Here is a 254,927-nt window from a genome sequence, read left to right as displayed (position 1 = left end):
ACTACTCGTGTTTACCCAAAATTGGATTTGAGTTTGCAGAGGCGAGCTGGCGACGCGGCGACATGACGTGTTCTTCTTCTTCTTCACAAAAGAGCTTCTGTGGAGTGAAATAACAAAGCCACGTGCAAAGGTGAACTCAACACACGTGCTTTGCTTTGCTCTCCTTATTTTCCAGGGGGATTGGTTTGCTATTTCTTTTGGCGGGAAAACTTGAGCTATTTCTTGAGTGAACTCAGTCAAGTTAGCTCGTGAGCTATTAGTTTTCCTTTGTTGTTGAATAGTAATAATCGAATCTGAAAGTTTCGAAATCTGTTGGAAATCGAAACCAATTTAATTAAGTTGTCTTCAATTTAACAAACAACAGTTGTAATCGAACTCTGTAAGTACGTGGTTGGGTGGAAGGTGAGGTCGTTGGCTACACAGTTAAAAATTCTGAATTTTGTGAACTATCTGAGCTTATCCCTATTCGGTGCGGTTGCTTTTATGATCAAAGAGAAACTTCAATATGAATGTCGTTGGCCGCACAGTGGCCACACAATTAAAATTCTGAAATTTGGGAACAACTCGATTTATCTGCATTCGATGGGGTTGGTTTGTTCTCAGACCTTCAATATCTTAATATCCAGAATTCAGGAAAACCCATTTGTTTAATTCCGTGTTGTCTTGGCATGCTTTTACGTGACCCACCAAAGTTTTCCAAAAGTCCTCATGTGGGAGCCAATAAAGGATTGGATAACGATTATCTATTCCTGGTCCTGTCACGATGAAGACACTAACTCCCACGTTCCCAGACTCTCTCGCCAATCTATTTATACGCGAGGAGTTACTCGAATTCGGGAAGAGTGATATGTTCGTGAGTTCTGCAGATTCTGATCTCCTTTTGGCTCTCTCGGCTTTGGTTTTGGCGTTTGTTTGTGTAGGTAAACTCTCTCTCTATCTCTGTTTTTGTAATTGCTTGTCTGGGTTCTCTGCTTCTGATTTTATTTCACATGCTATTATGCAGTTTTTGTCTGCATTTCATATGCCTACATTGATGTTTATCTGTTTTCCTCATCTGGGATTTGCTGTTATTGCCTCAATTCCATTTCAATTCACTTTTAATCTGTCTCATGTAGGTGTTTTCTCTGGGAGAATGTAGAATTGATAGCTGATATGTTTGAACTTTGAACGGATATCATGGTAAAGTGTGCTTCAAATTGGAAAATTTCTGAAGCATTTTTTTTTTGGTGATTTTCAACAAACGGCCTCTGATATACTGTTCCAGCCTGCCTGACTAACAAAGTACTCTACTATTGTTGAATTTTTTGCTTTTCAAAGTGTTTGCGTATATCAGAGATATTCTTGTGGGTTTCGGTGTGGTCCACTAATTCCGCTATGCATAATCTGTTGTTTCAGGCAGCAAGGGATGTATCATGATATACTGTTTTGTGTAAATAGATGGTCACCTCCAGTTATTTAGAATTGTCAAACTAGTTCAACATAAGAGTGTTCCTTACTGAATATTCCACTTTCTGCTTTTGATTGTGGGAAACACTTCGATGGGATGAGATGGAGCAGACCCAGGGTTGATAGCCAATGCTGTGGATTCTGCAAAAGAGGACTATGTGGATATCTTCTTTCCTATGAATTTCACTGAACAACTTATATCCTTGAAGATAGAATACCCCCATGCAGAGATTAGAGGGATCCTTTATCTCCGATGCACGTCATGTACGATCCTTTCTGTTTGTCTTCTGCTTATTAATGCACAAAAATATTCAGGAATATTGGTTTCTCCTTTCATAGTTTTGTTCTCTAGGCATCTTCGCAGGTTTGGCCCTTTTGAAAGAGTATTCAAAGTTGGAAATGCTTGTTATTATTGATTATTATGTTTTCCTTGCATGATTTTTCATTTCTAAATAATTCCAAGTTTGTCTTTATAACTGTTTCCTTAAAAGAGCTCTATTCCATCTGCCTCGAGATGCACCGACTTAAAAGTCATCTTGCATATCATGTAAAGAATCATCTTGTTTTATGTCAGGATTGGGGGCATTTATGGGAAATTCAAATATTGAAGGGGAAACATCTAGTACCCCTTCAACAGTAGGTGCTGGTCTATCTTCTACATCTATTCTCTTTATCAACGCATGCTTTAATTCCACAGTTATCTAGACATCTATTACTTCTTTACATTCAAGTCAACAGTTTGGGCATGTATTAAGGGATTCTTGTCCTCTTTGGAAGACATGGAAATGAAAAACACATGCAGCAAGACCAAAATTTTGAACTTTTTACCGAGAAGGATGTTTGCATCATATTTGTTTCTTCAGTGTTTACATGGTTAATTTTTTTTCTTTCTAAGAATACATCCTAGAATCTCTTCCTTCCGTGAGTGATGTGATGCTATGGCCACTTTTTCTTATTTTATGATTTGATTTAAGCCTGGACTGCAAGTCATGTGAAATGTCTGACATAAGCCATCTTACCAGGTTTACTGTGATGCTGTGAGGCCCACTAGTTTTCTTTATGAAAATCTTGCTTTTTGCTCATTAATGGAGGATTTGTTTGCTCGTCTAAGGACCTGGGCTTCAGATATAAGCCACCGATTCATTCGCTTTATTGGTGATTCTTTTATTTTGCTTTGTTCTTACATACTACATGTGATTATGTGTATTTGTTTCTGATGTCTTTCTAAACTCCTGTTGTTTTTTGTATTATATAGCATGATGGTTTTGATTGGGTAATAATGTTATTGCAGAGGATCTTGTGTTCAGAGATGTGAATGGATGCTCACTTTATGCGACAATCTCATCTTCTGGGCGGTATTCAAGATCTTTGTGGAGCAGCATTTCGCAATCGATTCTCCATGATTGTCCAACTTCTTCTAAGCCTTCTGATACTGGTACAAGCGTCCAAAATTATGAAAGACGGGTGTCAGACTTAGAAGAACCCTTGCCTGTAAATTATGCTAAAGTTCTAGAAACCAGCCACAGCTTTTGGACTGGCCCTTTTCTTTTCCAAGGGTATGATCCTCTTCTCATTTCCTCCTTTTAACAGTATTCTTCATTTAAATAATTCAATTCTGCAGTGATAGTTAATTTTGGCCATCAATTTGAGCTTGCTCCAGTTGCACTTGTTTCTGATGATGCCATAATGATTATGTTGATTAGTTTAGGGTGGGAAAAAAAGAAGAGGAACCTGAGATGATATCGTTGATTAATGGAGGCTGTGACCTTCTGTTTTTGTCAGTAGCCTCAAGTTTATCGGTCCAGTGACTCAAAGTTGTTGAAATTTTCCATTTAAATCTCTCTCTCGACTATTTGATTTTACTCTTTATTCCCTTTGATAGTAGGAAACATTCTGTAGATCAGATGGTTAAAGATTGTCCATGAGGCTGATTTCTTGTCCTGGAGATCTCCTAGAATGTGCCCACTCTACATATAACATGTATCTAGATCTTGTCTTAAAGGATATAAACCTATGAAGACACAATATGCTACAGTATATCCAGAAAAGAGCATGCTCTCATATAGATGTTATCTATCCTACTTCTGTCTTCATCTAATATAAGCCAATTCAAGAATTTTTCACTCGTAGATGCCAAATCACATTTGCAGTCTCAATCTGATTGAAGCCTCATATGTCTTAAAACACAAATTACCTGGAGATGGAACCAATCACCATCTGTCACATTTGTCATGAAGGCAATACTCATCTGGTTATTAAATCCTTCGACATTCTGGAAGGACGAATGGAAGATGGTTTTTATTTCAGTTATACGTCTTTCATCTGTTCCTATGGTTGTGTTATAGTTGACTCATCTGTGTGCAGGTTTAGGCTTTCATTATTTGGATTCAGACTAGCCTGGAGATTGGCCTTTACATGTTGGAGAAGTTCCTTCCTTCATATTAGGCATGTTAAAATTCGAGTCCGGAGGTAAAAAGGGCAAAAAGAAAAAGAAAAAAGTTACGTATTTTGGTGTTGAAGGGTTCCTTAAAATATTTTTATATCACTTGATTCTTTTTGAGACGTTAAGCATTTTTGGTTTGGCCAGTTTTATAACTCGACTGCAAAGGACACTACATGGATCTTCCAGTGATATTGGATGGCTGCAAAGAGCTCCTGGAGTACCACTTGTTAAGGATGGTACAATCAGATTCACGGAACTGCTTGAAGGCATAAGGTACCAATCTAATCTGATCTATGTTTATTCATATAACAATTGACCCTGAGTTCCATTATCTTGGTTCTTGCCTCTTCATTTATAGACTCTTCCACAGTCATGTAGTATTCCCCTGGTTTAAAACTCTACACTGGAAGAAGCTATGAGACTTAATGATTAGAAGAAACAGGATAAGATCTTTTATGAATTCTTCGTCTATAGAATAGCTTTCTGGTCCTCTTAAAAGGTTGGACAACAGTTGTAGTTTCCTCCTAAATGATTTGAAATGTCAATATGCCCTAACTGCTACTATTGCAAGTTCCGGATAAGGTGAAACCTCTTTATTTAAGCTCCTTTTGACTTGAGAGAAAAAAAGGCAGCATTAGGCAAACATGAAAACAAACTTAGTGGTTCCTTCTCAAGCCTACTCCACAGATGGATCAAACAACTCAATTAAGATATAACCAGTTCATATGGATGTGGATTGGTTAGGCTGGAATGGTTCCACATCTTGTCCAGTTATAAAATTCATTCTCAGAATAACAGGGATATCCTTCTGGATTGAGAATTGGCATCTTTATCCCCTCGAGTTAATGTGGAGCTGATGTAGGATCGATTTTAGGGTAAGGGTGTGTGAGAAGTTTCAATTATGGTAGTGCTATGGCTGATTGTTATTAGTGATAGTTTAGTCAAGAAAATTCAGTACTGAGGGCAAATAAAGTGGCCAGCTGGGTTGTAGAGGGGTTAGGTTGGGTCAGCAAGGGTATAGAGGCTGGTTTGAGAAATAGGGTGACAAAATGAGTCTTAGGTAGTTATTTTAAGCAACAAAAGTGAGTTACATAACAAGAGTTTGAATTCACACTAGGATTTGTAGGTCTCAATTTTAGAAGAAAGCATCCCATCTGCATTAGGATTGAGTGTTATAACACTGCAAAGAATTTGAATTCTTCACAAAGAAAAAAATTGTAAAAGGGTATACAGGTTGAAAGTCCCCTTTCTTACTTCACTTTGAAGTTCAAAACTAGAAACTACCTCCTATTTGAAAAGTAAACAACAACTAGGTGCATGTTTGGGTAAGCTCTAGACCTCTACTTGTGGGCTTCCAGAGACCAGCTTCTAGGAGCAATAAGGCGTATACAACTGAATCTGTTGGTTTGGAATCTTTGCAGCAATAGCGAGAAGCCAAGAAGTTTGAGGAAGGTGGGATCATGGGCTTTTGGCACTGGAGGCAGTAAAAATTCCAAACAGACAAAATTCTTTTTTGCTCCTTAGAAACCAGCTTCTAGGAACCCCATAAGCAGAAGCCAATAAGCTTTAGGGTTTATCAAAAAAAAAAAAAGGAAGCTTAAGGTCAACCAATCCTGAGTCCAGAGTCCAGACAACCCCAGAACATTTCATCTCTTTGATACCATGTAGATCCCAAGTGCTAGTGAAGCTCCCTTTTGGGCTGGACTTTGTCATCCCAATTCCAAATTAATGCTTGGTATGTAGTTGGGCAATTTTGCTCTTTCCTGTTCTCTCGTGAACTCTCAAGGGCTGGAATGGATAACTTTCAAGCACACAGTTAAAGGGTTTTAGACTTGAGATCTTTCATGCACCAAGGAAATCTGCTTGTCCATGTATTGCAACCATTTTCATGTATCAATCTTATGTATCTACATCTACAGGATGATACGTAAATCCAGCAGCATGATACAGAAGGTAAGCATGAGAGAAAGAGCATAGGTTAAAAAAAGGGCGTACTCAGTGCCCAAGGCTCCTGCCATTGTGGGGCCTGGGGAGGGTCATAAAGCACACAGCCTTACCCCCGCTTCGCAGAGAGGCTGTTTCTCGACTCAAACCCGCAACCACGAGGTCGCAATGGAGCAACCTTAACATGGTAGAGAAGTTAAGCATGAGTGAAAGAGCTTACGTTTCATCTACCCAGAAAAAAAAGAGCATACTTTTCCTTTGTCTAAGACAAGGGCCTTTTAAAACTCTTTTTCCATGATAATACTTCTTATTCTGAATGGTTTCTTCTTGTTCAGATGGTGTCTACCTATTCAACCACTTGGTTGCATTTTTGGCTCTTTTTCCTTGGCCAAAAGTTGCCTTACCAGAAAAGGAAACTCTTCTCCTATTTCACTGTGAAGTAGGGCTATATAGTTTTGTATTTTTTATTATTTCTTTGGGGTGTGGATGGGGAAATATCATAGCAAGCAAAATTCTTCTTGTGACAAAGTACTGGTCACTAGAGATACATAGATGATTTGTGACTTCACTGGCATTTGTAGCTTGTCAAAGTACTCATCACACCACATTATCTAAATGTGGCTTGCATTCTCAAAATTTGCACATGCAAGAGGTGGTGCCAGGTTTCTATCATGACATTCCTCTGGGTATAGCCTCTTTGCTCTGTTTCTGAAGTGGATGCTTCTATCTTGAGATATACTTGAGACAAAATAGTGATGTTTGTGTAAGGATGAGCACTGCTAGATGAGATATGCAGCAATACCCATGTGCCAAAGAAACCTCATCAACCTGCACATGTGGTGCCTTATCCAGTTCATTATGAGGTCTCAGCACTGGAGATACTTGTCATCTATAGTGAGATGCACCTGTCATGCGGGAGCTATGACAAACTCTTGTTGAGTTATCCTCTTCAGCAGCAGTTCTGCATTTTATGTCTGCATTTGGATTTTGACCACTTCAGTATTATCCTGTGTACAAGGTGCCTGTTTGATTTCAGTTCTGTACTTGAGCCTCTTCTCTCTCTTCTGTTTCCTTGACCCTAAGCATTGGTGGTTTTGTGGTAGTCAACTCTGACTTAGGCTCCCAACATAATTTTTCTGAGAAACCATGATCCCTTTCATCACAAATTAGGTCCTTCTATTTCCACTAGAGTTAGTGAAATCAGATCCTACATCACTCAATCTCAAATACACTTTATACTGATGTTTCTAAGAAAAGAAAGAATATGTTTTAGAGACTGAGAATCCCTGGCAGACTATTTTTTACTTTGGTGATTTACACATTAGCTGGATATATTTTGGTATCCATAAGTCAGTAATTGATAGCTTTCATTTGTGTTGTTACAACTCAGCAAAAATTGGTTATGTATATTCTTATGAATTGATTCAATACTATACCTAATTACTTTTTGTTTTTTGTTGGTTTTGCCTCAAGAAATGGCGAGCACACTCTACCTAATTCATTTGTATATTTGCTTATTCCAGGTGAGGAGATGTCATTCTCCCGACTATTTATGTGTGGCTTTTTGTTATTCAACTTGACTTCTGAATGGTTAATGATCCATGTCTTTTTTTAATGTGGGTTTTCAGGTCTTTTTAGCAACCATAGTCCCTTGTATTTTGTGAGCACAAAAAGGTTTTTCTCGAAGATGGGTCTTGCTTGCCATATTGCAAAGATTCATAGTGAGGTGAAGATAATTACTTTTATGTTAGACTAGGACTGAACTGGTACATAATGAAGACTCTGCCGCAACAATTTCTGCATTTATACTTTTCTGTATGAAAATTAGCAATCATCTAACCATTTTTAACCTTTTGTTTTGTTATTTGTTTATTTTTTCATATGCAGGCATCAGTTGAGCACAATGCCTGGGAACTGAAGCAATACATTGAAGAACTTTATTGGGGGTCTGGAAAGCGCATTTTGCTGCTTGGGCACAGTAAGGGTGGGGTAGATGCTGCTGCTGCTTTGTCAATTTACTGGTCGTCCTTGGATGACAAAGTTGCTGGTTTGGCACTGGTACAATGTCCATATGGTGGCACCCCAATTGCTTCTGATATTCTCCGAGAAGGCCAGATTGCTGACAAGGAAGCGAGGAGGATCATGGAGCTCTTGATCTGCAAGTTGATCAAGGTTTTCCTATCACTTTGGGATTAAAACATAGTTGAACCTTCACAAGTAAAACTTGACATTGCCATAAAATGACATGAGAACAAGCTCAGTTTAATAAAATTTGACCCCTAAGAACATTGAAACAAAAATGAAAAATAAAAAACCTTGATTGGCATTTTTTCCAACTTAATATATTTGGCTTAAAAATTTGTAAGCAGAAAAGCATGCATGAATATTTACTTTTATAAGCAAAGCCATGAATATATTTAGTTAAATCTAGCATATATCAATTGACACAAAAAAAACCTTATAAGAGTTCCCGTCTCAGGGGTTCTTTCCAATATATTATTTCTTTTCCCAATATGGGGAAGACAAAAACTGCTAAAAGAAAATTAAATTTTTCTTAACAGATCTTAATATTTGCACAAAAATTTTTCAAACGTAATGACAGATATCATCAAACTTATCAGATCAAAATTTACCATTAGAAATACCTCTTCATCTATTTCTGGTTGGTAGTGGCAAGTCTTTTCGACCAAGTTCTTCTTAGTGTAAAGGGTGAGTGTAGGAAGCATGTTTCTTTTTTCTCTGAAAATCAAGCATTTTCCTCCCTCAAGTGTTTAAGTTTTAAACCAACTTTGAGCATTTATGCTTCAAATCCCTTTTTCTAAGTAAGAAATAAAATTTGCAAGCAACGCTTATTTAAAAAAAAAAAATGATTAGAATGCCCAGATGTTGATCTGGCAAGGTGGGCTGGTTCATGAATCACTGGGTTGGGCTTGACTGGAGGCATCGATAATAACATAAAAAAAAATTTAAATTGGTTTGGCCCTTTATGATTTCTGAAAATACCACACTTGAATGAAACTTGCTGGTTTCTATGGTTTCCATCCCTTATCATGCATAGAATCTAATAGAAATGTTTTGGTGTGTAACTAACTTGGTCAGCCCCAGAACAGCATGATTTGATGTGACACATGACAACTTGGTCAACTTATTGACATATGTTTGAAGTTCACCATGGATCAGTACCTTGGGCAACTTGTGCAGATGCCCTAGGGGCTGTCATCACACCTGGCTCAGTTTTGTTTTTAGAGTAATGAACCAAAATTTCTTTGGGATTCAAAAGAGCTTCATGAACATTTGGATGAGACAAGCATTGCATTTAATTTTTTTGTCATGATAATTGCAAAATAACTTCCATTGTAGGGTGATATTCGGGCCTTAGAGGATCTCACATATGAGAAGCGGAAAGAGTTCATCATGAAGTACAAGCTACCAGAACATGTCCCCCTAGTCTCCTTCCACTCGGAAGCGAGTGTGGCCCCAGGAGTTCTTGCCATGATGTCTCACATAGGGCATGCGGAGCTTCCAAGGTTTCCCTTTCCTATCTTTGGTGGTGAGAAGTCTAATTGTGTCCAACTGAGCCGCAAGGTGCCTGTGATAATCCCTCTTGGAGCTGCCATGGCTGTGTGTGCTCTGCACTTACGACTTCGGTACGGAGAGAAGAGTGATGGAGTAGTGACCCGCTGTGATGCTGAAGTTCCAGGATCTGTTGTTGTCCGACCAGATCGGAAGCTCGACCATGCCTGGATGGTTTACTCGTCGCAGAAGAACAATCCTTGTGAGCCTGATGCTCGCGAAATGTGTGAGACTTTATTGACTTTGCTTGTGGAGATTGGCAAGATGAAGCAAAACCGTAGAGGTACCTTAATAACTAACTACTAACCTGCTTACCTACCCAATAAAAATATGAGGAGAGATGATAAAAGGTTTTAAGATGACTGTTTGGTAGTCATGATAGGTGGTCTGATTGACCATTCCATGTGATATACTGGAGAGTTGTAGCTTATTTGACATAGTTAATTAGTACAGAACCAGTCACTTTGGTACAGAGCCATTCACTTCACGTTGTTAGTGTTCGGTGTTTACTTTGATCTCTTCTCTGTCCTTCGGCTAGAAGTTTTCTTCCACACCTCCCCCCCCCCCCCAACCAAAAAAAAAAATCAACATTATTCTCTCCTCGATAAAACTCCTCAACTGTACTACTTCTCTAGTATGGCGTAACATTCAAAGTCAAATATGGTGCTCAATTTTCAAATGATTGTTTTTCTTGTAACTTAAAGTTTTTGGTTGCTGTCTGATTCTGTCTCATTTTCCTTGATGTGGGTTCTCATATGATTTACCTTGATCAGGACAATACCATTGAAGGGTGACAACATAATCATGACAGAGATACTATAAGGCTGCTCAACATGAATTGATACTATTCCATCCTCAAGATTGGTGTTGGTTTGTGTGGGGATACACATAAATATCATTGACATTGAGAGAAGCAATCGACTGAAAGATGAAGAAGAGTTTGAATCATGCAGATGCCTAGCACAACACAGCAGTAGCTTGTTAAGTGAACAATCACAGTCAAACAATCAAAGCATGTTTTTTCATGCTCAAGAAGCTTCTAATATTGATACACCAAAACCTTGTTCCATTGATATCGGTGTAAATTCATGTTTTGTGTTGGTTGTCTAGAATTCATCAGGTGCTGTGGCAGTGAGGATTTCAATCTTTTTGAATTCTTAATTTCAGGGATTTTTCTATATGTTGGATAAATACCAGGATGTGTTTGGTAATTGAGGCTTTCTCTGTGCAATATTCTTGAAACTAACTATAATTTCAGCTTTCTTGGCTAACATGCAAGTGTCCACACTACCAAAACTATAAGCATTAGTATAGGTTGGAGCCTTTTTCTTGTATTCAGAAATTTTAGAATTGATTTCTGCAACTTCAGATCCTGACTAGCTCTGGAATGTGAGTTCCAGAGATAGCCCTGCAAGTCATATTCAAGTGAAGGGAATAGCATCATAGGTGTCCTGATCAATTCCTGGTGTTTAATATTAATAACCAAAATGGCTCTTCATTCTTCTTCCTTAAACTTGAAGGTGGTATCCTAAGATTATGCCTGAAATACACATTCTAGTTGATCAAAACTCACATCATTAGAAGACATTGATTCATGCCATTGGAACAAATCAGTTGATCTGGATTAGTAACAGTTTCAGATCGACTGGGTCGGCCTTTGCAGATGCAATCCTGATTTGAATCTTTCTGGCCCATTGGACCTGTGAAACTCATCAAACATAAGATAATCAGTACCACTGAAGCAGACAAAACAAGAAGTGAAGAACTTCCAACAAAGACAGACAAGGCACCCAAACTAAAAGACAAACCTCTCTGGACCATACCAAGTATATGAATGGAGCCTTTCATATATGTTACAGGTCACTTCAAATTATGTGCCATTCATGTAAGCCAATGAAAGATACAGGAAATGGAATCTATGCTGAACCCAAATTGTTGCCATGTTAGTAAAACATAGCTTTCTATACATGTTCAATTACATTTTCAAAACCTTATCCGATTCCAATGTTTGGAGGCAGTTACTTGCTGAGAGACTTGATTGCTCACTTTAGTTCCAAAAAGCCAATACTAGGTCTAAGAATTTTAAACTAGGAATTGGGTTGAATAAGTCCTATAGATTTCGATTTGGGATTGGATTGGAATTGGCAGAATTGGTCTCAGAAACCCTAGAATCATCCCCTAAGCTATGAAAATTAATTTAAGGGCCCAGTCTCAAAAACCCTAGAATCAGGTGCTTTGGAACGTCAGAATCAGGATCAGTCATGGCCAATTATGATTCAAATTAGTCCGATTTTTTAAACAGTGAGTAGATCACATGGAGTACTTATTCTCAGGGGATCTCAAGGCGTTACAGCGTGAACGCCAGAGCTCATCATTTTTTTGGTCAAATAGCTGAATAAATCCGACTAGAGAGATTCACTCAAAAAAGAAAAAAAAGAAAAGAAAAAAAAAACCGAATAGAGAGAGATGCAAGTATGATTCAAGAAATCAGGAGCAGATCGGTCTGAATTGGCTGATTTGAATTGAAATAGCCGATTCCAATATCGATTACAGCCGATTACTTGGCTCTCTCCAGCAAATCATTCATTTTCATATTTGATTTTGTCATAAAACCCAATTTAATGACCGATAATATTCTCTTAAATTCCAATAAAATCAAATCAAATACAAAAAAAAAGAAAAAGGTAACACGTGTCAAGCCCACGTGTTAGTTGAGGGAGCTGTTAGGTCATACTTACGCGTGGTTGGAAGACTAATAAGACTAACAGAACCTATGACGAGCTAAAAATGTATAGGAGTACGTGATATGACGTTTTTGCCCTCCATCCTCACGTCAACCTTGTAAGAAAGAGGGGTAAAACAAGGTAAACATTCCATTACTCTTTCGCATCAGATGCGTCGAAGACGTACGATGAGATCCTGCCATCATCATCTGCGACTGAGAGAAACGCCATGGTTTTCTTCAACTTTTGTTCTCTGATTCCGAGTTTTACTTTTGACACCTCAAAAGCAGTTAAAAGGCATTACTTGCCCGAACTTTCACGTCTACAGATTTGGAAGAAAGAGGGAGCAGAGACAGAGAGAGAGAGAGAGAGAGAGAGAGAGAGAGAGAGAGCGAGTTGATGATCTCAATGACAAGATAGGAGTAGAGATATGGCTGCAGATTCATCAGAAATCAGATCTAATGTGAAGGTGAAACCCAACCAAGATGCGTCTTCCAAGGGCAAGGCGGTTCTATCTGTTAACAAGAAGATTGAGAGCTCAAGCAAACATTCGGTTGATTCTAGGAATAAATCTGTCTCCACTATTACAAAACCAGAGGTAATCCACTTACCTCCATTATCGGTTCTTCAATTTTAATTTTGCCTATTATTTTTTCTTGGCTGATCGATTTGGGCTAGCTTTATTACTGGTTATTACTTGGGCATATAAATTCAATTTTTTTTTTATCCTCCCCCTTTTGAAGATTCTAAGTTCGATTGGATTGAAGTGATCATGTGAATGTATTTCTGTTGTTCTTGTTTCGAAGGTGAAGAAGAAATCAACATCAAATTCATCGGTGTCGATCACCAAGACCACAACAACTGTTAAAGTGAAAGGGAAAAAAGTTTTCACTTTGGCCGGCCAGAAATATGATCCTCCTGAAGAGGTTCTTTAGATTTGTATCTTTTTCTCTATTGATCTTCTCCATAGCATGTTTTCTCATTTTCTAACTTGCCCCTTGTTTCTCCTTTTCACCTCTTGCTTGTTTTTGCAGAGGGAACCCCTTAGGATATTCTACGAATCCTTGTCAAAACAGATACCTTCAAGTGAAATGGCTGAATTCTGGTTCGTTTCTTCCTACTTTATATTAACATTTGCCCTTTCCTTTTAACACGTATGAGATCTTGTCAACTAATCTATCTTGAACTTGTCCATGCCTGGAGTTGAGCCTACTGACAGAATGGACTTTGAAAATCAGAGTATTGTCTTGAAAAGATACCTTAACATGTTGGCCGTATTTTGTTAAATCAACTCAGAAATGCAATATCTGTCTTGTTTGAAAAGTAACTAAATAGCCTTCCAATTGTTATAGAACCCACAATGCATGTGAGATTTGACCTTCATAATAAAGGTCACAAGAAGTGCAAAAGATAGTATCCGAACTCGATAGATTTCTAAAAATTGCAATAGGAGTAGCTCAAAACTAAGTTTAGAATCACGTAGTATTGGGAGGGAAGGGTGTAAAGAAACCCCATCAGAAAGTGATATAGAACCTGATTCTATAGGCTCCCAAGCAGTGGGGGGACACAGGACTTCTACCCTAAATTGATGACTCAAAGTTAGCTCCAATGTTTTTTTTTCCCCATTGAAAAACTACAAAGAGAGGATCTCAAATGGGCCCAAGACAATATTGAGATCCTTTGCAACAATGTTATTAAATGCATCCAAACCTCACATCGCCTTAGGCTCATTGTCTTGTTTAATTGCATTAATTCAACTTGAACATTAGCTTTGCAATTCAACGTCTCAGTATCTTACCAATCACTTGAAGTTGTCATACTGCACCTATTTCAGAAAAAGCTGCCTTTATGTCATTGTCAAATTCAACGATGATTTCAGTCTTGAATGTTGCATTTTTTCTTTAGCCATGCCATCTTTCAATTTGCCTACGTTTGCTTAGTTTTGTTTCACCTCATCACTCATATATTGATTTCAATGATTACACAAAGATAGATTGAAGTGAGACACCACATCTATCCATTGATCTACTTGCAGGCTGGCTTCTCCTGAAAATCCTCTCAAACAGTTTTGGGTGGATCATCAACTATATTTGATTCCATCACTTCATCATCAACCTCATTTATAGTTTGTTGAACCATAGGAATAGACAGTGGTCTTTATATGTGCTCAGGGATGAAAAAGACCATCTACCTTTTAGAACATATCTTGCCCGTACATCATGACAGCATTCAGGTCTGCATTCCAACAGTTCCCTCATACCACAACTTTTGCCCAAGGAATAATATTACCCTTGGCACAAAATTATAATTACAACTTGCAAATCAACAAGAAATGCTGGGAATTCTATGATCTTGAGCAGGATATTCTCCTAATATCCATCTAACAAGTCCACTGAAATTTTATTTTCATCAAAATGAACAATAATTGTGTACAGCTTCTTTCCAATTGATAAAACTATTTTAACTCGTGTCTCTTTCAAGAATTGTGCATTTTCATGCAGTAATCTCATAATCTTGTTGTCCTTTACTGATTGAGCCATAAGTAGACATGCCCAATAAATGTTCTCTAGATACTGGTCAATTCCCATCTTCCCGGGTGATTTCCTTTTCTGATAAATGCAGTTCACTATACAAGCTCAGAGGAGGCATCTACAATCCCTGCTCAAAGCCAACCCTGACATGAGTATAATATAGACCATGCAAGATGAATGAACTACTCATGGCCTGCTTAGCCACAGCATGGCCTCAGAATTACCTTGGTGCACTGCAAATGCCTGCTTGACAACTGAAGAAAAAAGCACATAGGCTAAGCCATTGCTCTGATTACAGTACCCGTAGAATTCCTGAAAACGTTTCCCAACTAGATATACCTCTTATCAGTGTTGCAAGCAGCATCATGGCCAACTTTACAGCCCCCATCTGCTAGCAGACTCCAGTGGAGGACCCTAGCACGTTATTAACAAGTTGCTGGTCCTGAGAGTACCCAAGACAAGACTGTTAATCTAGTTCTGGTTCAGAAACTCATGGCAAGAATGATGCACAATCTGCCCCACATGTTCTGGTTTCACATTCTTCTGCTCGAAAACAAAGGCATTGTGTGTCTTTAATTAAACTAAGTAGCAATTCTGCAAGGAAGTATCCCATCAGTGGTTATCTTTCCTAGGATTGCAACCTAAGGTGACAAATCAGGGATCACAACCACTGCCATGAGGAAATCCAATCCTGCAGGGACTGGTCAATCCTCAAGTATAGGACTTGCAAATAATGCATTGCTACCAAATTTGATTTAAGGTAGCCAAGGTTTTGGGATTGGTATTAAAAAAGATGCATTGGTTTTGGCATAGGATCTTGAAAACTAGGATTTAACATGGACTAGGGGTTGATTTGTATGAGAACAGCAAAGTATTATCAAGTTCTATATAGAAAAGAAGAAGTTATTATAAATAAAAGCTACCAACTTTTCTTTTGAAATTTTCTAGTTTACTTGTAGATTTAGCACATCTCCTAAAAATCAGAAGGATGCCATTAATGTCTAATGAGGCACGACAATGAAGAGAGATCCCATCCTTTTTCTAGATAAACAAAGAGTTATGACTGTTCAACACCCTTGTTAGAAGCACAAGTTAGATCTTTTCCTCCCTCTAGCAATGGTGGAAACTTTATTGAACCTTGCAGCACATTTTTTTTTGGGTCTGACATTCACCAGATGCAACTGTTGAGGCAAACACTTTAAGTATTATTCTGTCGGTATTTGAATAGTGTAACAATTACAGACCATATGTCTATATAGAGGTTATCAAACTCGGCCTTTCTTTATGTTTAGTAAAAAACAGTGATCACCATTTCAAGTCTTATGACAACTACCTGGCCATATCAGGTTTCACCATTCTGGTCTATCAAAGGCCATATCTTCTAACCTGTTTCTCTTTATGAATCATATCTTATATAACGGACGATACGTTATGCTTGATTGAGAGGAATGATTTAGTTGCTAGTGTGACAGCCCTATTCTATTTATAATAAGTGACATACAGGTACAAGTACATTAATGCCCCTATGGACAGATTTACCCTTATACCCATATTACACCCGATATTACAACACTCCCCCTCAAGTTGCCAAAACAACTTACTACTTAACCCCTTTGTAAACACATCTGCTAACTGATCTCCAGATTTTACAAAGGGAATATAAATCAGCCCTTGATCTAGCTTTTCTTTAATGAAATGATGATCAATCTCCACATGCTTGGTGTGATCATGCTGGACTGGATTGTGAGCAATACTATAAGAAAGGAAACATGAAGGTCTAAGTCTTTCAAGAGGCCTTGAAGCCACATCCACTCACAAATGCCACGAGACATGCCACTAAAGTCAGCTTCAGCACTAGACCGAGCAACGACTGCCTGCTTCTTACTCCTCCAAGTAACCAGGTTGCCTCCCACTAAGATGCCATAACCAGTGGTAGATCGCCGATCATCTAAAGAGCTGGCCCAATCAGCAACGGTAAAGGCCTCAACTCGCAAATGCCCATGAGAAGAGAGAAGGATTCCCTTTCCTGGTGCAGAACTCAAGTAGTGCAAGATCCGGAACACAGCTTCCAAGTGTGAGTAAGGATCATGCAAAGGCAATGCCAGGATGAGTGTGGGATAGTTAAATCAGCTCTCCAACCAATCTCTAATACTGTCTCTTATCCACCGGGTTACCAGTCTTACTAGTGAGATGAACATTAGCTTTAAGAAGAGTATTTGAAGATCTACAGTCCAACATCTCTATCTTAGATAGGAGGTCAAGGGTATATTTCCGTTGAGATAGAAAGATACCCTTGGTAGAGCGGGCAACCTCAATGCCAAGAAAATAGCGCAGCTTACCTAGGTCCTTGATCTCAAACTCTTGACCAAGGTAAGTCTTTAGGCGAGAAATTTCCTCTGTGTTGCTCCCAGTGACAATAATGTCATCAACATACACAATGAGGAGCAATCTTGGAGCCAGTTTGCTTAATGAATAGGGTGTGATCAGTATTTCTTTGCATGTAACCTATGGATACCATAGCTTTGTGGGATCTCCCAAACCAAGCACGGGGAGACTGCTTCAGCCCATACAAAGCTCTCTTGAGCTTGCAAATCTCTCCCTCAGTTTTCTGGCATGAGAAACCAGTAAGGATTTCCATGAACACCTCTTCTTCCAGTTCACCATGAAGAAATGAGTTCTTGACATCAAGTTGTTGCAAATCCCATCCTAGATTCACATCATAAGAAAGAATCACACAGATTGTAGTCATTTTTGCAACTGGTGTAAATGTCTCCTAGTAATCCAAACCATAAGTCTGAGTAAATCCTCTTGCAACTAGCCTAGCGTTGTATCGGTTCACTGTCCCATCCATATTTTGCTTTATAGTGAAAACCCACTTGCAACTCACGGTCCTTTTCTGAGGTGGTAGAGAGACTAAATCCCAAGTAACATTCTTTTTCAGGGCTTGCATTTCAATCATGGTTGCCTTCCACTGTGGTTTTGTGATAGCTTCCTGCCAATTCTGAGGAATGGAAGGTGTCACAGGAGCCACTAGGTTGGTGTCTATTTGCTGCTCACGATGACGATGGGCATAAACTTTTATGAGCATCTGAACGTGAACAGGAGAAGACTCCTCCTGGATTGAAGGAATTGAAGGAGAGGAGTCATAGCTAAGGAAAGGCACACCTGGAGGCACATCTTCACCAAACAGAGAAGACTCCTCTCCCCCTCCCCCCAAAAAAAAAAAAAAAATGAAGAGCTGCCGGAGAGTAATAGGCAGCGGACTCATAGAATGCAAAATCTATAGAAACAAAGACCCGATGAGAAGGGTTATAGCACTTGTAGCCCTTCTGGATAGCAGAGTAGCCAATGAAAACACACTTAAGTCCTTGGTGATCGAGCTTGCCATGAATATGGTGATTCTAGACAGAACAACCACATCTGAAGACTTTAGGAGGTATAAGAAAGGTGGAAGAACCCTGGAGAATCTCAACTGGAGCCTTGAAGTCAAGGACACGAGTCGGCATCCGGTTGATGAGATAAGCAACATTGAGAACAGCTTCGCTCCAATACTGAGGGGGAACATTCATTTCAAACATAAGAACGCAAACTACTTCCAACAGATGCCTATTTTTGTGTTCAGCCATACCATTTTGAGCCGGTGAATGAATGCAACTGGTATGATGGATGATCCCCCTGAGTATCAAGATAAGACTGAAAGGAACCCTCAAGATATTCCCTACCATTGTCACTATGGAGAATTTTGATGGTAGAATTAAACTGGGTATGGACCATGGTATGGAAAAGCTGAAAACAATGAAATACTTCACATCCAAGCATCTCGTGTATGACAGTCAATAAAAGTCGCAAACCAAAGATAACTGAAAATAGAAGAACAACGGCCAGAGTCCCATACATAAGAGTGAATTAACATGAAAGGAGAAAAACTTCTATTATTCAAACTGGAATAAGTTGCACAAGTTTGCTTGGCTAAAACACAAGCATCATAAAAGAAATCCCTGGGATTACAATGCCAAAATAAACTAGGAAAAGTTGTAACCAAAGTGCCAATAGGGGGATGGCCTAAACGCCTATGCCAAAGAAGTAACTCAAAAGATACTGAAGGAGAACTAGTTTGATGAGCTTAACCCCACTGAAGATATGTCATCGTCAAGCAAATAAAGACCACCATGCACTCTACCACAACCAATCATTTTCTCCGTCATCAGATCCTAAAAAATGCCATGAGAAGGGAAAAAAGTCACTTTACAATTCAGGTTAGTAGTGAGACGACTGATAGAAAGAAGGTTAGTAGAAAAATCTGGGACATGAAGAACAATAAAGATAAAGAGAGAGAACAAGTGATAGGTACCTTCCCAGAAACAGTGGAAAGAGAACCATCAACTACTCTAACCTTGTCTTTACCAGAACAAGGGGAATACCGGAAAAAAGAGACTAAAAGAGCCAGTTATATGATCAATGGTACCAGAGTCAATAATCCAAGGACGAGAGACAACCGATGAACAATGACCACCAAAAGAAATACCTGAGTAGGCAAGGTGGGAGTCAGAGGAAACCAGAGTAGATGTAGAGGCGGAAACGGGAGTGGATGGTTCCAAGTGAGTCATCAAACGCTTAAGAATAGCAAACTCATCCTGGGAAAGAGAGGTATTGATACTATCAGGAACTGGTTCAAAAGCTTCTGTGTGATGTGCTGCCTGGGAGGATCAACCATGGCCACGACCTCATGAGGAAGAAGTAGGACGGCCATGTAGTTTCCAGTAGAAGTCCTTGGTATGACGTTCCTCACCACAATAGTCACACCTGACTAGTTCCCTATTAGAGGAGGCACGATCAGTCAAACGATTACTGGATCAAGGGGGACCACCCTTAGGCTAAGTGGACCTAGAGAGTAAGGTTGATCAGTCTTGAGTAGTATGTTGTGGCATAGCATTGTGGTGGCTGTCTACTAACTGAATTAACGAGTAAGATTGCTCCAAAGTAGGGAAAGCGTCCCGGCTAAGTATCTGGGCATGAATTTGATCGTACTCGACATTCAACCAAGCTAGAAAATTATAAACCCAAAACTTAACTTCCCGTTTCTTGAAGGTAGTCGCATTTACAGTACAGGTTGCCTGAAAAGTATCATAGAAATCAAGCTCCCGCCATTGACTTCGCAGCTCGGAATAGTATTGAGAAAGAGTCTGGTCCTTTTTCTTGGTTTCATGAAGCTTCTTACACAGCTCATAAACCTGAGCATCATTCACAACCTGAGAATATGTGTACTGAGTTACCTTCCAGATCTTAGTAGTACTATCCAATAGAAGGTAACCTCGAGCAATCTGAAGTTGCATAGAGTTGATGAGGAAGGCCATCACCAGGGAGTTATCAAAACTCCACTTCCTCTGTGAAGCATCAACAACAGTAGGCCTTGCAGTGTCACCTGTCAAATAACCTGTATAGCCACGGGAATCAATGGAAAGATAACAGAATCAAGACCACGTCAGGTAGTTGCTCCCATCCAATCGGACAGAGCTAATAAGGAATGAAGGGAAATCATTATGAGTTCCACGAACTGATCCTTCAATCCCAGTGGATGCAGTAAAATCAATTGACATAGTTACCACTCAGATTGATGAAAGAGGTAGATCGAGAAATGAGGCCTTGAAGAGATTGAAGAGCAAACAAAGGACCAACAAAAAGTCGAAAGAGGGATCAAAACCCTGAAAAAGTCGATCTACCCCAAAACCCTGAAAAAATCGATCTCAAACCCTGAAGAAAAAGTGTTTTTCATGTATGGGTCTCTCAAATCATTGTTCGAGGGAGAACTGAGAGCCCAATGTGATGCAATAGAAGTAAGGTGGGCTAGATATCGTTCTAGCACAAACGACCTCAAATCCACAAGGTAGAAGAAAGGGATAAAAGTGTCAAATTTCCAATAGATTTCAGAATGACCCTACAGTTCCAGATGAGGCCTTATATAAAGGCGAATACAAATTAAAATTAAAAAAGAGCGCCACTAATTCAAAATTAAAAAATTGCGCCAAATTCAAATTTGAAATTTAAATTTCAAACTTTGGCAGGCCTTTTTGCCTTTGAAATGCGCCCGGATGGCCAAAAAACGACTTCATCACCGTCAGAGGCTGTGAGTCCTGTAGAGCTCCTTGAGATCTTTGATTAGATATATTATGGTACCCAACTTGTTTAGTACCTCTGCACACTCCAGGTGGACTTTTTCTGTTGGTCCAATCGGCTCAAGTACTTTTCTGAAATATTTTCTACATTACAATGAGAGAGAGGAAGACCCTTGGTGGTCTAGGATAGACCTTTCGAGAGTAGAAGATGAAACCAAGAGTAGAAAGGTGTTGGGAGTAGTCAGAGAAGAGAAGGTGAGAGGCTGAGAGATGGAACCAAGAGAGAAAAGGAGGGAGAGAGTCGGTGGAGGCTAGGGCTGGGATCCTGAGGTGGATCTCAACTCTGATACCATTTTTTATCGAGAGGAATGATTTAGCTGCTAGTGTGACAGCCCTATTCTATTTATAATAAGTGACATACAGGTACAAGTACATTAATGCCCCTATGGACAGATTTACCCTTATACCCATATTACACCCGATATTACAACATATTTCAATAACTGAAGTCTGTAGCTCATTTAGGCTTATCACCTTCTTTGACAGCACATATCACTGTCAGACTCGAGATATATGAGAACCATGTGGCAATGTGTAGGGTTCTGCCAACCTTTTTATAGATGCAGGGTAGCTCAATTATTTCCTCCTTAGACACAATTAACATGTTTTTCTGGACCATTGCTCATGAATAACATATTTGAAGTAGAGCTGCTTGGTAAAAAAGACTTCTAAAGTGGATTTCAACTGTCATTTAATGATGGCAGAAGGAAATGGATGCATCCTATGGTTTTTACAAATTGGCAGGCTAAACCAAGAATGCATTGATAACGAGTGGGCCCAAATAATTCAATCGGGGTAGTTGCTGAACCATACCACATAGTTCCAGCAACAACAAAGGCTGCAAAAAAGACAGCAGCGATACTACTAGAAAGTAGATAATCTATTTGATGAATAACAAAGAAAATTTTATTTACAGTAATAAACAAGAAAAAGGAAGATGCAAACAAATTCAAATTGACAGCCCAACAGTAGTATCAGACTCATATTATGAATCTTTCAACTTACACCGACTTTATTGAGCAAATCTGCCATTTGGTTGGCTCATGTAGGTATTCAAGAGAACGTTATATTCATTGGAAATGATACAATACAAACTTTTTTAAGAATACAGGACAGCCAACAGGGCCTCTTAGTACAGGAAGAAGCCTAGTTGAGCAAAAGAACAGTCTTCCTTGGCCCTCTGCTCTGTTGGAGACTAATGACTTATATGGTTAACTATCATTCGACTGATTCAACAATAAATGCAGTTGCACCAACTTTGGTATCAAACTTTGGTTAAGAGAAACAAAAGGCAGATGGTAGAGGACTTTTGTATGAATTGCTCTCCCTATGAACATACTTTTCAAAGCCTTCCCACTTTTAATTTATGTGATTTGAGTGATTTTAAATCTTGATGATGGGAATAAATCAGTGAGGCTGGATTCCCAGCCTCGAAGTTTTTCCTTTTTCTTTTCCTGCTGTGGATCAAGTAAAAGGTGGGATATCTTAAAATCTTCTTTTTTCTCGCCCCCCCCCCCCCCTCCCCCCAATATTGTATGAAGAGTACTAGTCATTTTTAATGAAAGGGCATAAGAAAGCACCTCACAACTTTCAAGTTATTCATTTTTGACATCCTGTAGAAAGAGTACATAATCACTTTATTTTAAAAGGCATGACAAAGTACCTCACCTCTCTCTCAGGAGCACATAAAGGGTTTTCTGTTCGAACTAATCTAGTATTCAGTACTGTGGTGTCCCTTTTCCACAGTTTCCCCTGTTATATGTTTTCAGGTCTTCCTTGTATGTTAGTTGTCATTCAGGCTACTCATATTTTCTGTAGGGGGGAATTATTGTCACCTGACATATACTGACAGTATTTGCAAAGTATAAGATGCAGAATATGCATGATTTAATCTTCTTGCATTCACTTTGTCATCTTACAGCTCAAACACAGTATAAGGACATTGTTATGGCCATGAATAGAAAAAGACAGCATTTCCAAAAATCTAATTTGTCAATTACATACATATTCTTGTTGACATAATCAAGATCAAGTTTTGAACTTATTTTCTCAGCAGATGTATGTATGCATACAAGAACTGAAGAAACTGGTAGTAAATATGTACATAGAGTAGAGCTTTCAAAAATTGATCTTGATTAAGGTGAAAGATGAGACAATCCACTACACTTTTGTCTATCCAGTATTTGACTATTTTATCGTTAAATGACAAAAGGATAACCTACTTCCCTCTTCAGGATGATGGAACATGGCTTGTTGTCTCCCGAAAGAGCGAAAAAAGCATATGAGAGGAAGCAAAGGAAGCAACAACAACTAAGGATGGGAACTCCCACTAAGCCTCTGAAACTGGACAAACCAGAAAGCTCACAAAAGCAGCAGCAGGCCTCAAAGAACAGTGATCTAAAAGTCAAGAAAAGAATAATGACAGAGAGCAATAGTGACGATGATTTCATTGTGAAGTATAAGAAAGTAAAGGGATGAGAAAGCTGAGTTTAAGGGTAATCCTTGGTTTCTAGCAGTGTAAGGCTAACTTTTTTCCAGAGTAGCACGGAAAGTTGATTAGATTCAACATACAACTTGAACAGATGAACTGCCAAAAGGAAGGCAAGCCTTTTTAGGCATTCATACACAAAAGGTAGACATTCTTTGTATCTTCTAACTCATGGCAAAAAGAAAAAATTTTAAAATAAGCAGCTGACATTGGATTTTTTCGTCACCTGAAGCATCTTTATCGTACTTTATAACACTAAAATTGGATTCTTATGATTCTTTTGAGAATAGTACATGAAAGATCTTTCCTTCTGCAAATGTTCTGATCATGCAGGAAAGTAACTGAAAATATTAATATTATAAATGACTAATGCTAATAGATTGCCAAACCCACAAGTTATTGTCGCTTGAACATGACTCTCTAAATAACCTGCACTCTGTATCATTCCTCCAAGAAAGGTATCATCTGAGTATCCTTAACATGGTAACATAATATTAGCATTTTCAATTGACATTTAATGATCATGAATGGGTGGGAGACTTGGAATCGTGTATGGATAATCCATAACAGAAGCTTCAGAGACATATGAAATTCTGGTAACTAGAAATATACCTATTGGTGCAGCTTTGATTTCCCTTCCAGCCTTTCTAGTCACTATCATTCCCTTCTAGCTCTAAGAAAATAGTTGATGCCCTTCCTGTGATGAGTTAAGATCCTTTCAGGTAGTCCCTTGTGGCCCATAAAAAGGGCATACCCAGTGCACCAGGCTCCCACCACTGCGGGGTCTCAGGAGGGTCATAGTGTACGCAGCCTTACCCCTGCTTTCGCAGAGAGGCTGTTTCCAGACTTGAACCCGTGACCTCTTGGTCATAATGGAGCACCCTTTAACCCTAGTGGCCCATGATCATATGAAATGCGAATGAGTTGGACCATCCTGATGTTGTGTCACTTTAGCAGGAATTCCTCCTTACATTGATCAGTGCTCTCTACCACTCCAATGAGGTAATTATGCCTTCGTAGGGTAACAAATTGTGAGCCTTGTAGACTACATTTAAAAATCCCCTCTCAAAGGGTTTTTTTTTTCTTCTTCTTCTAAGGCTGGTAAAACTATTAAGTAGGTACTAATGTACATAATGATGTTATAGATAGCTTTCATCCCTCTCTAGATTTTTGTTACTCTTCTCCAGTAAGTGGTTTTTTAGTTGGTTACAATGAATGATAATAATAAATAGTATACGGACGAAAATCATAACAAGATTAGTGACTGCATTTCCCTGTTCAAAAATCTTCAAGATTGAAAGATCTACACAACACTACTTGACATTTACAACAGCTCTCACAATTCCTGTGTAACAGTTATCACATCCAGTTTCAAAAATAATTTTGTGGTTTAACTAATGAGAACATTCCCCAAAGGAAGAATGCTGCCAGGCTGCATAGTGTACACTAGCGCCTCCCTATGTCTATCTCTCTCCTCCCTCCTATGAAATGACATATCGGCCCCCTATTGTGGGAGGAGACAGATAGATATAGGAAGGCACTAGCGTACGTTACGCACCCTAGCAGTGCTCTTTCTCCCTTGATAAATTTAAGGGAAAGGAACAATACCTGGTCGTGTGGCTCCTGCTCCCAGACACAGGAGAATGTGAAAGTACTGCCCTGGCCCCCCATGATATACAAAATGGCATCTACGTTAATGCCCCTGGGTGCACTCTCATTGACCCCCGTGCTGTTGTAGGCGCTACACGATCATGCAGCGATCTCATACCCTGATTTTAATGTCATAATCCCAACAAGGTAGGATGGAACTTACATATAAGTCCCCCTATTTAATCTTCTTTTTCCCATTTTGAGGGCATATTTCAGAAATTGGATCAATTGGATACTTCTACACATTCATCTGAGAACTTTCTCCCATTTTCTTGTGTAGTTCCAAATTGTAGCCAACTTCTAACATAGATTGCAGGGGTTATTATTTTAAGGGAGATAAATTTTTTGCTATGCTGCAATCACAAGGAGACCTGCCAATTTATTGACTTTAAACAGTAGACAAGAATCTATTGAACATTAATTCTATAAGTTACAGTTTCATATAAAACAAACAATAGGTGGACAAAATATGCATTTTAACTGGTGGGGAGGGAGTGAAGGGTTCAACATTCTAGCCCAAAGGTGTAAATGCCATGACTCTGTGTCCAGACCTTGCTTTCAGGTAGCTATAACAGGAAATAGGATGTATAAAGTATGAACGGAATTTAAAATTTGACCTTCTGCCATCATAAAAGATTTTCTGTTGAAGTGCCTCCTTGACAGTTATATTTTTGGATAGAAGCAAATGTATCAATTTAGTTCGTGAATAGTTTTTCCAGATTTCTGTTTCATGAAAATAAACCATAATCCAAATCTTGGTGCTGGTGGTTGTAGTTCTGGCAGCGAGGCTTGGACTGTTTGAGCTTCCAGTCGTCGCTTTAAATGCATGAGGATTCTGAACCATGACTATAAACGAATCTGCAGAGCTTTCTGCATGTGGAGGAGAGGAAGTTGGCTGCAACTGTATTGAGTTTTCAGTACTAATACTAACCACCAAGCTATATAACAAGGACATTTTGTTATCCAAAATTTTGCCATGTTAGCACTAAACATCCATGTGAAGGACCAAAATTGACGCTTCAATTTTATACTTACTCTCCGTATAATTCTTACAGTATGTACTGTGTATGATTCCTGGTATCCATTTAGTCTCAGTGCCCTTATTACCTAGGCCCTAGCTACCAAATAATGCTGATATACAACAAAATACAGTAATCTAAGTTGGTTCTTCAAAATAAGGTGATTTTAGCAAAGAAGCTTTGCTGTTCTCATATCCAAGAAAAAGTTCACCAAGGATAATAGATGTTCACTGGGAAATGAGAAGATACATTTGAAATGATGTCACTTACCAGCCCAATGCCCCATTCATGAGAGCTGAAATCTTTGAAAGCTGCAGCATCCATTTCCTGTAAACAAGGTTTGGCATTATTAGAGAAATTGTTGACATTTTACTCTAATACCTTTGTCTAGTCTGCATTCAGATATTTGTTCCTGTTTGGGGTTAGTTCTCTACATTTGGGCACTGAGCCTGCTTTGCTTAACTTGTCTTGTTGGAGTTGTTTATGGGGCCTATCCGATGGTGGGTCTTATCCTCTTATCATGAGACATATCAAGCCATGAGATCCCAAGACAACACTATAAGTCCATTAGGGTGATGCAGCCCAACCAAAGACCCCAGAAGCAAACTTCTTAGGAGGCTTTAGATCTCAGGAAAAGGAATGTTACTATTCTGTAGATAGGAGGAATCATGCTCTCCCCTTTAGACTTCAGATTAGGCATAACTGAGAAATTGGATGAGAATTCCTGTGACCTGCAAGTCCACCTGGAAAGTAGAGGAGTTCACATCAATGGTGTAGGATAACACAAGGAAAAATGTTGTAATAATTAAGAGTATTACCATGACCTATGTTGAAAATAGGTCACCATATGAATATTGGAACTTTATTTTATAACACGCCTGATATACAAGAAGATGCAGAGCTGTGCCCACTCCTGAGCTAAAACACAGAGCCAGTAGTCATCTGAGGTTTCATCTGCGTTTATGTATATCTGGGTATTACAATGCATTTAGTGTCTCACATAACAGGTTCCCATATTCTACACAGTGAGTGTCTACATATATAACTAGGAATGAAGAAAGCAGAAGGGTATCCATACCAGGGTCTCTGCCATGGCTACTATCTGCATTTAATTTGGAATTCTCTGAATGGAAGAAAAAGAAAATATCAAAAAACAACAAAATTCAAAATATGAATGCTATTATTCTCTTCTCTAGACATTAATTTAGTATTGCAAATCGACATTAGATAGGTAGACATACTTGAAGATAGTGTATTTTGTTTATACAGCATCAGGCATTGTATGCATATCTTCATCCTCTATAAAACTTAATTGTTGACCCAAAACCAGGAGATTTTGAGATATGTGGTGGAAGATTATGTAGAATGATATGAAATAGTTAAGAAGCAAAAGGACCTGGACATCAAGTAAATGAATTAGCTCATATTAATGTTAGAAAAGAAGATGTTGGAGAAAAGGACTTAAATACATTGTGGATGATAATGCCACTAACTGAACATTGAAATGCATAAAATTAATCTCTAGAGCCTTTTTTGTTTGGCAACTAGTAAGTTAATGATTTATAAGCTCATGAATAAGCAAGTACAAGATTTGGGAAGCATATTATGAAGTGGAACTATATATCATCTGTCCTCTCTTGAGCAAGTATTAAAACGGCGTACCCAATGCACGAGGCTCCCGCCACTGCAGGGTCTGGGGAGGGTCATAATGTACGCAGCCTTAACCCCACTTTGCAGAGAGGCTGTTTCCCAACTCGAACCTACAATGACTAGGTCGCAATGGAGCAACGTTATCGTTGCGCCAAGGTCTGCAACGGAATTTCCATATGATCAGTCAGAAGCAAGAATATTATGGGAAAGTAATACTATCAATTAATAGGGAAACTTCGCTTACAATACCCTTATCTCAAGGGTCCACTATTTGAACCATGCGGCGAGTTAGATAGACAAACATGAAACATGTCTAGGTTTGGATTAGCCAATGTTCAATTTTCAGAATTTTATTCAATCAAATACTCTCCCATGTACTGGCATTGCAACCTTGTATTTTTCATCTGTCTAATGTATATCCATACACCTTCCCGTATTCCCTAGATTTTCAAAGTTTTATTTTCCACTTGGTTGGGCCTGGGCTTTTTATTTAGTGGACTTTGAAAGGGTCCAGCTTCAGGCTCAAACAACTTCATCTTCATTGAGCAGCTCATTTTCTGTATATAGTAAAACTTTGGAGACCGGTAAATTCAACCTGAACTGGTTGGACCGACCGGCACTGAACCAAACCCTTTTGGGTGGTTTTTGGATTGGGTTTTGGAGACCAGAAAAAAAAAAAAAAAAACCAAACGATTGAATGGTCTCGCTGAAACCAGAAACTGAACGAAACCCAGAACCAAACCGATAGGAAACCGGTAAGAAACAGAAAAATAAAATAAAATAAAATGTTATTATTACTGTTTTTTAAAATACTTGTATGTAACACCAAAACCAAACCGAACCAAAGCTGGTATCAGACCGATAATAACCCAATAAAAGGAAATGGATAAAACCGGGAACAAAACCGATTTAGCCAGACCACAACCGTACTGAACAGACTGATTGACACCCTTGAGTCAAAGTATATCCCCAAAATTAAAGTTTAAAACCCAAATACATGAGATCTACCGCAAAGTATGGGAACACATTGATGCAGGATCCTTCAAAACACTGTCAACAATTTTTAGCTTTTGCAAAAAAATTATTGGAAAATAAAAAATCATATTAATTTCTAAAAGCCCAGTAAATTTCTTTTGGGCCCAAAAAAGAAGCCTTAGCTCCAGCCCATTCATCAAACACAATCCGTTAAACTGAACCGTTTTCTTTTAGTAGTGGAGAATGGCCCCAAAAAGATAAAACAACCACATGAATCATAAACATAAACCTAAAAGTGGTTAGGTCATTATGCCCTTAACTGCTATTATAGCAAGTTCCGGATAAGGTGAAACCTACTTCTTCATTTAAGCTCCTTTTGATTTGAGATTAGGTAAACATGAAAACAAACTTAATTAATTAGTTGAGAAGAAGAAACAACTAACTCAATTAAGATTCATACGGGATGTGGGGTTGGTTAGGGTGGAATGGACCAAGAAGTTGGTCTGAGGTTGAAACATTGAATTTAAAGCTTCTGAGAAATAAGGGCAGTGACCAGTTGCCTTGGGGCAGTGTCTTTGTTTTTTAAAGTCCGAAGTCCCAAATCCTTCCACCAGAGTCTGTGAATGCTCTCATGTGACAATGGCAATAGGGGTGGTGGTGGTGGTGTGATTTCTTGGGTGTAGTGGGTGAGGGGTCAAGACTCATGGCTGCCTTTAAAGTTTAAACATGAAAGAACCCTAAATGTCACATGTGAGTGCAGCACAGCAGATGCAGAATGCCAAAGACAAGTTCGTATCCCCATTTCCCCCCCAACATGAACACCACGTGAATCGTGAATGGCTACTATAATTAAAAAACACACCCCCCCCCCCCCCCCTCATCCCTATATATATTGAGAAGTCTCTCAGCAAGCCGTGTAGCCTACGCTTCCTCACATGACTTTTATGGGCTAATCATGAACTCTTGGGTTAGGGTTGTCTGAACAAACTAACATAGAGGAGCATGCCAATCAGGTGTGGTAAAACGGTATGTTTATTGGAGGGCAATGTAGCCATTTCATGTGAGGAGAAAAGAGATAAACTCAGCTGTGCTAGCAATAGGGCGAATGTTCTTTGTGCCACAGCACAGCCTGCGCCCAGGCACATGGGCAGCCTGTGCAGGGGGGGCAGGATGGTCATTGCGCCCACCCCCATGTGCCTGGGCACAGACTGCACTGCAGCACAGAGAATAGCACCCCCTAGCATTATTATACTCTACTTCAATGGCTTTGACAACTTTTTCCCTAAACCCTTTTAAAACACCTAAGGGAAAAGAATGCTACCTGGTTGAGTGGACATAGGTGTGTGTAAAAATACCATCCCACCTCCCATGAAACAAAAAATACCATTCATGTTGATGCTCTCATTGGCCCCCATGTTGGTGCCAGAGGTTAAACAACCATGCAACGATCTCTTATCCAAAAAATAAATAGAAATATCTCTGCGAGGGAGCGTAATTAAGCCACCCTACTTCCTCTGAGATCTATCTTCCCCGGGGTATTATTAATTAGTCGATTTCAATGGGGCTGAACTGGTTTTGGTATGATATTAGGCCTAACTGAAACCAAACAAATAAGAAAAAGTCCGGTTTCAATTGATTTTGTTTTTTGTTTTTTTGTCTGATTTGGTTCGGTCTTTTATCGGGTTGACTTAATGGACTCTTATCGACCTATATCAGGTTGTTATTGGTCCGATTTCGGCTAACACCAAATTCTTTTTGGTATACTAAGCTAACTAGATGATTCCCCGCTACTGGATTTGGTTACTCACCGTAATTCCATTGGTAGATAGTTAAATGAAAACGTATAATGTTTTATAGTTTTTATTTGTTTGGATCAAACAGATTTTTTTATTTTGGTTCAATCCATCCGGTCGGCTCGGTCCTATCTGGTTTCACGAAAGTCCAAACTGATAAGGATTTGATTTGGTATGGTTTTACGTTGGTTTCGATCGGTCCAATCAATTCGGACTGGAAATCGATATCCCTACACCTCCCTATTATATATATGGGAAAAATGTCTTTGAACCACCGGCGTAGTCTGCACACCCTTACATGAAGGTTTTTATTACTTTTTTTCTCTCAATAATTGAATAAAAAAATTAAATGTGAGAGGGTGTAGGCTATGCTAGTAGTTCAGAGAACCCTTCTCCCTATATATATTTATGAGAGAGGGTTCCCCACGCTACTGGCGTAGAAGGATCTTCTCGCATCACACCAATGACAATGCATGAAATAGTATCATCCATAGCCATAAGAACCCACAATGATTAGAGAGGAGAGAGAAAATTATTGGGAAAAAAAACCTATGAGAGGACATTCCTTATGGAAACAGTGTTGGAATCTTTTTTTTTCCTTTCCTTCAAATACCCACATTACTCTCACAAGCTCTTCATGAAATTCACGAGTTGGGTTCACATTCTTGTACATGAATGTACAAGAATGGATTCCAACCATCCAGATGGTTGGAATCCATTATCGTACGTGAATGTATGAGAATGGGAGCCTCACTCTCGTCACTTGCAATGACATCTCCCATGCCAAGTCAATGGACACACAAAAAGTGGTGATCAAGGAGAGAAGTGAGAGAGCAATGTACACAATATATATGTAACCCCTAAGGCAGGGAGGGCCCATGACAATACTACTAACCAGTAACCACACACTTAAACCACCAGGGCATAGAAGAAGCATCTCCCAATATGAATTCATATCTCCTTATTGCATAATTTTTTTGACAAGGACGAGCAATAATAAATGAGATAAGTGCATATACCGATCATTTTAAAAGAGAGTTACACCTCACACCTGACTTAGGAGTCAGGTGTACCAAGTAACATTTATGAGAAGTAAAATCTTGATTGTATCATTACTCTGTTAAGGGCATCTTCCTCATTTTGAAAAGAACACTGAACCTACAATATAAAAGTTGAAATGTGTAGTATGTTGATTGATGTGTTCTTAATATGATTAGTCTAGCTTAGCTTCATCACTATTTGCTCATAAGGTACCCCTTTTTTGGGGGAACAGCCATTTCAAAATTTTTTTTTAAAATTTTTTATTTAGTAGTTGAGAAATTTTTATTTTATAGCATGAATGTTGATAACTAGGGAGAGGATTGGTATGCCGTCAACTTTTGATAACCTAGCGGCATACACCAATCATAGAGCTAGACACAAGAGGGCAATGAGTCTTTTTCAAAAGGGAAGAAGAGAGGATGACACATGTTGGACACCTTGGTGGTGTGCCCAGCCCTTTTTGCATATAACATTTATAATGTAAATCAAATGTGTGAGGACATTGAGAAACCCAAAAATGGGCTACAAGGTTGATATGTTGAAGCTAAGTTGTAAATTGGCTTTCATTTTGGCCTAACTAAGACCAACATACTTGGCCCAAAATTTATTAGGGGTTGCTTCTAGGCTGTGTGATCCCTAAGCCAACACATGAGCAATGGGATCGCACACACGGGCATCCAAGAGGAGGGGAGGGGTGGTCATTTCACTACCCCATGTGAAAGTGTGTAGGAGGCGCTACTGGGCAGTGTTTTCCCATATTGTAAATCTATGATGATTATCAAAGGCAAAAATTCCCCTTATTTAGTCCACATGAAATGTGATATGACTATTCTAACTGCTAAATAGAAAGAAAATGATCTGGATTAGCCATATATCAAATTGTAGAGCTTAATTCAATCAGATAGCTTTTCATGTATTAGCATGCATCTTTTTGTATGCTATGCATATCTACGTGTACTCCAGACATTATTGGATATCTCTTACCAAAAAAAAAAAAAAAAAAAGCCAAATGTTCTCTGTGTCGGGGGCGCAAGCTGCACCCAGACACATGGGGGTGGGCGAAACAACCACCCTGCCCCCTGAATGGCAAGCCCATGCATCTGAGCGCAGGCTGCGCTACGGCACCGAGAACATCAGCCCAAAAAACAAAAACACTATTGGATGTCTCTTAATTCTTCAATGCATTGTTGTGCCCCTTTATCAAAATCTATTTGGAATGAAATCTGGCTTGTGAATACCAATTAAAAATGGGTCAGATTTTGGAGTCTACTTACCTTTAAAATTTAAGCTTCATCTAATTTGCCATGTGCAAAAATAAAAGTGTTCATACCAATTAAAAATGGGTCAGATATCGGTAAAGGAATATTCGATCTATTTTATTATATAATATGCATGTAAGATAAATAAATGTGGGGTATTATATATAATTCAAGGTTATATAAATGGCATTAAACAGAATTAAAGGGGTGTATGTATGTAGAAAGATTTTGAAATGAAGAACAAATAAAAAAAAAAGCATATATAAAAATAGGACTTAAAAGAAGGGGTTAAAACATAAGCCGTTCCAATCCTTGATATGTAAACAACAAATATGAATAAGAAGAGAGAAAGAATGCCATTCAGTCGTGCAGCGCATGTTGTCCTTGCGCCTTAATGACCACCACACCTCCTTAGAACGAAGGAAATGCCTAGGGGTATTTGGGGTGCCCCTGCGCTGCACGACCAGGTGGCAGTCTCTTTCCCTGATAAGAATGTGGATTTTCATATCCATAATACGTCGGATATTTAATCAAATATCGGGTACCCAGTTAAATAAATGGACCATAACCTAGAATTGTTTCTCAGATCCAAAAACAGGAAATTTCTAGGGTTTTGAGGGTCGAAATCAGAATCGATCACTGCCAATTCCGGTACAAACCAATTCTAAAAACCATGTGTCCTTGTGTTGTTTTTTAATCAGCAAGTTTGAGTTAATGAACTCTTACGTACTAAGCTTTACTTTTGGATGCCAAAGAGAAGTCGCCTTCAATCCTGTTAAGAGTTTGATATGAAGTTAAATATATATAACACCAAATCTTCATACCACATTAAGAAGGGTCTTTCTACTTTGTTTAGCCTTTCTTGTAGATGTCTATTTATAGTTCTCCAAGCCCAATAATAGTTCAGCCTTAACCGAAAAGGTTGTTCTCTCCCTTTTGGGTTTGCTTGAGCCCATGGAAATGTGTCAGCATCTACTCTATAGCCCAATTTCACACTTCTCTTTCTTTCCATACATTTTACCTTCATTTATTTTCTTTTTATAAATTTTGTTCTTGACCTGCCCTTTAATGCTAACTTGATGATGATGATCAGAAAGTTAATTAGGGTCATCTCTGATTAAAAATGAAGATGATGGTGATACTGTTTGTTTATTCGAGGTTATACTTGATATAAGACCTAAGCTTTATGTCTTTCTTCACTTCTGCTAGGAACATTTAGCTCTGCTCTTGGCTCTTTTAGTTCCTTCAATCTGAATCAAATCGAGTCCTCCTCCATATTGGAGCATCCAAAGGCCTCCATTGAAAATATCCATGCCACCTCAAACGATTTTCTCGTAGTTTATCATATATTGGAGCTACTCTCAAATCATCGCTAATATGATCATTCCTTACTTTATTTCTCCTAGTTTTCTCACACATCCTCATCTCCACTATAGTGAGTTTATCTATATAATACTTCTTAATTACCCAACATTTCACATCATACATCATAGTCGGTTGTATGACTGTCCTATAAAAATTTCCTTTAAAAATCTTATGGGAATACGTCAATCACAACCTTGGACGCACCTTTCCACCTCATACATCATCCTCTAAATCACTTTTTTTTTTTTATTTCTGATTGAGCTCATATACCTAAAATTATCACTTCGCAAAATCTTCGTTTCATCAATTTTCATCACCCCATTATTCATCTTAGTGTAACTAAAGTTATTATACACCATATACTTCGTCTTTGTTCTACTTATCTTAAAATCTTTTGATTCCAAAACTGATCTTCATAACTCCAATTCGATGTTAATCCCTGCTTTTGTCTATCCCATCATAACAATTTTATCAACAAAAGTATACAAGAGTGGTATGTCCCTTAAGTATGGAGATTAGAAACTGTTTGGCTCAATTTGTCTATGTTTTAAGTCCAAGCTGTTAAGAATTAAGATTGCTCAACTGATGCTGTTTATGTTCAATTAATAAACAGTGTCACCATTAATGGTTTTAATGCAAGAGTGGTACCATGAGGAAGTACAAAATCAGGCTGAATTAAACACATTGATCACCAAATCGGTTGTGCATAAATTTGGAGTTTGTTTTATTAGGTATGGGTGATTCAAGTCAGACATGGTTTAGGTCATGATATGGATTATACAAGAAAGGTAGGTTGGGCTAAAACCAATTTGATAATTGATATGGGCTTCTCTTATGCCTAAAAATCACTTGTGTTGGGTACAATAAAATTCAGTCTTTGCTACACATAGAAGACAATGTAAGCTGTCATCATTTACTGAGAGTGTTAAGTATTTGAGCTGAAACTTATTTACTTGAACTTCAGTGTTACCCCTCACATTGGAGACCCATGATCTAAGAACAAAAGGTACATTTCAGTATATTCTCAAAGAATAAGTGAACACTGAAACACACCTTAAGTCTCTATTCAAGCCTTCCTTGCTTGTTTTGATTGTCAGATGATCAAAGGAAGGGGATTTTATCCATTACTGCCTCTGTTCTTGAGTTTATTGAGATAGTAATGAGGAGGTTTCTTGACAGGGTGGCTCATGATATCTGGTTAATAGCAACTTCAGAGCCTGTACTCAGTTCCCCATATCATCCAGATATCTGGGTCATCCAGGGTAATTTTTTATTCTGTCTTCAATTCTTATCACCAGATCATAAGTTTGTACCCTGTAGGTGTCCTGCCTACATTTATCTCCATATCTTTAGGAATCAAAGGGATACGGATACTAATAACATGTAGGGGACCCTCAAATTTGTATACAGACCTTCTTGTTTAGCAATTGGAAAGTTCATAAATTCACACAGATACACTGTTTATATTGGGACAACCCTTAAACCTTCTCACTCAACTATCTTCTCACATTCTCCTTTAGAAAATGGATGGTTCACAAGTTTGCACAGAACCTCTGTTTACAAGTGTATAATTGTATATTGGGACAAACCCTTTACTTCACAGTCATATCTCTCTCTCTCTCTCTCAATAATCATCTTGAACTTGACATCAACCAACCAGAGGTCCAAAACTGAAGATTAGAGAGAGAGAGAGACTTTTATTTTTGGGACTATCCTAATCAAGGGCCCATGGCCAATTACACCTAAGAGGGGGAGGGAAGGCTAAGACAAGCCAATAGATCTACAATTACCAGGGGGGGAGGGAATGGTGACTTAATATGACACAAATGTGACAGGAGAGTCGATCACATGACCACCTGGGGGCAAGCACTTCAACCAGGAAGCCTCTAATCAACCGAACTAGTGATGTTCACAAAATAATCATTTCATTAACAAAAATTTTAGGAGGAAAAGATTTTTTATTCTCCTTTCTATGATTAAACTATTGAAAAAAGAGCTTAAAAATTAAGAGCTTACCCAGAAGACGAGGCTCCCATTATTACGGAGTTTAAGGAAGATCATAATGCACGCAGCCTTACGCCCGCTTCGCGGATTACATACCCATTACAAAAGCTATGGATATTTATGATAGACTATGGAATTTTGTATTGTTTTATTAGTAGAAGAGGAAGTGCTCAATGATGAAAATAAATCTCTTAGTTATTTTCTAGCTACAGTGGTTGGAGTTGGTATTAGACAATTTATACAAACCATTGTGTTAGGAGGCATGGAAACAAATAAAAATCCTTGTTTAATATCACAAAACTTATAGAAAAGGAAAAGTCCAAAACCAGTTACTAGGAAAGAAAAAAAAAAAAAAAGAGAAGGTGACAGAGCACAATGGTGATGGAAAATAAGGATTGAGTGGCAAGAAACCTTTACTGAGAAATAGTGTTTCTTTAATGATATTTGTCTTTTGAATGAAGACAAGAAGGCTGAAATGGTAACAATCCATCAGATGATAAGAATAAGAGCAGTGGCGGATGATGAAGGAATAGGTAAACTTGGTGAAACTGGTTAAGGCGGCTATCTTGGATTCTTGATTCTTGAAATAAGGTTTAACTAGTACAAAGTGAAGGGACCTACCTTATGTACTATAAGGGCTTGCTGTGCTGTGAGGTGGGCCCTCTCTCTCTCTCTCTCTTTAGTCTGTCCCTAGAGTCTATAGAGTGTTGTGTCATTGTGAAATGATGGGTAAGGGTAGGTTAGTTGAGGGTCGCTTTGAAGGCGCACGTCTCCCCTGTTCCTCCTCCTCTACTTTAAAACCCTCTCAGTCTCAGCTTTACTTACTCATTCTCCTTCTCTTATTCGTTGCTGGTCTCTCTCTCTCTCTCTCTATATGTTGTTTTCTGTTCTGTCCCTCTATAAACACAGACGATTAGCTCTCATTGGTTTCTCTCTTGACCCTCTTCTTCTATAGCTCTCTTTCTCTCCACCTCATCTCCTTCTACTTGTGGGTGTCTATTCTACTTCAAAATCAAAACGAAACCTAGTTGATTCTAGCTGAAGGAGGAAGGAAACTGTATTTATTTCTATGTTTTCCTCTCTTCCTATGAATCTCTGTTGATCCTTGATTACCAACTTTCTTCTTGCATTGGCAAGTCCTGTGTGTCCAATGTTTTAGTTTCTATTCCCTTCTCTGCGACAAGAGTTGAGAAGAAGGTTCGAAAGTCAAATATTACTGTGAGACTGTGCGGTTGGTGGATCCTTCGGGTAGAGGCGACAAGTTTCGTACACAGTGATCTCAATGGTAGTCCTGTGGGTTGGTCATTAAGTTCACGGGTATCGCAACGGCAGAAATGCAGAACTCAGAAACAGAGAGCAGTGGCCACTATTTCTCATCATCTCCATCTTCTCCCGCTTCACCTGGTTCATCTCAGTCCCATCTTAAGCTCGTATCAGACCCATCAACGCAACAGATCAAATTACAAGACACACAAGTGAAGAAAACCAAGAGGATGAGAGATTGCAGCAAACACCCAGTTTACAGAGGAGTTCGAATGCGCAATTGGGGCAAATGGGTTTCTGAAATTAGAGAGCCTCGCAAGAAATCAAGGATCTGGTTGGGCACATTCCCGACCCCAGAAATGGCTGCCAGAGCCCACGACGTGGCGGCGTTGAGCATAAAAGGTAATTCGGTGATTCTCAATTTCCCCGAACTCGCTGGGTCTCTGCCTCGGCCAGCAACTCTGTCGCCTCGTGATATTCAAGCTGCAGCAGCCAAAGCAGCTGCCATGGACAAATTTGATGCTCCATCATCTTCTTCTTCGTCATCATCGCCTTTGTCATCATCTTTAGGGTCGACCTCGGATGAATTGAGCGAGATTGTGGAGTTACCCAGATTAGGAACGAGCTTCGACTCGCCCAAGTGCCAGAACGATTTCATACTCGCTGACTCCGTTGATGGGTGGCTCTATCCACCCCATTGGTTGCCTAGTTCGGACGATTGTGTTTATTTTCCTGATCAGATTCCCGTGCCGGAAAGTGTAACTGGTGGTGGCTTTGAAGCTTTACTTTGGGATTACTAGTGTGTTTTTTTCTTCTTAGTCCTCTTAATTTTTCTTTGAAGGGGGGTAAAGACTCTCTCTCTCTCTCTCTCTCTCTTCCTCTGCTACTTTCTTTGTTAAGTCGTCAATCCTCTTCAATGAAACCAACTGTACAGTTCTAATGAGGAAAGAGGAAAGCTGTCATATGCATATGCTGTCTCAGTTGGGTTTTATTTATTTATTTATTTTTTTTTTTTTTTTTAGTCTCTTCCCTCTTCCAAAGAGAGAACTTAGATTCTGTGTATGTGTGTGTTTTGATCTTTTCTTGAGCAATATTTTCAGTTTCCAATATATACAAACCACTTTTAAGTTTCTCTCACACTTCACAGTTCTTACGGGTTTCTTATAAGAAATCTTTGAAGTTTGAACGTTGATCATCAATAAATACACTAATAAATATTAAAGCTACATTAACGTCTCAAAATGAGGATCTGCAGGTGGGTTTTCTTTCTGTAGGGATTTAAGTAATTGGGTTGCAGTATTCGAGATATTCATCAATTCTGCAGGTGGGTTTCCACTTTCAAAGGGTCATAGATTTCCTCTGTTCAAGTTTCAACTTCAAAAGCTTCAAAGTCTTTGAACGCTGCAATTTAAGAAAGGGGAAAAAAAAATGAATAGAGACTTCTCATCCATCTCTCTGCATTAAATCAGGACAGTGAGCACACGGACAGCTCTGAAAATAACAATGGATGGGCCAAGGGTGGGCACACAATTGCATCATTTTCTCATGGGACAACACATTTAAAGAATTTGGACTATCTCGAGGCAATTTTTTTTTCTCTTACTTCAATGTCTATTCTTGTGGTGACCCTTTAACAAAGGATGAACAGTTGACCATGTTACTCAAACCAAATTATTCACCTTCAGGCTTTAAACTACAGAATAGAAATAAACTAGTAAGGTCATCTGAGTTGAAGACTTACAGAGGTTCCTTGGCTCAAAGAAACCTCAACATTTGCAGAAATAGAGGAGGTCCCCCCTCTCCACCATCCCCCTAAAAAACAAAAAAATTATTGGAGAAAGGACTCAAAGGAGGTTTAGAGATAGATTGGGGGAGAGTGGAGAATTAACATTGCCAAACAAACATGGTGGGAGTATGAGAGTGACAGGGGTTACCAAATATCCAAAAATGGTAATAGTAATGTCCAAGGGCTACCCCTTTTTCTTACTATAGACTTTCATAATAAACAAACAGCACTGAGGCTAATGTCCCGGTTCCTCTCTATTTTAAGGGTTTTGATTGATTGGAAAGTGGAGACGATACTGTATGAGACAAAATTAGGGAAGGGAAAGCAATCCCAATTCCAAAAAGAAAACCAACGAACCTGACGCTGGGACTTGTTAGCCAAGCCATTGCTTATCTATCTTCTTCTTTGGAGGGGCACTGTGCCACTCTGGTCGGTGGAACACACAAATCAATGGTGTAGGATGGGTGAAAGGTTATTTGGATATTTAGTCCAATAAGAGAGTATTTGACCATCGGTTGCTCCCGACCAAATTTCTGGTGGATGGAGTAAGAAAAAGTCTTTCTCCCTTATTATATAGGAAAGAAGTTTGGTTCCCTACGTTTTAACAGAATTTGGTTATGGGGAACTGTTTTCTGTCCGGCACCGTGGCTTCTGCGTCCACACGTGCATTCACCGCATGAGTGCATCAAGTAGGATGTCATTTATACATTTCATGAGGGTTGGGTTGACCATTTTGCCCTTATGTGTTAAGTGCAAGAGACACACTCTCGGATATAATTCTGTTTCTCCTTAAAGTACTTATTTCTTTTTTCTTCTTAGCATTCTCTCTTGCTTCCTGAGCTCTTCCCGATTCATTCTTCAAAAGTTCAAAAAGGTTAATGCTCATTTTCATGTAGGGATGTCAAAAGTCGGCCCAAATCGATGGAATCAAAATTGACCAGAACAAAAAGTTTGCTGATCATGTTGTGAATTGCCAAAAATTCATTAAAACAAAAAACACAGTATTTTCATACTTAATATTTACATGATAAACCGAACTTGTACCCAAACCAGTAGCACATCGAAACCAAATCGATGCACTCTTATTGGATTATGTTTTGGAATAACTCATTTTTATACCAAAACCAGTCCAAACCGATCGACTGACTCACCTACCTTAATGGTTCTAAAAATTGAATTAAATCAGATGGGATTGGAATTGACTTTGTCTGTTTTCCAATTCTTGCTAAATATCATTTCAAAAAATTGGAGTTATCTAGGATTCAGGTCGATTCCAACAAAATCAAAATCAATGGAGACCGATTTAGTTGGCGATTCGTGTCCTCCATTCCTCAATCAATGGCTACCTTAAAAAATAAGAATATGCAAACATTCATAAAATGATTGGACAAAGATTTGCTTGACCATGGTGATGGAAAACTCACCAATCACCATCCTAGGATCAGAAAACATCACTCTATGTATGGTCGAATATAACCCTTAGGTTGTGCGATACCCTATAGTCACCAACCGATTTGACCATGGCTAAAGAAAAATTCGGTCCAAAAAAAGATAAAGTTATCCTTCATTACACCAGAAGGGTTCAGCCTCCATCCTAAGACCCTAAAACCTTCTATTTACATATAGTCAAACATGCCATACCCTCTCCCGTCCATACGAAAGCTATGATCAAGAGATTTTTCTCCCTTCACCGTGACATAAGGAAAATTCAGTTTTGAAAAAAAAAAAACTGGAATTTGCAAACTGATTTTCAATTTGAAGAGTCTCTCATAAAATTGGTAGCCGTTGACAAAATAAGAGTTTACCCTCTCTCTCTCGTTAAATATGTGGACTCCTTGCTCTTTCCTATTTAAGGGAAGCAGGTTTCTGTCCGGGAGTGTGGCCTTCGCCAGCACTCCCATGTGTCTATCTCTCTCCTCCTTAAAACAAGGGGGTAGAGTTGTCTTTTCAAATAGGGAGGAAAGAGAGAGAGACTCATGGTAGTGCTGGCATAGGCCACACTCCCGGACAGAGAACTTTCTCCCCGTAATTAAACATATTGTTTTCTGTCCGTTATTAACTTGATTGTAAGATTTTAATATAAACGGGCAGCGTGTAGATACCTCTTCCATTTTCAAATTATTTACTTTTTTTAACTATAATAATAAAACGTTAGGTCCTCAATTGTTTGGCAGAGGAAATAATACAACAAAAGACAAAGTAACGATTAAACAGCGCATAGAACATGTCCTCTACAATACCTAACTCTCCATGTTACAATATCATTTTGTGAAGGTGAGAGACATTGACAAAACAGAACCCAAAAAAAAAAAAAGTTGCATTTTAGAAGGAGAGAAGGGGCTTCCTAACTGTCAGCGAATTTATCTTCTTCTTCAGGAAAGAAATTATGTTAAGTTGGAAACAAAAGAAAGGGATAAAATTAGTCTAGTTACTTGATTGATATGCCAAAAGCTACAGAGCCAAAAGAATACGTTACATCGATTCTCACTCTCCAGAGTTGAAGGAACACGTTAAATCAAGTCTTTTAACCTCTCTCATATTATGCTAGTCCAATCTAACACTCATACGACCCCATTAGGCACATAACAATTACAATCAAGGATTTTAAACTTGGACTCAACAGAGGATCAACTTTCATCGATGGATATATATATGTAGAAAATATATGATTTTACAAAATAATAATAAGGTTACTCCATTGTGACCTAGTGGTTGCCGGTTCAAGACAGAAAATAACCTCTTCGTGAAATGGGGGTAAGGATGTGTACATTACGACCCTCCTTAGATCCATAGTAGCGGGAGCCTCTGGGTATGCCATTTTTATTAAGGTTGCTTGTGTTGTTATGTGTATCTTGGATTTTGTATGCTTTTATCTATATTTTGTTTTTATCATCTTCCTGGAAAGATAGAGAGAAATTTTTGAAATTCACCCACTATTGTTAACCTGCGAGGAAAAAAATTAGGGAAAAATATGGTTTCTGTGCAATGACCACCCCTCCCCCATGAAAGGCAGAAATGCCCGCTCCGTTAATGCTTTCGCGTGCAGGGGCCACACTCCCCTATGGGGTAAGATTCTTGACTTGTCCTGGTCAGGTCTTGGCACTCTCTCTCGGTGATCAAAAAAAATTTAATGTGTTTCTTGTAACCCTTTTGAGATAGAAAAATGTTTTCACAATGAAAATCAATACTTGCGACAATATTTCAATCCAAATGAAAAAAAGAGAAGTGATTCTCCTAAGAATGTGTTTGTTCCTATGTAAAAAGGCAAAAAATAAAAAATTATTGTAAACTAAGATTATGGTTGGTTTAATATAAAATGAGAAAAAAATTAAGATAATTTTACATAGAAGAAATTTTTTGTGTAAAATATCATTTACATGGATTGAATAGAAAATTTTACAACGAAACAAATAGGGCCTAAAGTGGAAAGTAAAAAATAAGCGAAGAAAACACAAAAGAATTGCATTCGTAAATGCAAGGAAAATTAATTTGATATAGACTATATTGAAAATAACTTGACTTCCAGTTATTTTCACTCACTTTAATTGATACCAAATGTATCCTAAAACAGAAAACTCAAGCGAGAAACCAAAAACATGAAAAATTGCAGAATAAAAATAATAGATGATTGAGGACAACTGTTAGGGCATGATTGACACTTGCATACTCCTGTAACTTTGTTAAAGACTTGTATCTATAAATATTGGGAGAATGTTCTCTGTGCTGGGGGCGCAGGCTGCGTCCAGACACATGGGGGTGGGGAGCAATGGCCACTCTGCCCCCCTGAGTGGCAGGCCCATGTGTCTAGGCTGCGGCACAGAGAACATGAACCTATAAATATTTTTAAAGAGTTCTTTTTATGCTTTTCTTTTTTGTTAATTAAGGGAGATTGTTCTCTACCTGGGAGCGCAGATTGCATCCCAAACACATGGGGCAGTCATTTGGTCATTCATAGGGGTCGGGCGATCATTTCGCCTACCCCCATGTTTCTGTGACAAAGAGAACATTTGGCCTTTTGTTAATTTCCTTTCTTTGGAAAAGCAAATATCGTTGCATGGTAGGATATATCTGAAGAAAAGAATCAAAGAGTTTCTAGTGAAATTAATAATGGCAAACATATGGTTCCCCCCCCCCCCCCCTAAATCAGTATCTTATGATCTATCCATGGGTGGACCCAATATATAATGTTTCATATCTTCCAAAGTTTCCATGGATTGCGTTACAATGGACACCTTTCCACTGCTTCCTAGTTTTATCAGAATGCATGAATCCAAAGACTAACAACCAGATCAGATACCAAAAAATATAAAACCCATTTCCCCCATCTCTCTTTTTGGAACACAGTTTCTTTACCATCTTGAAATAATCTATATATGAGAAATCAAATCTTCTTGACCCCATTGGCCCAAAACCCAACTATGAGTTCTCTCTCTCTCTCTCTCTCTCTCTCTCTCTCTCTCTCTCTCTCTCTCTCTCTCTCTCTCTGGACCCATAAGGCCTCATTTATTTTCACTTTTTTTTTTATTATTATTGTTTATTTATAACAAGTCAAAAACCAACAAAATCTAACATGAAAATAAAAATATAAAATAATTCAATTAGTCAAATGAGCTATTTTCTTGAACCTAGCTCACAACAAGCTAGCAAATATGATGATAATGCCAGCATACAATATGGGAGGATCACTACATTGTATATATGTGGTTGAAGCTTGGGAATTGGGAGACTTTAAAACCCTATCAATAACTATTTAATAGTATGCATGTACTTTCAGGAGGGGGAGGGAGGGGGGTGGGGGAAAACAAATTAAAATAAAAAAATAAAAAAAGAACTCTCCCCTAGTTACCTAGGACCCTTAAATCCTTGATTTTTGCTGTTTAAAGGGTCACATCTATCATCATATGACCCTTAACCCAACAAACCTAGGACCCCTTAAACCCTTGGTTTATTTTTTCCTGTTTAAAGGGTCCTCTATCATATTAATTTTAATTAACTAACCTAGGATTCTTAAACCCTGGAATTTTGCTGTTTGCAGGGTCATTCAGAGAAATCACACGTGCACGTCCATTAAAAGTTGACTTTAGATTCTCAAGATCCATTACTATTAGCGGGAAATCCAAAATTACCAATGGGTGCAACATGTGCAGAGAAGCTTTTACAAGTTAAGAAGTCAAAATTATCGTAATTAAATATATGCACTTAACATTCATAAATGTTGGTAACCTTTCCTAAACAGTAAGTTAATATTTGTACTATCACAACTACATACAACTATGTATTATACGTATATAGGTTTAATTATTTACGAAAAAAAATAAATTTGTTAGAGACAAAAATAGAGATTTAGTCATAAGTCATAGATCATTATTGTGATTTGCTTGCATGTAACCACTAATTCTTAATTAGGGCCATCATCTTGTCTTTGGCGGCCCTCTGTATATCACTTAGTAAGCAATCATTTCATAGAAGATATATAAGATGGTGTTAATCACATTATTATTTATAACTAATCATTATCAAAAGACTAAGTCAGTAAAGAAATCATTATAATACAAGAGATGAATAACTGGTTAGTTAGACATTAAACTAAATGTTCCTAGCTGTAGCTAGGACTTCAATATAAGTCAAATCAATGCAACAACTCATTTCTTTGTCATTAATTTTTTAATTAATATTGCACGTAGGTTTAAGTCGAAAATTTTCTTTCACTTAAGGTGAAGAGAGAATCTCTTCAATCATAATGATTTGATATTTTGATTGGATTTTTGAGTATCGAATATCATTGGTAAGTACTCCCATGGTGGGTGAAGTAAAACTTGGTCCCCTAAAAATGTAATTGAGAAACAATGTCTTTTCCCGATAATCCCTGAAGAATGAAATAGTTCGACTGCGGCACATGCTTCTCCCTTGACGTATCATAGGGCTCCGGTTGACCAGGGTGGGTATATATATAACTTGACTAGCAACTTGCCATGAGAAATAAAGAATGTTTAATTACCTTAATTAATCATCTAAAGAATTCATTATTAAATTATGTTACATTAAAAACAAATCTAGAAAATGGGTTTGAATCCCAATAAATAAAACCAAGACATGGGGGTGATGAACAGGGAAGAGTAACATGGAATGGGTCTTAGTCCATCCACAGTCCACACTCACATTGCCCTAGTAATGTGTGTGTGTGTGTAGAAGTTAAGAAGGGAAGGCAAGAGGTAACCCCCACACCCCATTCCCTATCCTTCTCCCACAAGCCAATTATAAGGGCCACAGTAGCTGTTACCTATCTTACTGGTATTTAAATGTAAGTGATCCCCACAGTCTCTCTCATGATTAATACAATACATTAATGAGGACTTTAGTGAAGTAGGGTGAGCCTTGAAATGTATTAATGAATGGATATAAGTGGTCTGCAAGGAAAGAAGAACATTCAAAAGAGCGGGTGTGGACTGTGGAATTTTTTTCCTCTCAGGTTCCCTGCCCCGTCCGGTTGTCCGGTTCCTCCCATAGAGGATGGAAATAACAACTTAACCACATTTGGGGGCAGTGTGTTCGGGCAGGAGGTTAGGTCGTCATTTCCACCCCCTATGAGAGGAACGGAACAACTGTACCGGGGAGGGAACCTGAGAGGATAATAATCTCCAGTGGAAAAGAATCATCAATCTAACGATGCAAATTAACCTCTTCTTCTTGGATCAGGATCGTCTCCAGAGAGCCCAGCACCCAGGGTGCCAAGGGGGTATCCAACGGCTGAGCCGTGCTGCACACATCTCGATGTCTGCTTAGGGATGTGTGCGGTATAACCCAACGACTAGCAGCACCCTGGACGTACTGGGCTCCCTAGAGACGAGCTAAACTCCTTCTTTTATATAATAATGAGAGTATGAGAAAAGAATGAATATTATATGGTATTGAGCGCCTAGATGAGTGACTTGAGTGATGACCCTGCAGGCAAGGTGGTTGAGATGATGATTTGATGGAACCTGGTTTAAAAAAATTCTCAAAAGAAAGAGTGAGAGGGAGAGAGAGAAAGAGAGAGATTTGTCTTGGAAGGGTCACCATATTTGTTTGAGGACATGTCTTTAATTGCATAGCTGTATGGGTTGTATGGACCCTCGTTTCCTATAAATGGTGGAGTGAACAATTAGGTGACAAGATGGTTCCTCTTAATTCTCAAGATATATATGTGATTGGGGAATTTTTCTAAGCTTTTTTTTTAATCTTTTGTTTGAGTTTGTCAGTTGTGTGCAAAGTTATAAAACCCAGAATTTCAAAGTTTACAGAATGAAATCGAAACCATAGAAAATAAAATGGATCGAGTTTCCCTTCATCTATGGGGAATAAGATTCCATTCATCAAGGAACAGGAGTGGATATTGAGAGGGTATTTTGGAACATATTAAAATCTTAGGAGGGGTTTAAGGTGAATCATCCTCTATGAATGGAAGAAAATTTTATCTCAATAAAATCAATAAGATGGAACAAACATTTTATTTTTTGAATTTTTTTTATTAATTTAAAATCTTTGTAAGTCTAGTTACAAGAATTTAAGTTTTATTAATTATAAAAAAAAAAAATAAACGAAAAATAAAGATCTAAGTGAATTCATAGTTGATCCTAAAATAGGTATTAATTGAGATTCGACGAAAATATTTGATTTCTTAAACTAATGGTTGTATATATATTAGAACCACCCAACAGTCTACAATTAAACCAACAAACTAAGAAGAAGATTAGCTAGCCCATCAATCTTCTCTCATTGATGTCTTATTTTCCAAACAGTCCAAATCCAAATTCTACCACTCCAAGTTAGAACGGTGTTGCGTTTCGTGTACCACTGGATATTTATAGGTGGTTGGTTGTTGAGATTTTATCTAAAAATAGTGGGAAAAGGGGTTAGATTGTGTTACTGGTCCAACTTTTGGATTTTTTTGTTTTTTTTGTTTTTTTTTGGGGGGGGGGGGGGTTATGAATGAGAGGCTATGGTTTAGATATTCCATTCCAATGGCTATCTTTCTTGGCCCTAAAAAAATTGAAAATATGCCCCAACTTTGCTAGTTCCATGTTTTTAAGTATCATTTCCAAATGAGTAGATACTAATAAAGAGAAAAGATGGAAGAAGCAATGAAGCTAATGATAATCATTGAATGCTCTCAAAAGCTATATTTAGCAATATTGGCTCCCACTACTAATTGTTTATATATTTTGAATTTCATTGTTATTAATGTAGTCTACAATAAAGGAGATGGTTCTTTGAGTAAGTAGGGTACTCTATACCTTCTCATATTTTTTATTAAATCAAAATTATTTCTCATTTTGGTCAATATATGCCTTAGGCTCAGAGTGCCTTTTTCCTCACAATAATTATTTAAAAGGAAAGCATCCCTCTTTACTATCTTGCTAAGATAAGTTTCCCTTGTCAGTTTATAATTTTTGCCATGAGGTAGAATGATACAATAATTCTAATAATTGGATAGTCAGTGGACGGTTTGGATGATCACATGCCAAAATTAGACTCAAATTCAACCATATGCTCCTACATGTATTGACATGTAATTGTTGTGCATGTCCATGCACAACTTTTTATACTTCGATCATTATTATGCATTCTCCTATTCCGCTTAAACTAAAACTTGACATATAAAGTAGGGACCTAGGAATCTATCTATCCATAAAAAATGGGTCTCGTCTACTGATATATCACTTGGTAAATTTTTTGGCTAAATGTATTTGATCTAACCAACCACATATACTTTGCTCTTATTTAGATACTGAAATATTCATTCTAACATTACCACAAAAAAAAAAAAAAAAATTCATTCTAAGAGTAAACCAAAATGACCACAAATGTAATTTTCTATAATATTTCGATAGCAAAAGTTATCTAACATGAAACTCAACACATGAATTACGAGATGGGATTCACCTTTGGATCAAATTTGGCTAGCTGACATTTTTTAGCTACGTATTTTCTTGCTTTTTTCTGTATTTGTGTGAAGGCAAAAGTTTATAAGTATAGTCGTCAGTCGTGCATGGTGCAAGGTCATACATATTCTGTGTGATGGAGACAATAAGGATATCGAAATGCCCAAAACCTACCCCTTATTTGACAAATGAGCAATGCATGGAACCTCTCGTGCTTCGATCCCTTCCCCTTATTTGAATGAAATGCTTATTCTATAAAAAATAGCATGTGAAAATTATAGCATGACAAATATTTTTGTTTGTTTGGTCTGTTTCCAATTTTCTTGTGTCTTTAATGAATGACTGATTCCATCAAGCTCAAGGTCATAGGTGGTCCAAAGAAAGATTAGACGATAAAGGGGAAAGAGACTGCTATTTAGTCGTGTAGATCGCTATTTGGTCATGTGTGGTTCGTTGATCTTGGGCCTAGACACAAGGCCGCGTAAAAAGACCGCCATGCCCCCCAAGATTTCCATCTTTTTATGAGAATGTGGCGGGTCATTTCGCTCAGCTTATGTCTGGGCATAGGAGCCACGCACCGCACATGCACGATCAGGTAGTTTTCTTTCTCCTTGATTAAAATTATCATATTTAAAAATTTTGGTTAATAAAAAATGTAATAAGTAAACCAAATGGCCAAAAAAAAGTGATTTAATTTGAATCATGTGAAGTGCTGATATAATAATCAATGGTTTCTTGGTTTTTTTTTTTTTTTTTAAATCCAATGAAAATTGTTTGATGTGTAGAGTGAGAACCCTCTTTTTTTGTTGTTCCCTTGGTGGTGGGGTTCAAGACTTCAAGTTAATGACGAAACACGTGCTATGCATGTGGAGTGACTCATTTTATGTACGTGAATGTTTGATTCTAATTAATTGGATAGGACATACGACTGCAATATCCGAGGCCGTGGGGTGAGAAAAGGTCTTGTGCAGCTGTGGTGGGAGCTGCATAGGTGCAACACCGTTAAACGACAACAAAAATAAGAGTAAGGTAGTCATTTCACATGTCGGTCTTACCTGGGCACCACATGTGAAATAATCACCCCCTATATTTGGGGTGGTTTTCGTGCTGTACCTATGCAGTTCTCGCCACAGCTGCACAAGAGCCAAGTCCCCGTGGGACCCTTATAACTTTCTATGTGTCATGCTTTAAGAGGATCATGTCCTGTGATCCTTCCAAGAGACCCATTGGATTGTAGGGGGAAGGGAATAATATTGAATAGGTAATGACAACTATCTATTTTTGTGCTTATATAAAAATGGTCCATGAGCATTCATCAAAGAAAAAATGGTAAAATTGGATAAAGTTTCAAAGAAATTAAATAAAAATATTTTGGTTAATGTAGGTTGTACTTAATGGAAATCCAAAAATACATCCGAGGAAGCGTGGGTGAGTCAAGATCTTGCGGGGTTTCCTACTATTACTGAACTACTGTGAAGGGGATCCTTTCACATTGCAGGAGGATGAGTTGTCCAATAAAGGGGGAGCCGCCACCTAGATTAGGGTCCGAAAATAGTATCCCTTTGTTCAAGAGGGACACTATGTTAACTCCAAGCGATGACTATGATCTGCTTAGATCACTCGAAAATTGTCAAGTTACGTTTGGTGGAGGTGTTAGGCACTCCCAAAACGTATGATTGGGGTCGGTCTTCTTAGAACTACACCCTTGTTGTATGTATATTTGTTGGTTATACATGTTACACATCTTCTTGATCTAAAGAAAGCGTTTAATTTTTTTTATTTTTTTAAAGTTTATGAGCCTAATTAGGCTAATTAAAAAAACACTTTAATCATAGTTACTAATCTATATTAGGTTTTTTTTTTGGTAAGATCTATATTAGGTATTTAAGTGCATTATGAATCCTAGTTAATCTAGATAACACATTTTACGTTAATTTGAACATTAATATTTCAAAAATGACAAAATTACCCTTGGGGTCAAGATGTAAGGATCATAACAAAAATGTTTGAAATTTTTTTTGACAAAATCATGTGTGAAATTACCAAAACACTCCTAAAGGGTAAAGACAATAGAAAAGGTCCCCTAAGATTCCCTAAGTGCATGGAAGAGAGTTTGGATACCTAGAATAACCCTAACATGTTATTAAGCATGAATGAAAAATATTTCATGGGGTACAACAACAAAACGGTGGTCAAATAACCAAATACCCTTGAGTGGCAAAAATGGTAAATATGGTCAAATCACCTTCTTCATCCAAAAGGACTTGAAAAAAATCATGCATAATTTAAAATACTTTGGTATTCCAAAATATGGAACATTTCAAGGTCGACAAAACCCAAATTTACCCTAAACCTAATAAAATTACCAGAATACCCCTCAAAGGCTATAGATACAATTTATGCCAAATACTTATAATGGTCATGTATGTACACGAAAACTTATGAAAATAATTTAAGTATTATGAAAACTATAATACTTATTGTGATTTTTTGGTATTTATTGCATTTTTAGGAAATTAAAAAAAAAAACCAAATTACCAAAATTCCCTAAAGAGGCAAAAGGGTAAAAAGACGCATCTACTGTTATCACCTACAGGAGTTATGCATCCTATCATGAAGGGGATATTACAGGGGGAATTCATTTATTTTACAGAATTTTAAAAAACATAAAAAAAAAAAATAATTCTTTGAATTTTTCTAATGATAATAGGAAGAAGGACAAAAATGGAAATATGCGAATATTAACATAACCACATACATTCAAAAGCTTACATAGGGAAAAAGGTATTAAATAATTAATTAAAAATAATACAATATTATTTAAATACATGCTAACACTTAAAACAGTGGTATATGGCCTGGCACATGATTAAATACAGTGATAAATGCAAATCCTATTTGTAAACATTTTTATGTATTTTTTTATTAAAATGGCTAAATGACCAAAATGCCCCTATAGGGCTAAAACATTAAAATTTATACATCTACATATATGCAAAACAGAGATGAGACAAGTTCAAAGAAACATAAAACATGGAAACACACATCATACTTTTTCCCACAAATTTTTTTTTGGGTATTGTTTGAATTTTAAAATTGAAAAAGACCAAAATGCCCCTCAAGTGTAATATGGTAAAAATATCCTCCCTAAGTTTTGAAAATCATTTTTTCAAATGAAATACACTATGCAGTAAATAAAAGTCATCCTTTTCACATCAACACAAAAAACCTCAGTATATTTCACATTTCGGAACTTTTCAAACAAAATGACTAAAATACTCCTAGGGGGTAAAAATCACATTTTGACCATGAAAATCTCAGAATACATTTAAAAAAAACAAACACAGTATATCATGTTATCCTATTTTACCAGAATTTAAAAAGTTGAATAAGTATTTTTAAAAACGATTTTAAGTCGAAAAGCCACTTTAACACTTATTTGAAGAAAATATTGAAAAACAAAAAATTAAAAATAGATCAAAATTTTACGAAATTTACCCTTGAAGTGTTGGAGCTCAATGGGTGTGTGTCCGGTTCTCCGGGATCCGCTGCTGGGGCCCACTGAAAGTGGCTTGAACGCCGATGCTCCAGGTGGCAAAAGCAACCAAGTGGAGGTATTTGAGAAATTTTATAGGACTATTGAAAGGGGGTATTAGGGAGGCGAAGATATCATTTGAACGAGGGGGATGGGAGCTGGGGGGGGGGGGGAGCTGGGGGGGGGGGGGATCCCTCTAAACGAAGGGAGTTTTATAGTCCTCCATGTGTTCACTGTTTTGTCCAAAAGAAGGGCCAAGGTCATCTTTGTTGTTAAATCCGTGCCCAAAACCCGATTTGAAACCCGATCTGACCACCGATCTGGTTTGAACCTTTTGTGTAGAACCGGGAACGGAGTACACTAGTGAACTGTGGGTCATAATACTCAAGCCATCACACAAGATTGTCGACCGCGAAACAGGGGAAGTCCTCAAGGAAAGATCCATCGTCAGAGACAGGGGGAAAATCGTCCACGAAAGCATATTCTTGAAATTCCCTTATGATGGGTATCCGTGGGGTCCACACCTAAATCGCCCTTATCCACTTAGCGATGATTGGGAGTAAGTCACTATCCGACTAATTCATGCCTATGCATGACCATTAATAAGCATAAGAACTAGAATGGGCTTGGGGTTAGGAGCTTAGTCTCTTTCTATTTGTAACTAGAACTTAGGACATGGGCCATGGGCCATGGGCCCAAGTGGATCCAATGGCCCAATGACTTAAACTAGACCTTGGCCTTATACCTAACCAAACAAGCTCCTAAGCAAATGGACCTAAGGACTTGAGACTAACCAAACAAGACCTAATGCCTAGATGGGTTATTAAAGACCCAAAACTACTATTCACCTCACATTACAATCCTAAATCGTGGGGAGGAGAGGAGAAAAGAAAGAAGAGGAGAAGAAGAAGAAGAAGAAGAAGAAGAAGAAAAAGAAGAAGAAGAGCAAGAAGGAAGGAGAAGGGAGAAGTATGGTGGAGCACAAGCTATCATCATTAACCCTTAGTGAGTCTCTTTCTCTCTCTCTCCATCTCTCTTTCCCTAATTCTACTACCTAGGGTTTGAATCGGTTGAGCACACCTTGAGTGCTCCATCTACTCAATTAGAAGAGCCATTAATGGCAAATCCTTGATGCTTAACTATGAAGCACCTAACCCTACCTTAAACCCATTCACCCTTCTCCATTTATGAACCCTAAGTTGGGGATTTACCTCCATTTATGGGTTTCACCAACCCTCATGGAAGACCATAGAGGTGTGGTTTGTGGGTTGTTAAATAACATTGATTAAAGACCCTTTCAAAACCCCAATACCCAAACCCATGAGTTTCCTTTCCATATGTATTTTAATGGAGGAAAACCTAATCGATCATGGGGTTTACAAACCCATGTTGGGTGTGTGCTATGGCACCTTGGTTGGAGTTGTTCTCACGGCCAAAGAGACCCCAAAAAACCCCTAAGAATACCCCATTTTAGCCCAAGACTTTGGGGCTGCAAAACCATTCTCGGAATGGCATGAACAGCAAGACTGGCACATGGACAGGCACATGCAAGTGCCTGTCCCTGAGAAACTAGATCTGCCGGTGGGAAGTCTGAGAGGGACAGGTACATGGATAGGCACATGCAAGTGCCAGTCCCTGAGAAAGATCTCCGGTGGAGGTCCGAGAGGGACAGTGCACATGGACAGCACATGCAAGTGCCGTCCCCGAGAACCTAGATCTCAGCGGTGGGAAAGCCGGAGAGGGACAGGCACATGGACAGGCACATGATATAGCCTTGTCAGTATGTGCCGGTCCCCTATTTTAGCCTTGTTTGATAACTTATGGGGCCCAACTCTTCTAGTCCTAAGGCACTAATCTCTCCCCACGTTGTATACTCTCTTTAGGTTGACTCGACTCGCTCGGGGCGTATTAGTACGTGGGACAAGTGTACTTGGCATCGAACGCCGATTTGAAGAGCTCCGTCGACGATTGACCGAGAATCAAGGTGAGTGAGTTAAGCAAACGTCTTAATTTATGGAATGTTTGTGTGTCGTGTCTTGCGAATGTCATTCATGCATGTGTGCTATAATATATAATTATTGGTAAGATATAGGACGATATAAATGTTTAGATGTTGATAGGACTTTACATTCTTGTCCTGCGATATTATTTATTTTATTGCACTATGGTGCGAATGGTATTGGATAAGCAGTTATGGGACTCGGGTGCCGGTTGGTGCTGGACCTGGGGATTCCATAATATGGACTCACTCATGGCATGTAGATCTAGGGCTTCGGAAGCGGGATCCAAGTGCCGGTGGGTGCTGGGCTTGAGATTGCCGTACTTGAAATTGCATTAGAGTTGTCCATTGCATTAGGCGGAAACGGGATGGTGACCGACCGACTGCCTTCGGTATTCACATCTCGTACTTGTATACGTACGTATGGGCTAGAGGGGAGAGAGGATAGCCGGCCGACCGTATTTCGGTATCTATGGACTCTGCCTCTGGCCTATGCACATGCGTACCTCACTCATACAATAGGTGAATGCTGGCTAGGATAAATGTTTACCCAGTACTATGACCCTTACCGACAGGGGGTTAGGTGTCGGTCAAATCCGTGGGTTCCGACCATTATTCGGGTATACCCACCCGGGAAGTTCGGCGCCAACCGTATTTTGGGCCGAACGCCAGGATGGGATTTGACTCGGGGTTTGCGTATATCTCTTGGTGGAGACCGATGAAGAGCTTCCGACGACTGGTTTGTCATCGCGGTATACCATCCGTTTATGGTACCAATGTCGGGATGCTACCTAAGGTGTTGCTATAGTACTATACCTGACTTAGTTGTGTGTTAGGTGGATAACAATAAAACTATACATCATCATTCATTCATGTAGCATGATTGTAAATTGTATGTGATGTACGGTCTACCTTAGTGGTATGGGACACCTTGGTATCCGTCCATCATGTATGGTTTGCAGTCAACCCCATTCATTATTATTATTGTGTATGCTTGTGTGGCTTAGCCACTCATTGGGCTCAGTTGGAGCTCACTCCTCGAGGAAACATATTTTTTAGTTGATGCAGGTACATTCGAGCATGACGGCATGGAGTTCAAGACTCCTGATGAAGGTCATGAAGAGTGGTGGACTTCGGAGTATGAGGATCATGGATCGGAGTGCTACTGTGAGATGTGTTCCACGAGGGAACAGTGATTCTTGGCTGGTGGCCATCTTTTGTTACACTTTGATAAACTATTTTCTGATTCAAAGGTATATTCTTTTATTCCTTTCTTGATAAGTGTATTTATTATACAGTGATAATACATAGATCCTGATTAGAACCCATTGATATGAAGGGGTAAATTTGAATAGACAATATTTTATATGCTATCACCTAACTTCTGCTAACTCTGATGTTATTAATATTAATCCTTTCCTTTTACCTATTATTTGTCGTTGTGAATGAGTTAGTCTTGGGTACTGCATCAGTGATTCTGGTGGTTAGAGAGCGTATTGTATGCTCTGGTTGCATTCCCCGTGGTTCACGGATGGGGGTGTGACATTTGCGACACTGTCCATTCGTACGGTGATCAAGGTCAGATTTTGATGGCAAATTGGCTGAAAATGTCCAACAAGTGCATGAGACTCGCAAAAGATTCTTTACACCGATCGAAGTTCAACCAGTATCGGATTTGAAACAAATTTTATGCGCAAGCCCAAAATAGCAAAATAAAGTCATCCCAAGAATTTCAACTCTCTTTCAAGTATATAGAATCTTTCTAAGTGGCTTTGGTATGGTTCAGGCCGTATGACAATGATTCTCGTATGAGAATCTAAACTGCACTCTTATGTCAACAAATAGAATGATGTCAAACAAGGAAAATATATATATATATAGTGTGTACATACGTGCACATGAGTAAAATTTATGTTATTGGTGAAGTTTGGTCTAAGTCTAGAAAGTGCTATGGAGATTCTTCAGCGGGCCATTTTGTCTTTGAAATGCACCAGAATGGTTTCTAGTCCGAACCAGACCAAGTGGGTTTTTGGGTTTGCAAGGGCAGTTCTGTACTTTTTAGGGTTAAGGTTCCCTTATAAAGTATCATTATCTCTTTGAGAGTGGATGAGATCTAAGGGTTTTGTAATATTTGCTTAAGAGAAGTAGTGAAAACTATTTCTATTGCTTGATCGCGGATGTAGCCTCCCTACTTGGGGTTGAACCACGTAAAATTCTTGTCTTATTTGATTGTGTGTTTGTTCTTCGCTTTCTTCTACAAAATCGCCATTTCTGGACGTTGTCTTATTCATCCAAAATAATTCTTTTTTACAAGTACTGAAGAAAATTAAAGATCCACGAAACCAAGATAGGACCCTATGCCCCCCTATAAAGCCCAAACAAGGGCAAGGCAGCATCACTTAGAAACCCAAAGTGGGTGCATACCCCACTTCTAGATAAGGAAAAGATTCCTAGGAGATTTTGATCCTTTTGGATTAATTAACCACTCTACATCGATCCTCAACATCAACTCAAATATCTCCAACTGAGCTAATTTTATAAAGCATGAAATGTCAATATTGTTTGTTAGTGAAAGAAAGTAGTTATAATCACATACATCATAACAATAATAATAATAACTCTTTGTCAGTCAAACAAAGAGAGAAGATGTTTGAGTAATACCATACACACACAAAGTTTTAACAATTTAAAGAGAAAGGTCTTCATCTTCATTACATGACTCATTAATCTAAGTAGTTGTGACAAACACTACTAATGATTCTTGTGGTGCTTATTCCTGTCCCTTCAAAGTCCAAACACTTTTCATTTTCACCTCATCACCTCAAACCACATATCAATATAATCATATTCACATTTAAACTTTAAAAGATGTTATCCTTTTTTCCCCACTGAGGAGAATTCTTAGTTCTCTTCATGAATCCAGCACATTGAGGATGACAGACATTGAAGTTCTATAGTAGTAGGGGACATCTCTCTCTGTCTCTCTCTTTTCTTAAGGATCCACCACAGCTGTCTAGATATGGGTTGCCATCAAAATCATCAAAAATTGATACTTATGGAACTGATATGAAAGAAACAATCTCCCCTAAAAAGAAAGAGAGGGAGGTTGTCACCTTGTGATGAAAATGTCAAAAGTAATAATGAAACCCAAAGAGGAACCCACCATCTTTATTTTTCTTTTCCATGGTATGGGGATGAGGAGGAGAGGAGAACATCAATTTGTTTATCTATTTGTTTACTTAAAATAGAAATTTAAGAATTTCATTATAAGGGATTGGAATATAATTATTTTAAATTTTTTACATTTTAGACAAAATATGAGTAAGAGTCAAAACCATCTTTCTCTAAAAGAAAAGAAAGGAAAGTTGTCTACTTGAGAAACAGTAAAATTAATAATAAAAGCCCAAGAGATCAAAAGGAACCGACCACATTTGTTTTTTCTTTTCTTTTTTTTTTTATTTGAAAACATAAATATCTTAAAGTTAAATATGTTAGCAAAATATCACCAAGATTTTTGAATTGGTTTAATATATGTTATGTGACAAGTTGGATGAGGCTGAAATTTTGTAGATAAGTACACAAATGTCTACTGCTTATATATCATGTTTCAGCCCAAAATAGGGTTGGCTATACAATGAACACTGAAAAATCCGAACTAAGACAAGACTATACAATGAACACTGAAAAATCCGAACTAAGACAAGATGCATAGACATATATGGAATAGTATTAGATTAAATTGAATCTATAAATAGTATAAGATATCTAAATTCTAGACTTGTCACATCACCTATCCACATGACACAAATATGCGCATTGGATTTCGGTCTAAGACATCTTTTGCCTAATTTTTAAAAGAGCATTTTTTTTCTCGTCACTGTATCTAGTGAAGTTAACACTTCACTATTTGCCACATGGCAGTACATGGCCGGGTTAGTCCATGTGAAGACCGGGTAAGCAGCTCTTTGGTAGAGGAAATAGCTAAAATTGCAAAAGATGTCATTTTGTATTTATATTCATCTCCATTTGATACCATTTTGATAATTTTACTACAACTTTGAATCAAAGTTTGAGCAACTTTCCTTGTTTACTTTGGACAAAAATTTGGATGGAAATGAATATAAAAGATAAAATGATATTTTTGTGTTTTAACCACTTTTTCTACTCATTATGAAATTGTACCAATAAGATGCTTGTCTAGTTACCTTTCAATAGGACTTACCCATGTAATGCCATGTGGCAAATAACCAACAGCTACTTAGTGCATTTGGTGAGCCATGGTGCTGCTTCATGCCCATGCTCATCAAGAGGTCTCGAGTTCCGTTCTCTTGGCTGGTACCTGCCCCCTGGCCTCCCTATTCTCACCCCAAAAAAAAAAAATTGTCATATAACAAGTAATGAATCATTATATTTCACTAGACATAGTGACACCTAGATTTTTCTGTTTGAAATACGAGATTTATTATATACCTTTTAGGGTAAAAATAAGCCAAAACCAATAAATTTCAATCTTTGCATATTCATTTATTTCTATATGAGGGATTAGGGGTCCATGAATTAAAAAAAAAAATTTGCGTTTTTTCTTGTGGGAACCTTCTCCCATTTGTCTCCTTAAACCACTTCTTACGTCTGCTCATTTGACCAAATGTAGTCTAGAAAAACTAATGAAAAGAAACTTCTCTATTCAAATACCAGTTGGAACCCAAAGGTATTATGTTATCATTATTGATCAAAGGATGAAAACTTTATCTTTACTGCATCTAAAATCAACATATATATGACTATTTTGGGAGGATAGAGATAGACATAGCAAGCGCTGGTGTAGACTGCGCTCCTAAAGAGGAATCATTCTCCTAAATTTATTGTCTAACTTTATTTTGAAAATACACCTATCTAGTCCCTCTTCTTTGATTGAAAACAAAAAGGTTAAAAAATAAAAAACCATATAAATAATCCAGTTGGGATCTTATCTCCTCTTTTTTTCTTTGCTCAATTCTTTATCAAAAAAAAATTGACCAAATTTACTAATAAGGGAAACCATCTAAAGCACTTGTCATCATTTCAGACACAAGATACAAGAATACTATAATTTGCTAAAGTTTTTTAATGAGTGGACATTATTGTCCCTCATTGTACCTTGATATATTATACAAACTTATCTTTCTCCTTTTTTTGCTTTTAAAGATCGAGAAATATATTATCCAGGTTATACGCGAAGAAGAAGAAAGTTGATTATAAGATTCATTTCTGTGAAGTTCGCCGTTTTGTGTCATGGGTCCCACCCAAACCGTTTAAATATTTTGATGTGGATTTTCCATCTGGATTTTCTTCCGGTTGTCCGGTGTGCGGAGAATAAGCCTATTCCGGTTAACCTTTCCTCTCTGCCTGCCCGATTCTTACTTGCAAATTAAAGAAGGGAAAGCTTCCCTCTAGGAGTGGCATGTGACAACATTTGATAACTGCAGGCAGAGTATGCCCATCTTTGTAATTATATTTTTTTTTTATACAAATTGACCTTTAACGAAATAAAAAAGGGTTTGTATTGCATTATGAGTCAAGTGGGTTTTGTGGGTTTGATGCAGATAAAACTCCATAAAAACTTAGTTGTTGAGCTTGGATGCAATTAGATTGCATCGGCTAAGAATTGCATTAGAATCAGTTCATATTTGTTTCCAAAACAACTTCTTTTATGCTTCAGAAGTGGTCAAAGGTTTTGATAGAAACTCTCATCCAAATGATCCTATGACGACTGTGCTAAAAATAGATATCCACAAAGCCTACGACAACGACACAATTTCATCCTACTAAGCTTGCATTACATGTTTAATTAATCCCTTAATCGAGATTCCTCTCCCCCATGGGTCTTAGAAGTCTCAAATTCCCAACACTTGGTGCTTTCCCAAATTAAACAAGTACAAAGTAATTAAGGAAAAAGCCTAGTACTAATTAAACCCTATTACATTTTTTCTTTAAAAAAAAAAAAGAAAAGGAAAATGAATATGAAAGAAAATGGCTGCAAAAACACAGAGGAGGGTTGTCGGCATGCATATAGCCCGCCATTGAATGTCAATGGAACAACAAGATATTATAAACAACACTACAGTGATGTGAAGAAGAAGATGTGTACATGTTAAGCCACAGATTTAAAGCTTTTTTATTAAGTGGTCCTTCATGAAATTGGCTTCTCTATAAGTAGGAGTCGCCATAATAGACCCAAATTACATGTTTAATCACCTTTTCTTCTCTTTGAAAATTGAAACCCACTCTTAAGGAGTGTTCAAACTTACTACAACTGTTAATTTCCCTAGGGAGACAAGCTTCATAATAGTAGCTTATGGACTTCTATATTTAATGATGATTATTAAAGAAAATGACATTGGGATACATATTTCAACCCAAATCAAAAGAATAGGAAAGTTTATCCTCTTACCCAACATCAGTGTCCTTTCTTAGACAACAACAACTACTCCAAAATTTCCTTTATGAGAATATTTAGCCAAGCAAATTCAATTTAGATGGCCCAATAAGATATATTAGGATGAAGTACCTCTTGGTGTAGTGGTGGCTGCCAATGCAGTAAGGCGCTGGCCTAAGTCCAAGGGAGAGGTCGTTGTTTCGACTCCCCCACCCCATGGCCCACCCTCTTATCATGGAGCTGGGACGTCACCTTGGTTGTCCTCTTGGGTTGTCACCCTTTATGACCTATGGAGCCTTTATAGGATCTGATAAAATATATATATATATTAGAAAACATATATTTAATGCATTACTTATAGGAAAAAAAGAATCTATCTCGAAGTGTGGCATTGGTGCCCAAAACATAGGATGAGATGATATGAAAATTGGACCCGCAATAAAAGACAAAAATCTCACCCCTGTTGATGTTTTTGCATAGACACTCATTGATGTAGGGGCCATACTCCGAGACAGAAAACCTTTGGCCTTATTTATATTAGGATTTTTTTTTTGTCTCAATGAGATTAAAATTTTCTGGTTTTTGGTATTTCATGATGGATGTTAACCGATTCGTCATTAGATGTTGACCTAACACGTGGAGGTTCTATCAATTTCTTTAGGTTTCATGTAATTCAACTAGGTTATTAGGTGACACGAAGAAACTAATCAAATTGCTATCCAAAGATAACATAGATTTTAGAGATAGACTGCAAGAATGAAAATTCCATTCTATTTTAATAATTAGATGCAAATTGAAAACAAATCCTAAAAGCGATATTTTTTTTTTTGGTAGGAAGTAACAGATTTATTGATACTATCATAATCATGGATTACACTTGGATGGAGAAGAAACTAACTCCATAATCCATGGATCAGAAATAAGCCAAAAGAAATAAATTCAAAAACTTTAATATCATAACTATATTTTTTTAAAATGACTAGTAAGACCAAAAAACATTATTCGAACAAGCAAACATGAGAATTTGTTCCCTAAATGAAAGTCTGTAAATATTTCAAATTAATTAAATAATGCATTAGAGATTCATGCATATCGAATTAGTTTGGATAAGGCTTAGTTGAGTTATATTGTATCTAATGTGAAAATCTAAGGCATGTGATCCAAATGAATTAGTCTCAATTTGTTTTTACAATGTCTAAATATCTATCTTTCCTTGTATGGGAAGGTGTGTGCGTGAGAAAGAGAGAGAGCATTGATGGTGTTCATGACATAGTAGAAACAAGGCTAGATGTCATTCTAGCACTAACCAACCCTTGAATCAACAACGATAAAAACCCTAATTTCAACGGGGGGAAAAGATGAAGATAAAACAAATTAAGTTATAAAATTCAAGATGCCTTCATTTAGTCCAAATCTGCCTTTATATAAAAAAAGGTCGGATTACAATGAAAAAGAATGATAAAATAAAAAGGAAACTAGTATTCCTAATCATACACAAAAATTTGGGACTTAATTCTTCTTAGGTTTCCTGTCCGGTCAGGTTCGTAGGTTTCTCTCATAGGGGATCGAAAATGATGACCTCACCCGCTGCTCGAACACACTACCCGAGTGAGATGAGATCATCATTTTTATCTTCCCTATGAAAGGAACGTACGAACCTGATTGGACAAAGAACCAGAGAAGAAAAAAATAAAAAAATTCGATGACCTAGTACACTTCTTAAACATTGAATTTGCCACAATGGTCCCATGACTTGCCGTTTGAACTGTCAAAATGTCGTAAAGCATATTAAATACCGTTTGGATATTAGAATTATGATTCTCATAAGTCCACGTCTCCACCCACTCAAATCAAAAACTATAAATCTAAAAAGTTACACTGATAATCATTATCTTCCGTCCGATCGGGCGGACTTCTGTCAGTCCATCAATCCAAAAAGATTATAAAAATAATTTGTATCATCAGTTTATCTATAAATAAACTTTGTAGGATAGAATTTTTTTTTTTTTATGGTACTTTGTAAGATAGAATTGAATATTGTCCACTGTGAAAAGGTATGATGATGGAGAAAAGATCCATGCAATCTGGTGGAATTGTAGTTTTAATCCAAATTATTGCTTTCAAAATGTCCAAATTAACATCTATAAGAAGATAAGATATTTATATTGTTTAAGAGATATTTAAACTGTCGGAGAAGATGAGTAATTGACGACTTTATTATATTAAAACAACCCCTTTCTGATACACAAAGTCATTTGTTCATAGAGGGGAGGGGACAAGGCCATTTCTCCTATAGTTCTATGTCTGTATTAGCAAGTAATCTAATTAGTAGCTAGCTAGGGCTTAAACTATATATGGATCGAGTGAAGCATTTTAATCTAAAGAGTCAACAAAAGAGGACGAACGAGTTTCCTTGTTTTAACACAACCAATGGGAGATTGTTAGTCGTTTTCCTTGTGTGATGCTTATTTATTTTCCAATCCTTTCTATTGGCGTTTTACGCGAAATCAATTATCCCATATCGGATGTGATTGGTTTGATGTGAAGACTTGTGTAGATTTGTAAATTCTCTCCTTAACAGTTAATTTTTCAGAATAAATTTTTTCAAGTCTCCATCCCAACCCTTTCACCGAAATAAGAGTAGAATAATCGAATTCACTTCTGATGTCAATTTTACGTTAATATAGATACGTAAATCGTACCAAGAATATATATATATGTAAAAGTGATGTCAATTTCGCATAAGATCATCAACTTCATGGAAGGGGGGGGGATCGATATTTGATCCATTTACTCATCAGCCATCCCATCAGGTTCATGGAATCCGAATCAGCTATCCAGATGGAGATGGGTGGGGATAGATCTGACCCCTCCATGGGACATGGGTCCCACATTCTGGAGGCAGATCCCACACCTCATGGAGGAGTCAAATCTGTCCCTACCCGCTCCATGTGGATAGCAGATCTGAGTTCATGTTGGGGGGGGGGGGGGATAAAAGTGTATTTGATCTATTTTCTCATCAATCATCTCTAATGTCAAGTTTGCATCACATCATCATCATCTTCATTAGGGGGGAGGTTAAATCTGTATTTGATCCATTTACTCATCAACCATCTCATCGGATTCATTGCGCGGGGGGGGGGGGTGTTAAAATCTACAATTGATTCATTCACTCATCAATCATCCCTATTCCTTAATTCAAGTTAGGACAAAGTTACTCTCCACAGACGACAGCCAAAAGTGTATCTTTTCACCCACCACTTTTGGTGGTTGGATGAAACTCCAAGGACTTTCGAACATTTGTTGAGTCCAGTGCATACTTGTCAAAGCATCGCATAAATATATCCAGATGTCTCTTGCTAAACGACACATTAGGAAACCTAAACGTCAAAACCTCCTCCAACGCCTTAGGTTACTTAAGTGTATGTTTTAACAAATAAAAAAGGGGAAGTAATGATAATAGCATGAATTTAGTTCACGGTATCAGTAATTGTATCAATTGCCGCCAATATCAACATCAACCATATTGGCAGAGACGATTGATTCAATACCGATTGTTAAAACCATATTAATTAACAATGAGATCTTAGTGGTGGTGACAATTCACCATGGCTAGACAAAAAACTTTATTTTCTCCAACATATTGGTCACGGCTATTAACCAAACTCAAATCAAATCAGATCGAAATTGAAGATCATCTGATCCCATTGATACCTCCAGTGTCTAAGCACACAGCCACAAAGAGTGGGTGTCAATTCACCACTATCACCGCCGTGTCCAAAAACTTAAAAAAACAAGAAGAAAAAGTTGATCTAATACTGTTGAGCACTCTACTGTAGCCTGTAGGGCTCCGTGTTCTGAATCCGTGAGAGTCCTGTGAGAACATAGAAGGTACCCTTCCTTCCTTCCTTCCTTCCTTCCTTGGAGATATTATTTTTGTTTGGTAAAACCTACCAATACCATGGAAGATATTTATAGAAGTCCAAGAGAGGAAAGAGTCTATTTTGTCCGGCTGAAGTGTTCAAGTGGGTACCCACCTGACCACACTAAGCATCAGCATCTCTGATGTATCAAGCCGATCACTCCGATGGACAACACGTTGACACTAGAGTATTTTGTAGCCGTCTGATCATTTAACTGTAATTAAGTCATATCGTGGGGTTATGCCTTTATGGTGAAGTTTACTTAATTAAGGTACCACCCACAGTCACTATTTATTTTTTCCCTTTCTGTTTTCATGAGGTGGAACTAGAAGTCCAACCAAGAATCACTTTTTTGTCGTCTGACAGAAGATGATGTACGGAAGATTTTGAGAAAGTAAAAAAATATTACTAGAAGTGCTTTCCTAACGGGCCCACACCCTAAACGCCAAGAACCAAAATCCAACAAGTCTCCTCGATGGAGACGATTTAAGGCTCCATTGAGGCACGCCAGCCATTTGAGAGAGAGAGAGAGAGAGAGAAAAGGGTTTTAGTTCACAGCATGGCACCGTTATCGGTAGCCGCCGATATAGTTACTATGCAATGACTGTCAATTTATTGAGAATTCATTTCTTGTGTAGTCTTTGGATTGTGTTTTATTTTTTTATTTTACTATAAATTATTTAATGAGATTAATTAGAGTTAATAGGGTTGGTGAAAATTAATTCTTCATAGATTGAGGAAAGTGTCAGAAAGTGAGAGTGTGTAACCTTTTCTCCATTATTAATGAAAATAACTCTCATCTTTCTCTAGATATAGATATCTTGTCGAATCACGTAAATCTTTATATTGTTTTTTGTATCATGTGTACGTAACTGCTTCTCATTTAAAAAGAGAATATGACTTTAGACGATTATGTTTCTATGTTGGTCTAGTCCTGTTGTGCCGTGCTTCTCTTTCCCTTGGCATTTGGAAAGATATTGCTTTTGGTTTTATTGACATTCATTGTCATTGCTACTGTAATATCCATTGACTTTTCCAAGCTCTAGCTTCCCACACGATCCATCTAATAAGAGTTTTATATGTCATCAAAATATTTGTCATGTGACAGTCTAGTAGAAACTTAATTTTTGTGAACAAGTAGATTCCAAAGTTTTCTATTCACATATCATATGATAAAATAAAGTTTTTAAAAATTAAGATATGATAGAATTCATTTTGCTCAGTACAGGTTGAATTTAAAATCACCATGTTTTGGAACCAGAGCTAGGAGGGATTTTCACTGGATTAGGCTATGCACAGAAAAGAGGGTTGAAGCTGAAAGAAGTTTGGTGTTCAAACAAACTGCTGCCTCCACTTCTTCCAACTCAATCCCATTTTTCCTGACCTTATGAAATCCTAACCTATTTTTTGAATATTGCGGACCAATCTAAAGATATGACGTTCAAGACAATACCAAGTAATATTTTGTTAACTTTTATGAAATCTCTAGCCCATAAAGCCACTTTAACTGACCTACCGTATGTTTATGATCGGTGTAAAAATTTGCCATCTTTTTAATATAAATAGATTCTCTTCTTATCAAAATAATAATAATAAGATATGATAGAATAATACACAATAATAGTTGAAGTACCAACTATATGGAAGGGCATTTCAAGCAATTCTCTAGGCCCTTTAAACAAAAGTAATGGAGTTTATTTGAGTTAGCAAATGGGTTCGAGCCATGTGGAAGGGGATGGTGTGGTGGTGATTCAGACAAAATGGATAAATAGGAGTTGTGGCCATGGCAATTTGCAGTGCAGAGCAAGATAAAGTTAAGTTGGCAGTTCCATGAGACTCTGATCGAGTTCACTTCTTAACTTGGCTTAATTAAGCTTATGGCCTATTATTGTCGGATAAGTGTTGATGATTATCAAGAGCAGACACAGCACCAGAAAGTAGCCAACAGACTTGACTGCTGATGGACAACCTGAGCACTCTCTCTCTCTCTCTCTCTCTCTCTCTCTCTCTCAGAGAGTACTACTACTTCTACATCCAGGAAACCATGCAAATATGATCAGATCAAGATCTCTCTCTCTCTCTCTCTCTCTCTCTCTCTCTCTCTGTTGCTACAGTCAAAGTGCCTCAAGAGTCAATATCTATCCATGGCATATCACACTACCACCAACTACTTCTACTTTCTGAGCTCTTAAAAATCTTTTGAGTCTTGGAGAGAAAGTAAAGCCAAAGACAAAGTGTGTAGATGGGAAATATCTAAAACTAATTGATGGCTATGGTTAACAAGTAATTAACTTTGGAAGAGTATCTAGATTAATGTAAATCTTGTTAGTTAGTTCATGTGTCTTTATTGTTAGACAATAATGTTATTTTGTTTAATACTAAGAAGACAAAATTAATGACTTGTGTTGGTGACTCACTACTCTCTTTACAAGTGTAATAACACCTATTTGTTAATGGGCTCCAAAGGTTTTAGTTCGAAGCTTACTTTGAATGGGCTAGCTCAGGCCAAATTTTAGGCCCTTATGGCATGCACCATTGCAAGCCCCTTAAAAATCCATAAGTCCAATCAACCACACAAGTCTCTTTGTAATATTAAGGTTGTGTTTGGTATATATTCTCGAAATAGATTTTGGGTCTATAACGTATTTTGAAAAGAGAAAAACAGCATTTTTTGTATTAGCACCTCTCTTTCTCTCTCTCTCTCTCTCTCTCATAAAATGACATCTCTGCCCCCTATGTACGAAACCATTTCACCACTCCTCATTGGTTGTTATCGAAAAGCCAATTGCTCAGTGAAGCCGGTCGATACGAATTTGGGAGTTTTGGAGCCCTATCTTCTATTGTAATTGGATCTTAATCACAATCTTATAAAATCCAACTAGAAGTAAATTGCTTGATTTTGTGAAAGATCAATAAAGCCAGACAAGATTAAAAAAAAAAAAGGGGGTGGTGGTTCGTCCGGTTCAAAGTGCAAACATATGCCATTACTATTAGAATGGAATTTGTTAAGTAGACGTATATAAAAGGACAGGGATAAACCTTAATAGAATGAGGAACAGAGTGGTCCATGGCTTGATATGAACCCTCAAATTTTTTATCACTGTTTTATTATTCCACTTATTAGAACTTAAATTATTCTAAGCTGTGATATAGTTCATATTTTTAAGGTAGCTAGGTATGGCCAAGATTCAAATCAACAAATTTGTATTTTATTGAAATTTTATATATATATGTGTGTTTGTGTGTGTGTGTGTGACATAGACATGGTATTACATTTAAGGGAAAAGGAAGGTTGACAGGCTACATGGCGCCTGCGCTCAGACACGGGAAGGGCAAGTTATTTTGGGCCTAGATGTTTGGACCTGGGTTTAACTGTCACGGGCTTAAGTGTCATGGGCCTGGGTGGCCTTTCTTATGGGGTTTGTGTCTTTTTCTTTTGGGTATAATACCCATTCATATAGACAGACAGAGTCACATCATGGGGTTATGCCTTTCTGGAGAAGTTGATGCTAGGGAACCCCCAGTCACTCATTTAAAGGATTGAGGCATGCATATGGGTCTTGGGATGGGCTGGAGTAACCCTATCATATCCTAGAGTTGAATGGGACATTAATGGGACCCCACAAGAGTTGGACCTAAAACAGTAAGCCAATGCCAATCCAACAACTGGGTACCCAAATACCCATTAACCTTAAAACAACACCTTTACAGTACCAAAGGATGGAGTAAATTCAGGAACTAGGAATTCAGAAGATAGCATTTGAACAACAGGAGATGCCAATCATGATGATGATAGAAGACAAAGCTACTGACTGGTGCTGATGGACAACCTGATGAGCTGTTGTTGATTACTCCTCTCAGAGACCCCACAGTGAAACTTGGATTGGGATTGGACTTGGACCTTAAAAGCAGGCCAGGCCATGGCATGGCACTCTCTCAACTGTTGGCTTCAAACTTCCTCTAAACAGTCAAAAACCCACTTGATCACCTTTTACAGTACTGATATCCTTCCGAAAGAAACAGGGGAGAAGGGATTCCATCTGAATTCTGGTTATTGATCCACAAAGTTGGTGCATATAGGCCCTCCTTGAGAGCCTTGTGTCTTAGGCTGAAGAGAAAAATAAAGACAAAGACAAGGACACAAGGTATGATTAAAGAAAGGGGAAAACAATGCTACCTGATCTCGTGGCCTACGTGGTTTCTACATTGAGACACAGAAGTGCGTGTAAGTATCACGTTACCCTTGTGGAAAGGCGGAAATTCCACTCAAGGCGATGCTTGCATGCACACTCCCATTGGTCAGCATATGTGTGCAGGCTCTAGAAACCCAGGCAGCATTCTCTTTTCCCTTAAAAGGAAAATAAAATTTCAACGACACTATAATAGACTTTTCACCAACAGTGTCAAAGTTCACCCAGAATCGGTCAGACCGGCCAAAATCAATCGGTTACAACCCAAAACAAACCAAATCAAACTCTTATCGATTTGTTTTCGGAACCGGTAGAAATCAAAATCGAATCGGACCAACAGAAATTGAAAAGTAGAACGAAACCAATAAAAAAACAAGACCGAGGCGATAATTAATTGATGCAGGTGTACTTCTTAAGCCCAAACCCTCATGGTAGGCCCAATCTAGCGCAACATTTGAGCTCAAGCCTAAGCCCATGGAGATCGATGCAACTCTCAAGCCCAATGGAGCCCAAGACCGTGGTACAAGCCCATAATCTCTTTAAATTGTCCGTTCCCATTTGAACCATTGCACCACTTTGAAAGCAACCTCTTTTAATATTTTATTCTCCCCACCACCTCCAACGTAATTTGACTTTCGTTAAAGCTTTTTTCTCCCATCATTCTATTTGTCCACTCCAATGTCTCTTTCACATTTCTATTAAATATTTGCTATGCATGGTTTTAGTGCACGGTATCGGATCGGACATCAATCGTTTTTAAAATTTTAAAATCAATACGATATTCATACGGTATCAATATGGATCGGTTGTACTGGACAAGTTAACTCCTGGGGTTCCTTAAAAATGGGTTTTCTTGACTATTTTACCCCTTATCCATACTATTCAATTGATACGGTATCGGCCAGGTATTGATATTGATCACCTTCAAAATCGTGCAGTCTCAGCCGTATTGGATGATCTGATACCGATACCTCAAACCATGATGCTATGCCATTGTAGGAAAGAGTTTAGAATTGTTTCTTTTGGGTTGTACTCTTAAAGGCTCAATGAGAAAGTTAAAAGTTCTCTAGTGGTGGGAGAGTCTCTCACTTGACTCAAGAGAATCCGGAAGAAACCTTAAGTGATTTTCACTAACGCTTGTCATCTTGAATTTAGTTCACATATTCTACCCCAAAAAAAAAAAAATTCTCATATAATTATTCTTTTATATTTTCAAGATTATTTTTGAACTGCATCAATAATCCATACGAAACTGAAAACCCAAAAAAAAAAAACAAGTTTCCAGTTAATTTTCTTTTGTATAGATGTAAACTCGAAACTATAATTGATAGTAGCCCAATAATAAAACCGATAAGGAATCGATTTGAAACCCAAAACTTCCTTAATCGTTTGTTTCAGATTGGCCTGGTATTACACAAACAAGTTCAACTCAACCAAATTCGAACCGAATTGACCGATTGACACCCTTACTTCTCACTTTTGGCATCACCATCGGTAAGATAACCTACCATAAAGAGACAAAATTACTCAAAACGATTTCGGATTTCCCTAAGCATCCCACATAACCTCATGTGCCACAAAATCAAGATAGTGATCCATAAGAAAAAGAAGAAGAAGATTTTGCTGACTGATTAGTTCAAGTGTCCTCATTGTAGTCTCCATGAAGTAGATAAAGATATCTAAAACTAATTGGTGCCTCTGGTTACCAATTAAGTAATCAATAAGGACAGTTTTCCTTGACCCACAATCCTAGGGTCCTAAAACATCCCCTAATTTATGAATGGTCATGATACACTATTGACATCGATCGAACGCTCTGAACAAGAGATTCTCCCTTGACCATGGCTGAAGGAAAATTCCGTCCTTAGTTTAATACTAAGACAAGTCTAATGTCTCTATTTGTTAATAAGCTCAAGAGGCTGGGCTCATGAATTGTAGGATTCAACTTACTTTAAATGGGCTTATGCAAAATTTTTAGTTTCATATTAGACTGGTGGAATCAGTTTGCTGTGATGAAATAGGGTTTAGCAGAGGGGTATTTTTGTGAAAAGAGATTTAAAAATCAGGGTAAATAAGTAAAAATAGGTGTAAAAATTGGAGGCAATGAAGGGGGTTAAAAACATAGGCCATTTTAATTGGATGTTGGATTACCAGATCAGTATCTGAATAGTAAAATTGAAATGCACATGGGCCGGACCTAGCTACTGGGCCTGGCCCTAGACCTTGAATTGAGCTTTCTTGAGAATATATGACTTGATCGGTTGGACCTGATTGATCCCTTTCCAATGGACCAGCTAAAAAGGTAATCAAAGTTTCCAATGGGCTTTAGCCCACAGCTCAATCCATTGAAGTTATCAATTAGGGATTGCTACATTTGTGGAGTGCGGACTTGATTAAAGTTGTTCTTATTCCCACCCTACAAGAGGAAAAAACTTTGACTTTGGGGCCATTCATTGGTTTTTGAACTTTGAATTCCACTTGCCAAGTGGTTGAAAATTTTGAGGTTTTGGACTCCATCAAGAGTGATGTAGCAAGGCAACTTCTGATGTAGAAATTAATGAGGCAGCCATTGGACCCAAGCCCATCGCAGTCTAGGATTCCTACTAGTTACTTTGGGTTTGGTTGATCTAACTATAACAAACCCGACAGAAGGCAAAAGAGTAGTGTTGCTAATAACAAATAAAACTTTTCCTTCTGGTTTGATCAAAAACAGTATTCTGATTTCAGACCAAATGTCGAATGTGTTTGATGTCTGCCCATGTTGGATTTCCATCCCCATTTAGTTAATTTGGGTGTTATCTTCACATAATATGTCAACTCTGATTATGACTATTCTTGTTTCTTTTCAGTCTGCACATACAATGAATTTGATCGTATTTTTATATTATTGATGTTGTTGAGAAATTGGGAATTATAGAGTATACTCTCACATCGTTTAGATCTTTCATACCTTCATATACTTGCGGAGCAGTCTCCACCTAATGAGGTTTTTTATTGGATCTTCCAACATGGCCATTATTATCATCTCTAAATTGTTTGTTTACATATATAACTAGATATGTCAAAGTTACACGTAAGGGGGAGTGTTGAGATCAATGTTGAGAATAGTTACAATCCCACATCGGTTTGTTTTGATCATTGGTGTCTTCAAATACTTGAGGAGCTCTCTCCATCTAATGCTTTAATGTTTTGAATTGAACCCTCCAACATATATTGATAGAATTAATATATCAAGATTAGTGTTAATAGTATATTTACCAATTTTATTACATGTACACTTGAAATTTTTAAATATGTTTTCGATCTGTTTTTTGGTAATTAGTTTTTATTAACGTTGAAACAACGTTTCAAAACAATCGGCATACAAAGCAAGGTGGATAAAAGGGGCGGAGGGGGAGGGGGGGAGAATGCATCCAAACAAGATCGGCCTGAACAAAAGCACCAACAGCCGCCAATCTATCAGCCACAGAGTTAGCTTCTCTAAGGGTATGGAGAAAGAGTACATTCTGGAAAGCCTGAGATAGAAACTTGTACACAAACTTTTGACCAATGTCAGTTTGATAATTATCGATACCTTTGTGATACTAGTGCTATAGTTGGCAGGTGAGATAATATCAATTTAGGGAAGTAGTTTTCTATTGGGGAGTGTGGCCTATGCCAATACTCCCATGTGTCTATCTCGTTCCTCCTCAAAACAAGGGACAAAGGTGTCTTTTCAAATGAGGAGGAGAGAGAGAGACTAATGGGAGTGTTGGACAGAGAACTTTCTCCCATCAATTAATAAAGGAAAAAGGTTATCTGAGCCAACCGTAGAGGGTACACTAGTACCCTCTCTCTCCCCACTTGAAAAGACCTTTCTACCCCATATGTATTAAACCATTTTGTCACTTTTTATTGGTGTGTTGCCCATACCACTTGCTCCTAGAACCTTCTCCCATTTATGAAATATCTTAAGCTCAAAATTGAAATTTTCCACACCACTTGGGTGAGAACAGGACCAATCCATCATAAACCATCATATGTAATTTTCTGGTGCAGAGAGGATCTAATCCCCTAGAAACCAGTCCCGTTTCAGTGGAAATTAAAAGGTCCATTACTAATAGGACAATTCCTGTCTAATCCAATCTACACTGAACTTGCATCTCAAGTGCCCTAAGTCGGTTTAATTTTGGTGGCATCATGAACTTCCTGGTCAATTTGGAATTATGAGAGAAATCTTTTTTTTTTTTTTTTTTCTTTTTTCATTTTTTTTGGGTAATCAATTATGAGATTGTACCACCCATTAGCTGGCACCTCAACTGTTTTAAGGTACATCCCAGTTGAATTAACATTAGAATTAAAACTAAGAAATGTGCATCATTAGCAACCAAGGAAAGCTTAAAACATGTTTACTTCTATCATCATAATCACCGTCTGACCCAAATTCATTTCTACTCCACCATCTTGATTCCTTGGTACCATGGGCTTTCAGTCTCAACTTAATTCACGGCCATCATACCACCAAAACTTAAACTGTAAAGAAGAAGAATCAGCTTGAAAAGAACACTACAAAACAAGTCCTAATAGGAGTTTAGAATGATGACACGCAAGCGCATTGTCAGCAAAGCGAGCGACCGGAAATGACACATGGCATGAGTGCGCGTATCAGTGCGCGGACCCCACATTCCCAATTTCAATCATGGATTGGACCCTTGACAAGTCTCCTAATTTCAAAAATTCCATTAATTTGGGTTAATCAGCTTAGTTAGGGGAAGTGTTTGGTTTATGGGGTGCATTTGGTTTGTCTGCCAACAATAAAAAGATCAAACTTCATTACTCTCAAATGATAATTTTGGGAATCAACTGTTTGGGAATCAATTAAGGCATGATGAGGCCCAAGCAACAAGAATGGTTGTGTTTTCTCTATGTAATGCCCTCAAGTCATCCAATACTAAGTAAAGATATGACCTATGAATAGAAGCACTCATTGAGCAAGTGGGTCAATTACTTTGGATGTTATATTTCAAGGATGAGCTTATGTTTCATCAAATCTAATAAGAAACATTTTTGGAAAAATGATTTTTACACGCCAACTACTTGATTTCTATCACGTAGATAAATGATGTGATTATTCTGATCATTGGATTGAGAGGTCATGGTCTGGATTAACCACCAGTCAAAATTTAGAGCATAATTCAATCACGTATGATCTTATGTAGTGGCATGCATCCCCGTTTATGTTTATGCACGTTCAGAACTCTATTTTTGTTATCCTTGACATGTGAATAGGGCTATAGTTTAATGGGCTAAAAATCAGACCAAAGTCTAAAAGAAAAGCAAGCCCAACAGCCCAAAGACCATGAACTATTGGTTTTTTGAATGAAAAATGTGAATTACTATGGAATCCCCAAGCTCAAGCTTGTTTATTAGATAAAGCTGGTTTTTTACATTGGTGGTAAGAATTGTAATTACCCTTAACTATGTTTTGATAAACAGAAGATATCCATTTCCAAGCTGCAGTAAACCCAATAGCTATTTCTTGGTCCTTGAGCCTTTCCAGGGAGTACAACTCTGGATGGGCTAGCTGGGCCAACCTGATGAAAGCATAGGAAAGGGGATTACTTTAAAAGTAGAGGAGGGGGGGTTCTCATGGCGAGATTTGCTCCAATATAGAATTGGTCAAGTCGTAAAATAAAGTGTTGTGAAAAAATGAAACATTTCTAAAAAGAAATGATGGCCAAAAATACTACGGAATATATCAACACAAGAGGGTATATGATTGAATTTAAATTTGAAATTTGACATGTTGCCAATCTTGACCCATTTTCTAGATATGGTCAAATTTGTCATATAACTCTTCTACATGGCAAAGCATGGTTTTAATATAAAGATTCTCTCGTCTTGTTGGATTTAAAAAAGTAAATTTTTTTTTGAAAGAAAAAAAGGGAAGGTTCCCCATGTTGTCGGTGTATGAGAAATCTCTCACGCCACACCAATAGCAGCATGTGGGATGATATTATCAGTAAGGAACCCACAATGGTCAAGGAGGAGAGAAAAAGAACGTTGTCTGGTCGCAGGGCCCCTTTACCTAGACATAGGAGCATGCAAAATTACCACCCTGCTCCCTATGAAATAAAAAATCTCATCCATGTTGATGCCCTTGCACAAATCGTGGGCCCCCGCGCTGGTGCAGGGGCTATGCGACCAAGCAACGATCTCTTACCCTAAAAAAACCTATGAAAAAGCATATGTTAATCTAACAGATTAATGATATTTTCCAAAAAAAAAAAAATTATTGAACATAGAACCGAGTTTCCCTTAAACCACACTGAAGGGGAATCCCTTGACTAGTGCTTTCGAATGGGAGGGAGAGGGTATCGTTGGGAGGTGTATGTTCAATCAGTCATAAATAGGGGAATGTTGTAGGACCCTAGGATGTTGACTAAATCCTTCCAGTGCGGTGAAGGAAAACTTTCTCCTGAAACATAACTTAGTTATCAAAAACTACTATAATTTTGTCGCCTGTAAACAATTTTAGGTCCAAAGATACGGACAATAAAGAAAGCCAACTATGATTAAGGGCCTTGAGGCATTAAATTTTTACTTTTTTTTGTTTTTTTTTTTTTTTTGGGGGGGGGGGGGGTAAGCAAAAGGCATTGTAGTTAAGGTTAAAATTAGATGATGGAAATGCTGAGTTATTGTTTTAATGAGAAACATAATCATCACTTTGAATTAAAAGGGCCCAACAAAGTTATTTGGTCTCAACTTCCCCACTTTGGCCGGTCTGTGCTCCCACCCACCCCACACCCCACCCCACCCCACCCCACCCTTCCCTTCCCTTCTTTCCTTCTTCCCCTTTTCTTTTAAAAATTAATCTAATTTATATATATATTGGTGGAGATATGAGGAGCAGCCGCTTCTCCCTACATGCAAGGAGCATAGAAGTAATGGGTAACCCACTAATCAGCCCACTAGGCCGGGGTCCTGACTTTCCTCCAGCCGTGACTGGAGCTGGAGGATCCAGCCCAGCCAAAATAGGGGGTGCCTGTGAAATGACCCAAACATCCCTGTTTTGGCTGGGCTGGATCCTCCAGCTCCCACCACGGCTCGAGGAGAGCCGAATTCCTAGGCCGGTTGATCTGACTGCGGTCAGAATTCGGATCACGCAGACCATGCTTTCTAGTGAATAGGCCACAGTTTTGGGGAAATATTTTAGGCCCAATGGTTCATGGTTGGGTCGGGTTATTGGAGCTTTCAGACCGCTTATTGCTGGACCGGTTTGGTTCTAGGAACATCGGTCTATGGTTCCATCAGCCAGAATGATAAATATAGTATTGGTGGTGGCCCAACAGACGCAGTCTCTTTGGCCCTTGGATCCTGTGACTGTAGAAAAGGTACACCATGGGCCTAGCTAGGGCCCAACATATCAATAAACGATGCTTTTAGCCTTTTACTGTTCACCCCAATGGTGGTCCAGTGGTGCTATTTTCTGGGGACACAGATCATCTGGTCTCCTTGTTTGCCACTTGTACAGCATTTGCATGATGCAATGTTACATAATTTGTGAACCCAGTGGGTCCCACCCTTCCTTATATCTCAAACTCTTAATCATTCCTAAAGAGCCTTTTTCTTATTCCTTTTCCTATTGTAGTAAGTCTTAGGTAAGAGCCCTTTGATCCCTATTTTCTACTATTCAAAATATTATGGAGAACCTCTTATACCTGCTACCAATCAATATATGATTTTAAGAAAGAGGGTTTTCTTATTTACACCTCCTTAGGTGTCAAATAATTTATAATTATTTTTTATCCTTTTAGTATAATATATTATTTTCAACAAGGACAAAATCCTGTCATTTCACATATGTAGTTATTTTTAAATTATTTCTAAAAGCCCTATTTTACAAGTCTCAAAAGAAATTTTGAAAATGAGATAAAAGATAAGTAAAAGAAAATGTCAAGTTTTAAATAAACCTATAGAGATCATTGAGACAGTCCCTTGAGAAAATACACCCTTACAATCCTTATTGAACCGAAATCCCATGGATGTTATTGAACCACATGGTAAAGGCAACAAAATAAGGCATCATAAGGTCTGTCATTAGTTAGCTCACTCTTGGAGTCAGAGCTCCTATGATGGATGGTGATGAAACTTTCTTGTTTGATTACGTAACATGTATAGTGTAGAAGTAGGGTTTTAGTTCATGGTATCTGAATGAGAGAATGAGTATCGATCAATTTCAACTCGATACGATATTGTCGGCCATAAAAGTGCTCTTAATTTCTTGAATTTTTTTTTATATCAACAATATGTATTAGTATCATCGGTCCAATACTAATCTCTAAAACTATGCATGCAAGTCTATGTTATGATATAAGTTGAAAACTAGTAATTTTTTTGCATACTACACAAAATATTCAATGAAGTTGAATAAATAATACTCATAACTGGAGAATTTATCAAGATTTCACGCTAGATTTCGCCAGATGAAAAGATGATGTGGTAATTTCAACGGGTATCTAGATGGGCTATCTATCATTCCTCCCATGTACCAGGAAGCACCCTTTTAGATATGCATTCCACATAAACCCTCTTGAGAGAGAAAGAGTTTGGCTCTCGGATCATTTCAGTAAGGAGAGATAATAAAACATGCAAATAAATAACATCTGGGAGAAAGTTCCTCAATATGCTTGTATTGGAAGAATCTTTCATGTCACATTAATGGCGGTGCAAATAAGTGTATCATCTATATTGAGCTCATGTGATCAAGACAAGATAGAGGAATTAAATAACCTGGGTCATAAAATGTGTAACCAGTGATGGAAGCAGTCAATGCTGATTTTGATCTAGAAATGGCTTGAATCGATCTGAAAAAGCCCTAGAACTGAAGGATTTAAAGAATATTTTAAGTGTTTTTATTCAGTTCGATTCCTTTGCACGTAGGTGAACATATATGTGAGAGGCAATCACTTGTTCTATTTCTGCCATTTACAAGAGGAGGAGGGATTTTTTATGAAAACAAAATTAAAATGTGATTGGCTTTGAAATGTACATTCACCTGTTGGTACGTATAGACGATCCATGCTCGTTTTATCCAGGAACCAGCCTTATCAAATCATTAGAAATTTGTATCGGTGATCGGCGATTCCCAATCCGATATTCTTGAAACCCTTGATATAATAATAATTAATAACCTTGTCTTCTAGTGAAAAGAAATTCTTCTGGCCAAGGATGAAGAAGATTCCCAACCTAGGCTATAAATACATCAACACTCACCCTTAAGCCTACCATATTCTCCTCCTATCAGTTCACTCCCTCCTTTCCAAACTTCTCTTCCATGGCTTCTATATTTTTTCCTGCACTTGCAAGAAGTAACATTTTTCCTTCTAGTTCAAAGGATTCCAAAGACTTTGGACGTGTTAGAATTAATGGTCTCTCAAGCTTGAAGAAAGGATTTTTACCCTCTTTCATAGACCGTCGTAACTTGCAAGAATTAACCATCACCAATGTCGCCACCAGTCCTAGACCTTCTGTGATCATTCCAGATCCATCTCCACCAATGGAAACCCTCAATGCTCCTAAGCTGGCTGCGTGGAAAAGCATCCGGCAAGAAAGATGGGAAGGAGAGCTTCTTGTGCATGGAGAAATCCCACTCTGGCTGGTACTCACTCTTCTCACATTTTTCGTACTTAGTTTTGTAAATTGTAATTTGCAGTGATTGAAAGACAATTTTTGAATGACATGCAGAGAGGGACGTACTTAAGGAACGGCCCGGGGTTATGGAACATAGGAGACGACTATCACTTCCGCCACCTATTCGACGGCTACGCCACTCTCGTCGGCCTCCACTTCGATAACGGCCGAGTCACCGCCGCCCACCGTCAGATCGAATCGGAAGCCTATAAGGCAGCCATGAAGAACAAGAAGCTCTGTTACCGTGAATTCTCAGAGTCACCACCCAAACCCCAAAACTTCCTCTCCTACGTAGGTGAACTAGCAAACCTCTTCTCCGGTACTTCCTTAACGGACAACGCCAATACTGGCGTCGTCCGCCTCGGCGATGGCCGCGTCATCTGCTTGACAGAGACAGTTAAAGGGTCAATTGAGATTGACCCAGAGACGTTGGAGACGGTAGGGAGGTTTGAGTACAGCGACAGGTTGGGTGGGTTGATCCACTCGGCGCACCCGGTGGTAACTGAGTCGGAGCTTCTGACGTTGCTGCCGGATCTGATGAATTCGGGTTATAGGGTGGTGAGGATGGAAGCGGGGACAAATGAGAGGAAAGTGATAGGGAGAGTGAGTTGCAGAGGTGGGCCTGGGCCTGGGTGGGTACACTCCTTCCCTGTCACGGAAAACTATATCTTAGTACCTGAGATGCCGTTAAGGTATTGTGCTCGGAATCTGCTGAGGGCGGAGCCTACACCACTTTACAAGTTTGAATGGCATCCTCAATCTAAAGCCTTCATGCATGTCATGTGTAGAGCTACTGGCAATATTGTAAGATTGATTCTTCTTCTTTTATTCTCTGTTTTGATCGTAGTGAGGGCGTAACTTTATTTTCTTATACAGAATATGAATTCAAAATTAACACTTTTTAAATTTTAAGGTGGCGAGTGTGGAGGTTCCACTATATGTGACGTTCCATTTTATAAACGCTTATGAGATCAGGGAAGACGACGGAGGGAGTGTGACGGCTATCATCGCAGACTGCTGTGAACACAACGCGGATACTTCAATACTTGATAAGCTCCGGCTGCACAACCTCCGGTCTTGGAGTCATCAAGACGTATTGCCTGAAGCCAGGGTTGGGCGTTTTATAATACCTTTGGATGGAAGGCCAACTGGGGAGTTAGTGTCAGCTTTGGACCCAGAGAAGCATGGAAGAGGGATGGATATGTGTAGCATCAACCCTTCCTTGTTGGGCAAGAAGTATAGATACGCTTATGCTTGTGGAGCTAGACGCCCTTGTAACTTCCCAAACACACTCACAAAGGTAATTTTTTTTTATGAGTAATTAACCTCCAAACAAGAGAGAGAAATCAATCAATCAATTAATCAAATGTTTTCCCTTGTTCTCAATTCTCAATCCCTGTGTTTTACAGATTGATCTATCAGAGAAAACAGCCAAGAACTGGTATGAAGAGGGTGCTGTGCCATCTGAACCATTTTTCGTGGCGCGCCCCGGTGCAACAGCTGAAGATGATGGTGAGTATATAAAAATTAATCCTGTACGTTCTAATTGGTTTCTTTGTAAAGTTAATTTTTAAAACATATATAATATTGCAGGTGTTGTGATCTCCATGGTGAGTGATAAGAATGGTGGAGGATATGCAGTGTTGTTAGATGGTAGCAGCTTTGAAGAAATTGCGAGAGCAGAGTTTCCTTATGGTCTTCCATATGGGCTACATGGATGCTGGGTTCCCAAGATGGAATAGAACTAGTCATGTAGCTTTTCCTGTTAAGTGATTTGCAATTAATGTTAGATTAATGTGGTCTTAATTATACTCAAATTCCAATATAATATATAAATCACTTGGTACAGATACCGTACTGCTTTGAACCTCAGGAAACTTTCAAACAAGTAGCAAATCATACTGCTTCCCCCCAAGCATTAGAAGAAATTAAAATAATAAAGTGGACAAAATTATGGCAATGATGAAGAATGGATCTCCAATATTATTAAGATAATCTTGATGCTTTATTCTCTCAGAATTAGTATTAATCCTGTCAAAAGAATAATTCTCTTCCATGTAGACATTTTGAGATATGAAAGACAGAAAAGTTTATTTACAATTAAACTGAACAACAAACAATGACAATATCTTCTAATCCTCTAATTAAGAATGAATGTGTTGAGCTTCTAATCTGATGTAGTGATTTGGCAGAGACTACCAACAGTATCGCGACGGCGACCGGTGACCGGTCTTCATTTGCAGATATGATTTTCACAGCTGATGATTTGGTAATTTCTGGTCTGTATAAACAACATCAACATCATCATCATCAAGTTAGAGAAGTTAATTTGGACATAATTAGTTCCTTCTTGAACTAAATGGCTTCATCATCTACCTGAAACCAACAAACAAGTTTACATTACTTAATCAGAGAAGAAAATGGGCAAATTTAATTAGCATATATAAAAATAAATTAAGGATCACATCATTGATTCTGCTTCACTAGCTAATTTTCATGGATGAACTTCCAGAATCCAGAGCCTTTGAATTTAAAAAAGTAAAATTAAAATCCTTTTCCTCAGCCAGTCAGACCTTTCTCCTTGAAGCACATTTACTTTCAGGTGTGTTTTAAGTGTTTCAGATTCTGGTAGATTCATTCCATCTACACCCATCTTGTCTTTCTATGAAAATGGAATTCATGGTATACTTAGGCATCAGAATCAATTGTTTCAAGGGGAAAAGATGAAACAAATAAAATAATATTTTTCAAACATCATAAGAAAGAGTCTTCAAGATATAATTAATATACATATATAACCTGCAGTTGGACAAGTTATATATAGCATTTCATTCCAAAATATTCATAATAATAAGCCTTCAACAGGTTTACAAATTAAGTCAAGCTTCACAAAAAGAATCTAACCAAAAGCAGTTGGAACCTAGCAAGTAAACCTCTGGATTAGCTTCCAACCCAAATGAAACACCATCCTATTTACAAGAGAACAATGGAGATCAAATAAAATTGAAATAAGGGTTGGCTTCCAATAGGCTTATTATGCATCCATATTTCATGCTTCCAACAACAGTAGAATATAATAATCCATAACAATTAAGGATTCAAAGTTGAAGGAGATTTACAAGAATGAGTATCAACTAATTTCAAACTGTTTCAATGTTTTCAACATTTCCAAATACAAACCATTTTGATCAAAGTAGACTTTGAAACCTTGCACCCAATCAAGATACAAGCAAAGCCTAAAACTGGTCTCTGATGACAAACAAATTAAAAGTTCAGAGTAAGACTAAGCTATATTCAGGCAATAAATCCATGTATTCTATTTTTTTTTTCACCTTGTTAACAGATCAAATGTATTTTCTGTAAAGAAAATGCAATACTAACAGCTCCACCCACACATTTCTAGTTAAGAAACTCATGCAGCAGCTAAGAAAGATCTTGAATTTTTTTTTTTATTCTGACATGGTTTAGGCCTTTAAATAGCTGTTCTACATTATTTAGATGGTAGAACCCTGAACCCAACTAGTTCCCTGCTCAGACAACTTCCAGTAAATAAAGGGGCCAAAGACATTTTTGAAGTCACAGAAACAAATAATAGTCCATCTGTATCATCGATCTACACTGTTGATATGAATGTTGAAGGTTTCAAAGAAACAGCTTCCTTTCCTTGTTAAGCACCATATAACTTATAAAATTGGGCCATGTCATGACCAACATGCTAGGATGGGGAATCAGAAATCTTGACCAGTTAGGTCAAGGAAAGGTACTAAGAATTTGATTACATAGGTTATGACTAAGCCAGAGTTATGGACTTGACTTGCCCACTAAGTCTGCAACCACAGGATTCGGCTCCTCTCCTTGGAGGGCATAGCCCAATGAATGCCCAATGAGGCATCCAAAGGCTGGGTTGTTCCGCACATATCTCGATGGCTGATTGGACATGCGCCAAAATACGTGACAATGCTCTACTGCACAAGCCTCAAGTCAGCTATGTCAATAGCTGTCCTCTTAGGGCAAAAAAATACTAGAAGTGAAGAAATGCAACATTCTTTTCACCTCTTTTTTTTTCTTGATGAAAAAGAAAGATATATATTAAGAAAAAGAGGTATTTACAAAGCTATCCTTTGGGAGGATTACAGACTTCTCTAAAACTGCCTTATGTGCTAGTGTTCTTAACATAGAGAGGAGGTTGTCACCATTAAAACATTTAAAAGTACTACTAGTAAAGTTAGTTGTTAAGTCTGCTCGTTCTAAGAAAATAGAAACCAAATTCCAAAGGATTTTGACATTGTCAAAAGGCTTTAAGAGAATGTTCAATGAGGGCTTCGACATATATACCTATTGCCTATAAAAGAATTTTAACATTTCCCTGGCAGTCATTACGCACGCCCCTATGTCTAGGGCCCTGGGCAGATAGGGGTGGAGTTCTTTTTCCCTTACTTATAAAACATAATATAAAACAAATTATTTTATCTTCTCATGAATCATCAAAGGCTTAAGAACATAAATCATGATGGACTAAATTTTATTGGGCCCAACTCTTATTGGCGACGGAGGCTAATGGGCTATGGGCTAAAGATAAGTTTCCTCCGTGGACATGGAGAGAATCTTCTCTATATGTTCCCTTTTTCTGTCGTGTAAGGAACGTAAAATGGACGCCCTATATGTAAAGAGTCCACTTGTCTAAGAAGACTTTTCATACTCTTCAAAACTTAAATTTTCTAATAATTCTATTATTTTGCTCTAATGCTATAGTATTATGAAGTTTAATGTCTCAGCTGCATGGTGCTCTTTTGATTTTGAAGGCATGTAACTAATGGAAATCAATATGCCAAATTTAGTAGCGTATCTTCATCCGAAGGACCCATATGGTATTATGTTATTCGATCTCTTGTTTATTTCTTTAGTATAGTTCAATTTCTTCAATTTTAATAAAATTTCAAATATTAATACAAAGCTAACATTGTATTAAGCATTAGGGAGAATGAACACTACCTGGTAGCGTGTGGCGCGCGGCCCTTACGCCTTGACACAGGGTTGCACAAATGACCGCTGCACACAGATGAGAAGGCAGAAATCCCTAAGAACGCAGCCCCATATCTAGGCCAGGGGCCACGCATCACACACGACCAGGATCCTTAAACATAACTCAAAACTAATTGATAATGCAGATAACATCTCAACTTAGTTTTAATGCTACTTAAATTACAATATGGCAAATCATACTCAACGTGCTCGTACAGTTTTTGCCACTTCGATGCTCTAAACTCAATTTTGAAACATAAATTGTAAGAAATAATAGGTAAAATATATCTGGTCGGCCCAACTAGATAAACTTATCAACGCGGTCCAAAAATCTATGGCATGGCATATCGGCTTGTGCATTCATTTTGTATATACATGTGGATCTCTTGCGCACATGTCAAGTTTCAAAACAAATAAAATTTTCCCAACCATGAAAATTCAGGAATATGAAAGAATGCATACCAATGTTTAGCGTAAATGGTGCAGTGTCAACTAGTTCAGTTCAAGATATAACATATGAAAATTGAAACCAAATACGATATTCTTTTCCAAATTAAAACCAAACCAGTAGGATTTGGTTGTATTCGATTTTATATTCAGTTCACTATTTGGTTTTGACCCAAAAAAACTTTTAGCATCGTCACCAACCCAAAAAAACCTTGTTTGTTAGTACCACGATCCTTCAAACTCTTTCTGTCATTAAAAGGGAGTAGTATTTATCATCCACATTGATTAAAACATTTAAGGAAGTGTTTCTAATTTGGTTAGATTCAGTTTGAACCAACGGTTTCAGCCTTGAAATCGAAACCAAATTGAACTGAAAAAAGATTTCATATGTTGAAACCAAAACTAAACCAATATATTTTGGTTCGATTTGATAACGGTAGTTTTCGTTTCTAAATTGACAACCTTAGTTAGAGTACCATGTACTTACATGAACATATGTTAGAAATCATGCCACAAGTATATGGTTGAATTTAAGTTTGAAATTAGACAAGTGACCTATCCAAATAATTCATTGTCTATCCAACTGTTAAATTACCACATCGTTTTCTCATGTGGCAAAATTATGTAAACCCTTGACAAAAATTTAGCTCATTGAAGTGACATTTTCCCAAATTGTACCTAGGAAATCTTTGACGGTTCATTTTGTAATACATATATTTTTAAGGTTAAAAATAAATTAAGGGAAAATGTTCTTCGAGCCTCGGGGTAGTTTATGTTGTTGGCACTATAATTTTGGGTATCGGTATTGGATCGGCCATATCAATATCAACCATCGTTGGTATTGGGCATTCGAAATGACATTGTCCGAGATTGGTATCTTATTGCTACGATAGTGATTATTGTCAATACCGATATGATATTGATACACATCATTGGTATTGGGCAAAGTGCTATCTTTTGAATTTGCATCCAATTCGAACCAATAATGTCTAACATGTATTAGTATCGATATTACTGTATCCCATACCGTGAACTAAAACTATGGATAACACTTATTTATGGAAAAAGGCCGGGTATACTAACGATACATCGTATGCAATTCATGGTATGGGATACGATATCGATACTAATACATTTTTTTTTTTGTGGTAATTAAATACTAATACATATTGGGCAAAGTGTTGTCTAATATGTATTAGTATCGCATATCGTTGGTATTGGACAGAGTGTTGTGTATGCTAATCTTTATTTATTTCTATCCTCTTCACATGAAATGATCTTGTTTCCCTCAAATATTCGATACCATTTTATGATATTTTATTGGTAAGCTCTGTATGCAGCTTGCGGAGAGAACCCTCTTCCATAAAATTTTTTTTTGATAAACTCCATAAATTAAAGCATAGAGTGGAAAATCCGAGTGGTTGCGACTTTAGCAAAGCTGTGATGTTCTAGATTGTTCCAATTAGGCCAAACAGAACGGGCACTGAATTTTAATCAACGGTTCACATTCGCCCGAAGCTTCAGGAGGAAGCACGATTGCTTCGTTATATCCACTATTCTCTCTCGCTCTCTCATTCATTTTCGAGTTTCTGCCTTCGCTATTCTCTCTGCCGCAGCTAAGGGCTGTATATTCACTTATCCCCTAAAACCGATAAACCCTATTTCGTCCTCAGCGGCGGCTCTTAGGTAACCTTCTCAGATTTTCTTCTTCCTCCATGCGTTTTTCTTGGTTTTCAAGCTGTTTTAGGTTGTACACTTTTGTTGGAGTGGTTCTATTAGTCGTTTCTCTTTGGTTATTCATAGCTGAGTTAGACTGTTGGCTGGTAGGGCACTTGAATTGCTTTGTTGTTTTCAACTATAATTTTAGGGTTTCTTGATTGTTTCTGCTGTGGACTTGACTTTTTGGTATGAATTAAGATAAGGTATGAATTAAGATCTATGTAGTCACCAGGAAATGAAGTTTAAGAGGCCTTATGTAGAGAAGAATAGGGGAAGATGGTTTCTTCCTCTCCCTGTTTCCTTCCGGGGTCTGAGTTTACTGTGTCAAGAAGTTGGTGGATCCTTGTTGATAGCTTATCCGGTCGGTAATGAATTCGCTATCTACTTTATTTTCTTATCCTGGATTTACTTGATTAACGATTGTTAAAATGTTTCATTTCGCGAGATGGATGATCTTATTTATGAGCTAATGGCTGAAATTAATAGGCATTGTCCCCATTCATCCCTTCTCTCCAAAGGGAAAATTAAAGAACGAAATTTGGGTAGGAGAACTAATCAAATTTTCTATCGAGTCCAAATTTTAGACAGAAGCGGTTGTATGTCTGATTAATTTCGGGCTGCTACTCTTTGCTTAAATGAGTGTTAGTACGAATGGTAATTTGTCTGCTGCTTTCTGCTTCTATGATGTTCTTCTTTGAGGTGTTCACTGACTTGTATGGTTGACAATGATTAATTTAGTGGTCATAATTTATAACTAATGTCTGTGATGCTTGCTCTGGGTGGAGTCATATTAGAAGAAAAAATTGCAGTTTCTCTATGATGGTGGTCACCCTTATTCATTAATTAGTTTGTCGTGTATTGGCACTTCCTTTGGGGGTGGGGTGATTATACGTTGCATTGATGTCTGATTTCAGTGCTTGTGGATGGATAATTTTCTGGAATGTGATTTTTTTTTAACCTAACAGTTTCTTGTAGGAAAAATGGCATCAACATTCACCGCCATGTCTTCCATGAGCTCCCTGATGGCACCTTGCCGTCCCACAAAAGATGGGAAGCTTTCTAACCATTCAGAGAAACTATCCTCTTTTGCTTCCATATCTTCAAGTTCCCTTGGAAGGAGACAAAATGTTATACTTCAGAGAAGATGTTCCCCCAAGATAAGGGCAATGGCCAAGGAGCTGTACTTCAACAAGGATGGTTCAGCTACTAAGAAGCTCCAGGTGAGATACTAAATTAGAGTTAGTTTGCTTCCTTTTATTACATTTTGTGGCTTCCTGCAACCATTTAACTCTTTCCCTTTCCTCAATTTCAGATTGGTGTTAACAAGCTTGCAGATCTAGTTGGGGTTACTCTTGGTCCAAAGGGCAGGAATGTGGTACTGGAGAGCAAGTACGGTTCCCCTAAAATTGTTAATGATGGTGTGACTGTGGCCAAGGAGGTACATATTAGCGGTTAAATCTTGCTTAATATTTGTGCTACTGAAATGGTAAAAATGTTGGCCATTGCTAATTTATTGTATCTTTTAGGTCTCTACTTTATTTTCCCCTTGTTGTTTTCTTTTGGATACCTTCGATTACAAGGGAAATTGAAGGAAAGGGAAGTGAAAATTTTCAAACCTAAAAAAGAAACTTTTGTAATCATTACCCGATGTGAGTATATCAGTAACTCCATATCATTTCATATTTGGTTATTAAATTTTACTTTACTTGGCATCCAAATCCTTTTGATTTAAAAAGTAAAATAAAAATTACATGTAAAACGTATCATCACTAAATACGGTGATCTAATTCCAAATCATTCCATATTTGATTATTAAATTTCACTTTACTCTGCATCCAAATCCTTTTGATTTAAAAAGTAAAATAAAAATTACATGTAAAACGTATCATCACTAAATACGGTAAGAAATTTAAGTAGTTTATACAATCACATGGGGTACTGATTACAAAAGTTTATCTTTTAAGTTTGAAAATTTCACTTCCCTTCTCTTTAATTCCCCTTGCAATAAAAAATCAAGCCTTGGCTTTTCCAATTATGCTATTATAACTATTTTTCTTTCGGTGGTGTATATCTTTTCTATCTTGATATTCTGATGAGTTTATATACTCATTTTTTGTTTTACACCATGGAATGTGAAATACATCAGTAGAAATTTCTGTCATATTATGTAACAATGACTAAATAATAAAACCTTGATTGTTCTTAGTTTAATGTTTTATGTTCTCTAAATGCTTTGGTTCCTTGGATTGGTCTTAAGGTTGAGTTGGAGGACCCTGTAGAGAACATTGGTGCTAAATTGGTGAGACAAGCTGCGGCAAAGACCAATGACTTGGCTGGTGATGGAACGACGACATCTGTTGTTCTTGCACAAGGTTTGATTGCGGAAGGTGTTAAGGTTTGTGAGTCATTACTACCTCTAGATTTTTCTTTCTAAGTTTGAATAGTGTATGTTTCTGAATCACTAATCGGCGTTATTCCATCCAGGTGGTTGCAGCTGGTGCTAACCCTGTTCAAATTACTCGAGGAATTGAGAAGACCACTAAAGCTTTGGTTGCTGAGCTTAAGAAAATGTCAAAAGAGGTATACTGGATTTGTTTGGATTTAATTAAACCTGGGTATTACTGATTCTGTTTGACATTTCAATTCATGCATGCTATTGAGCTTCTTTTTTTACAGCCTTCTTCCTGTAACTTTAGACAAACATATTCATTATGCTTTTCAATGTGTTGCTGTGATTCTGGAATTACAAGGTTAAATTTGAATATCACATTGTATTGCAGGTTGAAGACAGTGAATTGGCTGATGTAGCTGCTGTTAGTGCTGGAAACAACTATGAAATAGGAAATATGATAGCTGAAGCCATGAGTAAGGTGGGTAGAAAGGGTGTGGTGACTCTTGAAGAAGGAAAGAGTGCTGAGAACAGTCTTTATGTTGTAGAGGGCATGCAATTTGACCGTGGTTATATCTCCCCTTACTTTGTGACAGACAGCGAGAAGATGGCAGTTGAATATGAAAACTGCAAGGTACAAAATTCCTCCACGAGTTCTTATTGCATACATCTTTTGTGATAGCGCTCTTTTTAAAACAATAGAAGTTTGTATATTTGCTTCTTGATGATGAATCTTGTCCATACAGTTGCTTCTTGTTGACAAAAAGATCACAAATGCAAGGGATCTCATCAATGTTTTGGAAGATGCTATAAGAGGGGGGTATCCAATTGTAATAGTTGCTGAAGACATTGAACAGGAAGCTCTAGCCACTCTTGTCGTAAATAAGCTCAGGGGGGCACTGAAGATTGCTGCGTTAAAAGCTCCTGGATTTGGAGAGCGCAAGAGCCAATACCTCGATGACATTGCTATTCTTACTGGAGGTTGACCCCTCGTCCAGCAATTACAACATTTGCAATTTGCATGATTATTCTACTTCTGCTTTGTGTAATACTGTATTGCCAGAATTGCACACCTATTTTTTTTGTTTCTTCTTGTTTTAATTTTTAAATCTGACCTTTGGAGAGGTTCTTGTACTTGGTGCAGCAACTGTAATTAGGGATGAAGTTGGGCTATCTCTTGACAAAGCTGAGAAGGAGGTCTTGGGTCATGCTGCCAAGGTGGTACTTACGAAGGATGCTACCACAATTGTTGGTGATGGCAGCTCTCAAGAAGCAGTAAATAAGCGGGTTGCTCAAATTCGGAACCTCATTGAGGTGAATCCTAGAATGCCAAGCTTCTTGCTTACCCCCCCCCCCCCCCAACAAAAAAAAAACACAAACCCCATCAGAAGAAAGAAGAAAAAAAATATCGCCTGTTCAGAATTTTGTAGTTCCTCTTGAAAGTGAGCTTCTTTTGGCACTGTGCATGTGGCTATGCAGGCTGCAGAACAAGATTATGAGAGAGAGAAGCTCAATGAAAGAATTGCTAAGCTCTCCGGTGGCGTTGCTGTCATTCAGGTAAACTGTCAAGCATTGTGCTACCTAACATGCATGTTCTGGCCCATCGAAGCTCAATATATGACTGATGTGAATTTTAATACTCTGATGAACATGAGTAGGTTGGAGCACAAACAGAGACAGAACTGAAGGAGAAGAAATTGAGGGTCGAAGATGCTCTTAATGCAACAAAGGTAGGTTAATTTTGAGACAGTATCAGCTGTATTTTCTATGTTGCTCTGAAAATTAGTGAAAATTTAATTCTATATTTTAATGGTTATCAGGCAGCAGTTGAGGAAGGTATAGTAGTTGGTGGTGGGTGTACTTTGTTAAGGCTTGCTGCAAAGGTTGATGCCATTAAAGATACACTCGAAAATGATGAGCAAAAGGTAATATATGGTATTTTAACTTTCATCTATGTCTGTCCTCTCCCCCTCCCCCTCTCCAACCTCCCCAAAAAGAACTCTCAGAATGTTGATGTAAAGCGGTGCCATGCATGTTTTTTCAAGATCCAAGCTTTAGATTCCCTTCCACTTTCTTTTTAACTTATATTGGTGCACATTCATGGTTTCTCTAGTTCTTTGAAAAGCATATGCTAACATGGGTTTACTGTGGGCAGGTTGGGGCTGATATCGTTAGAAGGGCTTTGGGCTATCCTCTGAAGTTAATTGCCAAAAATGCAGGTGTCAATGGAAGTGTTGTTATTGAGAAGGTATGTGTGCATTATTGGACTTATCACAGTCGTTAGGCTTTTAAGTCCTTTGCTTTTGTTGCAAGTAGTTGAATGCTGGTGTTCTGGTATTACTTCAGGTGCTATCAAGTGACAATTCAAAGTTTGGTTACAATGCTGCGACTGGGAACTATGAAGACTTGATGGCAGCTGGGATAATTGATCCAACCAAGGTAAGTTGCTTCAATGTTTCTGAACATAAGCATGGCAAGTTAAGTTTTTATAAATACAAAAACAGATTATAACTACAAAGGGAAACAGAACGATGCCTGGTCGCATGGCTCCTGTGCCTAGACACAGGAGCATGCAAAATCACTGCCCCACTCCTATGAAATAAAAAAAAACCCATCTATGTTGATGCCCCGGGTATGCGCTCTCATTGGCCCCGTGCTGATGCAGGGGCCACATGACGAGGCAGCGATCTCTTTCCCAAATACAAAATACTAGACTAGATAACAAGGTGGAAGATTTGTCGGGATCTAGATTTAAGACTTTCTTCAATACTGGTTGACAAAGAAGTTTAAGGGTCTTAGCTGAATTACATTTCTATAGGGTTTATAGCTTGTCTAATACACTACTGGGGAGGTGTAGTAACCTCTGTTATGTCCTTCTTTGCCTTGGTTAGTGGTTTAAATATTGGTCAAGTTTTAGAAGGGACTCCATGACCTTGATTTCTGCCGGGCTGTGAGACAGCATGTAGTGGAAGCTGCAAGATTTGGCTTAATACTTATGGTTGTGTTCCCTGAAACCAGGTTGTTAGATGTTGCCTGGAGCATGCAGCCTCAGTTGCAAGGACCTTCCTCACATCAGATGTTGTGGTTGTGGACATCAAGGAGCCTGAACCCATGGCTGCTGGAAACCCCATGGACAATTCAGGTTTGTTTCTTTGTTTGCCGACTCACTTCAGAATTCTAAGTTGCAGTAGATTAATTAACTGCTTTATATTTGTTCAGGGTTCGGTTACTGATTCAATGGAATGGAATGATTTGTGGAGAGCAACTGATCTGCAGAGTGACCATCTTGAGACACCATAAATAAGATGCTCCAGAATAATGGAGGGCACTGGTTTTAATCATCATACATAGTTGGGTGTTTGGTGGACGCAGGTGAAACTCATTAATTGCAGAATGTTGTCTTTCCTTTTTCTCTTTTGTTTTTTTCGCCCACCCTTTGGGTTCTCTAGACTATAGATAGGACACAGAGATTAAAATCCTAGTGAGTTTAGCTAATGGAAATGCGGCATGTATTGACTTGACTGTAGGCAGTTGAAATGCTAATTTGCCATTTTGAATATTACGATTAGTTCTTTCGTTGATAATTAGTTGGCATCTTCACGGACTTTGTTTTTACGGGTTTTCTTGCCTAGAAAAGTCTCAGGTTCCACTAAAGGTGGACGAAAGAAAGAAATTACTTTCGAGTTAAAGTGATTTTTTTAGCACCTGGTTTCATTAGATAGTGATTTTCATCTTTGAAAGTCACAGTGTGGAACATGGAGTGTCAATCTGCTGTGAACCCTTGGAGAAGACCCCTTTCTTGTGCTGCGATCTCATCTCCTGGCACATTACAATCAAGACCCAAAAAGATTAACTTGTTTAGATTAAAATAATTGAGGCCCAACCGGGTCAAAATCACCAACAAAAATAATTTTAAGGGAAGATGCGAGTGATGGCAAGAGTGTTGACTCTCAATCGCATTCCATAGAACGAAACTGGGAGATATTAAGATCAAAGATCTCACGTTCGACATTGAGCAGAATATTCACTGGGTATGATTTGGCATTATGGATCAACAATAACAGATTCATTACCATCACCTATAGTATCTACCAGCATTAACAATCCTCGAACCTTCCTCCATGACACTTCCTAAGAAACCTAACAGCAACCTTTGTGGTGAGCAGAACAGTTTTAGAAAAAGCACACCACCAGCGGTCAGCAACACTCTCTAAATTTTTATTTTGCATAATAACAGACAAAACATCATGGGAGAGTACACTTGATAAAATGGAATGTTGCATTGCCTATTCGAAATGAAGTCTTTAACAACCCCAGGATAAGGGTGTCTCCTACAAATAGAGGAATACAGAAGCCACCTAAGTTTGGTATCCAAGGTTCTTCCCCAATACTTGGTTCATGCGCCATCTCCTATATGATAACATATTAACTATGCTATTCCAAGGCTAAGAATCTGAACAGAAGACCACAGGCCATTCCTTTCAACTAGAAGTCTCCACGGTAGCATAATGAGCAAAGCTTTAAATATTTTAATTGGCAGCATCTCTCAACCCTAATCCCCCTTCAGCTTTAGGAGAGCAACACTTTTTCCAATCAATATACATACCTGCTTCTTGCGTCATGCCCTACCCACCAAAACCTAGCATTTATAGAATCAAGCTTATGACACTCACCTTTGGGAAAGGAAAAAACCAGACATCCAATAAGATGGATAGAAGACAACACAGACTGAATTAAAACAGTCCAACCTGCATGGGTTAAGTGACATACTTCAAACCATATGTTATTCACAATCCTTATAGATATCGTTCCTAGAGGTTTGCTGGTCAACCCAAATGAAAGAGCAAGTTTCTTGCTGTGGTAACAAATAGATTCGAAGTTCTCCTTACATCATGTAAAACTGATTCGTTATCAGGAGCAAAACCAACTTCCTGCAGTTTCTTGATCAGTCCATTCAATTTGTTGTATATTTTAGGCCTCAAGAAACTCATGACCTCTTAAGTGTGAGGTATTGGTCCTTAACAACTGAGCTATCCTCTTGAGGCTTTGTTGTATATTTATCCGTTCGAGGATGAGTTCGACCATCTGTTACACAATTAACAAAATTCAGCTTCTGAACTTACAAAGATATCATAGGGTAAACTGATACTTTACAGTATACCTTTACTCTAAAAAATTCTCGAGGGGGCATCTCTTCTGTCATAGTATACATGTCACTTAAAAATCTCTACTTCACTATCACCAGTAATCCCGGCAAGAGCATTGTCCATTATCAAAATGGTGGAATCTGTTTGAATCTCTCAATACAATAGATCTTTGAGTAATTGTAGACACAAACTTCATGAACAAGTGACAGTCTCCGCAAACACGTATGTTTTTCACAATCCTTATAGGTATTGTTCCCAGAGGTTTGCTGATCAACCCAAATGAAAGAGCAAGCTTCTCACTGTGGTAACAGATAGATTCAAACTTCTCCTCCTCACTCACATCATGTAAAACCAATTTGGTATTAGGAGCAAAACCAGCTTCCTGCAATTTCTTAATCAGTCCATTCAATTTGTCGTATATTTTATCTCTTTGAGGATGAGTTCGATCATCTGAAACAAATTTATGGACCTTGTTGTCAATCTCTATCGAGCTGTAGGCTGCAATTTTTCGAATATTCCTATCCTTCATGAGAGATCTCAAGGAGGCCACACCATCCCATCTTCCAGAAGCAGCATACATGTTAGACAACACAATATAAGGTGATGCATCGAGTGGGTCTAATTCAAACAGATGCCTTGCAGCCAACTCCCCATGTTGTACATCTTTGTTCAATGCAGATACAAACAAAAGAGTAGACCAAATTAGACTATTTGGTTCTTCAGGCATTCCCTGAATTGTATCTACTGCTTCTTTCATGTACCCTGAGCGACCAAGGAGATTGATCATGCATGTGTAATGATCCAAAGTGGGCTTCATTCCATGCTGTTCACTTATTGAATGGAAATATCTCTGCCCACATTCTATCAGGCCAGCGTGACTACAAGCAGAAAGGACACCTACGAAGGTAATATGATCCGGAGTCAACTTCTCCTTCAACATACTTTCATAAAGCACCAATGCTTCTTGATCCAAACCATTCTGTGCATAACCTACGATCAATGCATTCCACGAGACCACATTCCGGGTTGGCATCAATTTGAAAACAATCCGAGCATCCGTAGTATCTCCACATTTGGAGTACATATCAATAAGGGCACTAGAGACGAGCAGGTCACCTTCAAGTCCTAAAATAACTGCTTTTCCATGAAGTACTTTGCCACGATCCAAAGAAGCTAATCTAGCAGAGACACTGACCACACTCGAGATTGTAAAACCATCTGGCCTGACATCATCTAATAACATCTCAGTAAATAATGTCAAAGCATCCTCTTCTTTTCCATTCTGTGCATGACCAGCAATCATTGTAGTCCAACAAACTTTGTCTCTCTTTTCTATCCCTCTAAATACCTTATCTGCTTCTGCTATTGAACCAATTTGGAGAAGAGCTCCAAGAATGCTTGAAACCGTAACCAAATCTGGGTTGACACCAGAGAAGCGCATGTCATGAAATAATTCAAGGCATTTCTTAGGCTGCCCATTTCTTAAATAACCGTGGATCATCGAATTCCACAATACTATATTCCTTGTGACCATTCGATCAAACAACCACCTAGCCAGGTCAAGCTCACCACATCTGGCATACATATCAATTAAAGAATTCCAAACAAATAAATTTTCTTTCAAGTTTCTAGCAGTAATCCATCCGTGAATTTGCCTCCCACGCTTTAAATCCAATAGTTGTGAACAAGCATTCAAAACACTCACATGGGTATGTTCTGTTGGCACAAATCCTTCCCCCTGCATTCTATTTAAAAATTCAAAAGCCTTCTCACAACAACCATGTCCCACAAGACCGGCAATTGTGGTATTGTATGAAACAGTATCATGGGTTGGCATCTGATTAAAGAGCGACAGCAGATCATCAACAGAACCCGACTTTGAGTATGCAGAAAGCATCGCATTCCATGAGAAAAGATCTCTATGAGACATTCTTTCGAACAGATGCTGGGCATCTGAGACGTAACCAGATTTAGCATAAATCTGGAGGAAACGATTGTGAAAGAAAGTGGAGTCGGGAGCAAAAGAGTGAAGCCTCATGTGAGATTGCAATCTCCTTGCTTGGTCAGCATCGACAGTTCGAAAGCATTCGAGCAAAAGACGGGAGTAAGCTTCAGGTCCGGCACGGCCACAAGAGTAGAGTAAGTCCACGGCCTCGCGAAGCTTTTGCTTAACCTTCATCCGTTTCTAAATTCTCTCGTTTTCAGTCAAGGAGAGACTCCTCAGAGTCCAATTCCGGTCCTAAAAGTTGTCAAATAAACCAACCCGTTCCCCCCCTCAAAAATAAAATAAAATAAAATACATGGCATTTATCTATTGACTGAAATGCCCCTGGCAGGACTCTCCATACAATACCATTTGGTGTGGCAAACCGTCGTTTTGGTCATTTTATTTCTTGTATATTTATTTTTTCACCAAAAAAAAATTTCTTGCATATATTGGGCTATAATGAAACTGAAACAATAAAGTGTTCTATCTACAAAGGCCAGATTGAAACTGATAGCTATGGATCCGGTCGGTTTCGATCCATTATTGGTTTCTTTTAATAGTCCCTGGCCGGACTTTTAAAAGTTTGATATCGGTTTTCATATATAAAAATCCAAGTTGTTTTATTCGATTTTAGTTTAAACGATCGATGCAATCTTATCAGTCGGTCTCTTAATTATTTTTAAGAACTCAAAACCAATACCGAACCAATGAAAAATTTGATCAATGGCTCCAATCGATTCAATTGATCCGGTCTCATTTTTTACACCCCTAAATACCACATTAAGTGTTTCTCATCCTCATCAAGCAAGGAACCAATTCAATGTGTGTTTACTTAATACTACAGGAAGACAGGCTGGCAAGTGGTAATCATCTCTAATGTATGCTTAAGGACCACAATTTTGAGTGTTGGGGGTCCAATTTTGATCGTAGGCCGACCCACTTTTCCTTTATTAAATCATCTTTTGTGGTAGAAGCCAACTAAGGCTGTCTTTAAGTAGACCTCAAGTCTCGAATTGGCCAAAAAGCCTGAGAAGCATTGAACCCTTTGCTGTGGCAATAGAGGTACATGTTCCACCAAAGTCAAAAACTTACATCTACCAAAGCCAACCACCATGCCTTCCCAAATGAAGAAACCCCATTAGAAACAAAAAAAAGAAGAGACTCTGGAATTTCTCAATTCTTATATAGTCACTCAGATGCAAAAAGCAAATCTCAAATTCTTCTCTAATTAATAAATCAGACAGAGACTCTGGAATTTCTCAATTCTCATCTATCAGGTAATTAGTCAGTAGTCACTCAAGATGCAAGGTCACTAACTCACCATCATATGGGATTCTAATTAAATCCAGTTCCCACTAAAGTCTAAACAATTCACAGTAGTTGAGTGGTGACAACACCATAGAGAATTGATTTTGGAATCATATCTACCTTTCAACCTTCTTATTTATAAATATGATTGACTGGACTAAGAAATCCAAATCCACATACTCAATACTTTACTTTCATATGCTTATACAGAAATCCAGAATGACTGGTTTTGGTTCTTTCTTCTCTTCTTTTTTCATATAAAGTGAAGTTCAGACAAACTCGTCTTACCCTCCTCTACCACCAAAAATTAAAAGAACCCATCTCATCTGACCTCTCCTTTAAGCACAAAGATGAAAGGAATTCCAAGATTGTTGGATTAAACTTGCAGCAGGAAATAAAATGAAGCTTATGACAGAAAAAGAAGACAGTTATAATGGCAACAATTGCATTGAAGCTCAATTTTTATACAACAATACTGAGTTGCAGCTTTACTTAAGAGCTTGATATGTGGAACAGATTTCTCTCCTTTAAGGATTATGTCTGTGTCTCACCGCCATTCTAATCTACAAATCCTACTTAAATTCTCTTGCATGGACATTGGCATCCACATTCTCAATCCTCTGTCCAGCCCAACGTGCCTCAAGGATCGGCATTCGAGCACTGTCTGCTCCACATCCTCACCACACACATTGTAACAGGAAGCCAACACAAGAACTTCCAACGATTTGTGGTTCGAGAAGGAACGTATCCCCGCTCCTGTGAGCAATTCACAACCGGTGACGTCGATCGCCACCAGATTCCGGCAATTCTGTGCAATCGCAAGAAGGCTTATATCCGAAATGTTGATCAACCAAGAGAAATCCAAACGCTCTAGCGTTCGAATTGCAGCAATCGCAACACCACCGGTATCAGTCACCCTCGGCCCACATTCCGCCAAGTTCAATTCCTGCAAAAAATATATTTGCTGCAGTAATGAAACCCCATGATCTGTAATCTGATCGCACTCGGTGAGAACCAATTTCTTTAGGGTTCTGGATGTTGATCCAGTGGCCAATGAAGCCAAACCCCAATCGGTAACCAACGAACACCCTCGTAAGTTGAGAACTCGCAGTGAAGACGCTGCTCCAATGGCTTCTAATGCTTGATCCGTGATCTTATTACACTTTGCCAGATCCAAAGTCGTTAAATTTTGGGAAGATTTGATGAGGTCGACAACTCCCACGTTCCCCATTCGACTCCGTCTACGCAGACAAACCTGGGTTAAAGCAGGGCAACCAATCGCTATCGCACAGACGCCATCATCACCAACATCGTTTGCACCCAATTCCTCGAACTCATCGAGAACCCTCTGCGTTTGACGAAGATTTAGGTTGAGCACCTGAAGATCAGGACAAGTTTCTGCTATGAATTCAAGGTCCAAATTAGTGATCCCTCCAGCTGCTTCCAAAGTAATCAAGTTAGGGAACCTGGGCAAGAATTTACGAAGGAGTTCTGGTTCTAAGATACGTAAAGCCAAACGGGTTACGCCCTCTACCCTCAACCACTGGTTACAAACCTGAGCACAAGATTTCCTATCATTCCTATCAATAACCCTCTTAAGAACTAACCCTAATTCATCATCCCCAAAAGCTTCCATAAATGGACTCTCTTTCTCTCCTTTCTTTCTTTCCCTCTAAAACCCTAATACCTCAAAGGGGTTTTATTTTCTGTTTCTCTGTCCTATACCATAAAGTAATTGATCCTAGCTACCCAAAATGTCACCATTAATACTTCAACTAAGAAAGAACAAAGTTTCCGAACGAATTGAGAAACCCTGAAACTCAGTAACCGATTAAAGAAAGAGTTGAAGCTTCGGAAGAATATCTGATTACCTGGTACAAGTCGGATGAAGCAGATCAGATCAAGAGTTCTGGTCGGATCGACAACGAAAGCAGAGAGAAAGCTTGAGAAAAACGAAATACTAATACCCTTCTGTATTTGTTTCACTTCATTTACAAATGTGTCCCTTTGGCATCTCTCTCTCTCTCTCTCTCTCTCTCTCTCTCTGACTAAAGTCTTTAACAAGTCATTGTCACTTGGGAACCTCACTGGCGTGATCACCGGCGTGAAATAAAGGGTTAAAGCCTTTCTGAAAAGGCCAAAACAGGTGGGTTTTTGTGTTTTTTGAACGCAGAAAACTAAGAAAGAAAATAAGACAAAGGACACACTTGTGTTCAGTCAAGCAGATGCGATATGGATAAGATATGAATCTCAGATACATTTATTAATAGGGAATATTACTCATAATTCTTATAGGGTCTTGCCGACATTTGGATATGATACAGTGATTTCTAGTATACCAAATGAAATAACAGGTAATAGAGAAAACAGAGATAAAGAAAGAAAGAAAGAATCATTCAAGAAACTTTCAATCAAATTTTTGAAAGATGTAGTTTGGAGGTGCTCAGTTCTCAAGTCCAAAATTCCTCTTGCCCAAAAGTCTTTTAGCAAATGACCTATTCTATCCTTAAGAAGTTTCTAGACGTAAAGTCGAAATTTAGGATAGTTTTTAGATTTTCACAATGAATCCAAATCTTTCTCACATCAATTGAAGAATCAATATCCACTTTCCAATAAATAGATTCTCTTAATTTTGGAATAATAGGAGAAATATTATTCCACACCCACACGAATCCTTTTTGGGTTTGTAGTCATGTACAAGTAAGTGGGATCTAGGAAAATATTTTGTCTTCAACACTTACCCCTATAAGGACGTGAGATTGTTTAGCAATCAGTACCCAAGATAAAGCAAAACAGCTTCATTATTAACATAATTTAATCTAAATCACAATCCTTCTTCTTTTTTAGGTCTACAAATGTACCTCCAAGAGATTAAATATATATATTTTCTTATCTTGAGACTTTCCTCCTCAAAACTGACTATTAATAGAATCTAACTTAAAACAAATGCTTTGGGGGACAACAAACAAGACATTATGTATGTAGGAATTGAATTCAAGACAGACTTAATCGGAATAGATCATCCTACTTGAGATAACAAAGGCAATTCTCAATTTTGCCAGTTTATGTTGGACTCTAAGGAGGTTGTTATCATCTATTTTTAGCTCTCGAAATTAAAAGAGGAGCTCCCCAAGTAAATGGAAGATGCAAACATTTTTTTCATTTCTAATTGTCTACATATTTGTTCACGCGAAAGCAGAAGGATGTTTCTATTGAAAAATACTTCATTGAATAAGTTCAGGCTCCTATAATAAGACAACAATCTGGATAACTATTCCATGACCAAAATAAAGAGGTATGGGCTCAAGGGACATCCCTGCCTGTTCTCCTTTGAAGGTTCAAAAAATTTAGAAAATCGATCCCTTAAGTTCTCTTATTAGAAGAATTCCTTTTAAAATTCAATTCACAGTTAGGTGTTAGGAAGTCTTAATTTCTGAAGGATTTTTTAATGTGATAATGTGATGGAGCATCTGAACTTAAATGTGCCAAAGCAACTACCTAATTCTTGGTTCTACTGGGCTTTTCAAGAGCTTTTCAGTTCTCACATATCAATGAAATAAGACAGTTGTGATAATCAAAACCTCTAATAAGAGTAACAATAGCTAAGATGCTCCAACCAACAAGAGTTATATGAAAGCCATTATAAATCCAAGCAAGTAATGTAATGTGAGCAAAGCATGGTATCTTTGATTGCCATGACTTGAATCAGATTTTTTTTTTTTTTTTTTGGATTAAGGGATAATTATTACATATTATTATCATGTTATTAATCCCTTTAATCTTTCGATCCCGTATCAATTATATAGAGGTTGATCTCACATCGATTTCTTAACTTGGTGAAGATTGATATGATGTTGAGTTTTCTCACTTTATACACCAGTTTTTAATAGCGAGTTCTCTTGAAGTTCGTATCATAAATTCTTAGAAAATGAGCTTTAATCTGTGTCGGTGCCTTCAGTTTTCAGTTGGCAATGACCAAATATGAATTCCCTATATGGATCCAAATGCCCAAATGTCTTTGGTGCTGCAACACTATTTAACCAGTGAATGAATGTTGAGTTTGTTTCAACTGTTTTCCAGCCTCGGTGTGAGATGATGAAATGTAACAGAAGTAAGGTTATGAAAATTGGAATGGAGGATTAAATCCCTTAGTGCTGATTCCAATTCGAATCTAATAGGATTGGCTAGAATTGATCTCAAACACTCTAGAATTGACCATTCATATCTGAAAACCTAATAATTCGATGAAGAAACCCTAATACTTATTGAATTAGAACGTCCAAATTAAATTAAGATTGATCACAGCTGATTCGACCGATCTCTTCCCCCCCCCCCCTCCTTTTTTGTGAGGTGGAGTAAGAATTTTTATCTTGTTCGGTTCTTTGCCCGGTACGGTTGTCCAGTTCCTCTTAAAGGGAGGCAAAAATGACGACTTAACCTTACTCGTGCAGTGTATTCGGGCAGGGGGTTTGATCGTAAGTTTCAACCCCCTATGAGAGGATCTGGACAACTGTACCAGACAGAAAACCGGAGAGGATAATGATCTAGTGGGGTGATCCTAAGGCTAGAATGACATATGTAACAGATCCATCAATTTTTTTTATTAAAAGTTCCTTGTGAGAGAGAGAGAGACAGAGAGATTCCTAGCAATAGAATATTATGGTAGGGTAGGGTATAATTGATCTATTTACATTTAGTCAGTCAAGTATGAGATGAATCATGTAAGGATTCCCTGTGCCCAAAATTATTATTATTTTAAATTGTGGACTATAGAATTCCCAGTCCCCAAAATTATTATTATTATTAATTTTTCATGTATAATGTGGATTATAGGAGGCAATGATTCATCTTAAATGTTGTTTTATATTTCATCCTAGAAAGAGATCTTTGGAGATTTTATTCTATTAAAGTAATATATGTTTTTCATTTGAAGGTCAAATGTTCCACATTTATTTTTTTCTTTGTTGGCACCAGCCTATGATTTGATTAAGTCTAGTGTCTAAATCGTCTAGCGTGTTGTCTTTGTCAATGCAGTTTTCAATCCCAAAATATCAAATTGGAAATCATATAATATGAACTAAATCATGTGTGGGTTATTCTTCATAATCTGTCATCTTCACATTAATAAAAATCTCTGAATCATTGTTTGAGTAACTTTTCCTGTTTATTTTTGACAAACACTTGGTCATTGAGATGTGTGCGTGGGTCCTTTATCATATGGATTAATTCATGTTCTGCCAAGTGGCAAATATAGGCATAATGACGAGGAAGAAAATTCTAATCTAAATGTCACAAGACATCCATTGATGTGTTCATTCCGACTATTAGATAGAGAGGAGACATGGTCTAGATTAGACACACATCAAATTTTATAATCCAACTCAATAAAATACTCCTTGTATTGGCATATATCTCGTGAATGTCCATGCATGTGTATACTATTACTCTAGACATTATTATGCACTCTCCAAAATAAAATGAAAAAAAAATAATAATAATAATAACTCATGTTTGTTTAGTGATTTCTCAAAAACAATACCTTCTATTGTTACATAAATAACTATTCAAAAAACAAAATTACATCCATTTTGCTCGAGGTTTATTATTTATTACTTACTTTTCAAAAAAGGTCACTTGAGGTCTAAGGAACACTTATAATTTTCTTTAATTTTTATTTTAATTTTTGGGATTTTGTAGGGACTACGGAGGTTGGGTGAGTTTGAAATTTGATTTTGAAAATATCTAAGAATTGAATTACATGTAGTTGAAACTTAAAAAGTAGCAAGAGTCTACCCCTAAATCCTTTCTACAACCAAGCTGTAGAAAGACTTGTGGAGCTCCATATTAGCATTTCTTAATGAATTAAGGTTATCTAATAGCCCACCTGGGAGGGACTTTTTGATTGTTCAAATTTCAAGTATCTAACATGTAACCAGTCAATTTGGATTCAAATTTTGTAGATCCTATGTCTTCTACTCATATATCAAATTTTAGTTTGAATGGAATTGCAACTGATAAAATAGAGATTTAAAAGATCATCATGGGAGCATGGTTTTAAGTATCAGTATTGGACCGATACATATAGTATCGATAGGTATTGGCCACGTTGAATGGTTTTGCCTTCAAAGAAATTGATATTGTATCGTATTTTGATAATATTATCCTCTGTCCATATTGTATCTTTGATTTGGAATCAATCAAGTATTGGTATCGGTGTCGATCGATATCGATACAATCGTTCCAAGACGGATACCTAAAACCCTGCATGGGAGAGTGAATATTAATTTTAGAGTACTTGTACACGTGCATAGACATACACATTCTATTTCCCACCCAAAAAAAAGAATTTTTTTTTTTTTGCATAGACATGCATAAAGATACATGAGAAGATAATTTATTGAATTAGACTCTAATATTTCACAAGTGGCTAATTTGATCTCACCAACAATTAAAGCATCCATATCATTTATCCACATGGCAAAATAATAATGAACACCATAGGATCCCCTTCTTAAGTATGTAATATGAAAAACCTTTTTAGCCTTCTTAATTGCCTTCAAAACTATATATAAAGGAAAAAATAAAAGAAGCCCATGATGCCAATGTGCAGATTTTTGCGTAGGTTCTCTCACATCTCACCCATGGACGGATGAACATCATACTCTCTTTCTCTCTCCTCATTAAATGCCTCAAATAGATGATTCGGTCACACAACCCCTCATTGATGGAAAACTACACTCTGACATCGTAGCGATCCCTTCCTTTAAAATACACATTTAAATGTATCAAGATCACTACATTATCTACCACTATGGTAGGAACCGGAAAGTGGGTCCCCTTAAAATGATCTTAACAAAACAAGACAATATCAATAAGATCAGGCAATCAAAACCACTCAATGAATTTACTAACTGGGTTATGAAGAAATCTATTTTCAATATATGGTACTGTTTGGCTATGATCATCCCATCAATATCCAATTTTCACCAATGTAGTAATTATACACCACTCCTTGCCCCTCTTATTAATTGTTTCGTGCATAACCTTCATAGATTATTGTTTTAATCAAGTCACCAGAATTTGGTATAAGAGTGGAATGGTCCACAAAAGAAACTGTAATCACTTTAAGCAAGTCTTTAATCTCCACCTAACTACTAATCAAAGAGAGAAAGAAAGATATACCAGTGAGGCGATTATACTGAATGGTTTGCTTGCTGTCACTCAATTATCTTAATCTCAATTCTTATTCATATTTACAGAAGATTTACACAAAAAGAAAACCTCTTTCCCTCTCTCTCTCTCTGGCCTTTGCTTTTATACCCCACCATCCATTCTTGACCCTTTCTCCTTGTATTTGCCAGAGTTCTCTTCCCTCTCTCTCTCTCTCTCTCTCTCTCTCACTGTATGAAGAATGAAGAATCCCTTGGAAATTAAAAAAGAACAAAACCCATCACTGTCTCTTCTCCATTAGAGACCCCAAAAAGGAAGAAGGCAGAGAGAGAGAGAGAGAGAGAGAGGGAGTTTTGGTGTCTACTCTTGCCCATTATATAGATATAGACCTATATCAAAAGCAAAAATATCCCATCTCTTCAGGGACTGAAGTCTGGGAGAGTTGAAGACAGATATGGGAAGTAGTGATAGACTGCCCGCCATCGATCTCCCTTCTCCATTTGGCGAATTTCATGGGAATTTATCTGATTCGGAGTTACGAGAGACCGCCTATGAAATCTTCGTCGGCGCTTGTCGATCTTCTGGTGGAAAGCCATTGACTTACATTCCACAATCGGAGAGGAATGAGAGGTCATCGTCTCCGTCGTTGCTATCTTATGGTTCTTCTGCTTCGCCTTCTTCTACTTCGCCTTCTTTGCAGAGATCAGTTACTTCTACTGCTGCCAGCAAGGTTAAGAAGGCCTTGGGTTTGAGATCTTCGAAGAAAAGTCCGGGAAAGGATAGTAGTTCGTCCAGGTCGAAAAAGCCGGTGACTGTGGGGGAGCTCATGAGGGTTCAGATGAGGGTTTCTGAGCAGGCTGATTCGAGGGTTAGGAGGGGCTTGCTGAGAATTGCTGCAGGCCAGGTGAGCTCTACTTGGTTTGTTATTGTTCCCTTCTCAAAGTTTGAATTTTGCTGTGATTTTTGGGATTGGATGTTAATTTTTCATTTACTATGTCCATCTCTTGGGTGTCGCTGTAGATGTCTTTTCTCGCACCATCTCCCACCCCCCTTCTCTATTCTCTAATGGGCTTTCTTCTTTTTCAATAAAAATTGGTGTTTGTGTTTGCATTAAGGTAGGATGTTCTGGGTACTGTAGTTGATTCTGTCATTTTATGATATCTGTAGTACCATTTCATTAGTGAATTTTTCTTCTTTTCAGGGGAAAATTTTACTTACAATTTGCTGTGATGAAATTCTCCGAAATTCCGTTAGCGTCGGGCTTGTGACGATGATTGCCCCCCCCCCCTCTCTTAAACATGTGAATTTGATTTCCTATTGAACCGCTGACATTGGCACGATTGTACTTTTTGTTTTTGGATAATACCTTAGCTCAATTGGTTGATTGTGCACTGTAATCATGACTTGCTACTTAAAACCAGCGTCTATGTGTGTGCGCCTGTGCTTTCTTTGTTGCTTTTTTTTTTAAGTTTACCATTTACATGCTTCGACCAGAGTGTCCGTGGTAAAACTATTTGGAGTCCAAGGCTTCTGAAAGGTGGTTCACACAAGCAGTTCTTTACAAATTATCTCTGTTTGGTCTCATACTTTCTGCATTGGAATAATGAGTTGCAGGTTATGTCCCAGCCTATTCACTAATTCTGGAAAGAGAGAGAATCTCTTTCCTTCTTTTTGCTCGACAATTACGTTTTGTGCTCCTATTTTGGAGCCCAAGAGGCCTTCGCCAATGTGATTATCTCTCCCTCCCTAATCTCCTCTTTTTGTGCTACACTGCTACTCATGCTTTTAGCAAATTGGTGACTAAGGGCTGGTGAACACAGCTGAAGTGAAGGCATAGGGGTTGGCGATGAGGTGTTGGCTGTTTCTCATTTTCATATCAGCTTCTCCATGTGCATAATGGCATTGGCCTACCCTTAACCTTAGGGAGCTGGTTCTACATCATTAAGTGCCAGGTGGTGAATATTTCTCATACTTGTTTGAGACTTCCTATAGGCATTAACTAAAAGAATTCCCTCTGCTGGATCCATTCATTGATCACTTTCGTGAGTTGGCTTGCTTGTTCCTAAGGGCATTTATCCTAAGGGGGTGAACTCACTTTAATTGAAGATGCCCTAGCAAGTATTCAACTTGTTGCCCCTCTATGACAGAACTTGCATCATTACTAAATGGCTTACTCCATCACTTGGAGGGAGGTCAATGGGATAAATGGAATTTCCTGTTGTTGGATCTAGGGATTTTAGAGGGTTAGATCTAGGGATGGTCTTTCCACTTGTCAAGATATTTGATTTAGGCCTTAGGCACATCACTGTGGTTAACACAAAAGTCTGTCTAACCTTAATGTTTGGAGTGCTTTAGTATGGAAAGGTCCAGCTTATGGTGGAGAGTTGTTGCAGGCTGCAGCCCAGGTAATGAGACTAAATTGTTGATTCATAAGTTGGGTTAAGTGCAAGTGGCTTGTTCCTTGGAGTAACTTTTTCCCCCCCTTTTAGTGATTCTAATTAACTGGAAACCACTTCAAAGCTTACGAGAGAGTAGCTATTAATTCTTTGGAAGTTTGGTTTGTGATTCTTCTAGGTAGTACAAATGCATGTTCTGACAATGTCTACTAAATATAGTTGTGTTTTTTGAATTTTGCACAAATATTCTTTTCTTTAGAACTTTGGGTAAGTGGTTGACCAGCTCTTGCTTGTGCTTTGTAACAGCTTGGAAGACGCATTGAGTTGATGGTTTTGCCACTGGAGCTACTGCAACAGTTCAAATCTTCGGATTTTACCAATCAGCAAGAATATGAAGCCTGGCAGAAGAGAAATTTGAAGGCTCTTGAGGCTGGACTACTCCTGCATCCTCATCTACCACTAGACAAGTCAGATACAGCATCCCAACGGCTTCGGCAGATAATTCGTGGTGCCTCAGAGAGACCCATAGAAACTGGGAAGAACAATGAATCGATGCAAGTCCTACGAACCACTGTAACATCTCTTGCTTTCAGATCATTTGATGGTTCTGTTTCAGAGACTTGCCATTGGGCAGATGGGTTTCCATTTAACCTTCGACTCTACCAAATGCTTTTAGAAGCCTGTTTTGATGCTAATGACGAAACATCTGTTGTTGAGGAGGTTGATGAGGTTATAGAGCTCATGAAGAAGACATGGGTGATGCTTGGAATGAACCAGATGCTCCATAAGCTTTGCTTTTCTTGGGTTTTGTTTCACCGTTACATTACAACTGGCCAAGTAGAAAATGACCTACTGTTTGCTGCCAATAATCAGTTAGCAGAAGTTGCCCAAGATGCAAAGTCAATGAAAGATCCAGTGTACTCGAAGGTCTTGAGTTCGACATTGAGCTCAATACTGGGATGGGCAGAAAAAAGGCTTCTTGCTTACCATGACACATTCAACTGCACGAATATTGAGTCAATGGAAAGTATTGTTTCTCTAGGAGTAACATCAGCCAAGATACTAGTAGAAGATATCTCTCACGAGTATCGCAAAAAAAGGAAAGAAGAAGTTGATGTGGCTTGTAACAGGGTTGACACTTACATTAGATCATCGCTCCGCACGGCTTTTGCCCAGGCAAGTCCACGTCTTCTGGTACATCATTTCCCTTGGTAACAGGCCTTTTATGATAGGCCTGAAGCCCATTACTTAAAAAGCCTAGCACGCAAGTGTGCATCTATTTAAGTCTGGACTGTTTTCTTTGGTGACCTATTGAATAGGAAAGCTAGAAAATATGCTGACTGTAGGATTTCACTCCTCTAAGGTCTGTGTCTATATCTGAAATGTGCACATCTTGATAGAGTAGCATCATAGTTGTGATAGAAAGGTTATGCATTGGTTGGTTATTATAGGCACAAAATGCAATTTCTATATTTCCCTGAATAGGTCTTTTCTTTCACTATCCATGGATCATTGTTATTTATATCAATTCAGTTTTTGTTTCTGTTTTATGACATGAAGATTGGTTTTGTCTGTACTGCAGAGAATGGAGAAGGCTGACTCAAGCAGGAGGTCATCAAGAAACCTGCCCAATCCTCTTCCCGTCCTTTGCATTCTTGCAAAGGATATTGGTGAGTTGGCAGCTAATGAGAAGGAGGTGTTTAGTCCTATATTGAAGAGATGGCATCCTCTTGCAGCAGGTGTTGCCGTTGCCACTCTTCATGCTTGCTACGGCAATGAGCTGAAGCAATTTGTTTTGGGTATAACGGAGCTCACACCTGATGCCGTACAAGTGTTGAGAGCTGCAGACAAGTTGGAGAAAGATCTCGTGCAGATTGCTGTTGAAGATTCTGTGGACAGTGAAGATGGTGGCAAGGCAATAATCCGTGAGATGCCTCCTTATGAGGCTGAAACTGCAATTGCTAATCTTGTGAAGGCATGGGTTAAAACAAGAGTGGACAGAATGAAGGAATGGGTGGACAGGAATCTGCAGCAAGAGGTATGCTGGCTTTTTTCTATTTTGCTTCACTGTGATGGTGGAATTTATATTTAAAATTTCTCACTTTCAGAACTGAGTACCATTTGCTTACTTACTGATATGCTTAGAAACTATTTTATGTACTCATGCAACCCCGGGTTTCAAAACCCAAAGCAATAGAATCCAATTATAAAGAGTGGCAATTCTGTAAATAAATGGAAGCTCTGGTTTTATTTTGGTAAGTTAACAGGAGCAAGGACAAATCAGGAATTTAAATTAAAGAGAAGAGGGTAGTTCTGGAAATTAATATGGAGATGAGTTTAAACAGAAGCAAAGTTTCAGAATCAGCACTTTTTGTGTAATATAAAAGAATAGGGGGCATAAATGTGAATAGAAGAACTTATCTTCTCTCGTAAAACCAGAAAACCAGCGAACGGTTGCTGACTTGCGGGTGAGAGAACTCACTCAATAGAGGTCCGATCGATGTGAGATTTCAGGGATAAACTAACAATCAAGGATTCAGCAAACTGAAGATCAAAAGGAGTTTACTGAAACCAGGTCTGGCAGAAGACTCCGGAGCAGCTTAATTGCTGGTTTTATTCTCTCAACTCGATGGGTCTTAGAAGATGAAACTCCAGGATTTGGGTCACCTATAGGTAGGCAACCTAGCCCAGAATCTTAGGTTGAGAAGGGAAGGAGTGGAAGAGATCGATCTCAGCCTATGGGAGGCTGTGTTTTCGTTAGAACAGAAAGGGAAGAGCGAAAGAATAGGAATAACAAAGAGGACAGAAGAAAAAGGGAAGCTTAGAGCTTACCGGAGAGGAAGGGAAACCTGAATCGATGGGGAAAGAGGGAGGATATCACTCGGCCACCTTGGATCCAAGTTATGGTAATTGTACTCCAACTAAACTTCATTCAATTCAATCTCTCATCTTCGTTCAATGGTTTACATGTATATAAATAAACAAAAACTCCTATTCTCCTATGTAATCTGAAAATAGAAAACTACTAAACAACTCTTCTCAGATTAGGAAACTAACAACTTAATCAAATCCCAACGTATGTAATCCAAAATAAACATTATAAATAAAAGATTACGAAGGTATCCTCTACCAACCCTTGTTAGACCAAAATCCCAATTTGGGGGTTTCCAGATCGGGTCATGCCGGTCAAGTCGCGATAATGCCACTGCATCAGGATCAGGTACTAGAAGATAATTCCTTCTCTTGCTTTGTAATATTTATAATTAGTTTTTTATTTTGGACAACTAAATCTTGAGAGGCAGATGCACTTTTTGTTCCATGGAAATTTACTTGCCCTCCATTAAATATTTATCACTTTGTTATATTTGTAATTAGGTTCCATAGGGAACTCACTGAGAAGTAGATATTATAATCTACTATGTTTTAGATTCAATGATAAAGGAGAAAATTGGATTGGGTGGATGGAAGCAGAGTTTGATCGCCATGTTTTAGAAGGAATTTGAATGATTGGGAGTGAGGTTGAAAGGGTGGTGGAGTTGATGCAAGTGCTAGAGAGTGCAAAACAAAAGGAGGTGATATTAGGATGTGGGGAGCCAGGGGAGGGAGAGTGCACAATTTTCACTTAAGTGTTTCTTCAGATTGTTGCATCAAGGAGGCCAAGGTTTTCCACACAATGTGATATGGAATAGGTGACTGCCCCCTTGAATTTGTTTCTTTATGTGGACTGTGGTTTTGGAGAAGGATCTTTCCTATGGACAACCTGATTCAGAGAGGCTGATCAATTAGGAATGAATACAAGCTATGTGGTGAGGCAGAGGAGGATGGATACCATCTATTTGTTGTGTGCATGTTTGCAAATCTGAAGAAGGGTGTTCTGTGTTATGGATATGTGCTGGATTTTTCCCTAATCTCTTCTTGCAATGATGATAGGGTGCGAGGGGTGCCCACTGCAAGGGAGTTGGTAACAACATGGAGAATGATTCCTTGGTGCATTTGAAAGGAGAGAAACATGCTTATTTTCACGGGAAAGGATGAATCAGTAGAGAAGTTTAAAATTAGGGTTGTGAGGTTGGTTTTTAGTTAGGCTCCGGTTGTTCCTGAGTTTAGGGAATTTAATAATTCTGCTGTATGGGATAGGTGGTCTTTTTTTTTCCTTAATTTTTAAATGAGGTAGATGTAGGTCGATGGGTTTGGTAGGGTTCTGTCAGGGGGGATAATTCTGTATTTTTGTTGGGGGTTTTTGATGGCTGTGAGCTTTTTTTATACCGCCTGAGTTTACAGTTTGCTCTCTTTTGTTATCAATGAAAATATTCTTACCTTCTTCCCCCATCGCGCCCCCCCCCCCCCCCCCGGCGAAAAAAAAGACAGTTTAAAAGGGCATCCCCAGTGCACAAGGCGGCTCCCGCTACTGTACAAGGTTTCCTAACCTTACACTGTCAACCATGTTTTGTAGGTATGGAATCCAAGGGTGAACAAAGAAAGGATAGCTCCTTCTGTTGTTGAAGTCCTGCGAACTATGGATGAGACTTTGGATGCATTTTTTCAGTTGCCAATTCCCATGCATCCAGCTTTGCTTCCTGAGTTGATGACCGGCGTGGACAGAAGTCTTCAGTACTATATAACTAAGGCAAAATCTGGCTGTGGTATGTGCAACCCAGATGGTTCATTATTTAATCCATGGGTTTCCATCTCGTAATATTGTTCACTACTATTTTCCTCTATTGTGATGAATAGGGACACGGAACACCTATGTTCCCACTATGCCAGCATTAACCAGATGTACAAGAGGATCAAAGATATGGAAGAAGAAAGAGAAGGTGCAAAGCACTCAACGGAGGAAACCTCAGGTTGGGACGATGGATGGGGACAGCCCCTTTGGAATACCACAGCTATGTGTCCGAATTAATACTTTGCAGCACATCCGGGCAGAATTGGACACCTTTGAGAAGAGGATAATAACTCGTCTGAGGAATTGTGAATCTGCTCATGCAGATGATTTTACAAATGGGTTGGGAAAGAAGTTTGACCTGGCAGAAGCTGCTTGTCAGGAAGGAATCCAGCAACTTTGTGAGGCAATAGCTTACAAGGTCATTTTCCATGATTTAAGCCATATTTTATGGGATGGTTTATATGTTGGGGAACCGGCATCGACACGGGTTGAACCTCTACTTACAGAGCTTGAGCAGAACTTAGAAATCATAGCAGAAACAGTTCATAACAGAGTCCGTACCCGTGTGATTACTGAGGTCATGAAGGCTTCATTTGATGGATTCTTGTTGGTGCTTCTTGCTGGGGGCCCATCACGTGCTTTTTCTCAGCAAGATTCTCAAATAGTAGAGGAAGATTTCAAATATCTAAGAGATCTGTTCTGGTCAAATGGTGATGGATTGCCAATGGATTTAATAGATAAGTTCTCAAAAACTGTTGTGGAAGTCCTCTCCCTTTTCCGTGCAAATACCCAAAGCCTCATTGACAATTTTAGGCGCAGGACCTTGGATACCTATGGCCCTTCTGCCAAATCCAAGCTGCCATTACCTCCGACTTCAGGACAGTGGAATCGAGATGAACCAAACACACTCCTACGTGTCTTGTGTTACCGAAATGATGACGCAGCTACGAAGTTCCTTAAGAAGACCTACAATTTGCCAAAGAAACTGTAGCTATGATGTATTGCATACTGATCCTGGAAAAGTTGCTTCTATGAAATTGTTCACTGAGCAAGTTCATGTAATTCTAAGGTCTAACTGTAATTATGATATTACCAAGAAGGGGGAGCTTCTTCTGTTTTGCTTTGGTAGCAGGGTTGATCATTTCTGAAGCAAAATACTGTTCTTGTATAGTATATTTATGGGTGGGTTTTATTTTAGGAGAGCCTTTCTTGTTTATTGGTTTGTCTAGTCCAACGTATTATAGTGTTAGTTGAAATGTGCTACTAGTTGACTTCATGGCATCAATGAATTTGGAAGACAGCAACAGAGGGTTGGAGATGGAAGCTTTGGGGGGCTACTGTGAGGTTCAGAGTTAGGTTAGTATTTGTCTTCATTGGGTTTGTATTCATTATCATTCTTTCGCACTGAATTTAGATATATGGTCTTAAATTGCTGACTTCTATAAACAATCATTTAACTGTGAGATTCACCCCAACCCCTTTTCTTCCTTTCGAGTATTATTGTTATTGCCTCACTTTTATCCCTGAGATGTGCTGTTTTCTTTCCCCTTCCAGGAAGAAACTGATTATATGCTGCTTTACTGTATCAATTAGAATAGTAATATCATGTTAAATGTTCTGAGAATCAGGAGAGTGTATACGTAATCTGGATGGACTTCTTGTCTTCATGTATAGTGCTGGTGGTGGTGGTGGTCTTCTTTCGATTACATTTTGTGTGTTTGTGTGATGGTTTAATCTTTAGATTGAGAGTTCCATGTATATTTTGCTAAACCCCCACCCCTTTTCTTCCTTGAGTATTATTGTTATTGCCTCACTATTATCCCTGAGATGTGCTGTTTTCTTTCCCCTTCCAGGAAGATACTGATTATATGCTGCTTTACTGTATCAATTAGAATAATAATATCATGTTAAATGTTCTGAGAATCAGGATATGCATAATCTGGATGGACTTCTTGTCTTCATGTATAGTGGTAGTGGTGGTGGTGGTGGTCTTCTTTTGATTATTACATTTTGTGTGTTTGTGTGATGGTTTGATCTTTAGATTGAGAGTTCCATGCATATTTTGCCAGGAATGGAATGTTAGTGTTGACAAACCAAAAGCTATATAACAACCACCAGATAAGCTTAAAAGCCAATTCTAAGGCAGTGTTTGGTATGCGTCTTAGAATGCATTCTAGGTCGATTTTGCATATTTGGTTGATAAAAATAGTCTTTTTTATGATCTGAGAATGCGAAATCGACCTAGAATGCATACCAAACACAGCCTAAAACTGTCGGGTAGGATGTCAAAATTTGGAAGATAAAATATTTTAAAATAGAGGTTTTTTTTTGTTTTTATCGATAATGATTTTAAGAATGTAGTTTGAATAGTAAGAATAAAGTTGAAAAGTAGAGTAAAATTTCCTTCACCTATTTATCTGCAAAAAATAAAGAAATTTCATTGAAAATTTTGGTATGAGGTTCAAATTTTGTGGAAAGGTGAACCCCAAGTCTTTGATTCACACATCGGCACATTGTTCCACACAAATATGACAGAAATAGGTTGTTATGCGCTACCTACTTCTTGGTGATGGAACATAGTGTCACGCAAAATAACTGTCACAATAATATCCTCACTCTATACAGTTGCAAGGGAAGTAAAGTCAATTAGTAAAAGAAGGAAAGGGAAGTTTCACCAAAAAAAAAAAAACAAGGAAAGTGAAGTAAAATCAATTAATAAAAGAGGGGAAAAATTTCTCAGAAAGTTTTGTTTTCCAACATTTTCCCCCTCTTCTACAATGACCATGTGGGCCTCAAGGATTATACTATTTTCTGTGCAGCCATTAATGTGGGATGGGAAACCTTTTCCATAAAAGAAATAGAAATTTTTTGTAATCGTAATCGTGTAATAGTCTTAAACTCTTAATTAAACTAAAGATTTTGGTTGCAAAATGTTATAAAATTTGGGAAAGATATAGACGGAGGGGTATGGGCACTACAAAGATGCAATGGCTTAATACACAGATAAATCAAGTTCTATAATTTGTTTGTGAATTTCTATCCTTCCCTCAATTTGAATTCAGGACTAGCCTAGCCTAAAAATCATGATTTCAAAAATTGGAATTGGATCGGTTGAATTGGACCATTAGAATTGGAATTATGCGTGATCGATCTCAATTCCGGTCATTTCGGAGCTGCTGATTCTAGGTTTTTTTTGGGATAATATTGCTCAATTTCATAACTAAGGGGCTAATTCTAGGGTTTTGGGGATCAATTCCAATCATTCAAATCGGAATCAGAAGGATCGATCATCAATTCCGAGTTTAAATTCCTTGATCAACACACTATCCCCTTATCTTGGCATTATACCTTTTTTTTTTAAACCCGAATATTCTCTAGGACCTAGGCTGACCCCTAGAATTTTATTAGAAATCAAATAGAATCAATGAAAGAAGAAACAAGGGGGGGGGGGGGACATACCCGCCTTACCCCAACCCGAGTACATAAAGACTCACAAACACTCATTGATTAGGCTCACTCCCATACAAAACCCCCCCAAATGATTATTTTCTCAAAATCCGGATTTCAATCGAATCCTCACGTATGATGCGATTGAGCCCAGGAGGAATAACATTTTCTGAACTAAACAGGGTGCTGGTTGTTGATGTGTAAGCATAATTTGCCAGTCAATCTGACGCCCTATTGTCTTCCCTGAAAGTGAATATATATTTTGGCATTATACTTACCTACAGGAAAAATAGAAATTTTGATGGGTGTCGATTCGTATACAACAAAATCCACATCATTATGAGAGGAGAGAAAAGAGAAACTATGAAGAGACGTATATACCACAATCACATATTAGCGTTTTTTCCTAAAATTTAAGAACCAAAGTTGAAATATTTTAGGATTTGTAGCAGTAGCACAATAAAATAAAATAAAATAAATTTAATTTAGAGTTATTTCACTTTTTTTTATTTTGCCAACGTAACCTAAAAGAGGGTTGGGGGGGGGGGGGGGGGGGTGGAGAGGATTACGCACATTGTCATATTTGCGTTGACCAAAAGCCATTTGTGAATGTGTGATGCATGGTCGAACAAATAATACATGTCCTTAATGGCCCAACAGGAGCTGCTTGGTGTTGACGTCTCTACCTAGCACTGATGCATTGTCATACTTCAAGAAATTAGAGAGAATAAATTCTCAAAGCGTGTCCATCAAGCAGTGATCAAGTAAGAATGTTGGCCAGTGCTATCAATCTGTTAGATTGGCATCATGGATGGGGCAGTTATGTCAAACGGGTAGAATATGAAATTGACTTGCTTCCAATTGTGATAATTCAATCTCTACGGTAACCAATAAGTGACAGCCCCAATTCCCTAAAAGTGCAGTGCGGTGCACAATTCAGGGTTGACAGCTCAACACCTGACAAGCGTGACATCCAACGGTGCCAAGCTCAAGAAGAAAGGGAAAAAAATTAACTTAATCGACCTCAGACCGTTGGATGTCACGCCTACAAGAAGTCAAACTGTTAACCCTGAATTGCACTACACTCGGCGATCAAGGAATTGTAGAAGATTTTTTTCCGGATGTATACCCTTGAAAAAAAAAAAAAAGCCAATCGAAGGGTTCTATTTTTAGTCGTGACTGACACCCACAGTGTAGAGGGAATCTCCACGTCAAAGATTATTTAACCATTTGGATTAGCATGGGAAATGGTATTTTTAATTAGATTTCTCTACTCTGCGGGTTAAGGAAAACTTTGTCTTTTTTTTTTTTTTTTTTTTGCCCTGTTGAGTCCATGAAAGCAACAAATTAAGCTTAGAGGCCAGGACCGTAACCAGATAACCAAATCCAAAGTTATGACCCCTGTTAGTTTCTAAAGTCTGTCTAAAGTTGAATGACAGCATGCCTATACACCTAAAAGTGAAACAAGTGGGGGAAAAGGTAGGGCAACAAAAATCTCAAGCAAATGGAGAAGCCTTATCACAAGTAAGTGGAGGTCACGCACAGAAAAGAGCCAAGCTGCAGTGCTTTTAGGAAGGCTGACTCGCTTTCCATTAAGCCGGTGTTTTCAGATCTCTGGAGCTTAGTTATAAATACCTGCATGTTAATTCCTTCCAAAGTGTGATGCAGAGGTACAAGAGCATTGGGCTTCAGGGTATAAATCCGTTCGCGACAAATACAATAGAAATGGCTTCAAGCATCTGTTCAATCCTACATTTCTATTTATAATTGTAAATCTCATTGGTGTCTCTATATTTGTCTTCTTAACTGTACATGACGAATAAGCAACTTTATGATTGATTAATACACTATTTTTTTTTTCTTTCTTCATGCTGGAGGGGGAAACCAACATCCAGAAAACTAAATCAGAAGATTGTTTTCCAAAATTTGAATTGCATTCCAGTTAAAAAAAATCTGTTTTTTCATCCCAAAATTTTCTTTTAATTCTAAGACATGTACTGTGAAATATTGCAGTTGAACTATATTGAGCCTACGGGGTGCGGAAGAAGCTGAAGTATTCAAGCTTTCATTTTTTTGGTGGGTAAAAAATAAATCGAGGGAGAAAAGAAAAAAGGAAAAGAATAATAAGGTGGTTGTTTCAGATGCAAATAATAGTAGGAGAGGGTTTCCTACATAGGCAGTGTAAGAAGGAATCCGCAAACTGCAACCAATGAGGGATTGGAAAATGATATCATCTATTTGGGGCCTACATGATTAGAATTAGAGAGAAATGTCAATATAAGTCCCACTATTTATTATGTGAGGAGGGCATAAATGAATCTATACAAAGGCATTGTAGCAACTATTTTTCCCTACTTAATAGTAGGAAGAAAGTTCTGTGTCTAGGAGCCTTTCTATCTCCTCCCCATTTGAAAAAATACCTCTACCCCTTTGTTTTGAGGAGAGAGATAGACACATGGGGGTGCTGGTGTAGGCCACACTCCCAGATTCCCTTACTAGTATATATTTTATTTCATAAGGCCATTTATTTGACCAAGTGCTGGTGATACCAGACTAGTTTTAACCTTCACGGGTTTTACTTGTTTTACACCAGAGATTTCTAGAGAAATTTCAGTTGAATGACCAAATCCCTGGTACCTGAGCTGTGTCCAACAAATTTCTTGAGTCGAACAGATAAATATCATTCACCCAAAAAGGCCTTCTCCATCATTAGTTGCATTTAGACCAAGACCTAATCGAGTAAAAGCAACCTTGTGCACCATGTCTAAGCAGGTTAATGAACAGTTCAGCCATCTGCTTACATTCATAAGGTGCAAAACAATCAGATAATAGGAAATAGGGAAATATTCAGGAATAATTCACTGTAGCTACTTCAATGGATTAAATATTCCGGAAATTGCTCATAACAATAATGTGAACAAAACTATGTTACGAATCAACAGCTTGATTTCTCTTCTATGAAGCTGAAACTGGTCCAAGGCAGATAAAAGTTTATCCACCACTCACAGAATAAACATATAAATGTCAAAGAAGACAAATGATACAAGGGGGAATCAAGAGGCTGGAAATTTTCTATTGGAGGCAACTGGGCGACTATGCCTGCACCAATCCCTCTCTATAGGCTCAAGCACATTAAATATCTATGAACTAATTAAAACTAACCTGAGATATTTGCTAACTATAAAAGTATCTAATGCCAAGGATTTCTCTTTCTTCTTGCGCTTCGTTTCAAGCTAGTTGTCATGCTTCCTTTCGAACTCTATCACCATTCAAAAAAGAGAAGGATGTGAGATTTTCTGAGTCTCCAGCTAGTACAGAGTATTTTAGAGCTAATAAATGAACATTCCAATTACCGATTTTGATTTCTTTGCCTTTCCTTTGATCCTATTCTTCGGAGGTTTTAATTTGTAGATCCTCACCATCCAATGGTGTGTTGTGAATACCTGAAATGATCAGCAGTTGTCAGAATAAACCAGAGAAATGTACACTTCATACACATTACAATACTTCAATCCTACAAGAGTTCAGAAAGAAGTCAGAACTCAAATGAAAAAAAATATATTCATATACAACAGGTTTGCCCCAGCTGTTGAGATAATTCTCACATGCTCAACTAGAAACTCACGTGCGTCCGAATTTTGTCTGCTTGAGACATCTGTAGCTGACAGAAGAAGACTTTGCCTTCTCATCGAGAGAGTAAGGATGGGTTGGAGGAAGGATGAATGAAGAAAATACGGCTTCAGAATATATGCACAATGCAATTTTTGCAAAATGTTCATGGGGTAACTTCAAAGAGTATGGAGTAGGGAATATGCTGGTGAGAGGAACAGCATTAATCAGCAAAACTAGTACAAAGCATGGTATTATTCATATTTAAATTAGTAGCTCCCTAATCAATTATGCATCATCACCCAATAATGAAATTATATTACTCAGTATGCATTTGATGCCATTCTCAGAATGTTACCTCCTCAAAATAGTTAAGTTTGAAATATTTCTTTCCAATTTCAGTCCCCCTTACTTTATCAAAGCCTTTGCCATCTGTCTCCACAAATCTAAAATAAAAGAAAGAGAGTGAGAAACTTGCAAAGCATACACAAGTTGCAAAACAAAGTCTAGGATGTGAGCAGACCTATAATATGAGAGTTTGTACATGAGACAATTTAACATGGTTGAAGTGGCCTGAGAATCAATCCGGTACTGACCATCTCTCTAGTACATAGCAGTGAAAGGAAATAATATATCAATATTACTTACCACATAATCAAAGAAGAAGTTGCAGATAAGCTACAAGTATATCTAAAGTTACTTTTGTGAAACGAAGTGTATTTTGGAATAAAGACATTAACTAGCATCAAAGCAGGCAAAATAACTTCAAAATACATAATCACACATACATCAGGACATTTATCAAGGAAGGGCATGCCTATTTGTCCTTTGTTGGCTATCAGAGAGAGAGAGAGAGAGCAATCACACAATTATTTTTTTTTTAGCATGAAAAATGATCAGAATTATAGCCACACCTATAAACTGTAAGCATAATTATAATATCTATGAGAGCCAGCTTCTATAAGTGTTTAATAAGAAATTAGGGAGGGGAAGTTTTGGTACTACATACTTAATCAAGGGTAGCTATGGGATTATGTGCAGAAAGAACCCAACTAGCCCTTGTATATTTACTTGTTTATTTTCCATGATTTTGAAACTTTTCTGCTCCATTAAACACAACTACACAATAATTAGGTCCCATATTGTTGCTTATCACATCCTTTTTCATAGCTTTCGAAAATCAAACAGCACTTTTACAATGTTCAAGATTCCAAAAATCTGTTATTGAGCAGCGATAGTCAGTAAGCAGCTTAATATGCAACGAGAACCACCCTAAGACAATCCATCAATATGACCAATTAAGCTGCAACTAGAAACAGTGACATTGACCGCAAAAATCTGATTGTAGGAGGTAATCAATAATTGAAATCCAATGCTTGCTCGAACTGCCAACTTACTAGATAATCGGGTTCCTTTATGTGGGGGAAAACACCGCCTCCTATACGAACCATCCACAAAAACTTATTGATATCATCACTGGGGTAGCCTACAAGACCTGAGCATCAAATAAATGTTCAGAACAATCAATTTCTTTATGTTAACAGATGCCATATAATACTTGAGGCAACCAATTATGAAAGTAAAAAATATGAAAGGTCAATAAAGAAGCCAACCTCCAAAGACAACAAGAACATATTTTACATCCAAGGAGTTGAAAATCTCCCAGGCTGCCTTCTCTGGAGAAGACATGGCAGTACCAACAGTTGCAATATGTGTGTTGTTCCAGGTATTGTTATCAACAATGACTGTACGATTAGCCATTGCAGTAGTTTGGTAACCATAGTCCCACCAAGATGCAACCTGCGAGAAATCCTTGTTAAGCACCCATTTCATTTTATTTCTTCATTCAGCTAAACATGAAGAAACTCTTGAAGCCATGATAATTAAAATCCCAGAGTCTCACATGTTATCTGAAAGTGTTAAACTAAAGATATTAGAGAAACCATTAAAATCCAACCTGTCTTCAGCATGAACCATAAGAATGGAACAATTCCACACAATACAGACATTTTAGAGCATATAATAATCAAAAGAGTATACTCCTTTCAATCATGTATTTTATAGACTCTTTAAATCATTAAAATACCCTTCCAATGATTCATTAACCTTTGAGTAAGTCAACCCTTGAAATTGTGTTGAAAGCTAGTACCAAAAATAATGCCAAGGTAGCAATAAGAGAAAAATGTCATGGAACTAGCATAAAAATTATTCTGAGTTGTAGCAGACTGGAATACTTGTAAGAACTGTCTCTAATAGGAACCATAAGAATGGAACAATTCCACACAATACAGACATTTAAGAGCATATAATAATCAAAAGAATATACTCCTTTCAATCATGTATTTTATAGACTCTATAAATCATTGAACAATTCCACACAATACAGACATTTAAGAGCATATAGTAATCAAAGAATATACTCCTTTCAATCATGTATTTTATAGACTCTTTAAATCATTAAAATACCCTTTCCAATGATTCATTGACCTTTGAGTAAGTCAACCCTTGAAATTGTGTTGAAAGCTAGTATCAAAAATATTGCCAAGGTAGCAATAAGAAAAAAATGTCATGGAACTAGCATGAAAATTATTCTGAGTTGTAGCAGACTGGAATACTTGTAAGAAATGTCTCTAATAGGTATATGGATTTAGTAATGATTATTTTAGACTGTCGGGTTGTAAACATTTATACATGGGGCTGCGTAAATTGCTCAACCTTCATTTAATTGCCAATGGCACACCCAAGTCTCATCGATAAGTTAAAAGACCAGCTGGAAAAAAAAGGGGGCGAGGGGGGGGGGGGGGAAGAAAACAAGGAAAACCCAAGGTTAAAGGTTTCATTGTGTTGTTTTCATCATTGACATTATCCGAGCATCACCCCAGCAGCATGGGTTAAACTACAACAGTGTTGCTCCATCATCCTCCAGCAAAGTATGTATTTAACTAGTTGATGCTGATCACATTTAAACTGATGCTTTTAATTTTGACCAATTTTTGAAACTGGGATTACCATTAATTCTAAAACAATCAGCAATGTAATAGTATAATCACATGTTTAATCTATAATAACATGCCTAATCTGCCCAAAACAATCTTCAATCTTAGTGGCATAAACTGAAAACAATTTCAGCATACAAACTGATGTACTTTGCCATAACTATACTGCAAAAGGGGAAAAGCCGAAAAAGACAGTCACCTTATCATCAACTTCAGTATTATGGCTCAACCATGCATAGGCCTCTCGAAAATCATCAAAAACATGAAGACCATCATGTGAGTAAGATGTCAGAACAATAGAAGGGGCTGAATAAGCTTCCGCTGCAGCCCATACACAATGAACCTGCACAGAGAAACCTCTGTGATACTCAAAGGCCATGAAATATAAGAAGAAAAAAATATCTAAATTATCGCAAACAAAGAAGTCAGGAAGCCACCAAAAATTTGTTGGGATGTGTGTATGTGTGTTCATGCATACATGTTTAACTAACATATCTACGACATCGTAAATATCAGTGCAAAGACACAATGTAAGAGAAGAGATTGGCATACCACATAAAAGGCGCCCAATAAAACAAGTAAGAGAATGGAAATAATAGATGCCTCCAATGGTAAAACCAAAAGCCTCTTTTGCATTTGAGACTTTAAAGAAGCTTTTTCCACATGTTCCTTTTCCTTTTCCTTTTCCTTTTTCTTGTTTTTTCTTGAGGTTCTTTCCTTTACAGTGTCTTCAGTTTTATCAGTGGGTGGTTGTTTTTCAGTCTTCACTACTTCACTTTGAGTAACAGCAATTGTAGAAGTGGTATCCCCTGCCTTAAAGGTGACTGAGATGTCAGTTCATAAACTCGATTATAAGCTGTTTGAATAGTTGGAAAATTATTCTACAAGCCAACAAGGCCACAAGCAAAAAAGAGTAAAATATAAAGAAGCCATACACCAGATTGGGAGTTTCCTGATACTCCAGGCAGTTGAAACTTGACTGATCGTGTCAAAACATCAAAAGCTTCAGAAAGAGCAATTCCAGACAAAATACATGCTGCAGGAGCCAGAACAAGCATGAGTCGCACCTGGAGCATATTATACCACAAGGACACCATGGATGTTAAATATCAATAGTAGAGAATCATGAGGAAAACCAAATGAGGTTAACAGTTTTAAAGATCTATTTACCATGACTCCAGAAAAATATACCGAAGTTACAATATAAAGGACCACAAAGGAGCTGGCATCAGAAAGGGGTAAAAAGCATGCCTGCAACAGATAAGGAACACAATCAAAATACAAACAGTGGCAAAACAAGCATGTACAACTCATTTTGAGTCACGCAGTAAGATGCAACGAGCAGGGGTATGCTTACAATAATGCCAGCTGGAACCAAGAAAGCCAAAACATTAATGTCCATAAAATATGATGGCCAGGTTGGCGGTTGATGTTCACTAACACTAGCAATAATGGGTATGTACTTGCTTGCATAAGTCCTGTTCCAATTCCACAGAAAATAGTATCAGGAATTTAAGCCAGGATAAATAGACACAAGCAAGTAAATAACAAATCAGGGATCATGATTAGCATTCAAGCAATGAAAAGAAACCAGGTTTAACATAATCCTGGAACATGTAGAACTTAAAAAAGGTAGGTATATAGCCGGAAGAAATAGTGGGGGTGGGGGAGAAAGAAAAAGAGAATATCACTACATGGCCATGCTGTCTGAGGAACTTTGCATTTAAGAATCTATTCCACATCTATTACTAATTTTGTCATCAGATATTTAATTGCAGGAATTGCAATCCATTTCAATCCAATAATAAGTCAACCACATCATTCTCGATCCTTGGACTTAACCATGTTCAACTTTGAAACCCTTCAGCTTTAGATAGGCATGATACTTTACCTTGAAATTCATTACAACTCCACCTGAATAGACCATAAAACACAATATAATGATACAAAAGGCAAGAACAGATGCTTACGGATCAAGAAGACTCAAACTACGCCCACTCCATCCCATTGTTGGGCTGGATGCTACCAGCGCTACAAGCACTGCTACCATTGCACAACATACTACCCTGAAAAGCAAAAACATTACTTCAACATGATGATGTTATAACACAAACGCATAGTATATTAGTACTTTAGAGTTTACGGTCTAATTCAGATAAAGTGACAGCAACATTTTATCGACCAATCCTCCAATTTGTCATATAGAGAATAGTACTTAACAACTCTCTAATCAAATTCGAGACAGAATATATCTTTAATCTCAAGAAGATAACAGCACTAAAGAGATGTCAATGCCCAAGAACTTTGTTAAGTTCATTTCTTTGCCCCCTTTTTACCAGTATCGTTCAGCATCTCAGATACTTAAAAGAAAGTGAAGGAGGCTTACATGCCCACAGACAAGACAAGAGCAACAGCTACTTTAAACATTTTTGGTGAGAGAAGCCCTTTAATGTAATATACAAATGCCACGACGTGAATAATAATGAATACCTGCAATTAGTAAAAAATAGTAAGAAACATTTTATAAAGTAGGGAACATAAGAAATATCAAACACATGAAATTTCATTTCTATTGTGTGTTTAGGGGGGGTGCTCAAATAGCTTTCATCATTTTAGCATTTGAAAATTTATATTCCATTAATAGGATATAGAAAGTAGAAACAGAAGTGTTAAATCCAGATGCCAGAAATAATACAACCATGTGCATGTATGAAGACAAAGAGACATATGTAGGGCCAATTATGTGGTAAATAACCAGATGATTTTCCCTTTTCATTTGAGTTGTGCTACACCCAAGGAAAGGTGAAAATCTAATCCTTCCTGTGCCTAGAGCAACACATGGCGGACAAAATAAGAACTCAAAACTTTTGCTCAAACCTCGGTCATCATTTCATACATCTGGGGTCATAGTGTACTTTCTGCTTCTATTTATACGCTTGTTTGATGCCAACACTGCACCAAGTCATTTTCTGGACACATGCAATTCAAGTGAATATGAAGGCAGAACTTTAATCAAGCACTATGCTTGCCTGGATCCAGGCACAAGGATCACTAGGAGAGCGGACAAACTTTTCCAAGTGTCAGTGCCAAGTGATCCATGAATAAGCCTAACTAGCACACAAAGAAGCACTGACAATGTTACGACATACATATAATGGCACCTATTTGACAAGCTGAAAAGTGCATGACAACATGAACATCCTACTCTACTCAAGGTTTTTTTTTCCCACAATGAATCTCCCGCAGCTTTTTGTCGTAATGTGTCTTGATCTTGTCAACATTTGCATGTAAGGCATTCGCTCTATCCCGCTGATTTCAACACCAGAAAGATACTTTTTCACTGGGTACTCCATTTGAGAAGGCTTGCTCAGAAGGATTCACAGTGTTCAAGCACTGACATGTATGAATTCTCCTGAAAGCATCGTGGTCACATGGGGCCATTTGGGGATGCTTCTTGCTGGATCCTCATCTTCTGCAGAAGACCTTAAGAAACTAGCATAGAACCTGGACAAAGTTTGCTAAGTGAATAAGTACCTGCATCTTGTAACAGGGTTGACCTACTCATGACATAATGGGAAGATGTCCGTCGTATCGACAAATTAATCCTGCATGAAAACAAACTAATCTTCCATTCATGCATTTAACAATCTTATCCTTTTCTCCAAGTCTCAATGTAAAACTTGGCAAGCTTCATACTGATCAGCCAATTTAGAATGCCTCAGGAACTCTAAGCAATATTGTAGTGGATACCATTTCAAAAACAAATTCTTACACCAGACACCATGTATCAAACTATATCGAGAAAAAATATATTATGCAGAAAAAAAGGGACAGCACCATAGAAATTCTCCAATCATTGATCAATATGCAACTAACTCACCAGAAAGGATGCAAAATGTTCCGATGTCATGACTGCGTTAAAACCAACAACAGGCACCAATGAGGCTAACAATGTTCCTAGGACAATCTGCATTGGCAAAATTATATTTCAATGACAATATAAAGAGATTTTTTTCATTTAAAAGCTTACAAAAAGGGCTTGTAAAACTTAAAGTGGTATTTTCCAATAATAAATCTAGTTGACCCCATTTAGTTGGAATAAGGCTGAGTTGAGTTGAGATCAGCTGTCACAATAACTCAGTTTTAGCTTTCTTGAAGACCAAGATTCCTCTGTTTAGATCAATATGGTTTCTTATATATACATAAAATCTATGTCTTTATCCTGAACCAAAACCATGCAAACTACATGTCGCATGCTGCTCCCCCCCCCCCCCCATCCCCAGCGGAAATGAATACAAATTGTATGCTTCTTGTTAAAATACATGCACCATTCAATTGACATCACCATTCCAGTTTCTAAAATGCAATTGATACTTACAAGAGGAGCATAGGCAATGTACAGCCTAGCAGAGTAGCGGCCAGTTACGATGCACAGAAGCACGTGCATGGGAATAAGATTGATAATAAAGGTATAACCACCCCATGAGCACACCTGAACCATCCACCAGGAAACATAAATACAAGAGGGAAAAGAACACTGGTAACTTCATAATGCAACACTTACCATGTAGAAGTATGACAAAGCATTTAAAGTGGCATAGAAGAGAGAACCCGTGTTCAATGTCTGCAAATAATTTACAGTTATTAGCAGGCCATAGTTACAATAAGGAAATCATAAAGTCTCGTGTCAAATAGAAGCCCAGATAGGAAAAAAGGCCGGGTGAATATAATCAGATCAAACCATTTCCATTTCATTAGGCATTCCCCATTTTACATTTCTCTCTCTCTCTCTCTTTTTTTTTTTTGTGCTAGAACTCAGTTTTCCTTCTTGTGTTTGGATCCATGTAGCCGACCCCATTAAGTTGGGATAAGGCTGAGTGTGTTGTTGCTAGTGACAACTGCAACTATTCCATATTTCCGTGAGTCGACCTTCTTTTAGTACTAAAACTAACAATATACAGAAAAAAAGGCATTAGAATTCTAGTAAAGTCCAACCTTCACATAAAGATAGAAAGTAAAGATCAAAGCGAATATAGCAACAGCTTCATTGTCATAGCTGCCAGCTACAGATCGAGATATATAGGATGGCACCTACAAAGAAAATATGATGGAGGACAGTTAGTTTGTATTAAGTCAAATCAAAATTTGTGAACGGAAAAAGATTGAACCGTAATCTCCCCCCCCCCCAAAAAAAAAAAGCACAGATAAAGATTGAACTACATATTTTCAAAAAGGAAAATGAGAAAAGTTATTTAGTCTAAAAAATAGAAAAGGAAAAAAGAAAAACTCTAGCACTCGAGCCATGGAAGTATTATTTTCCTTCCCAAAAATGAGCAAAAAAATTTTAGAGCAACCCACTTGCAGAGTTATGATTACTTCACAACGGATGTAAGTAGAAAATAATATCGTACTTAAGCACCTCCAACTTATCTCATAATGGATCCAACAACTCTCCTGCTCAATCCTCAAATAAAGCTAGCCTAAAACAGATATACTTCTCATTCTCCCCATGGCAGAACATGACAAGGTCATGAACAAGGGTGAATCAATCCCAGCAAGGAAAGATGTTGGAGATGGAACACATGACTGAGCAGCATGTGCACAGTGCACCACGTTCAATACCTTCAATGTACACATGGAAACCTTAACTGAGGTACTAGAAGACAACCACAAGGAAGAATCCTCAAATTTTCCAACGGGAGGAATTTAGAATGATTTCAATTAGTTTCATAATTTGCTTCATGAAAACACGAAATGTGAGTTTGAGCCTTTAGCATGCAGAATCTGAAGAAGCCTTAATTACCCATTTTTTTTATGAAGAAAGGTAAGTAAAGAAAACCTAATTACCCATGCAATAAGATAATCCAAAGCATAGTGCATAATAGGAGGCAGATATAAGAATAACAAACCCCAAGAGCGAATTCTGTATTTACCCTGATGATTTTTCATCTGATTTGACTACTCTGGTTCATAATGATGCCAGACATTGTATTTATCAACGGATGTAACTCTCCTTATCTTTAAGGAAATTTTATATTATCCATAAAAGAAAAAAACCCAAGGGGGTAGTCACTAGTCAGTTGGCAAGGACCAACACCTCACAATTAAGAGGTCATGAGTTCAATTCTCCTTAGGGTTATCCAAAAAAATATGTAAGAATAGCAGTCGCTTAATGATACTGGAGACTTACTAACTTCATGGCTCAATTTCAACCCACAAGCATTTTTCCATAGTGGAGAAAAATGCTACAAAAATTAGTTGAAAAGTCAAATATAGTAATCTACTGTAATATGGTTTGACAGCCTACAATCCAAGGGGAAAGTCCTCTGCATTGGGAGCAAATGGAGTTAGGAAGGGGAGGGGTGGAGAATCATGATTTTATCATTCCCTGCAATAGTCTAAGAACTATCCATGAGAACCCCATTTAAAAATTAAACTGTGGCATTACCATAGACAAAAGAGCTGCAGCTGCTAATCCTGCACCAGTACCCTTAACTTCCTGTAACAGCAATAAACATGTCAATAATTAATGTAGTCAATAATCATAGTCCAACATATGAATGAATGCCACTGGAAAGCAAACCTTGGTCAGAAGATAGGTTGCCCAAGCGGCATTCGCTGAAAATATGGGAGCAGTGAACACACAGACGGTTTCCACTGTCAGAGGAATGTTCAAAGAATTCAACAACCTGCAATGAGAAAGTAATCACTCGAAATATATGTTAAAAAAAAAAGAGAGAAAATAATATTAGAAGCCCCGAAGATTGACTGAGAAATCACAATTTGAAAATTTAAGACATACTAGAACTCAGCAATATAAAAGAATGTTAGCAGAGACAAAGTAAGCACCAAGATTGGTCTCTTAAAGAACAGTAATCACATAAATCTAAGGAAACCTACCACCATATGGAACCTGCTGTCAAAGTCAATCCAGGATAAACAGTTCCACCAATCACACGCCCCAGAGGATACCTTATAACAAATAGGATGAGAAATTTTTTTTAAACAATTTTGTATTTTAACAACAAAATCAGCTGAAAAAATAGATTTCCTTAAGCACAGTAATAATAGCAATTACCAGGTCCGATCATCAAACCAATTCCAGAATTCATATATTCCCTTCTTTGTAAGAAACTGATGTAAATAAGTGGCAATCAGTTGCTATATAGTCAAGAAACAGAATAAAAGCAATAGACCAATTGAATTATGCAGAATACTTTAGAAATAAGTGCATAACCAGATGAGCACTCCAAAAAAATTGTAAGAAAAGGCTCAAATATCTCATAGTTTACAGAATTCAAGCCACCCAAAATAACTATGAGCAAATTAACTTCAAAAGCACAATCCATTGCTAGACTACAGCCAAAATCCCCAAAATGTTTATCATTAGAAACCAATTAAAAAGAAAGCAAAAGGGAAAACAAATTTTCAACTAGACAGCCACCCTCAACTTTGACTTTTCTTTGCTGGACTTATAGCCTCATTGCTGCACTTGATATTAGATCTCTCAAAAAAAAGGCACTTGATGACCTAATCAGAAACTCTGTTCTTCAGCACAATGTTATTTTCATTTAGTAATTGTAACCCTTACATCAATCAATTTATAAAACCTAAAAATGACCACCAGACTCAACCAGTAAATAAAACTAAATTTTAGAATGATTCATGAGGAGACTTTTTACTTCCGTTTTCAGACTGAAATATAGTTCCCCATGGAAGTACTATAGCTATAAATCAGTCTAGCTATTGCTTGCTTTTTGGTTTTTTGTTATTCATTGTTGGATTTGTTGCTGCTACTATCAGGCTATCTTCCTATCCTTCATAAATATTCCTGCAAATTCTGGGTTGTTCTTACCACTTATGCCATTGATTTCCAGGTTTGAAAAAAAAAGAAAAACTTCCAGGTCCATTTAATTAATCAATGTTGTATTCATGAATATGGGAATCAAGACAAGCAATCCATGTGAAATTCCTCAGTTCTTGATTGATTCTTTCTGGTCACCCTCTCATTAAACCCAGATCAGAATTCTTCGTACGATTCTGGTTGGTTTCTTGATTCCACAACCAGTTAGATTCTTGAAAATCTTCAAAAGAAACTTTGGTTGCTAAAACTTCTTGATCTATTCATTCAATGCCAATCAACGATTTGCTAATTTATTCAATCGAAAAGCAATTACTTGCCAACTGACAGTTATATCAACACAGGAATCGTATTTTTCTTCCTCTTCTTCTTCTTTTTTTTGGGTGGGGTGGGGTGGGGTTGGGGTGGGGGTGGGGGTGGGGGGAGGGGACAACCCATAGCAATTCTCCCTTTAAATTGATGAGAAAAAGTTGGATTCTTCCAAGCATTACACTTGATTAGCACTTCTATTACATCCTGCAAAGTTCCATCTGATTTGGATTTGAATCTACACAGTTTATTGAATCTCTTCGCCAGCTCTGCATATTCTATTCAATTTACTTAATTTTTCTCAATTTCTCTTCCTCCTAATTTTTTAATTTCCCACTAGTATTTCAGCAACTGTAAATTTAATTAATTTTTATCCCTGACCCCTGTAATATGCAAGAGTAGAGGTATTGCTAACCTTCATGTATCACACGCCTCTACCAAAGTGGACATATGTCCATAGACCACCCCATGGGTAAAGGTTTTATTACTGACACAAGAACATCTCAAGATTCAAATGATGGTGTTACTTCTCCAATAGTCCATATTAACTCAAGGGATCTTATGCATGTGTTGATTTGATTGGAAATAACTTCTTCTGTGTTTTGAGTTATTATACAGAGAATTCTATCAGTTTTCGTCCAGGCTATGTTGGAATAATAAAACTTGTTTTTACAGTATTTATTTGGTGCTGTTTAATGACTTTTTGGGAAGTATATGAAATTCACTATCTCCATGAAGTAACAGAATTTGGCATGTATTTACTGACAATGTCAAATTTTGAAACATTGTGAATTCAAGGAAAGTTTTCGACCCCAATATATCATATTTAAACCATGTTAGGATAAATTTTCATCGGAGTTAAGCAAAATCTCAATACTAAAAAAAATCAATACAGATTCACTAAGAGCTCATTTTATTAAGAAACCGAATTGCAGACCTGAGTAACCCTGTAATTGAAGTAAGGATCAAACTCGTGAATAACACTTTCGTACTTGATAACCTGTATACCAATCAGGCAAGCAATGAGTCTGCTTAGTGCGACAAAATACACGCCATTTCTTTGAAGAATTTAATAATCAGATCTACCAAATTAGTGATGCATAGGAGGGAGGGGGAAAAAAGGACATCTTACAGAGAAAAGACGGATCGAGAAGGCGAGAACTCCAATCAGGAGGAGGATGAAGAAGGAGAGAACGTTGCCGAAGGCGAATCTGAGACTCGATCCTTTGCCATTCTCCGAGACCTCCATTAATGGAGAAAAATGGAGCTAAGTGATTTGCAAAGATATGGACCCAGTGAAGGGTTTGTCTTAGGTCCCCAGATGGTAAGAGACTTGACTTATAGTTTGGATTTGTAGCGAGCACCGTGGAGGCGTGAACGCCTGAAATTCCCAAAATGCCCTTACTATGGACGCCAGGGCTGCGTCATCGGGGTATGTGACATTTATTTTTTGGCGGCAAAAAATTTCTATGATACTGGTCTGAAGGCTAGATATAAGATGTGTAAACTTGCAAGGATACAACGGACCGATACCGATATGTGTCGGTGAATCAGTTGTGAACCCTAGCTTTTGGAGAATAAAAAAACTTTGATCCAATATTTGACCAATGCATATTGATGCCAGTGAAATGTATTTGTATGGGTATCGACAATGACCAATATGCGATACCGGATATTAAAACCATGATGGTATGTGGTTTCTATATTTCATGTAAATTTACAGATATTTCCTTTGTTTGCTTCATCTTTGTGTGCTGTGTGCAGTGTGCATTCATGCTTTGTGGGACAAGGGAGTATTGGATAAGAATTTATTGAAGCATAAAAACTCAAAAATGGACCCAGTTTTATGGATTTCATTTCGAATCAAATCGAAATTTGTCAAAACCCTAAAAAATGGAATCTTGAAGGAGAAGCAAGATTTTCACAAATTTGTGGGTTTTTTTTGAAATCTTTTATAGTTTTATTCAAAAGACTTGAGGATACCAACAGATATTCGAAAATCCGTATTTGATCTGCATTTGTATCCGTTTATGGGAATCTGAATCCAACCGAAAACTAATCGAATACGAATTGATAATCCGCCTATTCGACTGATTATTATCCGATTCGTTTAGCAATCCGATGATAATAAAATGTTTGAAATATATCTTTGTGTCCGTCTATCCGATTAAGTTACTTTATTGGATTTTGTTTTCTTATTTTTATAATTTTATAAGTTAAGATAAAAAAATTTTCTTCTTCTAGATTTTCTATTGGTTTATATATATTGTTTTATGCACTATGATACATGGAATCACATATCTATTGAAATAAATACAAGATAAAATCAAGAGTAAACAACTAATGAAAATCAAAGACTAAGAAGAGTAGAAGAAAGGGTAGTTGTTGAACTGTCAAGTCCGCGTTCATATCCTTTTAGGAGAATCTATATTCAAAAAATTACTATCCGAAAACTATCAGAATCCGTCAGAAAACTAATAAGATATTATTTGAATTCATCCGAATATAATTGGATACGAATATGATAATGCCATTATCCAACCGAATTTGATCCCTTTACATCTTTAGGTCACTGATATATCTTACTATAAAAGGTATTTTCCTTGATTTAAAAAGAGGCTTGGAAATCAGGCATAATAAGAATCCGATTTCTAAAACCATGGATCTCAGTCACACCTAAAGGTGAAAACCAACAAGTGATGGGCTTTTTTTTCTTGGGCCCAGAAACATTAACAAAAAATGGGGGTCTGATTGTCTCCATGCATCTTTAAAGTGTAATATCTCTATGCATCTTTAAGGTGTAGTCCCATATGCATCTTTAAAGCGTAATATCTCTATGCATCTTTAAGGTGTAATCCCCTATGCTTCTCTAAAGTGTAATATCTCTGTGCATCTTTAAGGTGTAGTCAGAGAAAAAAGGAAAAGTTATTTTGACTTCTATACAAGTGTACATATATTTAGAGACTTGGGAGTACAAGGGGGTGCAGACTGCGTCCAAGCACATGGGACGGAATGGGCGCATCATTTTAATCGTTTAGGGAGGTGGGCAAATGTTCTTTGCATTGAGGGGATATATTTATATAGGATTATAGGGAGAGGGTTCCCTTCATGGATATCTGCACTACAAGCAATGAGGGGATAGAAAATGGTATCATCTCTATGAAACCCACATGGTCAAAATAGAAAAGAGAAATGTCAATATGGGCCCTAGTATTTATTATGTGAGGAGGGTATACAAGAATCCGTACAAGGGCAGTGTACCAATCTTTTTACCATATATATAACTCTATACAAGTATATAAGTAAAGGAGAGGGATTCTAAGCAAGTGGCATAGAGAAGTGCACCAATGAAGTGGAACAGACTAGTTTGGTACATAGGAGGACAGCAAAGTCATTTTATGTGAGAAAAAGAGAGATAGAGAAAGAGATATTTTTCTGTTGCGTTTCCTCCCCAGGGCCCAGGCGGCTGAGCCTGTTCCCATAATTAAATCTTAATGTATCTATAAATCCTTGCATCCTTGTCACTGAAATTATTTTTATTTTTTTGGTACGATTTTCACTGAAATTATGAAGATCAGAGGTAAGTAGCGTATACAAAAGGCAAATTCAGGCTTGTACATTTAAAAATTAATTAAATAAATACAATCTCCCTAATATAAGCAAACAAATTAACTAGATTTTCTGTACTCAAAATACAAACAAATCTCTAATGGTTTCTAAAATATTAGTTTGATCTATCGAAGGCACTATCAAACAGCGCAGTGGAGGGGGAACTAACCTTACTCTTAATATGTCTTCTCTTTCTTTTCTTTTTCCCCTTCTATTTTCCATAACTTTTCCGCTGGATTTTTTTTCCATATTCATTGTAACTGGAACTTTATACATTCAAATGAGAAGTTAAAACCACTATAATCTAAAAGTTTCATTTTCTTTTATTTTTTTGAGTCAATACTACAACATCCTAGAGGGGCACAAAGCCACAAAATGGGAGGAAGAGAACCACCCAAGTTCCAGTATAGTTCGCAAGAGCAGCAAAGTGTTCATGATTAAAATTTAAATGAGAGATGAGAAGGTGGGCTCAGTTGATAGATTGTTGTTGTTGTGTTGCTCTATTTTATATTGAACAAGCAAAGTTAATGTTGTCAACACTTCAGAAGAAAGTTAATGTTGTCAGAAAGCAACTACAGAAAAGTCGATTTGATCCAATTAATATATGACAATTTAGAGACAAGCGCATTGTGTTGCATTCTTTTGTAAACCTTTTTTAGTCATCTTCATCATTACCACCACCTAAAACCACTAAGAAAACAATTTTAATAAAATATCATTAGAAAAGTGAGAGACATCAATTTCCATTGCCATCATTCTTATTTTGAATGTGGTAAGAAATTTTCGACTGTGTTTGTATGCATTTTTTTTATAGATTCTGAGTCTAAAAAGCATTCTTATATTCGATTCGCCTATATATTCCACTTTAGAATACATTTTAGTTTCAAAATCTATAATGGGAATGCATACCAAACATAACTTTAAGCTTCGTTTGGTATGCATTCTTGTGATATACATTCCAAAAATGCATGCCATGCCAAACACAGCCTTAGTTTCTCCAAAACCCCATGCTCATGTCTTTTGGCCCAAACGGAGTCAGCCATCTGACATTGTAAAATTCTGAAAATACATGACCAAGAGCATTGGACATTACACGAAAGGGTATGTGATTGATTTGAGTCCAAAATTGGACACATCACCTTTTCAGCTTGCGTAGTAAAAGTGTGCACACACACATGAACACAGATTTTTCTTTACCTGCTGATCCAGGAAACCGTTAACCGTTATCCGTTATTCATATACCACGTAACAGAAATAGAATTAGAAAAATTATCATCGACACCCCTTCCGATGACCCGTTAAATTAATGCCACCTTACTAAGGGTCAAAATATCAATTTGAATCCAAAAACTAACGAAAATTACAGAGGATTAACTGAGTGGAAGTGAAATGACTAAACTAGCCTTTATGCTAAAAACATAAAAAACCCAGTCCCAACCTAAATTCTTACCCTGTACCTAGGGCACCGGAGCTCCATTGCTTCCATCTTTGCGACCATGCCGCCCCGCTGGTACTGCAGAGGATCCTGATCCATTACTTTGCGGCTAATAGTTTGCTTTCTTTCCTCTTTTTTTGCTCGGTCTCCAAGGAAGAGGAAGAAAGAAAATATCAGATCTTTCCCGTCAGATTCTCTTTGTTTTCTACAGTTTTCTTACTTGGGATTTAAGTTTATTCGGCTTTTAGGATTTGCCCTTGTGTTTTTGATATCTGGGTTTTCAATTTCTTCACTTTTTTTCTTTTTATCAGTTAATCTCTTCTGGGTTTTTCTATTTGGGTTCCCTTTTTTTATTTAAATAGATAAATTGGAGAATTCCTGATATATCTTTACCCTCTTCTCATCCTTCTTCTTCTCCTGCGGCTTCTCTGCTTCTGCTCATTCTTTCTGAAATGTCTTCTTTCAGTCTGAATGGTTATAGATCTGACAAGCATTCTTAGGGTTTATCCCTGACCAACAAGATCCTTTCTTTCGTTTCTGTTTTTTTTTTCTGGTTCAATTAATTTTCTTTGAGATTTAAGATTTTTATCGAATTTCTAAAGTGGACCTTTTCTAGATTCCTTAGGTTATGCTCATATAAAAAGGTATTCGGATTCCCTGCAAATGCCTATTGATTTAATGCTTCTCTTCTCCTCTTAAAACCTCCACCCTTCTGCATTTCCTCTCGGGGTTCTTCCCTCACTCTGTTTTCCTCCTTTTTTTTTTTTTTTTTTTTTTTTTTTTTTTCAAAATCAAAATTATAGCAGAATTCATGGCTTCCCTGGTTTGAATGATCGGGATGTTGAAGAAGAAAGGAAAAACCTAGGAGGAGTTGCCCACCAGTTTTTAGCTCAATCCCATCGGTATGCTCTTTAACTAGATACGATGAAGTGGGGTGGGGGATGGAAATTCTTTCTCCAGATTTCTATTATTCAGACTCAAATTGGATATTTGAAGATAGCAGCAAGAGCACGGAATAGACCCACGGAGAGAACAAGATGTTTGAGAATGCTCTTGGCAAAGGTTAGAGATGGGCAGCGGTGCAAGACGGAATTGCAGAGATGAGAAGGGAGTTCGACTGAGGAAGAAGAAGATAGGTTTGGTATGGGAAGGGCAAAATTATCTTTACAAAAATATTAACATAGTGACATCACTAATTAACAGTTACAAGGCTATTTCCATTAGTTTTTTTGTCCAAATTAATAATTTAACCCTTAATGGGGTGACATTAATTTAACGGGCTATCGATGGAGGTGTCGATGATAATTTCCCATAGAATTACCACAACACCCAAGTGCAATTTCCTACCAATGAAGAGGTGGAAATCGAATCGTCTAATAAAAGGTTTTAATGTGTAGAATAAAGGTTTTAATGTGTACAATGCAGTGCGATGATAATTTCCCATAGAATTACTACAACACCCAAGTGCAATTTCCTACCAATGAAGAGCTGGAAATCGAATCGTCTAATAAAAGGTTTTAATGTGTAGAATGCACAGTGAGATGCAGGGATTTAGTAATCGGTATCAGATACAATATTGGCCTCCACCAATACCAATTCAAATCGGTCGGACAGACACCAGCATAATGGGGCATCGCTGTTGATTCCAAAAAAGTTTTTAAAAAAATAATAAAATAATAATAAAATTGGTATCATTCTCAGCCGATATTGATATGTTCAGCAGATCTAGTCTATCCAATACCGATTACTTAACCCCGGTGGGATGTGAGAGGACCTGCATAGGAATATGCACACTAACGTCATGGCAATCTTTTTCCCTAATATATGATAATGACTTTTTCTTAATAGAAATCAAATGCTTCCGATACTTTAGAAGGAATTGAGTGGGAAAAAAAAAAGGGAAGAAAAAACCAGAGAAGAAAAGTCGGTTTCATTTGTGTATTCAGAACATGACCAAAAGATGAGATAGGAAGTAGGAACTAGAAAGGGAAAACCATCCTTACAACAAGAAGCTTTGTCCAAAAGTTATTTTTCCTGAGTTGAGAAAGATAATATATGTTACCAAAAAGAAGGTGGTTAAATCCATTGATAATGATTGGATAAGAAATTAATAAAATAAAATAGGCCGTTCTAATTGGAAAAAAATAAAGAAACACAATTTTGTGAAGCCACAATTCCTGACTAAAACAAAACGGATGAAATGCGATTGGAAAAATCATATATTCCCGTCAGACAATCAGGTTAGGGAGAAAGAAAGGATGAAAAGAAAAAAAAGGGTTAGAGGCATTAATCAAATTTAAACAATCAGGAAAACTAATCATCTAGGCAAATGTACCTCCAAATCACCATGGCAAACATAAAACAATCACTATTCACAGTTACTAAATTACAGATCCATCCTTAACTATCATCTTGCTCATTAAGTAGACCTGGACAAACTCAACTTTGCAAAGATATTCAGGGAAATCAAAAGACTTTGAGGATATGATCACCTAGATCCTCTGTAGTCCCTAATTAATTGGTTCCACTCACCCGATCCAGTAACATTTCAGAACAGCATCATTCTAACGAATGGTATTTTAACCTTCCTGAAAATTAGAGGCCAAAATATGAGAGAATTTTCAAAATGCTCTAATGGCAAAGGTGAAGAAATGAAAGCAATAGAGATATACCATCAATATATACATACAATTAGTACCCATGTCATTATCTTAATATTACAAAGTCAGGAAATCATCACTCCTCCAGGAATGCACGGCCCAGATTTGTAGCCAGTGCTAGTCTAACAGAACTGAGGGCATTTGGAGGCAAGTCTACTTCAGAGAAGTCTGGCTGCAACCTTGCGATAGACAACTCTTGCAGTTTGTTCAACAAAATATTAGTCTGGGCAACATTCAGCAAAGGACGCCCTGGCCAACTAATCAACTTCAACTGCAAACATATATTTTATGATTAATAAACTGCAAAGTATGTTTGTGTGCGTACGAATAGGAAAGAATCCAATGGAATGTACAAGTCACAAATTAAGTTATTTTTCATAAGGACTGTTGTCAAGAGCAGGAAGATTCAATACAGGTGGACCGTAGAGTTGATGTCAGTGGAAGAATCAACACATGGGCAAGAATCAAGGTGGACCTCTACCTGACATGCTCTTGATCAGCCACATAATCCACCATGTGGCTGAAAAAGGAGCACCCACCTAGCAAAGAAATTTAAGTGCTTCAACCAGAACTTTTTTGACATAATATCTATTTCAATGCTGTTGGCCAATGATAAAATAATTCTAGAACTTCATTCTGATCACTCACCGAATCATGCAGAAGAGGCAACCAGAAACGCTGTGGAGTGGAAGGGTTTTTCATAAGCTGCGGATAAAAAAATAAAACCAATCACATCTCCTCATCAATCAAATCTCTCAGCCTAAAATGTCAACAAGGGAAAACCTCCAAAAGCTTAATGAACTCAAATGGAGACTAATTGATCAACGGACCTCTTCCTTATTATAAGTAAAATCATCAAACCCAAGAATTTCATTAAGTGATGAGAATATGGGATTCTATAAATTCCGAAGTTTTCTAGGTTTGATGAATCATACAGCAAATGGAAAGACCCATAATCTGAACTATGAGTGCAAGCCAGATGGGCTTGGCTCGTAAAATTGATAAGTTTCAAATCAAACAAGCCCGAGCACAGCCCGGCCTAGTTCAGCTCAGTTTGGTCTAATTTAAGCCCGTAATTCAGCCTGGGTTGCACCTTAATCTGAACACTCTATGTATATAGCAGAAGGGCTAAGCCTTATGGTAATCATAAAACTCAGTCAGCAAGACATTTCCAACAGATGAAACAAGCAACATATGTTTCATCAGACTGGAAATACTAACTCTCTGGGTGGCTCATTTACTGTCTCCGTCCCCCTGCCCGCTCAAGAAAAGCACCCAAATCCTAATATGCTCGAGTCTGTGATGCCATTACAATCTCTAACAGTAGGTGATAATCACTCTGCCGAGCACACTTAAATGTTAGATATTCCAGCAGTTAGTCAACATGCAAAAAGATGCACTTTTAAGGTAAGGAGGCCACCTTGATCACCAGTTATTCCTACAATGGCAGCTTGATTAGTAATAAAGAAGAGTTTCTGCAAAAAATACCTGCATAAGGGAATCTACAGCTTGTCGAGCAGCTTCAGTAACTTTTCCACCTTGAGTCTGGTGAAGGGATTTCTTGAAATCTCTATATCTGTCCCAAATAAAGATCACAAATGTCACAGACAAATGGAGATAACAGATGATAAGGATATGGAAGCATTTTTTTGAATTTTCCCTTCAGTGAACACAACTTAAACGATGGCAGGGTATTTACTTGTGAAGAAACTCAAGACCACCTGCAGTTCTCGTTTCAGAACCCAACAATTCAATCAAGCCTTCCCATCGCTGTCATGAAAGAAAAATCAAAGGACTAAAATCAAATATCAAGTTACACTATCTTTGGTAACATTATAACTGTATGTTGTTGAGAGATAAGCTACTGTCCTCAACTCAATTGATTAAAACTCTAAAGAAGTACCTTGAAACTTTCATCAGATATTGACTTCCCAACAAAATCAAACAACTGTCGAGCGATTCTATTAAGACGAATTTCATCCCGTGCTTGTTGTAGCCAGAAGACCCCACACCCTTTCCTTCCATGCTTCCAGTGGTGCATTCCAGCAATCTGTTTAATAAAGAAAAAGCAATGTGAATAAGAATACTTATTCAGAGAGAAGTTACATTTCATGCAATATTTGCACTTTAACTTTGAAAAGTTAATTTCTTTATAACTAGTGCCAGTCACCATAGTTGAAACCAAAAAAAAAAAAATCTTGATATCTACCCAGTATAAAGGTGCAATACTCAAAACACTTTTTAAAATTCCAACAATTGCAATGAACAAGTCTTGCAAGATTTGAATACCTTCATAATGTGTGAACTGATGCTGTCAAGTCCATATAGCCGGCAAATTTCTAGATTCTGTTTGAGATACAGGATTTTTGAAGCAGTGAAAAGCATAAAATCAAACAGCGCTAAATATACAAGAGATTCTTTTATGCAACAATAACGATAACCAAAGATTAAAGCAAAACACCAGTTTATGAGTAACAGAAACCTTAAGGAGCATCTGTTTATGTTGCACAGATTGCTTATACAATAAAATCTCCAACAAATCCATTCCCTGCTTTCTGCATGAGCCCAAATAAATTGGAGCAATCTGAACATTTGAAGCCAAATCAGTCAATTAGTTTTTTCATATAACCTGGATATTAGTAGCATGTAAAGAAAAACCAAAAGAAGAAAAAGCAACTGTAAACATTAGTTATGACTTGAGGAAGATTCTCATGGTACATGTCAGCTGTGAGCAAAATATACAGTTATAACTACACCATTTCAAAGAAACAAAAATCGCAAGCATAGATAGCAAATATGCAAAGCCAAAACAATTCTCAAAAGCGGCTACATGTCACCACCATGACAAAGGTTGTTCTGGTAGTATGCCCTTTTGAAAGGTATATGAAGCAGCCTTTGGGAAGAAAGGAACAGAATATCCAGAGCAGGCCATAAAGACTACATCCACATGCCAGAAACAATGAAGATCCAAGCAGCTTGGTGAAATATCCAGGGACTCTATTAATAGTTGTCAAGGCGTCACCTAGGCATCCAGGCGCGCTGGTTGCATTGCTGGCATCCTTGCATCCAGGCCCTTCCAATGGCTTGGGTTGATGTGATAACTATGACTCTATTATCAGAGATTGAAGAAACATAAGATACTCCAGGCATCCTAGGAGACTAGGGATTAGGGACTAGATTCTTCCAACGGCGGAGGTAGATTTAAACTCAATTTCAGTAAGAGAGATTTCTCCTAGGAGTAATTTCAACCCCTGGGGAAACAGAAATATTTTGCCAATTTCAACAGAATTCACTCAATTTTCGAAATTTTGCCAGATTTCAATCCACTGGGAAATAGAAATATCTGCCAATATCCACAGATTTCACTCAAAATTTCAAATATTGCTCTATTTTGATGCATGCTCATTAGGAATTTCAGCAAGCTGGGATTGGGAGGTGTTATCAGAGATCCAACTGCTAGGATTGTGAAATGTTATGCCATTCCAATTAGAGTGATAGACAGATGCAGAGTTGAGAGCCATAATGACTGGATTGGATTTATCAAGACTTATGCAGGCCGAGCCCATCATGGTGGAAGGTGACAAAATGTTATGGTCAAAAGGATGCAAGGTTATTTTAGAGGCACTTGGCAATTAACCCATCAGATCAGACATGCTCAATCTAAAAGTATCATTAATGCTCAATCTATAAGTTGTGATGGGTGGGATGCTTAGCTGCTGATGCAGATACATCACCAAAAGGGGCTTATTTTAATGGAAATAAGCCTTGGGTTGGGTTATATATGTGATGGGCCTTTAGTCCAATGGGTTTTCAATGTAATAGGCCACTTTAATGGGCCTAAACTATGGGAATTAAGGCTGCATACGGGATTGCTATTGTTAAGACTAGACTTAGTTTATTTTTAAGTTGTTTTGGGTTAAGGTCAATTGAACCGGTTCTATGTGGTAAAAATTTTAGTTGTTATTAAGTGTTTTAGTTGGGCTAGATTAGGATTCTATAAGTTTATTCATCTAGAGAACCTTGGGTTGGGTTAAGCCTTTCTTTTTCAGTGTTTTGAGTATATTTTTGAGTTTTACATATAAGGTTGCAAGGGGACAAGCATTATACACAAATTTGATAAAAAAAAAAGTTGTTGCTTTTGCATCTCTCATCTCAATTGAAGATGTCTTCTGTTTGATTAAGGAACCCTTTGTGTGCAATCAAGGTAGATTGGTGTTTGATTCAATCGACCCACCTTGCGGTGTGAAGCCCAAGTGTTATTTTCTATTTTTCTTGTTCAGAAGCTGCTGATACACTACTGGATTTCTGATTCTTCTAGTTTTAATTGACATTAACAAGTAAGTTCTAATCTGAAATTTCTGCAACTAGAAGCCTTGCGTCTAGAAGATCATATGCAACACGTTTTTTGAGATTAAGCAAACCAGCCGTTAGATTCTTTTCAACTTTTGACCTAATGTTCCATACCTTCATCCAAGAACTCGATTTGAATGTCAGCATATTCTGACCTGCTGATTCTGAATTATTAGAGTTTTCCCTGTTCTGCCCTTGTGTTGAATCTAATACTGTTTTCTGTCCAGATTCATTGAGATCGAATCTGAAACCTATGCATTCATTTATGCATTGCTTTCTGGTTCTGTTCATTACATATTTCAGACCTGTTATCAGTATATGACCGATAAGGATCTGTATGGTAACCTTCCAAAAAAACGTTTCTGGGGGCAGAAATGGAACAGATACTGTATGTGTTGCCCGGTCCGTTTTTGTGTTTTTTTTTAGAATGAACCGGGTAATAGAAATGGTTCTGGCACGGTTTTGAGAAACACCAAAAAGAAGTTCCGAAAAAACAGAAACACAAACTGAAAGCAAGAATGTGCATGATACAGACTCGATATTCACGAATCACCACCACCACCTCCACTGCCACTGCCACTACCTCCACCACGGTCACTCCCACCACCTCCACCACCGTCATCCCCACCACCTCCACCGCCACCACCACCACCACCACCACCACCGTCACCCCCACCACCTCCACCTCCACCTCCACCTCCACCTCCACCTTCACTGCCACCACCACCACAAAATAGAAGAAATTCTTCTCTTAATACACAATCAATACATGTTTCTTTTTTTTCTAGTGGCAGAAACAATTTTTTTCCAATTTGACCATACAACATTTGTTGACAGAAACACAAAAAACTGATTCTAACTCAGAAACAGTATTTTGGAACAGATACGTTGCCATGCAGATCCTAACTTATTGCTGTTCTTAGATTCGGATTTCTAACCATAATACCCCCAGTCCTATTGCTACTAGGACTCACCCATATCTGCTGATCTGACCATCCAATTAGGTCCATATTTTCAGCAGGTCTTCCCCCTTCCCATTAACTGAACTCAACCTCAGTTTCATTCCCTGTTTACCACCTGATATTCTATTATCTGTTTTCTCCTTAAATCTATATTTTATTCTCTGTGAAAAGATCTTGTTTGGCTACTGTTTTGATCATTCGAATTCAGTACTACATTAGCTGCCTTCCATTGTGTGTCTTAAATCAGATACACGGTTCTAAATTTGCACAATGCCCAAAACAAAATAAGCAGATCCGTATATCAGCAATATCTCAATCTTGAATCAGACGTAAGAATCCTTCTCCAAAACCTCTACAGATATACTGTTAAACTCCTTAAAAAATCTCTCTGTTTTCATCTGTTCCCCTTCTTTTTCCAATGGAAAAAGATACTAAAAAGAATGAATAGTGAAGAAGATCTTGCCAAGATGAGTACCTAATCTAGCCTCCAAGAGTTGCCATCTGAGAGACAAGTTTGCAACTGCCAGGATTATGAATGAATATACTGGGGCCCTGGCCTTGCCTCTGATTAGGGTGATCTTGCCAAGATGAGTACCTAATCTAGCCTCCAAGAGTTGCCGTCTTAGAGACAAGTTTGCAACTGCCAGGATGATGAATGAATATACTGGGGCCCTGGCCTTGCCTCTGATTAGGGTTGCTACCCTGTCCTCCAAGCCTCCACAACAAGGAAGAAAAATGGGGTATTAGGGAATCAGGATAGAGGTGAGATAAAAATGTGATAGGGTTTACAATACTGTCCTTTAGAAGTTTAGCAGATGACATATTTAACCTGCTCTATGACTCGATAGAATATTAAGAATGCAATAATGTAATCCAATTGGAACTAGTATCTGTCCAAACCATCAGTTTTTTATTTGATCCGATCAAATCAGCCCCCATCAAATCCTCTAATAAGTGAATTGAACTTGGATTGAATCTGGATCAAGATCCAGCCAAGCTGGATCACAAGATCAAAATACTTTGGAGGAAGAACTCGCCAAAAAAAAATAGAGAGCAACACCTAGCTTGGGAAACAAGATCACTGCAATCAAAAGATTAATTGAAAGTTATTCTCTTTGAACATCTTGTTCCACCATAGATGTAGATTCGCACATTCTTTGGTAACACAGGGGGGGGGGTGATATTAAATGGATGCATAACAACTCAAGGAAGAATTCTACAGGTTAGTGAATTTATAGTTTGTAAAATGTTTGGATTTCATAGGCATGGAATAAATAGGTGGTTTACAGCCTACCCAATCCTACATTGAGGTCATCCAACAACGCAAACAGGGGAATATGAAACAGAAAATCAATCCTTATTCAAGTGGTTACTACTCACTTGCGAAGTTAAAGCATGAGAAGATAGAACTTGAGCATAGACAAGGCGATAGAGCTCCTCCATACTAATTCCTCCCAAATTATAGCGCTCTTCATGTAGAAGGATTTCTGCTTGATTGTTCCCAGCTGTCAACAACTCTATGGAATGTGCAACCATCCTATCAAAATGCAAAACATCAAGTTGCACGTAAGGCCAAAATGAATAAACAGAGTAATCTATAACCGAGCATTTAGTAAGTGATTTCAATGGTTACACCAAACAAAGAACATTAAACACAACAATAAAGAAAGGGTTAAAGAGCTCACCAAGGACCAAATGCTCTTGAGCATTCAGCTAGAACAACCTAAACCGTACAGAACAAGCAGATAAAATATCAGAAGAAGTCAAATAAAAGTGGATATACACTAAACAATGAGCACAATCCATTCCTCACCTCAGTATTCTCTCCAAGAATTCCAAGGAAGAGCCCCATCAAGCTATGATTTTTGGACATCTGTTTGGACTGCATGCACTTCTGAGATAAACTGTACATGCCCTCTAAACCCTAATAAGATATTTAAAAAAAGATTACAGAGAGAATGGCAAGAGTCAAGGGGTATGTATGCGTGTGTGTGCATGAATGTGTGAGGGGAAGAAAAGCCCCAAAAAAGAGTAAACATCAATAGGAACTGACCATACTGAATGGCCTGACATAGAGAAAGTGAGATATGAACAACTCCATCCAGTGGCCAGTTGCAGCATTTAGACAACTAGCATTTCCTAGCATGATTTGTAGCATATTCTTTAATCCATCCTTGGTCAGGTGGTGATCACACTTCACCCAAAAGCCACTGCAGTCTAGTTTGGTTATTTGTCCTCGCCATTTTTCCCATGCCTAGGCAATAACATATAAAGACACCGTGAGCCAGTAAAATAAAGGAATATGGAAAAGGAGGAGGCTTATTCAACAAATACCTTCACAAACTCAGGCTTTGTTTTGTAGCATTCACCTAAACTTCCAGCCCCCAATTCAGGACGCATGCGTGGCATTTTAGAGACAAGAATAGCAATGGCCTCTACCAGTCCATTCTCTGCCTGTCCCAAATACGATTAATTAACAAGGCATATAAGATCCCATTAGTTGTCTTCATAAAAGGTCAACCACTTAAGAAAAATCTTACTATATTTAAAAAGTCTAGGCATGGCTATCAAAAGCTACCTGAACATTAACAAATGGGAGGTTATATTGAAAATTTGTGCAAAACTTTTGTAGATTGATGCAAATGTTGATGTGTCCCTCATACTCAGCATGTCAGAACAGTATTTCTCAAGCTTCGATAAATTAATTAAGGTATAAAAGCAGAATTTATTTTTTGATAAATAAGATAAAGATCTGTAACTCAGGTACAACTTTTCTCAAGCTTGTCTCAATTTGGCAGTCCCAGTTTGTTATTTGTAGCTTCATAGTTATTGCATGACCCTAAAAGGCATGACAAATTGGTTGTGGGGACCCAAAAACTCAAGAAACAATTATCTCCCATTTCAAAATTCCACGTTGATCGTGTAAATGTAAGTGAAAAACTAAATAATTGTACATTTGTACTTACCCTAAAAAAAAGACAGGCTTAATAATAGGAATGACTACATATTAGGATCCAAAGCATAGTACCATTACACCTTTCTCAATCCAAATATCCTGTTTATGCATTCAGCTCCGGAAAAAATAGAACCACATGAAGACCACTACCAATGTGGTATAGTGGTTGTTTTAAGCAAACAAAAACCTCAACTGCTGGTATCAATATCGTCACATTGACAACTGGGTCTACAGACTTGAGACTTACCCAAGTACATCTTCTTCAAAGCCCTCGGGAATTCCTAAATATCTGATCGTTAAACAGTATAACTCAATGAAAAAAAAATCCACTCCAACAATTTCTTCCCTCAGATGACATATAACCCTGTTCCGATACAATAGGCCTTTAAACGGAACCAAACCATGCAAAGTGTCGTCATCTAAATTGCAACTGATAAATGACAAACCTCACGATTTCCAAGCTGATCCAGTTGATACGATCCATGCAATCTCAGCAATTTCACCTGAAAAAAGGATTATCATCAGTCGTTTTGCCTCCAAGCATGCCATAAAAAATAGCTGTTTTGTTCTTTACACTGTTCAGAGTAACAATAGACCATTTTGGAAGAAATATAAGTCCCCAAAAACACCTTACGGTCCTTACCACAATCTCAAGCCAACCAACTGCAAGTGCTGATGATATTCCCTCCCAATATTTAGGATTATCCTCCGTCGCCTGCATAGGACAGTAGGACACCCTCAGTTTTTGCACTTTAAAGTTCAACGAAAACAATGGACATGGTCTATACAAGGACAGTCTAAAATAATGACCAATGCACTCAATATTAGTAAGCTGGTAAAAGTAACACCTTTTAAAGAGGAACAACAGAAATCAGTTAAAACTATGGGTCATCTTTGACAGTACACCAAGAACTTGGGGAATTGGGAAGAGAAGGAATTTCTGGCAGAAGTAAAGTTTTCATGAAATGAAGAAATAATCACAACTTATAAATAGAATGTTCCCCCTCCTAATAAGGAACAAGGATTAATATGAACAATTGTTAGACAGGATAAGTTGCTAGCTCTCACATAATAACTTACTTGGTTGAGCAAGCAGCAGCATTTCTAGAAGGTAACTTTTTTATCAACAATGTTCCATTAAAGAAATTTACTACTTCAGTAAGGGTCTCGGACATGTCAAGGCCATCAAGCTCAATGATGAATTATTAAAGCAAGGGATGTAGGAGAGATTGCTGTCATTTGCATGGAGATGATAGAGTGATCCAAGTCAAGAAGAAGACCACAAAGTCAACAGCTGTAGAAGTAACACTGGAGAGCTAGATCTCTCTCATTTTTTTGTTCCTTTCCAGGATTGCCCTCTCCCAAATTCCATTTTGACTTTGTGGACTAGATTATACCCAAACCGATGGGCCGGAGTCTACTTCAGATAGACAAACTAAAACTCCCATCTTTAACCCAAGTTATTGATTGTTTAAGTTTGTTCCTTTAATTACTTTAAGGACTTGTTTGATCCTGTTTAGTAGGGTTTAAGACGAGACTATATGCCTTTCCAAGTTAGACAGGTGTAGCTAATAAATAGTTGTAAACAGATGCAGTTAGGTCCTCTTCCAGTAACATTTTTGAAGAAATAGTAGAATCAGATTAGTTTTTTTCTTCTTTCGTAAAGTTTTTATTTTTCTTGATTTCAACCTAGAAATCAAGGTCTCAACAGACTATCAATTTTGTTCTTCGTGTTTCCGCCACATTATTAAGGTGACATTGCCTCCTAACAACATTATCTAGTATTCTAGCAAAGCAAGAAATTATTCTAGAAAAATCAGATAGCGTTCAAACCTGTATATGGACAAGTTCTCTTTGTAGATCCACAAGTTTTGAATGAACTGTGGTTGACTCTGTTCCCGAAAGAAGGCTATCGTACACCTGCAGGTAGTGTTTTCATCGTGGTTTATTTGTGTGTGAAACATCAACAATTTGATTGGAAACAGAATGTTCCCCATAGAAATAAATCGCTTTTTCTAAGAAAAAAAAATTAGAATCATAAGAAAGATCATTACTGCTAACCAATCAACAAGGCGTTCTGGGAGCCAAGCTTGTGCTTGTTTGTCAACATAAAATATTTCCATCAGTTCCCAAGCAGCCTTCAAAGAGGTTGGCTCCTCAACCATCTGCATTAATCAAAATTATTATGTCGGACACATGAAAATTTCATACGTAGAAAAGAATAAGAGTATAATCAAGTATACATTACTACAAAAGTACAAATAACTACACTGGGATCTAGTTGATAATGAAGACCTGAAAACCAAACCCTACCCCTCCCTAAATATAGACAAAAATATAATAATAAGCATTTATTATCACTTAACTATATGCTGAATCACCTTTAAAACTGTTTTTGGGTCTTCAATCCCTGAGCTAGGAGGCAGCTTTGTATTCCCAAGTAGAGAATTTATTTCTTTACTGTATTCCATAACATGCTCCAACCTGATAGACTGAAAAGATATGATTACACATACAATATATGTGTACATATATATATAAGAAAAAGAATATAGGTGCATGATACAATGCTGAAAATCAGTGAATCAGTATCATGTCTACACAAATCAACGAATCATAGAAGCATTCTGAAAGCCTTCATATGCAGACATTGACAAAGTACAGAAAAAACATAAACAGAAACATAAGAGCGCAAAAAAGGTGCAGTTTACCATTACCAGAAACAATTTTTTTTACATCATAAATTTCTACACTCTCTAGAACAAAGAATAGTCTACCATCTTCAATTTCTTAGGAGATGTCTGCCCTAAAAACCAACCAAATGAGATGCTCTAAAGACTCAGAATTTCTTCAAACCATTACACGTGATTTCCCCATCAAAATTGTCTATGGTTCCTGGTTGCAATCATACCACATGCTATAGTTGTTTAAGTAAATATCTGGACCAACTCTTTTTTTTTTTTTGGCAGGGGAGGGGGGGTGTGGAATATAGTGGGAGTAAGCTTAGTTATTACTGACTATACCAGCCTACAGACTTGAACTGAAGTCTGTTCCAATTTGGTCATGCTTTTGTACTCCAAGATGCCTTTTTTTGGTGTAACAAAGTATGCCTCAGGGGGGCGGTTTGCTTGTCCCCTCCACCATTCTTAGAAGATTAACATTAGACAATAATTCTCCACAAATGAAACTATGGTTAAGAACAGATAGAAAGGTGTGGTTGGAATGACCCCTTTCCAAGTTGGCCAAGTCTTGGGATCGTATCCTGCCTTCACCCTTCTTCTAAGTTCTAATCCCCCGACTGCTTAATTTATAGCTTACCGAATTTATTTATAGCTTGAAACCAGATAGAATTGTTGGGTACATAATGCATTAAATTTTCCATTTACAGAAAAATTCGTCAACTTTGAAAGTAAACAATCTCATGTACTGTGAACACTGACAGTGAGAAAGTTGGACTTCTTATGTCACCTCCTTCCTCCTACACCTAAACATTCATGTCAAACCAAGTAAATTCCACCCTAACTAAACTCTCTTCCAATATGCTAAATTGAGATATCGGAATATTAGAAAAGAAATATAAGCGTTCAAAGATTACCAGTCGACGTGAAAAGAAGAGGAAGCCATTGGCATTTTAGAGAGCATGAAGGCATAATTCTTCCGACTCTGGAGAAGCGCAAAAGGAGAAACAGATCCATAAGCGATCCTCCTCTTATGCGCATCATCAATCTCTCCGTGTCCGGAGCTTAACTTCACCTCCACAACATTCCCGCCAATTTCCTCGTTGGAGTTTCCAGAAGCATCTCCGCAGGAATCAGGGACACTACTATGTTGGCGGAAAACCGAAACACGAAGGCAGTTTCCTCGAGACCATGAAACGGAGAGGCGAAAGACTGGGGGCTTGAGGCCGTGGTGAATAGTGTAGACCACTGGATCGCGAACTTCCGGCGGAAAAGGAACTAGGGCATTCCCTGAATCCAATACAGGTCCGGGCATTTTCGATTGGCAAATCACCAGGGTCGGTAGTGGTCGTTTGATCCCCAAGGCGGGAATGGGACTAGGGTTTTTTTAAGGGCTTTTCAGGCTGAAGCTGAACTGCTGAAGCATTGAGAAAATGATAAGTATACGAACCGGCAACAGATAGACGGTCGAATCGAACATGGTTCGACCGGACAGATGACTGCAATTTCCTTTTTTATTTCTGAACACAAAACAAAAAAAAAGTAAGGTAAAATTGTGGGTTTCATACTCTCAGGTGTAAGGATGTCAAAACCTCGCTGGAACCGTTTAAACCGATAAAAAAAAAACCCAGATCGAACCAAACCAATCTTTATTGGATTGTTTTTGAACTGGGGGATGTTGAGATGAAAATCGGATCGCACCGCTGATCGATATTCAAACCGAAAATTGAACCGAATGAAACTGGTAAAAAGAGGTTATGAATAAGGGAAATTGATTTATAACAATGCTTCTTCGTTTGATTTCCTTGTTCACTATACAAAGGTAGTTGGATTGTCAAATAAATGATTTTATAGTAAGGTTCAATTTGTGATTTCAGTATTAGTATGTTCTTAGTGACTATTCATTGATTTAAATTTTAATTAACTATACAAAGGTAGTTGGATTGTCAAATAAATGATTTTATAGTAAGGTTCAATTAGTGATTTCAATATTAGTATGTTCTTAGTGATTATTCATTGATTTAAATTTTAATTATCTTTCCTTTACAATTAACGATAAATAATTATATGATTTGTAACAAAGGTCATAAAAGCCACATCCATACGTAACAATATTTTAGGTAGGTGTACATCAACAGGTCGTGTAGGAAATGTATTCCAATTTCCTCCTAATATTAAATTAGAAAATTAAATTAAGATTTAAAATTAACCCAATCTTCAAACCAAACCAAACCAAACCTAGTTTGATCGACTCAATTAGAACAGACGATTCTAATTTTAAAAGTAAAGGACCCACAAACAAATCTGATTTACAATTTATAAGCAGGGGAGCCACGCCACATTGGTCGATTCTGTTTCTAATTTTAAAATTTGTTTTTTCCTTTCCCTTAACTTTCTATTTTATTCATCTTTTTTCACGGTTATATATTCAGTCCTAATGTCACTCTAAATTGGAGTCGATCTGCTGCCTGCTTTCCAAATTCATGTATGAATAGGACTATAGGTGGAATAGAAGAACTCGACCCCTATAAATAAGAGTGCCTTCTCTGCTTCTGCAAAGGCTTCTTCGATCTCACAGTTTCTATATCTCTGTGTGTCTAATTTGACTCTCACAGTTTCTATACTCTTTATAATAATTACAGTGAGAGAAAGTATGGACAATGAAGGGGTTCTTTGTGAACTTTTCTCGAGATTGCCGGCCAAATCCGTTCTTCGATTCAAAGCTGTATCTAAAACATGTTCGAGTTTTCCTTCAGAAAATTTTTTCATAAGGAAACACTCTCAACAAGCGCTATTCATGGACGACCCTGGATTCTTCATCCAACAAGACTTTCGGTGGGGGAAGATTGAGTTACACAGGTTACCACCCAAGAAGAATAAGGATGATGAGGAAAAGAGTTTTGATGACGACGACTTCTATGGTGTACCTAATACCTCCCTCCACTTCCTATCCAACACAGCCAAGATATTGGGATCTTACAATGGCATTCTTGTATTGAAGAACACGAATGAGTAACACAATAAGGGATTGTTCCTATGTAACCCTGCAACTCAAAAGTGTTTCACCATTCCAAACCCCACAACAACAAACAACGATAACCACTACTCTACAGCAGTATTGGGTATTCACATACTCTCTCATCATCATGATACCGCCGGCGGCGGCGCCACCATCGAAGAGGAATTCCCCGACAATTATCGAGTGATCATGGTAAAGCCTGAGGTAGAAGATTGGTCATCAAATAGTAGCATCTACATGTACACCAAAGGTCAGGAAGCATGGAAGGAGAAGGAAAAGTTCAATACAGGTACTAGAAATATTTTATATGATACGCCGCCAGTGTATTGCAAAGGTGCAATGCATTTGATCACAGATACATTTCCTTACTTGACCAAGTCCAGCCCTGATTATAAACCCTACATTGTTGCTTATCACATCCATAACAGAACATCATGGCGCCTCAAATTGCCCAAAGCAGCATTAAGAAGGTCTCATGATCCAAGCTGTGAGATGAGGATCTTCAAATGGAGGGGAGGCAACTCATCATCATCTTCTCTTTGCTTGATCAGGTTGAGGAAGTCAGTTTTCATGGCTTGGGTATTAAAGGATTATGATGACATGGGGTCATCATGGACATTGGTTTTAAAAGCCAGGGTTCGAGCCATGGCATTGAAGGAGGAACAAAACCCAATAGAAGTTCGTGGGTTCACTGTCATAAACGGAGACTCTCTTGTGTTCGCTACTCAGAAACGGATTTATCATTATAGATTAATGCTAAGTGGCAGTGGTGGTGGGAGACCATGAAGAAGACAGTTATTAGTTGAAGGTGCAGAAGAGATTTGTGGGCATGGGCTGGGTGAGGATGCAAGGTACTTGTGCTTGACTGCTTATGCAAATACACTTCGACCTTGCGGGAGTGAAGAGCATCCATTAATGCCGCCACTAATTAATAAAGGAGTAGAAGAAGGGGTTGTGGATGATGAGAAATTATCTCCAACAGTATTACTACAATTATACACAAATCCGAATCCATGGAGATTGTTCTTCTCATTTCTTCTATCACTCTTCTTTATTGTTCTCCCTTTGTTAGTGTCTTGGGTCTTCACTGAAAGACAAAGGTAGTAGTAGTGTATGAAAAAAAATTGAAATGTAATTTTCTCATTGTTTAGTTGGATATTGTAGGAAGGAAGAATCATTAATTGTCAAAACAACTTCACATTTTGAATTAATAAATATGGTTTAAATATTAATATTCCAGAGTGTCTTCTCTCTCTCTCTCTTTTATCTGTTTTAAAGGGAAAAAAGTTGTGCACGACCAACCCCGGTCAGTTCAAAAATAAAATTGCACACTTTTTTCACATGTCACTACTGTTTATATGAGAGAGGAGGTGATATGCCATAAATGATGATTTTATCCTCTCAATTTTTAATGCACGAATTTTTTTTCAACTTAATTAAGTAAAGGGAAAAATTTTCATACAAGGTTGTATAAGCATGTGCCCCCTCTCGCAAAGAGTTGAAAAAGTAAAACTTTCCCCTTAAGTAGTTCAAAGAGGAGGTATCGAATTGGCTCCAAAACATTGTGTAATTGAGGTTTCGCCCTTCAAATTAAGATAATCAAATTATTAATGTGGGTTGTAATAGCTTAATTTAAAATATTCAAAAGTGGTGGAGAGCTGCTACCTCAGTTGGAATGGGCTAGTGCGGTAGTCACTCTGGCCCGGTGAGTTCTCGGGTTTGAACCTCATTTCCACATTCATCATCCTCCTTTGCATCTCCATTCCCCCCCCCATAAAATCTGATTGAGTTTGGTATCGGTTGACACCGATCTAGATCACCTAGAATCGGTCATCAGGATCAGCCAGAATTGCCTCTGATTTTTAATAAAAATTGATTTTTATCATTTTCATAATCCTTGAGTCGTACCAGCGGATTGATATCGGATCGGTTAATATTTAGGATTGGTCTCAGTTGATACCAATCTGATCCCAAAATTACAAACCACGGTCCCCACCCCCTATCTCCCTGATACAATAGTGCATATGAAATTACCAATGCACCCCTGATCATTTCTAGGATTCCAAGAGGAGGTGCGACGATCATTTTGCCAAGGCGCATGGGCAGGGGTTGGATCTTGTGCAACTGTGGCGGGAGCTGCACTGTGCAGCTCGAAAAACCACCCCAAATACAGGGGGGAGGTGGTCATTTCACATGTGGGGCCTAGGTGGGACCCACCTGTGAAATGACTACCTTACCCCTGTTTTTGCTGTCGTTTAGCGGTGCTGCACAGGTGCAGCTCCCACCACAGTTGCATAAGATCCTTTTCTGCATGGGCAGCGTGTCTGACTCAACGGGTGGCGTTATTTCTCCCATTTAATAATTTAATAATGATATAAAAGAGAAAACACTGTAGATACCTTGAGCACCACTCTTTTGACCTGCCAATATTGAACTTTTGAGTAGAAACTTTACATGGTGTCTTCTTTATTTGTGTGAAATTGCAGGTTTTCAGTATTATGAGGGGAATATTGCGGAGCCCAAAAGGAGAAGAACAAGAGAAGGGCTAAGAAGGAATTCATAGAGGAATTGAAGGTCTTGGAAGAAGAACTTGGAGACAAGGCTTACTTTGGAGGTGACAATTTTGGGTTCGTGGATTTAAGTTTTGTGCCCTTCTACACCTGGTTTTTTTCTTTTCGAGGAGGCAGATCCCGTCCAATTTCAGGGTTTTAAAACTTGATCATTGTGTTGATAGTATTTTATTCTTTTATTAGGTAATAATTAGTTCATAGAGTAAGAATTCATGTGGCCAACCACATTTAGTTGGAATAAGGCGTTTTTTGTTGTTGTTGGTATTATTAGGTAAGTAATAGCTCATGCAACCCCTTCCTGTTCATTTTTGCTTATGGCTCGAGTTTGATTCGAGTAAGGAGACAATTATAATTCTTAATTACTTAAATATTTGTCTCATATGGCATGACAATTGGATACATGTGTTGAAAATGTGTCCATCAAATCCAAATTTTACTATGTGAAAAAGGGAAAAGACTGGGTATTCTAGTAGTATACCGTAAGCTAGCACCCTATGTGTCTATCTTTCTCTTCCTCCTTTTGAGGGGTAAGAGAGTCATTTCAAATGGGGGGGAAGAGAGAGAGAGAGAGAGACACACACACACACACATAAGGTGCTAACTTACGGTGTACCGCTAGCATACTCATCCCTCTCCCTTTGAAAAATTAAATAATTTTTATGTGTGCTATATATTTAACGGGTTATGGTTGTCTTTAGATTTTTATCTAACACATTCTCAAGTAGGGATAGGGCCAAACATCCTATTCAAATGGTCATCACATCATGTGTTTCTAGGAATGGTGATTCTAGGGTACATACGTGAGTACACATCTAATGTGTATTGAACAAAATCATGTGAGAGTCTCACATGTATTATTGCCAACTATTGATGAACGAGATTATCTTTTCCCTTGAGACTTTGGTGTAATCCTTGCAGGATCCCTCGGGCCAAAACCTATTGTAATCCTTGTAAGATACCTCAGGCCTTTGGTGCCAATATTTCCCCTCTAACACCATCACTCAAAGCAACACAATGAGACTGAGAATTGAGCAGAATAACATAAACCCATCTACAGTGATGATTAGAGTGGTTGAAACAATAGAGAAATCCATAAGCAAAGAAAGATCAGTAGCTCATTTATAAATAAAATGAATCGTCTCATGAGGTGAAGGTTGGATTGTTTTAAAAATACATCTATTTCGTTGATTCCAGACTCCAGATACCATACATAGTGATAGCTGAAATAGTAAAAGTTCGATGTAGAGCCATAATAGCAAAGAAGAGGAAACCAGTAAAGACTCAAAGCCTCACAAATGGACTCAACCTGCAGGTGTTCTGCACAGCAACGGCCCAACTATCCATATATGTTTTGAGAATGAACATGAGAAAAACAGATGCAATTCATACTCATTCGACGATTCACAGAAGGGGCAAGAGGGAGCAATGGAAACAACTTTACTCAATTTGTCATGAGTAGGAAGACCATCCACAGACATTCTTTAAAAAGAGGCAAAGCTTTAACTTTCACAAATACTTCCAGACTTTGGGTCTACGATATCTATAAACTCCTCTCAGATTTTGCTTATTAACAAAACTCATGACCAACCTGAGAGGAAAACCAAATATTCATAGAATTTGAAGGGAAAATTGGAACATTACAGATAAGCTTCCCAAAAAGTAGGAGGAAACATAAAGAAACCAGATTGACATTCCACTTATGAATCAACATTAATTCATGAACGAATTGAAAACGATTTGTCGAATGATACTCATGGGGAACTCGATGGGAATTAATCATGGTTTCATTTCCATATGATGAGATAGTGAAAGAAAAGGAAAATTACTTCGACAAATAATTTACAACGTCCAACACGGTCATGGCTTTCAAATTTCAAAACAACGTCCAACTATAGCCGAGCCCAATCCCAGTTCCTACTGTTCTAGAGCAAGCAATTCATACATTGTTTCTAGGTTTCAGGCAGAATGTCGCAGATTCCAGCCAATTCCGGCTAAATCAGCTAGACTCAATTCGGATACCAATTCCTTGTTTTAAAACCCGACTCTCAAAGGAATTTATTATGTGGTTTTGTAATGGTTATTTAATAGTAGGAGGAATGTAGTGCTAAACCTCAAGCTGAAAATTTGCTTTATGTTTATGATCTGGATATTTAAAGTATGTATTATTAGGTAACAATAACATAAGTAAGAACCACAGTTTTGGAAAGCAAGGGATGCAAGCTATGAAGGATCAGACAATGCCCTGAGAGGCTATTGACTTTTCATGGATGTGTAACAAACTCTAAAATTCTGTCTGTTTCTTGCCTTGCTTTAATTCAACTAATGTGATGGGGATGTAATTGGTCCAATGGTTGGAATTCACTGATCTTGCTGACCATCTCCTGATAACATGATATGAAGGGTCCGGCTCAAATAAATTCATGGAACAAATTTAGAGTTAAAAAGATAAATTGGAACACATTTGTCTGCTAAAGGATGCGTTAGGGTTATCACCAAGCGACTTCTTCTCAATCATACATTCTAACATAGAGGTTAACGCTAGAAGTATCAATCATCAAAGAATTTAAATGAACAAAGTGGATCCAACTGAGTAAACAACACTTCAATTTGCACAAATCAAATGATTAACAAAACCTGATGAATATGAGTACAATAAGTGCATCTCTTACTTAACAGGCAGAGACCAACAAGCTCAAATTGTGACCACCATAGCACATTATGTACCCCTGTAAAATTTATCTCAAGAACTCAAGCATATGTGGAGAAAATGCTCAGCAATCTCATATATGTACAGTGGCAAGCAACTATGAGGAATGCAAGATATGCTGCAGTCTCATGAAGATATAGACACATCTGATAATTATTCTACATGGGTACCTGGTTTCCCATAGTTTGAATAATGGAGACACTCCCTGATCATTTCCTGGATCTTTCTTTTCATCAGCTTATCCTTCACACCAGCCAACATTTTTTGATAGAACGTTTCTAACCTGGTAAGCTTCCAATCTTCAGCCGACTCCAGCATGTTCTCCCATTCCTTGGCAATGTCAAAAATACCTGTACTCTGCAGTGATTGTGGAAGATCTTGCTCCTCGAAAGGTTTACCAAAGATAGAACCATGTAGAATGCTGGCATATTTTTCCATGAGATTCAATTTTGATCGGAGGAGCTGCACCTCCTCCATAGCAGAGGACAATTTTTTCTCCAACTCTGTTGCTATTTCTGCTTCCTGGCCCCCAACCTTTTCTTTCCCACTTTCTTTGTCCAAGCATTCCTTGAAATCCTCATCCAGTGGTGGCCACATCACAACAGTGGGAACATAGCTGTCAACCATGCTACCTCTTCCGAGAACACCGCTCCATCCTCTACCCCATGACCAGAGCTTATATCCATCATGGGAAACAAGAACAATATGGGCAGCTCCACATGCAACTTGTACTGGCCTTGCAAACTTAGACCCATACCTCAGAGGAGAGAGTGCATCCCCTGTATCGGTTCCAGTAAAGCTGGCATCTGGGCAAAGGCCAAGACCCTTTTCCATCCCCCATGACCAAACATCTCCAGCTGAAGAAACAACACAAGTGTGAAATAAGCCACAACTAATAGAAGTCAACGACACATTTTGTGGCAAATCTTTCACAGGTTCTGGTAAGCACACACTCTTGGTGGTTCCATGCCCCAGCTGCCCATTATCCCCAAGGCCAAATGTCCAGCATGTACTTTTTTTCTCTTGCCCAGCAATACTGAGGTCAGAGGAATCGACCATGTCACTTTGTATCCTTTTGTGTGCGAGTACAGCAGTATGAAATGCCCCACATGCAACCTCATACACTTCCCAAGGGGACTCCAGGTTAAAAGTCTCCACGATTGCAGGACGAGATCTGCTCTCCTTGTCCCCCAAACCCAACTGGCCATGGTTATTGTTACCCCAAGAGTAGCATATGAGATTGTTTCCTGTAAATGTTTCTCCTGCACTAACAAAGGCTATAATATGTTCATTTCCACATGCCACCTTAACAACAGTGTGGCCATGGAAATCCCATACAGGTGATGGTGTTGGATGGCTAGAAAGAATAAACTCTCCATCAGATATTTTGCTCAGCTGAGGACAGTTTCCCCACATCCAGAGGGCCCCCAGAATATCAATTGCCAGAGACATCATTCCTCCAGCTTTGATACATCGAACCTAGCAGGAAATAAAAATTGTCAGTAAAGTTTTAGTCACAAAAGTATCATATGCTGTAAAATCTTAGTTTGCTTTGTTCGCAACTCACAATAAATGAAAAAAAAAAATTATCCGCCAAATGCTTACCTTCAAAAGTGTCTTACTGTTTGCATTTGATTCATCTGGAACACCCAACTCAAGGAACTGCTCTAAGAAACAGGGAACCATAGAATTTTCCACATTTAAACCAAGCTGGCCATCCAAGTAGCAGTCAAGGTCTAACAAAGGAGGCAGCTTTGACAGAAAAAGAGCATATACCTCCATAGGCCAAAATGATGAAAAGCTATGTTAAATAAAGGATACAGACATTATAGCCCCAGCACCAAACTGAGCCATCATCTACCATTGGAAAAGCAAGGATCAAATGTTTGAAATTGACACAATAATGCATGCAAAGAACCCAGTATGAAGAAAATAAATAGGAAACAAATAACTTATCTATTTAGAAATTAACAATATTGCAGGGAAAGATTGACCCTTTCTGGTTATCGAATGGCAAATCAGCAAAATATTTCCATCATTCTATCTGAATGCTTCATATTCATTTGAACAAATCCTACATGAACACTCTAGGCCATCCTCTAGACTCAAACCCGTGCCTACACATAATCAGCCCAGTTTTTACCATTGTGCCAAGTGAGAGCACCTAAATAGTACTGATTCAGAATGCAAACCATTTATTGGAGTTTCAAGACATGCAAACCTTTGGATTTCTGGGAGCTCGTGTTCAAAAATCTTAGCCAAAACTTTTAAAAATCATGAACATTTGTTATTCAGACCATAGAGTGGATTGTAGGAACAGGACTTCTGTAGCCAACTAGAAGTTACCAGGTTAAGGCTTAGTTATGTTCACAAGTTATAAACAGATAGACTTTTGCACTTGTGCCTTATTTTTTATTTCATGATATTCACCCTGTAGAGAGAGAGAGAAGAGTAAGAATGATGTAGATCAATGAATGAAGAAGAAAAGGACCAAAACAGAATTTGGGAAGAATATTGTTCACGTGGTTACTGCTCACATAGACCTAGTGTGGGCCCCATAGAAGATAGCATCATAGCAAGGGAAGGAAGATTTATTTGCTAGTTTAGTTTAGTTTCTGTTTACTTAAGTTTCTATTTTTGTAATCATTGCTAGGTTGGAGTTTCTATTTCGTAGTCATAAGTTAGATTTTAGTTAGTTTCTATTTCTGTCTTGAAGAGATTTTAGACTAGGTTTTATTAGATCATAGTTATCAAGGCGACGCAATGGCGTCCAGGCTCCTTGGTCGCCTTGGGCGCCTAGGCGGGCGCCTTCCTGCCATGGCGGTGTCACCTTGATTTTTGACACTCTACACACCATGGCCGCCTTCCCGCCTTGATAACTATGTATTAGATAGCTAAGAACATGTTTCCTTCCCATTACTACTTTCTAATTTGTAAAGTTTCTAGAAGAGAGATCTTAGGATAGAAGTAGTTTCTACTTTTGAAGTTCCCAAGTAATAGTTGCTATACTATTTAATAAAGAGAAGGGGTTGGACAAAGACTATGATGTGAGTTTAAGAAAAAATAAAGCTTTGTTTTCGCTGTGTGATTCAATGTGGTGAGATGACAATGGTGAGATACTAAGGTCTGTGAAAGACAGACCAAGGCCATAGGTGAGAGGCCTTGGTCTTTTCCCTTCTTCTTCCTCCATCGATTTCTTTACTTGCTATTTTAGTTACCAGCAAAAACCATCATCTGAGAGGTATTCAAAGCACTGTTCTGCAGTTCCATTGTTGCTGTTTAGTCATTAGAAGATTGTTTTACATATTCTTCATCAGAATCTGGCTTTGAAGACTTCCTACAGACCTGTGGCACCTACTGTACTGTGTGCTGGAACAGCATCTGTGATTGGTGATTATCTTCCCATCCAAACGGTAACAGTGGATCATCTTTTGGTATGTTGATACCACCACCCTAGGCCTCCTTCGATAAAATTCCTTGATCATTCAATGGCCAGATTCTCCTAATGTACTGAGTTTCTAATCTTGGACCTTACTATTTTGGAGTTGATCTCATATTTGTGATCTAGCAATCAACCTTGGCTGGAATTTTGAAAAGTGCATCCACCCAAGGCCTTTAACCTTCGACTGGAATGATCTGCCTATCTGAGTGTGTTAGTTACTAATTTAGTAACTCATTACATTTTCGGGGTTTATAAGAGCCCCTGTTCTTCCGACAGTATAGACTGTTGTACTGTTCTATTATCCTGTGCCATAAGATTATCATAGAGGTGTGTTTCAGATCCTTAAGTGTCTTGTCTGTCCTAGACGATATTGGTAGCCTATTGTTTGGGTGAGTTCTATTATCCTGCTGCGGGAACCAAATGATAAAGCCTATTGTTTTGCCAGTATCTATGATCCTACTGTAGGTTAGGACATCATTGACCTAACCCTACATTAGAGAATGAAAAGGTTTATAGATGACTTCAGCTCCATATTGTTTCTTACATCAGTTTTTTCTTACTTTCGCCATAAAGAAGCATGAACTACTGGAAAGTGAAGACAAAGAGTGATCTAATTTTACTTCATGGCTTCAGTAACTATCGGGAGAACTTATCTTAAGAATCCAAATATTCACCGAGAAATCCACGTAAGACATAGGAAAATAAGGACAAAGTTAAATGATAGAAACATAGAAATTTTATCAAACTAGACAATATGATGGTCCACACTTATGGCTTCCTTTAAAAATAGACCTAAACCTAGTCATATATTTCAAATCCATTTAACACACATAGCTGACAATGTATTGACAGGAGTTTTCTCAATTCAAAATCCAAAGGTTTCACAATTGGATGCAAATGCAGAAGGCTTCACTGAATCATGATCGACAAGTAAAAGAACAGAAATAAGGAACCCAATAACAAGGAAGTAACTGAGTGCTAACTTTGAAGAAATTAATGAACTCCAAAGTCCAAATACAACAGATAGCATTCTTACGCATTTAGAGAAACATCCTATATGACAAGTCATGAACTACACCATTTTAAGACCTTTGGGGATGCTGCTTGTCAATCAATATTATTATAGGATGTTCACAGTCACACTGAGAACCTTTTCAGACATGCCTAGAACACATTACTAGAACTAAACAGATTTCTTATTTACATGCCAAATTGCCAACACACTGGGTAAAGGTGAGACAAGAAGGATGGACTTTGCAAAAGAAAGCATGCCCTTAATCATTTATATCATTATGTGCCAAGGGAATAACACAGTCAGCAAAATTCGGTAGTAAATTGATTTCTCACTAGCACTTATATGAAATATTTTTGAAAATTTTATCGGACCCTGCCATCAAGATACCTGGTGAGAGCCATCACCAAACATCAACGTTCCTCCAAGTATAGGCTTAAGTATCGATGGTTTATAGGTGGATCAGAAATAGAGGCACTATGTATGCATAATTGTGATCGTATAATGCGCTCTTTCCATGTCACAAGAGGTTTTGCAGTTTAGAGTTAGGGGACTGAGAAGAAATGAGAAGCCTTGTTGAAACTAGAAATGAGAAGTACGACCCAAGTAATAGACCAATTTAATAGCTTAGCAAGATGGGTTGAGTCTCAACCACCAGAATCAACTTTCAGTAACATCAGCTTTTGCTTCCATGTTAGAAAGTGAAGAAAGATTAGCAATTTTTTTTTTTGCACTTCATTTCCAACCAACACCCCATTGAAAACTTTCCTTTTTCTTCTTTCATTTCATTCACTCCAGTTCATTTTGGGAATGGATTTTTGTTTTTCAGTTCTCTTTTAACCAAAAGGAGAGAAAATATACATATAAAGGAGAATTGCTGGACCGATGTCCCTGAACTTTCCTCCTCTACCTACGAATTGCTCTTGACAATAACGACTTAGGCAATCAATCAAATGGTTCCGTCATAAACAATGGAAAACAGTGACTGCAATACTAAGTATATGATCTGAACCTTCTAAAGCGAGACTGTGATAAGCACCAGCTGCGATTTCAACGAACTTGGGCCTCTCCCGCACAACAGATTTCTCTGCGCAGAGCTTCATTTTAGTCGATATATCGAACTCGATTCGAACCGGAAGAAGCTCATCGTTATCCTTGCCCGTCCCCAGCCGCCCGAATGTTCCCCTTCCCCACGAGTATACAGACCCATCTCCTGCAAGTATCGATGCAAGAATAATATGATGGAAAATTGGGAATTAATACCAAAAATAAATTGAAGAACCTTTCTGGACGGTAGAAGAGAATACCGGCAAGGGCAAGATTATGGGCTTCTCCAGCAGCAATCGCTACGACCTTGTGAGATAATTGGCCGGAATATATGGTTTTCTCGGCACAATCCTCCATTTCTCTCTGCGGAAGGGGATAGATACACTTACTGTTCGTCTCTGTTAGTTCTAGTCTACCACTTCACTGGATGACCACCCCGCCCCATACAAAATGTAAAGTTCCCTTGATGGATTCCCCTGTGCTCTGTCCGGGAGTCTGGCCTATGCCAGCAGTCCCATGACTCCATGAGTCTATCTTTCTCTTCTTCATGTGAAAAGACATTTCTGATCCCTTATTTTAAAGAGGAGAGAGATAGACACAAGAGAGTAATGGGCGTAAACAACACTCCTGTACAGAAAATTGCTTCCCTAAAAATATTTTAACTAATGGGAGTCGATAGATGTATGAAGAAACGAAAAAAGAACATCGTCCAGTCACATGGATTCCGCTCCCACACATAGGAGTGCGCGGCCGAGTATAATTACCTTCCCACCTCTCTTAAAATAAAAAATATCATCCATGTTGATGCCCCTCCAGCCTCTACACATGCTCATTAGCCTTCATGTTGGTGCAGGGGTTACACCACCAGGCAGCGATCTCTTGCCCATAAAAAAATGGATGGTGTATTTTGTCCATAGCACTAGCACTCCACGAGTCTATCTCTCTCCTCCTCCATTAGGTGCAGAGATGTATTTCACAGGGGACAGGGGATGAGATAAATAGACACAGGGGGCTTTGCACATAAAACATTTTCCCACATAGAAAATCTAGATGTTACCATGAGTATTGAAGTATAAAATTACATTATTTGTTACAGGGCACTGAATGGATACATCCTTGAAAGTGGACCAAATTCTATCAAACTTCATGATGTATTTTTTTGGGAGAAGATTCCCCATAATGACTGTGGGACGAATCTCCCTTGCCCAATCAGTCAGGTTTTGAGAAATGGTTTTGTCAATAAAGAGACCTACATGGTTAGGGAGGAATGAGAATGTTAGTGGGGCTCATATGGTTAAAATGCAAGTGGACATAAGAAAGCATCCCCACACTGTAAGAATTTTTTTTTTTTTTCTCATTTTTCAAAGGATAAATTTATTTGTAACCTCTCTTACATACCTTTGCCTTCAGGATGTTTCAACTTTAAGGTTGAAGATAATTCACGTAATTTTACATTGGAAACTAAGAATCCCCCAAATTAATCCTTAATGTGAGGTTTTTGGTTAATTATCATTACTCTTTTATGAAAAACACCCAGGTTCAAGATCACATTGTAAGTTCACTCATGTTTTGATCAATGTGCTCATCCTTCCGGCATCAAGGGAGCAGTTGTTTCTGCTGTCACTTTTGAGAAATGAAAAAGAATGCAGGATTCATTTATAGGCAAGGGCATTTTAAGGATTCCAAGACTTGATTGTAAGATAATTTCCAAATTTAGTGATTTTACTACATTTATCCCTCCATCAAAGTGAATGCAACTTATGCTAAAGGGCAACTTATGTAGATTACAAATGTTGTTTATATTGTTTGATTATTTATGCTAATCTGACTGTACTTAATGTCGATCATGTTCATGTACGTGCATGAAAACTTTTGACTACTTTCAATTAATAAAATCTAGATTTTGTTTATGAAAAAAATAAAAATAAAAAAATTGTTGTTTCTTTGGAAAGGCAAGACGCCTTCTAATTGCAATTCAATTGGAAACTGTGCCTGCAACCCTTAAAAAAATGGAATCATGTGCTCAAACATAATTTTCCCTAAGACTGCATTTTGAATGCTTTCCAAAATATTGTTAGGAGGAAAAATTGAAAACAAAAAATGAAATAATTTTAGTGACTTGATCATGTTTTATGATCAAACTACTGAGAGAAAGGAATAACCTTTAGAAATGGTTGCACTTCATTGTCTGTGTTGCCATCGTGGCAATAGAAAATTGAGAGAGAATCTATACACAGATGCATCATTTTTGCCACATGGAATAGTGCCATGGCAATTCTAAGGGTTGAATATATATGGAATGGTGTGGAATTGTGGAAGAGTGACGTAATAAATTTTAGAATCTAATTCAATTAAATACCCTTCGAAGTATTGTATTTGTGTTGGAACTTTGGATATGAGCATAGAATCTTAGGTCTACTAATCCATAAAATTTGGGCCTAATTAAACTGCCACGTGACAAATATTTAAGATTTGCCAAGAGATTCTTGTCAAGGTAAGCTGCTTGGGAAAATGTTTCCCTAATTTTCAATTAAAAAAAAATACTTAATTGGTCCAAGAAATTTGCCACATGGCATGTTGAATGGAACCCAAATTTTGTTGATAGGTAGGCCTTAATGTCCCCTACTGACAAATCAAATTTTAGCATAAATGAACCAAGTAAAAAAATGGAGCATTCAAAATCTAGGAATATGGGAAATTGTACAACAATGGTGTGAGTATTGTAGGAATATACATGGGGATGTACACCAATCCATGAGGGAATGAGGGATATTGGATCAAATTTGAACTTGAAATTTGACAAATGGCCTACTGTGTATCCATGGTTGAAATTACCACATCATTTGCCACATGGCAAAACTGTGTACTACAAAATTAAGTTTATCTTGACAAGCCCTAAAGTGGTATTTTTTTTTTTTTTTATCGTTGCAAATTGATAAGCTAAAATAAGGCCCAAACCAAATACAAACCTGGTCAATACCAAATAAAAAGCAGAACCAAAATCGAACCATGTTGTTTCGGTTTTGATTTGGAAAAGAGGTTCCTATTCAATTTCGATTTCCACATGTTATATCTTAAACAAAGATGGCACAAATTTTCAGCAAACATCAATTCCCTCCCACCTAAAATATAAATAAATAAAGGACCAAGTTTTCCCACATCTACCTTCAAGGGAGAATCTGTTGATCAATGATGGTGTAAACTGTTGAAAGGTATCGTGCGCAAGGACCCTCGGATGGTGGCTGACCCTTCATTGTACGGTGAAGGAAAATTTCCCCCAAAAATAAATATAAAAGTAGCTCGAGGCTCAAAGGAGTCAACCTACCCTAGTGCATTCCTTCTTTGTTGGGCCATGCCAAATCAGACTGCCCATGCATCCCCAAGAAACTTTTGTAGGATTTACATGAGGTAATGTCAGAAAGGGAGAATGTTTTCTGTGCCAAGGTGCAGGTTGCATTTAGACACATGGGGGTGGGTGAAATGACCACCCTACCCCCTCTAAATGGGGGGCCTATGTGTCTAGGGCAAACTGCGATGCGGCACAAAGAACATCAGCTCTATCAAAAATTATGTTTTCCTTAATGGGATTATTAAAGTTATGTGGAGTTCAGATCCTCTTCAATGACGATTTACCACCCGAGTCGATAACGTTATTGAAGAAGAACTATTTTTAAAATTAAAAAATAGCTTATAACCCTATTCTCCATTGCTAATGTAAACGCTGTCATCTAACCGTCGACAGAGTCACTTAACCAAACCACGTATATTCTCCTGCTTCCCACTCCAGAGACCCCTCACCTCCTCTTCCCTGCAACCTTATCTCCACAAGAGGGAAGAGAACACGTTTACGCCACGTTATCAAAAAATGAAGGGAAAGCACAAGAAGGGAACATTTATTATGGACACGTGTCACTGTCGAAGAGAAGGCGAACCAGCAACGGCTCCTGAAAAGTGAAAACACGTGTTCATTTCCTTATGGTCACAGCAGGTTCCTTACTCAGCCTGTGATCCTTTGACTCACCATCACCGTCTTACGTTGTGTTTCCTTTTATACATACGAACTAATTTTACGCGTTTTACATTCGCCGCTTCTTCCTAGTAAGCCTCCTCTGCTTAGGAAACCAAACCACTCCCCCCCACCTTTCGATCCTTCCTAAGGACTTCCTTCCTTCTTCACCATCTTATAAATAACCCTTCGAAGACCCATAACTCTTATTCACTTCATCTGCTCTCATCTCATCTCATCTCATCTCATCTCATCTCTCTGAAACTATTTGCCACAATTCGCAGCTATTCTTCTCTGTATTCATCCATTTTCATTTATTACTAGTCTATAACAAGAACATGGCTCAGCAATCTGCAGGTAAATTATCACTAGATTTTGATCTGGTTTTTATTTATTAAGTTACTCTTTTGAGGGATTATGATTTTGATCATCTGTTTTATGGTGTTCTTGTGTTTACGATCAGCAGTGTCTTACCCACCACAAGGACAGGGATACCCTCAGGGAGGACCTTATGTTGTAGCTCCACCACCTGCTGGTTATCCTACCAAGGATGGCTATGGCTATGGCTATGGTTATCAACAGCAAGCTGGTGCTCCAGCTAAAACCAAGAGCAAGGGTGATGGATTCTGGAAGGGATGGTTAGTATTTCTTGATAATTAGAGATTTCCTTCCATTTTTCGTTCTCCTTTTTTGTTAAAACTTGTTTTCCTTTTGACACTTAAATACTGTATTTTCTTATCCACTTTGTTTTGTTTCTTTTGGGTTTGCTTTGCAGTTGCGCTGCCTTGTGTTGCTGCTGTATGTTCGATATGTGCACTTGAGGGACTGATCATGAGAAGATAGAATTTGGCTCCGCAGTTATTTGTTCATTCGTTTTTTGTTTTTTTTTTAAATATCCATTTTAGGGGTTGTTCTTATTTGGTTGAGGAACAGAGTCGGTTATATCCTTCACTGTGTTCCTCCCTTTCGGACTTTGTATTCTTTTAACTTAGTGATGTTATATAATATATGATTGGATTTATTTGGCAACAAGCTCTCTTTTGGATGCTTTTTTATTTTTTTATTTTTAAAGTACCAAGAGAGAAGGACAGGTAGGAGTTTCCTTATTTGAGGAAATGATCCGAGTCAGAGCAGGGTGGTCATTTCTGCCTCCTAATTGAGGAACTTGGGAAATGGAACTGCCCAAGAAACGATAATGATCTGAATTTTTATCACCTGCGGTTCTTCTGCCTGGTACGGTTTCTAGTGCCTCTAATAAAAGGGGGTGGATCCCACCCGGGCAGTGTTTTCAGTCAAGTAGGTGGAATGGTCATTTCAGCTCTCCCTATGAGAGGAACCGCACGCATAACCGTACCAATCAACGAACCTCAGGGGATAGCGACTCATAATGATCCACACGTATATGATATTGATACGTAGTAGTTTCGATCTAAGAGAGGGTAAAATAGTCACAAAACAATATCAATATTTTGCAAGGTAAAACGGTCTGATCCAATCTGATATGACCAATCCTTGTCCATATTTTTTTGTTGGGCTTATCCTACTCAAAGGCCCACAGGCCAACTATAAGCTAAGGGGGTAAGGCTAAGACAAGCCAACGGGAAGGGGAGAGAGGGGTGCCTTTTTGGCACAATGCCTCCAACCAACCGACCTAGCAGCTGTTTGCATCCGTGTCCATATTGGCATCTGCTGAAATGAGTAGTTTTCCCATGGACAAAAATGGAAGCGGCCAGGATTATGAAATCGACTTTTCTGGTTTTTCCTATTGGAGAATTCTCAATATCTGCCAAGGTTTTGGTAATTGGTATCGGGGATTAGCCAATACCATATGGATTGGCTTGTATCGGCCTGGATCAGACAATTCCCAACCCATGCGCGGCCAGGAATTGGTATTAATTCCAGCCGATACCAATACGAATTGGTATCAACCCCTACGTACCAATATCAATACGAACAAACCAAAATCGATTCCTTGAACTATGATTTCTGCTTTTTGGACAACCAAAGAGAGCCTTGGGTAATAATTGAAGCACCTATAGCTCAATTTACACTCAGTAGTTAGCTTAGTTGTGTTGCTGTGCTAAGTCAGAGGGGCCAGTCAGTAGGTAGGAAGAATTTTTCCGGTCATGGCAAAGCCTTTCGTTATGATCAACTGAACAACTGAACCCATTTGGGCTTTCGCTCAAGGGGAATGAATCATGTAAGACAGGTTTCTTTTGGAACAGATTTCAGGCAAATTCTGGCTACAGGGCACTCTTTTCATCCTAATAGCACCAAATATTGAAACTTGGGTTCCTCTAGAAATCTAAACCCTTTTCTTAGTCTTCCAAGTAATACATTATTTACTTGTATTTACTGTAGCTAAATCAACGGGTAATCTTTAACATGGGAGAAGCCAAACCAATGTCTTGTAGCTCTGATAACTTAATCACAATCACTCTCAGCAATGTGATCTTAGAAATATGAACACTGTTTATCCTAGCATTTGGACAGTTCCGGTATGTAGGTATGCATATTTTCATGCGCATTACAAATAAACGGGCTGATGTTCTTCACAGAGGATACAAATAACAGAGATTATATTTACTAGCATATGTACCCGGTCTAACCATTTTCTGGAGACAAACAAAGAAAAAAGGCATTATTAAACTATAATTTTCTTACGGGTACATAATATCAGATATTTATTGTTTGATGAAATTCAGAACTTAGAGAGCCAGACCACATCAAGAATGGTAGAGATCGCAAGCACGATGCAGCTCAAGAAACCAAAGGCTATTGACAAGGCAATGTGTTCACAGAAGCGATGTAGTGGCTTACAGAAGTCTGGGAGAGGTGTATGCCTGATTCCAGTTCGGTTCAGATTGGTCACTCCAGATGCAGCTGATGCTGCACTCATCATTGCATATGCAAAGACCTGCAGTAAGTAAATGTGATCAGTTAATAAAGAGAGCCCTCAATTCCTGCTGTAGGTTCTGTGTCACATGCATACTACTCTTTGCTTACCACATTTTAATCCAACTAGCTACTATACTCAATACACTTGTGACTCAAAACCTACCTTGGACAAATTGAAACTTCTATACTTGCCCATCAATTCATTTCTAGCTAGAGATGGTTGTTGGAACAAGTCTTGTATCAGAGAATTCAACTACTATGGATCCAATAAGAAGCATCATATGTCATACAAAATTCAAATGCCTGTAGAATGTAGCCAAAGGAAGAACATCCTCAATATATACCAATGAAATTGGTATAGTCTTTCATAGAAATAGAGAGAATTACACAGTGATTGTTACAACCAAAACTATGCCAAAGCCGATCCTAAACATGATGTAGCATTTGTACAGACAATTGGTATTACAGAGATCTCCTTCCCTTGACTAATCAATGTGCCAAGACTTAAGCTAAGCAATGTTAGATGATTATTAGCAACCCCTAAAATTTTGGGCCCTGAACATCTGAACCATGTAACATTCACCCGTCGTGTATGCATATCAAGTTAAAAAGATCATTGGTACCCATTTTCTACTGTCCTGTGGATCTCAAACATAAAATTCCAATATAAATCTTTTGAAATGTAATGATGCTGATTTAGATCCCAAGACCTATATCAAATCCCAAGCTCTCTTTCTTAGTGCAATTGTCCTGTTCCTACCATGGGAATATCTTTCTCTCTCTCTTGTGTTATATCTCTTGTTTCGGATATCAAACCGGATGATATCATATATGAAGAAAGTGATTGTTGATGTTGGTAGACTAAACAGTCATTTCTTTCTGTGACAGACCACATAACCCAACCAAATCCGGGTTTTTTTTAGACTCCACTCACCCCACCCAACCCTTTTGGATCATCAGTTTGTTTGGAAACTAAGCTAACCCCAAAAATGCCCCTTCATGTAAAGATTGTGAATTACAGGTTGTTCCATCAACTGAAATACAAAATGGGAAACTCGTGTTTATGTCTTGTTTACGTGTGGGAATCAAAGCATTTAATTTCTTTCTGTTTGAAATTAAAGTTCCATTTGAATTTCGTTTGGTCCTTCCAAAACTGCTCACTACAATCCATCAAAAACCAACTAAAGTTTCCAATATTTACCAATATGTCCACAATAACAGATTAATTTACCGACATTACCCATTCATTACAGGCTTACATCTAAGACCATGAACCCTGTTCATTGCCAACGCCACGGTGAAACTCCGGCGAGATTACGAGAAGCAGGAAAAGCCATTGATCATTCTTTCTGGCTGTAACAGAAGAAAAATAGCAAAAACTGTGAAAGAAAGAGGACTGGGTTTACCTGATCGCCCGCGAAAATAAGCCAAGCGTGATTCCGTGAAGGAATTACCGGCAACTTCTTGTACAGCTTAGACATGCTGAGAAGCAGTTGCAGCAGCGAATGGGCGGCGACAGCTGCTGACATTCCGAGCAGATATCTATACAGAATCCAGAAAGATGTGAGGAGCAGGCGAAGAGAAAATACATCGTTACTCATAATTTCAAATTTTCACAGTTAAGAGCGTTTTGCCGTTGGTTTAACTTAAAATCCCCTAAAATCCACGACTGAAAGAGGAAATGGATTCCATGACTGCAATAGATAAAATCTCAGTTCAGCTAAAGAGAAATACTTAAGTAAATCGTTCACGGGTCTGTTCTGTTTCTTCAAATTCCAAGAGAGAGACGCATGTGATGGTGAATAAACTTACTCAAAGGAGTGAGCGAAGGACCACTTGGAGTAGACGGGGAAGCTGAAGCCGTAGATAGAGACATTGGCCGATTGCTTAGCCGAAGCCATGAAACACAGAGAGATTAAAGAAGAAAGAAGACAAAGGAAGCGCAGGATGGTGTGAGCCATGTCAGTCTTGAGTCGAGCTCTGTGATCAGACCCCGAAACAAGAGGCCCACTCATGGTAGCACTCTCCGTTGCAAACTTAGCTTCCGGCATCTGGATCCCACCCTCCGATGGGCTTTTCCGGCCGTTCGTCATTTCCCACCGCCAAGTATGAACAGAAACACAAACCCAAACACTGGAAATCTGAAACACTCACAAACGCACCCTCTTCCACTTGTTTGTTATTTGTACGAATTTGTTAATGCTTGGAAGAAGAAGAAGAGGAAGAAATGGCGCAGGCTTTTAAAGGAGGTATGGAGGTAGCACTTAGCAGGCATTGGAACCGTATGGTCCATCGTTTTGTGGACTCGTGTCGAAGAGAGGTGGGGGGGCTTCAGACGAGTTCAGAGTGTTCAGACCAGAATCGTGGCCCGTGACTCAACAGTTAAAAGAGCTCTGTATACATACCCATGGAAATGATGCTTTATTTGTTAGTTTGTTTCAAACTTATCCGTCTTTTCAGGCTTCAGGGTCTTGCGGTTCTCGCTCTCGGGAAGGAATCTCTTTACCTTCTCTGTCTTCCTCTGTCTCCCTCTGCTCTGCGTTGAACCTTTGACCTGATAGTCCAAGATAGATTCCAAGTTCGAACCCAAGCATGGCTCGTGATCTCGATATCCGCTGGATCGGATTGTATCGAGATCGTTCAAACTCGGCCAAATATGACATTTTTGTATCTGGTTTTTTATAAAAAAAAAAAAAAAATTTTAATATTTTTACTCCTGCCCGTATAACTGGAAAGAATCAGTATCGGGATTGGTTTCGGTTGATCCGATCCGATACCTCAAACCATGAATCCAAGAGCAAGGTTCAAAATCCAGGTATCGGAATTGGTATCGGTCATGGGCGAAACCTTTATGGATCAGGATCAGATCGATACAAATCGATCAGGTTCGGTCAAAAAACCCCCAATGTCGTTTTTTTTTATGGATCGGGTCATGTATCAACCATAGTTGGTGGGTGTTGAGATCTCTAGATCGGATCAGCCAATATTATTTGGATTGGATCAATCAATATCGGTTGGTATCGAACAAGATAATATAAAAGAATTACCGATCCAACCGATATCGGCTGATCCAATCCGAGATTACGAACCATACCCAAGAGTGTGATTGATGGGGATTGGATTTAATTGAGTTGGAGCGGAATCAGGGTTTTAAAACTTGGAATTGGCCAAAAGCCAAGCTCCGATTTTGGCTGATTCGGAGTGACCGATTAGTTTTGCATCTCTAAGGTTAGGGTAAAATCTGGCCGATTTCTGATTGATTCTTGTTGATCGAGTTCGAAGTTGGCTGAGACCGATCCGGATTTCGATTCTACTCTTTAAAACCCTGAGTTGTATGGAGCACTCAATTTTATAGTATCGGTTGATACATTAAATATCGTGATCAATGCAATCAATCATGTAGGTACCAATCAAGTATCGATATCAAGTACCGGTGTTACCAAAATATATCGGTTGATATGATACCGACATCTACATCCATGCTTACAAGTTACAACACATTCTAGACCTAGAAATTAAAGTTTTAGAGTCCGGCGATTTTGTTAGACGTCCACGTCCACGTCTAAAACAAAATCTCTTAACCTTTAGACTCCATTTAGAAAGAAGTAAAGTGAAAGGAAATGAAACTAAAACAAAACTGAAGTGGAACTTTTGTAACATTACCAGTAGTCATCATGGAATTAACTCAGAAAGCATTCTAGATTTAGCAATCAAGTTTTAGAGTCCGTTTTAGGTTTTAAGCTTTTAGATGTGAACATCCAAAACCAAATCTTTCACCTCAAGACTCCATTTAGTTGGAAGTAAAGTGAATTAATGGAACTCAAACAAAACTAAAATGGAAATGGAAGCTTTTGTAATAATTATCTATAATAATCATGGGACAAACTGAATTACGTTTTTATATCTATTAATTTAGTTTTAGAATCTAGATGTCCAGAAAATTTTCTCGACTAGCACGTAGTTTAGCCTAATAATGAAGAGAGATCCAACGTTTATCGGAATATTAGTAGATGGGCATGGATATTATACCAATACAAAAAAGGCATTTGATTGAATTTGGGGTTGAAATTTTATATAGCCAATCCAAACCATTTTCATTTATCCAATAGTAAAAAATTAACAAAGCATCATACCATTTTGCGTAAGCTTTATTTTAATTTTTCAATCAAGTTCTCTATCTTTGAATAGAAAAAAAAAAAAAAAGAGTCCATTTGAAAAATTGTAACCATCGGATTTGATATGATTCTACGTTAACTACACAATCATGATTATAAAAATTATGTATAAATTTTTCTGAAATAATTTCGCTTCTTTTCATTTCCTTTACTTACAACAGTCCAAAAAATATAAACAAATGATGAAAATACAATAAGAAATTCTACATAGAGAAGTTGATCTCTGAGAAAAAATTTCATTGAAAGAAATTGAGCATATAAGATCGAAATGAAATAAAATAAAAATTAATACAAGGGAAATGGTGCCAGCATCACCATGGTGGAGTCCATCCAAGACATCTTATCTTGATTGGATGATATTAACCTCCTAACCAATTGGCTATCTTCAGATAGCTAAGGATACACTTCTAATTGTCTCTAGGAAAAGTATATTCATAGAATTATTAGAATTACTCAAACTAGCTTTTTATCCCCAACGGATGCTCTAAGCATAAGGTTTAGAAGGAAATTTAAAGAGAATGTCTAAATGACACCTCTATGGACTATAGGAGTAATTAGAATTTGTAACCTTCATTTGATTGTCTATTGCCTTTTTCCTAGAAGTTCTTTAATTCAAGGATGAAAAAAAGTTTTCAAAAATAATTTCAAAATGATTTATCATCATTATCAGAAGTTGTCATTGTCTTACTCATTTTTCAAGTATACATTTGAAATTCTAAGATTTATACTCATTGGAAAAAGAAAAAAAAAAAAAAAGTGTTAATATTAAAAGGAAAAGTAAAACTATAAGTTATTCGACATCTTAAGATGTATCGATGAGAAAATCCCAAACTTCAAATGGCATTGGTCTTTCATACATTAGTTGGCACCATACCTAAAGTTCCACAATGAGTACAAAGTGTTTTTTAGGGGAATAGATTCAGATTTTTTTTTGCTACTAAAAATTCATTCAGGTAGTGGAATATCACTTTCATTAGAATACATGCAGGTACTTATCACCTGTATGTCATTCAGGTAGTGGAATCTCACTTCTCCTGACATTCTCTCCTCCCTGACTATGTGAACTCCTCTGTTTACAAATCGTGAGGCCACCCCTCCTATGCACCCACTAGGCTTGGTTTGGTAGATGCCATTAAATACTAGTGACCTGCCATTTATAGAATACCTTGAAGAGTAAACTTTTAAATGAAACTCAAGGTTCAATAGATTCTTAGTCCAGTACGCATTCTAAAATCTGATTCTCTATCTTCTTGATTTGGAATGTGTTCTAAGCTGAGAATATATTCCGAGAAGGCATACCAAACACAAGTCCTCAACAGCGACCATAGTATCCACTCTTGGGTTATTACGAAAAAGACCAAGAGTGCTGTCCAGCGGCACGTGAAATGTTGGCTCATCTATGGCTGTGGGCAAATATGTGAGCGCAAACTCTACACACACCCCCTCCTCCCCCCACCCACCCCACGTCGGGCTGCCCCTGGCGCTCACCCCAGCCTGCCTCCTTGGGCGCCAACCTAGTGGCATGTGGTCCCTTGTCTAGGACTTGACTGTCAAGAGAAATTTTTTTGGTAAACCACCACAGTAAAAAAGGAGTTTATTTCACCCATGGTGAAGAGATTCTCTCTTTACTCACAGGTTCTGGCGCTTGGACAGATCTTCGAGAACAAAGCCAAGGGCACTTTGGACATTCTTCATATAGGGGGGAGTAATTATGCGAATGCAGCAATGGGTTTCTCTTCACCCATGATGAAGAAAGACATTAACATCAGCAAGGCAGCAGCACAAAGTACTAAACCTTTTCCCTAGGCAACCAAATCTTAAACCAAAATTGACCCACTGACTGCCATATTTAGTGCATTCAAACAGAATGCCACTTGAATGAATGGCGATGTGGACAACTTATGCACACAATTGAGCATCAACAAAGTTGCCAAGCAGCAGATAAGAAGCACCCAACAGTGCCCACCAACAGATATCCTGCAAAGGAGCTTGTGCAAAGAAACTAGACCCAAAATGAATCACGTAAAGGTCAAAACATCATATTTCTTAATTGCATAAGAAATAACAAAGTTTAAATAAAGTACAACCTGCAACATGGAAAATACTAAACACAAGTGTCGAGGAAGTTCAAACTTAGCTTCTTTGTTTTTATTTCTTTTTAATGTATGTATGAATTGAGAACAAGCACACAACACTCGCACAAGCCCTGGCCTTCAAGTTGCTCTGGTTTCTTTACCTATGATCAATCATATCCTTCAGAAAGAACCAAATAGAATTTTTAACCTACAATCTACATAACTTTACTGCAATCTTTGAGAATACAAATAGAACATTCAAGGGGTAAAATTAAAAGGACAAAATGAATAAGCCCAGAAACACAAACTCTCATCAGATGCTCAATTTCTCTCGGAGTCTATCAGCATATTCTATAATCCTCTCTTAAAATAACCTGCAAGTACAAAGCTGCCAAAATTCTTACGAAAATACATCTGAATCCAGTTGTTGGAGGTTTCGAAAGATCTGCCTTAGAGTAGAAGTGTAATTTGGGGAACTTGCCTGCAAAAATTTGGACATTCTCAGTCAATAGTATTGAGGAAATGCATCTAAGACCACAGGACAGGTATCTGTATGTATGTAATGAAATTGACATTATCACACTCATGGCTGACAACAATGACCTCCATGCCCAAATGGTAATGTAAAAGATGAACATAACCCTCAATATCGTTGCCTTTCTATTATGAGTCCAGTTAGGGCTATAGTTAATTTTACATATCTTTACTTTGCACGTAGAGAGCCTATGAAGTTGAAAGTTTTCAGAGTTCAGCTGAAGTGGATTAGGCATCCCATGATAACTGGTCAAGTGGGTGACGTAATAATCCCACATATTATTAGATACCAAAACAAAAGGCATTCAGTGAATGAAAACAGCAAATCCTTGGGGACAAAATAACCCATCAAACCTGTAATAGTTCTTGTTGAATAATGTAAACCAGAATACTGTGGGGGGTATTCTGGTCTTTTGGGTGTTTATTTTATATTTTTAAGTTGTTTAGTACACTGCCTAGCTATGTCGGCTATGGCAGGGCTATTTCTGTCATGTAATTTCATTCTTAAAAGTTATAAATTAAGAGGCTTGGCTGATCACATTCGATCATTCAAGCATTCACAGATCTCGGGTTTTGATAACATGGTATCAAAGCCATCTTCTCTGATCTAGGGTTCTTCAAAACCTTCCCCCCATTCTTCTTCCTCTTTTCATCTTCTCTATCGATCTCTTCTCCTTCTCTCTTTCTTTTCCCTTGGTTCCTTCCATTATTCAAGGGCAGCACTGATGAGGTGATCCTATCATGGTTTAAGTGCTGCCCTCCATCACACCTCAACCTTTTTATGCCCTAATTCCAGATTTACGATAGCTGCTGTTACCTCTCTGCGATATTGGACTGCTTCAGTTTTTTGGAGATCGACAGTATTGATATGGAAGGTTGATTCTTCACTGTGGACTGCAGGCATCTGGACAGCACCTATTACATCTGAATTATCAGGAACAGAAGCACTCAAGTTCCAGCCCCTCTTTTCTCTTTATCGATCTCAATTGTCAGGGTTTTTTTTTTATCGATATTGGTTTTCTGGGCTGTTGTTTGAGAAGTTTTTTTGAGGGTTTATTCCCTGGTTTTATTGCTGCATTCGACCTCTATTTCAGCCCCAACTGCTGCTGGTTTTTGAAGATCTGAATTTTTTCAAATTTAAGGATCGATTTTCTGTCTGACTGCACTATGGGTGACTCAGAGATTACTTCGGCTACGTATGGAGGAGATCAGAATACGACTGAATTTCTTCCCTATGCTGCTGCCATTAAGCTTGATGGCACAAACTATTTAATTTGGGCCAGATCATTATCCCTGACTGTGGCTGGTAGGGGACTCACTGGCCATCTTACTGGCACCACCAAACAACCTACTGAAGAAGGGGCTGCTCGTACTAAGTGGGCTGCTAATGATGCAATGGTGATGTCCTTTGTTCTAAACTCCATGACCACTGACCTCTCTAGTCAGTATCTCCTCCTTGACATTGCTACTCAGATATGGACTGCTGTCAAGGGTACTTATGGTCGATCAGGGAGTGGTGCTCAGGTTTATGAGATCAGGAAAACTCTTCAAAATACTACTCAAAAGGAGATGACAGTCGCCAAGTATTATGCTGCCCTCAAGTGTTTATGGCCGCAATTGGATCATTATGCTCGATTTCAGCCTACCACTGCTGCTGATATCACTGCCTACCACACCTATGTAGATCAGTTTCGGGTATATGACTTTCTGGCTGGACTCAATGATGACTATGATCCTATTTGAGTACAAGTTCTTGGTCGGGTTCCTTTTCCCACTCTGCAGGAAACTTTTTCCTATGTACACAGTGAAGAGACAAGGAGGGCTGCTATGATGATTACTCCTAAGGTTGAAAGATCAGCTTTACAAACTGTTGGTTCCACTACTGACACTTCTGCTGATACTGTTGCTGCTGTTGCCACTACTAAGGAGCCTGTGAAGTGTGATTATTGCCACAAACCATATCACACTAAGGCTCAGTGTTGGAAACTTCATGGGAAGCCTGCTGATTTTGAGAGCAAACGGGGTCGTACCAAGCCTAAAAACGAAGCGAATCACACTGAAAGTGTAGCTCCAGCTCCCACTACTGAAATTGGTTTCTCCCAAGAAGAACTTCAAGCTCTCCAATGCCTGTTAAATACATCTGCTGCCCCCACTACATCTGCTGCCAATTCAGGTTCCTTCTTTGCCAGCACAGGTATTTCCTTTGCTGGTCATTGTGCATCAATAGTTTCCACTCCTTGGATCATAGACTCTGGAGCTACTGATCACATGACAGGTTCCTCCAATCTTTTTAACACCTACTTTCCTGCTTCTGGTAAGGACAAAGTTAAAATTGCTGATGGGCCCCTCTCCTCTATATCTGGGAAAGGATCCATTGGTTGTTCCCCTTCTTTGACATTAGCTTCTGTGTTGCATATTCCCAAGTTTACCACTAACCTTCTCTCCATTAGTAGTATCACCAAATCTTTGAACTGTAAAGTGACCTTCTTTCCTACTCATTGTGTTTTTCAGGAACTGGACTCGGGGAAGACGATTGGATCGGGTAAAGTGCATGGCGGATTGTACCTGCTTGATGGACATCCTACATCTACTCAGGCATTATCTTCTAGGCTTTGTTCCTCAGCATCATTCTCTTCTGAATTACACATATGGCACTCTGGACTAGGACATCCCTCTTTAGGTACTCTATCTACTTTATTTCCAGCATTACGAAATTCATGTAATAAAGAAGATTTTTTTTGTGAGCCTTGTGTCTTGGCCAAACAGACACGTTCAAATTATCCAACTTCTAATAAAAGATCATCTTCTTTATTTCATGTTGTTCATTCTGATGTGTGGGGTCCTAGTAGAAAAGTTTCACTTTCAGGTCATCGGCGGTATGTCACCTTTATTGATTGCTATTCCCGGTTTACCTGGGTTTATCTTATGCACAATAAAAGTGAAGTTTTTTCTTGTTTTCAGCACTTTCACCAGCTGGTTCAAACTCAATTTAATGCCACTGTTCAGACTTTAAGGAGTGATAATGGGAGAGAGTATATGGAAGGTTAGTTCCAAAAATATTTGGCTGCCCATGGAATCCTCCATCAGACCAGTTGTGTGGATACTCTGGCCCAAAATGGTGTGGCTGAGAGGAAGAATCGCCACCTCTTGGAGGTAGCTCGTGCTCTTATGTTTGCCCGTAATGTCCCTTCCGTTTATTGGGTGGATGCTGTTCTTACTGCAGCCTATTTAATTAATAGGCTGCCCAGTCGGGTCCTTCACTCTAGACCCCCTGTTGGAGCTATTACTTGGCTCTTCCTCCTTTGTTGTTCCCCCTAAGGTTTTTGGTTGCGTTTGCTATGCCAGGGATACACGGTCCCCGGGCAAACTTGACCCACGTAGTCTTCGGTGTATTTTCTTAGGGTACTTTGCCACACAGAAGGGGCACAAGTGCTATCACCCTCCATCCCGCCGGACTTTTGTCAGCATGGATGTTGTGTTTCATGAGAGTGTCTCCTACTATGTGTCCCCCCATCTTCAGGGGGAGAGTATTAGCGAAGATGTGTTGACTTTAGACTCTCCACCTCCACTCCAGTTGGTTCATGATGAGGCTGAATCTGTTCAGCCTACTTCTCCTGTTCAGCCTCCTTCTAGTCCTCCTCCTCCTCCCCCTAAGTCAAGGGGAGAGGTTCCTGTACAGGGGGAGCAAACCACACCTACCCAGACTCCTGTCCAGAGAACCATTAGTGAATTTCAGAGGATGATTGATGCTAGCAAAATGAAGACCTATGCAAGGAAACATAAGCAAGTTCAATCAACTGTTGCTCCTATACCCATCCAGTTGCCGAACCTGGATACAAAACCTGCCTCTCCACCAGTTAATATTCCTTCTCCTGAGTTGCCTATTGCCCTTCGCAAAGGTGTCAGGACTTGCACTCAGCATCCCATATCTCATGTTGTTTCTTATGACTCCCTTTCCTCGTCGTTTCGTGCTTTTATTTCTTCTCTTTTTTCTGTTCGTGTTGCTAACAATTGGCAGGAAGCTCTATCAGATGGAAAGTGGAAGGCAGCCATGATGGAAGAAATGGAGGCTTTGAAAAAAAATAACACATGGGAGCTTGTGGTTCTTCCACCTGGGAAGAAAACCGTTGGATGTAGATGGGTGTTTGTGGTGAAACAGAAGGTGGATGGCACTGTGGATAGGAATAAGGCACGACTAGTAGCCAAGAGCTTTACTCAGACATACGGCATTGATTATCAGGAGACCTTTGCACCTGTTGCAAAGTTGAATACAGTTCGTGTGTTGTTATCATGTGCAGTCAACCTTGGTTGGGATTTGCAGTAGCTAGATGTTAAAAATGCCTTCTTAAATGGAGCATTGGAGGAGGAGGTATATATAGACATCCCACCAGGGTTCTCTTGTGACAGAAATAAAGGAAGAGTGTGCAGGTTGAAGCGGGCACTATATGGGCTGAAACAGTCACCCAGAGCTTGGTTTGGTCGATTTCACAAGGCCATGATTTCTGTGGGCTATAAGCAGAGTAATGCTGATCACACTCTCTTTATCAAGAGGGTCGGTGAAAAACTCACTGTCCTTATAGTCTACGTTGAAGACATAGTGGTTACTAGCAATGATGGTGATGAGATCAGACAGTTGAAGACCTTCCTTGGCCAGGAATTTGAGATTAAGGATCTAGGGAAATTGAGATACTTTCTTGGGATTAAAGTGGCTAGATCTTCAAAAGGCATATTTCTATCCCAAAGAAAGTATGTCCTAGACTTGTTGGCTGAAACAGATTTGCTAGGTTGTCACCCTTTGGATACTCCTATGGATCCCACTGTTCGGCTCAAGGAAAATGATGGTGAGCCTATTGATAAAGGCCGGTACCAAAGGCTTGCGGGGAAGCTGATTTTCTCTCACACAATCGTCCAGACATTGCTATTGCTGTAAGTGTTGTGAGTCAATTTATGCATAATCCTTACACTTCCCATATGGAGGCTGTTCTTCGCATTCTACACTATTTGAAGTCAGCTCCTGGAAAAGGCATTCTTTTATCTTCACATGGTCACCTACGGATAGAAGCATACACCGATGCTGATTGGGCTGGTTCTGCAGATCGGAAGTCTATTTCTGGGTATTGCTCCTTTGTAGGTGGAAATCCTGTCACCTGGCGTAGCAAGAAGCAAAATGTAGTTGCCCGTTCTAGTGCCGAAGCTGAATTTCGAGCTATGGCACAAGGAATTTGTGAGTTACTCTGGCTTAAAGGTCTGCTACAAGATCTGTGTATTCCTATTCGTCTTCCTATGATGTTGCACTGTGATAACAAGGCTGCAATCAGCATAGCACACAACCCGGTACAGCATGACCGTACCAAGCATGTTGAGGTGGATAGGCATTTCATCAAGGAGAAATTAGAAGATGGGCAGATCTGTATTCCCTTTGTGACTTCATCTGATCAGCTTGTTGATGTCTTCACCAAGGGACTGTCTGGAAAGTTATTTCATCCTAATTTAGTCAAGTTGGGCATGATCGACATCTTTGCTCCAACTTGAGGAGGAGTGTTGAATAATGTAAACCAGAATACCGTGGGGGGTATTCTGGTCTTTTGGGGTGTTTATTTTATATTTTTAAGTTGTTTAGTACACTGCCTAGCTATGTCGGCTATGGCAAGGCTATTTCTGTCATGTAATTTCATTCTTAAAAGTCATAAATTAAGAGGCTTGGCTGATCACATTCGATCATTCAAGCATTCACAGATCTCGGGTTTTGATAACAGTTCTAACTGCAGTGACCCATGCAAGATCAAAGAAAATTTGAGGGGGAATATATTCTTCTTTTCAGTTCAATAATCAACAAGGTAAAGAGAAATAAAGTTGTTGATGGGTAGCTCAACTCATAAACATAAATATTCAATAACTATTCAAAATATATAGATAGTTAATACTCAAAAGCTGAAAATAAAGGAAAAAATATCTAAAATTTAATGATAACACTCTTAATGTAGATTAAAAACTTGAAAATTAATTAAGATTAAATTCCAGTTCTAACCAGCAGCAATAAAAGGTTAAAGAATCAAAATAGCACATAAGCTTGTCCAGGTGAACACCCATGAGATTCCTCTCCAGGAGAGTGGCTATTTCTGCCATGTGGAGGCAGATGTAACTAATCCAACTGTTGAACAGATAGAGCACCCCTCTGGACCAACTAAATGCCAAATTTTGGTGGCTTATCTCAACGTTATGGCATACAATCAAATGGATTTTCTACCCCTGTACCTTTAAGCCATTAAACCAGTGGAGATCTGATGTGGCAATTCTAATAAATGGATAGATAAGAGACCATGTTTATTTTGAAGACGAACTAAATCATATAGCCCTGTGTGTTGAACCTTTTCTCTAATTGTCCAAATCTTGACCAAATTCGACATGTTGACTATACCACATGGTGTAGCACTGTTGGGCTGAAACTCCCCAAACGAGTCCAGTTTGACGTGTACAATTTGTCAACAAAATTTGAGCATCAATACACCTTCCACATGGCAGATAAAACCAACACCTGGGGAACCTAGAGAAACCACACCTAAGAAAGGAACTTAGTCAAAGAAATAGAACAATCCTAGGAATAAAGTTGATGAGAAATTTGACTAGGGTATAAGGGCATATCAATGAATTAAAATAGGAGGAGGTGGGGTTAGTTTCTTAAGAATTAAATAGCATCAGCATTGTTTTGGGAAATACAAGTAATTGGGTACAAGGTTAGAGACTCAGACAGCTTTGGTAAATATAGACTGGGTCAATTAGAGAGAACTAGGGCTTGCTTAACAAGACGATCACGCTATGGTTAAGTTGAATTTATATAAAGGGCGTACCCAATGCACAAGGCTCCCGCCACTGCGGAGTCTGGGGAGGGTCATAATGTACACAGCCGTTCCCCCGCTTCACGGAGAGGCTGTTTCCGGAGACTTGAACCCGTGACCACTTGGTCACAATGGAGCAATCTTACCATTGCACCAAGGTCCACCCTCGGTTAAGTTCAATTTATATAACAAATAATATAAGATCACAGCAAGGTTGGAACTCAATAGAAGATATATATCAAGAATTCAGAGTAAAAAAATTGAGTCATAGAAACTAGTGCGACGCAATGGCTGGCTTGGCACAACAGTCCACCAAAACTGGCCGTGTGGCCAAGACGATGCGGAGATTTTCAACCATATGAATAGGTGGAGTAACGATGGATTAGCCACATGTAAAATTAGGCGGTCAAACTCAACAGTCCATATTTTTTAGCCCATCTTTGACTTTTTAACCATCCTTTACCTTATTTTTCTCCCCATATATAATTCAGATTGGGCTGAAATTTTATAAGTAGATAGGGGACTGCGACTGATCTACACACCAAATTTGGGTTCCAGGTGGACTGCCATGTGGCAGATATAAAGCAGACAGTTATTCCCCGAATAGAACAATGGCCGTTCCTACCAACAACTCAGAGTATAATCCATAGGCGATTAAGATTTAAGAGTCACAGCATCTTGAGTTAAGAAGTAGACTCATCAGTCATCAAAACAAGGAGATTTAGAATAGACCACTAGTCCCAAACAAGTTACATCCCCCAAACCCCCCCCCCCCCAAAAAAAAAAAAAAAGAAGCTTTAAGAGAAAACAAAAAAATAAGAGACAGGAAAACAATGTATAGTGTGTCAAAATGTTAGCAAGGTAAGGCTGTCCATTAGAACCTGTGGACAGTAATACCATAATCCTGGGTCTAAAACCCATCTTCACCTCCAGAAAATGGTCACGAGTCAGCTTTCCCACCAAATACAGAGAGTACAAACAAAGTATGCAGTGTACAATTCTAGGAAAAAGCAAAGCAGTATAAATATAAGATGGATAAAATATTGCTTATGATTAACAGCTAAGAAGTAAACCATAAATCATTCAGTTATTCAGAATGAAGTATAATAATAATAAAAAAAAGGTGGCCCACATGACTAAAGCTAGGCAATTGAAGTGGTTGTACTTTTGAAAATCCGAGTGACTGATGCATGCCAATCAAACTCAAGAGTCAAGAGAAGTTATACAACATACTAACAGAGCATTGATAATGTAAGGCTGCATTTGACGAAGCAAAACAACCCCAAGACAGGATCTTACACAGAACAATTTTTCCAGAATTCAAGATATACCTTTGAATGGTCTCAACAGATCAGCAAATCTCGACCTCAACTTCACACACTCCGAAATCAACCAAAGAAACAGAAAAAAAAAAACAAAAACAAAAACAAAAAAACAAAAAAAATAAGAAGAAGAAGAAGAAGATGGAAGATAGGAATAGGATAACTGGATTGAGTCTCTCACTCTTTCCCGGGACTCTCACTCATAGGTATCTCACCCTCTCAAGGCATCCCACCTCTAAACTGAATCGCACAGCTTCATGAAGAAAACTTCAAACATTCATTATCTCAATCGTCCCCCCATAGCCAATGGCTATTACATATTTAAAGAAAACCCAATAAAAGTCCTAATCTATCTAGGAAATTAAATCCTAACCAACCTTTTTCAGATTAGATATAAGTTAACTAATAAAACCAAAACAGGAAAAAATTCCCACTAGAAACCTATCTAATAAAACTAATTATAACTATAGGAGTCCTTCACATATTAGCAATTGAGTCTTCAAACTGATCTCATCCAGCTGGCCATGGGGATCACACGAACTGTCCTCTTATAATAAATATCTCCATATGTGACAATTCCCCAAAAGGCCAAAACAGCTCCTATATAACTTCCATATTGTAAGCCATATCTACTCCATATTGGGCCCACGAGGGCTGATTTTAAGGAGCTCTAATTCTTCCATACGTGGGACATAAAGATGGCAGTTTTAGTTTCCTTAAATATAGGAAACTTATAGCTGGAGATAAAATTCCCAGATCAAACCAAGTCCCAAGAAATCTGCATCAATTAAGAATACCCTTCTCGGTGTGGGATGTTGGTTACCAAGAAAATAACGTCTATAGAACGAGTGAAGCCATGACGAAGGTATTAAGAGAGAAGTATTAAGTAAAATACTGAGGAAGATTATATAAACAAGCAAAATGAAGAATATCTAGGAGTGACCCCACGGGCAATCAATTTTCCAAACAAGAGATTGCTACTCCCCTAGAAACTATAAAAAGCCACTGTTCAGGACATCAAACAACAAAATACTTGCTTTGTGAATAGATTCAATGAGGAAGTCAACTGACTGGAGGTGGTTACTATTTAGTATTGGGTAATTTACTGTATTTATTTTAGTCTCTCACCTTTTCAGTAATGGACTCATGGCTTTGTAGTTTAGTTTTTCAATCAATCTTGGGTCTGCTTTAATTCAATTTGAGTCTCTTGCATTTGTTATTTGGATATTTCTGAATCATAAAACGTGACCAAACATGATGTTAGGTGGTCCTAAGATGAATTAATTTATTAGAGCTCTAAAATCCAGGTTAGAGTAGGTTTTTTGAATCCAACCATCAGAAAAAGGGTAATAACTTAATGAAAGAGACCTCATAGTTCTTTGATGCTGCTCTGCTCCGTTGTTGTACAAAGGAGCCCTTGTGGTTCTTCAAGTGGTGCTAGAGCTATGGTAATAAGTAGAATCTTCATTCTACAGAATTTTATTTTCTTGGAACACCATAAATTCCTTGTTCATTTTTTCTTTTTACGTTTAATCTTTCAAACCTTCAATGAAATGCCATTCTCATCTAAATTTAATCCCTAGCCCCCAAAACTTTAACCCTAGCTAAAACCCTAACACATGGCCAACCCAACCAATCAAAAGACACCCAAGTAGCAAGCAGAATTGACCTTAAACCTAGCTGCATAATCCAATCTACCCTAGCCTACAGACTCACTCCATTCCCTGTTACAACCATTTTGAGTAAATTAATCAAATTCAAAACCTAAGTTCAGCTTCCACCTTCCAAAACCCTAATCCATTGTTGAATTCTTAACTTATTACTGCATTCTAATTTTTAACCTATATTATTTATACTACGTTTTACCATCTACCCGTACCTCTGCTTTCCCATACACAATCTTATCAACTTAAAACCTAACTTTGTGAAAATATTCCAAATTTACTTCTCCTACTGTTTTTCTTAGCTGTTGGACTGATATGCCTGAGCCACACATTCCACATACAACTCAACTCAGCCGTATCCCAACTAAATGGGGTCGGCTACATGGATCTATAGCCTCCAATCAGCTCTATTCAAAGTCATACTTGATACAAGGCCTAAGCTATGTGTGTCTTTCATCACCACTTCTCCCACAATCATTTTAGGTCTGCCCATGGCTCTTCTAGCTCCTTCAATCGGAATCAAATCACTCCCCTTTGTACTAGAGCATCTAAAGGCCTCTATTGTACATGGCCATGCCACCTTAGATGACTTTCTTGTAGCTTATCATGTATCAGAGCTAATCCAAAATCAGCTCTAATGTGTTCAATCCTTACTTTATCCTTCCTAGTTTTACCACACATCCATCTCAACATCCTCATCACAGCTACATTGAGTTTATCAATATGATGTTTCTTAACTGCCCAACATTCCACATCATACATCATAGTCGGTCGCACGGCTAACCTATAAAATCTTCCTTAAGTTTTAAAGGAATACATTGATCACACAACACTCCAAACACACCTCTCCACTTCATCCATCCTATTTTAATTCTCTATGTAACATTATCCTATATTTCTCCTTCTTTATTTATGATTGAGCCCAGATACCTAAAATAATCACTTTGTGGACTCTTCCTCTCATTAAAGTTTACCACCTCATTATGCATATCTTTAACCATGTCCACATTTTTACTAGAAACACTTCTCTTCTCTAGTACTCGCCAAATTACTCTCAAAGGACTCTATCATAAGCTTTTTCTAGGTCAATAAAGACCATATGGAGATCCTTCTTGCAATCTCCTAATCTTTTCATGATTCTCCTAAGTAAATAGCTTTTGTCGTGGATATTCCTCACATAAAACCACATTGGTTCTCCGTAATAGTAGTAAACTCCACATGTTTGATAAAATTCCAGCTGACTTTCCTCTTGTTTGTACCCACCAATCTTCAACCACAAGGAACAATACAAGAAAATTTTCTAGGTCAATAAAGACCATATGGAGATCCTTCTTGCAATCTCCTAATCTTTTCATGATTCTCCTAAGTAAATAGCTTTTGTCGTGGATATTCCTCACATAAAACCACATTGGTTCTCTGTAATAGTAGTAAACTCCACATGTTTGATAAAATTCCAGCTGACTTTCCTCTTGTTTGTACCCACCAATCTTCAACCACAAGGAACAATACAAGAAAATTTTCAACCCCGTAACATTTACCCTCCCATTAGAAGAGAATTCATCCTAGAAATTCTTTTCTCTTCCCATAAGCTCCATGAAAATAAGTTGCTAAATTAAGATGACAATTAAGGGGTCTAAATGCTGGCTGATAGAAGAAACAAGGATTTAAGGTTTGGTGCAGGGAAAGGCCAGGGAATCAGAAAAAGTCTTTTCTTTTCTTTTTTATTTTGTGTGTGTATGGGGGGGGGGGGGGGGGGGGGACGTGGGGTAATGGGATCATGCGAATGTTGATCACCACATGTACTACACAGTGGCATGCAAGCACAACTGACTCTAACTCAATTATATTCTGAGATGAGGCAGTGCTGGTTCCAATCCTAAGGTGGGATTGGCAATCTATAGTGATTAACATTTAGGGTAAGCTAAGAAAGAAACATAAAGGCCTGTAAATCTTAATTGAGCTTGAGTATGAAAGGGAAGGAAATAAAAATCAAAGACTTCATAAATTTAAATATTAAGAAACAACAAAGCAAGAATCAAGTGAGAGACTAGTTCACAGAGATAAAAGAAAATAAGAATATAAGAAGGAATAGATGATACATCTTTTAGCAGATTCTATGCTCAGAATAATACAATAGAAGATCTCCATAATCAATTAGTGAAAGGAGCACATAGCAGCCGTAAGAGAAAACTGCAAAGTTCAATCAACTACCAATGTATGCTGGATAGCCTTTAGGCCTCAACTATATGGAGCAGAAACCACAAGAAACAGCTTAAGAGGGGAAAGTCATTGATGTATTCAACTTTCCTTTCAGTAATTTATTAGTTTTTAACTTTATTTGAAGATAAGTGGATATGTCATCACTAAGGGTAGTTTGGTCCTGTTAAATGTTAAATACATATTCTTTTCTTATGAGGTTGAAATTAGTGTACTTTACATAAAGGGCTGAGATCTAAATCTCAGAGGGGTACAGAGCTATCATATTAATTGTGTGTAACCTCTGGGTTTTTGATAAAATTTTAAGAAATCTTAAGAGTCTCCCATTTCTATTCTGCTGAACATGCGGGGATTTCTATGCATTCCCCCCCCCCCAAAAAAAAAAAAGAGCTCCTTATCCCTAGAAATCAATCTCCTTGGTTTTTCTTCCTCTAAAACTTTTGTCCTCGCACATTTTACAAAAACTTTCATTTGGTCAAAATCATTCTCTGTGTTTTACCACTCCATCTCCTCCATACTAATTGACAAAATCCAATTACTATCTTAGAAAAATATTTATTACCGAGAAAGAGAAAATTCCCTGCCTAAATAAAATTAAAAACATAAATCCATCACATACCAACTCCACTCTTAATTTTTAAGCAACAACTAAGGGCTCTCTCACAAGTTGAGGAAAATAGGAACCTATACGAGATCCATCCCATGGTTGGAAATTATTTAAATAACCCTGGGAAGAAATCTGAGTGACTGAGTATGTCATTGCATCAATCAGATAGAGCTAAACATGTAGAAAGTATACAAAAATTAAATCTCTGAGTTGAGAAATATGAGCAGTCTTTAATGTATTGAGAACCATACACATGGATTGTGCTCAAGGTAAATAGTCGTCAGCGCCTCCCGAGAACCGGAAACAGCCACATCAATGCTCTCCAATGATGCTATTTGATTGTCGTTAAGCCACAGATCCTCCAACCTGCAAAATTTTTCTAAAAAGCTGAGAACACAGACAAGCCAACCAGATCCAATGGGTAGCATTTATTTGTACCTTGTAAGGTGTTCAATGTCATTCACAGCTGTTAATTTATTTGATGAAACATCAAGAACGCGGAGATTTACTAATGTTGATAGGCCTTCCATCTTTGCAATGCCATTGTGGCTCAAGTATAGTTCTTCTAGAGCAACACATTCCTGAAGAAGGAAATAGTTTAAGAGAAGAAGACAGAAGACGACATGTTATCTCTATGTGCATAGAAAATTATTGCATTTGCCTCTTTCACTTCCCTTCCCTTCAAACAACATAATGCTCAGCAGCGGCATACCTGAAGTCCCAACATAGACGTTAAACGGTTGCTCTGTAAGCTAATCTTCTTGATGCATTTCAATCCACACAGGTCAACTGCTTTGATACGATTCCGTCCCAGCCACAGCTCTTGCAAAAGTGTTAAGTTCTGCAAATTTTCCATTACCTGAAGTAGCAAAGTCAGCGTTTTAGCATAAACTGCTTGGCTCAAAGACAAAAAGGAATCAAAATCCATACAAAAGCATGCTAATAAATAGTCGGAAAACTGCAAACCAATGGATCAGCACAATGACAACGATTTGAGCAACATTTTCACAAGTAAGCTAACCAAATCGGTAGTTTAAAGGGCTTATCAAATTTGCATGAACAAAACTTTCTGAGAGGTCAAAATTTCTAACCCGTAATCTGTTGGAACCAAGTTCAAGAATTTGCAGTTCATGAAAGTGGTCAAGTTCCTCCATCTTAGTCACCTCATTCTTCGAAACATAGAGTTCCTTGAGTGTGTTTGATACCTTGGACAAACCACTTAAGGAAGAAATTTCATTGAAAGAAACATCAAATACCAGGAGACTCTTGTAAATGCTGACATCTGGTATTTTCGTTAGTTTATTATCCCTGACCACCAGCTCCTGCAAACCAAGGTAAACACCCAACGTATTATAGTACAGTCTATGGAACTAAAGAAGGGGGGAAAACACCAATTATAACATTTCTGATCGAAAGCCAACTTCATCCGGAACAGTAATCGGATTTAATGACCTCAATGCAGAAATGTCGCCAAAATAAATAGAGAGAGAAAGGGGAACGAGACTGAATACTTCAAGGCCTGATATCGTATCCCATCTAGAAATTGGCTCGATTCCCGCGTCATCGAATAGATTTTGGCGCAAAGAGAGCTTTTTGAGCTGCGAGAGGAGACTGATTCGAGAATCCAAGGTCGATAACCGATTAGCGGTCAAATCCAACTCGACTAAGCTCGGAGAAAGCTCGACGCCATCGAGTTCATGGAGCTGGTAACTGGTGAGATCGAGAACACTCGAAGAATTCTCTTCGGTCGTTCCATCCTCCAAAGTTCCGTGGTTCTCTCCAGGCACCCCTTCGGATGCATTTTCCATTGATAAGGTAAGAACCCTAGCAAAAGTTCCACGCGACCTCGAAAGAGAGAATATCACATGAAAAGCTTCGGATAAACGAGAACTTCTCTCTGTAGGCTTTTAGGTTTGGGTATCCTCTCTTTGCCCTCGCAATCGCAGCCTGCACTGCGGACTCTGGAAACGAAACAGACACTTGGCAACGAAGAACAACAGAGAAGGCGAGTTAACGGCGAATTTCAGACCCAAGATCCCTGTTTAACACGTGCACGCCATCTTCATTATATTATATTGCAAAACATGGTGGGCCGGGTCTAATCACGTTTTGACCCGATTACCCGATCGATAAGAATGGAAATTACAAGATAAATAGATTTCAAATTTATTTTACATCCACACCTTTTCATTTGAAAAAATTTATTTAATACCCAAATTGGTTAGTACTAAACAAACTTTCAAAATTACCCCAATCTCAACATATAAAATGAAGGATCAAGTTCCCCCCCACCCATGGTGAATGGGATCCCATTCACCACAAGACGAGAGAAGATAGGAAAAGGTATGAGGAGGGTATTTTGGAACATACAAAAACCCTATGAGAGATTTGTGAACCATCCTCCTCTATTGGTGGAGAGAAATTTAGTCCTACAATGAAAGTTTAACGTCAATTCTTATATTGCTATTTTTTAGAGCATCTTTACAAAAATCATCACGTGAAAGATACATTTTGCAAACTTTTCAAACAGTTTTTTACTTTCAATAAATGAAGTTGAAGCAATTTTGAAAGTTTACTTTTATATTTTCTTGCAACCAACTTTGAGAATTAAGTAAATCTTTTCAAAAAGAAAAATAGTGGATGCAGAACAATTTTGAAACTTGTTTATCTTGTAATTTACATTCTTATCTAGTGAACCTAAGAAATTTTTCTTCTTTTGTTTTTGTGTTTCTTTTTGAAGAGGGGGGATGTGGTATTGGAAAAAAAAAAAATTTTGTTTTTGTTTTTTGGTAAAAGAGTGTTGGAGTTAGAAATTAGAATTCTAACCTTACGTTAGATCTATAGGTCAAGAGCTTTAAAAAGTTGAACTTAACTCAATTTTCTCAATGGGATTTTTTTTTTTTTCTGAATTATTATTGTGGCAAAGGTTTATAAATTTCTAACTATCAAAATGTATATATTATGTACTTGAATAGATGAAATGTCTATTCCAATTGTTTGGATTGGACTCTAGACTAACCATATGCCAAATTTAACCCAGTGTATATCCATGCATGTGTACTAGCTCTCTAGATGTTATTGTTTAATTGTTAAACAAACAAAAAAAAAAAAGATGTTATTGTTTAATATTCTCCCAATTTTGTTTGAGAATATTACCCAAACAAAAAAAAAAAAAAAAAAAAAGTGAAAATAGACGTTTTAGACTTTTTATGAAAGTCAAACGAAAAAAAAAATGACTCTGCTTTATCTTATGAATTTTGGAAACATCATTGTCCATTGTTATATATATATGAGCAAGAGATCTCTACTTGGTCGCATGGTTTCTACACAAGTGTTTGGGCCAATGGATGAGCACGTCTAGGTATCTATCCAAGGGGCAGAGGTGTCATCTTACGGTGTCCTATGACAGTGATGAACAAAGTTTTCTATTCGAGAGTGTGGCTCTCGTGCTTGCACTCTTGTGTCTATCTATCTCCTCCTCCTTGTAAAATAACCTTCTTGTCCCATAGATTGAACTGTAAAGAGACGTTAATTGGGTCTCACATAGGCGTAGGAGCCACATTCCAAATAGAGATTACGTTCCATTTATATATAGGAAAAATCAGAATACAATAACAACCCGATAATAAGATAACCCACTAAGTCAACCTATATAAAAACCCAAAACCGAATCGGTCTAAACCGAAACTCACCTTGACATTTTAGATTTCAATTTGAATCAATATGTGTAAAAAACCTTATTCAGATCGACTGATACCAAACTGAATCAAATCGAACCGACCATTTGACACCCCTAAAGGAGAACTTAGATAGAAGATTCTAAAGACTTGCCACATATGTAAAGTTTTAGTCCAATCCAAGTTGACCAAGAGATAAACAAATGCATTAAAAATATCTAAAACCACCACCGAGTTCTTAATAAATCAAGAGCTAGTTGATTTTAGGGTTCTGCTTTTCCAGATTTTTTTTTTGTTTTTGGTAAGTGTTCTTTCAATTGGTGGCATTTCAATTTTGTTGTTTTTGTTTTGGACTATCCTAATCAATGACCCATAGGCCAACTATTGCGAGGGGTGGGGATGGCCCTAGGTCAAATTTTTTTTTTGGTGGGGGTCGAGCACAAGACATGCCAAGGGTCACCACTTCAATCTAGCGGCACCATAACCAAGCAGTTGTTGGCATGTAAGTTATGTATCACATGAATGCATATATATTACCGATCAAAGAAGATGAAGTGGTAATATATAACATGACATGCAAGAGTTTAGCATTTGATTTTCAATACATCTTAGACATTTTCAATTGACAATCAAATTAAAACAACTCAACTCAGCCTTATCCCAACTAAACGAGGTTGGCTATATGAATCCATTTTCTCCAATCAATTCTATTCAAAGTCATACAATATTCTAGTCCTAAGTTTCGGGAACAGGCTTCTTGAAACAATTAATTTCATGTCCAACATCCCTTGTTTTGAGCTTAAAGTTTCTATTTTCATTGATTGTCCATTGCTTCTCAATTTGAAATGGATTTAGTTTTCCTTCAACCTTGGAGTAGAGAAATCTCTTCCCACTTTGTGTCATCATTAAACCCCCACCAGACTCCACATTAATCCAAAGGGTTAGATGTCCTTATAGGTGAAGATTCACTCTTTACCATGGGTGTCCAGAAACTCGGTCCAACCGAGATACCTTCTAATTTTCTCATCAATTTGTGACATATAGGCTGATTATTTGATCTTAGTTGCTACATAGCCACATATCAATCTTAGGCTGCGTTTGGTATGTATTCTAACTTCTAAGTTGATTTCGCATTCTTCATTTTATTGTCCAAGAATGAGAAATAGACCTAGAATGCATTCCGAGAATGCTTACCAAACACAACCTTTAGTGGCATATCTCAACCACATGGAGGATCATAAATGAGAATTTTTCCACCTGTTAAGTGGTTTGCCATATGAAAACTTGACTTTTGAAAGATTTCAATAGATTTTTTACCAATGCTTAATTTATGCATGTACATGTAAGAAATTCGAAATGGGCCATTTAAATCAATTGCTTTCGTCATTCCATCCAAGACCCGAAACCTTAGGCTGTATTTGATATGTATATTGGAATAGATTCTAAATCTAGAACTCACTGAAATCTAAGATATTTTTCTTTTATTTTTTAATTACATAATGCGTTTTAGAGCTCTAGACCTAGAATCTATTCTGAAAATGCATACCAAACACAGCCTTGATGTATTAATCAATACACAGGTTTCCATTGCTTTCAACGGCGTCATCCACCTCATCCTCTTCGCTAACATACGCTGCCAGGTTCAGATACATCTCCTGTTCTGCCGTCTCCCTCCACCTCGCCCTGCAAATCACGCAGGTCGCAGACCTCCTTCCTCTGCTCCTCTTCCACCTCTGCTGGCAGTCTTCATGCAATGGATTCCGACACGCACGACAAGTCACCACCCTATCTTCCTTTCCCATCTCGTCCAGACAGATTGGACACGTGGCACCATCTTCCAAATCAGCTACTCGTGAGGGAACGCCACGTGTTGATGAATGCGAGAAGAGCTGATGGAATCTCTCACGTACGCGAACCCCAGCCAACGAGTCAGGGGAGGTAGGTGAGCCAAGTAGGCGGCTGAGCTGGCAAGGCCTGAGGATTCTCCTTCGGAGACACGTGTCTTCGAGAGAGACACCGAGAACACGTAGGAAGACGAAGAGAATATGCTTACATGGGGTCGTACGGTCGGGGCAGGTGCAGGAAGGGGTACCGGTCAGGGTGACGGTGTAGACATTGCCGGAATCACCGAGGACGAAGAAAATGGCGCCTAAGCGGTGGAGGAGCCCTAAACGGTGGCGGAAGGCTCGGACGATCCGGTCGGCGATTGGCGGTTGGAAGAGCTTGTACCGGCTGGGCGACCGGTGGCAAGGTGATGGGTGATCTGTACTAGAGGATTCAGGCGACCGGTGACGAGGTGATGGGTTTGTATTAGAGGATACAGACTCCATCCTGATCTGCGAGAGAGCGAAAATCAAGAACTACGGATATGGCAGTAAAGTTAATTAGAAGTTCTTGAGCGATTGCTTTTAGTAGAGGAATTTGTGCTTTTGGATGCTTGGAGTAGATTTTAAGGTACGGTAGGGATAGCCGTTGGAAGTGGGAATAGGAAAGAGTAGATGTTGCAGAGAAATTTCTTTCTTAGTCGGAGAACTGTAGCCGTGGAGCCGGAGGTTTTCTCTACCTTGACGTGTGTAGTGGTGTGCCGTGCGCAAAATAAGGGGGGAATATAAAACTCGTTACTACGATATGTACAAGTTTGGGGTTTACAGTAAAGCTGTAAAATTTATTAAAAACCCTCCCCAAAAGTAATTTTTAGAAAGAAACCAACACTCCACTTTTAGTCTGCAACAGCGAATTAACCACTCGACTCACCGTAACAGCGACTCTTCTCTCTGGCTGGCTTCGTGTGTCTGTGCGGATGATCGATTAGGATGCTGGGTTCGTTTGGAAAGCAGTCTCAACCTTCGAAGAAAGTAATTTTCTGGCCTGTTAATTAATTTTATGTGTTTTCAGTTAGTATTGCTTTTGCTCAACGAGACTAAAGGAGAGTTCAACTAAGCTGTTGGTTCTAACTTTTTTTTTCTTCCACCTTCTGTATATTGTGTAATTCAGAAACATAAAGAAGGAGAATGGTTCGGAGTGAGTTTCAGGCCAGAAAACTTCATACCAGGTCTCATTATCGGTTTCATTTTTGGGTTGCTCATAGATTTATCGGGACTTCCCAAAAGTAATTCCAAAGGAAATAAAACCTTATCTACCAGGGGCAAACAGCAACAACAAAGTCTAGTTTCAGGTGATGGCGATGAAGAACTTAAAATGGTCTGTTATGATTTCCTTTCTCGGATAATCTTGTTCTTTATCATTCTTATTGCCCCCATCTAATTGGTAGTTTACATAGGTGTACATCCATTAAAGCTCATGGATGTGATTGTATGGTTAAATGTTCTAAAGAACATTTGCCCTGAAGTTTATTCATGTACAAGATGACCATGGGCAATAAATTTAATTATTTATTATTATACTATTATTAGTTTTTTCTGGTCGTGGCCTTAAAGGGTTCTGGATTCTTGGTACTCGAAGTCAAATGATCATCTAAACTGATGCTGGACAGTGTTGTGTGTGTAGCATCTCTCTATGTTGCGTTAAATAATTGTCAATATTAGTATCTCTTGTAATTAAAATGGGGTTTTTTTTTTGACACACAGGATTTGAACTGTAGCATGAATTTCTTTGAATTATTTATTTCTTCTTTATATTTTTTCTCTCTATTTTTCTTTGTTCATTAGAAAAAGGAAAATTTTCATATTTGAGAAAGAAATGTAAGCTACTTGGTTCAGTTGTTTCGAAATTTATGAAATGTAGAGTTTATATGGAGTCAGAATGAAACAATATCTGATTTCTTGCCTGGGGACTGCTGGTCATAGGTCTTGGTTGTCAGACAAGATTTGAAGATGAGAGCTGGAAAAATTGCATCTCAATGTGCTCGTAAGTCATTGAATTCTGCACCACCCTGATGAGTCGGTTTTTGTCTTTGTTTCAGCATACTTCTTTCCTATAGACTCTCCCTTGATATTGTGTAAAATTTAAATTCGCAGATGCAGCCACTGGAATTTATGCTGAACTGATGCAAAGGTAAAATTTGCTCTCCGTCAGGGTACAATTCACAATATTCCATATTTGCCATATGAGAAATCACTGTTGCTGCAAGAAATATATAAGTGAAAGCTCACATATATGGGGATGACTTGATCTTGTATGATGAGATCTAACTTTCAGTTTTCAGGTGTATAGCTGCTTTTCACTTGTTTAAGCACTTTTTGTTTATGTCTTAGTTAGCTTTATAGGTTTTGTTGTTTTTTTTTTTTGGGTACAAAGCTTTATAGGTTTGGCTTGTTCTTAATAGGAGAAATTGCTTGGGTGTACTTCAGTTTTGGGAGAAGTGATAGTTTTACAGATTAGAGGAGATAACAGAAAAAGGGTAGGCTGAAGATTACCTGGGAAGAAGTGGTAACAAAAGATGTGGATGCCATAGGCCTAATTATAGTTATGACTTTAATCAGAGTTGAATGGTGAAACAGGATTCATGTAGTCAATCCCATTTAGTTGGGAAAATGAATACTTGAGCTGAGCTTGGATGTGCATGTTAATTTGAGAGCTGTTTTTATGTCCTCTAATTTCTTTTTTGTTTTACTGTTTCTTTCCAGATTTAATCAAAGTGAACAAGGCACTTTTTGTTTTCCAATAAAAGCAATTTTAACCTGTTTCTGTTAATCAAAAACTATGCTTGGAATATCCTGGGTAAGACAATGGTTGTGCAAACTTACAGGTTACAGAATGTCTTGATGTCTGTTTTTGCAGCCAGAGGTCCCTTTTGAGACAATGGGAGCAAGATGGCCAGCCAAAAATAGTTGTAACGTGCAAGAATCAACAGGAAATGTAAGCAGGTGATCTTATTTATTACAATCCATGTACCACCATGTGGAGAATAGTTATCAAACAATAGTTTTGTGTTATTATTCCTGTGCTGCTCTTTTGTGTGTGCGTGTGGTGAGGTGGGTGAATAATTTTAATGTATGCCATGTCTCTTTTTTTATTCAATCAGGAATAAACTGAAGGCGGCAGCAGAGAGCATCGGCCTTCCCAGTTTTGTTGTTGCTGATGCAGGGCGCACACAGGTTCCCACCTATTACTGTGTAACATAACCATATAGATGTATCTGTTAGGACCCAAATATTTATTTCTCAAACTTAAAAATAATTGATTACACAAGGATAACGTCAAAAATGGGGATCCAAAAAAAAAAAAAAAAAAGGGGATCCTGAAATATACAAAGCTTGAGGTGTTCAAATGTTAATATCCTTGAAAAATAATATTCACCGACCTATGTTTACACCAAAACGTAAAATATGAAATGCACTATGTAAGTAATGTGGTTGGTTCTGATTTAAATGTTAAAACCAGTACCAACACAAGATTGAATACACAGTGAAATTACCATATTCGAGAGAAAATGCATAAAGCAAGATCAACAAATCAGATCAGCCCATAGGGCTGGCCGGGTGGTCCTTTATAGGGTTATAACAGTTGCTGAAAAACTCAGCTAGATCCAATCATCAGATCTGCAGATGTGGACAACTCCTAGTGGAACTAGGAAAGGTCAAAACCAATCAAACTAGGAGTTTAGGAGTCATATGAATGATCAGAGTACAGACTTAATATACCCAACAGAAACTCAATAATTTCAGAGTAAAAAGAGCATTAAAATTTAGATATCTATTACCCTTCAAGTCACCAAAACCATAGTTTTAAAACTTGCCTAGATCTCGGAAAACTCGAGGATCTCGACCGGGTCGAGACGAGATCTCTATTTTACATAATTTTGGTAAACTTGACCAAAATTTCGGCGAGATTTTGGTTCACTTTGTATCGTCTCACCGAAATGGTACAAAACCCATTATAAATAGGTAGGGTCTCGACCCTTAGTTCAAAATTTGGAACAAAACTCCCCAGTTTCGTGGGTTTGGACCTAGAGAAGGGGGAAAAAGCTTGAACCTTGTTTTTTTGCTACATCATCACTCGATACTACTGGGATACACTACTGGGGGTTGCCACATCACTCGATCCAGCACGTCGTAGTTCATATCAGTAGGCAATCACATACTCATAGTATTGTATAGTTGGGACGTGGAAGAGTAGGGTGTCTATGACTTATGTTCACTGTACTTGGGTTGGATGTCTATGTAATATGCATTATTCACTGTACTTTGTAGTAGAAACTTAAGTCTTTAACTATTTCTTAAATAATTATTCAATATTATGTGTCTTAATCCATTATTGCATAATTTACTTATTTTACTTGCCAATTATGTCTCATAGCACTCAAACAATGTGTTGAATATGCAATATTACAAAAAAGGTTCGACGTTTACTGCCAACCAAGGGTGCAAATCCAAAACACCAAATTGGGAGTTTTTATTTTTATTTTTAATTTACAATTTGAAAATTTATATATGTTTATTAAGCCTAAAACAAGCTTCCCTTAAAGTTTCAGAGCCAACTATGGCCATTTGTCCACCGAAACATCAAACCGGGGAAAAAAAAAACACAGTCTTGCCAAGATCTCGGGTCGAGAGAACGAGTTGAGACAAGTTTTTGAATCTTGACCAAAGCCCAATCCCACTTGTAGTAGGACTGTAACAACCATACAACTGAACCAGAATCTGATAACAGGATAAAACTTAAGGTACTGTTGACAGAAACTTGCTGAAACCAGAATTGAAATCAGGTCTGAACCCTTGATTTCAGCAGTCCTAGTAAGTGTAGGAATGCCTCTGTCGTATGGACAAAACTGAGAATTGGTTGGAGGATTTGACTGAACAGATTTGATATCTTGAAAATCAAAAGAATAGAATAGCAGTACCTGGGTTTCTCACTGCAAGGTATTGATTGGATTCATCACCAATCGAACTTTGGGATCACCACCAAGAAGCCTACTGAATCACCACAGAACCAAAGGCAAAAGCCAAACTTTATTCTTCAAATTCGTGTACAAGGCTATATAGCCCTTTACAAACTTATATAGAAGACTCAAACTCAAAAAAGGAATGGCCTAAACCAATCTTGAACTAACAAGGTCCCAGTTGCGTGCGTATTGTGCCAACAGCGATTCCTTTAATGGCCCTTTGACGACAGTGACGATGGGGGATATGACAGTCTACCGGGCTCCGAGCCCTGGTTCTCACTGTGTGATCTTTGAAATCCCGGGGAGCCCGCAAGAAATTAGGGAAATCCCAAGTAGTCTCTCTTTTGTTATTCTACTGTCAGAGCAACCTACCCTTTCTTCTCTCTCTTCACTTGAGTGAGTCACGGGGGACCACCCCAATTGAATAATAAATTGACAAGGAAACTTAAATAATTAAGCAAACTGACTCAAAACAGGACTGGACTTAAAATCGTACTTCAGCCTAACTAAAACATTTAATAACAATTAAAGTAAAAAAATAAAGACACTTAACTAATTTCATATGCCTAGCCTCTACCCTTATTATTTGTTGGGGTACAATGTCTTGTATTCCGTTGCTTGCATAAGTGAGCTGATTCTGAAGGGCCGTCAAGAGACTGATATTTTTTTTAGGGCTTTATGGGTATTTTGGTAAATTATCTATATAGAGTTTCGCTATAAATTTGTAGCGAGGGTTATTTCTCTGTAAGCAATCTGAGAGAGGTGTGAGGACGGGCGGCTGTAACCCTATTCTCCATTGATAGTGAAGCAAATCTCATCTCACCGTGGATGTAGGCAATCTTGCCGAACCACGTAAATCCTTGTGTTTGATCGTGTGATTGTTTGTATTTGTGATTTCCATTTTTTCCTGCATTGTTTTAGGATCTCGTTTTTCTACAATTATAGGCCCATTAAAGTGGCCCATTACAAAACACATAGGATCAAAAGATCAACCCATGCATAACCCAACCCTAAACTTATTTCCTCTAAAATATGCTCACATCTGTGATTTTTTTTTTTGCATCAGTAAGATTTTGTTTTTTATTTTCTTTCTTTTTTCCCCCTTAGCTGATTTAACTGATAAGCAGGCAATGCTTCCTGCTCTGAGAAATTAATCAGTTTGTTAGAACTTTATCATTCTTGTTGTATTTGTATTACAAAAAATAAAGTTCCAAAATAGTTTTAAAAACTATTCCCTTTTTTAGTTGAGTTGTTGTCTTCATGGCTTGAACCATTGACCACCCCTTTATTTACTTGGTTAAAGCAAAAAATTGGAACAAACTTTTAGTCCCACATTGCTCTTCATATATACTTATGGGAACTAAGGGATAAGGGTTCTAATGGAGGGTATCCCTCCTTGGGGATGTCCGGGGGTTGCTTTTCACACACGCGCACGCCTATCTCGGCCGGGTCTATGCAGTGTGTTGTGGTGTGTATAAGTGGGCTTGGGTTTGGGTCCATTAAATTTTTGGACAATAGACTTTAAGGTACTTTTGGGCCCATTTGTGGCTTATGTTTTTAAGTCATGGTCTTGCGGTTTTGGTCCTGGTTTTAGGCCCAATACGAATTAGCACATTCATTGTCTTTGGACATACCACTTCATATGGGCTGTATTTCTTCACAGAGAGACAGCCATACGTAGGAGAGGCTTAGATGCGTGGATTCAGAATCTCCAATGGAGATTGAATCGTGGCCGTATATTTTAGGGACACACCCCCTTGTAGAAACTCCTTGAAGGGCACTTCCACATCTATAAATAGAGGGTGGATGGCTACCATTTGATTCATTCCAAACTCGTGAGACAATTCTCTCTCTCTTTCTGAACTGCTTCTTCTCTCTTTGATTTTCTGGAATGTTGAGCATTACCTTCCTCATCTCTGAGTATTCCAGATTGTGAGTGCAACACATATCTGTGAATTCCCAAGAAGGTTGTTTCATCTTGGAGATAGAAGTGTAAGGTCTCCAAAGTGCATAATAAGGGGCGTTTACTACCTTAAGTATTGTGCTACTTATTGCACGACTCAACCTTACATCATTGATTCTGAGTTCCTCACTTGAAGATTGGTACCTACACTTAAAATTGGTTCCTTCACTTGAAGATTGGTTCACTCTCCTTCATTAGTGGATTCATTTCTTTCACAATGACAAATCTTATATTCTCATTACCTTACTATTCAGCATACTTATCTACTACAATTCTTTACTGAAACTTGTCACTCATGCCTGAAGATGCTATGTTCTCAAATGTGATTTGCTAATATAAGACGTAGGTTATACCTTCTTCCTTGGAAATTTCCACTATTGTTCTGGATTTCCTATGGTATTTGGGTATGGAAAATAGTAGAAATCAAACTATTGATTCTTCATCAAATTCTAGATATGGGAGAGGTTAAGCATTGTGAATCTAGTGCTTAGACTAAATGATTTGAAAAATGAGCTTGCGTTTGTAATTTATACCCACTTAGTCCCCAGACAAAGGCAGTACAAAACTAAACCACTTACTGTGATAAGAAGAGTTTAGTGTTGCAGAGCATAAATGGTATTGGACAAATAGGGAATCTTAGCTATCGTATGTAATGAGTTTAATCCGACTACTTCAGGCCTTCAGTGTTGGAGTCTAATGGTACAAAACTATGTCTTCAGGGTTGTAGTCAAATAGTTAAAATTTTATTTTCTGAATGATAGTCAGTAGTCTTAAATACTTTAAAGATGTGCCGGTCTCAACCATACTGAGTACTGTTATTTGCTTTTATAATTTGGACACACTCATTAATTTCTAGCATTTCATTTAGAAATAGAAAATCATGATTCACAAATGGAAAGCTGTGTTTGGTGCAGGTTTTGGCTGGATCAAAGACAGTTCTTGCCATTGGACCTGGTATGATTCTTATTGTAGCTACTTCAGATTTCCTGTCAACTGCCTGTTTACTACAACTTAATTTGCTTCTTCTGGCTAAGTGGCTGGTCTCAGTTATTCTTCAAGTAATTTGCATCCAACTTTAAGCAATGATGCATGCAAGTTTACATGCTCATGGGCAGAATGGGGGATGGGGAGAGGAGGGAATAATGAACGTTTTGGCTTGTCACCTCCACTGTATGGTCCAACATTTATTGTGCTTTAACAATATCTTCTTTCAAATTTTTGAAATTTTAGTAATCATAAAATTGCCTGAAAGGATAGATTTATTTTGTCTAGTGGCTCAGAGTTTGCAAATTTACCACAAGCGGGATGATGGTGTGGCCAACATATGGAGCTTTCCTATGGGTTAACATTTGGAATGAACCTTGATCAATTATCGGTGGCTTTAGTATGAAAAATCCTGGTCCCATCCAAGTTATGTGATGCTGTTATGGTTGACTAATGCTTAATACCATTAGTTTTCATATTGGAATAACCAACCCCAAACCAGACTCATTGTCTCAATTTTAATATTTATCTTCTCCAAAGACAATCCTGGATCTGCCCATGTGCAGTTGTGTACTGAAGCTACTTAAATAACGAAAATTGTGATGAAAGCAAGATATGAGAAGGGTAAAAAAGAAGGGAACTCCTCTATTTGGTCACATGCCCAGTTTCAATGTTAATTGTACATGGCAGTGATCAATTTATGGGAGGAGGTTTCCCATGCCATACCAATGGGCAGGAGTTGATCGGTTTTGTTATTAGGGACAGAGGAGAGAGAATGTCGGGGGGTTGTCAGGGAGGAAAGAGACTGTAAGAGAGCGTGGGATGGCGTCGTGGGAAAACTTTTCCTAAATTTATGTGTTTGCAATTACTAAATTTTGTCTTTAGGTCCCAATGTAACATATTGGTTTTGTAGAAACATGTGTAATTCTGTTTGAAAATCCAAAAAAAGGGTTGCTGCTACCATGATGTTCATTCAGTCTACTGAAGGACCATAAAATTCATGAATTTGCATAATTCTACGTTCCTTCTTCATAGTAACTAATTTCACTTTGTGGAAAAAAAAAAAGGTTATGTGAGCCTTCAATAACAAATATCTGGAAGGTCTAAACCTCATTATCAATGTCATCAGCCTCTTTATGTTCATTCTTTACATGGCATGTTTTTTTTTAAACATTCTGAATGTTAATCTTTTTGAGCAGGCAGAAAGAAATTGGTTGATTCTGTGACTGGAAAACTGAGCCTGCTCTAACAATTTTTTCCACTTAGAGGTACACTCAAAAGCAAATGAAGATTATTTTGATGAAAGTGTCATTTTATCTGTTGAGAGAATTGTTATTTCTTTCTCCAACCATGTTTGAGTGGGTATGAATTTGGATGCACTTAATGAAGTTAGATGTTACATACATTAAAATGAGATTCTGAAAATCATTATTAATTTTGATGACCAAATACAAGTGTAACCAGGTGATGCAGGCAACCCAGCTCAATTGGGCCTGGTTAAACTTAAAGGTACTGTTCACAGATCCCATAACATCTTATTTATTATTCATTCCTTAATCCCTTCTAGTTCTCAAAACCCTAATCATCTGTAGCATCTTCCCCATCACCTGTCCTTGTAGTTTAGCTCCATAATCCTACGCTGTACTACATTACCAGGTGAACTGAAACTGCAATTTAAAAATATTTGGTGTACAAAGTTTCAAAGAACAGCAAATGCATATCTACTATCACCATTTTTGTGTGGATAGTTCACCATCTTTACGCTTTCCAACAAATGTGCACATATGCTGTGGCTGTGACTCCTTTTAATGCAACCTCTCCAACCTAAGATCTCTTGCGTGAAAAAAGAAAGGAGTCTGATTGGATTATTTTAGCCACATGAATCAGTACACTAGAAAACTTCAAAAAGGAGCTGAAAGGAGCCACATGAATCAGTACACTGGAAAACTTCAAAAAGGAGCTGAAAGGGGCTCCCTGAGTTTTTCTATTTCAGGGGATTCATCGATACTAGTGGAAGTGCAAGAGCATTCACATGATCTTTCAATGACTAGAGCACTCTCCTTGTTATCCACAGTGGTGTGAATATCATCTCTCTTTTTGGGCATCTCTTCCGTCCTGTTAAGTGGAACTACTTGTCTGTGTCCCTATATAAGTATTTTATAAGCAGTTGATAAGGAAAATTTTTGCAACTAAAGTATTACTTCATGATACACCAGGACTAGAGAATACCTCAATGAACACATTTGAAGCCTTTTGAGGTTCCATATTTGAAACTATAACTACTGCTGCTTCCTGCATTAAAAAGCTAATCAAGTTTGTCAGTATGTACTCACGATAACTGTAAGTTAAAAATTTGTGATGTGCCTTAAATGAGGTACCAAGACTCTGGATTTAAAGACGAGGAGATTTAAAACTTTAAATTATATTCACCTAATGGTGTAAAACTATTATATGATAATGGGTGCAACAGTTTTCTATGTTTCATAAAGATGGAGTGGTTATAATGTGAAACGAGTCTCTACAATAAAACAAGACAAGAATAGACTGAATAGTGAACAGTAGCAGCAGCAGCAGCGGCAGCAAAGATGACAACACTGAAAACAGAAACAACCGAGAAACACATTGAAAAATAAGTGGATGACAAAGTTTACCCTGGCATTGTTGAGCTCTCCTTGATTCAAGGTCCTGGGTTCCATTTCAATGGAGCAAGAAAGACAAGCCATGAACAAATCAGAAATCAGAGATTAAACAATTGCAGGATGGATTGTTTCCCTTTTTGAGATTGTCTTCATTGTTTGATATTTATAGACTTCATTACAAGGTTCCGGGATTGGGAAGGAACCAAACTTGATAGGATCGGGCACTCGTTTGTTATTACTCGACGAGAATGTGAGGTCAGGATACAAGAAGAAAGCAAAATATGTCTCTTCTCTCATTGAGATCTCGTGTTTTTGTACCTCCTCTCCCTTTCCAAGCCCATTACTACTTCACGGGATCTCTAGAACTGATTATCACAGGAGTATGTTCGTGAGGTTTCTGGGTAGATCACTTCAATGGTTGACATTTGGGCACCGATGATTAGTCCATTTGCATTGGCCACAATACTACATCATACACCACTTGAAGCTTTTCAAGTTCAAGGCATGTCTCTGTGAGGCCGCACCTTAGGCTGTCAATTTGGGACCGGGACCGGGACCGGGACCAGGAACCATCTCGTCCTATGATCCATAATTAAATGAGAATGGATGGTTTTGTGACGGGTTTCACAACATGTCTAGAATCGAAAAAACTAATAAGGAACTGGTTGGAACCGGAACCGCCAGGACCTGTTGGAGATGCATGTTTATTTATTTAGGATTAGTTAATACTTAATATTTGAGTATTTAAGACTTTGAATGCCCCTAACTGTAAAAAAAACGGGAGCCAGACTGCTCCATTATTAAACGAGACCAAATCCTGGTTTTGAAACTGTTTATTATATGGGACGGTTCTAGGATTGACCCCATTGGCCGAAACTAATAAGGAACCATCCCCAATTGCCCTGAATCGTCCGGTTTGGGGCCCTCACCACTAACTTATGTGGTGTTGTTCAATATAGGCTCTTGTAAAGGAGTGGTGGAAGATTGTTACCAGGTTATGAAATTGGGCACGGGCCAAAGGGCAGACTATGTTAGTTGGTAGTTGGAAGTAGGTGAGTAGAAATGTGGAATCAAAGATAACCAAAGGATGAGGAAAATGGTTCGTATTGTCCAATCAATTGTTTTTTAGAGGTTCAATTGGGCAGAATCACAAATTCTATTTTAGTTGATGTTAAAGCGATTAATTCAGCATCTTTATTAAGGGCATGTTTGGGAAGTCTTCTGATTCTTCTACTTCTGGAAGGGCTTCTAAATTGCAAGGAGGTTGGAGCCCAACTTCACAATGGATATCTGAGTTTTGGTGGTTCTAAAGTCCAACTTCTAGAAGGGCTTCTAGATAGCGAGCAGGTTGGACTAAAATCCGATCCGTTAATTGCCCAATTGAGATTGGACTCAACCCGATCCGGTCAAAATGTTTGCGGTGTAGGCCCAGTCCATTTTTTTCCATAATATTGGTCCAAGCCCACCACAAATAGGGCTGGTGCAGGCCCTCACGCTACCCCTTTGGAACCGCCGATCCCTATCGGCCGTTCCTAACGATCCGATCCCTTTCATTTTAAACCCTGAGCTGAAGTTGAAAACCCTCCTAAAAGGCTAAAGGCTAAAACCCCTTCAACGCTGATTGCTCGGGACTTGGGATATTTTCTCTAATGGCGTCTAGATGTCGATCGATCTCAAGACCTGCTATTAACTTCCTGAAATCGGCCATGAACAAACCCAGCAGCAAACCCATTCCTTCAACGCGAAGTCGTTTCTTGTCTCCAACCTTTCCAAGGTAATTAATTATTCTGCTATTCTCTAACACCTGTTTGTGTTCCCATTTGGGTAGACGTTACAACAGTTCCATTTGTGCTTTTCAGGTCACCTTCTGAGATGGGTGGTGTCCTATCTCTTCTTCCCTTTCACAGCGCAGTTTCTTCGGCCCGTCTCACATCGTGTCTTGGCACTGACTTGAGTAGTTCGAGATCCCGGTCTCAGGGTATGCTTCGCCGTGCAAATCCTGGAGTTTGATCTCCTTTTTTATCTTCGTATGTGTAAGCAACTTTTTTCTCTAATTATTAATTGTTGTCGTTTTACATTATTTTTTTCCCATTTAAACAAAAAGAGAAATGATAGCAACTTCAGAAAATCAGATGAACAAGGCATCAAGACCCCCCATATACAAAAAATCCCTAACCCAAACAGTAAAATAGTATCAGGACATGGATATCTGAAGCCACAAAAGCTATACACAGTGAAAAAACCAGACCCAAAACTAAATCCAGAACCTGGAAATCATCTCCATCCTGCACAAAACCATAAAAAAAATACAAACAATTCACAAGACTGAGAAAAACCGAACCTGTAGCATCAAGGCCCAAAAGCGCGCCATTTACAATCCACTACATCATTATTTGTGTAGAATGCCTCTGAAATTAGAAATGAATTCTGAATTGGAGACCTTTCAATTACTCCACTTTCTTCTCATCCTCAAAAATGCTTCTGTTTCTGTCTTTCCAAAGTGCCTAAACCACAGGGAGAGGAACATTATTCCACAGAATCTTTGCCTTAACAAAGAAATTGCAGACCAGCCATTCAGAGATCAGAATTTTAATCTCCTGTGGCACCTTTCACTCTTAACTGCAATAGTTCAACAAAAACTATCAACACATTTACAGCACATTTACAATACATAAACATATATATAGCTGATTCCTGGCTAGCTTCAAAGAAAGCACCTCGTCCTAGCTAACTGTACACCCCTTGACTGTAACTATCTTATTGAAGATTGTATCTTAAAGTGAACCCACATGAAGATCTCAATCCTTGGTGGAACCTTCTTCCACCAGACTTTTCTGAGATCCAAAGGCAACCCATCTGAAGACATCATGTCATCATAATAAGCTTTAATAGAAGAAGACCAATAAAAATAGACCTTCCATTTTCTTTGGTCTTCCCAGTTCTCTACACTCTTAAATCACCCATCACCTGCATAAGCTTGGCAAACTCCTCAACCTGTCTATCAGATAATCTTCTCCTAGCAAATTGATTCTCCCAACCTTCCCCTATATCTCCAAACAAATCCCGGTAACTGTCCCTTGAAATCTTATAAAGATTAGGACAGTCTGACTCAATGATGCAGATTTATCACCAAATTGGGTTTCTTTTATTAGGAATAAGTCTAGGGTTGGGTTATATACATGTTGGGCCTTTGATCCCATGGGTTTTAAATGTAATAAACCACTTTTATGGGCCTAAACTGTGGGTAGTAAGATTACATACGGGATTAGTTAGTAGATTTCCTTGGTTAGTGGTCATGTGATCACTTAAGTGATTATGTGACTTGGTTAAGTGGTCATGTGACTATTTAATTGTTATTTAATTTGGGCTGGATTAGGACTCTATAAGTTCAGCCATGTTTTGAGCCTATTTCCTTTAGTATTTCAGTTTTCTGGTCAGTTTAAGTTACCTAATAAGTTAAGGATTTGGGTTAGGCCTTTCCTTTTTAATGTAGGAGTCTATTTTTGAGTCTTTTATATAAGGTTGTAAGGTGGGCAAACATTGAACACGAATTTGATTAATAAAAAAAAAAACTATTGCTTGCTGCTATTGTTGCTGCTACTATTTAGCTCCATGTGAGTGTGCCTTGTGAGTCATATCAAGGTGAAGGGATTGGTGGACTTCGATCGACTCCTTGCATCTTGTAGATCGGGAGGTCCTTCTTCTAAGTGTCTTCAAGCTTTTGTCCTTGAAGATCTGCTCAACCAGTAAGTTATTTATTGTTTTAACAATCCCCTTCTTCTTCTTACCTTCCAACCTAAGCCATACTTATTCCAAATCGATCTCCATTAAACCCTACGTTGTCTAAAGACTGTCCAGCACCATCCCTCCATTAGAATCATCCCAGCCTCAGGTCCATTAAACATCCCCCACTACTCGATCCTAAGTTCTGCCTCCGTTCCTATCTCAAACCCTAAAATCCCCTCAATCTCCATTAAGCCCTAAACCATAGAACTTTCAGATCCATCACTTCCAGCCATTAACACAGCCTCATACTTTGGCCAAGTGGTGTTCCCTATCAGTACAGAACTCGACCTTGCCCCTTGCCTTAATTCCTAGTCTAAGCCCTAGATCCCGTCACTCTCATCTTCCCTAACCCGAAATCTAAAACCCTAATTCTCTGATATATATTTTTTTATTTTCTCACTCAAACAACATCAAACCTATATCATTAGCTTCTCCTAGACCTGCCTAGCTTTATCATCTATCACACTTAGTCATTACCCAAACCCTAACCCTAACCCTAGAATTGACCTAATTCCCCAATTCTGCCCAATCGGCCAGCTGTTTAGGAAGTCCTGGTTCACTTGGCTCCTAGTAGACTTTTGTCTATCTAGTACTACATTACTCAACCTCCCTTGCCTTCTCCACTCATCTTCCCAAAGTTTCACTCTCTCCCATTCATGTCACTCTTTTAACATATCCCTTGTAACCGTTCAGTATGCCCATGGCAATTTTCAAGCCCCTATCCTCACTCCTACTCACCAGCCTGAACTCCCCCCTCCCCCCACCCCTCCCCAAAAAGAAGAAAATACTGTATGTATCAGGTGATGCTATGAACCTTTTTGGTTGACAAAAAGGTTGATAAAAGAAAAGAATATTGGAAGTTACACTAATGGACATAAGAAGTCACTTTAGGAACTGACTTATAGGATACACCTTTTCCTGTATAACACGTATTTCAATTTCTAACCCCTCCCCCCCCCCCCCCTTCCCCATACACACAAAAGTTATCCTAAATCTTTCACTGGTTACATTAAATTCCATTGTTATTGAGACCCGAAATGAAGATTGTAGAACAAAACCTTCTGCAAATAGAATGGAGAGCCACACCTAACCACATATATAGGAAGAGAAAATGGGAAGAAGAACAGAGCCGTGAGACTGCTGAAACAAAAAAAACAAAAAAATCAGAAATGTTGTCAAACAAATTGAAGAACTTGTAGACTTTTTCTATTGATTTTGCGGTGCGTTTGCTTGTTAAATGTGATATCTGTGTCTGTTGCTAGGGATAAACTTGGTTAATCCAATTTGGGTTTAATATTGCGTATCTTCATAGATTGAAATATTACCAGTACAACTTCTTTATATACTTCTGCACCAAATGTGCATGAGTCAAAGCATGCCCGGTAGCCAAACCGTTAGGTTGAAAGCATAATTATTGAAGAGAGTAATGGCATGTACAGCATGTAGCCCATGTTACAAATTCATGAATCTCTTGAGACAATGGAAATGGGCTTCCATAGAAGTTTCAACTGCATAGAGTCAAACTTTTGGCTGGAACTCACCCTTCCATGTGATATTCCACATTTAACTTTGATAGTGCTTCACATGAGTTGCCTCCTTTTAGGTCATATTGGTACCACTGGTCTTTTACGCTAGTGTCAGTTGTCATTTCTCTTGATACTCCCTTGATTTTTGAGAGTCAAACTTAAGGGATTATCAAGAAATTTCTCTCGTGGCTTTTCCATGGCCATGTGCCTAGTTAGTGCAGGTGGAGTTGGTCAAGCAAGTTCCACATAGTTATCTTCTTGCACTTGCAAGTAGTGTCAGTGAGTAATTCATAATCAATTTCCTTATGTATTTCTCTTTTTTTTTTTTTCTTTCTTTTTCTTTTATTACTGAAAAATCCAATTGTAAACATATCACCACCCGTTAGGGTGTTTTACTTGAAACGGAGTTGAACGCAGCGGAAGAGGATCTCGAACAGGAATGGTTACAAGCTTCACGAACATTGATGATCTTCTACAATCTCTAGGTATCTTGAATGGCTTCTCCACGGAGAACTCCACACCGCAAATCCACGGGAAGAGATGGAATCCCACAGAGTACACAGTAGTAACTTGGTGAAGCAAGAGAGTGAGAGAGAGAGGGAGGGACTAAAATCTCAACAATGGCATAAGAGTTAAGGTTGACTTGATTGTGTATATATATAATCCCTCCCCAGCTCCTCACAGTGTCCCACTCTAAATAGGAAACATAGAGAGGGAAGAGACCCAAAGAGGGGAAGGCCACCTCCTTAAGTGGCCGACCCACCCTGGTCCAATCGGCTGCCCCATGGGTAGGCATCAAACCCGAACCGGGTCTGCCCAGGTTTGGTTAATACCAATCATATGCCAAATTACCCCCTCTGGTCAAACCACTGCTAATTAAGTGCTCAATGGAAGATTTATTGATTCAGTCACACCAGTTCTTGGTGACTAAACTATGTTTGTGGAAGGTATAGATATTGTTTCTTCTAGTTTATATCATTTGTATGTGACAATTCTCTAACCTGTAATTGATATCATTTTTCTTGACTTTTCCACAAATTCTCATAATTCTAGGAGTGGTTGCTTATATTCTATTCATAATTCCTGTTGGTGCTGATATTTGCTTTGTCATCCCATTTTGTTTTAATCAAGAATTAGGTCTCAGCGTGCCAAGATAAAGAGATCGAAGTTAAAAAGTCAATGGTTGGATGGAGATTGGTCCAAGGTAGAGGAAGAAGAGAGGAAAAAACTTGGAATCATTATCTGATCAACAACTCTGTAATAGAGAAATAATTTTTCAGCATATGGAGTTCCAGATTTTCTGGAATACTGTTCTCTTGTCATTGATGAAACTCCCTCCCGTTGGATTCAGATATTTTTTGTTCCCTTTTTCTTTACCCCTCCCCTTCTTCTGATTGATTTTCCTTTCTGTTGAAGTAAATGCTACAGCTTTGAATTGTTTGAGTAAATTTTCTTAGAGTTTTCAATTAAAGTTATCGATCAATGGAAGTAACATCATTCAATAAATTTCCACTTCCTTGACATTATTATGGAGACCCATTTGCCCATGTTAGCTTTTGCACTGCATTGAGAGTCCTTGCCTTTGTTTGCATTTATCTGAAGAAACCATGAATACAAATACAGACATGTATATGGTTGTACGCATGCATGAATGAGCAGGAGTAGGCATTGAGCCATCATATGTGCAAATACTGAAAAAAGTGTGTACGAATGTTACCCAAACAAGTCAACAGAATCATATTTAGTTGGACTTGAACGTTGAAGCAACGTGAAAGGCACGTTATGGTCATTGCATCCATGTCTCTCTGTGTTTAGCTTTCTTGATATAATATTAGCTGTTAAATAATAAGGTAATGTACCCATGCATGTGGGCATCTTTGTTGTCTCGTCTGGGGATCCTATGTACCTGTACTGCTTAGGACCTTGTGCTAGTAGTTATCCAAAGAAATTGAAGAAGCTCTCCCATTTCTATAGCATCTGATTCCTTACTGAAGATGATAATATAATGCTAATGCTAAATTGCTAATGCATTAGCTTTTATGTTGGACAACATAGGTGGCTTGAGCTACTAACTTGTTTCCCAACTGTGGTTAACTGTTACTGGGTGAATATCTTTGTCACCAGCACTGCTTGAAACATCCGATTTGGATCGGTCGAATAAATCAAAATCCTAGAGTGGTAGATTTTAGGGTTTTTGGGATCGGATCGTTGGGTTTTCAGATATGAGGGGCTAATTCTAGGGTTTTTGAGACTGATTCCAATATGATCCAATCCGGAACGGACTGTGATTCCAAGTTTAAAATCCTTGATCACTGATGATTTGTGTGAACAAATATTCATCTTGGTTATTTAGGGGCAAAAGAAGCTCTAGTGATCAGTTCATAAATAAGCTTTCTAAATGTGGAATGCAATTACTGTGATAAAAATTTCCCAGTACTTGATGCACAAGTAAATATTAAAAATGGTGATAAAGAGAAAGGGGAAAAGGAGAAGAAGATTTTGGCACAGATTTAATGTGGTTCAGCTCTCTAGCTCACAACCACATTTGATAGAAGTTGAGATTCTTGATTTCTTTCCCAAATTACAGCCCTATGCAGACATAAGGAAGAGAAGCACACACAATCCCTCAAATTCCACACCAAACTGGTATAGACCTGACCCATCACATCCAAGCAGAAGAATTTAGGAAAATTGCAAAAGTCCAAAATTCATTGCAGTACAGATGGTAGAATAATCATCCAATGGTAATGATTTAATATGCTTGATCGTGGGCTCTGATCCTCTATGCATAAGACACTTGACCTGATAAGAACCCTTGGCCTAGATGAGGGATTTGGTACTCTAAAACAAATATCAAACCTAGAAGGTCACCCATAAGAAGGATTTTTATGATTGGCAACAACATTCTTCAACATTAGTATATGTCCATACATTTCTCTCCCTATCATGGTTCAAGGATTTGGAATCGAAATGTCAATTTTGACTGAATCGGATCGAAATTGGATCCAATCAAATTCCGATTCTGGCCGATTTGTAATGCACTTTTAGGGTTCATGTTGATTCACTGGATTCGTTAGAGCTCAATCCCATTGCCGATTCTAATGACTTGAACCTTGTCCCTCATTCCTACCTTCCTCTATAAAATAAAAGCAATTGGAGAAGCAACTTTTTCCTTGTGCCCATGGTTAGGTGCCCTTGATCTTAATCTGTGACATGTTAAATTTTGTTAGAAAATCTCAATTACATGTTTTATAATGCATTTAATTTCTCCCTTTTATGTAAAAAAAAAAGACTTTTCAACAAATTTTCAGGTTTAATTCTTGATGTGGTAAGTGTAGAAAGTAGAAAGTGACATGGATAAATTGTCCACAAAGTTCAAGTATAATACTAATAAAAGAGTTTGAAGGTAAGAATGGGACTGAAATCTGAAGAGGGATGACAGGCCTCGAATTGAGACTCATCCCTTGGGGGAGGCTTGGGAGAACTTGTTCCTCGATCTCTTGTGGAAAACGAGGCGGCTCATCCCGCTCAGCAGTTACTGGTCGACAGCAGGAGAGTGCTTGTTGTTGTAATTTTCAGGTGGCGGACCCGTTTGCTGTGGTATTACACCAACTACCACTTCTGGTTTCCGAACCCGGACCCAGTCTCACAAACCGAATAGCGTTTGAACTATAAAAGATAGAGAGAGAAAGAGAGTTTTACTCAAAGTATATATATAGAACAAAAGAGAGTTATTTTATAATCACAGTGGTTGATAATGCTCTAGTGGCTTCCATAATAGGTCTTAGCTTAAAGTAATAAAGGATAAAGGTATTTACTGGCTAGTGTTACCATATTTTATACTAATAGAAGAAGGAACAAGGTTGGAGGCAAATCAGTATAAAAAAGTGAAGAAGGAAAGGGAAATCATAGCAGATTTGAAGTGTTTATCTTATCTTATAAACAGAAGCCAATAAGTAACTATCAGGTTGGGCAGAGGTTGCAAACCAGTGGGGCTAGGTGGGTCAATATTCAATAATAATGCCACTCAAAATTTCAAACTTTGCTTAATTAGCACATTTCTTCATGATCCCATGATGGGTTATATAGAAAAGATTGGTTAAAAAAGGGGGGCACCTTAGTAATTGTCAGTAAAGCTTGCTTGTAAGGTGTGAGTGTGGGGTTGAGGTTGTAGGAGGGAGACAATCATCCCTTACCCCAAACATGGACAGATCCCTAGGTATGGTGGATATGGATCATATATATATATATATATATATATATTCATGGATACTGAACAAATTAACTATATATGGTTTCTGAATTCTGATTCCTGAAACTGTTTAGGATATATTTTCCTTAGACATGGACCTCACGTGCTGCATGTGCTTCTGTCATCTCCGCTATTTGCGTCCTTTAGGTCGTGTTTGGTTACTCTTTAGTATTTCTGATATATTTTTACTTCAAGAGGGTTAAAAAACAAATATGAATAATCCATTTGATACTACTATCTCTCTATTTTTTGTATGAGAAGTAGTTTTCAGAGCATTTTCATGTGTCTATCTCTCTCCTCCTCAAAATAAATGGACAAAGATGTCTTTTCATATGAGGGAGGAGAGAAATGGACTCATTGGAATACTAACATTTTTTTTTTTTTGGTATATTTTCATGAATTGAGCAAGACCTTCATATTAGGAGGTCAATTATGTTATACGTACCTCTTGTCCACTCTAATGAGGAAGGGTACATGTGAATTAAGCTATACTTTAAACTGAGATCATTCTCAAGGGATTTTCTTTAGATTCAAAAGCACACCAAAGTTACCACGCCCTAATTCTGATACCACGAAATAGAAGTGTTGCCCAGGCTTAGATGCTTATCCTGTCACATACAGTATACATAGAAGTTGATGTATTTTTTGGGAGGGTAAACAAATGAAGAGATAGTGGCATCATCAATCCATCATCCTTCGAAGATTATTCTAATTTATTAACTGTACATACCCTCGTGGCCTCGCCACATCACGCCATAGTTATATTTTATTACAATATTACTACATTAATTTCATAATGCATGGGAATTGAACTATGGAAGGGAGACATGTGACCACCGCATTATTGGCTCCGTTTGCCCTTATAGTGAGGAGGAATAATATCGGTGATTGAGCCATGTGTTAATTAAGAACCAGTGGGTCCCGTTTGGATTAACGATGTCTAGGATCGCATGGACAGTATTTTCGATAAATATGATTCTTGTACCCCTAAATACATAAATAAAAATTTATGATTCCCTGTATCTGAGTCCATAGACTCTACTTACAACTTACATCTACAACCCTCCATCTGTGATCGATGCAACAACTCTTCACTCTGACATTTGACACATTCTCTCCCACTCTTTCTCGAACTCCCAAAACTGGGAATTCCGTGCAAAAGATATCAAAGTTTACCAAATTTCAATAAAGTTTCACTGTGTAATAACAGAAAACGATGAATATTCAGAAGTAGTTCTTCCCTGAAATCCATGTTAACTGATCCTTCTTGGTTAATCCCCATGATTTTTGCCGGCTAATATCTAGATGGTTTGGTTAATTAGATTTTTCACCATAATTGAATGATGTGTAGAAACTTTGGAAGAACACAAGAGGGAAAAAGGAAAAGAAGAAACAGTTCCCTAGATTACGAAAAATTTCTTGCACAATTTGCCCAATTCGGCCGAAAGAAGGGAAAAAGATGACAACATAAGACTGAACTGAAGAGAGTGAGTCTATCAGTCTACTACCATTGATCCATCTTCTTTTTTTGTGTTTTTTTTTTTTCCGGCTGAGGAAGAAGCTACGATGGTTTGGAGACGTTAGGGGACAAAATGAGAACTCTTACATGGATAAGATTAGGAAAATTACGGAACCCTTTCTTAAAAAAAAACTCCGTTCGTTCACTAAGACCTTAAGATTTCAATTTCACTCAAATTTGCTAACTCTGACCTCATTAATCTAATTTGTCATCAGATAAGCTGTCTGAAATCAGGGCCTGGGTGGTGATGAATCAAATAATCGTCACAGCTCGACACGTCAAAAACCGTGTTTGGATGCAGGAACTGTTGCTGATGATGATGCTGCTGGTGGTGGTTCTGATGCTGATGCATCTCCTTCTGACGTCGAAGCTCCAGAACCTTTCGGTGAGAGTTGGAGTGTTTGGTGAGCATAAAAGTTGGGCTTGCAGCAGGCCGGTACTCCGGCACAAGCCTGCCAGACTTGTACCGAACTCCACAAGCGTTACAGAGTGTTTTAGGCCCCATAGGCCCTGTTCGCCACTGAGGTGTTTTGTCTGTTGCGCAATGCAGACATTTTCTTCCTTCACCGTTTACCCCTGCAATGTCTGAAACCTCTTTCTTCTTCGCCGTCCCCTTCGTTATTTTCTTGCCGGAGCTCGATGCCACATCGGATTCTGAAGATGACGTCGTCGGGGACAGCACCAGCAATCGTGAAGACCAGTTGATGGGAGCAGCTCGGGAGCGTTTGCTTCTCGCTTTCCCTGGAACTGACATCTCAGGCCGAAATATCGGGTTGTTGTTGTTGCTGTTGTTCTCGGGTTGGAAATCGCGTGTTTCGGAGGTCTCATCGGTACGAGCCTTCATCCCCGATATGAGTTGCAGTTTCTGCAAATCCTCACTCGAGAACGATTCCTCCACGAAATTCGATAACCATTCCAGCTCGGCTAAGTCGTCGTACTGGCAACACGAATTAACAGAAATACAAACTTCAGTCATTTCGGTTTGTTTCCGCGAATTTTGAATTCAAACTTTTCAAATTTCCGAATTTCACATGATTCCTGCCATTTTTTTTCGTCATTAAAAAAAAAGAAGGAAGGAATTCAGAATTAAATTTGAAATATCAGCATTCGGAATTACCGGAACACAGAGATCGCCGGAGAACTGAGCGTCTGCCAAATTGCGGCAACCAAGGTCACCTGAGTAATGTAGGTCACCGCCAGAGAAGGAAGAGTTACAACTATCGACAGCAGTAACAGTGGAAGAGTCGGTTGAATTGCCGGTAACGGTGACGGAGTTGAAGGTGCCATCGTTGAGTATGGCTTCTTCATTGGAGAAGTCAAGGAGATCGTCAATGAAGAAATGGTCGCCGGATTTGGGATCATTATGACGTATTTCCGTCGTGAATTGGGAATTTCCTGCACGACAGTAGCCTCCGTGTAAGTATTTCGGTGCTTCCATTGCTTTCTGTTAAGATTTTGTCAAGGGAGAGAGACGAGTGTGAAGCTTGAGACAGAGAGAGAGAGAGAGAGAGAGCGAGAAAGAAGAGAGGAGAGAAAGAGTAGGGTTTATTTGTGCTTGAAGGTGACAGAGAGACAGCTAAAATGCAGGATTTTGACGAGTAGAAAAAAGCATCTACCAAATTAAAAGAGCATCTTTACCTGCTATCAAAAATTTAATAAAATCGGTGACTCAGTTTTCCCAAAAACACCCTCACTTCTCACATAATTATATCACTACCCCTGTGCTCTCTCTCTCACAAATCAAGTGTATCAATTTAGAACCGAAACAAATTTTGATTCAGACTCGGTTTAGGTTGAAAAACTTCAACTTGAACCAAATCGATGCTATATCAAACTAAACCTTAAAAGGCTGAAACACGAGTTTTTTTTTTTTTTTTTTGGGTAAGTAAAACACGAGTTTTAAGATTTTAGTAACCGTAACCATTTAAGAACCGACTAAATCAAACTAATTTGTTTATCATGAACCAAATTGAAATTGAACCGAACCAATTGATAGTATTGATACCCTTACTCTACTCACATACACTTGTAAAGGGCAGAGAAGTAATTTTGAAAATTAAAAAAAAGTGTTGAATTCAACTCCTTAGAAACCGATCTAAGCAGGTTTGTGGCTGTAGCTCGTGCATTAGAGTCCAAGTATACAGCCGGATTCCTCTGCTTTTTTAATCTCGTGAGTTGCGTTTATTTTTTCTTCTTACCGCTATTTTTCAACTTTATTAAATTTCTAAGCCACGTTTAAGCACGACGGTTACAGCTTAACTCGATAATTAACTTCCACATTTTTCAGTCCTGCCACGTGGCATTTGTCTAGAGAACCTGCCAAATAGGAATGAGAGCTAGTCTACCGTTGGATATCTGCTCTTTATCCAGGTGGCATATATGTTAGGAGTATAGGACTGTGTCTGGTGGGGCCCGAGTCCGACGACTACCAATCCCTTCAAGTGTCGACGTGGGAGAACAGAATCACGCTAGTATTTATTAATGGTGTGGAGGTATTTTCGCTTTTCCTTTATCTTCTTTAATTTTTTTAACTTGAATTAAAAGAAAAGACTGATAAAGAAGAGAAGGGTAACACTGTACCATGGTCGTTGCTTGAAGTGGAGGTATATTTTTTTTTCAGAGATTTTATTTTTTGTTTTTTAAAATATATTTTAAAGGTTTATGATATTGTTTGTGGGACCAACATGGCACGTGATAGAGGTGGAGGTAGTGTCAGGAACCATGTGAGTGCATTGCTTCTTCGCTTGTGTCAAAAGCCAATACTGACGGTGGTCAATGCCACGTGGCTAGAATCGGTCGGATCATATCACACTCCCTTTTCGCGGATGCTTCTCTCACGAGCTGAGACTCTACGACGTTAACGTGATTGCACATGCCAAAGTCACGTGGTCTTCAAGTACCACACGTGCGTCATCGTGTGATATTACTGATAAGTCGCGCTTCAGACCATTTATTGTATTTCACAAAAGTTTAGGCTGGATATGGGCTGAAAAAAATTCTTGAAGTCCGATAATAGCTATTGAGCAATCTGTTTTCGTTGAAGAGTTAAAAGAGTGGATAGGGTTAGCTTGCAGGTTATAAATTTGATATGAAGAAAACTTATGATCGAATTGAATGAGATTTTATCTCAAAAGTTTTGTTGAAAATGGGAATGTGTGAGAAGTCGATACATTTCATTCATCAATATTTCAATATAGTCTCATTTTTCTTCCTCATAAAGTATTATTATTTGTGGAAATATATTTGTATCGTTAGAATCTGATAACAATATGATACCGACACAGATCACATGTATCAGCCAAAAAGTTGATTGGTTTTGAAATTATGCTCAATGTGGTCCTATTCTAGCCGATCCATATCATTATCGTATCAGTCTTGGCCAAGACTAATATGGACTAAGATTATGGATTGTATTTGGTAATCATTACCAACCTTCCCTTCTGATTAGGATTGAACGGTTTTCATAATGGATTTAGCACGTAGAATCGGATTGGGCATATTGGCCAAGTTGTATTTTGATAGGCATTGGTTGATCCCGAGGAGGAAGGTGAAAGTTTTCTTGGACGTGATAAACTCATGGATGAAAGATCACATTGATCCTAAATCCATGGATAAAAAATGGGTCAAACTGTTATACACGTCGAAGACAATGTCCTCCTTGCCAGAGAGTCAGTTACGTTGTTTTGCTCCTTTTGCAATGAACAAGAAATTCCATAACTCAAAATAAGGTTGATACCTAGTCGTGCAACATGAAAATGGAAGTTAAATAAAACATTTACTATCGTTCAATATCTATGAAAAGATCTAGTTTGGTCATGTATAAAATTTTAGACTCAAATTTAAGGGAAAATGAACTCTGCTGGGGAGAGTGGCCCCTATGCCAATGCCCCAGCCAATGGTCATTTCACAAAGAATTGACCAAGAGGGGCGTAGTGGTCATTTCACAGGTCCCTACGTCTCGGTGCAAGGGCATACTCCTAGATAGATAACACACTTCCCAAATTCAAATATGGGCGAGGGTTCTCTAAGCAAGTGGCATAGAGGAGAACACCAATGAAGTGCAGCAGAATGGTTTCGTACAAAGGAAGGCAATGAAGTCATTTGATATGTGTATGAGAAAGAGAAAGAGAGAACCTTTTCCCTTCAATTATTTATCTTTTCATGTAGCTCTTGGTCTTCCATACACTGTTTATGTACCTCTGATTTTCCAATGCTTTGTTTCGCCACTTGACAAACTCTGTTGGATTAACACTCGATATTTGAGTAAAAGACTTTGGGGGTATATCTGTCCACAAAGTTATTTTCAGCCATATTTGACTTACCATGTGTTAATAAATATGTTTAGATCAGCTCGAGAGTTTTGATAGGCACAATCAATAACAAAAGAAATAAAAGGTTTAATTTTTTTTGTGATTAAAAAAAGCAGAAAATTTTAATTTGGAGTTGATGGTTTAGGAAAAGCATTCTCTTCCAAATTCCCCATTTCATCCCATAAAAAAAAAATTTGTGACCAAGTGATGTACCAGTTATCGCTTAATCTATTCTGACCATGTGAACCCCATATAGATGATTCCATTATTCACAAAAGTATTGGTGAGGCGTGTAGATTCTCCCTCCATACTAGCATTGTGAAGAACCCTCCCCTATTAAGTATATGAACTGTCTTTTACAAGAATTTGTATTTGTAATTTGATGCTGCCTAGCTAAGAAGGGGAAAAGAGGGATATGGCCTCATGGGACACCGAATATACGCATCATTGATCACCAGTACCTCACCAATGCTGATTTTATGTGGGTTACATGGAAAGGAGGGAACAGCGATATCTAATTGGAAGATACATATATATAACTTCATTGGTGATGCTGCTGAATTGGCAATTTCAATGGATGCCAAAATAAAGTTTGGTTCAACTATTGATAAAATGGATGTTCAAACTAGGGGATTTTTGCTCAACTATTGATAAAAATCACATAAGTGGTGTAGACTTAAAACACATTGTATAGACTTTTTTGAGTTAGTTACATAATACCAAGGAAGAGGGTTCTTAAGCAAGTGACATAGGGGACGTGCATAAGAGGGTAGTGAGGTCATTTCATGTGAAGAGAGAGAGAGATTCCATTCTTGTAGTGTGAGCCACCCAGAAGGCATCCACTCATCTCGATCGCCTCAAAAAATTATGGTAGTATTCTAAATTGATTGGAGACTAATTAGCAAAAACTTGGTCAAGCTCTCAATAAGAAACTGGATCAAAATTGAAAACTTTCTTAACGGTTTGGTTTATAGTTGGCTTAGTAGTGAAACGGAATCAATTCAGCAATACTGAAATTGGACCGAACCGAACCAATCGGTTGACACTCTTACCCTCAATGTATTAAAATTACACTCTATGTGTTGGTTAAAGGCTTGTAGGAAAAGACTTGATTAGCTACAAAGCTCAAGTAGTATAGCCTTTTAAGGAGGGCCATCAGAAACCCACTACTAAAGGAAAATTATCACCTCAATTCGCCTGTCTGTCAATTTCTACAATTCCCTCTGATAGAGTGAGGTGGACCCTACCTAGGCAGTGTGTTCGGGTTGGGGGTAAAGTGATCATTTTTACCACCCTATTAAATGGAATTGAGAAAATTGAGAGACAGGCAAATTGAGTGGATAAAGATCCATAATTTGGCAGGGTAATGTAAACTTGGTTACCAAACGAACCTCCTAAGGGTGGGGCAACAAAAAAGGAGCATAAACACAATAAAGTTCAAAGTAATTTGGCACTTTTAATAAATAATAATGGGAGTGAAAGGGAAGAGTTTAAGTTGCTTGCAACTGATAGTAGCTTTCTGGGATGAAAGTTGAGGTCGTCCTATTTGAATGGGTGCTTTAACTAAGCTCACTCCATCTTCATTCTTAGAGCTCAAGCTAGTGGATTAACACTTTTACAGTATTGGTCTGCTAAAGATTACTATTTTAGTCTCTTGAGATTGGGGAAGATTTTTCATGTTCTTAATCATGTGAATCTTACCACTTTGTGTCCTTAAGTCCTCTTTTTAGTTGTTTAACAACCAATATCATTATTAGAGCTTCCTATAAGTAATACTAATTTCTATCTTTGTTGAAAAAGACAAGATGAAACAGACTTGAAGATCAGTACACCCAATACTTTTGAAAAAAATTCTAGGGAAAAGGGTGGGCAACCACCCTGTGTATGTCTCTCTTGGAAAGGACCACCCTACCCTTCCCATCCCACCCAGCCCATTGGTCAAGGCCATTTGTATACTTGGAGCGGTTGGCGTGCCCAACCTCTGTTCAATTTTTATTATTAAGATTCTTACAATGAATAAAAGAAGTAACAGAAATTCATCTCTATTTGATGGCATTTTGGTAGTTTCACTAAAATTTTGAATCAGAGTTAAGAGCAACTTTTCTTGCTTCCTTTAGATTAAAGTTTGACTATCGAGATGTATACAGGCTCCTCTATCAAATGGACTCATACAGTAATACATGTACTATCAAGTGACAAATAGTGAAACATTATACTTTACTAGGCATAGTGACGGTTAGAAGTACCCAATTTCAAATTATAAAACAAAAGACTAGATCATATACACAATGCAACTAAGATAAAGGTTTCATTCCAGTTAATATTTTTTTCCTAATTCACAATTCCCAACCCTTAAAATGACATTACTTAGTTTATTTATCTAAATGCCCATCATTGTCATCATTCCAAAGGATAAAAAAAAAAAGAAATTAAATAAAGATAATAACTTGTTGTCATCAAAGCATTCAACTAAGAAGTTGTAACCTTCTTTTAATTGTCTCTTGCTTTTATTTCAAAAGTTATATAATGTAGGAGTAAAAAAAGATTTTCAAAATATTGAAAATTATTCAATGCAGTTTTTATGTGAAACAACAAGATTTATCTCAAAAAATATTATACTAAAAAGACAAAAAAAAGATTTACCAAAAAAAAAAAAAAACGTTTACAATCTTGTTGTACAACAAGATTTTCCCTTAAAACACATGATTTCTGCACGAATTCTGCAACCACTAAAAATGGGGCAGCCAAGGATGAAAACACGCTGGAGTTTTTGAAGGCATCTATGGTAGTTGAAAAGCAACCTCCATCAACGGCATCAATGGAGAGTGTGCTCCCGAGGGAACGGGGGTAAAAGAAGAGTGCAAAGCAACCTTCGTCTCACTGGAGCAGCCATTAAAGGAGGAGAAGGAGACCGATGACCATTTTTCTGTCACTTGCTCAACGCAGAAAAACACAGACTGCGATTGTGCCAAGTCTCTCACTTAAAATGACAAAAATTGGTCCTATCTAAAAAATAAGTGATGTGGGATGGACAAATAAATAAGGTAACACGAGTAAGTTATAACCAAGTTGGTTACAAACAAACTTACAAAGTGTTTTCTTTACTTAAAATAAATATAAATAAAAAATGAACTTAGAGAATTAAAGGAGTATATGAGAGTAGCCCTTATGCACGCATAGGGGCTAATGAGAGCACCATGTTGACATCATGGGGTGAGATTTCTAACTTTCATTAGGGTGGGGAGGTCATTTTGCCCCAAGTGTGGGCAGTACACTCCACAACAAAGAAATTTTCTCCATATAATTTAAGGAGAATGTTCTCTGTGCCAAGGGCGCAGGCTGCGCCCTAGACACATGGGAGTGGGCGCAATGACCACCTTGCCCCCTGAGTGGCAGTCTGCGCTGCGGCACAGAGAACATGAACCCTGTAATTTATTAGCATTGCAAAGGCTTGCAAAATTGTGTAGCCAAGCATTGGCTTAAGTATTTCAAGGGAAAGCATAACAGGCTTGCACGCAGAAAACATGTTTTTGTACTTTATATATGTTTTGAGTCGCTCTGGGCTCCAGAGTTCATACCACGAAAATGGAATAAAACTGTCCCTTTATTGGATGAACTGTCTGAAATACCTGGAGAATATTGATTCTCCCCTCCCATAGTCCCATACTCCCATGTCTGTTGCCTCCATACTACTGTGATCTGTCAGACAATCTATCAAAAAATGGAATCAAGAATCAAATCCAGTGTCTACTCCAATCCAAATCCGTCGAAATTGGTCGCAATCAACTAGAATCAGCCAGAAATGAAGCAGAATCGACAGGATTCGGCCCGATTGATCATGACCAATTCTGATCCAAATTGGCCGATTCACTGATGGAGTTCCTGATTTTTGAAAAAAAAAAAATCCAAAACCTTTCCTTTTAATGTTCTTGGCACGAACAAGCTATTTACTGGCTTTAATGGCTTAAGCTGTAAAGGATAACGATCTTTAGCCATCATTCTCATTTTTTTCCCTCAATCTTCAACGCGTTTCACGTATGATTTCGTGATGATAAGTTCTTTTGCTTCAAAAAATGTTCCTCTAAGTAGTCTTAAGGACAACATGAAGATGCATTAATGGAAACAAAAAGACACATGCCATCATGAAAACCATAAAGTGAAACGTTCATGTATGAGTACATGATCGACATGAAATGCTTCCAACATCTCTTACCTATGTTTCGAGAACAAAAACAATCAAATCCCTTGCTGTGGTCTTAGATCAATGCAAGGTCTTTAATATAGGTAGACCATAGCTATGTTCTTAGAGTTGTGGAAATATGGATTCCTGTATGATGATGTGACCACGGTGAGTGTCATTTCTGCCTCAGGAAGACTTGAACTTAGCTCTTCAGTTAATTCAATGAGTCTTTCAAGCTTAAGCCATAGAATATCAGATGTTCCTTTGTTGAATTTGCTTATGAACATATATGGAAAATATGGTCAAATGTACCTTACGTCTAAGATCTTTTAGGTACAGTACAGTACAACAATATCTATCTACTTGGACAACAATTATCCAGGATTTTGCCATCCTTGGTTATGTACAATGTGCTCGAATGAGGGAATCGGGAACTACTTGATCATGTGATATCTGCTGGGTGCCAAGTTTGTGTGCATGGAAGAGATGGTAGAGGCTGGGAGTGATGCTATCTGCGGGCATAGAGCAAAAGGGATTAAAAATCATTGAGCAAGTCATGAGCTGCATCTCTTTTGCTATTAGACCACTTATGAATCTTTTAAAATAATAATAATAATAATAATAATCGGTTTAATTTTATGTTGTGTATTAATCTTTGTAGAATTAGCAGTTTATTAGTTAGTTTCTCATTTACTTTCTTTCAATAAAGTTTGAAATTCAACCAAAAAAAATAAAGTTTGAAATTAGAGTTTCAGACTAGTGTATTGAGAGATATTCTCTCTTCTTTTCCATTTGAAATTCTAAATTAGTTTTGTTGATTCATAGCAGGAATTATTGGCCTTGGCATGCATAAGAATAGGAAACTTTTAGAGATATTTCCATAAGTATACATGTAATCTAGTCCATTATGCAATTAAATTGTATCGAGTTTTTTACTCTCTCTCTCTCTCTCTCTCTCTCTACTTCTTCCAATTCAATCTCAAATATGAAGTTACGTTTCTGGAAACAAAGCCCTCCAATCGACCAGGTCATTTGGGTTGTTTTCTGTCAAATCTAAATCCATGCTTCAAAATCCTCAGTCATCACTGTACCAGCACATATTCCATTCTGTTTCCATATCTTTATTTATTCTCTGTTGAGGAAAAAAAAAAATTCTGTTCACTAGTTACCCAAACCAAGAACTGGTCCAACTTGGAAGTAATTTATTTATTTATGACTTTAATTTGCTTTGAGTTGCAAACGTAGGAGTTAGATTGAGTTTGAATTGCAAGTCGCAAGTTGTTTCAGTTTTAGAGTCCAACTAGGATTTTTTGGTTCTCTCTTTAAATACTTGGATGTACCCAACAATGGACACGGTGAATATTGAATAGAAATTGCTGGTTTGCACAACGTGAGTGTGTAATGGTTATGCGACCCCTTCTTCTCCCTGCAACTCTGAGAATATTCTCAGACCTTCCCCTCTCCTCCACCGGTCCCCCACCAGTAAGTGGTGAGATTAATGAGAGATTAGTTGTTAAGAGTCATAAGACTCCTGGTTATAGCTTTGCAAAAATGCTTCGATTCATTTTGAGTCTAAGGAGAGACTCAAAAATAGACTTGGACACTAAAAAGGAAAACCCTAACACTATCCTTAACTAATAAGGTGACCTAAATTGACTAAGAAAGTTAAATAATAAAGAAAACAAACTCAAAATAGGACTCTAACTAAACTAAGGAAGTAAATCCCGTTTTCTTATTTTCTACTTATATTTTAGGCCCATTAAATTGACCAATTATAAAATAAACCCATGGGATCAAAAGACCAACACATATTAATGTAGTCCTAGGTAGGAGAAGTCCCACCAGAAGCCAGGAGAATGGGATCACCTTACAAGGCTGGCCGATTGGGACAGCTTAGGCTAATTAGGGTTTAGGGTTGAATAAAGGTAATGGGGTTTATGGGGTTTTAATATGCAGGTCTAGGAGGCTTTAATGGCATATAAATATTAGAGTTTGGAAGGGTTCTAAAATTCTGCAATTCTGGGCAAAATCAATTTGCAGGTTTTAGGTTTAATGGAGTGGGGGAATGGAGGGGTTGTAATGGAGACTAAGGGCTAGGTTTAAGGTCGAGTGTAGGGAGAGGTGTGGGGGATATAGGCTGGAAATAGGGTTCGAAATTGATGGTTAAATCTGGAGTTATGAGGGAGTCCTAGTTGAGATAGGAGTTGCAGGTTTAATGCAGATTAGGGCTGGATCGATGGAGGGGAATGTGGATTTGGTCTAAGGGAAGATAAAGGCTGGTAGAAGAAGATTTAAAATAAAAAAACCAGGTTCAAACTCACTGTATTGCAAGAACAATGGCAGCAGCTTGATGTCTTGAAGAAACCTCCCAATCTTCATGATGCAAGGAGTCGCAGGAGTCCACCCACCCTATCCACCTTGAGATCCACAAGGATATAAACTCACAAAGAGCAGCAGCAATGGCAGCAAGCATAAAGCTAATTTTTATTAATCAAATTCGTATGTAATGCTGGCCTCCTTTACAAACTTATATAGAAGACTCAAAAATAGACTTAGACACTAAAAAGGAATGGCCTAACCCTATCCTTAACCTATTAGGTAACTTAAACTGACTAGGAAACTAGAATACTAAAAGAAATAGACTCAAAACATGGCTGGACTTATAGAGTCCTAATCCAGCCCAACTTACATCACATGACCACTTAAGTTGTCACATGACCACTTAACCAAGTCACAGGATCACTTAAATTGAATCAATTGGATGCAACCAATTTGAACCGGTTCAATTAAAAAACATAAAAATAAACTAAGTATTGGACTAATCCAGTATGCAACCTATGTACCCATATTTTAGGCTCATAAAAGTGACCTATTACATTAGAAACCCATGGGATCAAAGGCCCAACATGTATGTAACCCAACCCAAGACTTATTCCCAATGAAACAAGCCCTATTTGGTGATGAATCTGCATCACATATATAACCCAACCCAACGCTTATTTTTAATCCTCTAAGTGGCTTATTTACATAACCGAGGTTGTCTGAGAATTATTAAATTCAGAACTTTGGTTTTTGTACTTCTAACATGAAATGTATTTACTACTTTCGTTTCAATTTACCGACCAAAGAAAGAAAATAGTCCAGGAAACTATCCCCATTCTAATTTCACAATGAAAAGTCACTATGCAGACATCAAGAGCAAAATCAATATGTCAGTCTGAATACCAAGTGATTGGATGTCAAGAGTTTACAATGGATGTTGGCAGACATGCTATCAGATAAAAAAAAATGGATATAAGTAGATAATAGCCTTCCAAACAAGGGGGTTAATAAGTTAGAAATCGGTTGAAAGAATCTAAATTGGAATGAAATTCCATTCATATAATAGAAAAGGAAAAGGGGTTACAACTATTTTTCAATCATCATTTCTTTCACAAAAATAATAGTTCTGAACTAACAACATTTGAACATACTATTTAACTCCCTGATTTAAAAAAGAAGAAACAAAAAACAAAGAAAGGGAGAAAATAAGAAAGGCCATACACACAGCAGGTGGAAAAAATTAAAAACAAATACGACATGATATGGTAGTAGCAGCAGAAGAAATGAAGAACCTGGACTTTAAGGCTCCACCGTTGTTACTTGTTGCCACTCACCATCCACCGCTTCTTTCCATAATGTTACATTGTTGTTCCCATCAGCCACAGCCAAAATGTTTCCAGTCAGCGACCATGAGACCCTCCAGACTGGGGTCTTAAAATCATTCAAAACCTTTCCCTCCCATTGATCCCCTTCCTTGGCCACAGTCCATATAATTACAGTCCCATCCTGCGAAGCACTGGCAATAGTAGACTTAGGAAGGCCCAAGTTAGGTGCCCAAGCCACGTCCCTCACCCAATCAGTGTGCATGTGAAGGGCAGGGAAGCAATCCATCTTCCAATTCCCATTGTACAGCTTCCACACCTTCACAGTATTATCACAGCCACCAGAGACGAGCTTCTGAACAGGGTTAAACTGTCCATATCCAACGAGTGCACCAGGAGCCATTGGAGGGGCCCAAGAAACTGAAGTGACTCCCACGGGATGAGCTTGGTCAATCCTCGTGGTGTCCCAAACACCATCAGACCTGGCTGTAAACACTGAAATGTTCCCATCAGACGATCCACAAGCCAAGCAGAGGCCTAGTTCATGAGGAGCCCATGCAATAGAGTTGACAGATACCTTGTGATCATCAAAAACATGGGCTTGAGTCCACTCATTCTGGTTACCCTCCTTCCAAATTATCACTCTTCCATCATAAGAACAAGAAGCAACGATGGAACCAAACTTGGGATGGGCCCAGGCAACCTGCCAGACGGGGCCTTGATGACCAGTGAGAGTGGCAAGATGCTGTGAAGCAGGGGAGCTGCTAACCACAATTATCTTGATAGTGCAGTCGGATGACGCAGTGGCAATACGTTTTCCATAGTAATCCATTACAACATCATGAACAGTATCTTGATGACCTGTTTCAATCTTCTGGGACGGCATCCCTTCCTCCAACTAATCAATACGTTTATAATCTGCCTTCTGGTTTACTTATTTCTCTATCAATATAGAATAAGGTAGTAAATTGAATCTCGCCTTTTCCTCCAAGGTTGAATCCCTACAAGTGAAAAAATAAATAAGTAAACCCCTACTTGCATATCAGCGAGGGGTGCATGTCGCGACACACATTTAAACATGCTTAGAATGTCCACTCTGGATCCCATAAATTTCGATCCATTGGATGGTCTAAAGATGCAAAAGTGATTTTTTTTTTGGTTTTTCTAATTCATGTGTTTCCACAACACAATAAATCAAACAAGTAATATACTCTACCGCAAACCTAAATTCAAGATCACATTCGATAAAGTGAGTAGCATGGAACAGGGATCTATTAATGTCTGGCATGATTAAGAACATGTATCTCTGTATATAGTACATACAGAGATCCAAAAGCAAAAGCAGAACTTCAACACTCGATGGTTAACAACGGCAAATCAGCTTGAACAGAAACCTGACTCAGAAATTGAAGTCTGTGATTCGGAATTTTCTGGAAAGATTGATAGAGGCTCCAAGCCTCCAACTGCAACAATCGATTCTAAATGTTTCTATAGTTTAAATAGATAGAAACAATAAACACATAGAACAGAAGCAACATACCTTACGAGGGTGAGAGATCGATACTACAATCCAAGAAGTCTCTCAGGTAAGCAAAAATCTAGAAAGCCTGGAACTTCTCTGCAAGTCTTCTTCGACAATTCGCAAAGTTTCTGTTTCTGGAACTCTGGACCTCTGGTGAACCAAAGTCCCCAAAGCAAAAGCAGTCCGTAAATACGGTTTCCCTTTCATACTAGAGGCGGTTGCGTTTGGTTGCAAGGGAACCGCCTGGGAATTCCCCACTCATTAGCGGGTGAGATTACTTCCCCACCCTCCATGAAATTAAATATCCCTCCGTATTGATGACTTCATTTTGTTGTGTGAAGTCTCGTTGGCCTGTGCTCGGATGCAGGGATTACACTACCAGACAGCAATCTCTTACCTAGAAGATATATATTAGGTATGAGATCACTACTTGGTTGCATGGTCTCTACATCAGCGTCTGTTTGGGTCAATGGGGGAGCGCTTCTGTGTATCCACCCAGGGGGGCAGGGGCATCATTTCTCAATGCCATGTGAGAGAGCATAGAGGATACCACCAAATAGGGATCTTTTTCCCTTATATATTTTAGGCAAGAGATCATTGTCTGGTTGTGTAGCGTGTGCACCAGCGCAGATCCAATCAAAATGCACATAGGGCATCAATATAGATGTCATTTTTTATTTCATGGGGATAGGGCAGTACTTTTGCGTGTTCCTGTGTGTTTGGGTACAGGAACCATGCGACCAAGAAGCCTTCTTTTTCCATATATATATTTTCTCACAAATTTTGTATTTTTATTATGATTAAATATCAAAAATACATATTTTTAAAATATTTTCACTTCCCAAGAAAACATTTACATTTCCTTACAACCAAATGAAACTAGAGAAAATCACAAAACTTGACGATCAGAATGGATTAAAACTCGACAAATTCCAACTAGGGTTTTAGTAATTGGCAGATATCGATCTAGATTAGACAGATTTATCTCTGTTTTCTTCGAAAAATTAATATTTTTTTTTAAAATTTTTACCCTTGTCTATATCGATAAGGAATAACTATTGGTCTCCTCTGATACTAATACTAATCGACCAATTCAATACCAATTCCTCAAACCATGATTCCATCAGGGCGAGCATTTATCATGAAATTGGCAGAGAGCTTGTGGGCTTTCCCTCCACATTTGATTCATTGTCTAACAACCTTACCAATTATCATTTTCTTGTGTACCCCATTGATTGATTTTTGATAAAGACAATTACACAAAACTAACCATCATACATCTTTTATAATTAAAAATAAAAAATAGAAAGAACCCTTTAACCATCATAATTAGTATATTTTATTATAATTTTTGTGAATCTCACGGTACATTTATTTTGCCACATGGACAAATATATCCATTCTAACCGTTGGATAGAGAGAGTATGGTCTAGATTAGTCATGTGTCACATTTCAAAGTCTTTTTTTTCTTTTTTGAAGATTTTCAAAGTCTAATTGAATCACCCTTTTTGTATTGGTAGACATCTTGTGAATGTCCATTTATGTGTATATCACAACTCTAGACATTACTACGCACTCTCCCAACTCTAAGCGGAGATAGAAGGTTTAGATTTAAAAAAGGGAGAAAGAACGTCACCCGGTCGTGTGTTGTGGCGTGCACCTGCACCCAGACACAGCCACGCACAAAATGACCACCCCACCCCTATAGAAAGGCAGGGGTGTGTCGATCATTTCGCACCCGACTGTCTAGGTGCAAGTACATGCAACAGCACACAACCAGGGGTGGCATTCATTTTCCCTTTATAAAATTGTAAAACTGAAAAGCTGAGATTTACCATATGATTTATGAAAATATCATCTTGCATTGTTACATGGATAACTACCCAATTTATATTTGTCCTAATACTGTGATATTATTAGATACAACAAATATGAGATAGCGATCACTCACCACCACTAACCAACAAAATTAAAAGAAAAACTGAACCCAAAGGTATATGCTGGATATGGATTGACTCTCTCTCTCTCTCTCCGTCTATGGATCCCAAGTTTGGCCAAAAACAGTATACATAACCACTGGTAGGATCCCGGGATTGGGCGTGCAGTCCGGTATGCAACGCACATTGTGCAGTCAAAAGGCCTCGATCCACACACCAGCACATCAGGATGTGTGCTGGCATGTGGACCAGAGCTCCCTAACCGCACAATGTGCACTGCACCCCGTGCGACGCACAAGTGCGCTGGAGAGGAGCCAGATCCCCACTGGTATGCATATGAATGATATGATGGTCTACGTAAGCCAAGCCCAAGGTAGGCCAATCAGAGTCTGGCTTATCCTAGATGGCTGGACCTATTTTTGTCTTGGACCAGGCCCAACTAGTCTTGCCAGTAATAAAAAATGAAAAGGAATGATGGGCCAAGCAAGAGAAGCCCAAGGTAGACCAGTTGGACTCCGTCTGATCCTAGATGGGTGGACCATTTTTTGTCTAGGACTAAAAGGTCTTACCAAAAAACCAGCCCATACATGCAAGAAATAAAGAATGTGAAATTAAGATGCCTCAGACAAGACCATTCACATATAGTCTGGCTTCACTATACATAGGTAGGTCAGTGTTAAGTGTCAAAAATACGATACCTTTCAACCATTTTTACACGACTACAAAGAAACCTATAGTAGATAATTTCACAAAAACTCAACAAAGACACATGACTATTTTTTGGTTTAGTATGGCTTATATTCGATTCGATTTGGTTCAAACCAATGGTTTAAGTCTAATATTTGAATCAAATTTTTTCGATTCAGTTTTAAATGGTTGATACATTTCCGATTTTCGAATTCGATTCTAGATTAACACTCTCACGGCTAATGCTTAGCACCTATCTCTTTTGCTTCAAAAAATACTCCTTTGTGTGCTCTAAATGGCAATGGGTGGGACAAGAGTTGAGTACTATACCTACGTGCATCGTGCATATATATTTGTGGTAAGGATTATTAGGACAACCACCCTCTAAATATTTGTGGCTTGAGCATGGGCTTGAGACATATGAGTAAACATTATTATTTAAATGGGAAAAAAACACTGCCTGGTCGCATGGCTCCAACAACCAAACATAGGAGCACAAGAAATTACCATCAAACCCCTATTGAAATTAAAAAAAAATCTCATCCAGGTAGATACCTCTATGCACACTCTCATTGGCCCCCGTGCTGGTGCAAAGGCTACACGACCAAACTGTGATCTTTTGCCCTATCAAAATACCCCTACATACCTTTGAGATTCATTTTTTGGTACAAACATACCTTGTACATTTATAAAGTACCCAACCTTGGTTAGACACATGTTGGGCATGCTATGGAACCCTCTTATTTTACTAAGTGTCCTGAAAGAAATGCCCCAAAGCTTTACTCCAAATCATGAGTTTTTCATTGAAAACTATAATAATAAGGGAGAGGGTTTCCATGTGGATAGTGTGAGGGGGGGGGGGGGACCTCTCATGCCACACTAATCATGATGCATGGAATAGTTTCGTCAACAAAGATGTTCACATAGTCACGACGGGAGAAAGTATCAGTGCGAGTCCACATGGTTGGGATGTAAGAGTGCGTAAGAAAACATTTCTACATGGATGGTAAAAGGAGTGGGGGAGGATCTCTCTTGGCGCTTTTTGCATGTTTCATTGATGAGATTAGCGATAGCCATGGCAGTGAGGGTATAGCGGCGAGAGAAACGGAGGAGGAGGGATTGATGAATCGGTAAGCAAAGTGTTTCTAGAATTGTTGATCAAGGGCGACACCAGGTTTGCAATGAGGGATAGACATTGGGGAAGGAGAGAGAGAGTCAAAGAGAGATGAAGCAACAACGGTGGTGGAGGCGAAGGAGGGAGAGGACCCCATCTGACAATCAATAAGGTGTCGGTGTGGAGATTCCATCACATGTTGGAACCCTTTTGACAGTTAATCAGGTGTCAACAACCATTAATAAGGTGCCAACATGGAGATTCGGGGATGAAATTTTGTTGCTACAATGCTGGCAGCCAAAGAAATGGGATCTTAAAGGGTATTTTAGAAAATACCAAAACCTTGGAGGGTATTTATGAACCCAAAGGGGAAGTGAATTATTCCATTTCCTTGGCTGTCAGCTTTGTAGCATTAACATTCCTGTTGCAAGTATAGCACCAAAATTTTTTCCGAGATTCAGTACAAGAATGGAAAATTATCTTTTCCAATTCCCTAAAGTTCGGCAGTTCGACAGTGCTAGGTGGAGAGGCCGCATTGCCGAGCTTTAGGAATTGGAGAAGATAATAATCCATACAGGAATACCTCACATCATTAAAATTCTGAACTATGTGTCCCTTAGAAGCAAAATGTATGGTTTCGGTTGGATTTGAGTCAACTTTCGAGTAAGAATGCAGCTTTGGCACGTTGCAAAACGAGGAAGAAACCCATCCATATATTTTTCCTTTTTCTCAGCCTGTGACAAGGTTACAAAAACAAAACTACCTATTAAAAATTTGGACAAGAGAACGCTAACTGGTCGTGTAGCCCTTGCACAGTGTGGTAACCAATGAAACTAGACACATAAGCATTGGTTTAGATGCAATTTTTTTTTTTTTACTAGGGGCTAAATGGCCTCTTTGTGCAAAATGAGATTGATTTGTGTCTATATGCATGAACCACGCTATCCACATGACCGGTTAACATTATTTTTCCGTAAAATATTGTTGCACTTATTCATTTTAAAAGATTCATTAAAGCTATGTTTGGAAGGAAGAAAAATATATATATAATAAGATAAAAGTGATGATGACAATTATGATTATTTTAAATGTCTCTCTCTTTTATTTTCAATTTTTTTTAGGGAGAAAGTTCTTAGTCCAGGAGTGTGGCCTATGTCTGCACTCCCATGAGTTTATCTCTTTTCTCCCTATTTGAAAAGACATCTCTACCCCCTTGTTTTGAAGAGGAGAGAGATAGATACATGGGGGTGCTATCGTAGGCCACACTTTCGGACAGAAAACTACGTCTCTTTTTTTTTTCATTATCTTTTCTTTCATTCCAAACATATCCTTAGTTTTGTTTGGTTGCAAATAAAAAGAAGTGAAATCCTTGTCCAATTAGGTAGCATACGCTAGTGCCATCTTGTGATCCTTCTCTCCCAATAAGGATACATATATCATTTCATAAGAGGAAGGAGAGAGATATAGACATACGGATGATGTGCTAACGTACACCATGCAGCATGACAACATTCTTTTCCCTTTATGTAATTTACTTAAAATTTTTACCGTATTTAGTAAAATGTTCATATGTTTGGTTATAAGAAGGTTATAAATAGAATTCATAACCATGTTTTTTTTGCCCTTTAGAATGAAGTATCAATTTTTTTTATTTTTTTTTTTTTGGGTAAAAGTATCAATTATTTAGAGGAGCTAAATAAGTATAGGGGGGGCACTGTTCTCTGTGTCACAGCGCAGCCTGCGCCTAGGCACATGCGGGTGGGCACAATGACCACCCTGTCCCCTGCACAAGCTACCAATGTACCTAGACGTATGGCACAGAGAACATTCTCTCATAAGTATATTCGCAAGTTCCATAATCCTCGTTCAAACCACACCCTGCTCCTACCGTCCTCGAGCAGCTCCATTGCTAGAATCTAGACTCTAGAGACGGGAGATCTATCGGGAATCTAATATGAATCTATCCATTTTCCAACCCGTTTTAAAAGTTCTAAGCTCCCAATCTCTACGAATTAACAGCAATGGGGGTGAGTCGGATTTCATGAATCACCCAATCTGAATCTTAATATTTGTCTAATTCACAATTCTTGATCAGTACTGGTTAAGAGCTATGGCTAGTTGTAGCCACCTACCTGACTACCCTATCCCGTCAACTGTAAATGGCATGTGACTATTACGTTTACTGATCTTAATTACTATGTACATGTAAAATGAAGATCGGCATGGAGGTTGGGGTAGCAAAGAGGGGAGGTAGATGAGAGGGTGGGAGAGCAGTGGTAGTGGTGAGTGGACTACATTTTGCGGTTACTCGAATTGCAGGAATGTTCTTCCTACTTGGTTTACAATCAAAGAAACGGAGTTTACAAGGGTATTTTGAAAAATACCAAAACTTAGAAGGATATTTGCGAATCCAAAAGAAAAATAAATTATTTCATTTCGTTTGTTGCAAGCCCATGGGTAGCAACAATTTTTTTTTTGTGGTGGGGGTGGGGGCAGTAGGGGGAGGGAGTTGAGGACTTGAGGGGGATATGAGGGAGGTTTTGGGGAGAGGGACCGAGAGCCAAAGAGTGAGAGGGAGAAAATGATGTAATATAATGAAAATACAAAAATAACCTCATCAACAAAAGGATGTAAATGTTGGGAAAAAGATCATGTTTGGTGCCTGCATTTGCCAGTGCGGGTGTCGGAGCTCGACACCTAGCAGTTGTCACATCCAATGGTGTCGAGCTCGAGAAGAAAGAAAGAAAAAAAATTGGGTCAATTGAGCTCAACACCGTTGGATGTGGCATCTGCCAAGTGTTGAGCTCCGACACCCGCACTAGACCACACTGACATATGCGAGCATTGGAGAGGATTTTAATACTAAATGTTGTAGCCAATGACATAAAGAAACGTTACTAACAAATTAATCCTTTATATTTTTCAAATACTTTTGTTATTTTTAAATCAAAGGAATTTGATTGTTGAAATTTAATAATCAAATTTAAAATGTTTTAAAGCTATCTAACCATCATAATTTTAATACTGTCTTTTCCTTAATTTCTCTTGCCACAAAACATGTTACTAAGGGTGTTAATATCCAGCTCGAATTGGTTGGAACAATCGAAATTGACTAGAAAAGCGGAATCAATTTAAATCCTTACCGGTTTATTTCTATTTGGGCTTTAATGAAACCAATAGAAAATTGAATCACATTAAAACGATTGAAATTGGAAATCGAACCGATACAAAACCAATATAAACCAAAAATTAAATTTTTTTTTCATTACTTTTTAATGTAAATATGAAAAATTAAAATTGAACTAAGACCAAAACTGAACTTTGTCTTAACGGTTTGATTTTGATTCAATTTAATATCAGATTAGACCGAGCCGACCAATTGACTCCGTGGGACTTATTTTTTAAAAAAAATATTTTGAATCATACACTTCATCCTCAATTTTATATTTTTTATATAGTTTTTTAATTGAAAGAATTCCAAAGCGTGCGAGTAAAAGCCGCACTGCCGTCGATAATGGGGCCATCAAATTTTAAGAGGAAATTAGAGTAATGGCACTCAGTAGTCCCTATCCAGCTCAGCAAAAGGCTATGTGGTCCCTACCGATTCTCTGTCTGCCCAATGAATGTAAGGGGGGACCTATAGTACCATTAATAAAAGAAGATTTGCAGGACAAAGTTGTCTTTTTAAATTATCTTTGTTCACACCCTCCGACATCTCATCCGCTGTCCAATGAGAAGACAAAGGGACATGTCATGTCACGAAGAAGGTAAGAAAGGAAGGATGAAAGGAAGGACGAAGACATTGAATTGTTGCGTTGACGACGGGATCTCGATTTTCTATGAGAATGTCTTTTTAGGCGCAAACTCTGACACCCTGAAAGCGACGCGTGGCATTTCTTGGTGGGCCTACCTGCCTCTGCTTTTTTATTTTTTTTTAAATTTTTTTAAATGTTTCTTTTTACCCAGAAACAAGTGGGATGAACAGTGTGGCGCATGTTCTACGGGATGGAAGGAGGAGAGATGTCACGCCTGTGGGTCGGGTCACACATTGGTGGTCCCTCACACGTTGCCCGATAGCACTTTGGCGTTGGGAGTTGGGAGTTGGGAGCTGGAGCTCGCGTATTGTACAAGGCAAAAGAAAAAGGGTATCTATCAATTTGACACGTGTTGAGATTTAGTTGGCTTAAAATCTCCATCTCTTGACAAAATGTAAACACTTTTTTTTGTAGAAACGCGAACGGCGAAGCTTTTTGGCAGATTCTCGTTTTCTAGGTACGCTGCAACATCCGATCGGTCGTGATCCTTTGATGAATGATGACCTGATTGACCTCCGTCCTTTTTCTTGTTGAAGCCAGCCTTGATAAAAATTCCCCTGCAAGATGGCCCCATTTTTCTGTGGCTTCTCTGCATAGATGGGTCATGGGCATGGTTATAAATACGATATCAGTATTTGTATCGGTTTCAGCCGATATATTTTTTCGGTGTTTCACAAATACAGTATCGATCCAGTAGTACTCAATACGATACCTAACACGTTTTAGAAAACTAGAAGTGCAGTTTTTTTTTTTGTTTGGTAGAGCTAGAAGTGCAGTTTAGCTACTGCGTTTAGTCTTCTTAAACGTATCAAACCAGTCGTTGCACATTGGTGCTTGTAGGTGCCCACTCATTATAAAAAATAAAAATAAATAAAAGGAAGAAGATCTCTATCAAGTTGCGTTTCCGTCTAAACACAAGACTGTGTGAAATGACTACTTTGCCCTTTGAAATGAAAAACCCCACCCTCATTTGTGCCCTTGTGCATGTTCATTTGGTCCTGTGGTTGTGCAAGGATCACAGTCTGCCCGTAAATAAAATAAGGGGGAGCGTTATCTGTGGGAGAGCACAGGGGCCACCTGAACACGACAACCAATGAGAATGCGCACAAGCATCTTAGGGGGCATGATTTCCACCCTTCATGGGGGTGGGGTGGTCATTCCCCCCCCCCACACACGGAGAACATTTTTCCATAAAATTAAGAGAGGGTTCTTTAGCAAACGGGACAAGATACACAAGAGAGGGGGCATACGAAGGTGTCAGAAAGAGATAGAGATAGGGAACGTTGATACATCTTATGTTGCTTGCTTAGAAAATATTTTTTTTTTGGTAAGATGGTTCAAAGAATATTTGTCCTAATATAAAATGCTAATATTCTAGAAAGCACACAAAGCATTAGAACAATGTTTCCACACACAAAAAATAGATAAAATGCATTAGGATATTATCTATCTTTATCAATTATTATCCAAAATCCCACTCCGCTAGAAAGCATGATTTATCTTTGAATTCAACGTAGTTGTGCGAAAATACTAGACATTAGAAGTATAAAAACTGTGTGCATTGTATAGAGACCAGATCATGTCCTTGTACAAGTAGTGTCCAACTCCAAGGCCCTCCAGGGCCATTCACATGAAATCCACTCTTCCTAGATTTCATATGATTGGCCTTGGAGGGCCTTGGACGGTACTTGTATAAACACATGATCTGCGCTCCGTTGTATAGACACCCTCCAAAAAAAAAAAAAATAAATAAATGTGTGCATTGTAACTATATGGGTTGAAATCATCGGTCCACTTTCTATCAAAAAAAAAAAAAAGAGTCACTGGTCCACTTGATAATGGAAGTCTCTTGAGTCTTGTCCACCGTTGGCTACACTTTACAAAGTCAAGAGATAAGTCTCAAAATTTTAAAATTAAAATTAAATAATTTTTTCAAAGTAGGAATTATAAGATGGGAAAAAGATCGATGCTTGGCCTCTAGAGTGTGTACATATGCACTGACCAATGAGAGCGCCCAAACATTGTTCTGTGCAGGATTTTCACCTTGGAGCAGTGTGGTAATTTAGTGTGTGTTAGAAATCTGAACAAAAAAGGAGAGGACAAAAAGAAGGCCTGAGTCGAACGAAATCGTTCTGTCCTTAAGACAGTATTTGCACCCTCCTAATCCTGCAAAGGGTTGCAGCAAACCTGCCTCCCAAGATAAATCAGGCGGAATGTTACTGGTTGCAGAGACAGTAACACTGTGAAGCTATCAGAGATCGATGCGCACGTGCGAAGTGCAAAGTGCGCCATCAAAGTGCCACATTACGCCTCACGCACGCGCACGCACACGCGTACGTGCTCGGACGGTTACCGTCCTCGCTCGTAAGTGCACCGTACAATCTCTTATAGCATTACATGTGATAATAATAACTACTAACTATTAACACATATAAACCCAATGAGCTTTCCTTTCATAGCCGATGTGGGACTAAAAGTCCACATCAATATTTTAAAAAATTCCAACAGTGTGCTTCTATGTCTTGATGCAAGAGCCACACAGACTAGACGACCGCATCAGAGAGTCCATTTTTTTTGCATGTCAAATTGCAATTCAAGAATTGAGTTTGTTTACACATGAGTTAGGTGTCAACACCTGGCTTTTAGCAATTGATTCATATGAGCAGGTGAACTTGCAATTCATCAAAATTTGTTTTTTTGTTTAAAAAAACTTACAATTCTATTAAAATTTGCCACGAGACAATATAGTTTTGAAAATCCAGAGTTAAAGAGTGATGATCATCGAAGTCTATATGGGAATCGTTATCTTCTCCTGTTATTGCACGGTGCTGTAACGCATTATGCGGTGCTGCAAAGATCATGTGGCACAGCAGACCCCACATGGTGAACATGATCTCTGCAACTACCGCACGATGCGTTACAGCATAGTGCTGTAATAGAACAGGATAAGATAGCTCTAAAATTTGACAAGTCAACAATCGATAACAGTTCATCTTGCCCTAACAATCACATTATTTACGCACGTGATATAATTTTTTGGGAACAATGGCTGTGGGCCTGTAACACAGTGTAGACTCCAGAGACGGCGACCCAGGCCCACTATTGATTATCTATTCTCCTACATTATACACATCTATACAATACGTATGTATGTTCATGTAGCATCTGGTGTCATGTGTATGTCTCGGCGTGAGAATCCGTACAATATCTGTGAAGGCGAGGCGATCATGACAAAAGGCTGATGTGTTATTTTAAAATTTAAAAAAAAATATAGCCTTGAAATTAGAAATCGAGACGCATGCAAAAACCCTCATTATTCTGTCCTCTCTGACCCACGCAAGCCATCCCATGTCCCACATGCCAATGCTTTCGTTTTTTTAAGTTTCGGTTTCCAATATACTCTCATGAATTGCATCCCACTCCCTACCCTAAATGCCTTACAATTTTCTTTAATTTACCTACTTACCCTTTCCCACTCCCTGCCCTTGATCCTGTTTCTTCTGGATGCAGGAATATTATAAATATTTAGAGGTTTTTTAGGGAATATAGACCGAGTGTTTCAGCTGTTCGGCGCCTTCAGTTAATTTGATGGCATTTAATGCAATTATTAGATTTGCTTTGTTGGTTGTTTGTCGATTCTAATGTCATTTTCGTCAGGTAAAGGTCCGTATATATAAATTTCTACTGCATTTTCTACACTGAAAAGAGAGCTTTAGCCGAAGCTCTGAACCAATGCGCGAAGGCAGCAGCAGCCGCGGAAGACGAGAATTTTGATTTTATCGGTGTCAGGTTAGGTTTTCTCCTTTATACCTTTGATTGCTATCTTCTTCCCAAGGAGAAAAGAAAGATTGGAATCATAGAGAAACACCATTGTTGAGTTCTTGTTTAGATTTCTGCAATCACTGGGAAATGATATTTATGTTTGCTTGCGGTAGTCTCTATATATGATATTAATTTGTGGTGAGAGTGTTTTTTTTCTTCTTTTTTTGTTTCAGATACCCTAAGATGTTTCAGAGGTTAGGAACGATCGGCTGAAATCAGCAGAGAGATCGTGGAAACGATGTGGAGCGCTTCTGCGGCTGCAAGCACTTCGCTGAAGCTCTCCGGATAGGAAGGAGGAGGAAGAAGAAGAAGGTCTGAAACCGCTCGTACGAGTGACCTGTCATCGGTGTTGTTGTGTTTATATTTATTTTTTCATTTTGCTTGGAGGACGCGGAGGAAAAATTTGAAACAGTGCAGCAAACGCTTTGCTTCCTTACTGAGAGATTTTGGTTTTCGTTCTGACCTTTTAGGGAATCGGGGGATCAGACGATTTGAACTGCTGACTCGTCCGTATCAGAGAGGGAAAGAACAAGCTTCAAATCTCGAGAAACCTCTGGTGTGAAAATTATACTCCTTCCCCTTGTTTCTTTTGCTTTTATTCACGTAAGCTTCGGATAACGAGGAAAAGAGGAGCAGATGCGAATGTATTGAGGTTTATAGGAGAAAAGAATCACTGTCTCTACTGTTTCAGGCCTGCCATCCTAAAACATTTGGTGGATGATATATCTTCAAAGATTCAATGTTTACGGATGTTTCTGAAATAAACATAGATTGTCTGCTTGTTGGAGTTTCCTAGATTAAGAGCAGATCATTAAGGACGTTTGAGGTGGTTTACAGCTCCGATCTCGAAAGATCTATCTCTCTTGTGTTCAACGCTGCTTCATAGTGAGGAAAGAAGGACAAAGACGTTTGAGCTTGGGAAACGGCGACCTTTTTTCTAAAATATTTTCTTCGCCCGTGCGTTTCGAGATAGTTGGAGGGGCAATTTTGAGGAAGCATAGAATATGGTGGTTAATTTCTCCCCACCCTCCGGGGCGGACGTGTTTGACTCCTGATCCTAAAATAGCAGGGTTACGTTTTGGTTACCTTAGTTGTGATGCCAGCGGAGATAAAGCAACCCAACTCAGCTTCCTGCTTGCTGAGTGCTAGAATATTAAGAGCTGCTTTCGTTTGAGTTAGCTCTTTCTGGTTGAGCTTTTGGATAAGCGGTTCGTATAGTGTGAGAAAATTTTTTGGGGCTTCTGCTACCTGTGCTTCTCTGGTTTTGAAATGATGATGGCCGTGACAACGTCCTGCAAGGAGGGTAAAACTGGGATGGACAATGGAAAGTATGTCCGCTACACTCCTGAGCAGGTGGAAGCGCTTGAAAGGTTCTATCATGAATGCCCGAAGCCCAGCTCCCTTCGGCGGCAACAACTTATCAGAGAATGCCCAATTCTCTCCAACATTGAGCCAAAGCAGATAAAAGTCTGGTTCCAGAATCGAAGGTATCGTGTGGAAAAGTAAAGGACTTTTGATGAATTATAGTTTCCATTCAATGTCTAAGTTTGTGTTTGATTGCGTTCTTTTTTCCTTCTTCAGATGCAGAGAGAAGCAGCGGAAAGAATCTTCACGCCTTCAAGCTGTCAATAGGAAGCTGACTGCAATGAACAAGCTTTTAATGGAGGAGAATGACAGGTTGCAGAAGCAGGTGTCACAGCTGGTGTATGAGAATGGCTACTTTCGCCAACACACTCAGAGTGTAATGGACAGAGGCCTTCTGCCCTTTTTATTTTCCTTTTCTTTCAATTTTGAGTTCCTAGGTCCTACACGTACAATAATTTCTGTGCTGAAAACTTGAAACTCATTTTCCTTTTTGGTTGTTTTGGCATCACTGAATTGTGATTCTTTACCTTTTTCGGATCTTTTCTTGCAGACTGCTCTTGCCACCACGGATACAAGTTGTGAATCCGTGGTGACCAGCGGTCAACACCATTTGACGCCTCAGCATCCGCCAAGAGATGCTAGCCCTGCTGGGTTAGTAGAAAACCAATTCGGAATGCTTGTTATATTTTTTTTTTGTCATTGTGCTATGGGAAATGCTAGTTCTTTATTTAACTGAGGTAATCCTTGCATTTTTCTAGACTTTTGTCCATTGCAGAGGAGACTTTAACAGAGTTTCTTTCGAAGGCCACTGGAACTGCTGTGGAGTGGGTCCAAATGCCTGGGATGAAGGTTACCTCTTCCTCTCCTTCCCTTTTCTGTCAATGTGGTCGCTCTTATTTTCAGTCTAAATTAGAGAAACTTAGGAAATTAAAAAATTGCAATTTCAGTAATCTGAGTATCATTCAGTAACTAGTTAGTTATGTGTAGTCTTTTACGTTCCTAATGCCATTATTTCATTTCTCACTTCCTCATTACATTTTAACAATTGGATGCTACTGGAAACTTTTGGTCGCCGTAGTTCCCTAAAGTTCTTTTGCTTGATGATCAATTGACAATTTTGTCCGCTCTTAACTTTCCTTTGAGGTGCTCAGCCTGGTCCGGATTCCGTTGGAATCGTTGCTATTTGTCACGGTTGCACTGGAGTAGCTGCACGTGCCTGCGGTCTGGTGGGTCTAGAGCCCACAAGGGTGAGTTCTTTCTTCAACATGGTATCTTAATTTGTTCTTGTTGTCAGTGTCTTCTGAATTTTATTGATTGTGCTTATGGGAAGGACTGAACCTATAAGTTCCTTGCAGGTAGCAGAAATCCTCAAAGATCGGCCTTCATGGTTCCGTGATTGTCGAGCTGTGGATGTGTTAAATGTGCTGCCCACTGGAAACGGTGGAACCATTGAGCTGCTCTACATGCAGGTAGGTTAGAAATTTTTTGAACTTGCAATATCTAGTGAGTGGAAATGTTCGGTTGCTTGACGAACCTTTCAATTTTGTTCACGTTACGCAGCTCTATGCGCCAACAACATTGGCACCTGCTCGGGACTTCTGGTTGTTGCGCTATACTTCTGTATTAGAGGATGGTAGTCTTGTGGTATGTAACTCTTTGCGTGCGATTGGAGAGTCAATAAGATTGTGCCTGTTTTTTGTTTTGCTTCACAGTATCAAAATGTGGGTGTGTTCTGATGGTGCCATTTCTTTAATGAAATGCTTAGGTCTGTGAAAGATCACTTAGCAACACTCAGGGTGGTCCAAGCATGCCACCAGTACAGCACTTTGTGAGGGCAGAAATGCTGCCGAGTGGGTACCTGATAAGGCCCTGTGAAGGGGGTGGATCAATTATACATATTGTTGATCACATGGATTTGGAGGCACGTGAATTCATGTTATTTAAATCCTTTGGTTGAGTTTGGCAATATGTGGTCTGAAAAACTAGCCATTGATAACTTAAAATGTCCTGATTCTGTTAAACAGCCATGGAGTGTACCAGAAGTGTTGCGCCCGCTGTATGAATCATCAACGGTGCTTGCACAGAAGACAACAATGGCGGTATGACAAATCTGTTTTCATCTATGTAGACATTATAAATTTTTGCTGGTAGTCGGTCTGAAATTTTATCTGGGCAGCTTGACTTGTGAAAAATTTCTATTAGTCTTTCAACTTATCTTTTCTTATTCAAGGTCAAGGATATGCAGAATTTTAGAGGGGTAAAAGGGAGAGGGTAGAAAAAAAAGTAAAGGCTTTCTCTCAATTTTACAATACTCAAGTAGTGAATTATGAGAAAGGAGGAGAGATATGGTAATTGTGGTTGTCAGCATCCTAATCTGCCCTTGGTGGTTGTACTCAGGCTTTACGCCAGCTAAAGCAGATTGCCCAAGAAGTTTCTCAGCCAACTGTGTCCGGTTGGGGCAGGCGACCTGCGGCCCTACGAGCACTTAGCCAGAGGCTTAGCAGGTGTGCGTATTTTGGTACTGTGAGATCACCTTGTTGGGGATGGTACATGTATCTTTTGACATTGATATTCTGATGTATTCTGCAGGGGATTTAATGAAGCCCTTAATGGTTTTACTGATGAGGGATGGTCTGTGATGGGAACTGATGGCATGGATGATGTTACAGTCCTCGTGAATTCCTCTCCTGGCAAAATCATGGGTGTTACTCATTCCTTTGGAAATGGATTTCCATCTGTCAGCACTGCTGTTCTGTGTGCCAAGGCATCTATGCTTTTGCAGGTCAGGATACTGAACTTGCAGCATTTGTCGAAGTACTAATATAAATTACTGGGAAAAACATTATGAGGTGTATGTTGATACTTTTATCATTTATAGGCAACTCTTTCCAAGTTTTTGTTCTTATTTTTTTTGGGTCTTCATTGAGTGTTTCCTTTTCAAAAAAGATATATTCTGAAAAGAGATATATCATAAACCTTCAGCAAATATATTTATCTTCACCTTCAAATTTTATTGGTAACTGATGTAATGTTGCTCAAACTAACATATACTTTCCAGGCATTATGGGAGGAGATTTTCTCAGTCATTTGACTTCCATTGACACTTGAGGAATTTAATATTTGCTTCACATCTTCAAGTTAACGTAAATAACCAGAAGGATCTATTTTATGCCAATCCGATATTTCGTTTTCATTTCCTGTTTGACTAATTCTGTCAAAATCTTTTGATCTAAGCAACTTCAGAACCTCTCTGGATTGATCTCATTGAATCATTATTAATAATACTGAATTTAGAACCTTTCTAGAATGACATCTTATATAACTTCTACCTGTATTTTGTCTTGATTTTTTACTTGTTCTTCTGTGATTTCATCCTCATTTGCAGAATGTGCCTCCAGCTATACTCCTCAGGTTCCTTCGGGAACATCGCTCGGAATGGGCAGACAACAGCATTGATGCTTACTCAGCTGCAGCTGTTAAAGCTGCTCCCTGTAGCTTACCGGGGTCTAGAATCGGAAGTTTTGGTGGTCAGGTTATCCTTCCGCTGGCTCACACAATTGAGCATGAAGAGGCAAGTAATTTACTCTGGTGCAGTGTTTTCCTGTTTTCATGCGACATTGGCAAAGAATGAGTTTTGCAATCCACTCCTTTAACTTAATTACATGGTTGAAGCTCTTTCCTGCATTCTGAGTGCTTATCCAAAATAAAAAAATGTGTATGAAACAGTTCTTAGAGGTCATTAAGCTGGAAAACATGGGCAGTGGTCAGGATGACACAATTTTATCTAGGGACATATTTCTCTTGCAAGTAAGTTATCTCTCTTTTGCTCAGTTCATGTTGTAGTTCTTAGTTGCTATCCCATGTTTCATTTCATTAGCTTACATTTTGTTTATCTTTGGAGGTGGGATTTGTTTTGGTAACAACATAGGAAACTGTTGCCATTTTAAAACAATTCTCACAGGTGTAAAGTGAGTTGGTGAATAAGAAAGGAGAAAGAGGGTTGGGCACACCTCTGGCTTTTCAGGAGCTAGCAGCTGTGCCCAATAGAGAGGGTGGGAATGACATGTATTTTATTTTCATCCTGCTTTCCCATGTGGGCAAGAAGAGCCATTTTTATTAAATAAATCCAAGAATATTCAAGCTCTCTTTGTAGAGTAAAGTTCAGTACCAAGGTCACAGCGATGATACTGCTGTTGACAGGGGGAGTGGGCGAGTATAAATGTGGCTAAGCTGATTGTCTCCTTATTTGGATGATTCTGGATATGCTCCTTAAACTCTCATGTGGCAGAAAACCCAGTCACTGAAAAATCTTTGTTTATATACCTTTCCTCTGAAGAATGAAGGACTATTAAAAAATATAGTAGTATTAATGTAAAAGACTTTCAAAATTCAAGAATAGACAAGCCTTTGTATAAAAGTTCCTGTCAACACTACCTCCTGATAATGGGACTGCAGCTCTTGACTGGGTTGCTAGTTATTAAAGTGGGGTTTGGGGGGGGGGGGGGAATGTTGTCATTGATTTTTCTCCCAGTCTGTAAAAACCTAAAATGAGCACGCGAGTGCGCATGCATGATACAATCTCCGCTCTCTCTCACACAGTGGTTTAATTGGAACTTATTACATGTGGAAATTAATAATGTATAAACTACATTCTTTACTTTTTGCTTGGTTTTGGGGATCTCATAGAGACGTTGAATGTGGGTCTGGACATGCACACACAAATACATTTGATTAATCCTTTTCCTCAACTATTTGGGGGTATTTATGACATATAACTAAGTTTGCAGATGTGGCAATCTCACTGTGGTCTGAAAAGCCTGCTCTTAGCAATCATGACCTGTGAAGAAGAAGAAGAGAAGGAAAGCAGTAGAGAACGGAGAGAGAAAGAGATTACAATAGAAGAAAAGGGGAGAGAATCCTAGGCCATGATAGAGTTCGTGGTCTATCCCCACTATTTATAACATAAAGCAATTGACTCTTAGTAGGAAATCTACTAAGAGTACAAGTCTAATAAACCTACTAAGAGTACAAGTCTAATTACAGGGAAAGTAAACTACAACTACAACTCATAGCTTAACAATTACAGCTAAACAGGGACACTAGCCCTCACGGTAATAATGACAAACACCCTTAATGGTAGCAGTGTTTAACACTTCTCCTGAAGTTGGAGTGTGTGTGTTTGTATATATATATATAAAAACAACAAGAATAGATATTAACAACAGAACCAGTGTTGAACATATATAGCAGTTGTAGACGCCAGTTGGGAAAGTTGTGTACACTTAGCTTAGATTTGCTGTTTGTTGCAAATTTTATACTTTTGACTTTCCCTTTTATTGTTCTGAATATCAACTTTAGCATCATTTATGCTTATTGACTTTGTCAGTACTGTTTCCTCAGCTATGTAGTGGTGTGGATGAGAAGGCTGTAGGCACCTGTTCTGAGCTTATTTTTGCTTCAATTGATGCATCTTTTGCTGATGATGCACCTCTTTTACCTTCTGGTTTCCGCATCATCCCGCTCGACTCTGGGGTGGTAAGTATTTTGAGTAACCATTTATTATAATTTATTTTTCTTCTTCTATTTCTATTACTGCTACCACCAATACTTCTACCTTTTTCCGTTACATGTTCTTGTGTAAACTTCATTTGTAGATATATGTACCATGCTAATCTTGAGATTAGGGAGAATTTGTCTATAGTCTATTGGACAAGTTCTGAATTTTTTTTGGTGGGGTGGGTGGGGTAAGAAGTTACAAGCCTGCGTGTGGCATTTTGAATCCCCTAGTTCCGGCTTCAGAATTGAAAATGGGAAAGTAAAAATGTCCCAGGGAAACTAACCTCACAACCATGTACAACTACTCAACTCAACTCTTCTTATCCCAACCAACTAAATGGGGTCAGCTACATAGATCCTTTTTCTCCAATCATATCTATTCAAAGCCATACTTGTTACTAGACCTAAGCTATGATGTCTGACCTCACAACCACATCCACCCATAAAATGACTGCAAATTGCTTTGAACAAATAGGAATGAAGGATAACACCGATGCAGGGATCGAATCCTAGTGGTGGACTTGGGGGTTTCATCTCTTTCTCTCACTCCAACTTCCTTCTTTGGAGATGGGGATTTTTTAGTCCTTTGGACTTCTTTTTTCTTCTGAAATGTTAAGTGAATAAGAGGTGGTCATTTGAATATTAGAAAGTAGCTCCTTAAATGCTGTGGTCCTATTTTTTAAACTGCTTAGCAGAAAAATATCAATTATAAACTACTTATCAAAGAAAATATCAATCATAAAGTGCCTAACAAAGTGATTTGTAAGGGAACCTGCTTTTATTGTATTATTTTCCTGTTACCCATTTGCTATTATTTAGAAAACAAAACGGATTCTGCGTATATCCTTTTTTGGCTTACTTTCAACATCATGCAGGACGCTGCCAGTCCAAATCGTACACTGGACCTTGCTTCTGCTCTTGAGGTGGGGCCCACTGGAAGTAGAACATCTGGTGACTATTCTGGCAGTTGTGCTTCTAGATCCGTGATGACTATAGCTTTTCAGTTTGCATTTGAGAGTCACCTACAAGAGAATGTAGCATCCATGGCTCGACAGTATGTCCGAAGCATTATATCATCCGTTCAAAGGGTTGCACTGGCTCTCTCTCCTTCTCGTCTCAGTTCTCATGGTTGTCTCCGGCCACAACCTGGCAGTCCTGAAGAACATACACTAGCTCGGTGGATCTGTCACAGCTATAGGTCTGGCACTCTTCTTTGTTTTGAGATTATGAAGTAGGGTAACTTCCGTATTGCAACTTTTCTCCTGATTTTAAGAAAGAAGGAGGGGAGTATAATCTATTCAGGTTTAACATTTTTCTTTTTTTTGCAGGTGTTATTTAGGGGGGGATCTACTCAAACCTAGCGGTGAAGGAAGTGAATATATTCTGAAAACCCTTTGGCATCACCCTGATGCAATTATATGTTGCTCATTGAAGGTGTTGACATAATATATATACTTCATTATCTTATTTGAATTGCTATTGTATCATTTGCTAAACACTTAATGTGTCAATGATGTTGAGCTCGAATGGAGATGATGCAGCAGCCAAGGACGGCTACAGTATCTAAGAAGGAAAGACCAGAATTCTAGTCACTCTAGGAGTCCTAGTCAATCTTATTCCTAGTCTGATTTGGAGTTCTATTTTCAAGTTTCTATTCCTGTTTTGACTATGTTTAGTTGCCCTAGTTCAGGTTGGATTAGGACTCTATAAGTCCAGTCCTGTTTTGATCATGTTTTCTTTATCAAGTCAAGCCCTAGAATTATTAGGAATTTGAGTCCATATTGCATTCTAAGTCTATGTTCTGTTTTTAGAGTCATAGTTTGAGTAGGATTGTCAGATGCTAATCTGTTTTGACTATTCCAAGTAGTAGTTTCAATTCCAAGTCAGGTTAGGACTTTTAGAGAATCAGTTTCTGAGTTTTATATAAAAATGTAGTGGCCTATAGTCTGATACACAATTTTATCAAATAAAGCTTTTAGTTTTTTGAAAATTGTGCTGTAGAGTCAGTGATTACTTAGTGGATGCTGAGTGGTACTTCTGTGGATTCTGAGGTGAAGACCTGGTGGATTCCAAGTGAGGCTTTGGTGGATTACCATTCTGGTTTTTTTATGTTTCTTTTTTATGTAGCCCTTTCTATCATTCAAGCAAGGTTTAGGTTAGAATTTATTAGTTTCTAAACCCGATGGCTATAGTGTTTTACCTGAAATTACAGTTTCAGATTTGCTTCCATCCTTGATTCTAGCTTCTGATTTGGTTATTGATTTTTTCTTGCCATACCTGAATGCAGTTTATCTCTTTCTCAGTTTTCAGTCTCTTTTAGGTCCAAAACTTTCCATCAATTTCTGGTTTTTCCTGGTTCATGTCAAATTCTGTTTTGCTTTTCTGAAGCTGAATACAGTAAACTGCTGAATCGTCATTTGAATCACTACTTGATTTCTGTTTGAGTTCTCACAAATTCCTATCAATTCTGCACTTTTTTGGGTTCCTTTGTTGAAGAAGATTTTTCTTTATAACTCATAATCCAGGCATCAGAATTGAATCAGATTTGCTGGCCCTCTCTACCTATAAAACAAAACCTACAATAGTCTTTTGTTCAGGTTATTAAATTTTATTTTATTTTATTCTAGTTCTTGTTCCTCTTTCCTACGATCCTGATGCAAGCTAATCTCCAGCTGGAATTCTCCTGGTTCGGGATTAGTTCTGCATCAGGAGATTTACTACCTACTCTAGCCATTCACTTTCTTGATATGAAAGTGGGAACTCATATTCCCTGTCTCTTTCAGATTAAAGTTTAGCTTATCTAATTCATCCTCTGTTTATGATTTTCTAATACTATAATAATTGATTAAAAAGAGGGAGGGTGCTTGTCTAGCATTTATATAGAGGTAGAGAAATGCTGCATGGTTTTACTCTCGAGGATAGTTGAAACATATGATAGTCCTGAACATCAAGAGAAATAGATGGTCACAAGGACCTGGTTATTGTCAGATATTGGTACAACTACATGTTGTCCCAATGATGTAGAGAACATTGACCTTGGAAACCCGACACAGTTGTTTGAATGTGGAACTTTATGGTTATATGGTATTGAATTGTGTTTTTGGTTGTTGGAGAGCTCTAGAAAATGAAAAAGTAAAATGTCAAGATCAAGTAGGTAAACGAAGTTGATAAAAACTAAACATGCATTGATTGTTGTTTGGCTGTATTGAGAAAGTGCAAGTAAAGAATGGTTTTTAGTTTCTCTCGGAAGGTAGCCATATGGGGGGAGAATGTTGGAAAGGCTCCAAACTCGGGGAAAAGTGAATTTTCCAAACTGGATAACTGGAAAGCTAGATTGGTTCACCCTTTTTCCTTAAGGTGGACTTATATCAAACTTCACTTCATGCATTCTCATGACAACTGGACATTCCTTACTGGAGTATTTTCTGGTGGGTTGTATCATGTATGTCTATCACTTATTACTATGATAGAGGAAGTGAAGACCAAACGACTTATGGAAGATGGTGGGGCTAGGTTGACTAAAACAGTAGTAAATACCCAACCCAGCAATAGAATCAGTAGGTACTGTAGTACAGCAGGTTAACCCTTACTTAACAGCAACAATAGGGTTTATAACAGGCCCAAACTTAGATCAACAATAGGAGTTGACACTGGTATTAAGACCACAGATTATAAGCACAATCCAAGGGTCAGATTGGTGCCCACAGCTGATGTAATGTGTATGGCGGCTTGCTGCCAGAATTAGAAATTAGGTAAACTGTGGATCCTTATGTCAGAACATCTTCAGATTGATACTGCAGTAGGTAATGTTGATAATAAGAATCCCTGAAAGTCTCTCTCAAAATGGATGATCAGAATTGAAGCTACAGAAGAAATCCCAAAATAGCAACTGATGGTCAACTAATAATAGCCACTGATTTGCAGCACCATGGATGGGACTCAAGCTTCCTTCGAGTGGAGGGTCTATGGTGTTCAATGACACTTTAGAATCTCAGCCACAGATGATGGCTAGATTCAGAGTAAAGAGTCTTGACCAAAGTTAGAAACTCAAGTATAGTTTTAGCAACTTACAGACCCAAAAGTTCTATCCATTGGATGAACTTAAACTCATTGCCGAAGGGAGGCTGTATATCAGAAGTTGGCTTTTGATTGATGGACAGATGAGGGGATGGTGTATCCTGAAGTTTCTGCCAGAAAAACCTCCAAACTCGTATGCTGCAGGATGGAATTCAATCTTCTAAAACCAGCACTCTTTGAGAATTGATGGAACAGTCTTCTATTGATAGTCAGCAGCAATAACAGAGAACAAAGATGGTCTCGGCATTCTAAGTGATGGTTGTTGCAGGTTAATAAAATAGAAACTAAGAGAGGAGAAGGAAGGGAAGAAGGGCGGGGGGGGGGGGAATATGACCAAGGCCTCTCACCTATGGCATTGTTCAGTTTCTCACAGACCTGGTCCCTCACTATAACTGTCTCTCACAGCACACGAGGCACAAGCCAAGCTTTATACAAAGCTCAGATCATGAGGTGTTATGTAGACAGCCCCTCTTTTAATGATAACAGAAACTGGATCCCTTCTTGTGTGGGAAAGGAGATCTTAATACAAATTGCAATCTAATCAATTAGAAATTATCCTAATACGGTTTGCTGCTCTTAGGTACATAATAATAGAAACTAGTTACAAGATAAAACCTGTTCTGGAGTTATCTACCAAAATTAGAAACAAAACTAAACTTAGCAACTACTGTTACATAAAAGAAACCTACATCAAAAATAGAAACTAAATAAAGCTACTAAAATCCCCTATGCATGGACTGTCTACCATAATAGTGGGCCTCAATCTGGCCCCTGAAAATGGACCAATAACTGGCCAAAAGGCCTTGGTTGGCTGGCTAGCTGCCTGGATAGGCCAGGCTCAATGGCTTGCTGGTTCTTGCTCTTCAAGCTCTGTTGATTTGCATCCGAAGATTAAGTCTTTCTATTATATACACTTTAGAACAAAGTAATCACATCTGGTCATCTTTTTATCTTTTTTTTTGTTTTTTTGTTTTTTTGTTTTTGGGGGGTGGGGGTTGTACAGGTTATTGAATGCATCTTTATCACTGGCTTAAGGTCTATGTTGAAGTGTTGAACAGGTATAGATTTTGATGCTCTTCATTTCACTGCTGGTCTGTGTTGTCAAGGCAATGCACTGGTTCCGCCATGGAAGGGGGCTATGTGACAGTCTCAGGCAAGGTCTAACTAGACATTCATGTAGGTATCTAGGTGCACGTACACCTAGATGGCCATTTTGGCAAATCGACAACCAAATCACTACAAATACAGAACTGAGTTCTTTTGTCTGTTTTGCTGTATAGTCATCATATTTGATGTTGCGTTTTATTTGTAATATGAGAAACAAAAAAACTAATATAAGTTGGATGCTTTTTCATTATTATTTATCTGTTTGTTATATAGATTTGCTGTCTACATGTGTTAGACTATGACAACTGTGTTATTTGGGAATGTCGTGCTGCCTTGGGGTGTCAAAACGGATCAGAAGAGACTAGGCTGGAGTTCGAGGGTTTGACTATTTGCTAGCATATATATATATTTGGCATAATAAGAATAATATAAAAAATAAATCTGGAGAAGCATCTCTGAGATGTGACACTTTTCTTTTGGTGCGAATAAATTCTTTTGCACCAGCCTCTATTTCTGCTTCTGTTTTTCCTATGTGAATTTTGACTTTTATGATTGCTCATGGTTATGCTGTTATATCTGGTTTTCTTGTTTTTAGAGGGGTTGTAACCTAAATTGTATGATATATGCAGGCTTTACCAGTTTTCACTTTTGCAAATCAAGCAGGTCTCGACATGCTTGAGACAACCTTGGTTGCACTTCATGACATAACTCTGGAAAAGATATTTGATGATCATGGGCGAAAGACACTGTGCTCAGAGTTCCCACAGATAATGCAGCAGGTTCAGCTCTGACCCTTTGATAAATTATATCTGATGTGAAAAAAGAAAAGGAAGAGTTTTGGGATGTTAGGGTCTCAATTTTTTATTCCAGAAAATTAATTAAGCACTTCAATTTAAGATAAAATAAAATACATGCTTCCAGTGATCATAGACTGTCTTTTGCCACCAAGAGAGTCAAGAACCTTTCAAGTCCTATATTAATTTATAAACTTCATATTAATGTATCGCCCTGAAATTCAGTCTGTTTTGGCTGGTTGGAGGACTCCATATTTTCTGTTACTCAGCACCTCCTAATGGAAAACTGTGAGACATCATTATTAACCGTTACTACATGATGCATAAGATGCAAAGTCAATGGTTCGGTTAGGACTTCATTGATTTAACAATCAAGGGGTGCTCAGGCGCTTTATGTGTTGCATTTATAAGTTACTGTTCAAAAAGAGGGAAGGGAAATATAATAGGGTTCAATGCATTGCAAATGGTGACCTCCCACCCCTCTATGGACTCTTACCTTCTTACCCTCATGGAGGGTTGCATAATATAGAAACAGTTTTTGAATGGTTAATAGCCCAATTTGAAAGTTCCTGAATGATTGGACTGTCTGGATAATGAAGTCACCTCATTAGAAGTGATAGAGAAACATCTTTTATTAACAGTGAAAAGAAATGTTGCTTCCTTGGCATATTTGTTTTTCTGAAGATCTCTTTCTGGAACTCTTCATTGATTGATTGGTTGGGTCTTGTGGCAGGGGTTTGCATGCCTTAAGGGTGGTATCTGTTTGTCTAGCATGGGGAGGCCAGTCTCTTATGAGAGAGCCGTTGCTTGGAAGGTGTTGAATGAAGAAGAAAATGCTCACTGTGTTTGTTTCCAGTTTGTCAACTGGTCTTTTGTTTGAAATCCCAAATCTGATTAGGTAGGAGTGTAGTGCAAAAGAGAACCCTGGAATTGCTCAGCTTTTGTAAGTGAGCTTAATTGGTGAACCTGACCCTGCTTTTGTCTTTTGAGATTGGTCTTGATGTTTCAAGGGTCTCTATACTTATTTATTGTTGGCAAATTTCGTCTTAGAAACACCTTGGTACCTTTATATCTATCTATTGCAGTTTTTGGTGGTTCTTTTCAAGTTTCAGTTTAGTTTCTGGAATTTACAGTATCATGCATTTTGTTGGGGGTGGTTCGTGCATTAATCAAATGTTTAATTAACCCTGAAACTCCAATCAAGACCTGGAGTTTGGATGACAGATTTTGGATTGGTGGAAATGGTTCCATTCTTGTTTTTTTGACCCACCATCTGCTTGTTCTGGTACGAGTAAGCTTGATCATCAGAATTCATCAGAGTTGCCAATCTCGGTGTCACTTGTTTGAAATAGCGGTTTGAATTGTAGGAGAGACTTGATCTTTCCTCTTCAGCTTCCTCATTCCGATTTCAAACTGTTATAGTGTTATACCCACGTGCAGAGCTGAAGTGGGAAATATTATTGAAGCACCCCACCGTTCTAGATCATTTGGTTAATCCATCAAGCTGGATAAAACCGTGATCTCCGGGGTAATTTTTAGGAGAGACTTGTTCTTGTCCTTACTGTTTTTTTTTTTATATATATATTTAAGGAAACTTTCGCCATTTAATGCTTTTAAGGTTTTGGGTTAGACCCTCCAACTTCATGGGAGATGGTTCAACTCAACATACGGCAATAATTGTTCTTGTCTTGGTGTTTCATATATTCGAGGAAACTAATGTATTGCCTTAAGATTTTGGGTTTGATCCTCGGACTCCATGTGAGATGTTCAGATCAGCAAATCGATCATTAGGTTGGGTTGTACACCCAATGGAGATAACACAGATTTTGAATTTATTTCAGCCATACTTAGTTCACCAATTTTTTTGTCTGGTTTTTTAGGCAATTATTTTCATTCTACACATGAGCATTATAAAATTATTTTGCTTTCATTCACTATCTGCTTCCTGACAAGAATTTAATTTGACTGAGAAGAAATTATGGAAAAGGATATCTGAAAGATTTATCAATATATATAATCTTCATTCAAGAGATACCCACGTCCAAGATAGGATTCAGTAACACTTTACAAGGTAGAAAGGAAGTTTCAGTAATCAATTCAATATTGGGGCTCTCATGATTAGTTTATTTATTCTCTAGTGAGCCTCTGCGCCATTCTATTCCCATCAAAATGAAAAAAATAAAATAAAACTCAGACATTCTATTGGTTATTCAGAACGTGCTTTGTTCCATCAAACTCCCTACGCACAAAGAGTGAGAGGGAGAAAAATGATCTTCTAACAAATGAACTTGGGACGCAGTCTGTGCCCAGACATATGGGACGGGACAGGGGCGAGATTACTGTCATTGATGGGGATGGGTCAATCAATTCACTCACCTCCATGTGTGTGGGCGCATCTTGCACCCCCAGTGTAGAGAGCATTATCCCGATGAATTTTTACCAATTGATAAATAAACTAGAAATTTAGAAGAGAACCCTTAACTGGGGTGGCAATAGGAGGGGTCAAAACCCATGAATTGTTTTCGCCTACTCCTATTGGTTAGAGTTTTGAAAATTTCCAGATTTATTCAGATCTAGGAAGTTCCTTGTGCAGAAAATGGATTTAAGAATCTGAATAGGATTGGTCGAATGCCAGTCTGACTTGGTTGATCCTTTTCCAAAATCTAGTGTTAGGGCAGGTTTCATCTGATTCTGGCATATTTATTAACTGATTTCGGCGGATTCTGAATTCTGTTCTTTAAAAGCATTGTGTAGAAACACCCATGACAT

The 254,927-nt window shown here is 38.2% G+C and overlaps 22 protein-coding genes across 37 annotated transcripts; 10 read left to right on the top strand and 12 right to left on the bottom strand.

The window, feature by feature from the left end:
- Nucleotides 1-748: 748 nt before the first annotated feature.
- On the top strand, nt 749-10,613 carry LOC122655799. The gene is made up of 10 exons (XM_043850141.1): nt 749-916; nt 2,469-2,601; nt 2,738-3,002; nt 3,811-3,915; nt 4,034-4,162; nt 7,307-7,356; nt 7,462-7,559; nt 7,721-8,005; nt 9,194-9,689; nt 10,180-10,613. Exons 1-10 carry the CDS (start codon nt 764-766, stop codon nt 10,191-10,193), a joined length of 1,728 nt encoding a protein of 575 aa, XP_043706076.1. The 5' UTR covers nt 749-763; the 3' UTR covers nt 10,194-10,613.
- Nucleotides 10,614-12,461: 1,848 nt separating this feature from the next.
- LOC122657028 lies at nt 12,462-23,546 on the top strand. Of its 2 annotated transcripts, none has more exons than XM_043851766.1 (4): nt 12,462-12,727; nt 12,936-13,055; nt 13,164-13,234; nt 23,068-23,546. In XM_043851766.1, the coding sequence occupies exons 1-4, from the start codon at nt 12,560-12,562 to the stop codon at nt 23,309-23,311; spliced, it is 603 nt and encodes a 200-aa protein (XP_043707701.1). In that variant the 5' UTR covers nt 12,462-12,559; the 3' UTR covers nt 23,312-23,546. The 2 variants fall into 2 exon arrangements, with proteins under 2 accessions (XP_043707701.1, XP_043707702.1); XM_043851767.1 differs by having other exon boundaries at nt 12,463-12,729; nt 12,941-13,055.
- A 1,755-nt stretch (nt 23,547-25,301) lies between these two features.
- Nucleotides 25,302-27,511, bottom strand: LOC122656339. Of its 3 annotated transcripts, none has more exons than XM_043850815.1 (6): nt 27,232-27,511; nt 27,069-27,113; nt 26,869-26,960; nt 26,637-26,733; nt 26,261-26,317; nt 25,302-25,866 (listed from the first exon to the last, which is right to left on the bottom strand). In XM_043850815.1, the coding sequence occupies exons 2-6, from the start codon at nt 27,096-27,098 to the stop codon at nt 25,483-25,485; spliced, it is 660 nt and encodes a 219-aa protein (XP_043706750.1). In that variant the 5' UTR covers nt 27,099-27,113; nt 27,232-27,511; the 3' UTR covers nt 25,302-25,482. The 3 variants fall into 3 exon arrangements, with proteins under 3 accessions (XP_043706750.1, XP_043706749.1, XP_043706751.1); XM_043850814.1 differs by having other exon boundaries at nt 26,869-26,944; XM_043850816.1 differs by lacking the exon at nt 26,261-26,317 and having other exon boundaries at nt 26,869-26,944.
- Nucleotides 27,512-37,342: 9,831 nt separating this feature from the next.
- On the top strand, nt 37,343-38,277 carry LOC122657086 (ethylene-responsive transcription factor TINY-like). The gene has a single exon (XM_043851850.1). The coding sequence runs from the start codon at nt 37,412-37,414 to the stop codon at nt 38,138-38,140; it is 729 nt and encodes a 242-aa protein (XP_043707785.1). The 5' UTR covers nt 37,343-37,411; the 3' UTR covers nt 38,141-38,277.
- Nucleotides 38,278-77,425: 39,148 nt separating this feature from the next.
- LOC122654905 (carotenoid cleavage dioxygenase 8 homolog B, chloroplastic) lies at nt 77,426-79,531 on the top strand. Its single transcript, XM_043849167.1, has 5 exons — nt 77,426-77,749; nt 77,836-78,585; nt 78,695-79,081; nt 79,191-79,293; nt 79,375-79,531. Exons 1-5 carry the CDS (start codon nt 77,426-77,428, stop codon nt 79,521-79,523), a joined length of 1,713 nt encoding a protein of 570 aa, XP_043705102.1. The 3' UTR covers nt 79,524-79,531.
- A 5,242-nt stretch (nt 79,532-84,773) lies between these two features.
- On the top strand, nt 84,774-90,689 carry LOC122654292 (ruBisCO large subunit-binding protein subunit beta, chloroplastic). 2 transcript variants are annotated; one of them, XM_043848312.1, is made up of 15 exons: nt 84,774-84,936; nt 85,945-86,189; nt 86,282-86,407; nt 87,227-87,364; nt 87,454-87,549; nt 87,750-87,992; nt 88,105-88,339; nt 88,503-88,672; nt 88,838-88,915; nt 89,017-89,088; nt 89,179-89,283; nt 89,514-89,606; nt 89,705-89,797; nt 90,377-90,500; nt 90,578-90,689. In XM_043848312.1, the coding sequence occupies exons 2-15, from the start codon at nt 85,950-85,952 to the stop codon at nt 90,589-90,591; spliced, it is 1,827 nt and encodes a 608-aa protein (XP_043704247.1). In that variant the 5' UTR covers nt 84,774-84,936; nt 85,945-85,949; the 3' UTR covers nt 90,592-90,689. The 2 variants fall into 2 exon arrangements, with proteins under 2 accessions (XP_043704247.1, XP_043704248.1); XM_043848313.1 differs by having other exon boundaries at nt 84,876-84,936; nt 85,935-86,189.
- A 1,815-nt stretch (nt 90,690-92,504) lies between these two features.
- On the bottom strand, nt 92,505-94,770 carry LOC122653675 (pentatricopeptide repeat-containing protein At2g01510, mitochondrial-like). Its single transcript, XM_043847604.1, has one exon. It carries the CDS (start codon nt 94,682-94,684, stop codon nt 92,597-92,599), a length of 2,088 nt encoding a protein of 695 aa, XP_043703539.1. The 5' UTR covers nt 94,685-94,770; the 3' UTR covers nt 92,505-92,596.
- Nucleotides 94,771-96,275: 1,505 nt separating this feature from the next.
- On the bottom strand, nt 96,276-97,477 carry LOC122653676 (F-box protein At3g58530-like). The gene has a single exon (XM_043847605.1). It carries the CDS (start codon nt 97,434-97,436, stop codon nt 96,348-96,350), a length of 1,089 nt encoding a protein of 362 aa, XP_043703540.1. The 5' UTR covers nt 97,437-97,477; the 3' UTR covers nt 96,276-96,347.
- A 5,932-nt stretch (nt 97,478-103,409) lies between these two features.
- Nucleotides 103,410-111,452, top strand: LOC122653674 (protein unc-13 homolog). The gene is made up of 5 exons (XM_043847603.1): nt 103,410-103,874; nt 105,673-106,542; nt 106,949-107,404; nt 109,820-110,009; nt 110,101-111,452. The coding sequence occupies exons 1-5, from the start codon at nt 103,425-103,427 to the stop codon at nt 111,024-111,026; spliced, it is 2,892 nt and encodes a 963-aa protein (XP_043703538.1). The 5' UTR covers nt 103,410-103,424; the 3' UTR covers nt 111,027-111,452.
- Nucleotides 111,453-116,339: 4,887 nt separating this feature from the next.
- Nucleotides 116,340-129,573, bottom strand: LOC122656957 (dolichyl-diphosphooligosaccharide--protein glycosyltransferase subunit STT3A-like). Its single transcript, XM_043851665.1, has 23 exons — nt 129,390-129,573; nt 129,195-129,257; nt 127,166-127,221; nt 126,988-127,059; nt 126,671-126,776; nt 126,536-126,586; nt 125,083-125,178; nt 124,652-124,711; nt 124,466-124,579; nt 123,968-124,054; nt 122,474-122,577; nt 122,058-122,153; nt 121,445-121,565; nt 121,258-121,338; nt 121,023-121,154; nt 120,640-120,900; nt 120,287-120,430; nt 118,705-118,891; nt 118,489-118,586; nt 117,615-117,694; nt 117,450-117,537; nt 116,836-116,925; nt 116,340-116,741 (listed from the first exon to the last, which is right to left on the bottom strand). The coding sequence occupies exons 1-23, from the start codon at nt 129,504-129,506 to the stop codon at nt 116,673-116,675; spliced, it is 2,373 nt and encodes a 790-aa protein (XP_043707600.1). The 5' UTR covers nt 129,507-129,573; the 3' UTR covers nt 116,340-116,672.
- Nucleotides 129,574-135,646: 6,073 nt separating this feature from the next.
- On the bottom strand, nt 135,647-148,328 carry LOC122656114 (nuclear pore complex protein NUP85). 6 transcript variants are annotated; one of them, XR_006332042.1, is made up of 19 exons: nt 147,825-148,328; nt 146,611-146,713; nt 146,284-146,394; nt 146,063-146,149; nt 144,873-144,944; nt 144,676-144,732; nt 143,608-143,727; nt 143,327-143,527; nt 143,087-143,197; nt 142,959-142,996; nt 142,654-142,810; nt 138,444-138,545; nt 138,251-138,307; nt 137,865-138,011; nt 137,661-137,731; nt 137,450-137,537; nt 136,610-136,666; nt 135,974-136,232; nt 135,647-135,889 (listed from the first exon to the last, which is right to left on the bottom strand). XR_006332042.1 is itself a non-coding variant. In XM_043850565.1 (19 exons), exons 1-18 carry the CDS (start codon nt 148,220-148,222, stop codon nt 136,038-136,040), a joined length of 2,172 nt encoding a protein of 723 aa, XP_043706500.1. In that variant the 5' UTR covers nt 148,223-148,328; the 3' UTR covers nt 135,647-135,865; nt 135,991-136,037. The 6 variants fall into 6 exon arrangements, 3 of the variants coding, with proteins under 3 accessions (XP_043706500.1, XP_043706499.1, XP_043706498.1); XR_006332043.1 differs by having other exon boundaries at nt 135,647-135,865; XR_006332044.1 differs by having other exon boundaries at nt 146,611-146,721; nt 147,825-147,961.
- Nucleotides 148,329-155,065: 6,737 nt separating this feature from the next.
- Nucleotides 155,066-161,104, bottom strand: LOC122654815 (ultraviolet-B receptor UVR8). The gene is made up of 5 exons (XM_043849073.1): nt 160,965-161,104; nt 160,670-160,870; nt 157,025-157,060; nt 156,809-156,921; nt 155,066-156,682 (listed from the first exon to the last, which is right to left on the bottom strand). Exons 1-5 carry the CDS (start codon nt 161,059-161,061, stop codon nt 155,357-155,359), a joined length of 1,773 nt encoding a protein of 590 aa, XP_043705008.1. The 5' UTR covers nt 161,062-161,104; the 3' UTR covers nt 155,066-155,356.
- Nucleotides 161,105-165,019: 3,915 nt separating this feature from the next.
- Nucleotides 165,020-165,576, top strand: LOC122654817 (cysteine-rich and transmembrane domain-containing protein WIH2-like). Its single transcript, XM_043849074.1, has 3 exons — nt 165,020-165,067; nt 165,177-165,348; nt 165,486-165,576. The coding sequence occupies exons 1-3, from the start codon at nt 165,049-165,051 to the stop codon at nt 165,529-165,531; spliced, it is 237 nt and encodes a 78-aa protein (XP_043705009.1). The 5' UTR covers nt 165,020-165,048; the 3' UTR covers nt 165,532-165,576.
- A 1,658-nt stretch (nt 165,577-167,234) lies between these two features.
- Nucleotides 167,235-169,749, bottom strand: LOC122654814 (CASP-like protein 3A1). The gene is made up of 3 exons (XM_043849072.1): nt 169,421-169,749; nt 169,015-169,150; nt 167,235-167,627 (listed from the first exon to the last, which is right to left on the bottom strand). The coding sequence occupies exons 1-3, from the start codon at nt 169,699-169,701 to the stop codon at nt 167,412-167,414; spliced, it is 633 nt and encodes a 210-aa protein (XP_043705007.1). The 5' UTR covers nt 169,702-169,749; the 3' UTR covers nt 167,235-167,411.
- Nucleotides 169,750-173,777: 4,028 nt separating this feature from the next.
- LOC122654742 (protein phosphatase 1 regulatory inhibitor subunit PPP1R7 homolog) lies at nt 173,778-188,951 on the bottom strand. Its single transcript, XM_043848971.1, has 6 exons — nt 188,550-188,951; nt 188,130-188,360; nt 187,751-187,897; nt 187,477-187,619; nt 187,290-187,404; nt 173,778-174,339 (listed from the first exon to the last, which is right to left on the bottom strand). Exons 1-6 carry the CDS (start codon nt 188,844-188,846, stop codon nt 174,259-174,261), a joined length of 1,014 nt encoding a protein of 337 aa, XP_043704906.1. The 5' UTR covers nt 188,847-188,951; the 3' UTR covers nt 173,778-174,258.
- Nucleotides 188,952-192,245: 3,294 nt separating this feature from the next.
- On the bottom strand, nt 192,246-193,293 carry LOC122654743. The gene has a single exon (XM_043848972.1). The coding sequence runs from the start codon at nt 193,043-193,045 to the stop codon at nt 192,281-192,283; it is 765 nt and encodes a 254-aa protein (XP_043704907.1). The 5' UTR covers nt 193,046-193,293; the 3' UTR covers nt 192,246-192,280.
- A 192-nt stretch (nt 193,294-193,485) lies between these two features.
- On the top strand, nt 193,486-201,983 carry LOC122654744 (peptidyl-tRNA hydrolase 2, mitochondrial). Its single transcript, XM_043848974.1, has 8 exons — nt 193,486-193,570; nt 193,710-193,916; nt 194,522-194,582; nt 194,693-194,729; nt 195,456-195,533; nt 195,700-195,772; nt 200,437-200,476; nt 201,706-201,983. The coding sequence occupies exons 1-8, from the start codon at nt 193,529-193,531 to the stop codon at nt 201,753-201,755; spliced, it is 588 nt and encodes a 195-aa protein (XP_043704909.1). The 5' UTR covers nt 193,486-193,528; the 3' UTR covers nt 201,756-201,983.
- A 44-nt stretch (nt 201,984-202,027) lies between these two features.
- On the bottom strand, nt 202,028-203,388 carry LOC122654745. 2 transcript variants are annotated; one of them, XM_043848976.1, is made up of 4 exons: nt 203,158-203,388; nt 202,736-202,798; nt 202,464-202,650; nt 202,028-202,415 (listed from the first exon to the last, which is right to left on the bottom strand). In XM_043848976.1, exons 1-4 carry the CDS (start codon nt 203,227-203,229, stop codon nt 202,408-202,410), a joined length of 330 nt encoding a protein of 109 aa, XP_043704911.1. In that variant the 5' UTR covers nt 203,230-203,388; the 3' UTR covers nt 202,028-202,407. The 2 variants fall into 2 exon arrangements, with proteins under 2 accessions (XP_043704911.1, XP_043704910.1); XM_043848975.1 differs by having other exon boundaries at nt 202,028-202,405; nt 202,454-202,650; nt 203,158-203,387.
- A 1,351-nt stretch (nt 203,389-204,739) lies between these two features.
- Nucleotides 204,740-209,960, top strand: LOC122654746 (protein NONRESPONDING TO OXYLIPINS 2, mitochondrial-like). 5 transcript variants are annotated; one of them, XM_043848981.1, is made up of 3 exons: nt 204,740-204,919; nt 205,005-205,123; nt 209,595-209,960. In XM_043848981.1, exons 1-3 carry the CDS (start codon nt 204,795-204,797, stop codon nt 209,612-209,614), a joined length of 264 nt encoding a protein of 87 aa, XP_043704916.1. In that variant the 5' UTR covers nt 204,740-204,794; the 3' UTR covers nt 209,615-209,960. The 5 variants fall into 5 exon arrangements, with proteins under 5 accessions (XP_043704916.1, XP_043704915.1, XP_043704913.1 ...); XM_043848980.1 differs by having other exon boundaries at nt 209,589-209,960; XM_043848978.1 differs by having other exon boundaries at nt 205,005-205,172; nt 209,589-209,960.
- A 2,731-nt stretch (nt 209,961-212,691) lies between these two features.
- Nucleotides 212,692-228,058, bottom strand: LOC122655920 (protein transport protein SEC13 homolog A-like). Of its 2 annotated transcripts, none has more exons than XM_043850308.1 (2): nt 226,313-227,373; nt 212,692-212,723 (listed from the first exon to the last, which is right to left on the bottom strand). In XM_043850308.1, exon 1 carries the CDS (start codon nt 227,246-227,248, stop codon nt 226,340-226,342), a length of 909 nt encoding a protein of 302 aa, XP_043706243.1. In that variant the 5' UTR covers nt 227,249-227,373; the 3' UTR covers nt 212,692-212,723; nt 226,313-226,339. The 2 variants fall into 2 exon arrangements, with proteins under 2 accessions (XP_043706243.1, XP_043706241.1); XM_043850306.1 differs by lacking the exon at nt 212,692-212,723 and adding an exon at nt 227,903-228,058 and having other exon boundaries at nt 226,067-227,304.
- Nucleotides 214,290-215,828, bottom strand: LOC122655919 (GATA transcription factor 12). The gene is made up of 2 exons (XM_043850305.1): nt 215,346-215,828; nt 214,290-215,165 (listed from the first exon to the last, which is right to left on the bottom strand). Exons 1-2 carry the CDS (start codon nt 215,664-215,666, stop codon nt 214,440-214,442), a joined length of 1,047 nt encoding a protein of 348 aa, XP_043706240.1. The 5' UTR covers nt 215,667-215,828; the 3' UTR covers nt 214,290-214,439.
- An 11,609-nt stretch (nt 228,059-239,667) lies between the features above and the next one.
- LOC122654826 (homeobox-leucine zipper protein ATHB-15) lies at nt 239,668-253,285 on the top strand. Its single transcript, XM_043849086.1, has 18 exons — nt 239,668-240,746; nt 240,841-241,000; nt 241,175-241,275; nt 241,383-241,473; nt 241,776-241,871; nt 241,980-242,093; nt 242,185-242,268; nt 242,390-242,545; nt 242,649-242,723; nt 243,022-243,128; nt 243,214-243,406; nt 244,010-244,195; nt 244,351-244,431; nt 246,025-246,159; nt 247,056-247,378; nt 247,509-247,614; nt 251,994-252,143; nt 252,892-253,285. The coding sequence occupies exons 1-18, from the start codon at nt 240,529-240,531 to the stop codon at nt 253,036-253,038; spliced, it is 2,523 nt and encodes an 840-aa protein (XP_043705021.1). The 5' UTR covers nt 239,668-240,528; the 3' UTR covers nt 253,039-253,285.
- Nucleotides 253,286-254,927: the final 1,642 nt, after the last annotated feature.

The sequence above is a fragment of the Telopea speciosissima genome, chromosome 3, assembly GCF_018873765.1.
Source record: "Telopea speciosissima isolate NSW1024214 ecotype Mountain lineage chromosome 3, Tspe_v1, whole genome shotgun sequence".
NCBI lineage: Eukaryota > Viridiplantae > Streptophyta > Magnoliopsida > Proteales > Proteaceae > Telopea > Telopea speciosissima.
This window is presented reverse-complemented; position numbering and strand designations above follow the sequence as displayed.

Bases quoted from the DNA above. Each gene is read 5' to 3' on its own strand.
- LOC122654746 (XM_043848978.1), top strand. From the start codon at position 204,795: ATGGCGTCTAGATGTCGATCGATCTCAAGACCTGCTATTAACTTCCTG. The intron at 204,920-205,004 runs GTAATTAATTAT...TGTGCTTTTCAG, and splicing joins TTGTCTCCAACCTTTCCAAG to GTCACCTTCTGAGATGGGTG.
- LOC122657086 (XM_043851850.1), top strand. From the start codon at position 37,412: ATGCAGAACTCAGAAACAGAGAGCAGTGGCCACTATTTCTCATCATCT.
- LOC122654814 (XM_043849072.1), bottom strand. From the start codon at position 169,701: ATGACGAACGGCCGGAAAAGCCCATCGGAGGGTGGGATCCAGATGCCG. The intron at 169,151-169,420 runs GTAAGTTTATTC...GATTCTGTATAG, and splicing joins TCCTTCGCTCACTCCTTTGA to ATATCTGCTCGGAATGTCAG. The intron at 167,628-169,014 runs GTAAACCCAGTC...TACTTACTGCAG, and splicing joins TTATTTTCGCGGGCGATCAG to GTCTTTGCATATGCAATGAT.
- LOC122653676 (XM_043847605.1), bottom strand. From the start codon at position 97,436: ATGGAAGCTTTTGGGGATGATGAATTAGGGTTAGTTCTTAAGAGGGTT.
- LOC122656339 (XM_043850814.1), bottom strand. From the start codon at position 27,286: ATGAAGATATGCATACAATGCCTGATGCTGTATAAACAAAATACACTA. The intron at 27,114-27,231 runs GTATGTCTACCT...TCTTCCATTCAG, and splicing joins ACAAAATACACTATCTTCAA to AGAATTCCAAATTAAATGCA. The intron at 26,318-26,636 runs GTAACATTCCTT...CCTTGTTTACAG, and splicing joins TTCCTCCTATCTACAGAATA to GAAATGGATGCTGCAGCTTT.
- LOC122653675 (XM_043847604.1), bottom strand. From the start codon at position 94,684: ATGAAGGTTAAGCAAAAGCTTCGCGAGGCCGTGGACTTACTCTACTCT.
- LOC122654745 (XM_043848976.1), bottom strand. From the start codon at position 203,229: ATGGCTTGTCTTTCTTGCTCCATTGAAATGGAACCCAGGACCTTGAAT. The intron at 202,799-203,157 runs GTAAACTTTGTC...TTTTTAATGCAG, and splicing joins GAGAGCTCAACAATGCCAGG to GAAGCAGCAGTAGTTATAGT. The intron at 202,651-202,735 runs GTATTCTCTAGT...ATACTTATATAG, and splicing joins CTTCAAATGTGTTCATTGAG to GGACACAGACAAGTAGTTCC.
- LOC122654742 (XM_043848971.1), bottom strand. From the start codon at position 188,846: ATGGAAAATGCATCCGAAGGGGTGCCTGGAGAGAACCACGGAACTTTG. The intron at 188,361-188,549 runs GTATTCAGTCTC...CTTGGTTTGCAG, and splicing joins ATACGATATCAGGCCTTGAA to GAGCTGGTGGTCAGGGATAA. The intron at 174,340-187,289 runs GTATGGTTCTCA...AAATTTTTGCAG, and splicing joins ACCTTGAGCACAATCCATGT to GCAAGTTCCCCAAATTACAC.
- LOC122654743 (XM_043848972.1), bottom strand. From the start codon at position 193,045: ATGGAGTCTGTATCCTCTAATACAAACCCATCACCTCGTCACCGGTCG.
- LOC122654815 (XM_043849073.1), bottom strand. From the start codon at position 161,061: ATGGAGGATTGTGCCGAGAAAACCATATATTCCGGCCAATTATCTCAC. The intron at 156,922-157,024 runs GTATCCTTTATT...ACTGCTACTTGG, and splicing joins GTGCTGGGGCTATAATGTCT to ATGGCCAGCTTGGTTTAAAT. The intron at 156,683-156,808 runs GTAAGCATTTGG...ATTTCCTGCTAG, and splicing joins ACAGTAAGACACTTTTGAAG to GTTCGATGTATCAAAGCTGG.
- LOC122656114 (XM_043850565.1), bottom strand. From the start codon at position 148,222: ATGCCCGGACCTGTATTGGATTCAGGGAATGCCCTAGTTCCTTTTCCG. The intron at 146,714-147,824 runs GTAATCTTTGAA...TCAGTCTATCAG, and splicing joins TCTTCTTTTCACGTCGACTG to GTTGGAGCATGTTATGGAAT. The intron at 137,732-137,864 runs GTACTTCTTTAG...CTTTCATGACAG, and splicing joins TATCTGATGAAAGTTTCAAG to CGATGGGAAGGCTTGATTGA.
- LOC122654817 (XM_043849074.1), top strand. The intron at 165,349-165,485 runs GTTAGTATTTCT...TTTGCTTTGCAG, and splicing joins GATGGATTCTGGAAGGGATG to TTGCGCTGCCTTGTGTTGCT.
- LOC122657028 (XM_043851766.1), top strand. From the start codon at position 12,560: ATGGCTGCAGATTCATCAGAAATCAGATCTAATGTGAAGGTGAAACCC. The intron at 12,728-12,935 runs GTAATCCACTTA...CTTGTTTCGAAG, and splicing joins CCACTATTACAAAACCAGAG to GTGAAGAAGAAATCAACATC. The intron at 13,056-13,163 runs GTTCTTTAGATT...TTGTTTTTGCAG, and splicing joins AATATGATCCTCCTGAAGAG to AGGGAACCCCTTAGGATATT.
- LOC122654905 (XM_043849167.1), top strand. From the start codon at position 77,426: ATGGCTTCTATATTTTTTCCTGCACTTGCAAGAAGTAACATTTTTCCT. The intron at 79,082-79,190 runs GTAATTTTTTTT...TGTGTTTTACAG, and splicing joins TCCCAAACACACTCACAAAG to ATTGATCTATCAGAGAAAAC. The intron at 79,294-79,374 runs GTGAGTATATAA...ATAATATTGCAG, and splicing joins TGCAACAGCTGAAGATGATG to GTGTTGTGATCTCCATGGTG.
- LOC122653674 (XM_043847603.1), top strand. From the start codon at position 103,425: ATGGGAAGTAGTGATAGACTGCCCGCCATCGATCTCCCTTCTCCATTT. The intron at 106,543-106,948 runs GCAAGTCCACGT...TCTGTACTGCAG, and splicing joins TCCGCACGGCTTTTGCCCAG to AGAATGGAGAAGGCTGACTC. The intron at 110,010-110,100 runs GTATGTGCAACC...TGTGATGAATAG, and splicing joins TAAGGCAAAATCTGGCTGTG to GGACACGGAACACCTATGTT.
- LOC122654744 (XM_043848974.1), top strand. From the start codon at position 193,529: ATGCTGGGTTCGTTTGGAAAGCAGTCTCAACCTTCGAAGAAA. The intron at 195,534-195,699 runs GTAAGCAGGTGA...TTATTCAATCAG, and splicing joins TGCAAGAATCAACAGGAAAT to GAATAAACTGAAGGCGGCAG. The intron at 195,773-200,436 runs GTTCCCACCTAT...TGTTTGGTGCAG, and splicing joins CTGATGCAGGGCGCACACAG to GTTTTGGCTGGATCAAAGAC.
- LOC122654292 (XM_043848312.1), top strand. From the start codon at position 85,950: ATGGCATCAACATTCACCGCCATGTCTTCCATGAGCTCCCTGATGGCA. The intron at 86,190-86,281 runs GTGAGATACTAA...CCTCAATTTCAG, and splicing joins CAGCTACTAAGAAGCTCCAG to ATTGGTGTTAACAAGCTTGC. The intron at 88,916-89,016 runs GTAAACTGTCAA...GAACATGAGTAG, and splicing joins GTGGCGTTGCTGTCATTCAG to GTTGGAGCACAAACAGAGAC.
- LOC122656957 (XM_043851665.1), bottom strand. From the start codon at position 129,506: ATGGAGGTCTCGGAGAATGGCAAAGGATCGAGTCTCAGATTCGCCTTC. The intron at 126,587-126,670 runs GTTTGCTTTCCA...TTGCTGTTACAG, and splicing joins CAACCTATCTTCTGACCAAG to GAAGTTAAGGGTACTGGTGC. The intron at 121,566-122,057 runs GTAAGCATCTGT...GAATTGGAACAG, and splicing joins AGTTTGAGTCTTCTTGATCC to GACTTATGCAAGCAAGTACA.
- LOC122655799 (XM_043850141.1), top strand. From the start codon at position 764: ATGAAGACACTAACTCCCACGTTCCCAGACTCTCTCGCCAATCTATTT. The intron at 2,602-2,737 runs GTGATTCTTTTA...ATGTTATTGCAG, and splicing joins CCGATTCATTCGCTTTATTG to AGGATCTTGTGTTCAGAGAT. The intron at 7,357-7,461 runs GTGAGGAGATGT...GTGGGTTTTCAG, and splicing joins TGTATATTTGCTTATTCCAG to GTCTTTTTAGCAACCATAGT.
- LOC122655919 (XM_043850305.1), bottom strand. From the start codon at position 215,666: ATGGAAGCACCGAAATACTTACACGGAGGCTACTGTCGTGCAGGAAAT. The intron at 215,166-215,345 runs GTAATTCCGAAT...TCGTGTTGCCAG, and splicing joins CCGGCGATCTCTGTGTTCCG to TACGACGACTTAGCCGAGCT.
- LOC122655920 (XM_043850306.1), bottom strand. From the start codon at position 227,248: ATGCCGTCCCAGAAGATTGAAACAGGTCATCAAGATACTGTTCATGAT.
- LOC122654826 (XM_043849086.1), top strand. From the start codon at position 240,529: ATGATGATGGCCGTGACAACGTCCTGCAAGGAGGGTAAAACTGGGATG. The intron at 242,724-243,021 runs GTATGACAAATC...GGTTGTACTCAG, and splicing joins CACAGAAGACAACAATGGCG to GCTTTACGCCAGCTAAAGCA. The intron at 247,379-247,508 runs GTCTGGCACTCT...TTTTTTTTGCAG, and splicing joins TGGATCTGTCACAGCTATAG to GTGTTATTTAGGGGGGGATC.